This window comes from Pleurodeles waltl, chromosome 6 (genome assembly GCF_031143425.1).
Source record: "Pleurodeles waltl isolate 20211129_DDA chromosome 6, aPleWal1.hap1.20221129, whole genome shotgun sequence".
Lineage (NCBI taxonomy): Eukaryota > Metazoa > Chordata > Amphibia > Caudata > Salamandridae > Pleurodeles > Pleurodeles waltl.
The window spans coordinates 112,421,951-112,710,308 of record NC_090445.1 but is presented as its reverse complement, the minus strand read 5'-3'; the positions used below and the strand labels follow the sequence as shown (position 1 = coordinate 112,710,308).

Sequence of the window (288,358 nt, the reverse complement as noted above, 5' to 3'; positions counted from 1 at the left end):
ACCACTCTGTAATGGCCCATTACTAACCTGTTTTGTCATTTGTATCCAAGCTTGGAGTATGTGTCAAAAGTGAAGGGACTCCAAATACTCTTCAAAGCCCTCAACACTCCCCCCTCTAATAATCACACTGTGGATACATTTACAGGTTGGTAAGGTCTACCCGAGCAGAATATTATGTTTGGCATCATGTTTTTGATTACATTTTTAAAACAGTAACAGAACTTAACTGCAATGTTTAAATAAGTGTAGACATATCATTGCCAATTTAGTAGAATAATTGAGAAAAATTCGGAGGGGGGGCTCATTTTCCCCCACTAGAGGGGTGGGGGGGGGTTTCAAGGGATTAAAAAGTTTGAAGACCACTGCCTTACTCGAATGTAGAAATCCTCAAGTCCTCTTCGCCCCGTCTCCCTGTTCCTCCCATTGGGTATATCAAGACAGATGGTACAGTAGAAAGACTCTGATTGGTTCACGCTGGATTATTTGAGTGAATGCTAAGAAGAGGAAGGAGGGGCAGGGTAGGTTGAGCGGGCAGCTGTGACGTTTGTCATGGGGTGTAGCAGCTGAGGAATTGCACGCACCCGTGCATGTAGACTGCACGTGCTAACTGACCAATCTTGTGATTGGCCAAACTACACACGCTGCGTATCATCCTCTAATAAATCCTGGAGGAGAGTCCCTGGCACGTATCATGCTCTCCCAGGGACCCAGCTAATCAATCGGACTTTGCTGCCTTATGATGGGTTTGAAATGTTGTAAATTCTACAGTACAGCACGATCTAGGGACAAATATTGTGACAGTACGTCACAGATATGAGGGCATGGGGTCAAGAAGATATCGACTCAGATACAGGAAAAGGGAAATGTAGGTTCAGACACAAAGTAGGAGGGAGAGGATCGGAGAACCGACACCGGTGTTGCACTGTCTGATATTTCATAACAACTCTGAACCGTGTCCATGTGAAAACCGGGACATGACTTATTCATAGCACTGCTCATAAAGACGTACTTTCCGAGCAAGGCAGTTTTCCGGGATTATATACGACATTTCGCACTGTAGTGTTTCACCAGAATGTCCACGAGTCCGCCGTCCAAATGCTTTCTTCCGCTGTGAATGGCTCCTAAAACTCTCAGTGCACTTCGAGTAATACACAGCAGGAAAGGGAGGATATGAATCATGCCAAACACCCTCCGTTCACATTCAAACATTAACGTACATTAGAGGTTTCACATTTTCTGATACAACCATGTCGATCCAAAAATTGTCATGTCTGGTTTCGGGAAATAATTCAGTGACAGCCCTTTAGTGTAAAAGGTCATTTATTAGGACAGGATTGCAACAAGCAACACAAAACTTTAACTTTTAATCCGAAAACCGCAACCTTAATAACGCCCTCCCTTTAACATATCCTCGCTCATCCTTCCGCTCCAAACCCTCATTTTGTTTCCATTCCCCTACACACTCCCCTTTTCCTTTCATGCCCCATTTGTTTCGTGTGTACCCCCACTCACAGCCTTCACCTGTTTGTTTATTCCCTGGAAGGGTGGCCAAGCCCGCATCTGACTCACCACCCTCCCCAATCTCCTGCCCGCTCGTTCCTGCATCCTGCCCTAACTGACGATCCACCCCTCTACACCTCCTGTCACTTGACTCAAACTTCATTCCTCTCCCATCCTTTGCCGGGTGGGAGGCCAAACTAACTGCGCGATGGGCTGCGCGGAAAGAGGCCGGTCCCTCCCCCCACACCCCTTTTATTCCCACCCTCAAAGCCCACCCCCACTTACCTAGGAGCCAATCCCGTCCCGGCTCCGTCACTTCCCCTTCCCGAAAGAGCCCGCTGAAAGACTAGAGCAGGGCTCTTTCTCTCCGCGGGCCTCTCCATCAGGAAATAATTAAGTGACAGCCCTTTAGTGTAAAAGGTCATTTATTAGGACAGGATTGCAACAAGCAACACAAAACTTTAACTTTTAATCCGAAAACCGCAACTTTAATAACGCCCTCCCTTTAACATCTCCTCGCTCATCCTTTCGCTCCAAACCCTCATTTCGTATCCATTCCCCTACACACTCCCCTTTTCCTTTCATGCCCCATTTGTTTTGTGCGTACCCCCACTCACAGCCTTCACCTGCTTGTTTATTCCCTGGAAGGGTGGCCAAGCCCGCATCTGACTCACCACACTCCCCAATCTCCTGCCAACCAGCAAAACCCATTTGGCGTTTTGCTGCCCCAAACCCAGACATGGTACTGCAACCTAACCTCCTCAATCCTTGTTCCTGATCCACATGTTTTCCCCCCACAAATCCCCAACCAACAATCTCAAGTCCATCAAATAGTATGCGTTCCCTAACGTGGACAAGTGTACACCATCATCCCTAAAGAGCGCCTTGGCCTGCTCTGTAATGTCCTCATGCGTCAAGATTTTTATCCCCTGTGCCCAGCAAAAAACTCTCATTGCTCTGTTAAGTTTCCTACGAGCCCGTTCTATGGCTCCATGCTTGACTGCCCCTTTTCAAACCCTACGAGGTACAAATTCTGTCCACACTAAGCAAGTGGCATGCAATTTCTGTTTGATAGCTTCCAAGTCTCTCTGCATGTGTTGCAGTAGCGTGAGTCCTGATAGTTTAACCAGATCATTCTCACCCAAGTGAATAATTAACAAGTCTGGGCATCCCCAGTTCAGTAAGTTAGATGTGATGAAAGGAAGCAGGTTACCCCACCGCATGCCGCTCTTTCCCCACCAAAACACCTTGTGCCGTTCACTGGAAAGTCCCAGGGCTAGACCATAGATTTGTTTCTCCATGAACTTCGCTGCCCAGTGGATAAATGAATGGCCCACAAGCCATGTGACCATCTTGCCATGCGGTGGACCATACGCGTCTCCTGTAATGGAAAAATAACTGTGACATATGCGCTCATAACGTGACATTTCCCCCCACCCCGCCAACTGTTGTTGTTCCCCGCCCTTCAGGGCCTCACATAACATTCACAGCACCTAAACTTCCAGCGACCTATCGCCCTGATCTTCGCCCAATCCCATCCTAAATGCGCAATAGCTGCCGCGATTCTGAACAAATGTGTGCCAAAATCCATAGCCCGGCGGCCAGTCCGTCCCAAAGCCATCCTTAATACGCTTAAAACCTGAAAACTGGTAAACTTAGCCCCAGACCTGTCTACAAACACCCCGCTTCCCTGTTCAAAAAACTCAAGGATAGAAACTTAATCCATTCAGAGACTGGACAGGCCAAAGGATTGCCCCCTTTTTGCAACCACACCCACTTCCCTCTGCCTAGCTGGTCGGTCATAGATCGTTTAAGCCAAATGCCCAATCGTTCGCCGTGTAAGCAAACCTCCCTGTACCGTACCCCTATCGCTGCTCCAACCCCCAACAGTTCCGACACGCGAAAAGCTCCAAAAAACATCCACACCATACATAGCCGGAACAATGCCAATTCATATTCGTCTGCGCAACACACAGGCAGCACATGCAACAATTCCAGCAACACTTCATAACTGATAGGTTCTCTGGCCGCTCTACGCTCTGCTGATCTAACCCTGCCCCAACCCTATAACATCTTCCCCAACAAATCATTTCTAGCCGGGCCATGATCGAAAAACAGCTTCCCATAAAATGCACGCCCGCCCTCCAGTTTTCCACCAATAGTCGCCGCTGACAAAGCTTTCTGTATCATGAACAGCACAAAACGCAAAGCCCGACGGTCTAACTGTTCACCCTTCTGCAGCCAAAAATTCCCTGCAAACCGCTCAAATTATTGAAAATCCAACCAGGCCACTCGGTAACTTCGCCGAGTGGATTCCGCCAAAGACATCTCCACCAGCCCCTTGATCATCATGCCCCCCACTCCCAAATGTCTGCCGGGACCGCTGTCTTGTTCTGTTCTGCTCCTGGCGCCAGGTTGCAGAAACGCTGCCACTGTGAACGAGACAGGGAATCTGCAATCTCATTGAATACACCCGGTATATGAGCAGCTTTAAAGATCACATTCAGAGATAGACACTGTAACATAAATTGGCGCAACAAGCGCAAAACCCCAAGGTCCCTTGCCTTTTGTCTGTTAACCAGTTCCACAACTGCCTTGTTGTCAACTCCAAATAAAACTGTCCTGTTTGCTAGCTCCCTCCCCCATACTGCCATTGCTACCAAAAGGGGAAAAAATTCCAAAAAGGCAATACTCCTCCCTTGCTGTAACCATTGTGCCGGCCACGACTCTGCGCACCACCTGCCGTCCCAAAAGACTCCAAAACCATTTGATCCGGCCGCATCCGAAAATATCTGTACCTGCCATACTGTCTCAACCTCACAGAAGAACATGGATACCCCATTGAGATGCTTCAAGAATGTTTCCCACACCCTCACGTCTTCTCTCAGTCCCATTGAAACTTGTATTCTGTGGTGTGGCATCACTGCTCCTGACATAGCCAGCCCTAACCTTCTGCAGAAGGTCCTGCCACCTCTGACTACCCTACAAGCAAAGTTGAGATAACCCAGCAACTTCTGTGCTGTTCGCAAATCAATTTTCCATGCCTCCTTCACTGTACCCATGAATTCCAGCATCTCTTTGACTTTCTGTGTTGGTAATCTGGCTGTCAGGGTAATGGAGTCTAGCTCTATGCCCAAAAAGGTGAGTATCGCTAAAGGTCCTTCTGTCTTTTCCGGGGTCAGAGGCACCCCCATATGTCACGCCATGTCTTGAAAAGCTGTCAAAGCCTTCCTGCAAGCCCCGGAGTCGCCCTTCCCTACAAACAGGAAGTCATCCAAATAGTGGGTCACCGCATAGTGTCCACTGTTCTTGCTGAAAACCCACTGCATGAAAGTGCTAAATGTCTCCAACAGGGTGCAAGATATCGCGCAACCCATGGGAAGGACCCTGTCCACGTAAATGGCCCCTTCAAATTGCATCCCAACAAGTCAAAATCTCCCGGGTGTATAGGCAGGAGCCTAAAAGCTGATTGTATATCACACTTTGCTAATTCAGCCCCGGAGCCACATCCCCTGACCAGTTTAATAGCGTTGTCCACAGATGCATATACTACTCCGGTGTCCTCAGCCGCAATAAAATCGTTCACAGATGCGCCCTCCGGCCATGACAGGTGGTGCATCAATCTGAACTCACCCGGGGCCTTCTTCGGCACTACTCCCAACAGGGAGATCATCAGGGTTTGACTTGGCCAATCATAAAAGGGGCCCGCAATTCTGCCCAATGACACTTCTTTATCCAGTTTACTTCTCACTACCTGTGGCAATTCTTTTGCAGACCGCAAACTGTCTGCCCATCGCCTTGTACGTGGACCTTGGTAGCTGACCCTAAAACCCTCTTGAAAACCCTCTGCTAGCTTGATCGCCGTAGCCCTATCCGGATATCTGTGCAGCCATGGTATGAGGAAATCTATCCTAATTGGCGTAGGCCCCCTTTGGAGCAGGAGGGCCCTGCGCGCCTCTGCCCTTGGATGCTCTCCATTGCGCTGCTGGGCTGGAGAGCGAAAAACACTGCGTAACCGAGTGACGGCCCCCGCATTTGGAGCAATCGTGTTTGAATGTACAAGGCTGTCTGGAACAGAAACCCTTGTTGAAGTTCCAGCAAGCTCCCGTCGTGTTAGTCGGGTTCTCTGCCCCACGCCCACCCCTCCCTGGGCGGGACGTGCCTGAAACGGCTTATAGACCACAGGCAGACCACTCACCGTATGGGTAGATGCCGTGGATTGTGATGACGCCATCCGTTGCATCCATAATTCTGGGTCTACGTCCCCCCAAGGCTTGTCGGGATTGACACTCACACGGGCCCTGAACTCCATCATAACTCAACCAGGCAAAACCTCCAAAATGCATCTGTGCCTTTCGAATGACGTCCATATATTTGAAGAGTGCTATTGCCCTGTCTGGATATTTCTCGCAATATATGCTTGCGAAAAACAAGAATGCAGATGTCCAATTATCCATGGTAATTGGTACCCTTGGCCTACGGGCTAGTTCCCACTCTTCCTCCTTGGAACCCTCCTTGGCTTGTATGTCCCTATGCAATAGTTTAAAAACATCTACGTAAGGGAGCCTCTTTTTGTGGTCTCCATCTTCTTTCTCCTCTGCCCCTGTATTCCCCCCGGCTACCTTGACCCCGCTCTCACCATCGGGTGGCGCACTGCCCTGCGGCTCTTTCCCTTTCTCACTGCCCTGCGCGCCTTTGTCTGCTAGTGTGTCAAGAATCAAACAGTCACCTACCTCAATGGACTTCCGTCCCGGAGCATCACCGCCCCCCACGCCAACCCCCCAAACCGACCACCATTGCCCTTTACCTCTTCCTTGTGTTCCCACAGGCCGCGAAACCTTCCGGGCCCCTCGGCCACTTGCTTGTTCGTGCCACCCTTCATGTTGTTCTCTGCTGGTAGCCCGATCCTGAAAGATAGAAGCGGAAAGAGGGGTTGCGCCGCTCCTGCGTCCTCTTCCCCTCTCCCTCCTGCTGCTCACCTCTGCCTCCCAAATCTCCCCATCTTCCCATTCATCCAGCTCTTCCTCATAGTCAAGTTCCAACACATCCAATCTCTAATCAACGCCACCACTCATCATCGTGTCATTAGCTGAAACATCGTCGTGACCCTCATGGCGCCCACCATCTCTGTAGCAACCCCGATCCAGTGGAGTAGAGAAGGCCGCCGAAGACCCCTCTAGCGCTTCAGACCAACGTGCTGGGGCCGTGTTGCGCCCCGTTGGTGTCGCCTTCTTTCTGCCAACCTCAAGTGTTGACATTGACCTTCCGCGCCAATAGTGGGCGTGTGCGCCACTGGCTCCCATCGCGCTGCCTAACCCACCGGCCGCACCAGCCTCCTGGCCCCTACAGTTCGGTACCCAGACCCAGGTACCCCTGCTAGCTTCCTGTGGTATCTTTCCTGCACTCCCTGCGGTCTCTGACGGCCTCTTCAGTTGCCGGCCGTATGGCGCGGCCACATCCCTCTCCATACATAACTGGGCCTACCTGTCTTCTGTTTCAGCTACTATGCGGCGTTGCTCCCGGATCCTGGCTTCTAAATCCCATGCTTCGCCCATGTCCAGCCTGCCAGGCCTATGGCAAATCGGACCAGACCCTGAAAGGGGCTCGGGCGCACCTGCCCCTGGCTTTCTTAGCTTGTACCTTGGTTGCCTTGCCTTTTGCATGGCCACCCCCTTGCCTGATGCCCTTGCCCTTCTTTTTAGCTGCTACCGGGGCCCCTGCTGTATCACCCTCCCCCCCCCCCGGAGAGGGACAGGTCCATAGGTGTCATCTCTATGCTGGGGCCCGGGAGCTCCTGCGCCCCAAGCTCCTGTAATGGGGCCTCGTCCCCCGCTGGCTGCTCCTGTTGTCCCTCACTGTCCACTACCTGTTGTTCCGATGGTACCCCCTCTTCTGCTGCTTCTGTTTCACTGGTGTGTCCCTCACCTTCATCCATCTGGCTGGAGGGGGAGACTGCGCCGCGCGCCCTCCCCACCGCCACTTTTTTGGGCTTTTAGCCCTTTCCGGCGAAGTACAAGCGGCTACAACTGCTGCTACCCAGCCAGACGTGCTGCGCGTCGGCCGTACCATACCCACCCAGGCCTGGTCCTGAACCCCAGGCCTGAGGAGGTCAGCCTGGCCTGCCTCGCCTAATATGCTAAGTGCGGCCTTTACCGCCTCGGCGTCATGGCTGGCTGCCATGGTGCCAGGCGGGGGCTCGCTTGTCCTTAACTGCCTGCAAGAAGTTGTGTACGGCCGCTACTCGGCCCTGCAGCAAAAACTCACGTCTTAGACAGTTGGCGCGGTAACTCTAATGCGCCGCCGTTTATAACTTTAAATTTGACACCCCGGTCGACGAGCGTGCCCAGAGTGCTCGTCGGCCGTCCGTGCACTTCCTTTAATCAAATTGGGTATGCCGGCAAACCCCCAAAGCGGCCCGGCAATCACGCGTGCGTGCGCGCTGGCGGAACACGCGTCGGGCTAGACGCGCCTCCGCGTCTGTTCTGACTGCCTCCTTAAATGTGCGAGCAGAAAATATGCTCGCAGCCCGTAATGTTTAAAATAATTAAAGGCTCCCCCCAGGCCCTACCCAACTCTCACTTGCCTGTGCCAAATATATCCCTGGGGATATAACTGCGCGATGGGCTGCGTGTAAAGAGGCCGGTCCCTCCCCCCCCACACCCCTTTTATTCCCACCCTCAAAGCCCACCCCCACTTACCTAGGAGCCAATCCCGTCCCGGCTCCTTCACTTCCCGTTCCCGAAAGAGCCCACAGAAAGACTAGAGCGGGGCTCTTTCTCTCCGCGGGCCCCTCCATTATCCTGAAAACACTGATTGTCATTATCCGAACCGAAGTCAGGCAGGATAAGGCCATACTTGACCGGATAGTGATGGCTCCACTCAGGCTCTATGTGACAGCAGTCAATAAAACCTGGAAAAACTGATTGATTTCTGAAGGACGATTGTAAAAACCAGTATGTTGATCCATGTCAACTATGTATTTATTTCCTGTGAACATTTAACATGTTTTATTTAATTTAATCTTCCTTTCCCTAAGATTGTTTCAATTTTGAAAGTATATTGTGTATGTGTTTTTCCTACAGCATTTGGTCACCTCTAGGTGTCTGTGGGAGTTCATGTGACGGGAGGGAGCCTAGGAGCCTTAGGCTGAAGGTTGTACAGGTTTCCCACAGTGCTGGTCATTGGCACATGAAAGTATTCAGAATACCTTCTCATCCTAACCTTGGCCTCTCTGCAGAGGCAACAGAGCAATGATGCACGTGTGGCAATTCTAACTGATCCATGCAAAAGTGAGTGAAGGCGGTAGACAGCTAGCAAACGTTTGACAAAAATAATGTAAAAGAAAAGGCAGTGCTTACAGGTGAGTGGAGGGGGGAGGAGGGGGGGAGGGGTGTGTGTGTGTGTGTGTGTGTGTGTGTGTGTGTAAGGGGCGTTGCAGAAGAGGAAAGAGATGAGGTGTGAGATATGCAGATGGAGGATTTCAGAAAGATGAGGAGAAAAAGGGGGCAGGTGTCTAACTGAGTGAGAGACTGCAGAGGAAAGTAGTGTAAAGGGAGGACTAGGAATAATTGAGACCCTCCAAAGACCACTAATTCTTACACAGATACTAGCAATGTTTAGTTCATAATCTCATATTTTCAGAGTATAAACATTTTCAATTGCAATTATTTGCATTAATATCATTGCTACTTATTTATCTGATACTGCTAATAACTTTGGCAAAGCCAATCCAATGGCAAAAAGCTCACAAAAAGGTCGTGTGACACATTCTGAGAGGTACAAGATTTTAGTTTGTGTTTTAAGCCACGTTCTTCTTTACATAGGTCTTGCCTCTTGTAAAACATTCCTACTTAGACTTCTTATGCCATGTCTCTATTAGAGACCCAGACACTTAAAGCCCTGGAGATATGGGAGCTGACTGTGAGTTGAGGCCTGCAGTTGGGTGGGAGGGACCAGGAGCAGTGCTGGGTATACACCACTCTTAACACTTGCCTGAAGGACCCAACATCCGTACACAGCTTTTTGCAAAATGGCTCAAGACATCCCAGTGGCCTATATGAAGAAAGTAGGGAGGGGTGTGATGGTCAAGGAATCATTGCCAGTACCCAGAGCACACTTATGTCTACTGCCAGGCCACGTACAGATCTTCCAACATAAACTCCCCCACCCCGTATCCACCCACCACCTCCAAATAGCAGAAGAATGTCCCCAGGACGCAGTGGACACCACAGATGACTGTGTGCACTTTCATTCGATCATGCAAGTGATTTAAGAATTTGTAGAGCACATCAATACACAGAATAAGCTTAACAAATACCTAAACTGAAGAGTTATTAGTTCTGGTTTGTATGCATGGCACGCTTCTAAGAATGAGAAAGCTTGTATGTGCAAGCTTACCTCAAATTACAAGGGTACCTTGTGTAGACAATCATGTCACCAATTTGAATTCTGTTGAGGGAATCACAAATTTGGTCCTGAAGAAAGCCGACCAATCTTTTTAGGCATCGGAACAGCTGAAACATGTAGACCCGTTGATGCTAGAGATAATTGTAACCTCTAACCGCATCACCTCTTGGTTTTAACCTTACCAGGACACCCCTTTTTATAACACATATGATCTTTACCATAATATGCTGCTAGGTAATTTTAAACTGAGACCCTTTCCCTCATAGAGAGAGCTCCCTTATAGGTTCACGGTTGAGCTCACCCAGACACACTAAGGGCCAGATGTAATGGAAAATGATGCTGTACGGTGCTGCGCCAAATTTGGCAGTGTCGTGCAAAGTCATTTTCACAATGCAGCAATGCCCCGTATTTAATTGAATATGGTGCACCCATGTGTTTCCCCCTGCGCCGGCGCTAAATTTGCTGCTGTGCGCCAGCGCAACCACTCTTGTACTGTAGTGCAAGGGTGGCTGGTTGAGGGGGAGATTGTTTTTGTGCAGGAAGGTTTACAATCTTAAATGGCGATTTGCTCTTTCTATGTGTGCTGCTAAATTTAGCATACAGAGAAAGAGCAAAAAATGAGGAGAACTGAAAGCATTTCTCCTTGTTGTGCCACTCTAACGCCACAGATTTTGGCGCTGCCTCAGGTTTATGAAAACTCATAAATCTGGGGCAGCGTCAAAATGCAATGGGTTTTGCTGTGGCACGCCACAGCAACACCCATTGCACGCCCCCTCCACGCTAAGTACTGCATGTGAAGGGGCTGTATTTACAAGGTGGTGTTAAGCCACAAAAAGTGGCTCAACTCCACCTTGTAAATACAGAGCAGGGCATAGTGCCATCAGAGCATCATATAAAGTGACGCTCCGGTGGCACTGTGGGCTGTTAAATATGCCCCTAATTGCGTGGTTGAGGACTCCATGATAAAGCAAACCACTAAGAAAACTAGTGGGTGAGAGTCTTTTTTATTTAAAAATAAAAAGAATATAGGCCCATCCATATCAAGGCCAAGAGAGACGGAACTGAGATTGTATATTTTTCTTTTCGTTGTACATACTGCTTAACCTTAGGAGGTGAGCAACATACCCATGGCCTTCACACTCCCTCTGTTTTTGTTGAGCAAAGACGGTATAGGCATTGCCAGAGAAATAGAGATTAAGTGAATAGATGTGTCTTAAGCTTTTTGTAGAGGACCAAGAGTTTTCAGTGTACGGTACCAGAGGTATAGCATTCCTGAGTTTGGAGTCCGGAAAAGTGAATGAACATGGACCAGCTTTGGAGCGTAAGTTTTTTACAGCAACAAAAAGATTAATTGTGTAAGAGTGCTAGTGTGGAGGTACATAGAGTGTCAATTTGTTTTAGATGTAGACTAGACTGGTTGTGTGAAATGCATGATGGCGAAAACATAAGGCTTTGAAAGCAGTATGTTTTTCAGTAGGTAGCCAATGAAGAAGACGCAGCAAATGAGAAACATCTGAATGCTATCAAAGTGGCCGAGCCATAGCGTTCAGGACTATCTGAAGTTGTCTTAATAAAAAGGCCCTGGTACAAAGAGTTGTCATAATCAAGTTGAGGCAAGATGAAAGCCTGAACAACAGTCTTTTGTCAGTGTGGCAGAAGCAATTTAAATTTTTTAGAATTATCCTAATTCAAAAAGCAGCTAGTAGCAACTTTCTCTGTCTTGGTGTAAACCTTCAAGTGAGCAAAAAGTCAAACATGAGCATCAAACACAGACAGATTATCCACCGCCCCCAGTTCATGCCCTGGCACCCCTGTGCCACAATCCAGGCAGGTATAGTGCCCCAAACGTGTTGGTTTTTCTGCACTCATCAGTTTTACAGCCAGGCTTTGGGATAAGTGGAGGCAATTGCCATTGGCTATGGATCTATGATGGAGATGCCATTACCCCATCGTCCATTTTTGCCACAATTGATTACATATTGAGGTCGTTGCGCCTCACAGCCCCCCCCCAAATGAAAACATACTTAAACTCCTCTGACCCTCACCACTTCTTGTTTTAGTTATGTATTACACATCTCTGTGGGTTGTTACTGGATAGCGACTCCAGCTTTATGTTTATTTATATTTTGGAGAAAGGACTGAAAATTGTACTTACTTTTATGGAGGTTCAGCATCTCCATCGCTGAGCATGCAGGTTCAAGAGCAGCTTCATGGCAGAAACCTTGGTTAAAGATTTCAAGTCTCTTTCCTCAGCCATCCAGGAGAATCTGGATTGCTCGGATCTTCTTTTGCTGATGGATCAGACGTGTCTTCTGACATCATAAGGTCATCAGTGATGTCCTGTGGGGCTTCCATCCTTGGTCTCTGAAATTTATGGATGTGGTTTGGAAGACTGATTATTCTGAGAAGGCTTCTCTTCTCAAGATACCCTTTGAAGGGTAACAACTTTTCAGTGATTAGTTGGATGCTATCGTTACTAAGGGCTTCATTACGAGTCTGGCCAGATTCGTGGTGGCGGTCAGACTGCTGCACTCCAGGCGGTCCAACCACCAGGGGACCGCTGCCATTGCCAGGAGCAAGGTTCCCGAGAGGGTGGTGGCGGTTGGAGTTATGGACAGCCATGGAGGAACTGAGTTTAATACCTCCATGCTGATGACGAGTCCTGTTTCCGCCAGACTTTTCCTGGTGGGGACTCCACCGTGAAAAGGCTGGCAGAAACCCAGTGCTTGGGGCCATAAAGGGGGCCCCTGCCCTGCCCACAACAATGTCGTGGGTAGTGCAGGGACTCCCCTGCCCAGCACTCTCGGAATGCACACTGTCTGCTACGGCATATAGTGAGTATTACGAGGGTGCTGGGGCACCCTCTGTGTGATGACATTTTCTTTGGCTCCATGATGAGCCAAGGCCAATGCTACTGCACGGTTTCCACTGGGCTGACAGGCGGCAACCTCAGATTTCTGAGGTTTCTGCCGGTCAGCCCAGTGAAAACCCTATAATAGGAATGGGGGGAGACTGCCAGATCCACTATGGTCTCCTCAATGGGGCTGGTGGGCCGAACATCGGCTCACCAATCTCACAATGAGCCCCTAAGTATTTCAAGGACAGGAAGGGCACCCTTCTATTCAAGGGGTCACCTTCAAAGTCTGGTAAGTCCTGGAAGAGAGGCTTTGGCACTCTTCAAAGAAGGATTCAAGAGGTTATTGTTCGAGAAGGAAAATATTTCAGCCTAAAGAACGAGTTACTTACCTTCGGTAACGACTTTTCTGGTGGATACATTAGCTACCTGTGGATTCCTCACCTCATGAATACTCCCATGGCGCCAGCATTCGACGGAAATCTTCTTACTAGTCTCTGCACGTCGACGAGGACGTCACTCTAGCCCACGCGACGCCGTCTGACGTCATACAGGCAATAAGAGGTCCTCGACGACGTGCGGACGTTAGTACCAATCATTTTTTACGTGCATGAGAACAACCAGGCAATGCAATGAAAGAGCAAGGCAACATCCCATTATATTGTAAAAATACACAACATTGTATGAATAACTGTAAATCTTTTTATATAAATATATATATAAAACTTTCTCTTTTAAAATATATACACACACCAAGTATATACACAAAGATATATACATATATACATATATATAAATATATTATATACACATCTATTGCACCCTCAAAGACCAAGAGGAGCGCACTCAAGGATTACTTGGTAAGACCAGAAAGGCAACGGGGAGGCGGGTGGGACCGTGAGGAATCCACAGGTAGCTAATGTATCCACCAGAAAAGTCGTTACCGAAGGTAAGTAACTCGTTCTTCTGATGGATACAACTACCTGTGGATTCCTCACCTCATGAATAGAGTCCCAAAGCAGTACCACGCCCGGCGGTGGGTGCCTAAATGGTCAAACCAAGAAATCCTGCAGCACTGACCATGCAAAATGGCCGTCCCTTCTAACCTCAGAATCCAAACAGTAATGTTTTGCAAAAGTGTGAAGGGACGACCAAGTTGCGGCCTTGCAGATGTCGACCACAGGAACACCCCTGGCCAAGGCCGAAGTGTCCGACTTAGCTCTGGTGGAATGAGCTCTAATGCCCTCAGGAGGATCCTTCTTTGCCAAAGAGTAACATATTTTAATGCAAAGAACAACCCACCTGGATAGTGTTCTCTTGTGGACTGCCTTTCCTCTCCTCTTGCCCACGTATCCAATAAACAGCTGATCCTCCAGCCTGAAATCCTTTGTTCTATCAATAAAGAAGCTCAACGCTCTCTTTGGATCCAGACGGTGCAGTCTTTCTTCCTCTTTGGAAGGATGAGGCGGAGGATAGAACGTGGACAAAGTAATTGCCTGAGCCAAATGGAAGGGTGAAACAACCTTCGGGAGGAAAGCAGCCTTGGTCCTCAACACCACCTTATCCCCATAAAAAGTTGTATAAGGGGGCTTTACTGATAAGGCCTGCAACTCACTCACTCTCCTTGCTGATGTTATAGCTATCAGGAAGACTGTTTTTAAAACCAAATACCTCAAGGGGCAAGAATGCATAGGTTCAAAAGGGGACCCCATAAGGAAAGTCAGGACCAAGGACAAATCCCATTGCGGCATAACGAATGGCTTTGGAGGATATTGATTTAGAAGACCTTTCAAGAATCTGATAACAATAGGGGATTTAAATAAAGATGGTTGGTCTGGAAGACATATGAAGGCTGACAAGGCCGATAAATAACCCTTAATGGTAGCCACTGCACAACCTTTCTGCGCCAGAGATAGAGCAAAAGACAAAACGTCCGATAGATGAGCATGCAAAGGATCAATCTGCCTCTCTCCACACCACGCAACAAATTTAGACCACCTATTAGCGTAGATAGATTTAGTGGAGTGTCGCCTGGCCGCAAATATAACATCCACTACCTCAGGCGGGAGAGAGAAGGAACTCAGGTTGCCCCGTTCAATCTCCAGGCATGTAGGTGCAGACTCTGGAGGTTGGGGTGTAGAACCTGCCCCTGCGACTGCGAGAGGAGGTCTGCCCTGAAAGGGAGACGGAGCGGCGGGCACATTGAGAGTTGGAGAAGGTCGGAGTACCACACCCTCCTTGGCCAATCCGGAGCTATTAAGATTACTAGAGCCCGGTCTTGGCGAATCTTCCTCAATACTCGAGGAATCAAGGGTATGGGAGGAAACGCGTAAAGCAACTGGCCGCACCAGGTTATTTGAAACGCGTCCCCCAACGTTCCCTGCATCGGATACTGAAGGCTGCAGAACAACGGACAATGCGCGTTCTCTCGAGTGGCGAACAGATCTACCCGAGGAAACCCCCACCTCTGGAAGATTAAACGGACTTGATCTGGATGGAGACGCCACTCGTGGGCTGCCGAGAAGTGGCGACTGAGACTGTCCGCACGCACGTTCAAAACTCCGGCCAGATGGTTTGCTATCAAGCAAATCCGATGGTCCTTTGCCCAGGACCATAGTCGAAGAGCTTCTCTGCAGAGAAGGTACGACCCCACTCCTCCCTGCTTGTTTATGTACCACATCGTGGTAGTATTGTCCGTTAGGACCTGTACCGACTGACCACGAAGGGAAGGGAGGAAGGCCTTGAGAGCCAGACGTACAGCCCGTAACTCTAACAGATTGATATGAAACATCTGTTCCTCTGGAGACCAAAGACCTTTGATCTCCAGATCCCCCAGATGAGCTCCCCACCCTAGAGTGGAAGCATCCGTTATGACTGTGGCCACTGGTGGCGACTGCTGGAACGGCTTTCCTTGTGAAAGATTGTTGCTTGCAATCCACCACTTCAAATCCACAGCAGCATCTCTGGAGATCTTGACAGTACCCTCTAGATCCCCTCTGTGTTGAGACCACTGCCTTCGGAGGCACCACTGAAGAGCCCTCATGTGCCAGCGAGCATGCGTGACCAACAGAATGCAGGAGGCAAAAAGACCGAGCAGACGAAGGACCTTGAGGACTGGAACTACCGCTCCATTTCGAAACATTGGAACCAAATCCTGAATATCTTGAATCCGCTGAGGCAGAGGAAAGGCCCGACCCAATGTTGTATCCAGTACTGCCCCTATGAACAGGAGGCGCTGAGAGGGCTCTAGGTGAGATTTGGGCTCGTTCACCGAAAAACCCAGGTCGAACAACAACTGGGTTGTTGACTGCAGATGATGCGACACAAGCTCCGGGGACTTGGCTTTGATCAACCAGTCGTCCAAGTAAGGGAATACTGCTATCCCCTTCCTTCTGAGTTCTGCCGCAACCACCGACATCACCTTCGTGAAGACTCGAGGTGCTGAAGTAAGACCAAACGGAAGGACCGCAAACTGATAGTGTTGCGATCCCACCACAAACCGGAGATACTTCCTGTGTGACTTGAGTATCGGGATATGAAAGTAAGCATCCTGCAAGTCGACAGACACCATCCAGTCTTCCATGTTCAACGCCAAAAGCACCTGTGCTAGGGTCAGCATCTTGAACTTTTCCTGCTTGAGGAACCAATTCAAGATCCTCAGGTCCAGAATTGGTCTCAAACGACCATCCTTCTTGGGAATCAGGAAATACCTTGAGTAAACTCCTCGACCCCTTTCCTGCTCCGGGACCAACTCCACTGCGCCCTTTGAAAGGAGGACTTGCACCTCCTGTTCTAGCAACAGGAGGTGTTCTTCTGAACAATACGAAGGGCGGGGCGGGATGAGGGGCGGGAACTCCCGAAAGGGAAGGGTGTAGCCTTTTCCCACAACACTGAGAACCCAAGTGTCCGATGTAATAGTCTTCCATTTGGTGAGAAAATGCTGTAATCTTCCCCCTACAGGAGAGGAGTGAGTGGGAAATGGTGGAAGCCTAAGGCTGCTTCCCCTGCTGCACCCCGCCAGAGGATGAGGAAGAGGCAGAGTGCTGCTGAGAGGCTCCTCTGGTGCGGACCCTACCTCTCCCCCTGAAAGATCTATAGGGATGGGAAGAAGCAGGTTGCTGATATCTCCCCCGAAAGGAAGAGGAGGAAGAGCCACGCCCAAATCCACGAAACCTCCTGAAGAATCTGGAAGAGGCCGTGGAAGAAGGAGCTTGGAGCCCTAACGACTTAGCCGTGGCCCTGCTTTCCTTAAAACGTTCCAAGGCCGAATCAGCCTTAGCTCCAAACAGTTTGTCCCCATCAAACGGGAGATCCAACAATGTGGACTGTACATCTGCCGAAAAGCCCGAGTTACGGAGCCAGGCCTGTCTCCTTGCCACCACAGTTGTGCCCATTGCCCTGGCTACCGAGTCGGTGGTATCCAGTCCCGTCTGTATAATTTGGGTCGCAGCAGCCTGGGCATTTGAGACAAGATCCAAAAGACCCTGGGGAAGCTCTGTAAACGAAGAGGAAATGTCATCCATCAGAGCATGAATATACCTCCCCAGGATACAGGTTGCATTGGTGGCTTTTAACGCCAGACTGCAGGACGAAAAAATCTTCTTCGACTGCGCCTCTAGCTTCTTTGAATCTCTGTCCCCAGGCACCGTCGGAAAAGAACCAGGCGCTGACTTGGACGAACAGGAGGCCTGCACCACCAAGCTCTCCGGCGTAGGGTGCCTAGATAGGAAACCAGGGTCAGTTGGAGCCGTCCGATACCTCCTGGCCACGGCTCTGTGAACTGCTGGGGAAGATGCCGGCCTCTTCCACACCTCTAACACCGGATCCAGCAGAGCGTCATTAAATGGTAACAGAGGCTCCGCCGCGGCTGAGGCCGGATGTAACACCTCTGTCAAAAGGTTTTGTTTTGCCTCCACCACCGGCAAAGGCAGGTCCAAAAAACTAGCTGCCTTCCGTACCACTGCATGAAAGGAAGCAGCCTCCTCAGTATATTCCCCGGGGACGAAAGGTCCCACTCAGGGGAAGTGTCCAGCCCACTGGCCGACTCCAGTCCACGCAGCCCATCACCCGAGTCCTCTAGCTCTCCTTCCTCTAGGGCTCGTTGGTACTCCTGCTCTTCTAATACACGGAGAGCACGTCTCCTTGAATGAAGTCGTTGCTCAATACGCGGAGTCGACAATGCCTCCGCCGAAGTCGAAGATCGGCGCCGATCTTCAGAAGCCACCGACGCCGCATCCGGCGCCACAGGTAACTTCGGCGCCGACGGAAGAGCAGCTGAAGCAGATGGACCCACCGGAGTCACAGGCCGAAATCCCGACGTCGACGGGATGGAAATCCCCGGGGCCAATCCTTCTGAAGCCACCGGAGCGGCCACCGGCGCCGACACTGGCGCCGAGCCCACGTTCCCAAACGGGAGAAAGGGCATAAAGGGTGCCGGCAGAAGAGGCGCAGGATCACCCAAAGAAAAGGCCAAAGGCCCAGCCGGATCACCCCCTGGAGCCATCTGTTGGAAGATGGCATACATCGCATTCAAGAATGCGGAACTATCGGCTCCAGGGGTGGGAAAAGCCGGATACTGGGGTGCCTGTCTCGGAGGCGACCCCGACGCCGGCCTCGGCGTCTGCGCCGGAGAAAACACTTGAGGCTCCAATACCTCAATCACCGACGCCTGTCCAGGTGAAGTTGGAGACGCCGGAGAGGGCAACGGCGTCGAAGGATGCGGCGTAACCGTGGGACTGACCTCCCATGTCCTTCGGCGCCGATCCGGAGACCTGGAACGAGTCTCCTTTGAATGACGCCGAGATTCTCTACGGCGCCGGGAGTCTCGATGACGCCGATGTCTTGGGGAAGAAGACTTCTTGTGATGTTTCTCCTTTGACTTGGCCATAAACAGCTTCGCCTCACGTTCCTTGAGGGCCTTTGGATTCATGTGCTGACATGAATCACAAGTCGAGACGTCGTGGTCGGAGCTCAAACACCAAAGGCAATCGGAATGAGGATCCGTCACCGACATCTTGCCTCCACACTCACGACAAGGCTTAAATCCAGACTTTCTCTGCGACATTATTTCCACAGCAAAAGACTACGCAGCAAGATATACACTGTAACCGCAAGAGTAACAGTTGCTCCCTCGAAGATAACCGTTTCGAATGCACGGAAAAAAGGGAACTGACGTCCGCACGTCGTCGAGGACCTCTTATTGCCTGTATGACGTCAGACGGCGTCGCGTGGGCTAGAGTGACGTCCTCGTCGACGTGCAGAGACTAGTAAGAAGATTTCCGTCGAATGCTGGCGCCATGGGAGTATTCATGAGGTGAGGAATCCACAGGTAGTTGTATCCATCAGAAAATGTAAAATATCTCAAGATTTGGGGAATCAAGCGGGATCCAGCAAGAACGATTCCTAACTAAGTTTGACTTTTTACTGTGGGGAATCCAGTAAGTGGATATCAACTAGACTTTTACAATTGAGAACAGTCCATCAGGGATCATTGGGTACTACAAGAAGATTTGAAATAGAATTTGTCAAGAAGCCTCCAGACTTGGATACTATCCCTATGTCACTCCCCCAGGATCCTATAAAAAGAGTGGTCAGGAGTTATAGCTCTTTTGGAGAAAAGGGAAATTGTGGCAGGTTCTCCAGCAGAGAGGTAGAAGGGAGTCTACTCCATCTGTTTTCTGGTGCAGTAGGCCAATGAAGAGTACAGGCTGGTACTCAGCGTAAGACGAGTAAATCTCTGGGTGAAGACCATTCACTTCAAAATGCTTTCCTTGCAACAGGTTATACCCTTGGTGTCAGAGAACAACTTTCTTTCCACAATAGACCTCTAGAATGCTTATCTGCATGAACCTGTATCCAAACAGCATCAAAACGTACTGCATTTTGCAGTTGATTTCGAACATTTCCAGTCTCGGGTGTTGTGTGTATTTGTATAGGGCAGTATCACTGACAAGGATATCCTGGTGCTAAGCAGGTAGGTGTGTGTGCCTATCCCTGCCTATGGTAGGTTGCTAAATTGAAAGCCAGGTCTCCAGCTTCTTGGGGAATTCAAGAATAGATTAGGCTCTGATGTGTACTGGGAGGCTGTTCCATGCTTTAGAAGCAATGTAAGAGAGTGTCCATCCTCCTGATCTGGTTCTGTGTTTGCATAGGATGTGTGTGAGTAGGAATCAGAGGTCGCTGGATAGTTGGTTGAAGGAAATGCAACTTTTTATGTAGTTGGGGCCAAAGTTGTGTAGTGCCTTGAATGTGTTTGTATGAAGAGTTTTAAAAGAGTGTGTTTGTGTATTGGGAGTCAGTGGAGCTCCCTGAGTGTGGTGTAATGTAGGCTCTGTTTGAGCAGTTGAGAATGAGCCTGGCTGATGGTTTGTAGTCTTCTAGTGAGCTAATTAATGATCCTGGCATAGAGGGTATTCCCATAGTCCAACCTGCTGGTGACTAGGATGTAGGTGACAGTTTTTCAAGTGTTGGTTGGGAGGCATTTGAAGATCTTTCTCAGCATCTTTAGGATGTGGCAGCAGGATGTAGTGAAAGTGTTGACTCGTGCGGTTATTCCAGTTTGCCGTAGATGATTATGATGATGTTCTTAGCATGGGTTCTTGATGTTTGCCTTCAAGCGGCTTTTGGATGTTGACGTTCGGCTGGCCACCAGTTGGAGTTCCATGATGAGGTGTGTTTGTTGAAGATCACTGCTTCTGTCTTGTCAATGTTGAGCTTGAAACAGTTGCCTTTTGTAAGGAAATGCCTTCCTTGGCATGGTTACCCCCTGATTTTTTGCCTTTTGTTGATGCCAGTTATGATTGAAAGTGTGCTGGGACCCTGCTAACCAGGCCCCAGCACCAGTGTTCGTCCCCTAAACTGTACCTATGTTCCCACAATTGGCACAGCCCTGGCACACAGATAAGTCCCTTGTAAATGGTACCCCTGGTTCCAAGGGCCCTGTGGGCAGGGAAGGTCTCTAAGGGCTGCAGCATGTCTTATGCCACCCTGGTGACCCCTCACGCAGAACATGCACACTGCCTAACAGCCTGTGTGTGATGGTGTGGAGAAAATGACTATGTCGACATGGCACTCCCCTCAGGGTGCCATGCCCACCTCCCACTGCCTGTGGCATAGGTAAGTCACCCCTCTGGCAGGCCTTCCAGCCCTCAGGCCCCTACAGTGTCTAAGCAAAACCTTACACATTGTAAGTGCAGGGTAGCCATAAAGAGTATATGGTCTGGGAGTCTGTCAATTACGAACTCCACAGTTCCATAATGGCTACACTGAAATCTGGGAAGTTTGGTACCAAACTTCTCAGCACAATAAATGCACACTGATGCCAATGTGGGATTTATTGTAAAATACACCCAGAGGGCATCTTAGAGATGCCCCCTGAATACCAGTCCGACTCCTAGTGCTAGGCTGACCAGTTTCTGGCAGCCTGCCACAACCAGACGAGTTTCTGGCCACATGGGGTGAGTGCCTTTGTCAATCTGTGGCCATGAACAAAGCCTGTACTGGGTGGAGGTGCTGCTCACATCCCCCTGCAGGAACTGTAACACCTGGCGGTGAGCCTCAAAGGCTCATGCCTTTTGTTATAGCACCACAGGGCATTCCAGCTAGTGGAGATGCCCGCCCCTCCGGCCACTGCCCCCACTTTTGGCGGCAAGGCTGGAGGGGATAATGAGGAAAACAAGGAGGAGTCACCCACCAGTCAGTACAACCCCTAAGGTGCCCTGAGCTGAGGTGACCCCTGCCTTTAGAAATCCTCCATCTTGGTTTTGGAGGATTTCCCCAGTAGGAATAGGGATATGCCCCCTCCTCTCAGAGAGGAGGCACAAAGAGGGTGTAGCCACCCTCCCGGACAGTAGCCATTGGCTACTGCCTCCCTGACCTAAACACACCCATAAATTTTGTATTTAGGGCGACCCTGAACCCAGGAAATCAGATTCCTGCAACCTACAACAAGAAGAAGGACTGCTGACCTGAAAGCCCTGCAGAGACAATGGAGACGACAACTAACTTGGCCCCATCCCTACTGGGCAGTCTCCAGACTCAGAGAACCTGCACAGCGACGCAGCCGACAGGGACCGGCAACCTCTGAGGACTTAGAGGATTGCCCTAAATCCGAAGGACCAAGAAACTCCTGAGAACAGCGGCACTGTTTAAAAACTGCAACAACTTAGCAACTTTCAAAGAACTCTCTATTCCCGCCTGAAGCATGAGACTTCACACTCTGCACCCGACACCCCCGGATCGAGTTCAAGAGAACAAACACCGCAGAAAGGGCTCCCAGGCGACTACGACGACGTGGGTACCCTGAGTCGACCCCCCTGCACCCCCACAGCGACGCCTACAGAGAGGATCTAGAGGCTCCCCCTGACCGCGACTACCTGGTAACAGTAACCGACGCCTGGACCAAGCACTGCACCCGCAGCCCCCAGGATCGATAGGAACCACCTTCCAGTGCAGGAGTGACCCGCAGATGCCCTCTTCCTAGCCCAGTTTGTGGCTGGCCTGAGAAGACCCCCTGTGCCCTGCCTGCATCGCCTAAGTGACCCCCGGGTCCCTCCATTGCTTTCAATAGCAAACCTGACGCCTACTTTGTCCACTGCACCCGGCCGTCCCTGTGCGGCTGGGGGTGTGTTTTGTGGGCTTGTGTGTGTCCCCCTCCAGTGCTCTACAAAGCCCTCCTTTGACCTCTGCACCTGACCGGCCCTGTGTTGCTGGTGCAGTGGCTTTGGGGTTGCCTTGAACCCCCAACGGTGGGCCGCCTATGCTCAGGAGACTGACTGTGTAAGTGCTTTACTTACCGGAAAAACGCAACCAAACTTACCTCCCCCAGGAACTGTTGATTTTTGCGGTGTCCACTTTTAAAATAGCTTATTGCCATTTTAACCTAAACTGTGTGTACTACTGTTTTAAATCAAAGTTCTATACTTACCTGTGTGAAGTGCCTTGCATTTTATGTACTTACCTCAAATCTTGAATATTGTGGTTCTAAAATAAATTAAGAAAATATATTTTTCTATATAAAAACTATTGGCCTGGAGTTAGGTCTTTGAGTGTGTGTTCCTCATTTATTGCCTGTGTGTGTACAACAAATGCTTAACACTACCCTCTGATAAGCCTACTGCTCATCCGCACTACCACAAAATAGAGCATTAGTATTATCTAATTTATCAACCTCTCAGGGGAACCCTTCGACTCTGTGCACACTATCTCTCACTTTGAGATAGTATATACAGAGCCAACTTCCTACAGCTTTCATCCAGTTAGCGACTTTGGTTATGCAGTCAGTGACCTTGTTTCTTATGTTGATGTTCTTACCTGAGAGGGAGTGTATGATTTGTGTCGTCAGCGTAGGAGAAGATGATGTTGTTTGCATGGATGACATTGGCCATAGAGGTCAAGTATGTGTTGAAGATGGTGAGGTTGAGACACTCCACAGATGAGTTTGCAGCCTCCCAGGGAGTAAGGTGCCAGGTTTACAGCTTGCGTTCTATTAGTTAAAAAGGAGCAGATCCAGCAGTGTGTGGATTCTTGGATGCAAAGCTCATGCAGGCACCTAATTAGGATGCAATAAATTCTTTAGAGGCAACATCCAGCGATGTTAAATAACCTATGCCCATTTTTATACTTTTTTAGTGCCGCATTTGCATGATTTTTTGCCGCAAAAGCGGCGCAAACTTGCAAAATACAAGGTGTTAAAAAAGTATAAATATGGGCATAAGTTATTTAACATCGCTGGATATTGCCTCTAAAGAATTAGTTGGTTAGTGGAGTGCGCCAGCCTGAGGATGTTCCCATGATTCAGAATGTCAAACTAGCCTCTTGATGAATACTCTGAGTAGAAAAGCGTGCTGGCTGTGACCGATAGTAGCATATTTTGGGGCCCCTCGCCATCCCCACGGGCCCGACATCTTCCCAAGCCTGTGTGAAGAGGGGTTGAATCTCTGCTGGCCACTGTGTGTAGCAACATTATCTGGTTATATGAACCTAAGGCCCCAACCTTTTTGCTAATAACGATAGTTGGAGAAGCTGCATTCCCCTCAAGCTGGGTGGTAACCATAGGCACCTGCGTAATGCCGGTGGACAGAGTAGTTTCCAATGCAGGGCCCATGACGCTGTTTCAGATGGTTGCCCCAAAAGTAGACACAGCAGACACATTTAACTGGCCCGATGAACCGGGCCACTCCAGCGTCACTTTTGTTAGTGAAGCAGGGGGCTCTCTGACCGAAATGGTCAGCACTGGGGAGCCTTGTGCCCACCTTTCACTCGTATGGGTGGCTATTTTAGAGGTTTGGTGACCTCTCATCAATGTCCCAATTGCGTCTGGTACAGTGCAGACTGTAGGAGGAGCTTCCTGGGGCCCAGCGTAGGCCTCGTCTGGGGGCCCTGAAGTCATCCACCTGGATTGATTTGGGCCCATGTGGGCCTCCCACAGGCACCTTGCAGAGTCCCCACTCTTGAACCCGGATGCCATGGGCTAATTAAGGGTTGGAAGATTGGGTAGATTGGCAGGTTTTGAGCCCAGGCTGCTCTTTTATATCACCGTTTCCTTTTCCTAGATCTCTTCCTATATTGCTTCCTCTCAGGAGTGGGGTCCTCTGCAGCCAGTGCCTGCAGAGAGCAGGCAAGAGGGGCCGAGATTAGAGTCCTTCTGGGACCTTAGTTGAGTGGAGAGATTGGCAGTAGTTGGCCTCTCCCCCTTGTAGGAAAGTGCCCTCTTTCTTGGCATGGTTACCCCCCATTTTCTGCCTGTTGTGAGTGTGTTTGACTGTTTTCACTGGGATCCTGCTACCCAGGACCCCAGTGATTATGCTCTCTCCCTTTAAACTTGGTTACTTGAACCACATACAGCCCACATTTGGCATTCTGGTACCCCCCATGTAAGTTCATAGTGTATGATACCCAGGTACTCATGGCATGGGGGTGCCAGGGGATCCCTCATGGGCTGCAGCATGTATTATGCCACCCACGGGAGGCCCATGCAAAGTGTATCTGCAGGCCTGCTTGGAACGGTGTATGCACCCTTTTTACAACAGGTCACTGCACCAGGTCATTGTAAGTCACCCCTATGGTTGGCCCTCCTAGCCCAATGGGCAGGGGGAAAGTACCTGTGGGTGAGGGCACCCTTGCAGTAGAAGAGGGGCCCAATGAACTCCAGTTCCATTTTCGTGGACTTCGTGAGTGCGGGGATGCCATTTTATGTGTGTACTGGACAAAGGTCACTACCTATGTCCAGCTACATAATGGTAACTCCGAACCTGGGCATGTTTGGTATCAAACATGTTGGAATCATACCAACCAGCTCAAGCCCAGCACGGCAGAACAAAGAATTTCCTTTGGGAGAGGGGGGTAATACCCTCTCCCTCTGGAAATAGCTGTTACATGGCTTGGGAGGAGTAGCCTCACCAAGCCACTAGTATGCTTTGAATGGCACATTTGGTGCCCTCTGTGCTTAAACCAGTCTACACTGGCTCAGGAACCTGCAGTTCCTGCTCTGACGTGAAACTGGACAATGGAAAGGAGATTTACCACTCCCCTGTCCATCACCACCCCAGGGGTGGTGCCCAAAGCTAATCCAGAGGGTTCCCGGGTTCTGCCATCTTGAATCCAAGGAGTGCAGGGGCCTCTGGGAGCATCTGAGTGGCCAGGTCAGGCAGGTGACATCAGAGCCCCCTCCTGATAGGTGGTCACATGGATAGGGCTATTTAGGGTCTTCCTCTGGAGTGGGTCCTCAGATTCGGCTTGCAAGATTCCAGCAGGACTCCTCTGCAACCTCTACGTTGACTTCTAGCCACTGGAACCGCAACTGGACCCTCCAGGAACCAACAATATGCATCCATGATGAAGACTGTGCTTGCAACATTGTTTCCACAGCTCCTTCCAGCTTCTGCAACATTTCCCGGGCTGTGCATCCTCTGAGGGCGGCAAGTCTTCAGTCTGCATGAGAATGAAGAAGAATTCTCCCTTGGAATGAAGGAGTCACTCCACTGCATTGGCAGGCACCAACTGCAACAATGACCGGCTGCGTAGATCTCCTCTCATCCTGAGCTGCGTGAATCCGGCATCACAGGTGGTGGTCTGGAGTGGTCCCATTGGTCCTCTCTACCAGCTGTCCAACTTTAGTGGAGGTAAGCCCTTGCTTTCCCACTCAGGACAGGACCCCCTTGCACAGCGTCTCTTGCAGCTACCAAGGCTTGTTGTCATCTCCTCCAAGGGATCTCCAGGCTCTGTGTAGCCCCCACACTCCTTCCCGTGACGTACAGCCCTCTGCGTGCTTCTCCTGCAGCGTGGAACCCTTCTCCAGTTGTGGGGGCTCCTCTCTGACTCCTGGTTCCTCTTCCAGTGGGTCTCCTGTGGGGGCTGCCTCTTCTTCTGTGAACTCTCTCTGCCTTGCTGAGAGTCCTCCCAGTACTCCCTCCATGGGTTGAGTCCTCCTGGACCTTGCTGGTCCCTGGCAGCTCCACTTTTGCTTCATCACGACTTTTGCCTTTGCCAAGGCTTCGTGGTGGCTTTTCCAAGCCACTGACTGACTGCAATCATCCATCCGGCATGGGATGTCGCCTGCATCCTCCAGGAACTCTTCACCGACTCCAGGGCTGCATTGCTGACCATTTTTATCCTACTGTCGACCAACTCCTGCAACCACAGACGGTGGGTAGTGGCTCCTGTCTTTTTCGTCCTTTTGGGTGGTTTGGGGGAAATCCAGTAACTTACTCCTTTCTTCCTGGTCCCTTGGGAGCAATGTAGTACTTACCTTTGTAGTTTCCTACTTCCCCTAGGTCCCCTCTATGCATTCCTCTTACCTAAGTGGGGGTCCTGCATTCGCATTCAATTTATTTTGAGTTGGGTTCCCCCTAGGGTCACTATTGCCTAATGCTATTTGCACTGTTTTCTATCACTTTCTATGCCTATTTCTGATTACTAGAGTACATATCTAGTGTGTTTCTTACCTCCTATTGGAGGGTTGCCTCTCTAGTACTTTTTGGTAATTGTGGCACTAAAATTAAGTACCTTTATTTTTGTAACACTGAGGGGCATATTTATACTCTGTTTGCGCCGAATGTGCGGCAAAAATTTTGACGCACATTCAGCCAAACCTTGCCCCATATTTAAACTTTGACGGCCGAGCCCGCGGACGTCAACATTTCCTCTGTGTGAGTAATTTTTTGGATGCGGGAAACTGCCTTGCGTTAATGACATGCAAGGTAGGCGTTCCCGCCCCAAAAATTACTAAGGCCTGTGCGCCTTATTTATACTCCCATGTCATTTTGACACACAGGAGAGGGCGGGCCTTAAAAAACGGCGCACAGCCTGATGTGTGCTGTTTTTTAACACCTGGGTGAGGGCAGGCGTTAAGGGATCCGTGGGCTCACTTCCATGGTCTCTGACCATGGAAGGAGTCCAGAGGTGCCCTTCCCTGCCCCCAGGGACACCCCCTGCCACCCTCGCCACCCCTGGAGGACACCCATTGATGGGGGGGACCCATCCCAGGCAAGTACTGGTAAGTTGAGGTAAGTATTTTTTTTTTTTTTTTTAGGTGGCATAGGGGGGCCTAATTGGGCCCCCCCACATGCCACTATGCCCAATGGCCATGCCCAAGGGACAGAAGTCCCCTGGGCATGGCCATTGGGCAAGAGTCATTTGAAAGGGGGTTGTGCGTAAAAAAATGGCGCAAGTCCGGTTTAAGGCATGATTTTTGCCTCAAACCTGACTTGCACCATTTGTTCATGCACAACCCCTATTTTCCCCTACGCCGGCGCTGCTTGGTTTGAGGCAATTTTTTTTTTGTACTCTGACCAGTCCACAGCGCCGGCTAATGTCATTCCTTAAATAAGGTGCCCGCATTGCGCGTAGGAATGGTGAGAGCTTGCGGTAAAAAAAATTACGCAAACTACTGCCGGCGCTGGTTTGCGTCAAAAAGTATAAATATGGGCCTGAGTGTTTTCTTTCATGTGTGTGAGTGCCGTGTGACTACAGTGGTACTACATGAGCTTTGCATGTCTCCTAGATAAGCCTTGGCTGCTCATCCACAGCTACCCCTAGAGAGCCTGGCTTCTAGACACCTCCTCCACTACACTAATAGGGGATACATGGACCTAGTATAAGGTGTAAGTACCTTGGGTACCCACCACACACCAGGCCGGCTTCCTACACCCCTGGTCCGACAATGAGGTGGCCAGGCCATCCTGGGTTCCAGAAGCTGATGTTACTTCTATTTCCAAGGGACCCTATGTTTTTTTTTAAGTTTGACGTTGGATGCTTTTTTCAGGTCGCCAACTAGCCTTGCCTCTGGTAACATACTTAGCTTGTCTAGGATCGGGGAGCAGTTAAATCTATGAACAGGCCCATATGCATTGGCCTGGCCGTGTTTATCAGATTGTTCAGGTTTGAGATTTTTTTTGTTGATACTCGCAATATACATAGCTGAAGTGTTCAACAGGTTAATCTGTATGTTCATTTTATTAGCTTGAAAGTTCATAGCCTCCACTGAGTTCTGTAAAATCCCGAGTGCTCTAACCCATAAAGCTTCCTGAGACCCCTGGGGATCAGCAGTTCGCGTTTAAAAGGGGGCTAGAGTTCTTTGGGGGCATCAGTGTCATAAAAAGCCAGCATGTTTTCCCATTCCTTAGATATGAAAGTTCTTTACCAGGAGTTGATAAGGCCTCATCACATGTCTGTTTGCTTAACTCAGATTCCTCTAATTTTTAACACTTGCTGCTGTCAATTTCCTCAGGAGCTTGAGGTGGAGCCATTGGAGCGCTTTGTATGAGCTGTACCTTGCCCCCTGTACCGTCATGGGGCATGGGGGGACCGTCTAGACTAGGTGGGGCTCGCTTAAGCTCCTCTGCGTCTAGCTGAGACAGTAACTGGGAGATGTCTTCACCACCCAGGGATGAGGTGAGGGAAGGTGGGGCTGAGTTCCGAATGCCCCCAGTTGTAACATTGAGGACCAAAGCTTTGTGTTCCCTAGGAGTGTGGTCAAACTGCCCAGAGTCTCCTTTGTGCGTAGCGTTACAGACAGAGCTCCTGTAATTGCTCATTGATGGAGTGTTAGGCAGGGTGACCCCGATGTGCTGTACCTTGCTTTGGAGGGGCGCTCACCTGGAGCCAGTAGGGGTGTACCCAGTATGAGGAATGGCATAGCTGATCGAACTCTCTTCGCCCCCAAGGAGGGGGACTGAGTCCTTTTGTTAATAATCACAATAGGGTATAGGGAGACAGGCAGGCCCTTTATGTTGTCGTTAGAGGAAAGAAATGCAGCTTGGCATCTTTTAAATAGTTAACTTTCAAGGTCATTTTAGGTTGGGCTAGTCTTGAAGTATGACCTCCAAGTCCTTTAGCTTCTGCCCTCTGCAGGACAGCCTCCCCTGCTGGCCCCTGTGAGGTGGTGTCCGGATCCTGTGATGGTGATGTAATAGCTGTGGTTGGTGTTAGCACTGAAATCAAATATGTGGTGGTCATGGTTGCTGCTTTTATTTATTTTTCCTTTTTCCTCCTTTTTGAATTCACCACCGGCCCTCTGAGTTTTCCAGAACTCATCTCACTCCCACTGCAGTCAATCAGGGTAGTAAAATTGGCTGCGCCGCCTCCTCCTCAAGCCTCGCAGGTGGCTACAGGGAGGGGGGCACAGGCACGCAGGAGGGGTTCGCTCACCCCTCTGGTTCCCCTTCCTCTTCTTGGGCCCCTTCTTCCTTCTAAGGAGCCTTTCAATTCTTCCCTCCTAAATTCAGGCCACTTTGTTCTGGCTGTGGAGCTGGGCTATTAATTCTGCTTCTTATCACTGCTTTCCCTGATTTAGCGCTGCCCCACCTGCCTTCCTTTCCCTTTTCATGGAAAGGGGGGACAGGAGCACACAAACACCCCGTCAGCCAGTTCGTTTCACTCCACAGCGCCCACATGATCCTATGCTTGCACCGCCAAGCCCACCTTCCTATACTTTATTGGGATCCCTGGCTTGAAAGGGGGGGCGCAAGCAAACCTTACAGGGTACAAAGCATAGTTCTCCGCATACACGGTTTCCAGGCTGTTGGTTGATGGTTAAATGAGGCCTTTGAAGTGCACTTTGGCGATGTGTTGAATTGATGATGGATCAACTGTGCAGGTACAAAACAGTACAATGCAGATGATATAGAAATGTTTCGGGTGATTTAAATGTAGGGCAGTTGGACATCAAGAAAAGGCGGGACCCCCCACGTGGGGCAAGCCGCGCTGACCTAGTGCTGGCCGCTTTTGCCCTCTCCAAGGGGGAGCCTCTTCACCTTGCCTCCTTGAAACGCTTCTGCTCCTCCTCTACTCCAAGTATCAAAGGCCCAGCACCAGGATCTCCAGATACAGATACTGCGGCCACTCCAGCTGGCCGGGACTCAGGCCAGGCCACGCCAATGCCAAGAAGCTGTGGTGCGCTGAGCGGTGCTGGATGAATCTACACCATCCAAAGATGCCCACAAATGCCCACCACTACTTTGGGCGCCACTAGGGCCTTCTTGGGACTCCTGACTGTGAGAAAAGGCATCTTTTTGACAGGATTTGCTCCCACTTTTTGCTTGATGTATGATGTAGTCTAGAAATTGTAGTACCCAGGGACCCTGCTTACCAGGTTCCCTGGGCCAGAGCTCTTTCCCTGAAACAGTTGTGATTTCTTTGGCAAAATAGGACACACCTTTAGCCAACCACTACAAGTCCCTAGTTAGAGGTCCTAAAACACAAACACGACATGGCATACTGCCTGTGTTCCCTGTCCACCATACACTGCATACACTAAGGATAAGACACCCCTCTGGCATGCCTTCCAGCCCTAAGGCAGGGTGCACCATATTATATGTGAGGACATAGCTGCATCAATCAATCAATCAATCAGTTTTTGTAAAGCGAGGCTACTCACCGGTGAGGGTCCCAAGGCGCTGGGGGAGGGGAGTGGCCTCATCTGAAGAGCCATGTCTTGAGGTTCTTCCTGCAGATGGTGAGTGATGGGCTTTGTGTTGCAGGGGGAGGTTGTTCCAGCTCTTTGCTGCGATGTAGGTGAAGGATTGTCCTCCGGCGGTGGTTTTACGAACGCTAGGGATGATGGCCAGGGCCATCTGGGCGGAGCAGGGGGATCTGGCGGGGGTGTGGAAGGAACGCCGTGGTTCAGGTAGGCTGGTCATGCGTTGTGTATGGCCATGTACGTGTGGGTGAGTAGCTTGAAGGTGATTCATTTCTCGACCGGGAGCCAGTGGGGGGTCCTCAGATGTTGGGAGATGTGTTCTCTGCGTGGGAGGTCCAGGTTGAGTGTGGCGGCAGCGTTCTGGATGAGTTGTAGTTTTTTTAAAGTTTCTAGTCGAGGGGCTGGCGTAGAGGGCGTTGCCGTAGTCGAGCTTGCTTGTGACTAAGGCGTGGGTGACTGTCCTGCGACAGTCTGCTGGGATCCATGAGAAATATGTCCCAACTGTGTCTTTACCAAACCTGGGACATAGTGAGTGTACAGAGCAGGCATTTTAATACATGTGCTGGACACTGGTCAGTACGGGTTTCCCAGCTCCATGATGGCACTCTGAACCCTGGGTTGTTTGGTATCAAACAACTCAGAATGATAAATCCAAATTAGTACCAGTATTGGATTTATTCCTAAAAGTACTCAGGGGGTCACCTCAGAGGTGCCCCCTGCAAAAACTAACTATCCTGGCATGGTTGCTGACTGGTAATATCCAGCCTGCCACCTCCAGACATCCAATCAACAAACCTTGGGGGAGAGATCCTTCTCTCGGGTTTGTAGAACAAAGCCCTTTCTGGGTGGAGGTGCCATCACTCCCTCCATCAAGAATGTGCACTACCCTGGCGGCGAGCTTCAAAGGACTAACCACCAGCAGCAGATGGTAACCCCTGTGAAAATCCCCACTTTTAGCAGAAGCAATAGCGGAAAACTCAAACAAAGGGTAGGAGGAGTGGCCCCACCTGGCATGCACCACCCCCAAGGTGTTGCCTGCGAGGTGAGCAGTCCATTTCATTTTCCTCCATCTTGGATGGAAGAAAAATAGCCAAGCAGGGATAGGGAAGTGACCCTTCCCACGGGAAGTGGTCACTTTAGTGGGTGTAGCTACCCAAAGTTAGGTGACCCCTTGGTCACTACATGGTTCCTCCTAAAACGCCCACTAAATACAGTATTTAGTAGGCACCCCTAGACCAGGAAATCAGATTTGACGGACAAAAGAAGACCAGCAACAAGAAGATCCAAGGCACAAGAACTGTGGACCCGCTGCAACAAAGAAAAGGCGCCAAACCCTGCCTGCTGCATCCAGGACCCGACAATTGCCTGCTGAGGAGCTAATGGACAACTGGAAAAACTCTAAAGAACCCAAGTGAACCTCCAGGCTTCAAAAATCGCCTTAGAACTCCCTCCAGAGTGGAGGTACCACTCTACAACACCACAAAAACCAACAAGCCAGTGAGGGATACTTCACTGACCAGCTGCCAACTCTTGAACCAGAAGGTGCAGCTAGACCAAACGACACACTGCATGGACAAACCCTGCTAGTATGCCAAGTCTGGTGGCACTGTGCCTTCCAGTGGTCAGACCGTGCCAATACCCTGGGTATTGGTTAGCTAATGTCGGACACTGAGAAGACCAGCCGGTCCAGGGCTGAAAAAGGACCAGGAGGAAGCCTCAGTTGAGGGACTTCAGGAACACCCTGGACCTCCCACCAGAGTGCCCCCGTTGCCCTGCAAACAACCCTTGAACCAATTTACCTCCTGCTTCTGAGGGCATCCTTGCGCACAGCTTCTGGCTCACCGATTTGCTCAGCACTGCGGCCACCCTTTGCCCTGCACCGAAGAACCAGCTGTGCCCTAAGGGTCCCCCACACCCTGTGTACTTGACACTCCAAGAGGACCCCAAACCATTTTCAAACCTACCTGTGCAGTGCTTTTCCAAATGGCCCCCCGCAGTGGCCCTACACCAACTCCAGAGCTCTTCTCCCGCTGCTCTTGCCAGAACCGTGAGCTGTCTGAACATGTCCAGCTGGCACAGTCTGCCCACCGATGACCTTGACTGACCTGAAAAGAAGAACTTGGTAAACCAACTGTACGATTCTATATGTATTTTTAAAGGTGATCTTCCATTGATTCCTATGGTTCGTAATGACTTACAAAAAGACTCTTTTTATTAAACCTAAAAAATTCATATCTCAAAAAGTACTTAACCAATTTTAATATCTTTGGGGAAGCGGGAACCGTCAGAATACCGCTGCGCGGTCAAAAGACCGCCGCAGTTATTCTGAGTTTCCCGCTGGGCGGGCGGGAAACCCCTTCCCACGAGGATGCCGGCTCCGAATGGAGCCGGCGGAGTGGGAAGGGTGCGACGGGTGCAGTTGCACCCGTCGCGATTTTCAGTGTCTGCTATGCAGACACTGAAAATCTTAGTGGGGCCCTGATAGGGGGCCCCTGCAGTGCCCATGCCATTGGCATGGGCACTGCAGGGGCCCCCAGGGGCCCCACAACACCCGTTACCGCCATCCTGTTTCTGGCGGTGAAAACCGCCAGGAACAGGATGGCGGTAAGGGGGTCGGAATCCCCATGGCGGCGCTGCTTGCAGCGCCGCCGTGGAGGATTCCCTAGGGCAGCGGGAAACCGGCGGGACACCGCCGGTTTCCCGTTTCTGACCGCAGCTGTACCGCCGCGGTCAGAATGCCCATGGGAGCACCGCCAGCCTGTTGGCGGTGCTCCCGTCATTTTAGCCCTGGCGGTCGTCGACCGCCAGGGTTAGCATGACCCCCTTTGTCTTAAAAATTACATAAAAATCTGAAGTATTTTTATGAATTGGTCTCAAGTTATTCCTTTGAGTGTGAGTTGCAAGATTGATGCTGTGAGTACAACAAATGCTTTGCACTTCTCCAAGACTGGCCTAACTGCTCTACAAAACTACCTTAAAAATTAGAGCATTAGGTGATGTAGTTTTTACCCCTGTAAACCAATGTGTGGTTACCTGTACCCCCTGCACAATGTGTCTAGCTTTGCACTCTACATAGAGGGCCGGCCTCCTACACTTACCAGTGCCCTCTCTTCTGCACCCATTCTAGTGCCCCAGTCCACCAGCTTGCTCGTCCACTTCCATCGAAGCTATGGCGGGGTGGGGGCTGCAGCAGAGAGCATAGGGCAGCAGAGGGCACAGCGAGTCAGAGAGGTAGTTGGCAGGGCAAGATGGGGTGGCGAGGCAAGAAAGCAGAGCCCTGCCGATAATCGGACAGCCCCACACCGCTGTCCACCGGTGTTTGCTGTGGTCTTTCCCACGTCTGCGTCCAACTCTGTGTCAGGGCTCCTCCCCCAATGTTACGTGTCAGGTTCTTGGTGAGAGTAAAATGTTAGCTCCGCAAAGTGGTTCTTTGAAGCACTTCTGACTGATGGAAGCCATGAGAGCAGAAGTGGTCAGGCACGGCTTGTGAACAGCGTTTCACTCCGAAGGGGATGATGCGGTTTGAGTTGCTTTCTCAAAGCTTCAGAAACACCATTTTCTGAGGTGGTTGGTGAAGCATTGGTTGATTAATTTCTCTAAGACCTTTGCTGGGTATGGTAGGAGGGTAATGGGTCTGTAGTTGGAAAACATGTTGGGTCAGCAAATAGGGCCAGAGGTACAAAGCTCTTCCTATTTGTAAATGGCCCGATTTGTAGAATCTGGCCATTTGCGACCAGATAAAAGCATTTTTGAATGTACAAAACTCTAATTTGTGATTCGGTAATCTAATCAAGGGACCCCATCCCCTTTCCGAATGGGGATGCAAACATTTTTTAGGAGCAGGCAGTGGTCCATGGACCACTACCTACACTTAAAAAAATAAAAGAAAACTTTTCATTTTTCTTTTTGTAATGAATCCCGATTTCCTTTAAGGAAAACAGGCTACATTACAAAAAAAATGCTTTATTGAAAAGCAATGACAGACATGGTGGTCTGCTGACCCCAGCAGGCCACCATCCCTGTGATTGTAGCAATTCACAGTGGTTCGCAAAAATGCAACCTGCCTCATGAATATTGATGAGGCAGGTCCGTTTGCAACCTGCTTCGAATCGCTAACAGTGCCAGATGCGCTGTTGAAAATCGAAGTTTGCGATTTCCTAATAGCGAATCGCTAAAATTCACTATTAAGAAATCACAAACATGAGATTTCGTACATTATGGCACATAGTTTCTTGAGGAGGGGCATGATGAAGGCATGTTCCCAGGTGTCAGGAAATGTGGCTGAGTTGATGGAGAACTTGAGGATGGGTGTTAGTGCTTCGATGATTGGTGCGGGCCTTTGGTGAAGGCGTGGTGGGGTTAAGGGTCAGATGGCTCCCTTGAGTGTATTGTCTTCATAGTAACAGCAATTTTGACAGTGGGCGACAAAGTCAGGGTTCGTTGGTTGGCTGTGATGGAAAGTTGATTTGCAACGGTGATGGGGAGGGTTCACGGTTGAAGATGCTGTATATGAAGGTGATGTCTTTTAGCCTAAAATCAAGGCCCACGGTGTTTACCAAGGTCCTTGCACCTCTGGTAGGTGTTCTGGCCTGAGGGCACTGCCATTGTTCCTAATCCGGACAACTGTCTGGTAACTTCATCCCCAATCCACCCCAATCCACCCTAATCCTTCTCTGCTGGCAGACTAAAGTGTCCTCGTTGGAGCAAACAACAATGCAAATCATACATCAACAAACGAGCGCATGAGGTCCCTGCATTGTCGAGGACCTCAGATCAGGTCTGCTTGTGATCACAGGTCAGAATCTTAGATTTGAAGGCGATCTACGTTCAAGGGAAATTGAATGTCAGCGCAGACCAGGGTTTGAAGGTATTTTAGTCAAAGAGCAAATAGTGGAGGGTCTGATTCCATAATAAATAAAACTGTGCTGAGCATGGACAGTCAGTTGTCCTGGTCTGTCATCTCCTGCTAAATTTCAATATGTAATTAATCGTGGTGAAAATGAACGAGGAGGTAATGTTCCAATTACCTGCTGGTAATTACATTACTCGCAGTACGTTTTTGCCTAGATTCATTAAACCCTCCCTGATGTGATGAGGCAAACTCTGTTATTAGCCGGTTTGAGTCAACCAATGCAGGAAGTGGCGAAGGTGTGATGGGTTTTACCAAGTTTTCAGTTTTAGGGATGTGTCTGTGAGGCGCAACGGCCTCCGTAATTAATTAATTTACGTGAAAATGTACTCGGAGTAATGCAATTGATAGCAAGTAATTTGACTATTATTTTGAGTAGAAGCGGTCATGTGGTAAGTTAGCCCTTAACTAGCTGGGTTAGTCGTCATAGGTTTGTGCTTTAAACTTGAGCACTGTGTGCTATAAAACAGGCCTAGACAACGCCGTAATCTGGCTCGGGAGTGGAATAAACAGATCTCTGTGGCAGGGAGAGCAGTCACTTATTTAAGCAGAACAATTAATGATGTCTGCCGCTCCCAACTATACTTACTGCTGCAACGCAGCTCCGAAGAGGAGACCCTCCCTCTTTTCTATTATATGCTCCCTCCTAAAAAGCAACATCCCTAACGATTTGTACTAGGTCACATTCTCCACCAACCTTCATCGCCCTCCCAAGAAAGCTTTCATCTCCATTCACTCGGAGTGAATCATCCTATTAAACATCTGGCCTCTCCCTCATTCAAGAGCCAACTGCTTGACAAGTATGCTTATATCAGGCCTGCAGATCAGAGCAGGAGCAAGGCCGCATTAAAGCCATTGGGGATACACCCTTTCTGGCTTAGGATTGCTTCTCTGTATGTCTTCCCCATTCATCCTTATTTTTTTTATGTCTTTCAATTTTCAGTATACACGTAGCAAAAAGGTGATGCACGTTAAAGATGGTAGAATCAGGTAGAACAATTACATAGTGAATTCATTGTTGTGGTCTCATGGGTTAAACGCAGGAGGGTTCATTGGTACATACATGATGCAGTAAAATAGAACTGAACCTTGAAACAGTGAGAAGCAGGCCTGGAATCCTCAGGTGAAAGGAGGCTGCTAGTGTGGGTATGCAGAAGGGGCAGCAGGGGACAGATGTCAGCGGTGTGTGTATGCTGCATAGATTATGAAGGATTTGAGTGGTGTAATCAGGGGTGATCACATTGTACTTTCAAGGGTGTCTAGTGGCTTCTTTGAAACTGCAAAGGAGTAAAGTAAGTCGTCCCATAAACCCGCAAGAGGGCGTCTCCATAAACCTCTGACTTCTTCACGCCTCCGATCAGTAGGTCCTGCTGTAGTCCCGCCTGTAACAGCGGCCAGTGACACATCGCCTAGCGAATAGGAAGGCCAGGTCGAGAAATTTGTTTGCTGCTTTCGTAAGTCCAAGTATGCAAGTTTCCAGGTTGTAGAGGCCTGGACGACCAGTAAAGGTGGTAATACAGCGCAGATATTATTCGAGTAGTAAGGGGGTAACGTGAGCAGCCCCAGAGCACGTGTTTCAGGTCTGCTGTAGGGGAAGCCCAGCTGGTGCAATCTGAACCAATATTCATATATAGTTTGCGCAATCAGTCAGGAGTCAGGTAAGCGCAAAGCAAAATGTTATGTTGTTTGTACTGGAATTTGGCATTTCTTGAAATTTTGTGTGGGTGAGCCAGTATTTTCTACCACTATTTTTTGGTAAATGCACAGCCTCTATTTGCTTCCCATTGAGCTGCAGGGTTGCTAATGGGTCTGCAGTTCAAACTGGGATGGATTTAACTATCAAGATATTAGTTGCATCCCGAGCCAATGATAAATAATATTTGAACCAATGAGTGCGAGGGAGAATCTGTGGTTGTTATGGCCCAGGTGGAGCTAAGCATCAAAGTAAAGTGCTTATGAAGAAGGAATTGCCCCAGGGTAAGGCCAGATTTTTCTGAGAGGGTCTCAGATGGGAAAAAGAGTCCCATTTTGAAAAAGCAGTCCCAAGCAGGTGACCCCTGAATGTTCTCAGTTGTGACAGCAGACATGCCCTGCCGGATGGATAGGGGACTAAACAAAGGTATCACAGGAGTATAAGGGACTGTTTGTGGGGAAAAATGTAGAGCATAGTGGTAGCTTGTGTGAGCGATGCGTACAAGTCTGTTAGATGGATTAGGAACCAATAGTTCGCATATTTTATTTTTAATCCTATGTGTGTCTGCCACAGGCAAGCTAGTCATTGAAGTTGCACTGCTAGATAATAATGTTCAAAATCCGCAGACACTAGTAAGGAATTTAAATTTTGCTAAGGAGATTCAACATCTGCTGTTAGTCCATATCAGTTCCCTAATCATACTGTCTAATGTGCAGAAAAGACACTGCAAGAGATAAACTGGCAGGTTAGAGAAATAATTGGGCAGTGTGGAAAGCAGTATCATCTTTGTGAGTGCCATTCTGCCTGGCACCGAAAGGAGCTTCCTCCAAACTATGGCCGTTTGATCAGTATATATATTTACAGAAATATGTCTCTCTTCTCCTCTCTTCTAAATGATTTTAGCTGCTTTGCGCCACGCACACTCCTTAGCGCCATAGTGCTAGGGTGTGTACGTGAGTCTAGTATTGGTTTTGTACTGGAAGGATATCCTTCCAGTACAAAATACTATGCATAGACACACTTTAAAACTTTTCCTGCATTGTATGCGTGCTGCACAGTGCAGCACACATGTAAAGTCGGAAAAGAAAGGAGAAATAAAAAACATTTCTTCTTTTAACGCCTGGTTTCACATGGTGTTAACTCTTGTTAGTAGATAGGATTTTGCATCAAAGGGCATGGGTGGTTGCATGGGAAACCCGTGTACCACCCATGTTGTGTCTCCTTGGCTTTGCGTTACTTTTAGGTTACTTTCTATCACAAAACAAGTTTGGCACTGGAAAGTAAATAGGTACACAAAGATATTGCAGCGATTTGCATCATTTTTGTGATGAAAACACAGCATCGAATCTTAGTAAATATACCCCATAGTGAGACCCAGTTTATGAAATCTGGCTGGGGTTCACCATGTGTTATGGGTGAAACAGAATCTGCATTGTGCTAAAGCAGGAGTGATTCTGGCCAAAAATGGGGAGTGCCAAATCTTTTACCTTAATGTTTCATTAAAGAAACTAATTGTGTAGGTTGAATGCATGAGCTCCATTTCTTTTTTAGACCCTTCTTTAGATCGTTTTTATTAGATACAAGCAGTTTGTACATATGTGATTTCAAGTGACCAGTCTTCCTAAAGTTACCTAGCATATCAGGGATGTCAGGGGCATGGCAACGCAGGACACCTTACACCATGGTGCAAGGGTGCCTGTGATGTCAGCAGGATTGTTTTTGTGCAGGAAAAATTAATCCGGGTTCAATTGTGAAAGGGAATGAGGTTTTATTGGGGTCGTATTGCAGAATAAGACATCTCAGCCATCCTCCTCAGGACAAGCCACCGGTCAACTGATTCAAAACCTGCATTCCATTTAGGAACATCCCACATCCATTCTAAAGAAGGCGATCCCACATTCTAAATGAGCTAATGCTAGTTACCACACACCTCGCTCTCATATAATAACATGAACATAAAAAATTACTTAGTATGGAAAGTTTTCTTTTATAATACCATGACCAAAAAAAAAAAATCAACAAGTACAAGATGCTTACTTAATAGAATTCTACTAGTATACAGAAAATAATACACATTTTACTGCCAAATAAATTTACTCATTAAGAAAATAGTCGTCCAAATAAGCAGGACTCTGTACTTTTCTGCCAGACTTTCTTGACGAGAGAAATTTACTACCATCCTTGCTATTAGCATCCTTGACAACTCCTCGGTTATGAGAATTTTTTTCAGCCATCTCTCCATTCCTTCCTTTGTACAACATGTGATCGCATTGATAAACACTTTTATAACTCTCATAGGCTTCAACAATTTGCCTCCAACTTTATTCCTTCCCAGTCATTTAATCATGACCATATCACCTATTGTAACAGTTGTTGTTTTGACTTAGTGTTTCGCATCCAGGTAGGTTTTATTGTTTTTCATCTTGTCCACCTTCAATTTCCACTCTTCAGACATACCATTCCTCCTCTCATCACTGAGGAACTTATTGCCCAAGAAAGCTCCAATACAGTATCTGGATGCTGTCCCCGCAACAATACAAATGGTGATTCACCCGTAGTAGTGTGAGGCATGAATCTTTATAAATACACACCCTCTTGGATTCCCCTTCTTTCCAATTAAGTTGATTGTTTTTAGTTAAAGAGATGGTTTCTTTTAGCACACAATTAAACCTCTCTACCATCCCATTGGAATATGGGTGCTAGCACATTTCTTGTGCTTAATACTACATCCTTGAAGAAAATTCTCCATCTCTTTTGACACTAACTGCGCCCCATTATCAGTCAACATAGTTTCAGGAAGACTCTCCCTTGCAATCAGGTCTTTCAAAAATGTAATCACATAATGTGTCTCAATACCCTTAGAAAAACACACTTCAGGCCACCTGGAAAAAATAAATCATCACACCAATGACAAAGCTTGCATAACCACCCACATGTATAGGCCCTAGTATATCCAAAGTAATGTCTTTCCACAGACCATCAGGGTGCTTCCTGATAACCTTCGGTTGCACCCTGAGCTTCATGACCTTCTCACTCACAGCACACTGCATGCAATCCCTCACTAGCCGTTCTACTTCTAGCTCCATTCCTGGCCACCAGTAGGTCAAATATAACCTTTCTTTAGTTTTAGAGATTTCTAGATGACATTTGTGTGCTTTAATCAACAATTCTTCTCGTAATATGGTAGGGGGAACTAACCTGGTACCCCTCAACAACAGATCATTGTTAGAATTGAACTGATCCTTAATTAACCAGAAGTCTTTACACTCTATCTCACCTTGATCTTTATGGTTCCAATCCGTACAAATAAGATCCATGACCTTTAGCAGCACCTTTTCACTTTTTATTTGTTCCTTCCTTCTCTTCAGAAATTGTTTCATAGTCAACTTCACACACAAACTCTGTGAGATCCCCTGTATTAGGATCATTATCCTGTTCAGAACCTGCTTCAGGTACTAGTCAGGACAAGGTACACACAATAACAACTGTCCCCAGAATATACCTTACATTAAACTTATATTCCTGTAAATTTACAACCCACTTCAAAATTCTAGCTGAAATAGCATCAATTCCTTTAGAATGGAAGACCTCACACAAGGGTTTATGATCAGTCCTCACAATAAATGTGCTGCCCCTTTTTGGGCTATTTGGCGTAGTTCGCACTTAGGCCTTCATAACTTTTTGTCCACATCAGCTATCCACGCCAAATTTGCATCATTTTTTTCCATTATCCTAGGGATTCTAAAGGTACCCAGAGTTTGTGGGTTCCCCTGGGGGAGACCAAGAAATTAGCCAAAATACAGCAAACATTTAGTTTTTTTTTTAATTGGAAAAAAGGGCTGCAGAAGAAGGTTTGTGTTTTTTCCCCTGAAAATGGCACCAAAAAGGGTTTGTTGTTCTAAAATCACCATCTTCCCAGCTTTCAGGAACAGGCAGACTTGAATCAGAAAACCACATTTTTCAATACAATTTTGGCATTTTATTGGGACATACCAGATTTTTACTATTTTTTGTGCTTTCAGCCTCCTTCCAGTCAGTGACAGAAATGGTTATGAAACCAATGCTGAATCCCGGAAGGCTAAACATTTCTGAAAAGTACATAAAATTCTGAATTCAGCAAAGGGTCATTTGTGTAGATCCTACAAGGTTTTCCTACAGAAAATAACAGCTGAAATAAAATAATATTGAAATTGAGGTGAAAAAAACAGCCATTTTTCTCCATGTTTTACTCTGTAACGTTTTCCTGAGATGTCTGATTTTTTAAAGCAAAATATTGTTATGTCTACTGGACTCTTCTGGTTGCGGGGATATATAGGGCTTGTAGATTCATCAAGAACCCTAGGTACCCAGAGCCAATAAATTAGCTTCACCTTGCAATGGGTTATCATTCTATACCGGGTACACAGCAATTAATTTGCTGAAATATAAAGAGTGAAAAATAGGTATCAAGAAAACCTTTGTATTTCCAAAATGAGCACAAGATAAGGTGTTGAGAAGCAGTGGTTATTTGCACATCTCTGAATTCTGGGGTGCCCATACTCGCATGTGAATTACAGGGCATTTCTCACATAGACGTCTTTTTTACATACATTTTTACATTTGGAAGGAAAAAATGTAGAGAAAGACAAGGGGCAATAACACTTGTTCTGCCATTCTGTGTTTCCCCAAGTCTCCCGATAAAAGTGGTACCTAACTTGCGTGGGTAGGCCTACTGCTCACAGCAGGAAACGCAACATGGACACATCACATTTTTACATTGAAAACTGATGTGTTTTTTGGAAAGTGCCTAGCTGTGGATTTTGGCCTCTAGCTCAGCCAGCACCTAAGCGAAACCTACCAAACATGCATTTGTGAAAACTAGACACCTAGGGGAATCCAAGATGGGTTGACTTGTGGGCCTCTCATCAGGTTCTGTTACCCAGAATCCTTTGCAAACCTCAACATTTGGCCAAAAAAAACACTTTTTCCTCACATTTCGGTGACAGAAAGTTCTGGAATCTGAGAGGAGCCACAAATTTCCTTCCACCCAACGTTCCCCCGAGCCTCCCGATAAAAATGGTACCTCACTTGTGTGGGTAGGCCTAGTGCCCATAACAGGAAATGCCCCAAAACACAACATGGACACATCACATTTTACCAAAGAAAACTAACCTGTTTTTTGCAAAGTGCCTAGTTGTGGTCTTTGGCCTCTAACTCAGCCAGCACCTAGGGAAATCTAGCAAACCTATACATTTTTTTAAAACTAGACATCTAGGGGAATTCAGAATGGGGTGACCTGTGGGTTCCCACCAAGTTCTGTTACCCAAACTCCTTTGTAGCCCTCAATATTTGGCAACAAAAAACACTTTTTCTTCACATTTCAGTGATAGAATGTTCTGGAATCTGAGAGGAGCCACAACTTTTCTTCCACCCAGCATTTCCCCAAGTCTCCTGATGCAAAATGGTACCTCACTTGTGTGGATAGGCCTAGTGCCCATGTCAGGAATAGATCACACAGTGGTCAATGTTGGTCCTTACATGAGGGCAACTGTTGACCCTGGGGTGATCCATTCTCGACGGAGGCACTAGGTACCGGCACTGAAGTGGGGTAGAATTTTTATCAGGACAGGTGGGGAAACACTGGGTGGTTGGAATTTTGTGGATCCCAGCATATTCCTGTAGTTTGTGTGATAGAAATGCATGAAAAAATAGAGTTTTTATTCAACATTTCAGCTTTGCAGGGTATTCAGGGTAAGAAAACGTTGGGGAATCCACATAAGTCACACCTCTGTGGACTCCCCTGGATGTCTAGTGTCTGGGTTTGGTAAGTTTCCCTATATGGCCACTGAGCCCAGGACCAAAAACGCAGGTGCCCGCCTTAAAATAAACAGGTTGTTTTGTCATAGATAATTTTGATGTCTCCACAATACGATTTGTGCGGTGGAATTTGGGGCTGAACTAAATTGGGGAGCTCCCAAGAGAGCACTCTCTCTGTGCTTGTTGCCGCATGCACCTGCTCTCTGGGTTGGGCTAACCTGCTATTGTCCCGCTGCACAGACTGTGCTTGCGAAGGGAAAGAAGGACTGTCCTCATCACCTCCCTCATAATCACTGGAAGAGGAGCTATCAAATGGGACTCCTCCGACTGAAAAATCACTCCCAGAGTCTGCACCATTTTCCTATCCCTCAGATGCTGTCTCAGTCTCTGATCCTGCATCAGAACTGTCCTCTATAACCTGAGTTAGGGCTTGAGCAGCAGTCATCCAACGAGATACCAGCTCTGCTACTGGCTAACCTGTTGTTCAAAAACACTAGCCGATGTAGACAGTCACAAAATTGCTGGTGTGTGTGTGCGTGTGATACCTGCAACAGTAGAGGTCACCTTACCTTTGCTTCTTCCCTCAATCAGCATGTTCTCACCTGACAGTAAAAAAAAACAAAAAAGACACACTATTACATCACCTTGTCATATACCAATCATCACAGTCTTTAGCACCTCTAGCGCCCAGTCCAACAATTATCACTGGTTCACCCACTCCTATTACCTCCTCCTCCGATTTCCTCGCTACCACGCAGCAAAAGTACATTTCATCTCTCCATAGCCCCCCTCGCACATACATTTCATTTGTATTATAGCGCAGGTAATGGCTGGCTTTACTAATCCACTCAGTTATTCACATTTAATACAGTTTTGATCCTTTCAGTAGGCATATAAACCTTCTGCGCTACTTTGTGGCATCAAAACTTTCACTAGACAAAAGTCAGATCCTTATCTAGCAGACTTTTTTATTGCTGCCTAAAAGCTACAGTTGAAATGCATCAGTTGAAGTATGTGCATTGCTTTGAAGACGCAAGCTGCAACTGAAGAGAACCGGTGACAAAAAATAAATAAATATATATATATATATATATATATATACTAATATATATATATATATACATATATATATATATATTGACACTTAACTTCGGCGATGATCTCTCTGCTCCTGAACGCCGGTGGTGCTGCTGTTTAAACGCACGCCGCAGCGTTTGATACAACCACACTACTCCTCTTCTATTTGAAATCAGGAGGCAGCACTCCAGAGCTTGTATTCAAGTCTTTTAATCAGATGCGACAGGAACGCGTTTCGGCTATTACTGCCTTCGTCGGCCTCCCGGCCGCCATTTGAATTCATTATTTATACACTCTCAACATGCACATTTTTCTAAACAATATGGCCCGTATTTATACTTTTTTTGGCGCCGCATTTGCGCCGCTTTTTGACGCAAAATGGCGCAAACCTACAAAATACAATGGTATTTTGCAAGTTTGCGCAGTTTTTGCATCAAAAAACGACGCAAATACGGCGCAAAAAAAGTATAAATACGGGCCTATGTTCCAAAGAAAATTTTCAAAAATTTCAAATCTTCCACAGTCCATATATTACACATACATCATTCTTCAATGTACTATACACACCATTATAAATTAAACTTGCCTTAGCTTCCACACTTTCTTCTACGTGGAATCACCCAAATACAAGATATAACGACGTTGATCGTTTTAAAATATCCATGACTTCACCCACGATTTTACCCTAGATTTTAACATAACAATGGTGATCGCTGACTTAAAGTCTTTATATTGAAACTAGCTGGTGTTTCTAGACATAGATGAATGCTTACAAATAGCTGTCAGAGCTATTTTCGGCTTTTGTCTCATTGATCTTACATTGCTTGACATAGATGGGTGCTTACAAATAGCTATCAGAGCTATTTTCAGCTTTTATCTCACTAATCTCATATTTCTTATTTCTTAGAGAATGTTACATCATTATTTGCATTGTTTAACATTTATGAAGTCTTTTCTCAATGTTTACTCGCTATGCCCAGTCCAAATCTTACCTAAATACTACTGAAGTACTGGTAAAATATTTTTTAATTATATCCCACTTTCTATTACTGATGAAGTACTTTATGTGAACCTCCTCTTCCTATATTTTCATCTTTAATTATTACTCAGTCTCCCTTGATTTAGATACATAACAATATTGCTTACTTTTGGCATATTTATCCAAAGGAAAGTCACCAAATTCCAAAATTTATTTTATTTTAAACTTTAAGGTGCATGTGTAACTCTTCACTTTTGTTTAACCCGTTAGGTTCCTCGGTGTTGAAGGCCAATATATATTTGGATTCCAATAATCTTAATTTCTTCTCTCTGTCACCACCTCTACTGTCCTTTGATATCCCATCTATCACACTGTACTTCACATTAGTAATATCTCCTCCATGCATTTCCCACATGTGTCTGGCTACAGGGTGGGACTCATCTCAATTATGTACTGCTCTCAAATGTTGTAGAATTCTTTTAATGTGCCTGTACATATATATATATATATATATATATATATATATATATATATATAAAGAGATCACTTTTATATTTGGGTGTGGTTTTCCTAGGGCCCGGTCGCAGCCCCCAGGGAAACCACACATGTTGACAAAAGCAATTGCACGCTCTCTCTCTCTCTCTATATATATATATATATATATATATATATATATACATATATATATATATATATTTTTTTTTAACAGCTCTATGGTTTCCATGTGGGGGGGGGTGTTTTCCGAGGAGGCCGACTCACCCCAAGTGAAATCCCCCTGGCCCTCGATTGCAGCTGTGCTGCGATTGAGGGCCAGGAAACCGGTTCAGGAAGGTCTTGTTTGAAAGGGGAGATTCTCCCCTTTCAAACGAGGGCTTCCCGAGCGTCGGGAAGGCTGTTTGGGGCTGTTTTCCCCACTGGAGCGGCTGCTTCCTGCTCCGGTGGCACCCTGACATCACAATGGGGCAGGGCTAGGGTTTTTTTTCATAAAAAAATAAATCCTCCAGTGTGATGCATCAGAAGATTTTTTAATCCCCACCCTGGTGTCGGCTGCTGGTTGTGACTCGCACCAGGGAGGTAGTGTGGGCGTCAGCCATTGGCAGACGCCCACACTGTAAGGGTTAAGGCTGGCATCTGTTGTAATTATTGAACCCTTCTTAGGATCGAAAGTTTTAGGTTTGGGGGCCTGCGCTCATTTATTTTTTAATACAATTAATTCTCTTCACAGTCAGAACTCCACACAAAGTTAGCACCTTCCCTTAGTAAATTGTCTCATATTGGAGCTGAGATCAGCAAAATTTTTAATGAACTTATTATAATAGTCCACTATTCCTAGGAAGCACATTAGTTCTTCTTTGAATGATGGACATTCCAAATTCTGAATGGTATTGACCAGTTCTGCTTTAGGAATACCCCATCACCTGTGATTGTGTGCCCCATGTAATCAATATTCCTGGAACCAAATCAGCTTTTTTCCAACTTGATGGTAAGATTAGAATCACATACCTCACCCAGAACCTATTTGACCCTGGTATCACATTCAGAGTCATTCTTTCTATAAAGCAGTATATCATCTTGGCATAGACATACCCCATCTTTCCTACACAATATTTTTTCCATAGCTTGTTATAAAAAACTGATGCCCCACGAACCTAAACCAAAAGGTAGTCTGGCGTACCTGAATGTTCCAAACGGTGTGACAAATGCAGTGAGATCCTTGCAAGTCCCATCCAGTTGTATTTGATGATAAGCCGAGGTTAGGTCTATAGTGCTAAAGACATTTGCTCCTATCATCGTTAGCAACTCAGAAATGTTGGGTAGAGAATATTTATCAACAAGCACATATTTGTTCAATTGCCTAAGATCTACGCACAATCTAAGGTACCCATTTGTTTTTTTGGCAGCAGTCACCGGAGCAAGTTACCGGAGCAAGCAATGCAGTTCGTTCTACTTCTTCAATTATTTCTTGAGTTGTTTAGCTTTGTAAACTCTGCTTTCTTCTCTTCTCTAACCTTGAACTTTGCTACAACTTGGCAGTGAACCTGGGATCAGCTTAATTTTGTTACAATAGCCTTTCATGCAGCCCAAACCTTCCCTGAACACACAGGGAAACTCTTTCTCTAATATTCTTTGCAATCCTGAGTCCAAAAGTGTTGTCTCACTAATCTCATTCCCTATGTGATTCCCTTCCAGATTCTCTTTGTAGAATTTACTCGCTACAATCATGATTTTGGCCCCTGAGTCAAATAAAACCAGGTTTTTCTTTCTCTCTATAAACCCTAGAGGTCCATTACTACTTTTGTCTCCAACCTGTAGGACTGTTTATCCACATTCAAAAGCAGAGTTATCCATGTCCTCACTGTCACTTGCATCTACATCCTTTACCTTCTGTTTTGGGTTTTGTAATACTGCAGACGGCAGCAAAATGCCCCTTCTTTTTACAGTGGAGACCGACCGCTTTTAGAGGAGGGCATGATTTATCCTTAACCAGATGACCTGCTTTATCACATCTTTTAAAAATGGGGTCTCTAGTTGGCAGCGGTTTGCACCCTGTCCAAGTAGGGACCCTCACTCTCGTCAGGGTAAGGGAACCGCACAGCTAAGATAACCCCTGCTCACCCCCTTGGTAGCTTGGCTCAAGCAGTCAGGCTTGTCTCAGAGGCAATGTTTAAGTATATATATACACACACACACACAAAAAATATATATATATATGTATATTTATCTGAATAAATCAAGACCACAACGACAAAAATCCAACATAGACAAGCAAATATATCACTTTCAAAAAGTTGCAAAGAGTCTTAATCCAGAGGAATCAATGGTGGTCTCTTTTTAACACACAGTACCTGGGATGCGCCAAAAACAAAGACAAGGCGGGCCGCAGAGGTGAGGTATCTGAAAACAAAGTGATGCGTCGGTTCCTTACTGCGCAGGGGAGGTGATGAATCGGTTCCTTGCTGACAGTGGGGTGATGCGTCGATTCTCTCCTCGCAGGAGTGGTGATGCATCAGTTCCTTACTGGCAGGGGAGATGATGCGTCGGTTCCTGAATGGCAGGGGAGGTGATGTGCCTGTTTTCTCCCTGTAGAACAGGGGATGTATGGGTTTCCGGTGATGCAGCCTCTGTATTTTGCTACGGTGCGGGGTCGATGTGAAAATTACACCCACAGACGATGGGTGGGAAAATCTAGATACACTGTGATGATAGAGCTGCAGTGGAACAGGAGCTGTGTCGATCCTTCCACCGCAAGGAAGGTACGGCATGGATTCCTCAACTGCAAGGCAGGCACTGCGTCGATTCTTCTGCTGCAGGCCAGGCGATGTGTCGATTTTCAGCAGCAGTGGTGGGATGTGTGGATTTTCCTCCTCAGGACACCAGTTTCCACTTCCAAGGGCCCAGGTACTGGATTTGGCACCACTTGAAAAAACAGAAAGCTCACCAGAAGTCCAGGCATTGGTAGGTGACGTCGTTCATGTCCCTGAAACTTCTTAACAGGAGGCAAGCTCAGTTCAAGCCCTTGGATAACCTTAGAAAGCAGGATGTAGAAAGCAAAGTCCAGTCCTTTCACGCGCTGGACAGAAGCAGCAAGCAGGAGGTCAGCACAATAAAGCGACCAGCAGAGTGGCAGTTCCTCCTACTGCATCCAGCTCTATTTCCTGGCAGAATTCGCTCAGTCCAGAAGTGTTCTGAAGTTGTGGTCTCAGAGGCCCAATATTTATATTAAATATTTTTATATTAATTTCTGCCTTCGAAGTAGGCAAATTTCAAAGGAAAGTATTTGTAGTGCACATGACCCTGCCTATCCTGCCCTGGCCTCAGACACACTCCATGGGGTTGGAGACTGCTTTGTGTAAGGAGAGGCGCAGCCCTTTTCAGATGCAAGTGTCAGCTCTACACTCCCACACTCCCTTGGCGTAACTGTCTAGCGTGAACTCACAAATAGCCCAACTGTCATCCTGACCTAGTGATGTATTCCACAGCCAGGCAGAGGCACAGAATGGGTAAGTAAGAAAATGCCCACATTCTAATAGTGGCACTTTAAAACTTACATTTTAAAAACCAACTTCACCAAAAGATCAGAGACCCCAATCTCCATGTCTCTAGCTGCTCCCAATGAGAAATTACACTTAAAAGATATTTCAAGGCAATCCCAATGTTAACCTATGGGATAGGCCTTGCAATAGTGAAAAACAAATGTAGAAGTATTTCATTAACAGGACATCTAAAACATACCAGTACATGTCCTGCCTTTTAAATAGACTGCACCTTGCCCATGGCACTGCCTTAGACCTACCTTAGGTGTGACTTACATGTAGTAAAAGAGAAGGTTTGGGGTTGCCAGGTCAAACTGGCAGTGTAGGAAGCTGACCGAGTGTGTGGTGGACACCTATGGTGTTTACACATAATACTGGGTCTAGGCAACCCTGATTAGATAGTGTTACAGTGTCTAGACAGCCAGGGCTCTCTAGAGTGGGTGTGGTGGGCAGCCAAGACTTATCTAAGACGCATGTGAAGCACTTGCAATACCACAGTAGTCACACTGTAACTTGTCACACATGAAAGGAATCACACAGTGTTTAAAAAAAAGGCACTTTATTAAAGGCACACCAAACTAGACTACAATTGGTATACCTCCCTCCGGAGGTACAAACACACAAAATATACACTGGTAAGTACTCAGAAAAAGCATAAATTAGCAAGGGTCCTATAGGGGTGCCAAACTATATAATAAAAAAATGGAATGCAAAAGGGTGTCCCCCACCAGAGTGTATGGAGTAGTTAGACAAGGGCTAGGGAAGAGTGGAACCCCAAAAGTTAAGTATCTAGAAGATCCCCGGCTGGGTGAAGAGAGGTAAGTTATCCCATAGGCTAACATGGGGACGTCTTGGTTGGAGAAATGCAGAAACTGGACTAGGCCTGTGAAACCCAAGGGCAGATTTGGGCAAGGGGGGCCTGCAAAAGAAGGGGACAGAGTCCAGGCCACACAGGAGTGCCAAGTGGGACAGGAGTCAATGCCCACCCTTCTATAGCTGAAGATCCTGCTCGGTGGTGACGGATGAAGTCCAGCTGCGGGGTCCAGGAGCTGCAGAGGAGTCCCCGAAGTCACCTATGAGCTGTTCCTCGAGGTTGCCAGATGGCAGACAGGTCAGTGGTCAGGAGGATCACCAACAAGAACAGGCAAATGCAAAAGGAGCTGTTTGAGGTTTTGCAGAGCTGTGGAGGAGCAGCAAGGTCCTGGGGACTCGACCCTTGGAGGGGAGTCTGGGCTGACCCGCCGGATGCAGGAAAGCTAGAAGAAGAGGTCTGAGCCCCCACAAGCAGCCCACTGGCAGCAGGTACAGTAAGTCACAGTAAGGCCCAGTCAGTATACCTGAAGAGGAGTCCCATGTCGCTGGAGCTGCAGAGAGGGGGGGGGCGGGCTACTTGGAGCCTGAAGTTCCCTCGGAGCAAGAATCAACAAGCCTTGGTTGGTGCAGCAGTCGCAGTGCACAGAGGTTCTGTCCCAGTGGCAGAGACAAGGGCTCACCGTCTCCCATGTTGGACAGAAAGCAGAGAAGACCCAGGGGATCCCTCAGAACCACCTCCTGTGTTGAAGAATCTTTGCGGATCTGACAGACAGAAGATCCCACCACCTGGACGTTGTTGCCTTGGGTGCCTGTGGATGCAGGAGAGTGACTCCTTCACTCCAAGGTAGATTCCTTCTTGCTTCTTGGTGCATTCGAAGTCTTGCCAACCCTGCGCAGGCTGCAAATTGCAGGCCTGCAGACAGTTTGCATGGACTCCCCTGGGCAGGATTATACATGCTGTAGCCCATGGGAGGCCCCTGGTGTACCAATGCCTTGGCTACCCAAGTACCATCTACCAGGGATTTATAGCATGCCAATTGTGAGGTGTATGAAGTACCAAAATCAACCACATTTGGAGGAGATAGCACAATCACTGTGATCCTGATTAGCAGAATCCCAGTCTAAGCACACTGACATCAGGCAAAATTGGGGGTAACCATGCCAGAAAGAGGGGACTTTCCCATAGGCAGATCTAAACTGCCCACGCAGACATTGCAGTGGCAGATCTGACACATGTTTACAGGACTACTCACTTGGGTGGCACAATCAGTGCTGTAGGCCCACTGGTAGCATTTGATGTAAAGGGCCATGGGCACCTTCAGTACACGTTACTAGGGACCTACTAGTAAATCAAATATGCCAATCATGGATAAACCAATTACCAATCCAATTTAGACACAGAGCACTTGCACTTTAGCACTGGTCAGCAGTGGTAAATTACCCAGAGTCCTAAAGCCTGCAAAAATGAAATTCAGAACAGGATCATAACAAGAGGTCAGAAGTAAAAAAGTCAGAGGAAACCCTGCAAAAAGGGCCCTTTCCAACAATACCTAAAACACTTCCTCCCCACTTGAAATTGTTTATTCGTACTGCCAGTGTTTCCTTCTCTATATCTCCTCTACTTCCATCCTTGTTTTAACTTCTTTGCTCAACCATATGTACCTCTTTAGTGGAATCTTTACTCACCACCTCCATGCATTTCAGAGAATGCTCAATTCTTTTAGCAATGAGGAACACCTCATCAAGAGTGGGTTTATCCATGAGTCACAGTTCATCCTGCACTTTATCAATGCAACACCCCAACATTAAATGATCCCTGATGTGTTTATCTAACAAAGAACCTAACTTGCAGGATGATGCCAAGTGCCTTAGCTCAATTACATAATTCTCTATCGACTCCCCCTCTTTCTGCATTATTTTCCCAAAATAGTAACGGTGGTACTTACTTTTGGCAAATAATATAATTCTAATTTACGTATACAAGTCTCATATTCATTAAGATCAACTACCTTACTGTCCGGAACATCAGGAATAGTTGAAAACCTCTTGTCTTTCCAAACCAAAACAGTGAAGTAGGAGCGCTGTTTCCCTCTCAGCAATTACCGGCGTGCCACATACCCCTGCATAATGTACAACCACCTTTTCCAATTTAACCCAACTTATGGGCTGAGTCCCAGGACTGGATGGAAAAAAACGGAGGTGCCATGACATTTTGCATGATAGCAACAAAGGAAGATCAACATTTTTTCTCATATATTTCGTAAATATGGGAAATATGCTACTGATTATATATTAAAGGAATACATTCCTAGGGATACTTACATAATACAGTGTGAACACCTCCTTTCAGATAAAAGTCAACACAATGAAATATATAAAAATCCTCTTGTCAAAGAATATGTGAAGAGGCTATCTATCGCCGTGCTAGGCACTCGCAATGCCTTTGACCAATGCAGTTGTTGATTGGAGAGGTGTGCCTGTCGCTAAGCAAGTGCACTAAAATTACTTGATATGGTACAGCGGGCATGCCTGTCATTGTGCAAGGCACTAGTGAAGGCATGCCTATCACCGTGAAAGGTCCGCATGGTGTTCAAGAATGTAGCTAAATTTCAGTGAGACAGTGCAGATGATGTGCGCCTCGCCGTGTGCTCCAGTAATCCAACAAGTAAACAAATATTGCATGCACGATGTAGGATAATGTACGGCATTAATCCCTTCTCTGCCAGGCCTTTTCCCCCTCAGGTGCCAGGCCTTTTTTTGCATACTTGGAGCAGTTCGTGCTTAGGCCCTCATAACTTTTTGTCCACATAAGCTACCCACGCCAGATTTGCATCCTTTTTTTTTTTTAAACATCCGAGGTATTCTAGAGGTACCTAGAGTTTGTGGGTTCCCCTGAAGGAGACTTAGAAATTACCCAAAATATAGCGAAAATTTCATTTAAAAAAACAAAATGGGAAAAAGGGCTGCAGAAGAAGGCTTGTGTTTTTTTCCCTGAAGATGGCATCAACAAAGGGTTTGCAATGCTAAATTCACCATCTTCCTAGCTTTCAGGAACGAGCAGACTTGAATCAGAAAACGCAATTTTTCAACACAATTTTGGCATTTTACTGGGACATACCACATTTTTACTATGTTTTGTGCTTTCAGCCTCCTTCCAGTTAGTGACAGAAATGGGTATGAGACCAATGCTGGATCCCAGAAAGCTAAACATTTTTGACAAGTAGACAAAAGTCTGAATTCAGCAAGGGGTAATTTGTGTAGATCCTACAAGGTTTTCCTCCAGAAAATAACAGCTGAAATAAAGAAAATATTGAAATTGAGGTGAAAAAAATAGCAATTTTTTCTCCACGTTTTACTCTGTAACTTTTTCCTGCGATGTCAGATTTTTGAAAGCAATATACCATTATTTCTGCTGGACACTTCTGGGTGCGGGGATTTATGGGCTTGTAGGTTCATCAAGAACCCTAGGTACCCAGAGCCAATAAATGAGCTGCACCTTGCAATGGGTTTTCATTCTATACCGGGTATACAGCAATTAATTTGCTGAAATATAAAGAGTGAAAAATAGGTATCAAGAAAACCTTTGTATTTCCAATATGGGCACAAGATAAGGTGTTGAGAAGCAGTGGTTATTTGCACATCTATGAATTCCAGGGTGCCCATACTAGCATATGAATTACAGGGCATTTCTCAAATAGACATCTTTTTTACACACTGTCTTACATTTGGAAGGAAAACATGTAGAGAAAGACAAGGGGCAATAACACTTGTTCTGCTATTCTGTATTTCCCCAAGTCTCCCCATAAAAATGGTACCTCACTTGCGTGAGTAGGCCTAATACTCGCGACAGGAAACGCAACATGGACACATCAAATTTTTACATTGAAATCTGACGTGGTTTTTTGCAAAGTGCCTAGCTATAGATTTTGGCCTCTAGCTCCGCAGGCACCTAGGGAAACCTACCAAACCTGTGCATTTTGTAAAACTAGACACCTATGGGAATCCAGGATGGGGGTGACTTGTGGGGCTCTCACCAGTTTCTGTTACCCAGAATCCTTTGCAAACCTCAAAGTTTGGCCCAAAAACACTTTTTCCTCACATTTTGGAGACAGGAAGTTCTGGAACCTGAGAGGAGCAACAAATTTCCTTCCACCAAGCATTCGCTCCAACTCCCCCCGATAAAAATGGTACCTCACTTGTGTTGGTAGGCATAGTGCTCGCGACATGAAATGCCCCAAAACACAATATGGACACATCACATTTTCCAAAAGAAAACAGAGTTGTTTTTTGCAAAGTGCCAAGCTGTGTTTTTTTTACCTCTGGCTCAGCCGGGACTTAGGGAAACGTACCAAACCTGTGCATTTTTTCAAATATGACACCTAGGGGAATCCACGATGGGGTGACTTGTGGGGCTCACACCAGGTTCTGTTACCCAGAATCCTTTGTAAACCTCAACATGTGGCCAAAAAACACTTTTTCCTCACATTTCGGTGACCGAAAGTTCTGAAATGTGAGAGGAGCCACAACTTTCCTTCCACCAAGCATTCCTCCAAGTCTCATGATAAAAATGGTACCTCACTTGTGTGGGTAGGCCTAGTGCCCGTGAAAGGAAATGCCCTAAAACACTATCTGGACACATCAAAATGATCAAATACAAAACTATCTATTTTTGTGGGGGGGCACCTGCGTTTTTGGTCCTGGACTCAGCAGCCATCTAGGGAAACCTACCAAACCCAGACATATAGGAGAAACTAGACACCCGAGGGAATCCAGGGAGGTGTGACTTGCATGGATCCCCCAGTATTTTCTGACCCAGAATCCTCAGCAAACCTCAAATTTAGCTTCAAAATCACATTTTCCCACATTTCTGTGTGGGATCACCGCACTGGGACAAATTTTCTACCACCCAACGTTCCCCTTAGTATCCCGGTAAAAATTATACCTCATTTGTGTAGGTGGGCCAAGTGCCTGTGACAGGAAAGAGCCAAAAATATGTTGAAATTGATGGGCAACCAAAGCGGGTCCACAAGGTTAGTTTAAAAAAAAGAAATTTAGGCTGACAAGTGTGGCAGTGTTTTTATTGGTATAGATGAGACAATGCTGGGTGGTAGGAATTTTGTGGATTCCTGCAGATTCCGGAAGGTTCTATCACACAAATGTGGAAAAAATGTGTGATTTCCAGCAACGTTGGAGGTTTGCATGGCATTGTGGGTAAGAAAATGGTGTGGGATGCATGTGAAGCACACCACCCTGGACTCACCCAGATGTTTAGTTTTCAGATGTGCCTGGGTCTTGTGGATTTTTCTACATGGCAGCATCCCCAAGTCCAAAAAGTGCAGCCCTCACCATTCCAAGTGGGACGATTTTGAGAGTTAGACAAGCTCTCATGGCCCAAAGTAAAACCAAAACCCAAAATAATCAAATGTCCTCTTGCTTGCCATGGGATAAGATGTTTTAGTGTGCGGGGTGAGAGCTGAAAGACTGTTACTCCCTTCAGTTGGGGTGGGGGCATAACCATGCCCATACTGGTTGGTAGCCGCCACCACCACACTATTTTTTTTTTATTCCCTGGCATTTAGTAGGCTTTCTGCCCCCTGGGGTGTGGATCAGGGGGTTATTGTCCCATCTGCCCACTGGTGGGCAGAACAACTTTGGCACCATTTATTTGGGATGGGTGTATGGCCATACCCCCATCCTCTTATTTTGGAAAAAACAAATCTTCCCTGGTCTCTGGTGGGCTTTCACCCCCCTTGGAGGCAGATGGGCCTTCCAAAAAATAGGCAGATCTGCCCCCAAGGGGGGGCAGATATGGCCTACAGTAATGTGCCCCCATGGGGAGTGACCCTTGCTCAAGGGGCTGCCCCCCAAACAAAACACACACACCAATCCCTGGTGCCTAAGTGGTTTCTGCCCCCTCCGGGGGCAGATTGGCCTAATAGAAATAGGCTGATTTGCCCCCAAAGGGAGCAGGAATGGCCTAAAATAAATTTGCCCCTCCAGCTTTTGCATTTCTACTCCGATCCACCCTGGAAGCTGGCCTCTGATGAGGTCTGCGCGCGATTGCGGGCTGACACCACTGGGGGGGCTAGGGTGGGGGACAGGGTGGAAGGGGAAGCGATTCCCATTCCTTCCCTGCCCTGCCCTGGGGGTGCTGAGGCAAGGCTCATGGGGGGAGCGCCAGCGCTCCCCCCCTTGAGCCGGTCCAAAGACGTAACGGTTACGTCGTTGGCACCTGAGCACCACAGCCAAGGACGTAACTGTTACGTCCTTGGCTGCCAATGGGTTCACCTGTGTCACTTTCTGCAGACAGTAAAACTTGTCTGGAGAGCGTGCACCAACACAGAATGAGCCAATTGCAGCTTGTGACAACTCAGGAAGAACTCTTCAGAGCTCATGAAGATGTCATTGCACACTCGTCTCGTGGGCACAGATTTCCTCATGCATAACACCTGCGGGCAACAACTACCACAAAGAACAAGTAAGAAACACGGTACCTTGTGTTGATTAATTATTGTTATATAAATAAAAATCCAACTACCAGGTTTCACTCTGTACCCGAAGAACCCAATTAAACGTGAAAAATTAGTTGGTGCTGAGCAATGAGGCTGATATTTGAAAGCCGAGATGCTTTATTTTCTTCTAGCTCATTGCCAGTGTTAAAGTACAAAACAATAGCTGAAAGTGAATCAGGAGGCAATTGTGAAAGGGAGCAAAGGTTTATTAGGTTTGTATTGCAGAATAAGACATCTCAGCCATGGTATGAGGCTGGCCCTCTATGCAGTATGCAAAGCCATGCACACTGTGCAGGGGGTCCAGGCAACTACATGTTGGTTTACAGGGGTAAAAGACTAGGGGCCAGATGTACAAACACTTTTTCCCATAGACACAGAATGGGTAAAAACCTTTGCTACATCTGGCCCTAGATCCCCTAATGCTCTAATTTGTAAGGTAGCTTGGTTGAGCAGTTAGGTCAATCTTGGAGAAGTGCAAAGCATTTGTTGTACTCAAGTATCAATGTACTTAAGTATCAATCATGCATCCCACACACTCAATGGAATAACTGAAGACCAATTTATAAAAAGTACTTCATTCAGATTTGTATTTAATTTTTAAGACTAAGATTATCAAAATTGGCTAAGTACTTTTTGAGATATGCATTTTTGAAGGTGAAAAATTAGTCTTTTTGTGCGTAATTACGCACAATACGAATCATTGGACGATCACCTTTAAAAATACATATAAAATCGTACAATTGGTTTACCAAGTTCCTCTTTTGCAGGTTGATCGAGGTCATCGATGGGCACACTGTGCCAGCTGGAGAAGTTCGGGTGTCTCCCGGTTCCAGTGGTAGCAGTGGTGAAATATCTCTGGGGCTGGTGCAGGGCCACTGTGAGGAACCACTTAGAAAAGCACTGCACAGGTAAGTTTAGAGGTGGTTCTTTGGGGTCCCCTTGGAGTTTTGAGGTTGCAAGGGGTGGGGGACCCCTTAGGGCACAGCAAGTTCTTCGTTGCAGAGCACAGGGCAAAGCAGTGAGCCAGGAGCTGTGCACAAGGATTCCCTTTGGAGCTGGAGGCAAGTTGGCTCAAGGTTCGTTTGCAGAACAACGGGGCACTCTGGTGGGAGGTCCAGGGAGTTCCTGAAGTCCCTCGACTTGGGCTTCTTCCTGGTCCTTTTCTAGCCCCGGGCGGACTGGTTTTGTTGGTATCTGACGTTAGCTGACCAATACCAGGGGTATTGGTACGTTTGAACACTGGACAGTGCACCTCCAGCAAACTTGGCACACTTTGAGGGTTTGACCTCATGGTTGTCGGTGTGTCATTGGGTCCAGCTGCGACTTCTGGTTTGGGAGTAAGCGGCTGGTCAGTGAAGTGACCCTCACTGGCTTGCTGGTTACTTGCTGTTATAGAGTAGTACCTCCACTCTGGAGGGAGTTCTTGAACTATTTCTGAAGCCTGGAGGTCCTCAGGGGTTCTTTAGAGTTTTTCCAGCTGTACAGCAGCTCCTCTGCAGCAATTGTCGGGTCCTGGGTGCAGCAGGAAGGATTTGGTCCACAGTTCTCGTGCCTTGGATCTTCTTGGTGCAGGTCTTCTTTTGGCCGTCGAATCTCCTGTCCTGGTTTAGGGATGCCCACTAACTACTGTATTCAGTGAGCATTTTAGGGGAAACCTGGTAGTGGCCAGTGGGCCATCTACCTTACGGTGGCTACACCCACTACAGTGGTCACTTCCCTATCCCTGATTGCCTATTTTCCTTCTATCAAGGATGGAGGAAAGTGAAATGGAGTGCCCACCTCGCAGGCAACACCTTAAGGGTGGTGCATGCCAGGTGGGGCCACTCCTCCTATCCTTTTTTTTTCCCGCCGTTGCTCCCACCAAAAGTGGGGGTTTGCAACAGGGGAGGCCATCTGCTGCTAGCAGCAGGCCTGGTGGTCAAGTTTCAAGGGCAATAATCCCTTTGAAGCTCACCAGCAGGGCAGTGCACATTCCTGAAGAAGGGGGTGCTAGTACCTTCACCCAGGAAGGGCATTGTTCTGAATCCCAGGGAGCAGGAGCTCTTGCCCCAGGGGTTCAGACTTGTGTCTGGAGGTGGTAGGCTGGGTGGGACCAGCCATATACCATACCAGGGTAGTTAGCTTTTGCAGGGGGGCACCTCTAAGGTGACCCATAGGTACATTTGATAATAAATCCAAAGTGCTAGTTTCCCACAGCCATCCTCTTCAGGACAAGCCACATGTCGACTGATTGAAAACCAACATTCCATTTATTATCATCCCACATCCATTCTAAAGAATGCAATCCTGAATTCTAAATGAGCTAATGCTAGTTACTATAATTCACTTCTATTATGGCACAGTAAAGTAGGAAAAGAAAGAGACAAGCTGAAAAATAGAAGGAAAGCGAACATAGGCCCATATTTATACTTTTTTAGCGCTGCATTTGCGTCATGTTTTGACGCAAAAGCGGCGCAAACTTACAAAATACAATTGTAACAAATAGGCAAAAGAATATCCCATAAACAAAACCCACCCTCAAGATGCGACAAATCCGCACCTCTCCACTTGTCAATGTTTTGGAGCAAGGGATGATACGAGAAGGCCTTCCAACAGCAAGCATCCCACTCTCCTCCCTATAATTAAACTGGATGATTAACACTGCTTTATGCATAACCTTTTTTTTTTTTTAAAACAGAGACTAACAAGTAAGATTGGTCCGCTCTAGAACAGAACTGATTGTGAGCTTTTGAGTCCGTCTATAACAATTGTGATATTGAAGTGAGAACCGCATGGAGCATAATAGGTACTGTATGGGTGATATCAGGTCAACCCGATAAAGTGGTCAAACCAGGAGGATATAGACCTCAAATCCTGCTCTAAAAAAAAAAAAAACCTTCAGTAAATCATCGCATGGAAGAGCAAAGACATACATTACATATAGCCAGCAAAGCAAGGCAAACATAATTTTAAGTGATAAGAATGAACTGGGCAACATATTAAGAGTAACAGAAACCCACAGATACGGGCTTCTTTAAGTTATCATATCAGACTAAACAGAAGTAGAAACAAAAGCTTGTAAGTTAACTCGTTCAGAGAAGGACATCGGTTTTCCTTTATAGACAATTCGGAACTTGGATGGACCAATAAAGGCGAAAGGGTTTGACAAAGTGTCAAAAAGCCTTTCAATCTGGAGAGTGGAACGGTGCGAGGATCACGATTGCTCCAAAGACATTGTATGTGTTGCACTTTCATCATGTGTGCTAGAATAATATCCGTGTGGTGATATTGCAAAAGCCTATAGTCATTCTCCTTCGAGATTGAGACAATAGTCGAATTGGCCAATGGGGTTGCCAAAAGGGATTCTATGCACTCTTTCAATTTCAAAGTCTTTCTCGAAGGTGAGGCCAAGAGATTGGGGTGTTCAAGATTTCAGAAATTAAGCATGTGAGGTTGCATTGCGTTCCGCATTCTCACGCAAGACTAAAATTGGCAGATTACCTGTGTGATTAGGGTCTTCAAATTCAGACATTTCTCTTTGTAGCGGATTATGCTTTTGAGTTACCACACCTGTTTGCTTCTTCGGAGATGTATACGCGTCCTCTAACATGTTGATTTTGGATCCTGCTTTTGTAATTCTACTTGCCACATATTCAAAGTCGTTTTGGAGAGCCTGAATATCATGAGGCATGGCATCGGTGTGAGCTTTGGTTTCTTAAACCAAATCAAGAAGTTTTTGTATTATAATGTCCATGTTTGTCGTGGAATCCAATTTCAATTTGACCAGTAACTGTGGAAGTGGTGGTACTGCCTTTGAGGGCTTCAAGCTGGATTTGGCGTCCTTAGAGTTTCTGCTCTCTTAGAGTCTAGAGTCAGCCTTTGGGTACTGTTCTCAGCCCCAAGTGAAGTAGAATTATACATAACCTTGAATTGATGTGCCAGGTGTGATGCACCCTAGTCTAATTAGGATGTAGTTAGTGACATTTGGGTAAAAAACAGAAGCACAATCTGATCAAGTTAATGTATGCGCAAGAGTTGGGAGTAATATGGGTCTGGTTTCAAGCCCTCGAGAGTTCTTGACCATGAATTTCTTCCTGAGAGCAAAGGTAAACTATGTCAGATGCAGACACGATATTGGAGATTACACATACATTGTCGATATGGGCCACACATACACAGGCTCAGATATGGAGTCAGCAAACGTAGAACAAAATGGCAAGGAGGGTCAGTGACCTTGGGGAAACCAAGTCTGCTCTCTCTCACCTCCTTCCCAGCACACACAAAGAAGTGATACAGCATCTGTGATCCCTCCCAAGGAGGGACAAGCCACAAGTGCAAGGCACACATGAGGTGCACTCATCTACACCGCCACATGCCTGATGTCCATGTAGCAAGCAAGCAAGCTTCACTCACAGTACACTGGCAATGTCCTCTGGTGTGCAGTGCAGCAGTGTCTCACGCTTATGTGAGTGACGTAGCAAGCAGCAGCTAGGGTGAACCACCTCCAGGAACTTCATCATATGGCCACCCCCATCCCGGGATCAATGCATCTGTCACTAGAGTCAACTCCAGTTGGGGAAGGGATAGGGGTTCTGTATCTGGCCCAATTGTGATTTGTCAGTCACCACTGCAAGTCTTTTGTAGTTCCTTCACTGCTAAATTTGTGTAAAAAAAGTAAGTGCCAGGGCCCTCGTCAGGATGCCAGTGCAGCCTGCACCACCCATTGCCCCTGTCAGATCTGCTATGGACAGTACCAACACAATGATAACCATCATGGTCTTACAAGTGTGACAATTGACTATTCAAGGCCCCCAAAGCTATAAGAACGACTGGATGGCAGGTATTAGTCATGTTTAATTTATAGTGAATTTATAAGCAACTGTTGTGCTCATCATTAAATTAGACAGACAGCACCACTATATTGCAGACTGTCATAAGTGCCAGTGTTTACAATCAAGCACTGGTGCAATGCACCAGAAACCACCTGCTCACATGAAGCGCTAGGATCTTTCCAAGATCTGGACAAGGTCAGAGAGATTCCCCTATGCTTTGCCACTGGAACTTTATGTCCCACTGGAGAGTCCACATAGGCCAACAGGCATGTGTCACTAGCAGGATACAGGAGGCCACGAGGCCCACTAGCCTCAGAGTCAGTCTCACTGAAATCCAGGGTAGAGGCTGAAACATCAGTATAATGGCCTGAATATCCTGGACTCTTCACTCTGCATAGGTCTGAAACTGCACTGTATCCAGAACAGCTGCAATGAAAGGGAGCATCTGGGAGGGAGTCCGGTGTGACTTTGGCATGTTGATATTGAGACCCAGCAATTGCAGAAGGTTCACCTTAGCCTGGAGGTGGGAGACAATTGCCTGGGGGAGCCAGCCTTCAGGGGTTCCAGCCTTCCCCTATCTTGATGACTGGCTGTTGAACCCGGCAGATACACACGCCTTCAACGCCCTCCACGACCTAAGACCAGCATACATCAACCACTGACTGAACTTCCACTAACCATCCAGAAACCTTCGATCCACTGCCCTCACCCTCGCACAGACACCATGCATCCGCTGAAGACACAGCAGAGGCTGTGCCTTCTCTTACCTTGCCGCCAAGTCCTGGAATGGCCTGTCTCTCCACCTCCGGACATCACCCTTTCTGGTAGACTGCAGGAAGAGACTATGGGGGTCATTCCAACCCTGGCGGTCGGTGTTAAAGCGGCGGCCAACCCGCCAACAGGCAGGCGGATAAAAAAATGGAATTCTGACCCTGGCGGGAACCGCCAACAGAGACCTCCACTTTAACACTCCGACCGCCACGGCGGGACAAACAAACAGCGCGGCGGTCACCGCCAACAGGCAGGCGGGAGACAATGTACCGCCCACCCTATCACAACCCACCAATCCGCCACCTTTTCCGGGGCGAAAGCCCCGCCGATAAAAACACGGCGGAAACAGACAGTACGAACGGAAAACGCTCACCTCTACACACTCCACGAGGAATCTGGACAGCATGGAACCCGAATTACACATCCTACCAGCTATTGTCTACCTGCTCCTCTACCAGGAGCACGAACGCCGACGCAGGAGACAACGGTGAGTACTGCACCTACGACACAGGGGAGGGGGGAGGAGAAAAGATTACGGGCACACACATACGCGACACACCCACCCTCACCCTCACCCACAACTACATACACATCAATGCAGAGCAACAACTCAGAGTGACACCCCTCAAACCCCCCGGAAGAATGCAAAGACAAAATAAAATGATCATGAAAATTGAAGTATATTGTACGGCTAAGTAAGAAAATATAACAAACAACAATAACTATATATACATATGTAAATTGTCTTGTCCAAATTGGGTATCAGCCATTGTACGTGGGCCAATGGGCCGAAACACATGGGCAAAGCCCACATAGGAGACCCGAATCCATTGGAGAGAACACTGCAGGGGCATCAGATGTCAAAACTACAGGCACCTCAGGGGGAGGGGAAGGGGGGGCACTGCAGCCAGATGAGTCCACGACGCCAGATCCACGAGGGGCCTCCATGGCTACTGTTCCATCCTGGGGAGTGCAAAGCCACAGTCTCACAAGTCTCTACAGTGGGTGGTTTGCCCACTGTTCAATCCTGGGGAGTGCAAAGCCACAGTCTCACAAGTCTCTACAGTGGGTGGATTGCCCACTGTACCATCCTGGGGAGTGCAAAGCCACAGTCTCACAAGTCTCTACAGTGGGTGGTTTGCCCACTGTTCAATCCTGGGGAGTGCAAAGCCACAGTCTCACAAGTCTCTACAGTGGGTGGTTTGCCCACTGTTCAATCCTGGGGAGTGCAAAGCCACAGTCTCACAAGTCTCTACAGTGGGTGGTTTGCCCACTGTTCAATCCTGGGGAGTGCAAAGCCACAGTCTCACAAGTCTCTACAGTGGGTGGATTGCCCACTGTACCATCCTGGGGAGTGCAAAGCCACAGTCTATCAAGTGGATTACAGACTCCACTGGTTCTGGAGGAGGCATGATGCCCAGAGTGCTTCGTGCAGCCCTGCCCGACACAGATCCGGCCCTGCCCCTTCTGCCAATGGGCCAGCGGTGCTTGAGATGAAGGGCCCAGCGGAGCGGTGCTTGAGATGAAGGGCCCAGCGGAGCGGTGCTTGAGACGGCGATGCCCAGCGGAGCGGTGCTTGAGATGAAGGGCCCAGCGGAGCGGTGCTTGAGATGAAGGGCCCAGCGGAGCGGTGCTTGAGATGAAGGGCCCAGCGGAGCGGTGCTTGAAATGAAGGGCCCAGCGGAGCGGAGCTTGAGACGGCGGTGCCCAGCGGAGCGGAGCTTGAGACGGCGGTGCCCAGCGGAGCGGTGCTTGAGATGAAGGGCCCAGCGGAGCGGTGCTTGAGATGAAGGGCCCAGCGGAGCGGTGCTTGAGACGGCGGTGCCCAGCAGAGCGGTGCTTGAGACGCTGGTGCCCAGCGGAGCGGTGCTTGAGATGAAGGGCCCAGCGGAGCGGTGCTTGAGATGAAGGGCCCAGCGGAGCGGTGCTTGAGACGGCAGTGCCCTGTTCAGCGGTGCTTGTCTTGAAGGGCCCTGTTCAGCGGTGCTTGTCTTGAAGGGCCCTGTTCAGCGGTGCTTGTCTTAAAGGGCCCTGTTCAGCGGTTCTTGACACGGCGGTGCCCTGTTCAGCGGTGCTTGTCTTGAAGGGCCCTGTTCAGCGGTGCTTGTCTTGAAGGGCCCTGTTCAGCGGTGCTTGTCTTGAAGGGCCCTGTTCAGCGGTGCTTGTCTTGAAGGGCCCTGTTCAGCAGTGCTTGTCTTGAAGGGCCCTGTTCCGGGGTTCTTGACACGGCAGTGCCCTGTTCAGCGGTGCTTGTCTTGAAGGGCCCTGTTCAGCGGTGCTTGTCTTGAAGGGCCCTGTTCAGCGGTTCTTGACACGGCGGTGCCCTGTTCAGCGGTGCTTGTCTTGAAGGGCCCTGTTCAGCGGTGCTTGTCTTGAAGGGCCCTGTTCAGCGGTGCTTGACACGGCGGTGCCCTGTTCAGCGGTGCTTGTCTTGAAGTGCCCTGTTCAGCGGTGCTTGTCTTGAAGGGCCCTGTTCAGCGGTGCTTGTCTTGAAGGGCCCTGTTCAGCGGTTCTTGACATGTGTCTCCAGGGCACCAGATCCGGCCATGAGATGGAGTTCACTCGCCACCCGACATCTGGCTGCCGGGCCCTTCGTGCACATCTGTCTTCTCGCTTGCGGGGCCCTCCTGTGCTGGCGTCCCGGGCCCGTGGGTGTCCTCCTTCACACCTGGAATGGGGCTGGCGGGGCCCTCCTGGGCAGCTTGCCTGCTGCCGGACTTGTCGGGCGTGCTGCCCTTGCCACCGTACCCTGCTCCTCTGTGGCCCTTTCCTCCCTTTGTCGGTGTGACAGGTGGCACCCCACTTCCTGACGGTGCCAGGGTAGTGCCATTGGAGCCTGCTGTCTCTGGCCTCTCGTGCCGGGCCTTGCCTTTCTTAGATTTTTTACCAGGGGGTGGGCTGGCTGTCCCTTTACTGCTAGCTGAAGTAGCTGCCCTTGAAGGTGGTGGACTCCAAAATCCCTGGACTATTGTCCTTGTAGGTCCAGGGGATGTGGTGACTGAGGTGCTGAATCGACTCTTAAGAGATGGAGGGGGTGGGTCGGGTGATGGAAAGAGGTTAATTTTGGACAGGAATTTTTTTTTAGGAGCAGTGGGAAGGGTAGGTGCAGTGGGTATGGGAGTGGAGGAAGAGGATGTGGTTGTAGGTTAGTCAGGTCTGGTGTCTTTGGGTGCAGGTGCTTGTGCTGGAGGCTGTCGTGAGGTGGATGGGTTGGTGGCTGTCTGCGTGGTTTGGAAGAGGGGTTGACAGACACACTGGGAGAGGACACAGGGGACGTGTAAATGGCAGTGGGGGTGGTGACTGCACGTGTGCGGAGTGTCCTGGTGGGTGTGCTGGTGATGGACGTAGTGGCTGATGATGTTGTGCATGCAAGTGTGAGTGGAGACGACACAGGGAGGGAGGAGGGAGACGAGGAGGAGGGGGACACAGAGGAGGCAGTGGCTGTTGGCATGTCTGCATGTGGATGTTGCTTGGGTGAATGCTTGTGTGATGTGTGGTGCTTATGCATGGATGAGCTTGCCTTGGGTGTTGAGGTGTGTGCAGGCTGGTCTGTAGGTGTGTCTGGGATAGGCAGAGGAACAGGGGAGTGGGACTGGGTTGAGGAAGTTGGAGGAGGGAGGCAGGAGACAGGGACAATGGCTGCCGTCAGTGCTGAGGCCAGAGCGTTGAACGATCGCTGATGGGCAGCCTGACCCGAATGATACCCTCCAGGTATGCATTACTCCGGTGCACCTCCCTTTCTACACCCTGGATGGCATTCAAAAGGGTAGACTGCCCAACAATGAGCGTCCTGAGGAGGTCAATGACCTCCTCACTGAGGGCAGCAGGGGTAACTGGGGCAGGGCCTGAGGTGCCTGGGGCGAAGGAGATGCCCACCTTCCTGGGTGAGTGGACACAGGCGAAGGCTGAGGGGCTGCTGGGAGGGCGGAGCTGGTGCACTGGGTGGCGGCTGTACCTGTTGTTGCGGTGGGCATGGATGTTGCCGCCACCACAAGGGAGCTCCCTTCCGAGGACGTGTCTGTGTCGCTGGTGTCACCACGTGTCCCCGCTGTGGAGCTCCCCTCGCCCTCCGTCTCACTGGTGAACTCCGAGTCGGTTGCATGGCCCTCCAGGGCCATGTGAGATGCAGCTCCCTTGTGCTCCGATGCCACTTCTCCTCCGCCTGATGATGCTAATGCACACATGAACAGGAAGACCAACAAAAAAGGGGGGGGGGGGGGAGAAATAAAGACATGTTGAGTGCATGCATTGGCGACACCGTTGGCGGAGAGGACAGACACAGAAGCCCCCTGCACTACGCCGCGCACTTGGGGTACACTACTCAATCCGTGGGACATGGCCTACAAGCCTATGGACGACAAATCCACACATAGGTGACACAGGGCCATGATTAGCTGTACTAGGCAACCTACGGGGGGCGGGGGCACAGGGCCATGCCTAACGGAGGGGCCTAGCCTACGGAAATCGCCCTGGCCTAGGGATACCCACAGCCCTCCTCCCCCACCCCCACCCAGACACCTCCAATGTGCGCTAAATCAGCAGAATGTGCTTGTACTCACCCCCTTGTGTCTGCTGTGATGTCCTCACGCGCCCATCCAAATCGGGGTAGGCCACCGCCAGGATCCGGGACATCAGGGGGGTTAATTGACGGGAGCCACCCCTCCTACGTTGGGAGGCCATCCCCAGCAGAGCCACCGCGGTCTTCCTGCCCCCGCGGCGGATGTCCTCCCACCTCTTGCGGCAGTGGATGCCCCGTCTGTTGTGGACCCCCAGGGTCCGGACGTCCTTGGCGATGGCACGCCAAATGTCGATTTTCTGATGGGCGCTGACCTATGTCACATGTACAGGGGGAGAAATAACATTGTCATAATTTTCTGCATGCTCGATGTGAGTGGCCCCCCATCCCCACCCTTGCCATGTGTCACATGCTCTCATCCGTCGTTTGATGCATGCCTCAATCGCTCCCCTCCCCACCATCTTTCATCCACCCGACTTAACACAGGCATTGCCCACAAAGCATGGTCCCAGTGTACTTACCTGTTGGTCTGGAGGACCGTAGAGTAGCGCATACTGGAGGAGGACCCCATCCACGAGTTTTTCCAATTCTTCAGAAGTGAAGGCAGGGGCCCTTTCCCCAGTCGCAGCAGCCATTGTCTCTTCCAGTCCGAGGTCACAGCAGCACTTGCAGTATAGGTCCTCTCCTGTGGATGATCAGGTCTCGAGTGATTAAGCAGATAGAAAATGGCGGTCATGTCCGCGGTGGTGCGTACCGCGGCGGTGCGTACCGCGACCGCCGGCGCACTTCGTCATTGGCTCCTGAAACCCATAGGGTTCAATGTTAACCAATGCGGCTTTGCGCCGCGGTCTTCGACCGCCTACCGCCACGGTGTGCCACGCCAGCGCATTTACCTCACATCCCATTGTCGCACTTCACAGGTCAGGCAGCCGCCATTTCAAGGGCCCACATGGCTTAATTTCTACTGCGTCACACATGCCTAGGCCTTGCATCGACACTCATACAAGCCATTCAATGCATAGAGAATCGTGTACTGTGCAAGCTGTGGGAACGTACCTGTGGGTTGATTGACTCTGTGCTCGCTGTTGTCCTTCCTAGGCACCGTCCGCTGGGACTTGCGAGGAGATGGAGGAATGTTCCCGTGTACAGACCGCTGGTGGACCTGTCGACAATGGAAGAAAGACATGTCATACTGACATACAGGCTTGACCGAGCCACTATACAGGAACTGTGTGCCCAGCGGGGGTCTTGGCATCCTACTCTGTCTTCTTCCTAGATCTCAGGCCCCGCTTGCGGGGTGGTTCTTCTTCTGCAGGGGGTGGGGTTCTGGTGGCCGGTTGTTCTTGTGTCGGGGCCTCCTGTCCACTAGCACCGGCGGAGGTGGTAGCCTGTTCCTGGTCCATGCTAGTGACAGGGGCCCTTTGTGGTGCCACATGGTCCCGCAATGTGGTGACAATCTGGTTGAGAGCCACAACGATGGTGCCCATTGCGGAACTAATGTTTCTCAGTTCTTCCCTGAACCCCATAAACTGTTCCTCCTGCAGTACCTGGAGCTCCTGGAACCTGGCCAGGACTGTCGCCATCGTCTCCTGGGAGTGGTGGTATGCTCCCATGATGGAGGTGAGGGCCTCGTGGAGAGTGGGTTCCCTGGGCCTGTCCCCCCCCTGTCGCACAGCAGCCCTCCCAGTTCCCCTGGGCCTCTGTCCCCTGGACCGTGTGCCTACTACCACTGCCCCCAGGTCCCTGTTGTTGTTGGGGTCGTGGGTTAACCTGGGTTCCCTGTAGTGGTGGACACACCGCTGATTGACGTGTCCTGGAGACAGAGGCATGGGCCTGCTGGGTGGGTGCTGTGCTGGTGTTCCCAGAGGGGGGTAGGTCTGCTGTGGCTGTGTGAGGGGAACCGACTGTCCCGAGGTCCCCGATGGGCCGGGCTGGTCATCTGGGTCCAGGGAGACAGAGCTGCTGTCATCACTGGGGGCCTCTTCTGGGGGTGGGATGGACATTTCTGGACCCTCCTGGGCGGTGTGGTGGCGTTCGGGTCCTGCAGGGGTATAAGAGTATGGTTATTGCTTCTGTGTGTGCCATAGCGTGCAATGTGTGGGTGCCCGTGTACCCCAGTGCTGGCATTCCCTTGTGGGGGCTGTTGTGACGGCGGTTTGTGGGGGAGATGGGTATGTGCAGTGGGCATGCTTAGGTGATAGGTGTCGATGGTTTGTGGTGGCATGCAGGGTTTGGTGCTGGGATGGGTGGGTTGTGATGGTGAGGCATTAGCTAGGAGGATGTGTGATGGGGGTGGGGGAGGAGGGTGGGGGTATGAGTTGGCATGCTGGTGGGTGGGGGGGATGAAGTAGTTGAGATTAGATTTACCAGAGTCCATTCCTCCAGATACTCCTGCGAGGCCCTCAGGATGCAGGATGTTCAAGACCTGTTCCTCCCATGTTGTAAATTCTGGGGGTTGAGGTGGGGGTCCGCCGCCAGTCTTCTGCACCGCGATGTTGTGCCTGGATACCATGGAACGCACCTTCCCCCGTAGGTCGTTCCACCGCTTCCTGATGTCGTCCCGATTTCGTGGATGCTGTCCCACAGCGTTGACCCTGTACACTATTCTTTGCCATAGCTCCATCTTCCTGGCAATGGTGGTGTGCTGCACCTGTGTCCCGAAGAGCTGGGGCTCTACCCGAACTATTTCCTCCACCATGACCCTGAGTTGTGCGTCTGAAAACCTGGGGTGTCTTGGGGGTGCCATGGGGTGGTGTGGATGAGGTGTGGGGTGGTGTTTGCGGTGATGAGTGTGGGGAGTGTGGTGGTTTGTGGTGTTTTGTGCGTGGTTGTTGTGTGGGTGATGGTGTAGTGTGCCTCTGTGTGATGGTGTTCTCTATTCTGTGCTGTCTCTCTCTGGGCTTCGTCTGATTTGTGGTCGTTGGGGGTTGTGGGTGATGTGGGTGTGTGTTCTATAGTTAATTGGGTGTGTGGGAGTGTTGTGTGTATGTGTCTCAGGTGTGTGTATTTCAATTTGTCCAATGTGGCTGTGTTTTGGAGCTGTATGTGTATTTTGAGCGCGGCGGTGTGTACCGCCAATGGAATACCGCGGTTGAAAGACCGCTGCGTGGATTCGTGGGTCGTAATGGCATGGGCGTATTTCTGTTGGCGTGACGGTGGAGGTTTGGTCTTTGCCAGTTTATCGCTGGCCGTTGGTGTGGCGGACTTTTGTTGATGTCGGGTTTTTGGCGGTTTGCCTCTTGAGGGTCAGAATGACCGTGGCGGTTTACCGCGACCGCAGCGGTGTTGTGGCGGTCTTCTGATCGGCGGTAAGCGCCTTTTACCGCCGAGGTCAGAATGACCACCTATGACCTAGCTTTTTGACGGAGCCAAGCCAGGGCTTGGATACCCACACAGGTGATTAGCCTCGCTATACAAATACAGATTGATTGCTTGATGCAACCACTGTCATCACCTTGGTAAATATCCAAGGAACACTGGTAAGGCCAAACGGGAACACAGTGAACTGAAAGTGCTCTTGGCCCTCCGTGAACCGCAGGTAACGTCTGTTAGCAGGCAGAATAGTTGTGGAAATTGGTATCCTGAAAGTCTAACCACACCATCCAGAGTTCAGGACATACAGGACCTGAGCTTACATGAGCATGTTGAATTTTCTCAACCTTCAGAAAAGTGCTGAGAAGGCATAGGTCTAGAATAGGATAGAGGCCTCATCCCTTTTGGGCCCCAGAAATTACCTAGAATAACAGCCATGACCTACTTCTGATGTAGGCACACTCTCCATGGCCACAAGAGCCAACACTTTCTGACATTCCTCCTTCAGCCAGTCATAAGTGAGTGTCATGGGTGGGGGTTATTCTGGGAAGGGGATGGAGTATACCCTCTGGATTATTTGTAAAACTCATCTGTCCGATGTTATGGACTGCAAGTGGGACAGGTGATGGGGAATCCCCCCCTTCTCACCCTCCCCAGGTACTCGTACAAGTATAAGGGCAAACTAAAGGGGTTTGGAGACTGTAGCTGCTGGTGAAGTGGTGGACTGACCAGACCTCTGGCTGGTGGGAACTGGGTCCGCAGCCACGAAAAAAGGATGGGAAACATTCTGGACTTGGTGGCTGGGCGAAAAAGGACATGGTTGGTAGCATCTACCTTATGTGGCGGTCACGAGTAAACACGTAGTCTTTCGGAATAACAGTTTGGCTTTACTTCCTAAACACATGATCACCTGACCGCATAATGGGGAATAAAAGATGGAGCCAAGAACGTCTCATTAACCTTCACAGAGTCATGTGTGGTAGAGGGGCGGCACTGGTCACATGACGAGGTGAGCTGGGAAGGGGCCAGCGGCGACACACGGGGAGAAAGACAGATGCTTGGAGTACAGAGGATGTAGTGGGCTGAGCATTCAGTGCCTTTTCACACTGTTCTTTGTTCATATTTAGTATGTGACCACATGGAGATGCTCGCACTGAACTCCAGTGTTGGAGGTTAACAATGATAACACTCATATCGAGAAACTTACTGCCTGGGTCACTGCGTGGGGTGATGAGTGCTCTAAAAGGATGCCTTTGCATTAAGCTTGCACTAATTCCCGACTTGGGAAGGGACTGTGCATGGAGTTCATGGTATCACTATGGGGCGAAGGGGACATGGGGTGTAAGCATGGAAATACGGGAGAACAAGAGGCAATGTTTGGATGAAGGAGTCGTCACACATTTTTATATGTTTGTCTTTGTATTCCCTTGTACGTATTCCTGAGTGTGTGTAGTAAAAAGGGACAATTTAATTCAAACCCATCTGTTGATAAAAAATTGGTGTACAACAAGTAGGGTATTTAATGTTAATGATCGATGGTCCTGATGAAGGCAGAGTGACACATATGGGCAATGGAAACGACCAAAACATGTTGACCCTAGAACGGATATTTGGGGTGAATGGGTGATTGTATCCCTATATCACCACCATTTTTGTAGTTCTTTTAACCCTATCCGGTGAATCCTGGAAGACTAATTATGGATTCACTTGAGATAGTTTAAACTATCATGTGTGGTGTTCTGTATGTCTGATCCCTGTTTATTATTTTATGTTCCCCTTCTCTTTTGCACCATTCATTATGTTGGCTAGCGTGGGAATGTGTCAGCGTAGCCCTATGATGAAGCATGCCATGATTAGTGGGTGAGAGCAGTTTTTCTAACAAAGATGCTGTGTCTCTATCTGGTGGGGCCCACCCTTTTGGGTCTCCACTCTGATGTTTTATCCTCTGTGTGTAGCAGGTTTTAAAGAAAACAATAGGGAGAATATGTTTCCCCCATTGACCTCTATTAAAGCAGAGACAATTTCAGGCAGGAGAAAGCCAAAATAAAGCTATTTTTGCTTTTTTTTTTTTAAATCAGGAGTCTCCCGTCTGGGTTGGCTCTACTGGCATGTATGCTACTACTTGACTTGGCCCATTTTTAATGTTTCTAATTTGCTATTTGTGTTCTCCCAGCAGCCTAACATTTTTTAGACCGCTTTCTGGTGTTCCACATGATTTTTGCATCCCCAGCAGTGTGCTATGCGAAGCCAATTCGGGAGTATAGGAAATTACTACTAAGTAATTTGGTATGCAAGTATTTGAGACCATTTCAAGTGGTGTATCATTTTACACAGGATCTTTCTTTACTTCTACGTGTCACTTAATCTGTGTGTCCTGAACACTCTTCCATTGTTCCATCGTACCACTACCTTTCTATATGCCAGCATACTTTGGAGAGGTACTTAACCCAAGAGACTGTAAGCAGCATTTCAAGCACCCCCTGGCTACTCTACTGATGACTGGCAGCGACCACGAAATGTGTGTTCAGTGATGCAAACTTTGGCCACGCAAACTGATGGCAAATACTTTATACTTGTGGGTAGACTAATGTGAACTAAAATATACAGAATGCATTGGGGATAGCTGGTTCTGGTGGACTGGCAACGTGCCCCCTGCAAACTGTAATAGTTCTATACTCCTGCTTGTTGCCCTGACCTTGGTTCCACTATCCCATCCACCCAACATTTGGATCACTTTTTCTCTCCTTATCGATTGTCCTGTGTATTGTCTTAGCGACCCGGCGTCCTTCAGCCCATCGTCCATTCATTGTCCTGTCTAGCATCCTTGTGTCAATTGTCCCATCTACTGTCCTATCCAACCACTGTGGTTCTACTCATCGTGTGTCCATTGTCTTGTTTATCCAGCATCTTCTGTCCATCACCCTGTGCTTTGTCACAGCCTTCACTTAGCTGTTAAACCCACCAATATAGTGAGCGCCCTTCTTTCCATCGCCTTAAACATTCTCCTGTCCATCGTTTTGTCTGCCCAGCACCCTGTGTACATTTGTTTTCCTCTGGTGTCCTTCGTACTGTCCATCATTCATTAATTAACCACTTAGTGTACATCATTTTGTCAATGGTCTCATTCAATGGATTATGTGGACCATTGCCCAGTCATTAGATCCATGCCTTTCCAGTATGTGAACTCAAACTTTACTGGAAGAGAGAAGTGCAGGGAGGCTGGAGTGGTCTGTCACAGTTGTCCCCACCGCGAGGAGCACCCTCCAAGAAGTTCTGTTTGGTGAAGCCCCTGCATGCAAAATTACTTTTGTCCTCACTCTTGTCACTACCCAATGAATTTATCATTGTTTCTTTGGCCAAAAGGATGACATTGCAGCATTTATTACATATCCAAAGCTGTATAATTGTACAAAGTATGATCAGTAATGATATACAATGATCTGAATATATTACAGGACACAACACTGTACAAGACGAAAGTAGACAGCACGCAAGGCGGCACCACTAACAATGGTGGGTGCACTATTCCCCCCCACCCCAGTCCTCTGCTCCTGACAGGCTCCACCCCTCATCACTTTACACTGAACCCTTATAATTACCTCTCCTGGACATCATGTACCCCTAGACATCACCCTCCAGCGGTCTCTCAGGATCAATATAAAAGGCAAATGTAATCATACAATGGGGTGCCATAGTGGATCCTGTGCCTGAGTAGGGGGGTGGTGCCTCCCGAAATAGCACAGTGTCTAATACATGGCACAATGGTGAAGGCACCATGAGCTCAGTTCTAGTCCACAGTCCAATCAACTAGAGCCACCTTTGAACTGTGGACTCTTGGATGCAAGTTCTGGCTCCCTTGCTCGCTCGGACTACTGCATGATCTATGTGAAATTCTGTACCCTAGGAGACTGGTGGGGGCAAAACCATGAAACAGAAAAGTCACAATGTAAAACTGGGGATACCCATGTTAGACTAGGAATGATATGAGAGGCACAATATTATACAGGTGAGGTCATGACATGAGCAATATAACCATATAAGACTGGGTGGTCACCACGTGAGACGGGTGTCTTAGGAAACTTAATGGTCCATAAGGGGAACTGGAGAGTCAGTGTATGAGACGTAACCATGGGAACTGAAGCCATCATATGAACCTGGTGGGATGGTTGTGTGAAGCTGGAATTACCATAGGAGCTTGGAGGGTCACAATAAGGGAATATAAGGGACACTACTGTGTAATGCAGGCTCATGAGATGTGACTGAGGGCTAACAGTTTGCTACTGGGAGGTCATTCTAAAAGTCTCATTGGATGGTTACAACAGGCGACAAAAGTGTCATGAAAAGGGAACAGAAAAGTCACTGTACAAGCCTCTTTAGGGTCATATGGTATTCACGAGTCTCAGAAGTGGGGCCAATATACACGTCTGCACTTTAAGGACTTTGGGCCTGATTTATATATTGGCAGATGGTGACGGTTATCCCGTCCGCCAAAATCTAAATTCAATAGGACATAATAGAATTTCGATTTCGGCGGACGGGATGTCTGTCACCGTTGTGACGAAGTAACGCGGCCATCAATATCTAAATCAGGCCCTGTAAGTGCAGAAAGGCCTTTTGTAAGGAAGGTGAAACTAATTGAAAAAACTATTTAAAAAAATAACCTAGGTGAAGCTGGTGACCAAACACATTTTGAAGCATGAAAAATAGGCAGGTAAGCTTAACCTGGGGCCTCTTACAGAGGGGCCACTCCAATTGTATGCTGAGAAGACCAGCGACTACTTTACTCTAACCTGGCTTTTTTCAAGGTTACTAACATGGAGAATGGATTGTGGAGGAAAGGTATTTTTGGGAGGGTCTCGCCTGCTTCACGGTGTGGTGAAAGCAGAAAAGCATAATGGTGCTCATGTTTTACAGAGAAGGGGAGTGCATGGCAGCCCTCTGCATCCAGCCTTTTACATTTTTTTAATCGAGGTCTGTTCAGATTGTGCTCTGATTGGCATGGGGTGTGGTGCCTACCCAGCGACGCCTCTTGGTGGTGCTAACAATACAGGCCAGATAGTGAGACGAGAGGAGCTGCTAAATGAGGATCTGATATTAACCTAAACTCAAAGGAGTTCGACACAGACTGAAACGCTGCATTACAAGCCTTAGAACCTTTTTTTCTGGACGCAGGTCCCTCACCTACTGATTCAACATCCTTCTATCGATTGCAGCGTGTCACTCTTACAGCACTAGAAGAGCTGAACAGTATTTTGTAATCCATGTTCATTCGAAACAGGTCACAAATGCAAAGTTTGAAAAGTTTGTCACAAGAAATGAAACTTTTTTTTTTTTTTTAAATAAAAAAAAAGGTTTTGGGAGAGAATTCTCTCAACATGTGTGTTTTTGTAAGTTTTCTCCCACAAACGGTTTAGTGCAAGCTTTTGTCCATTTTATGTTTTAAAAACGTTTAGGTTATGAAGATTGATAAGTGTAATATAAAAAATTTTAAAAAAGTACCCTCCAAGTTACAAACGTGACATGTAAAGATGATGCTTTTCTGAGGCCAACCACTAAATGGCGGAAGGACGCACATCCTCTGAAATTAGAATAGTTCCATGCTTGAAAATCCCTTTGCAATGTCACACAGCGCTATATCTCATGCGGATCCTTTTCATGGCTCATCCTCAGCTCCAATCTGAAGTGCGGTGTACCTCCCCTTTCAACACTGCTGTGGTCTTCCATGGTTTATAAAGGGCGCTAGAAGGGCAGTGGCATGAAATATCACTTGAGCATGATGGCAAAAATTAGAGGAGCTTCCAGGTGAACACAAGTATCCAGACGAGGCAGATTCACAGAGTAAGTCAAATGAACTTCGCCTAAAAGGAGAAGATCAAGCATGCCCACCCCAGTAGAGAGCAAGGGATGGGGTGAAAGCAGTTTCCGTTACTGCAGGACATGTTCTTAGAGAAGCTAAAAATGTAATAAAGTAAAAGAAAAAAATCTGCTCTTATTCATCTTGTTGTAGTTTAAATTAATATGATCGATCAATAGAAAATAAGTCAGTATAATTTTTTATGTACATATATACACAACCCGCAGCGTGTGCTTGCGCTTCAGGTTAATGGAGAAGATGGCGTCCCGTTGACAGTCATGTTGCGCCCCCGGCTGGCCGACGGGGGTAACTGGTGGCAGTTCGAGGTGCCATTGTGCAAGGCGGGGGCAGGCATGTCACTAGGGGGACTGGCATGGCTGCTGGGGTTCGGAGAGCCGTGGGAAGGAGTGGCCGGGCTGGGCATGGAGGAGCAGCAGGAAGCAGAGGGCACTGTGGCCGGGCTATTTGCCTTGTCGCTGACGGAGTCGCACTCTGACGTCCCACTGGTGTTGGTGCCCTCGGAGTGGGCCGGGTGGCTAAGCTTCAGGCGCTTGTAGGCTGTTTGCACACGGTACCGCAGGGGGAGGGGGCCGTTCTGCAAAAACGAAATACAAAATGAAGGTTCAGTTTTAGGCAGAGTAATTCAAACGTAGTGTAGACTGTTACATGCACAGGAGCAGAATGTGGCACAGAAAATCTGAAACACGGTTGCACTAGTGTTTCTTAACCTATGTGACCTCTTGATACAGTGCATGGATTTCCACAGAATGGTTAGTAGAATCCTTTTAATATCTGCTTTGGTAACTGTTCGATTAGTAAGTATTAAAGCAAAATGAGTTTGATTCACGTAAACATCGCTGTAGTGTGCTGTGTGGAACGACTATGCCATTTTTATTGGGGCTCGTACATGCATCTCGCTTGCGAGACACTGTTGTGTACAGTAAAGGGCTTGGAGCCTGCCTGTCACTTCCATTTGCATGGAACTCTGCTTTACAGCCTCGTAATTTGTCACTGCAGGATGGCATAATTTCCGTTCCTGTGTGGAGCAGGAACCAAGCACTGATTGATTCATCTTAATCAGTGCCTGCCAACTGCTCCCTATGTAATTGAGGTACTATTTTGTCCTTTTTAACTTTTAGTGCCCTGCAAACAAAAGGACTGTGCCTGATAAAAACGTGCCCACCAGGACAAACTAAGTTGCAAAGTTTTATTTTTTACAGGTAACTTTCATTTTGCCAATTTCTCTTTTCTTGATTTGCAATCATGTTTTCTTTTGTTTTTGCTCATGGGTGCTGTTCTCAAACAATTACTATTACATTGTTCTAAATACTGCAAATCAACATTGTTTCTTTATTATGTGTCAGTTGTGATGCTTTAACACATAATAATGCAGTACACCCCAATCCACCCCACTCCAATCCAATCCAATCCACCCCACTCCAATTCATCCCAATCCACCCCTGCACCAATCTAACCCATCACACTCCAGTCCTCTTAAACCACCCAAATCTAATCTGCCCCATTCCAATCCAAAACAATCTGAACCATTGCAATCTGCTGTACTCCAATCCAAAATAATCTGCCCCACTGCAATCCAAAACAATCCACCCCACTCCAATTCAGAAGAATCTGCCCCAGTGCAATCCACCCCACTCCGATCTGCCCCCACTTTAATCCAAAACAATCTGCCCCACTCCAGTCCAAAACAATACGCCCCACTCCAGTCTAAAACAATACGCCCCAATTCAATCCACCCCACTCCATCCCAATTCACCCTACTCTAATTCACCCCGCTCCCAACCAATCCACCCCACCTCAAACTGGTATAACCCACTCCAATCTACCCTAATATAATCTGTCCCACTCCAATTCAACGTAATCTGTCACACTCTAGCCTGCCCCAATCCAAAATATTTTGTTCCACTCCAAAACTCTCCACTCCAATCTGCCCGACTCCATTCCATTTCAATCTGCCCCACTCCAATCTGCCCACTTGAATCCAAAAACAATCTGCCCAATTCCACCCTGCCCAACTCCAATCCAAAACAACCTTCCCCAATACAATACAATCCACCCCACTCCATCCCAATTCACCCCATCCCAATTCACCCCAATCCAATCCACCACAATTCATCCCACTACAGTGCAGTTCACCCCCACCCCAATCCACTTGTCCAATCCACCCGACTCCAGTCTGATTCACCCACTCATATCCAAACCATCCCACTCCACTCCACTCCAATTCAATTCAATCCACCTAGTCCAATCAAGTCCACTGCTACTAAATCTACCTCACTCCAGTCCACACCCACTCTAATTCAATTCACCCCACCCCAATCCAGTCCATCCAATCCACCCCCTCCAGTTCACCTCACCCCAATCCACCTTGCCCTATTTCAATCCACCCCAGTCCAGTCCACTGCACGCCAATCCAATCCATCCAGCCTACCCAACTGCAATCCAATCCACCCCAATGCCAAGCCAATCCTACATTAGTTCTGTATTACATGTAAATTCAGAAATTATGCTTTAACACAATCATGCAGTACACCCCAATCCACCCCAATCCAATGTACTCTACTCCAACCCACCCCACTGCAACACAATTCATCCCATTGCAGCCCACCCCACTCCAAATCCACCCAAGCCAATCCAACCCATTCCACTTCAATCCACCCCACTCATTCCAATCCACCACACTCTACTTCACCCACCCCACTCTATCCCAATCCACCACACTCTACTCCAATCCACCCCACTCTACTCTACTCCAATCCAATCCACCTCATCCCAGTTCAGTCCACCCCATTCCAATACATCTAGCCCACCCCCACCCCACTCTAGTCTAGTCCAGTCCAATCCAATCCAATCCATCCCACTCAATTCAATCCACCTGACCCCACACCTACTACTCAAATCCAAACCACCCACCCCACTCAAATCTGCCCCAATCCAATCCACCCCATTTCAATCCAATCAATCCATCCCACTCTACCCAAATCCAATCCACCCCAAACCACTCCACGATGTTCCAGCCCACTCCACCCTCTTCCATCCCACTTCGACACTCTCTGCCACTGAACTCTTCTCTCCTCTACAACACTGTAAACCCCATACTCCACTCTACTCACCCACTCCACGCCACTAACTTTTAGCCATGCTGGACAGCGACCACACCGGTGTGCAACATGGCAAAACAAATTGCATAAGCCAATAGTTCTTGTACATGTGAGACCTATTGACTTTGCCAATGCTTGTTGGCTGAAGTTGGTGTTTGGTTGCATGGACTATGGCAATTCTGTTTTCTACAGCATCACAAGCCAGGTGGCTATGTTGTGATGTTGTAGGTGGTATGTTTTTCCTTATGTCATTTGCATGGTTTCAAGATGTATGCAGGTGTGGTGGGAGTGCCACTGAGCTGGCAGCAAAGAAGGGATGAATTATTCTCGGCCACTGATAATTACTGGGTGCCGCATCCTAATCCATCATTCTTTTTGCCCACTGCACCACCTCAGATTTAGACCCAGCCATATGCATATACAATCCAGTCCAAACTGGGACACAAGCAGCCAAGACCGGTTTTAGCATAGCTGGTGCTTTTCAGTCAGGTGCAGATTGGTTCTAGAGACACAGTGAGCGGGGGGCGCACGTCTGGGCATCCCCACCGCACGCAGGGAGTCACAGTGGCAAATACTCGTCTGTGTGGAGTCATTGTCCCAGAAATGTGACTCCACTGTACTAGAATAGCGACTTTCTCATTACACGTACACCTCTTTTGTATAGACTCACTGTCCCATAACGCAGACACCCCTGTCCATGAATGCGGACTGGTCTCTCCCAGTGCCCCATCTCCTTCTATGTTCCAAATGCGCGTCTCAGTAACCCACTCCCGCTGCAATCTTCCTCACTCTGTTGCACGCAGTATCAAAAAACAACCCCCTTTAAATCGTGTTTTTGAGCAAGTCCGGCCCTACATCTATCTCTGCATATCTGATAATCTGCCGGCACATCCCGTTCCTCAGTTGGACCCCGCTGACGCAGTGGAAAGTTTGTAATGGAAACACTACGCTTTCCCTACCCGGGGTAGCGGCTCGCCCGGGCTGGGATACATTACAAGTCAGCATGTGGTACGGAGCCGGCACCTCGGGGGCCACTGGAGAGGGTCACGGTCTAATGTCACCGTGACCTCACGTCTCCCCGCCTGAAGCTCGGCGGACATGAGCTCCCACAGTAAAATCAAAGCCTTCAATCGCAGAATCTGGTCACGGTGAGGCCGGCAGCACCTGGTTCAAATTAGAGTGAAACTAGGAAGGAAAAGTACATGTTCGATTTAAAGTCATCGAGAGAAGGAATCGCGTCAAGATGTCGCCACACATGTTCTGATTAGATTTAAGACTATGGATGAAGCCGCTTGAGACATCTTTCTTCCCCCCTATGTGCCATTAACAGGAACTGCATTGCCTGAGCCAGGCCACATATTAAAATCAACTTTATAGATTTTTGCTGTCTTCTATACCTCCGTTTTAAAATTATAAAACCAATAAATTGAGTTACAAAAGACCAGCTTAATCCATCTAAAGGAGCCACACGAACATAGGTTTTCGGAATGTTCCTAGACTGCTCAGTTTGTGGCAGCAGGCCAAGTTCAAGGATCTCCAGTATTAGTGAGGTGAACACCAGGCAATACATGGAGGAAACAAAAGGATGTAAAGTCAAGATTTGAATACATAAAAAAAGTAAATTACGTTATGAACTGCAGAACCGGGGGGTGGGTGGGAGAGGGTTTTAAAAAGAACATTCGTTAAAAAAAAATATAAATATTCAGATGTAAAAAGGAAGTAAGGGCCATGGTCAGGATGTCGGATGGCTGTAAATGTCACTCTACTTGCAAGTGGTGGAACGCAGCCTTCAGCTAACAGAATGCAGCATAGCCCTTGTTTTTATGTCATGGTGCTCAGCAGTAACCTCCAAGGAAGCCATGCATAAATCTCTCGCTCACATTACCTCCAAAAAGCAAAATCTTGGTTCTGCAAAACTACGGGGCAATGTTTATAAGACCCTTAGCACCGCTGTAGCGTAATTGTTTATTTTATTTTTTTTACGCTACGGCAGCGCTAAAGAGGCTCTCACCCTGCTCCATATTTACAAAGTGAACAATGCTAGCACTGCGCCACTTTGTAAACTCTTGCACCACATTATACCTGCGGCAGGTATCATGTATGCAAGGGGGCGTTCCCCTCGCAGGAAGGACCAAAAAAAATGGTGCAGGGAAACTGACAAGATTTCACTGTGCCATTCTAGCGCACACGTTAAAGTGACGCTACGCTATTTCCTATGGGCCTCCCTGAGCTTTGCTGGACTAACAGGCACATTTTTGGCGCTAGTCCAGCAAAGCGCCACAATAGCATTAAAAATGGTGACGCTATTGTGCTAACATGCGACATGGTGCGTTGAATTGTAAATACAGCGCTACCGTGGTGCCGTTGGGGAGGGGTGGGGGGAGCAGGGCGACGCAAGGAAACTGGCGCATCGGAGCCGATGCTCCACTTCCTTGTAAATATGTCCCAATGTTCTTACAGAAGCACAGCAAAAAAGGGTCAGGATAAAGGCTAGAGCTGCCTCTCTTGCAAAAGTATTTCTTCCAAGGAAAGCTAGAGCCTCTCTGACTTTCTTCAGGATGTCTTATATTCGTGTTGCTATTTCTGTAGTGCAAACCTTGCTGGAGATTAAAGGAGGCTGTCCACAGCAACAAGGGGACATATGACCTTTGTCAGCAGAGGGGAGGGAACAGTTTGAGGCCATGTCACTCTTAGTAGTGGTCACAAAATGCAGGAGTTGGGAGGGTTTTGCTGGAGAATGCAGTTTTTTTGGTGATGTGAATGGAAGGTTCACACAAGGATTCATGGTGCACATGGCTCCAAGGATAGTTCACATGAACAGCTGTGATGCACTTATCCTTTACAAGCTTTATCACCAACATCCTTTGATTAAAACTGCAGTGCAGGAGTTACAGGCGCAGTTGCCTGGTCAGGACATTTAACCTTCATTCCAGGTTTCTACGGGAATCCTCATTGGTTGTGGGGCTGGAGAGCAGATCGACCAACATGCGTAATGTTACGATGCACAAGTTGAGATGCTGCACTCTTGTTCACAGGACACACATGGGTTGGTTGTTAGGGTCAACAGTGAAGCACTGGTGTTTGACAAAGTAAAATCCCACTTGTTTCTCACAGAAATGGGTATCTCCTAGTGTGTCCCGTGTCATCTGGGGGCAGGTCTAGTTACGCCTCACTCTCACACATGCTTCTTCATCCATTTGTTGCTCCACAACTTCAGATTCAGGATTCACTGCAAACAGAAGCTCTGCATTAAAAAAGACAAACTGCAAACAGCATTGCTTCACAATGCAGGTGCTCTACTTGCCCTCTACCTCAGGAATCTGAAAAGACTCAGAGCCAGATTTACAAGGCCATTGCACCACATTAGCGTCATTTTTTGACGCTGTGGCGTTAGGTAGGCATTTCTGCTGCACCATATTTACAAAGTGGCGCAATGCCAGCATTGCGCCACTTTGTAACCCCTTGCACCACATAATGCCTGCACCAGGCTTAATGCATGTAAGGGGAGGCGTTCCCCCGCAGGTAGGCCGAAAAAAATAGCAAAGTGAAAACTACAAGATTTCACTGCGTCATTTGTTCTGTCATTTTTAACGCCTGCACATTGCAGGCGTTTAAGTGACAGGCCCATAATAACCTATGGACCTCCCTAGTGCTTTGATGGACTAGAGCCATAATTAATGGCGCTAATCCAGCAAATCACTACAATAGCGTCATCAATTCTGATGCTATTGTGCTAACATGCGCCATCGTATGCTATACTCTAAATACAGTGCTACCATGGTGACGTAAGGTTCATGTAGATTTGGCCCTCAGTGTCCCAAAAGAGACGATCCAGGGAATCCACAAGCTTCTGGGCTTCAACGAGTCCTGTAAAAGAATTTAGGGATGTTTTTGCAACTGTCCCAGAAAACAACATCATGGACGTCAGCGCAGGAATTATGTTAATCTGAGAGGGGCCTTTCAGACGAGGCAGGAGAGTCTGTGAAACTAAAGCAGCTCTGTGGCCATCAAAGTAGTTCAATGCTCTCCAAACTACCATTTTTGCACCCTGTAGGGAGTTGCTATGCCCATATGTGGTCTTTCCTACTGCAGTATCATCATGGCAGGATTAATTGGACCCCGGGTGACGGTCAAGAGTAGGACAGACACAAGGTCTGAAGTGTGTCGATGTTAGTTTCTCATCCTTAGCGAGCTTCCCTTGTCTTTCACTTTATACATCTAACGAGGTTACGCTTCGATGAGAATGGGTGTGGCTCCTGCTAGCCCCTCCCTGTAGGAAGCTGGCCTGGTGTGTGGTGGACACCTATTTTGTTGTCACCTTATACCAGGTCCAGGTTTCCCCTAATAGTGAAGTGTAGGCAGTGATTAGGAAGCCAGGGCTCTCTGGAGGTAGCTGTGGACAAGCATCCAAGACTTATCTAGGAGACATGCAAATCGTATGCAATACCACTGTAGTCTCACAGCACTTACACACATGAAAGAACCACACAGTGTTACAAAAATAAAGGTACTTTATTATGGTAACACAACACTAGATTACTTACAGACAGTCCCCCCAACTGGAGGTAAGTACACACTAGTTATATACACAATACCAATCAGAAATTAGCATAGAAACAATAAGCATTGGCAATAATTAGTGAGGGCCCTAGGGGAAGGCCAAACCATATACTAAGAAAGTGGAATGTGAGCTGCAGTCCCCCACCCAAACATGTGAAGTTGTTTGAGGGGAGCTGGAAGAACTAGGGACCCCAAGAGGGGAGTACCTGAGTGACCCCCAGCGACCAGGAGAGCAGAGGTAAGTACCTGGTTTCCCCAAGGACTAACAGGAGGACTTAGAAAAGGGATTGTGCAAGACCCTGACCAGAATGGAAGGAACCAAAATTGGATCCTGGCAGAAGAGGACCTGCAAGAGAAGGGGACAGAGTCCAGTTCGCGATGGAGTGTCCGGTCGTGACAGGAACCCCTACCCACCCTTCTGTGGATGCAGAACCAGGTTGACGGGGGAAGAAGACCAGCTGTGCAGAGCAGGAGCTGAAGAGGAGTCACTGGAGCGATGCAATGCTGTCCCACGTCAGCTGTCGGGTTTCAGTGGGTCAGTGGTCAGGAGAACCACCAACAAGCTTTGGCAAAGGCAATAAGAAGCACAAGAGGAATTGCAGTGCTGAAGAGGACCAGCAGGGCCCAGGGGACTTGACCCTTGGAGGGGAGTCCGAGGTGACTCTCAGTAGTCAGAAGAGCCAACAAAAGCAGTCGCAGTCCCACAGGCAACCCAATGGCTGCAGGCACAGTAAGTCGCAGTGAGTCCCAGTCAGCACACTTGAAGAGAGCAGCAGAGAGGAGACTATGCTTGGCAGGAAGAAGTGCTGGGGGAAGGGCTACTTGGAGCCTGTAGATCCCTTGGAACAGGAGGTAACAAGTCTTGGTAGCTGCAGGAGTTGCAGTGCACAGGGGTTCTGTCCTGCAAGGAAAGACAAGGGCTCACCATCTCCCAAGTTAACCAGCTGGCAGAGAGGACTAAAGGGACCACTCCAGACGACCACCTTGGATGTAGGATCCATGCGGTTCCAGAGGAGAGCAGATCCATGTAGGCAGATGTCGTTGCTGTAGGTGCCTGCAGGTGAAGGGGAGCTACTCCTTCAATCCAAGGGAGAGTCCTTCTTGTTTCCTGGTGCAGGCTGAAGTCTCTTCGACCCCAGAGGATGCACAGCCGGGGAAATGTTGCAGGAGCCAGAGAAACAATGTTGCAAAGCGAAGTTGTTGCTGAAGTTGCAGCTTTGTCAGTTCCTGAAGAGTCCAGTTGGGGTTCCAGCGATGCAGAGGAGTCCTGGTGGAGTCTTGCACTTCAAATCTGAGGACCCACCTGCAAGGAAGTCCCTAAATAGGGAGGGGGCTGTGACATCACCTGCCTGACCTAGCCACTCAGATGCTGCTAGGGGTCTCTGCACATATTTCTTTCAAGATGGCAGAATCACGTGGCCACCTGGAGGAGCATTGGGCGCCACACCTGGGGTAGTGATTGACAGAAGAGTGGTCACTCCCCTTTCTTTTGTCCAGTTTCGCGCCAGAGCAGGGACTGGGGTCCCTGGGCTGGTGCAAACCGGTTTATGCAAGGAGGGCACCAAATGTGCCTTCCAAGCAAACCGATGGCTTGGAGAGGCTACCTTCCACCCCCCAAGCCTTGTAACACCTATTTCCAAGGGAGAGAATGTTGCCTCCCTCTACAACAGGAAATCCTTTGTTCTGCCTTCCCCTGCTTGAGCTGGTCAAGCAGCAGGAGGGTGAAACCTGACTGGAGGGTGGCAGTAGCACAGGCTGCCTGGAAAACCCTAGAAGGCTGGTAGGAGCAATACTGGGGGTCTTCTAAGGAGCCACCAGAGTGCATGGAATCATACAACCAATATTGGCAACAGTATTGGGGTATGATTCAGACATGTTTGATAACAAACATGCCTAGGTTTGGAGTTACCATTATGTAACTGAACACAGTGACCTGTGTCCAGTACATGGGTACAATTGCTTACCCACACTTATGAAGTCCAGTGCAATGGAACTTAAGTTCACAGGGGCACCTCTGCTCATGCAGGGGTGCCCTTACACACACAGATCTGCACCCTGCTCTCTGGGTTAGGAGGTCCCACCATAGGGGTGACTTACGGTGACCTGGTGCATAGACCTGTGGTGAAAAGGTGCATGCACCTTTTCATGCAGGCTGCAATCGCAGGCATGCAGACACATTTTGCATGGGCTCTTATGGGTGTCACAATACATGCTGTTGCTCCTGGGGAACCTCTGGTGCCCAAATGCCCTGGGTACCCAAGTACCATATACTAGGGACTTATAAGGGGGGCACTAGTATACCAATTGTGGGGTGTGCAAACCAAATTTAGAGGAATACAGCACAAACACTGGGGTCCTGGTTAGCAAGCTCCCAGTGAACACAGTCTAAGTAGACTGATAGCAGGCAAAGGTGGGGGGTAACCATGCCAAAAGAGGGTACTTTCCTGCACTGCCCACCACACAGGGTGAAAAATAGAAAAATAATAACTAAACTATTTCTCAAAAATGTATCACCTCCACAGAGACTTTTAATCACAAATGAGTGTGGCTCCCCCCCAGAGGACCACCCTCAGAGGGACAAAATATTCATCAACAAATAAAGTTAATGGTATAAGGGAAGTTTACTTTCTCCACACGTATTCAAATAAAAGTCACATAATAAATCATTAGGAAGAAATTGAAAATTTATTGACGTGAAACCAAGGACTTAGCCTCATGAACAAAAAGAAAAGAAAAAAAAGCGACCTTGAAAGAATCTCGAAAGTTCATGTTAAACTGAGACCATGAAGGAACCGTACGTGCTCATATTTAAGTCAAATTAAAAAAGCATAACTTAGTATACACTAGGAAATCATATGCACAAGGAAGGCCAGATTAGAGAGGACTGCATATGTGCACATTAAAGCCAAAGGAAGAAGGAATGGAACGTGTTCATACTGGAATTTAACTAAGAAGGTTCTGTGCGTGTTCCCTAGAGCCGTGGACTAGGCACAAATTTCCTATATTAATATTACAATCAAATTAAAAAAGAAGCGTCTGCCAGAATTGTACACGTTGAATATTAAAATTAGAGCAGGATGAAATTGCACTTATTTATATTCAAGTCCTCCTTCGGAGGAATTGAGTTTATTCAAATTAGATAAATACAAAACTGTAGATGTTCATTGTAGTCCTGCTAAGAAGGACTGGAGTGTCCACATAACAGTCAGACACAGAAGGAATTGAACATGGTCATATTACAGTCAGGAAAATAAGGAATTCTACTTGGTCACATTACTATCAGGTAAAGAAGGAACAGAAAATGGTCACAATACTGTCAAGTAACAAAATGGTTACTTGTCAGTAGGAGTAATTTTGCAGCTCGAAGAATTTTCTGGATTCACATGCTGTGCGTTATTTAGCCATCTATTGGTTGAGTCCGGAACGTTTGTTAGTCCTCTTTTTCTTTCTTTTGTTTTTTTGTTTTTGCTGGGTGGCCCCTGTGGTCATTTGGTGGTATGCCCATCCTCTTCTGTTGTCAGATGTGCACCCCGGAAGCCTCTCTGCGTGGACATCACCCTCAGATTCTTTTTCCCCTGGGTGACCTCTGTCTTTTTTGGCTTCTTGATGATTTTAGGCATTGCAGAGTGTAACCCTCCTCACAGCCTCTAATGTTTTAGGGAAGTGGAGGGTCACTTGTGAATTCAGAAAATTCTTCTAACTGCAAAATGAAAATGTCACTTACCCAGTGTACATCTGTTCGTGGCATCAGTCGCTGAAGATTCACATGTTGTGCATAGCCCGCCATCTGGTGTTGGGTCGGAGTGTTACAAGTTGTTTTTCTTCGAAGAAGTCTTTCGAGTCACGGGACCGAGGGACTCCTCCTCTTTGTCTCCATTGCGCATGGGCGTCGACTCCATCTTCGATTGTTTTCCCCGCAGAGGGTGAGGTAGGAGTTGTTTGTTAGTAATAGTGCCCATGCAATGGAGTGAATAAGTATGTACCTATCTAAGATTTAATATATTTACAAATGTACAAAGTTGAAGCTAACTTCCAAACGGCTACAGGCTCCCGGGGAGGTGGGTGGGCACATGTGAATCTTCAGCGACTGATGCCACGAACAGATGTACACTGGGTAAGTGACATTTTCAGTTCGATGGCATCTGTCGCTGTAGATACACATGTTGTGCATAGACTAGAAAGCAGTTATCTCCCCAAAAGCGGTGGTTCAGCCTGTAGGAGTGGAAGTAGTCTGAAATAAGGTTCTTAGTACGGCTTGACCTACTGTGGCTTGTTGTGCTGATAGCACGTCTACACAGTAGTGCTTGGTAAATGTGTGAGGCGTAGACCATGTGGCTGCCTTACATATTTTGTGCATTGGAATATTCCCTAGGAAGGCCATGGTAGCGCCTTTCTTTCTGGTTGAGTGTGCCCTTGGTGTAATGGGCAGTTGTCTTTTTGCTTTAAGGTAGCAGATTTGGATGCACTTAACTATCCATCTGGATATACCCTGTTTCGATATTGGGTTTCCTGCGTGAGGTTTTTGAAATGCAATAAACAGTTGTTTAGTTTTTCTGATGTTTTTAGTTCTGTTGATGTAGTACATTAGTGCTCTTTTGACGTCTAATGTATGTAGTGCCCTTTCAGCTATGGAATCTGGCTGTGGGAAGAACACTGGTAGCTCTACCGTTTGATTTAGGTGGAACGGTGAAATAACCTTTGGCAAAAATTTAGGATTGGTCCTTAGGACTACTTTATTTTTGTGTAGTTGGATAAAAGGTTCTTGTATTGTAAACGCCTGAATTTCACTTACTCTTCTTAGAGATGTGATGGCGATGAGAAATGCAACTTTCCATGTTAGGAATTGTATTTCGCAAGAGTGCATAGGTTCAAAGGGTGGACCCATGAGTCTTGTTAAGACGATGTTGAGGTTCCATGAAGGAACGGGTGGTGTCCTTGGTGGTATAATTCTTTTGAGGCCTTCCATAAACGCTTTAATGACAGGTATCCTAAATAGTGAAGTTGAATGGGTAATCTGCAGGTATGCAGATATTGCTGCTAGGTGTATCTTAATGGAAGAGAAGGCCAGGTTCGATTTTTGTAAGTGTAGTAAGTAACCCACTACATCTTTTGGAGATGCGTGTAATGGTTGAATTTGATTATGATGGCAGTAGCAAACAAATCTTTTCCATTTGCTTGCATAGCAGTGTCTAGTGGATGGTCTTCTGGCTTGCTTTATGACTTCCATACATTCTTGTGTGAGGTTTAAGTGTCCGAATTATAGGATTTCAGGAGCCAGATTGCTAGATTCAGCGATGCTGGGTTTGGATGCCTGATCTGTTGTTTGTGTTGCGTTAACAGATCTGGCCTGTTGGGCAACTTGACGTGGGGTACTACTGATAGGTCTAGCAGTGTTGTGTACCATGGTTGCCTTGCCCACGTTGGTGCTATCAGTATGAGTTTGAGTTTGTTTTGACTCAATTTGTTTACTAGATATGGAAGGAGAGGGAGAGGGGGAAAAGCGTACGCAAATATCCCTGACCAGTTCATCCATAGGGCATTGCCTTGAGACTGCCTGTGTGGGTATCTGGATGCGAAGTTTTGGCATTTTGCGTTCTCCTTTGTTGCAAATAAGTCTATTTGAGGTGTTCCCCAACGTTTGAAGTAAGTGTTTAGAATTTGGGGGTGAATTTCCCACTCGTGGACCTGTTGGTGATCTCGAGAGAGATTGTCTGCAAGTTGATTCTGGATCCCTGGAATAAACTGTGCTATTAGGCGAATGTGGTTGTGAATTGCCCATTGCCATATTTTTTGTGCCAGCAGGCACAGCTGTGTCGAGTGTGTGCCCCCCTGTTTGTTTAGATAATACATTGTTGTCATGTTGTCTGTTTTGACAAGAATGGATTTGTGAGTTATGATTGGTTGAAATGCTTTTAATGCTTGGAAAACTGCTAGTAGTTCGAGGTGATTTATATGCAGCTTTCTTTGATGTACGTCCCATTGTCCTTGTATGCTGTGGTGATTGAGGTGTGCTCCCCACCCTGTCATGGAAGCATCTGTTGTTATCACGTATTGTGGCACTGGGTCTTGGAAAGGCCGCCCTTTGTTTAAATTTATGTTGTTCCACCATAGAAGCGAGAGGTATGTTAGGCGGTCTATCAACACCAGATCTAGAAGCTGACCCTGTGCTTGAGACCATTGTGATGCTAGGCACTGTTGTAAGGGCCGCATGTGCAACCTTGCGTGTGGGACAATGGCTATGCATGAGGACATCATGCCTAGTAGTTGTAATATCATCTTCGCCTGTATTTTTTGTGTTGGATACATACGTTGTATAATCTTTTGGAAATTTTGAATCCTTTGTGGACTTGGAGTGGCTATTCCCTTTGTTGTATCTATTGTGGCTCCTAGGTATTGTTGTACCTTGCACGGCAGAATGTGTGATTTTGCATAGTTGATGGTGAAACCGAGTTTGTAGAGGGTTTGTATGACCTGATCTGTGTGGTGTGAGCACCTTGTCAGTGAGTCGGTCTTGATTAGCCAGTCGTCTAGATACGGGAATACGTGTATTTGCTGCCTTCTGATGTGTGCAGCGACTACTGCTAGGCACTTTGTGAAGACTCTTGGTGCAGTTGTTAAACCGAAGGGCAATACTTTGAATTGGTAATGTATTCCTTTGAATACGAACCTTAGGTATTTCCTGTGCGACTGATGTATTGGTATGTGGAAATACGCGTCTTTGAGATCTAAGGTTGTCATGTAGTCCTGTTGCTTTAGCAATGGTAACACTTCTTGTAGCGTGACCATGTGAAAGTGGTCTGATTTGATGTAGGTGTTTAGTGTTCTGAGGTCTAGGATTGGTCTCAGTGTTTTGTCCTTTTTTGGTATTATAAACACAGGAGTGTATTCACTGTACTTCCTGTGTGTCTTTGGTACTAGTTCTATTGCGTTCTTTTGCAATAATGCTTGAACTTCTATTTCCAGAAGGTCTGAATGTTGTTTTGATAAATTCTGTGCTTTTGGTGGTATGTTTGGAGGGATTTGTAGAAATTCTATGCAATAACCATGTTGGATAATTGCTAAGACCCAAGTGTCTGTAGTTATTTCCTCCCATGCTTGGTAATACTGACCTATTCTTCCCTCCACTGGTGTTGTGTGGAGGGGATGAGTGATATGTGAGTCACTGTTTGGTTGTAGGGGTTTTGGGGCTTTGAAATTTTCCCCTATTCCTAGGGAATTGTCCTCTGTATTGGCCCCAAAAGCCTCCCCTTTGGTACTGTCCCTGGTAGCTGGACGGTGTTGCCTGTGAGGTGCTGGCTTGTGTGGCCTGACCCCGAAACCCCCCTCTAAAGGTTGTTTTGCGGAAGGTGCTGTAAGTGCCTCTGCTCTGCGGGGAGTAGAGTGCGCCCATGGCTTTAGCAGTGTCAGTGTCCTTTTTGAGTTTCTCAATTGCCGTGTCCACTTCTGGTCCGAACAGGTGTTTCTCATTGAATGGCATATTGAGCACTGCCTGCTGTATCTCTGGTTTAAAACCAGACGTTCGTAGCCATGCGTGCCTTCTTATAGTCACAGATGTATTAATTGTTCTTGCAGCTGTGTCCGCTGCATCCATAGAGGAGCGTATCTGATTATTAGATATGTTCTGTCCTTCCTCAACCACTTGTTTCGCCCTTTTTTGTAGCTCTTTGGGTAGATGCTCAATGAGGTGTTGCATCTCGTCCCAATGGGCTCTGTCATAGCGCGCAAGTAGTGCTTGAGAGTTAGCGATGCGCCACTGGTTTGCAGCTTGTACTGCAACTCTCTTTCCGGCTGCATCGAACTTGCAGCTCTCTTTATCTGGGGGTGGTGCATCCCCAGATGTGTGGGAGTTGGCTCTCTTGCGAGCTGCTCCTACTACGACGGAATCTGGTGGCAGCTGTGAGGTGATGAAAACAGGGTCTGTGGGAGGTGCCTTATATTTCTTATCCACTCTTGGTGTTATTGCTCTACTCTTGACCGGCTCCTTGAAGATTTCCTTTGCGTGCCGAAGCATTCCTGGGAGCATAGGCAGGCTTTGGTAGGAGCTATGGGTGGAGGAGAGGGTGTTGAATAAGAAGTCATCCTCGACTGGTTCTGAGTGTAGGGACACGTTGTGGAACTCTGCTGCTCTAGCCACCACTTGTGAGTATGCTGTGCTATCTTCTGGTGGTGAGGGCTTTGTAGGATACGCCTCTGGACTGTTGTCCGACACTGGGGCGTCGTATAAGTCCCAAGCGTCTTGGTCCTGGTCACCTTGGCTCATGGTGGTGTGAGCCGGGGAATGTGATGGAGTTTGTGCCGGTGAAACGTTAGTTACAGGTGGAGGAGAGGGAGGCGGAGTTACCTTTTTCACCATTTTTGTTTGTGGTGCTTGGTCTGACTGAAACTCCAGTCTCCTTTTTCTCCTAATAGGGGGAAGGGTGCTTATTTTCCCTGTTCCTTCCTGTATAAAAATACATTTGAGTGTGGTCCACTTCGGTGGATTGCAACTCTTCCTCAAATCTATGCTTTCGCATCTGAGAGGACAGTGATTGCTCCTCTGAATAGGAACCGGTAGTTGGGTCGGTTGCGGGTCGTTTTGGCACGAAACCCTGTCTGTACTCTTTTTCGCTCCGAGGTGACTTTCTTCTTTTTCGGAGTCGAACCCTCTCGGCGTCGATCTTCCTCGGTGCCGCTGTCTCTGCGTCGAGCAGTTTCGGCTCCGCTATCTCGGCGTCGATGTTTTTCAGCAGCACTTTCTCGGTCCCGAGAAGGCTGCGTGCCGGTGTCTCGACCGGAGTCGGACGATCTCAGCACCATTTCGGCCTTTTTCGGTGCCGATGATCGGTCACCGAATTTATGGGTCGAGCCATGGCCTGGTGGCAGTGGCGTCCCCTGGGCCTTGTCACTTTTCTTGTGTGCTGGCTTCGACGTCTTACTCACAGTTTTTTGGTCGTCGAATTCCTCGGAGTCCGATTCATGGATCGAGAAGGTTCCTTCTTCCTCCTGTTCCTCGAACTCTCGGTGAGCTGTCAGCGTGGACGCCATCTGCAGTTTTCTGGCTCGACGGTCACGGAGTGTTTTTCGGGACCGGAACGCACGACAGGCCTCGCAAGTCTCTTCACTGTGCTCAGGCGACAGGCACAGGTTACAGACCAAATGTTGGTCTGTATACGGGTATTTGTTGTGGCATTTAGGACAGAAACGGAACGGGGTCCGTTCCATCAGCGTTGTTTCACACGCGGTCGGGCCGACCAGGCCCCGACGGGGGATCGAAAACTACCCCGAAGGGTACCGGAGCTCTTCACTCTTCGATTCGGTGTTGATTCTAACTAAGCCGATCCCGAACGCAACAATACCGACGTAATTTTCCGATATTTAGCTAACTTTCCGTTCCGAAACCCGGAGCGAAAGGAACACGTCCGAACCCGATGGCGGAAAGAAAACAATCGAAGATGGAGTCGACGCCCATGCGCAATGGAGACAAAGAGGAGGAGTCCCTCGGTCCCGTGACTCGAAAGACTTCTTCGAAGAAAAACAACTTGTAACACTCCGACCCAACACCAGATGGCGGGCTATGCACAACATGTGTATCTACAGCGACAGATGCCATCGAACCTACTATTACTGGTAAAAAATAACCATAAGTTTTGCAGCATGAATCCTTTCTGGATTCACATGCTGTGTATTGATCTTGTAGCAGTATTCTGTTTTTCTCCTGGAGGTGGTGTTAAAAAGGGGTTGAGTTTGTGAATAGGTGTTTCAGCTCTCTCTGTTCTAGTTGTGACCCTTCGTTTAACTGGATGTCCACACAACAGTACTTTGTGAAGGTGTGAACCAATGACCAGGTTTCTGCCATGCATATGTCGCTTATCTGAACTTTTGCTAAGAATGCTAAGGTGGCCCCTTTCTTCCTTGTCGAATGAGCTCTAACTCTTGCCTCCAGATGAGCATTTGCTTCTTGATAGCAGCATTGTATTGTTTGCACTACCCATTTTGCGATGTGTCCTTTGCTGATTTAAGCAAAGGATTACAGGTAACAAAGGATATTAAGAACTGGTTTCCATTTATGATCTCTTACATTCTTTCTAGGCAGTACATCACTGTTGTGCGTACGTCCAGAGTGTGTAGGGAACTTCTGGCCTGGATTTTTGGCTGTTTGAAGAAAGCTGGGGCATAAATTGTTTGATTTATGTGAAACTGGGATATGATTTAAGGGAGTAAGTGTGGACTTGTCAGCATGACAATCTTGTCCCTGTGTATTTGTAGGTAGAGTTCCTGGGTGGTTGGCGTTTGCAGTTCATTCATCCTACGTAGTTAAGTGGTTACAATTAGAAACGTGTTTTTCAAGGCCAGGAATTGCAGTTCTGCTTTGTGCAGCAGTTCAAAGGGTGCCTTCATTAGTTGTGTGAATTACAGGTTAAGGTTCCACATTGGTGTTGGTGCAGACCTGGGTAAAGCTAGTCTCTTTGCCTCTTCTAGAAACCTTTTAATTAGTGGTGCAGTAAAGAGGCTTCTACGTAGGTATCCTCTTGTGTAGGCTACTATTGCCGCTAAGTGTAACTTTAGGGAGGCATATATTAGATTGTCGTCTAGCAGGTGTGTGAGTTATCTGACTACTATGGTGTCTTCTGTTCTCCAGTTGTGTGGTTCTTTATCCCTGCACCACAGAACGTATCTCTGCCATTTTGCTGAATAGTACATTATCTATCGTACTCTCTTTTTGTCTCTTTTAGGGTGTCCATGGACCATTTAGGGAGGATCAGGTGGCCAAACTATGTCCTCAGGAGCCATGCTGCTAGACTCAAGGTGTTTACTTCCAGATGATAGACTCTTTTACCTTGCATGGCGAGAAGGTCGTCCTTTGTCTGCAACTTTATAACATTTCACTGTGTCATTTTCACCAGGTCTCAATCCATGTTTGTCTTCCCCATTGAGGGTCAATGAGGATCATAGTCATGTGCAACTGCTTGCCCTTGTTTATGACTAGGGCATTCCTCTTGGAGCGCAGGTGTGGGTGACTGGATGCAAACTCTTGGTATTTTACATTTTTTGGTGTTGTGAAGAGGTTGATCACTGGAGTGCCTCAGTGTGTGAAGAGATCCTGGAGCACCTGTCCATTTAGTTCCCATTCGTGGGACATGGAGGCTTATCTGCTTAGTCTGTCTGCCTCTTCATTTTGTACTCTTGGTAGGTGTATTTTTATTAAGGTTATTATTCTTTGAATGGCCTGTGTCCATATTTCCTGCACTAGTTTGGACAGCACATGTGATTGTGTTTCTCCTTGTGTGTTTAGCTAGAATGTTGTGGTTGTGTTATATGGTTGTACTGTCTTTTCCGTCACTTGTGCCTGAAAAGCCTTAAGGGCAAGGAAGAAAGTCTTCAGTTCCAGGACATTCATGCCCTAGATTGCTTCCTCCACTCTCCACAGTCCTCTGATTTTTAGCTCTCCCATGTGTGCTGCCCAGCCGCTGTGGGATGCGTCCTTGGCGATTGCCACAGCTGTGGTTGGTTGTGTAAAGGGGCAGCCCACTGTTATGTTGTTCATGTTCCATCACTTCATCTCTTTTCGCATTTTCTGTATTACAACCACTAGATCCTCCCAACTCCAGATTTCCTGTGACCATTGATTCTGTATCCACTCTTGGAGAGGTCTCATGTGTAGTCTCACATGTGGTATAAGGAGGATCCAAAAAGCCATAATTCCCATAATTCGCCACACAGTCCTCACTGTCAGAGTGCCCCTTGCAGAAGCGACAAGCTTGCTCTGCAACTGCTGGAACCTTCTTGAGGGTAGGCTACACTTTCACCTCCACCATGTTGATCCTTACTCCTAGAAAGGTCTTTCCCCTTTCTGGCTTTGAATATGAAACCTGGCCTGTGGAGGGTGACCACGATAGTTCTGATGTTCTTTGCACCTTGGTGGAAGAAGTGCACTTTCACCAGCCCGGTATTCAGGTATGGGTAAATGTGGTTCTCTTTCCTTTTTAGGTAGGCTGCCACTGTAGCCAGGCATTTTGTGAATACCCTTGATGCTGGCTTGATCCTGAAAGGGAGTACTTTGTGGTTCGTCATCAACCAAATTCCCTTACCAATTCAGTCATTTCTTGTGCTTGTGGTCGACGGGGATGCGTAGGTAGGCATCCTTCAAGTCTATAGTTGCCATGATGTCCTTTTCCCACAGCCGCAGAAAGCACTCCTTGTAGTGTTAAAATTAGAATTTTTCAGTTTTTGTGTATAGGTTTAACAATCAGAGGTCCAGAATTGGTCTGAGCAGTTTGTCTTTGGGATGAGGAAGTAAGTTGAGTAGTTCCCTTGGCTGAATTCTGCTGATAGCACTTTCTCTATTGCCCCCTTTTCCAGGAGGCCCTGTACCTCACCTTCTAGGCAGCATCTTATCTTTCGAGTGCACCTTCTTTCTTGTTTGGTACCTTGGGGTGTCTTTATGAGTTCCATGCAATATCTGTGTTGGACGATGTTGAGGATCCCCTTGTCTGATGTGATCTTCCTCCACTCCTGGAGCAATGTCTTTATTCTGCCCCCTACCCTTCACTGGAGCTGTGTGGCAGATTCACTTGACTGAGATGCTGGCTCCTCTGGGAAGCAGCCCTCTTGCTCTCACTCTGCTACGAAAGGGCTGTCGTTGTGCTGTCTGCGGCTGCCACTGTTGCACTGCTGGTTGTTGCCAAGTGTGATGGTATGAAGTCTGTGGTGGCGTGCCCTGGATGTTTCCCCTTCCAACTGGTTTTCTCACGGGGGCTTCCCCTTTACGTGGGAAACCTTGAAATTGTAATAGAGTCTTGGCGCTGGATGCATCGTTGTCCACTTTTATCTGCTGAAGTGTTTTATCCACTACAGTGCCGAATAGGTGTTCTCCCATGAAGGGGGTGTTAATGACTATTGCCTGCACTTTGATTTTGAACCTTGATTCCTGTAGCCAGGCATATCTTCTCAGTGTTGTGCTTGAGATCACCTATCTACTGCCTGCATCTGTGGCGTTGAGGGCAGATTTCAGGCATGTGTTGGTGATACTCTTGTGTTCTTCCACTAGGGCAGCTGTCTGCTTTTGGAACTGCTCAGGGAGGTGCTTCTTGAGTTCGCCCATTTCTTCTCAGTGCTGATGGACATACCTGTTTAGCAGGGCACTGGAGTTTGCTAAGCTCCACTGTGTGGCTGTTCCTCTCTCAATTCTTCGTCCTACCATCTCCAGCCTCTGGCTCGCTTTCTTGATGGAGGGCCCGTAAAAGTGGGGGTGCTGGCTCGCTTCCTTGCTGTGGATTTCTGAGTCTGCTATGGCATTCCCTCTAGTGGCTGCTGGCACTCTGCAAGGTTTCCTTCTCTGGTCCAAGTGGCTGGGTAGTATGGGGAGGTACTGGCTCCTGTTCTGTGAGGGTACAAGCTTTTCAAAGTTGTACTGCATATTTGTAGGAAACTGGCCTGGTGTGTGGTCGGTACCTATGGTACTTACACCTTATACCAGGTCCAGGCATCCCCTCTTAGTGTAGTGTAGGCAGTGTCTAGAAGCCAGGCTCTCTAGAGGTAGCTGAGCTGTGAATGAGCAGCCAAAGCATATCTAGGAGACATGCAAAGCTCATGCAATACCACTACAGTCACACAGTACTTACACACAAGAAAGAAAACACATCTTAGTTGTACAAAAATAAAGGTATTTTATTTTTGGAACACAGTAACAGAAAATACTGGAGAGGCAAGTAAATACACATATTATATATATATATATACACACATACACACACACATAAATACACATACACACACACACACTACATATACACACACACACATACACACACACACACACATACACACACACACACTACATATACACACACACACACACACACACACACACACACACACACACACACGCACACACACTAAAACAGTGTAAAATAGCAATATGGAATAGTGGCCCTAGGGGGAGCCCAAACCATATACTAAGAAAGTGGAATGCGAACACAGGGCCCCTACCTACGTAAGTAAATCATGTAGAGGGGAGCTGGGAGTTCTAAGAAACAACACAGGTAATTAATACAGTACGCCCCAGCGACCAAGAATGCAGGAGTAAAATACTGGATTTCCCCAAAACCACCCCAAAGGATGAAAAGAAGAAAATTAAGACACCCAGAACAGCATTCAAAGAACCAACAGTGGAAAACCGAAGATGGGGACCTGTGGAGAGAGGGGACCAAGACCAGAAGTGTCTGTGGAATCCAGGGGGAGTAGGAGATACTACCCACCCAAAGGTACCTCATGGAGTTGGTTGACGAAGAAGGAAGACCGGTCAGCACTGCAGCACCGAAGCCGGAGAAGAGTTCCTGATGCGTGCAAAAGGCGTCACATGCTGGAAGCTGGATTGCAGATGGGTGTCGATGAAGAATTTCCACCAACAGGCCTTGGCAAAGGCAAACTCACTGTTGGGGGTGGTGACGGGGACCAGCAAGGTCCAGGAGGACTATACCCAAGAGGTGGAGTCACAGGGGACCCCCCCGCGTCGCAGAAGGCCCACAGGAATTGAGACAGCACCCACAGGAGTCACACAGGACAGGGACAAAGAAGCAGCCAACGCAGCACTACAGAAGTTGCTCCTACGTCGCCAGAGGCCCACGCAGAGGCCCAGAAGTTGCAGGAGGGAGTGCTGGGGACTGGAGCTACACGTCGCCTGAAGTTCCCCTTGGAGGTGAAGCAAACACGCCTTGGCAGCGGCAAAGGACGCGGTGCATGGGGGTGCTGTCTTGCATGGAGTGGAAAGGACTTACCACCACCAAAGTGCGACAGCTGGTAGAGAGGACCAAGGGAGTCTCTCTGGACCACCATCACCAGTGACCCACACCACTCAGGAAGAGGAGAGAGCCACGCAGCCGGTCGTTGATGCAGCCAGGTACCTGTTAGTTATAGGGGAGTGATGCCTTCCCCCAAAGGTTGATTACTTCTTCTTCTTGTGCAGGCTGAAGAGTTGCCGTCTTCTGAGGATGCACAGACGGGAAAATGTTGCAAAGCTGGCATGAGTTATGGATACAATGTTGCAGAAGAATCTTCCTCGTGGATCTGCAGCTTGTTGGTTCCTGGAAGGTCCAGTTGCGGTTCCTGAGGCCAGAAGTCGAAGCAGAGGTTGCAGAGGAGTCCTGCTGGAATCTTGCAGCCGAATCTGAGGACCCACCCCAGAGAAAGACCTATATAGCCAAAAGAGGGGGCTTGATCACCTAACCCGGTAACTACCTATCAGAGGGTGCCTCTGATGTCACCTGCCTGGCCTGGCCTGGCCACTCATATGCTCCCAGAGTTCCCTGCCAACCTTGGAATCAAGAGGGCAGAACCCAGGAGCTCTGAGCACCAACCTTGGGGTGGTGATGGACAGGGGACTGGTCACTCCCCTTTCCACTGTCCAGTTTCACACCAGAGCAGGGACTGGGGGTCCCTGAACCGGTGTGCCCTGGTTTATGCACGGAGGGCACCAAATGTGCCCTTCAAAGCTAAGCCAGTGGCTTGGGGAGGCTACCTCTCCCAAGCCAGTCACGCCTATTTCCAAAGAGAGAGGGTGTTACCTCCCTCTCCCAAAGGAAATCCTTTGTTCTGCCTTCCTGGGCTTGATCAGATCACGTAGCAGGAGAGCAGAAACCTGTCATAGGGGTAGCAGCAGGTAGGCTGCCCGAGAAACCCTATAAGACTGGTAGCAGAAATGTTGGGGGTCCTCTAAAGAGCCCCCAGAATGCATGGAATTATACTTCCAATACTTGCAACAGTATTGGGGTATGATTCCGACGTGTTTGATACCAAACATGCCCAGGTTCGGAGTTACCATTATGTAGCTGGACATAGGTAGTGACCTATGTCCAGTAAATATATAAAATGGCATCCCTGAACTCACAAAGTCCAGTAAAATGGAGTTGGAGTTTGTGGGGGCACCTCTTCTAGTGCACGGGTGTCCTAACACACACAGGTACCAGCAACCTGCCCTCTGGGCTGAGAGGGCCTACCATAGGGGTGACTTACAGTGACCTGTAGTGAAACCAGGTGCATGCATCCAGTTCACGCAGACTGCAATGGCAGGCCTGCAGAACCTTTTGCATGGGCTCCCTATGGGTGGCAGAATAACTGCTGCAGCCCCTAGGGATCCCCTGGAGCCCCACTGCCCCGGGTACCTAGGTACCATATACTAGGGACTTACAGGGGAGGGGGGCAGTATGCCAATTGTGGGATGTAACAGGTAAAATTTAGAGGAGAGAGCAAAGTTACTGGGGTTCTGGTTAGCAGGAACCCAGTAAACACAGTCAAACATACTGACAACATTCAGAAAATGGGAGTAACCATGCGAAGAAAGAGGGCACTTTCCTACAATATTTGTCTGCTGCCCTTTTCCCCACTGAGTTGTATGTGGTGACTGTCTGGAGGTGATGATCTTGTAGGGTAAGAGTCAGTTCCCTCTTTTGGGGAGTCGGTTTGATATCTTGCCAGTCTTCGATGTGCTCAACATTGGGGGAAGAGTCTCTGGTCATCATCAAAGCTATTTGTCCTAAAGGAATATTGCCTATTCTTCTTCTAGCTCTGGTGTTGGCGGCGGCTCTAGTTCAACCTCCTCAGGTTCTTCCCGGCTCAGTTCCCACCAAAACCTTTGAAGGGATTCAATATTCCTAAGGGGAAACCTTAAAGTCTTTTTTCTTTTGTGGGATCCCTGCCATTTTGACCTCGAGCTCCTTTTCCTCAGCGTCGATTGTAGTCGACGTTCTTTAATTCAGAGCCTTAGATTTGAGGTCTATTGGTTTCTTTGACCTCTCTCGCTCCTCCTTTGAAAAAGAACGTTTCACCATGGGGTGACCGCCACTGGTGTCCTTGTGTCACGACTTCTGGGGCTCTGTGTGTTTTGACTTTCATTCGGTTGACGGATCTGTCTGTGCCGAGGTAGCTGTTTGGGACTTTGAATCCGCTGACCTTTGGTCGGGTCACCACTGCTTTCTCCCCGGAACCTGTGATCTTTTCGTGGGTCTCCCTCCTTGTTTTTCTTCGAGGGACCAGGTTTCATATGAACAATCTCTTCCTCAACGTTCGACCCTTTGGCTTGAGGTACTTTGGTGCCACTGTTGTCCTCTTCCTCACTGGAGAACCTGAGGTATCTTAGAGATGAGTTATTTTTCTTCTGCGCCTTCATGGTGGTGCAACGTTCCTGTATCTGCTTGACTGTAGCCCTCAGTGTTTTCAGGATAAAGTCAGAGCACGCCTCGCAGCCTACACTTGTTATGATCCCTGGGTAAGCGGAGGGTACAGACCTGATGGCTGTCCTTATGGGAAAAATTGTGGTGGCACTCGGGGCAGTAATAAAAATAATCTGAAGATTGCGACCATGCACAAAGGCTTAAGGGGCACACGTCCGACATCACAAAAGGATGGGCATAGGAACAAATGGTCATAGATGAAAGGAAAAGCAAAAAAAAAAAAAAAATAATAATAAAAAGAGGACTAACAAATTGTCCAAACCGAACCAATAGATTGCGGAATGATGCGAAGATGTGAATCCAGAAAATAATTCATGTTCCAAAAAAAGTGTACATGGCCACAAGAATTGTACAGGGTCAGATTTGCGTCAAGTAAATAAAGAAGCATGCATACATAGTCACAAGAATTGTACATGGCCATATTACTGTTAAGTAAATAAGGAAGTCTACAGGGTCACAAAAAGAGTACATGGTCATATTACGGTCAGTAAAAAAAATCGAATGGCACAGTCACTTTAGGAAAGAATTGTACATGGTCACTTTACCGTCAGGTAATATAAGGAATTGTAGGTGGTCCCATTAATGTTAGGTAAATAAGGAATTGTTCATTGCCACATTACCCCAAAAAGAAGCAAAAGTATGTGTTTATATTACAGTCCTATAAAGAAGGAATGCATGCGTTTATATCAAGCATACTAATCTTAAAATGTGTGTTTCCTTTTTCAATTCAGGCTAAGGAGGTGGTGTTCTTAGACCGCATGCTCCATTGGCACCTATCGTGTACCGCAAAGCAATCTTCAGATCAAAAGGTGTGTCTGACATAGCATGTTATATGTAAAGAAGAATTATTCATGCTTGAAATACTTGCATCAACATGGGTAGGAGAGGATGTTGACAAGGATAGGAGAGGGGTGTTCACACAGGTTGGAGATAGGCAGGGGTGTTGATGTGAAGAGCAAATGGGGGGATGTTGATGGGGTAATGGTGGGCGAGGGCATCAGGGATGGTATTGATGCAGGTAGATGATGAAGATGGTGTCAACAGAGATAGGTGATAGGGGAGAGCATGACCATGGATAGGAGGTGAGAGAAGCATTGATGCGGATACAGGCTAGAGAGGAGGCTCGACAAGGGTAGGAGCGGAGTTGACGTGGATAGGAGATCAAGATAGGCATTGACCCTGGTAGGAGATGGGGGTACCGATATGGGTAGAAGATGAGAGAGGGCATCAGGGATGGCGTAGAAGCGGGTCAGAAATAGAGTTTGCGTTAATGTGGGTAGTCGAAGGAGTGCTTAGATGTGGGTAGGCAATACAGAGCATGGACGCAGATAGGAGACGGAGAGAAGCATCAATACAGATGGGAGATGGAGAGGTGCTGACATGAGTATTGATATGGGTGACAGTGTTGGGGATGGTTTTGATATCTGTAGGATATCGGCAGGGCCACTGGAATTAAACAATTCTGCAGCCGGTGCTTTTTTCACATTGTTTTGGATTTGCCACATAATCCACCATCAGCTGCATAATCTGCAGATTTTAAATAAAAAATAGTTTTTAGCTCAAATGGATCAAAAGTTACAAAAAATGTGCTGATGTGTTTTTGCGCAGTTAAAGGCCATTCGCCAAGGTTAACTGGTCATTTTTCATCTGCTTATAGCATTTAGTAGTTTAGATGGTTCCAATGAGGTGCAATCGTTGCTCAGACATTACTTCTAATTGTAAAAATGACAAAAAGATGAAGTAATACTATCAAAAAGTGCTACATTATGCCACATAATCTGCCTATTTTGCTGCATAATTTAGTCAACCCTGCTGCGTAATTTGGTGCTCTCTGATTCATAATTATAGTGACTCTGGGTATGGGTGATGGTATTGCACTGATAGGAGAAAGCGAAGGGCACTGAAGTGGGTAGGAGATGGGGCAAAGGCATCAATGTCAGTAAGAGATGGGAGAGGGTGTTGATGCAGAGTATAGATGGAGAGATTGTCAACGCAGATAGGAGTGTGCTTGGGGAATCCGTATACATGGTATGATGATGGGGTGCATCAACGTGGGTAGGAGACAGGAAGAGTGCATCAACGCAGATGACAGAAGAGATGAGGGCATAGATGCTGGTAGGAAAGGGCACTGATGCAACCTGAAGATAGAGAGAGGGCGTGGATGGGGCTATGAGGTAGGGTGGACATCAACCTAAGTAGGAGATGGGAAGAGGGCTTTGATGTTGGGGCTCTATAGCAAGAAGACTGCATCCACTTACCCGCCTCCAGGGGTAGATGTACGCAATGTCCATGAGGGTGTAATAGTCCTTCAGTGGCTCATCTTCATACAGGACTTCCACCTACAGGAGAGAGGAAGCAGAGATGAAGAGCAAAGATTGGACATTGAGGCCTAAGATACGTCAGCAGCCTTCAGAATGCTTCAGTGCGACAGCTATGCAACAGTTTAAGGAAACTACAGCTGCCCACTATGACTAAGACATTCATAAGTATAACTTGGAAACTGCACTTGGACATGGTACCCAAGAGAACTCTCAGAATGTAGTTAAAACTTAATTGGTTAGTGTAGGAAGCTGGCCTAGTGTAGTACACCTTACACCAGGCCCAGGAATATTATTGCAGTGTAGGCAGTGTCTAGAAGCCAGGCTCTCTAAAGGTAGTTGTGGATGAGCAGCCAAGGCTTATCTAGGAGACATGCAAAGCTCATGCAATACCACTGTAGTCACACAGCACTTACACACATAAAAGAACCACGCAGTGTTACAAGAATAAAGGTACCTTATTTTAGTGACAATACCAAAAAGTACTAGAGAGGCAACACTCCAATGGGAGGTAAGTAACACACTAAGGCCCTCATTATGACCCTGGCGGTCGGCAGTAATTTGGAGAAAGGTACTGCCAACAGGCTGTCAGTACCTTTTCCCAAATTATGACATTGGCAGTTTGGCTCAAGCCAAACCGCCAATGTACCACTCCGTCCGCCAGGATGGTAACGGCCACTGGGCTGGAGACTTCGGTCTCCAGCAAGGCAGCCGCCACAATCCCACCATCAGGATTATGACCCCGCCTACTGCCATGGTTTTCGTGGCAAGCGTACCGCCACGAAAACCATGGCGGTAGGCACTATCAGGGCCAGGGAATTCCTCCCCTGGCACTGATAGGGGTCTCCACTGCCCCCCTCTACCTCGTCATCCCCCAACCTCCCTCTCCCTCTCCTGCCCCCGCCGCACATTTACACACACATACGCATACCCACATCCACCCACACATGTACACAAACATACATACCCACACACCGCAACACACACCAACATACATTGTCGCAGACACGCATTCACAACATACACATACACTCACATTCAGTCATTCGTGCACTCATTCATCGCGACTCACATCCGCATGCACGCATACAAAAACTGACACACACAACACCCGCGACCCCCCTCTCCTGTAAGAGAACCCGACTTACCGGGGGGTACTTGCAGGGGGTCCTCTGGCAGGAGATGGGACGCGGCGCTGCTGCCAGCAGCAGTGTCCACCAGCAAAACACCGCCAGGCCGTATCATTGCTCATGATACGGTTGGTAGTATTTTGCTTGCGTGGTGCTGCTGCTGACAGCAGTGCCACCTTACCGCCGTCATGACCGTCGACGGTATACCGCCAGCCTTCTGGCGGAATTCCGTCGACGGTCATGATGTGGGTGGGTGACTAGTAGCCATAGCGACGGTATGTTGTTGCTGTGGCGGTAGGCGGTCACTACCGCCAATGTTGTAATGAGGGCCTAAGTATGTACACTAGTTATCAGCAGTACGCATAGAAAGTGATAGAAAACAGTGCAAATGGAGTCAGACAATAGTGGCCCTAGGGGGAGCCCAAACCATATATTAAAATAAGCATTTGCAATGCAACGGGTCTCCTGTTTGCTCGAGTTAGAGCTATTAGCGTTGTAAATTACCAACTGGACTTTTCTTGCCACACAAACTGAAAATAAAAAGTGAAACAGTTGACAGAAGCGAGCCAATTCGAAGCTCCGCCGTGAGCGTGAAGAAGACACACACAAGGAAAAAGAACTTCACTTCCAGTCAAACGTATGGGCAAACGTGCAATTATCCATGTAACAGCTTGGTCCCCAAGGCGGTAACAAAACCACCCTTAGAAGGGACAAACGTACTGCATTTACCAATGAAAATAAATTATTTTTGAAAGGCAAGCCCACGAACGAGTGATAGTGATAGTGATGGGCGTGGTTAAAAGCCCAGATACATACCAACACATTTGAAAAGCAGCGCTTGTGCACTGCTATGCTCAACCTAAAAATGGAATGCGAACACAGGACCCCCACGTAGGTAAGTGGAACGTGAAGAGGGGAGCTGGGGGTACTAGGAAACCCCACAGGTAAGTACCACAGTGACCCCTAGCGACCAGGAAGAAAGGTGTAAGTTAGTGGATTTTCCCCAAACCACCTAAAACAGTGGTTCCCAATCTTTTGACTTCTGTGGACCCCCACATTATCATTATTGGAATCCGGGGACCCCCCCACTGTGTCATTACTAAAAGCTGTGGACCTAATCTGCTAATATTATTTAATTTTCTAAGCAGTCGCAGACCTCCTGGGGAGGCTTTGCGGACTCCGAGGGGTCCCCGGACCACAGGTTGGGAACCACTGACCTAAAAGGAAGAAAATGAAGAAAATGCAACACCTAGACAAGTTTGCAATAAACCAGCGGTGGATTCCTGAAGAAGGGGACCTGTGGAAGAAGGGGACCAAGTCCACAAGTCACAGAAGAGTCCAGGAGGAGTAGGAGCTACTACCCTCCCAGCTGTGGATGCAGAAGTTGGTCAGCAGTGAAGGGGAGAAGGTCAGCACTGCAGCCCTGGAGTCGGTGAAGAGTTCCTGAGAGATGCAGACGTCACACGCTGGAAGAAGAATTGCAGTTGGGTTCTGGTGCAAGAATCCCACCAACAAGCCTTGGCAAAGGCAAATGTTGCAGTGGCGAAAAGTGGAGCTGCAGGGGATCAGCAAGGCCCAGGAGGGGGGAGTCACAGGGGACCCTCAGAGAGCCCAGGGGAGCAGAGGCAACACACACACACAGGAGTCCCACAGGATGGGGGACACAGGAGTCGCAGAAGGGCCCACGCAGCACATCTGGAGAAGGGTCCCAGGCCGCAGGAGAACGAAGCAGAGGGCTGTGCATCGCAGAAAGCAGTGCTGGAACTACATGTAGCCTGAAGATCCCTTGAAGGAGATGCAAACAAGCCTTGGCAGCTGCAAGAGAAGGTGTGCACAGGGGTACTGTCCTGCGTGGGAAGTAAAGGGCTTACTTCCACCAAAGTCGAGTGCACCAAGAGGACTACTCCGGATCACCACCCGTGGTGCAGGATACACACAGCTCAGGATGAGAGGAGATCCACAAAGCCGGTCATTGGTGCAGTTGTTGCTTGCGGATGCAGGGGAGTGACTCCTTCACTCCAAGGAAGATTCCTCCTTCCTTCTTGTGCAGACTGAAGACTTGCCACCCTCAGAGGATGCGCAGCCGGGGAAATGTTGCAGGAAGAGTCTTCGTCGTGGATGCCGATTGTCGGTTCCCGGAGGGTCAGTCGCAGTTCCAGTGGTTAGAAGTCAAAGTAAGTTTGTAGAGGAATCCTGCTGGAATCTTGCAAGCTGAATCTGAGGACCCACCCAGGAGAGGGACCCTAAATCGCTCTGAAAGGGGGATTGGTCACCTAGCCAGGTGAGCACCTATCAGGAGGGGGCTCTGGCATCACCTGCCTGGCCACTCAGATGCTCCCAGAGATCCCGTACAACCTTGGATTCCACATGGCAGAACCCAGGGACCCTCTGGAGGAACTCTGAGTACCACCCCTGGGGTTGTGATGGACAGGGGAGTGGTCACTCCCCTTTCCATTGTCCAGTTTCGCGCCAGAGCAGGGTCTGGAGGTCCCTGAACCAGTATAGACAGGTCTATGCACAGAGGGCACCAAATTCAAAGCATACCAGTGGCTTGGGGAGGCTACTCCTGCCAAGCCATGTAACACCTATTTCCAAAGGGAGAGGGTGTTACCCCCCCTGTAAAGAAATGCCTCCTTGGCATGGTTACCCCCTAACTTTTTGCCTTTGCTGATGCTAAGTTTTGATTTGAAAGTGTGCTGAGGCCTGCTAACCAGGCCCCAGCACCAGTGTTCTTTCCCTAACCTGTACCTTTGTTTCCACAATTGGCACACCCTGGCATCCAGGTAAGTCCCTTGTAACTGGTACCCCGGGTACCAAGGGCCCTGATGCCAGGGAAGGTCTCTAAGGGCTGCAGCATGTCTTATGCCACCCTAGGGACCCCTCACTCAGCACAGACACACTGCTTGCCAGCTTGTGTGTGCTAGTGGGGATAAAAAGACTAAGTCGACATGGCACTCCCCTCAGGGTGCCATGCCAACCTCACACTGCCTACAGGTATAGATAAGTCACCCCTCTAGCAAGCCTTACAGCCCTAAGGCAGGGTGCACTATACCATAGGTGAGGGCATAAGTGCATGAGCACTATGCCCCTACAGTGTCTAAACAAAACCTTAGACATTGTAAGTGCAGGGTAGCCATAAGAGTATATGGTCTGGGAGTCTGTCATGCACGAACTCCACAGCACCATAATGGCTACACTGAAAACTGTGAAGTTTGGTATTAAACTTCTCAGCACAATAAATGCACACTGATACCAGTGTACATGTTATTGTAACATACACCCCAGAGGGCACCTTAGAGGTGCCCCCTGAAACCTTAACCAACTACCTGTGTAGGCTGACTGGTTTTAGCAGCCTGCCACACTCCAGACATGTTGCTGGCCACATGGTGAGAGTGCCTTTGTCACTCTGTGGCTAGTAACAAAGCCTGTACTGGGTGGAGGTGCTTCACACCTCCCCCTGCAGGAACTGTAACACCTGGCGGTGAGCCTCAAAGGCTCATCCCCTTTGTTACAGCACCCCAGGGCACTCCAGCTAGTGGAGTTGCCCGCTCCCCTCCGGCCACGGCCCCACTTTTAGCAGCAAGGCCGGAGGAGATAATGAGAAAAACAAGGAGGAGTCACTGGCCAGTCAGGACAGCCCCTAAGGTGTCCTGAGCTGAGGTGACTCTAACTTTTAGAAATCCTCCATCTTGCAGATGGAGGATTCCCCCAATAGGATTAGGGATGTGCCCCCCTCCCCTCAAGGAGGAGGCACAAAGAGGGTGTAAGCACCCTCAGGGCTAGTAGCCATTGGCTAAATTCAGTATTTAGGGGCTCCCCAGAACCTAGGAACTCAGATTCCTGCAACCTAAGAAGAAGAGGACTGCTGAGCTGAAAAACCCTGCAGAGAAGACGAAGACACCAACTGCTTTGGCCCCAGCTCTACCGGCCTGTCTCCCCACTTCTAAAGACACTGCTCCAGCAACGCTTTCCACAGGGACCAGCGACCTCTGAAGCCTCAGAGGACTGCCCTGCATCTAGAAGGACCAAGAACTCCCGAGGACAGCGGCTCTGTTCACCAAGGACTGCAACTTTGCAACAAAGAAGCAACTTTGAAACAACACGCGTTTCCCGCCGGAAGCGTGAGACTTGGCACTCTGCACCCGACGCCCCCGGCTCGACTTGTGGAGAACAATCACTTCAGGGAGGACTCCCCGGCGACTGCGAGACTGTGAGTAGCCAGAGTTGAACCCCCTCAGCCCCCACAGCGACGCCTGCAGAGGGAATCCCGAGGCTCCCCCTGACCGCGACTGCCTGCTTCAAAGACCCGACACCTGGTAAAGGCACTGCATCCACAGCCCCCAGGACCTGAAGGATCCGACCTCCAGTGCAGGAGCGACCCCCAGGTGACCCTCTCCCTTGCCCTGGTGGTGGCTACCCCGAGGAGCCCCCCCCTTGCCTGCATCGCTGAAGAGACCCCTTGGTCTCCCATTGCTTTCTATTGAAAACCCAACGCTTGTTTGCACACTGTGCCCGGCCGCCCCCGTGCCGCTGAGGGTGTACTTTCTGTGTGGACTTGTGTCCCCCCCGGTGCCGTACAAAACCCCCCTGGTCTGCCCTCAAAAGACGCGGGTACTTACCTGCTGGCAGACTGGAACTGGGGCACCCCCTTCTCCATTGAAGCCTATGCGTTTTGGGCACCACTTTGACCTCTGCACCTGACCGGCCCTGAGCTGCTGGTGTGGTAACTTTGGGGTTGCTCTGAACCCCCAACGGTGGGCTACCTTGGACCCAAACTTGAACCCCATAGGTGGTTTACTTACCTGCAAAAACTAACAAACACTTACCTCCCCCAGGAACTGTTGAAAATTGCACTGTCTAGTTTTAAAATAGCTATATGTCATTTATGTGAAAACTGTATATGCTATTTTGCTAATTCAAAGTTCCTAAAGTACCTACCTGAAATACCTTTCATTTGGTTCTTAAAATAAACTAAGAAAATATATTTTTCTATACAAAAACCTATTGGCCTGGAATTGTCTCTGAGTGTGTGTTCCTCATTTATTGCCTGTGTGTGTACAACAAATGCTTAACACTACTCCTTTGATAAGCCTTCTGCTCGACCACACTACCACAAAATAGAGCATTAGAATTATCTCTTTTTGCCACTATCTTACCTCTAAGGGGAACCCTTGGACTCTGTGCATACTATTCCTTACTTTGAAATAGTGCATACAGAGCCAACTTCCTACACCCCCTCTCTCAAAGGAAATAATTTGTTCTCCCTTCCTGGGCTTGAGCTTTTCAAGCAGAAGGAGGGCAGAAACCTGTCTGAGGGCTGGCAGCATCTTGGGCTGCCCAGAAAACCCCAGAAGGCAGGTAGGAACAATGCTGGGAGTTCTCTAAAGAGCGCTCAGAGTGCATGGAATCATATTTCCAATACTGGCAACATTATTGGGGTATGATTCCGACATGTTTGATACTAAACATGCCTAGGTTTGGAGTTACCATTAGGTAGCTGGACATAGGTAGTGAGCTATGTCCAGTACACGTGTAAAATGGCGTCCCCGCACTCACTAAGTCCATGAAAAGGGAACTGGAGTTTGTGGGGGCACCTCTGCTAGTGCAGGGGTGTCCTTACTCACAGGTAATTGCACCCTGCACTCTGGGCTCGGAGGGCCTGCCATAGGGGTGACTTACAGTGACCTGTAGTGAAAATGGTGCATGCACCCTTTCACGCAGGCTGCAATGGCAGGCCTGCAGAAAGGTTTATATGGGCTCCCCATAGGTGGCATAATACATGCTGCAGCCCATGGAGATCCCCTGGCACCCTAATGCCCTGGGTACCTAGGTACCATATACTAGGGACTTACATGGGGGAACCAGTGTGCCACATGTGGGGTGCAAAAACCAAGTTAGAAGGGAGAGAGCATAACCACTGGGGTTCTGGTTAGCAGGATCCCAATGAACACAGTCAAACACATTGACAACAGGCAGAAAATGGAAGTAACCATGCCAAGAAAGTGAGTACTTTCCTACAGTTAGAGAGCAGAGTCTCAGTGTCCCACATCTGATGCTGAGGGTATCAGCACACAATTTATGCCCTCTGCTGGAGGCTGAGGGTATCATCACAGGATCAATGCTCCCTATTTGAGGCAATTGTACATGTGTCTGCACAAGATAAAGACCCCTTGTTGGAGGCTGAAAGTACCAGCACAGGATCAGTGCCCTCTGCTGGAGGCGGACTGTACAGGTGTCAACACAGGAGCAATGTCCCCTGCTGGAGAATGGGGTACATATGTATGTATCAGGGGTGTGGAATTCCTATAGCCTGATGCTCAGGACATGATGATTGGGGTCAAGGACAACAAGTTGTCATGTTTATTTTGTCCTTGGGACAAGTAGGCCCAACCCCCTGCAGCACAAACCCTTTGGCTGTCCATGTATAGGGAAGAGAACGGTCTGCAATTGAGGTAATATTTGTATCTATATGTTAATGCTGTTCAAACTTGTATTTATGGTTCATTAATGGAAAGCTTTTATTATTAGGGTGAGCACTCTAAATTAATGTTGTACAGTCACACTGCACTACTGACAGTGGTTCCAGTAAAAATAAAAGTGTACAAACGTTTGAAAAGTTTAAGAATATGAGACTCCATATAATGCTCCCAGAATTCTCTGATTAGATGAAGCTTGTAAGCAAGTCTGATGCTTCCTGATTAATATAAAATGTTCAGAAAAAATGTAAGTGGGGAAAAAAAACACTTTGCTAAATTACAGTGACATTTCTGCTATTTATTTGAAGCATTGTTTAGTAAAATGTGTTGATGCATGCAATTATTTCCTAAAAAATATTCATAATAAAAATTTAAAAAATCAGTGTAACCATTTTCATCAAGATTATGGGAAACATGAAAATAAACAAGCACTGGCAAAGCAAACTGATCTGACATTGGTTGTCAGTCTTTAGGTTTTGTCAAAGCCTATCTTGTTTTGACATTGCTTGTGTGACACTTTATTGTTTACGGGAGCTGCCAGGCCCTTGCCATTGTAACAAACATTAGCAAAAACACGAAAGAAGCTTTTTGGTCTCAAAAAGAACACATTGCCACAGTAGTTCCTGGCACTGAACAAAACTACTTTGTGTGTCAGTATGCTCTTTGTGGAAGAGCAGAATGCCATCACTCACAGTAATGCCAGCCGATAGAAGGAGAAATAGAATCTTAATAAGAACAAAATGTCTTGGGTAACGTCAGACCCAATTAGGGCCCAATTCTTAAAGAAAGTCGCAAAAGTGCACCCTTGATAGAATATGATAGAGTAGCTTGCATGAATTCACAAGAATTTACAGAAATAGACCAGGAAAATGTACTCCTAGAAAATATTTGTGAACTGTATTTTAGCATTTGCAAATATGCATGTGTAGATTTGTTCACGTGAAAATCTATTTAGTGTTTACATGTTCATTTTCCCCCTCCAACCTCTTTTTTCCTAACCCTGGAAGAACTTCTACTTCTGCCCATGACTGGTTTAAATTTCCAACCATTCTCAGTATAGGGAAAGATTAGAGAAGGGCTGGTGAAAATTCTTAAAATATGCAAGTTAGTAGGTTTGCACAGACTCAAAGACATTCCAGCCCGGGAACTATTGCTTACTGCTTTCTCCAGCCCCAATATGTAGATCTGCAGAAAGGTGGCAACATAAGGAAGTTGGTATAGTTGGGCTTGAAATTGCTAGTATTCAAGCCCTACTATAGTATTAGACCTAGCATAATCAGAGGCTATTAACAGAGCTCTCTTACGTAATGAGACTGTTGCCATAATGTTTTGCCACACTACATGGCACCAAAGGGACATGTAGATTTTTTTTTTTTACAGGACAAGTAGATTTAAAAAGCTACCTGTCCCATGGACAAGTAGATGTTTTATTAAATTCCACACCCCCTGATGTATCAGGGCAGACTTCGCATTCCTGGGGCCATATTACAGATTGTGCCCCGGAGGTGCACTGGTATGTGCACCCACTTTATCGGCCCCCTGGGGCACTTTGGTTTTACAGAAGGGGCTGCAGACGCTTGTGCAGCTCCTTCTGTAATACAGATAGCATTGGTGCACATGTATTGCTAGCGCTATAAGTAGGTTTTACCTCATTTACACAGGAGCATGGCCGCATGCAAATGAGGGAATCATTAAGCCTCTGTGCCCGTGCCGCATTACAGACGCGGGGCAACATGTCTTTAGGAGATGCACTGAAAGTGTGCCACAAAAAGGTGGCGCTCTTTCAGTGCACCTCCTAAAGCCAGCACTCTGGAGGGAAGAAAGGGTGTCACATGGACACCACAGGCACCCCCTTGCAGGCGGGCGCAGTCACTCACTTCACCCCCCTGCATGGGGATCTCTCTCCCTTCTTAACAGTGTACGTTGGTTGCCGCCTGCACTATGAAACACAGAACGGCTTTGAAGCCGTCTCTCTGTATTTCACTTAAATGCCCCCCTCATTGGCAGCATAATAATCCACGTTAAAGGGTCTGAGGTCAAGTGACTACAGAGGCCTAACACCACTGCTTGAGGGTTACAAGTCAGGTAACAGGACTTCTACCTTTGCCCCAAGATCACAGGCCTGGTAGTGTCTACTGCCCCTGCTGAAAGGCCAGTAGATGCCTTGCACCCCACCTTCACAGGTATGTATCATCAGCACTTACCTTGTATTTATTGGGCACGTCCATCTTGTTACGCAGGAACTTGGCCAGGTGCATGATGGTCATGGCGGCCGGACAGCGGAGGAAGCGCACGCTGTTCTTCTGCAGAAGACACAAGGAGAGACAGCATTAGACACGAGAAGAAGGAGACACAAGGGCCTGGGGGTACGCTTCCCTCATCAGCAGGGAGACCACCCCTAGGCTTGTGTTTTTCGTTCTGGATAGGCCACCGAGACGAAAATCAGGGGATCTCCCTGTGAGAAGTCAGTCTGAAATACCAATCTCCACATTTGAAATGGGGCTTTCGAACCTTAAAATGAAATGAATGGTAATTTTTCAGATTTTTTCTGTCTTAAATTGTTTTTCGATACATAAAGGTACGGCTACTTTTAACACACATACACTTGCACGGACTCTCGTTCTCTCCCCGCGGAGCTGCAGTGGTTTAGTCTGCCACAGACTCGCACGTGTTGTCCTTAAATGAATATGAGCCTTCTATTGATCTTGCTAAGCACGGGGTTTACCCAACCCCATGCTCATGAGAAGCCCTCGCTGCTGCCCACCGCGGTTAGCGTTCCGATCTTTCCAACACATTTATACCGGTAACCACATGACATGTATCATGAAAGATGCCGAGTCACGTGTTGGAGTACCTACCACCAGTGATGACGTGCGCACAGTAGCCTGGTTATCTGATTCACCGGGGATTATTACTACGGGATGATTACTGGCTTATCTATACTGTCGGGAAAGCCCGATGTTTTTTGGTTGTACTTTTTGCTTTTTCACTTTGCAACAAAGTGCCTTTAAACCTCTCTATTTGGGAATCTCGCTCGCACTTTATCAATAAGGAATCTGCATGTCCACAATCCCTTTCCTTAAACCACTGCAACCAACAAAGGGCTTTCTTCTGTGGCCATCGCCTCAAACACAATGACGATTATAAACATTATTTGACAATGTAGCGCTTCATGTCACACTTCCGCAGTTTCTAGTCGCTGTAAACTACCTGTACTTGGGATGAACTGCTGTATGTCATGTACACTGTGCGACGATCAACAAGTACAGTGACACCGCCCGTCTGCTGCACGTCAAGCAGGTACGTAAATGGGGTCTACATAAGGGCTGGAGCAAAGGGGGGGGGCTCGCGCCCCTGCAGCGTAGGGGGTGGCACCACCATTCACGGTCCCCATTCAGCTTAAGGTCTCAGGATATCTGTGAACCTTCTGAATGGAGGGGGCATCGTTTTGCGTTTAGGCCACGGGTGGAAGGAACCAGGACGCTGAAGATGTGGGTAGGAGGGCGCCTCGAGGAGACCCGGAGGCTTCGGAAGGGGGCGGGAGGACCAGGAGAGTCAAGGAAGGTCAAGAGAGAAGTGAGGATGAAATATGTTGGAGTTTGGGGGGGGTTGACAAGAGGGATCCGAGCAGAGAAAGGAGAGACCACACAGGAGGGGAAGGGAATCCCCTGCGGGGTGGGAGGCGCACAGCTGCACTGACGGTAAATCTGCGGATTGGAAAGTGAGGAGAGCGAATCACCTGCCATGTCTTCGCCCGGAGCAGGTCCCGTCAAACCGAGGACTCCGCGCCTCGGAGGTGCCCCCCCTTCCACAGGCACGAGCAGATCGCATACACCAGCAGGCGGCACCTCACACAACGCTACAGACCACCAGGCGGCACCTCACACAACGCTACAGACCAGCAGGCGGCACCTCACACAACGCTACAGACCAGCAGGCGGCACCTCACACAACGCTACAGACCAGCAGGCGGCACCTCACACAACGCTACAGACCACCAGGCGGCACCTCACACAACGCTACAGACCAGCAGGCGGCACCTCACACAACGCTACAGACCAGCAGGCGGCACCTCACACAACGCTACAGACCAGCAGGCGGCACCTCACACAACGCTACAGACCAGCAGGCGGCACCTCACACAACGCTACAGACCAGCAGGCGGCACCTCACACAACGCTACAGACCAGCAGGCGGCACCTCACACAACGCTACAGACCAGCAGGCGGCACCTCACACAACGCTACAGACCACCAGGCGGCCCCTCACAGAACGTTACAGACCACCAGGCGGCACCTCACACAACGCTACAGACCACCAGGCGGCACCTCACACAACGCTACAGACCAGCAGGCGGCACCTCACACAACGCTACAGACCAGCAGGCGGCACCTCACACAACGCTACAGACCACCAGGCGGCACCTCACACAACGCTACAGACCACCAGGCGGCACCTGCACACTACAGACCAGCAGGCAGCACCTCCACCCCGTCTAGTGCAGACCACCAGGCAGCACCTGCGCACTACAGACCACCAGGTAGCACCTCACGAAAAGCTACAGACCACCAGGCGGCACCTCACACAACGCTACAGACCAGCAGGCGGCACCTCACACAACGCTACAGACCAGCAGGCGGCACCTCACACAACGCTACAGACCAGCAGGCGGCACCTCACACAACGCTACAGACCAGCAGGCGGCACCTCACACAACGCTACAGACCAGCAGGCGGCACCTCACACAACGCTACAGACCAGCAGGCGGCACCTCACACAACGCTACAGACCACCAGGCGGCCCCTCACAGAACGTTACAGACCACCAGGCGGCACCTCACACAACGCTACAGACCACCAGGCGGCACCTCACACAACGCTACAGACCAGCAGGCGGCACCTCACACAACGCTACAGACCAGCAGGCGGCACCTCACACAACGCTACAGACCACCAGGCGGCACCTCACACAACGCTACAGACCACCAGGCGGCACCTGCACACTACAGACCAGCAGGCAGCACCTCCACCCCGTCTAGTGCAGACCACCAGGCAGCACCTGCGCACTACAGACCACCAGGTAGCACCTCACGAAAAGCTACAGACCACCAGGCGGCACCTCACACAACGCTACAGACCAGCAGGCGGCACCTCACACAACGCTACAGACCAGCAGGCGGCACCTCACACAACGCTACAGACCAGCAGGCGGCACCTCACACAACGCTACAGACCAGCAGGCGGCACCTCACACAACGCTACAGACCAGCAGGCGGCACCTCACACAACGCTACAGACCAGCAGGCGGCACCTCACACAACGCTACAGACCAGCAGGCGGCACCTGCACACTACAGACCAGCAGGCAGCACCTCCACCCCGTCTAGTGCAGACCACCAGGCAGCACCTGCGCACTACAGACCACCAGGTAGCACCTCACGAAAAGCTACAGACCACCAGCCGGCAACTCCACTCAGTCCATTACAGACCATCAGGCAGCACACCTCACACAAAGCTACAGACAAGCATGCGGCAACTCCACTCAGTTCATTACAGACCATCAGGCAGCACCTCACCCAGAGGTTCAGATAACCAGGCAGCACCTCACCCAGAGGTTCAGATAACCAGGCAGCACCTCACCCAAAGGTTCAGATAACCAGGCAGCACCTGCACACTACAGACCACCAGGCAGCACCTCCACCCCGTCCAGTGCAGACCACCAGGCAGCACCTGCGCACTACAGACCAACAGGTAGCACCTCACACAAAGCTACAGACCAGCACGCAGCACCTCACGAAAAGCTACAGACCAAAAGGCGGCAACTCCACTCAGTCCATTACAGACCATCAGGCAGCACCTCACACAAAGCTACAGACCAGCAGGCAGCTCCTCACGAAAAGCTACAGACCACCACGCAGCACCTCCACTCCGTCCAGTGCAGACCACCAGGCAGCACCTGCACACTACAGACCAGCACGCACACCTCACAAAAAGCTACAGACCACCACGCAGCAACTCCACTCACAGACCATCAGGCAGCAGCTCACACAAAGCTACAGACCAGCAGGTGGCACCTCCACTCAGTCCAGTACAGACCACCAGGCCGGCAACTGTGCACTACAGACCAGCAGGTAGCACCTCCACTCAGTCCAGTACAGACGACCAGGTAGTACCTGTGCACTAAACGCTGGCAAGCAACACCTCCACTCGGCGTAGTACAGACCAACAGGCAGCACCTGCACAACACAGACCACCAGGCAGCACCTGCGCACTATAGACTGGCAGGCAGCACCTCACACAAAGCTACAGACCAGCAGGCCGCACCTGCACTCAATCCAGTACAGACCACCAGGCACCACACCTCACACAAAGCTACATACCAGGCGGCAGCACCTCCATTCAGTGTAGTACAGACCAGCAGGCAGCACCTGCACATTATGGGCCGGCAGGCAGCACCTCTCACAAAGCTACAGACCAGCAGGCCGCACCTGCACATTATGGGCCGGCTGACCCCACCTCAATAGAAAGTGTTTGCTGCAGAGTTCTTTGATGCCCTCTTGGCTGCTTAGGGCCAGTGATTGGCAATATGCTCCAAGTTGTCAGGACATTTGGGGGGCAAATGTGCTGCACTGCGTCAAAGGGAGGGGCTAGGACAGCACCACATCTACTAAGGAATGGTGCGGTTTCTTTCCCCAGCTGCACTGGTGAAATTTTGGCCGTCTTGTGCCACGCACACACCACCCTTGCACCGTAGTGGAAGTGTGTGCGTGTAAGTAGCATAGGTTTCGTACTAGCAGGGTACCCTTCAAGTACAAAATACTACGCCTAGACATAGTATAATGTCTTTTCAAGTTTGTATGTATGCTGTAAATTACACAACACATGCAAATTAGAAGAAGTTTGGAGAAAATACAACTTTCCCTCAATATTATGCCTGTCTTGAGAAGGCATAATTTCTTTTTACTCAGATCCCTAGTAGATAGGGATTTGTGTCAACATCCATGGGTGGTTGCATAGACACATGCATGTACCACCAATGATATGTCTCCTTGATGCAAAATAGTTCATAGCAATGTTTGCACTGGCAAAATAACCTGGTGCAAATATTAGTAAATCTGGCTTAGATTTCCAGCCTTCGTTTCTTTTGTCACAATTAATTGTTGTTAGGTGTGTCAGGCCCAATTAGGCGAATGGAATCCATGCAAGACTAGAATTACCAGAATACATCAGTTTGTCAAATAAAATGGATGGCTATTTTGACGGACGCTAGCTTCATGTGGTGTCTGGGAAAGTATTACACTCCCCTCCCTGTCCGCTGCCATTGCCTTTTTACAGCCTTTTTAGGTCTCCTCTCTTACAGCTGGTGTTTGTCTCAATAGCGAGTGAGACCATAGAGGTACCCAGACAAAACAGGGTCCCCAATGACTACGGAGAAAGGAATAGCAGCAAGAAAGAACGGTTTAATTGACAAAGAAAACATACACATCAAGATCAAGGCAAGCCCTGATTAACCAAAGAGACGTGTACACTGAAGGCAAGAGATGCCACACACTGAACAAAGAAATGAGTGCAAGCACTTGGCCGGTTACTGAACACAAAGCAAAAATGAGCAAGAGGAGGCTGTTGGGCGAGGGCGTGGGAAGAAGCCATGTACATATCACCCACTGCAGGTGCTCTATGGGGGTTCCCAACCTTTTGACTTTTGTGGATCCCCACTTTATCATTACTGGAACCCGGGGACCACCACTGAATCATTATTACACGTTTGGCGATACCCTTAACTACGAACGAACATATTTTTCTTTTTGTGTCTCTCCTTCGGCGCTTTGAATTGGCTCGCTTATGTCAACTGTTTTACTTTTTATTCCCAATTTAAGTTCGAAAAGAGTCCAGTTAGGAATTTACAACGCTAATAGCTCTAACTGGAGCAAACGCGAGACCCACTGCATTGCAAATGCTTGTTTCCTTATGGCACCTCTGTCCTACTGGCTGCAAGTAAACTTTGTAATAAAACCAGAGAGTACAGCAGTCACCTGACTCTAGGACGACCCAAGCCCAGCGCAGTTAAGATAGGCCAGAATGTCCGCATCACAGACAAGCTAGAATTTGCCTCTCACCACCACACCTTCTCCAGCCGACCATCGGGTGTGGCCTCCACTCACCTTGTCTTTCTCCAGCTCCCCGTTTGCCATGCTGCCGCGGCTTTCTTCCCTGTAGAAAAGAGGTCAGAGGTCAGGCTTGTGTTTTATTTCAATATCAACTACACAAGGCACACTGCCGAGGGCCAGTTTTACAGCCACCCATCCAACACAACTTTAAAGCCCTCCATCCTGCACACGCTGTCCCACGCACGAGACTACTGCACAACTAGACATCCAACCTCCACTCTGCACTCATGTCAGACCCCACAACCTAGCACGGTAGAGTCCGCCCACCTTCCACACTGTACTTGGTTTACACCCAGAAAGACAGCACACACACTGCATGCAGTCCATTCTCCACACTTCACACCCCTCACTCTATCCTACAAACATTTTGAATGCATGTTTCGCATCAGACCAGGGACGGACCTTTTTCTGGTGGGCTTCTTCTTTTAAGGTTAGGGGTGAGCTGATAAGCCTGAAGAACAATCCCTGATGAACAAGGTCCAGTTGTATAAAAAGCTTCATGGAGGTCGATACAGCGCTACAAACCCGCTCAGTACCATGACAGCACCCCCATCTGTCACGTGATCGGCTCACGAGGGACATGGAGCTCATTCTTCTTAACACGCCCCTCTAGGGTTGTGTGGAGTTCTCTGTCCCAGCACCTAGAGTTGGAGTTATCTGAGCCATCACCGCTGCAGACAAACTGACGTCAGAAGCGCATCGAACCATTAGTGTTTCCCAGCTGAGAGTGGTCGAGTCACGGAGGCCTTTGGGCGCTCTCCTGGGCCACAACCTTTACATTCTGGTTTTTATCCTGCCATTTTTTAGATGGAATCTTAAAGTTTGAAGCACTTCACTGGGAGTGAATGAGTTCCTAATCTCCAACACCTTCTTAGAGGGAGCCTTGGCTCCTCGGCTTGAGGAGAAGCATCTAAATGGAGTGGAGTAATTTAAGTGTAATTACACCACACCAGTGATCAACATTAATCACAGAAGAGCCTGCCTCTTCGCTACTGACTCCCATGAAAAGGCCACACAAGTGCACAACTAACAAGAAGCTACCATGCAAATCGCCCGTTGGCTATTCATCTATTTTACCACACGCAAAGCACCAGCTATGTCGAAGGGTAACCAGGCGCCTCTCATTGGCACATCTCCTCCTTAAATTCGTCCCCTCATCAACATCAGATTCATTGATAAGTACTTATATTTACATAAAGAGATAAAGTCAATGGTTCAGTTAATTCTTGCCCAATACAATGGTCTCCTGCTTCCCTTTCACTGGTGATCATTACACCAGCCTCCCTGCCTCGTGCCCTGTCGCCTTCAAATCTATTATGGTCAACAGATATAACATTTGTATTGGGATGCAGAACCCCATTTTGTATACCTATGGGAACGTTTTTAGGTCTTGCAGGTGTCTGGAAAAGCTATTGTTACCATTTAGACGAGTATTCCTCTCTCACCTCGTGCTATTGGCTGGTGTATTGTTCCACCTGCAATGTAGGGCACTGTGGGACTATTTTATATATAAAAGATACTCTCTAGTCACAGATTAAATTATGTCTTTTGTAAGTGCACTGTATACAGAAAATATATGTTTTAAAATGTTGATTGTTTACTGCAGCAGGGTTCAATGTTTTAGTGAGGAAACGCAAGCCACACCTTCTGGCTTTATCCATGGCTGTTTAATTGGTAACTAAAGCAATTTTTTTTTTAATTAAAGTGAAAACATCACCCTCAACTATAAACGACAAACTAAGGGCCTGATTTAAGAAAAGTAGTGCTGCATCCAATGCTGTGCCACTTTTCTTGCATGTTAGCGCCCCCTAACGCCACCATGTGTGCACCGTATTTAACATAGGGCGCACCATGGCGGTAGTTAAGAAACTAGTATTAACATTTTTGATGATAGTTTGATGCTTTGCAGGATTAGTGTCAAAAATGTTGATGCTAATACTGCAAAGCACATTGAGGCCCATTAAAAATAGAGGTGTGCCTCCTTTAAACACCTGATCTGAGCAGGCGTTAAAAGTGCTGAAAAAAAATGATGCGAAGAAATCTTTTACATTTCTTTGTGCCATTTCTTCACCCCCCCCCCAACAGAGGAACTCCCCCTTTCCATACATTATGCCTGGTGCAGGCATAATGTAGCGCAAAGGGTTACAAAGTGGTGCAATGCATGCATTGTGCCACTTGTAAATTTGGCGCAGCGATTTTGGCCTCGTTGGGCCACATTAGTGGGGGGAAAAATGACGCTAATGTGGCGCAAGAAGGCGCTAGGGGCTCTTAAAATCAGCCCAAAAGTTTTTAATACTGAATTATAGCATTAATTTATAATTTCGGACAAATTCCAGAAACACATCTATTCTACACCTGCAGTTTCTATCTTTTGGACAAGCTACTGAAAGTTAATAATTCTTCTGTTGATTCCAAGTACTTGTTTTTGTATATACTGTATCACATTTCACCACATCTAATTTACAAATTGAAATGCACACAAAGCCCACTGTCAAATACAATTTGCACAACTAGATGAAATCTCAAGATGGTATCGACAGTGTGGGGCATTGCGGGTTTGACGTAATTATGAGGCACTCTCATCACGCCTATGGGCGATATCCTTTTACCTGGAAAGAAAATGCTTTGGACGCCATTCCAATCCCAACCACTAGATGGTAGAATACAGGGAAACTAAAATTATGAGTTCCTTTTCCTACAGTGTCCCCCTAAACCAGAGGTCTTCAAACTGGGGGGCGGGCCCCCCTTGGGGGGCCTCAAGTGATCCCAAGGGGGGCGCCAAACTCTGGCCAAAAGAAATATTATACAGATAACATGCCTTTGTTTTAAGCAGAAGCATGTTATTGCAGTTTTAAAAAGGTAACAGTACTTAACTGCAATGTTTAAATAGGTTTAGACCTATTTAAACATTGCCATCTTTCTAAAATAATTGTGAAAAATTCTGAAGGGGGGCACAATGATTTTTATTTTTCAACTGGGGGGGGGGGCGGGCGCAGCATAAAAAAGTTTGAAGACCACTGCCCTAAACCTAAAGTACTTTTGCCACAGGTGCTGCTGAGAACATAAATTGACCAGGCGCCTCCAAAAGAGAGTGGTTACCTGGTCCCTTCGTAAAACTCTATGGATAAACTGACGATCTCATCCTCTGTGACGTGAGCCTTCTCCTGCTCGGACACCTCTCCGCGATCCTCATTGGACCCACCGGGGGCTGGAAGAAAGCAGAGGTCTATGGACAGGCTGTGCACACAAGGGACAGAGCACAGGTGGGGGGGAGGAGAGGAGTGGACAGGGCGATATGTGCAGAGAAGGAATGAAAGGCTGGAGGGAACAGGATTTATGCTGAGATTTGCTGACATTACTCGTCAAGGGGCAAATAGAAGGCCAGGGTCATTATTTAGGATGTACTCACCATCTGCAACTGGACGAGCAGCGTAGAAATCCCGCCTCCTCTTCATCTCATCTTTAAAAAAGGAAAAGAGATTCATGACAGGAGTGGAAGTGCGAGATGCTAGAGTTGGTTTTGGTTTCCTATCAGAGTTGGGGTGCACTCGAGACAAAGGTACAAGACGAATTCCAAAGACCTTGGGGGGTACCCTACAGACAAAAGCTATTAGGGGAGCATGACCCGAATTAAAGACCAAAGGGGTGGTTAGATATGGCAACGACTCCAGTTAAAGAGCAGAGGTGGTGGGATATCCAAGGGAAAGACTGAGTGTGGTGGGATGTGATGTCAAAGGCCATTTGATTCAATTTAAAGACATCAAATGGTCGCACCACAGTGAGGGTGCCAGTTAAAGACCACTGGAGGGGTCCCAGTTAAAGACCATGAACCTATAAAGATAGTTGGTGGGAGAAGACCCCAGTTAGGAACTATGGATTAATCTCAGATACATTTCATTGAGGACATTCCAGCAAATGCTTATTTGGAACATCAACATCAGAGACAATAAAGACACCCTATATTCTAAATCTGTGCTGAGGTTTCCAGACTAAAACTAGGAAGAGATGCCAGCCTGTTTGGCCAGATGTCCACAATCTTTTTAGATTGACTATAACAAATGTATTTTTTTACTGGACAAGTCAATCCTTCTGTTTATGTAAATGTAGGTTCTTAGAAGAGCGTGTAAAAGTAACTGAGCAACTTTAAAAGCCGGTAGTATACAGCACTGTACCTTTGAAGAGCCCTGGGACCAGCTTGTAGACAATGTCTTGTAGGGTTTTGTCTGACCTGAAACAAAAAAGCAACAGCAATAAGACAAAGGCCACAAAGAAATGTGTGTAGTATGTTTGCACAAAACAGAGGCAGATTTATGAAAAAAGTAGTGAAATGTAGTGCAGCAACCAAAGTTTGGGGAGAGAGCATTCCAGAACCATATCCAAGACATGGCACTGCTAGTCTCTTCCCCAGCGGCAGTGCACAAACACAGTGCTTAATTTGTGCTTGTCGTTTCCGGAGCTAAGCACAAGCACTTATTTTTGAAGGCCGGCGATTATTATTCTGCCCTAAACAAAAAGAAAAAACATCACAATGGGAGAAAGCTGCAAGAGTAAGCTGAAAGGGCAGGGAGTGTCTTTAAATGGATTGAAGAGGCCCGAGATGGCCTAAGGATTATTCTGCCTCAGTATTCCGTGTTCGCACATTTAATTGCAGCAGCCACGTGTTTAAGAGGAGGGCTTTGAGCACCGGCACGTTTGTATTTACAAATTAAACACTGCACAAACATGCTGCCCAGAGCCACACAAGCTTTTGCCCGATTATACAAAGATGTGCTGTGTGGTGTCTGGTAGTATTTTGCCCTGAAACTGCATGCTTTAAGTACAAAATACTATATACTTAGGCTAACTTTAAAACATTTAACACTTTGGATGTGTGCTGTACGGTGCAGCACACATCCAATTTCTGAGATCGGAGACACGAAAACGTTGTACTTTGTTAATGCCTACCTTAAGGCGATATTATTTCTTGGGCACAAAGCCCTGCTTACCAATTTTAGTAGATCAGGATTCACGTTAAAAGTCATGGGTGGTTGCAAGAGGACAGCCATGCATCAGCCCCGAGACACAGTCTTGATGCAAAGCAGCAGAAAATGGCACTTGCTTTACCGTTAGGGAAATGTTCTGCACCGGAACAAAGTGTTGATAAATCTGACTCGCTATATGGACCTAACAACCACCCATGACTGTAAACTGGTACAGAAGACGGACAAGTACACCATGGACAAATAACAATAAGACACTATGGGCCTCATTTTGCCTCACGGTGGTGGTTGGACTGCCGCACTCCAGGCAGTCCGACTGCCACATTACAACCATGGTGGTCAGACAGCTGCCCCCACCAGGAACATGGCTCCCGACTGGCTGACGGCAGTTGGACTCATGGTCAGCAACGGCGGTGCTGAACCACCATGCTGATCACAAGTGCCTCTTCAGCCAGCCTGGTCATGTCAGTTTAACCGCCAAGAAAAGGCTGTCCGAAAGGAAGTGCTGGGGGCCACATTACCGTGTTGTGATAACACCCCCCCCATTCCCTCTCACCCCATTGAGCAGCCTCGGAATGCGCACTGTCTGCTTTGCTCATCCGACTGGCAAACTCGTAATCAGGCCCCATGTTTCGAATCAAAATGAGATAGAATCTTAACAATGGCAACTGTGAAACCTCTTTGCTCAAGAACTTTTAAAATGTAAATGGCACTCAAGGCTGCTTTATTATAAGACTGTGCACCTCATCTATTACTTGTATGACCAGGTGTAATTTGTATGTGCTTTGTTCAATTTTTTTTTTTTTTTTTTTTTTTTACAGCAGCAGAAAATCTGAGATTCGTGAGACCAAAATAGGTTGCTAATTACAAGCTTTAAAAGAAGGGACATAAAATACAGTACCACCAGCAGAAGCAGGCTGTCTGTCTGTCTTAACTACTATACCAAGCAATACCTTGATCGCATCTCAGGTAAACGGATTGAGGGTCAGTTAGTTTTGCATGTAACGCAGACAGAGGCCAAATTTCAAAAGGCATAAAGTATTTTCTGCCTTTCAGGTGTCAGACATTACTTTACATAGATGACTGTGGACAAGAGGAGCTGCAGCATGGGGGGGGGGGTGGGTCCTGCACAACTTAGGTGTAGGAAAGTCCTCTGCTTAGCATGGCAAGGGAAGGAGGTGTGGTTGGAAAGAACATGAAGTGAAGCAGACCTATATTTAAGGGGCATCAACCTTGGGGATTTTAATGCAACTGTCCAGTTCAGCATTTGCCCCAGCAGATAGTTAGCCAGTCCACCTGTGGGTCACTAACTCCCTGGACCCACAAAGGAGCCAGCAGTGGCCCCTCTCACTCCTCTTTACCCACAGCGGTACAGATTGGGCGACTGTGACGTGTGTGTGTGTGTGTGGCGACTTGTCTCACCTGATGCTGAGTAGAGGCCGGGTCTTGTGCACCTGGGAGTCACACATAGGGCAGTACTTGTTGGCCTCTAGGTAGTGAAGGATGCAGGTTTTACAGACTGCAGGAGAAAGCAAAGATATGCATAAGCCACAAAACACAATTCCTGCATCCTTCTCTCGATCACCTAGACATCGCTCGCTCTCGCTCCTCTTCTCCCGTCTGTACATTAATATCATCCCTGAGCCATCCCCTAATCTGTCATCCAGATGTCTGACATCTACCTGTCCATTCTTAACTCATCTGCCTCTCTATCCCCCTATCTTCCTCTCTATTCCCTCCATTCATCCACTTACCTTCACGTCACCTTTCTACAAGTGCATGTTTTCTTTCATATATTAATGTATCTATCCAACCATCAATGCATCGCCCAGCTCTCCCTTCCATTGTTAATTCACCCCCCTCGTTCATGCTGTGTTCATAGCCCTGGTTGGGGAGCAGTACACAGGAGGACTAGTTCCTTGCAACAGACGTGCCCCTAACCCAGCCCCTGGGTTGCTGCACACTCTGGGCAGTACATTAGGCTTGATTTACAGGCGCACACAAGCACTCTGCGGCAAGCAGATCATTGCAGAATGCCTCCAGCTCAACATGTGTACCAAGTGCAGAGAGGTGTGGGACTAAATTCATCCCTTATTTATTAGCCTTTTATCTCTATTCTAGGATGCTTACAATTAACTTGTATCAGGTAGGAGAGTCTTAGACCTCTCCTTTTTACGCATGAACACACTGCACCACTTAGGCAGGTAGTCCGTAGCCCTGAAGAAGACCAATGTCCAGGATTGGCCAACATTTAGGGTCGAAACATGTTGGCAAAGGGAATGGTGGACTGACTCATTATGACTAGGCACTATCATTATTATAAGTAATCGTTTTTAACGTATCAAGGATACTTTTGGGTGATACCCTTAGATATTTTTAAATATTATCTGGTGCCCAGCAGTGTCCAGTCTCAAAAATATCCAAGAACTCCCAGTTTATGGTCGAGTCCACTGAAGTCAACAAAATACAAATAACCCACCTTCACTAATGGTTCCAAACAAATCGGAATCCACTGAAGTGGCATTGCCCTACTTCAGTGCGGGGGGCCACCTATGGTGAAGCATGCCACGAGAAGTTGTGGGAGAGAAAACCCCTTAAATATCTTGATTGATTTTTGACAGAAATAGGGATATAGTCCTAGACTGTATGAGCAATAGGACACAGATCCAAGCATTTATTTTTTTAATGTGATATGATCTTTTTTTGCCACATGCATGGTTCAAGTGACACCAACGTGAAGTTGTACATGAATGTTGAAATCCCTCTTCAGAGGGACATCGGGTGCTTCTTTCTGTAAAAGCCTACATCCTGCGGTTTCTCATGGGTGTGTATGTTTAGAATGCTTGGAATGTTTATGTTTATTCTCAAAGGACAGAATATTTGAACCGGTCAGCAATCTACCAACAATCCTCCAGAATTAATTAAACTTTGCCAAACCTACATACACAGAACATTGCATCAAAGCCACACAGTGGACAAAGGTGACTCCAAACATCATAGCCACCCCATGCTTAGCTATGGGCAAACGTGCACCCTGCAGAAACAGATATCAACGTTCCTTGACACAGACCATGCACCACACACTGTGTGCCGCTGAGTTCAGGTCAGCCAAGTATCCCAGCACTAGGTCAGGGGAACGAACTACCACAGACGAATCCAAGCTCAACAAATGAGTACAATTAACATTATTTAGAGAACAAGCAACGAAGCAATGTACATTTCTAGAAATGGAAAAGGGGCACTAATTTGAAAGGGGTGCAAGTTGAAATCAGTGTTAGCGTAAGGGCTAAAATTAGGAGTAGGGTTAGGGTATACTGTTAGCTCAAGTATAAACAATTGGATAAATGTTGGGATGTTGGTTATGGCCAAGGTTAGCGCCTAGTTAGGTTCAGGTTAGTGCCCAGCTAGGGCCGGTGTTTGGGGATTAGCGCTCATTTAGGGCCAGGGTTTGGGGGGTTACCGCACAGTTAGGGCAAGGGTTTGCCCCTGGTGGGGGCCAGGGTTTGCGCCCGGTCGGGGCTAGGGTTAGCTCGTGGCTGGGCCCAGGGTTAGCGTGGAGCTGGGGCCAGTTATGCGCAGGAATTAGCATAAAATGCAGGATAGGATGTTGGGTAACCGCTAGCCTAAGGATTAATGTTAGTGTACGTGCCAGTGTTAGGCCAAGCGCTATTATTAGAATAAGGGTTGGTGAAATGATTTATGATACATGATGGGTATACAAGAGGGACACCCTCAAGAGTTAGGATTATGAAGGATGCCCCATATTTGCATTATTCTGCTATTCCTGGTAGTTATAATGGAAAAGCAATATGAAAGGAGAAATTTGCCATGAACTTTTCGTTTTGTGTTCTTTTCATTAATAATAATTTTCATACAGGGTGATGGTATAGTGCGAGGACGGTTTTGGCATGAGTGCGCGTTAGGAAGTCCTAGTGACTCTCAATTGTGCGGAGAAACTCAATGAACAAGTAGAGGGAGCAAAAGAGGGAACCCTTCACACCACACATTTGTATGCGAAACCAGGGTATGACGGTCAAGAATCCCAAATCCCAGAATGCACCAGCTTGAGCTTGGAATCCATGACTGGCCCTAGCTCTCCACGGCTCGCACGTGCACACACTGCCATGACACAGAGCTGGACACCTACACGAGTGCAAACATTCCACAATCGTGGCCGCGTCGATGAAGTAGCCCCCGCACAGGGCGCACATTAGATGGGGGTTGAGAGCAGTGATTTTGATCCTCGTTGACCGATACATGGTGAGTCGCCGCCGCAGAGATCTGCAAAGGAAGCACAGACAACACACAGTTGTAAGATTCATTGCACAGTATACACCTGGGCAGGCAGCAAGTCTAGGACCCTCCACTCCCACAACCAGTGCCTGGGAGATTACAGCTTTGGTGCTCACCAGAGACTATCACCCGGTCCCTTCTGAACTTGCACCCTCCACCTCTCATAGCAACTAGCATCCAGATCTGAGATGGCCCTCCCCAGCAACAAGCCGTCTCCGGATGTGGACCCCACCCGTACCATCTCAGCCCTGCCCCTTCAGCTTCTGCTCTTGAACCCCCCCAGTCCCTCGTGCCTGCCAGAACTCAACCATATTGGCGGCTCAACACTGAAATAAGGTGCAGTGCCAAGGTGAATGCGGCCCATGTGCAACCATTCAAAAAGTTTTCAAAGTGGTTGGCACCAGAATGACGACCTCGCTCCATATCATTATGCACAATAGCTCCAGTCCCTGACCATTCACCTACAAATCATGCGTGGCGGTCTAATTACCAGAAAGGAAGCAAAACAAGATTACAACACACCCAGGATGCATTAGTTTACCACATGTAGGTCCAGCACTGGAAACAGGTTCTGTAATGACCTAGAAGGAAATGGTCCCCCTAGTTGGCAGGTGCGAGCTTGACTTCAGCATAGTCTCTTACAAGTTATTGCGGCTACTTCAGATTGCCTTTAATTGGTTAATAGCTGCTGACGTAACACTTTTAAATACTCAGGAAACTAAATAATACACCAATGTTATCCTTATTCTTTTTCACAACCAGATGATAATGAAATGTTCATGTTGCATCATGTAACCCTTAAATCATCAATGCAGGCCCAAAGGAATATTAGAGAGGGTTCAGAGGGGAGCAGGGAGTCAGAGAGGGAATGGGGAATGAAGGGAGAAGGGTGCGGGTTTATGCTAGTGACGAGGTTGTAAATAAGAGGAGGGAGTGCTAAAGTGAAGAATTTGAAAAGAAGCTGAAAATAGAAGTTGTGCGAGTGGAAATTGTGAGAGATTAGGGGGCAGATTTATGAAAAGTGGCGCTGCTTTCCCTGCACCCCTCTACCGCCACCATGTATGCGCCATATTTAAAATACGACGCACCATAGTGCAGGGTACAGGGCAATAGCGTAATTTTTCCTGGCGCTATTGTTGTACTCTGCCATACTCCTGCAGAGTACATAGGGCCCCATTCTAAAGAATGGAAGCCCCCTTTTAAGTGATGTAGAAAAATGGCACTTGGAAAACTCAGATTTCCTTATGCCATTTTTCCAGCTCCCCTAATGGGGGAACGTTCTCTTTGCATACATTATGCCTATTATGCCTCAACATAGTTGAACGTTTTAAGAATAAACAGTTAGCAGAAAGGCCCTGGTACCCTTTCACTCACTTCCATTCTCTGAAACCTTGCAGACTGTTTAAAAATAGATGAGAAGTGAGGTTTTCAGTTTCTATGAAACCATGTTCATTATTTAAAAACCATCACTGCAAAACAGAGTTCTATCCGTACTAAACACACATAAATATATTTAAGCCTACTTAAATATCACATTACAAAGAATGACAATATGATTAAATATGCATTCATATTTGACACTTCTACCTAAATAAATAGTATCTACAATTTAAGAAGGGAGACACCTAGACAAGAAAATATATGATAATTATACGGATAACTAAATTATATGGAGCCACACGAGATCCAGAATCGTATGATCTACCAAAGCTTGCTCCATGAAGGGCCAGTGTTTTTCGGAGGCTCTCAATGACTATTTCACCATAACTGGAAAGCTTTATAGTAATCCTATAACTTAGGTATGCCAAATACTTATACCATCCTGTTCATATGCATCCCTTTTCTTTAAATTGTGGTTTTCTTACCATCAAAAATAAAAGAATCACAGGCCTTTTGAACATTCAGTAAATCATTTGTAGGGACTGGCATCAGAAGCAATTGGATTGCATACAACAACCTGAGAAGTTTGTTGATCTCTTTTATGGCTACTCTGCCCAGCCAGGAAATGCATGTCAGTTGCTATTTCGTAAGATGCCTCTTGATGCCTGCAAACATTGCCTAATTTATCATCCTTGTTGAAGCGAAACATCCATCATTTCAGACTTGTTAAGATGTATTTTAATCCCAGAGTTGTTACCATATTCCGACCAGAATTTCAAGCATTTCTGGTATGATCTCTTATGAATTCCCCAGTATTATTCGAACACCATCCACATACAAGCGATTCTTATGGAATGATTCTCTTAGGAGCTGTCCCCTGCGTTTCCTTTGTTTTCCTAATTTTCTGTGCTAGTGGCTTAATTGATGAAGGAAAAGAAGGGGTGGGGGTAAGGATCATCCAGGTCTAGTCCCTCTGTAGACTTTAAAATCTTGTGTCCTTTCTCCATTTAGAAGTACCCTGGTCGTAGGAGTCATGTAGTTGGCAGAGATATATTTCTGCACCACAGGCCCAAACCAAACATATCAAGGCTGTCAACCTGACAGTCAAACAACTTCTTGGTGTCCAAGGCTGACCATAGGAATCTTTCAACTATTAATCTACAGCAAATGCAAATCCATCCTAACATTATCAGAAATCTGTATGCTGATTGTTCTGTTTTGCCTAAAAAAAGCATCAGATTCTCCTGCCTAGTCACCAAGATTTAATAAATATGTTTAGATCTAGCTTAAGTAGTGGGATTGTTCTGGAGGAAGTTCGTATTTCTTTGGATTCCTCTATTTTATGTATTAATGATATACTGGCCTCCTTCATGCAGGGACGAATCACCCTTGTCTCACTAAAAAGAGTTGTATAGTTTCCCAAATATGGGATGAGGGCTGCTGTATGACTGCGGTCAAGGAGCGAGTGGGTGCCATCTGTGGCGGTGAGTCAGACTCTGTGCTGTGGTTGCTCCTGAAACCTGACTGGGAGATGTCCAGGATGTTGTCCTCGATGTGGTTGCAGAGCTGAGTGTTGATGGCCTTTTCAATTACCATGGCTGGCAAAGGCACCAGTAAGATGGGGCGGTAATTCTGGAGGTCCAGGGGGTCGGCGTGGGTTTCTTCAGGAGCGGGCGGATCTCAGCATGCTTCCAGTCCTCTGGGAAGGTGCCTGTCTTTATGAAACAGTTGAGGGTGTGGCAGAGCTCGGGTGTGATGGACGTGTTGGCTTTTTTGAAAATGTGATGCAGAAAAAGGGTCCATAGGGGTTCCGGAGTGGATACTGCTCAATGATGGTGCGGACATCATCAGTGGTAATGGTGGTCCAGCGGCGAAGGATCTGTGACGGTTTGGTGGGTATAATGAGGATATGAATAGTGTGAAGGCATCCTCATTAGAGATCTAAACCACCTCTTCCTAAGGTGTGGACTTTCTCACCCCCACACCATGCCCAGCGGAAGGTGATAACTACATATACTATGTCGTAATCCAGCACCAACCTTAACCCTCAACCCATACTATAGTTTTATCTTCTTTGGCTATGGCACCCCAAATTCTCCTTCTATGCTCCCTCCCCATTGCCCAGCATGCACACACTACACGTAGCTGCCAAGTTTCTCAGATCAGGAGTGACCAGTTAGGCCAGGCCAAGTTTTATCTTCGAAATCTGGAACTTGTTAACCCAGTAATAAACCAGGACTACAAGTCCCAGAAGTCTAGAGGAACACGGGACTGGGCTATCTAGTTAACCATGGATCTGAGAAACTTGGCATCTGTGACCACAGCCGTGTACTTGGTCAACATTCCCATGTTGTACAAGCCCTTCCTAGGGGTCCAGCTACCATAAGATTTTAGGAAGGGTCAAAAACCCAATGCCGGAGAGGTGATGCTCCCTCTTACATGACAGAATTTGAATGTTTTGGTGACTCAAGGGGAGTTCATAACCACTGGATTAACCACGGACATGGGGTTTGCGTGATGACACCATAAAGCACTTCAACCCCTCTTCTGGGGTAGTAAGCGCTACATACAATACCGGCCTGGTCCCGTCGGGAGGAACGTAAGAAGGTCGAAGTTGAGTGATGGGCAGGCAACCCTCCCCACCCCCCCCCCCCCCCACCCGCCTAACTGGGAGCCAGTAACCGCAGGTAATGAGAGGACATTACATCACTAGTTTAGGTAAAAACCACTTCAGCGTGCACCCTTAATCCTCCCCCCGGAGTCCACGGCAGACACCCAAACACAGGCCCGCGATGCAGGTCTGAACTGCGCCGCCAACCCCTTTGAAGCAGGAGAGCGGCCATGTCTGCACCCCTCCCTCTGTTTATTTGTATTTTTAATATGAGTTCTTTTTAAGGGCCGTTTGTCGCCAGATCCTCTGGTTTCCATAGAGACCGCAGTTATGTTTGGCACTGCGCCAAAAAATCCAGCTCACAACATGCTAATGAGACCACAGAGATGGGCAGCTTCTCTCCTCGGCGCCAGGCCAATAGTTCAGAAAAGTGCACATAAAAAGGCACTTTTCAGTTTTTTGATTTTTTTAAACATGAAGATTGCGAGCTGCCTGACGCCAAACGAGATCACTTCAACAGCAACTCCCATAACAGGGGTGGACAACCGCAAAACAACAAAATAGTGCTGTCCTGTTGTGACATAACATCACAGGGCTAAAACTATGTACTGACAGGTCAGGGAGAGGGCAAAGGCCATGGCCAATGACCCCAGGCGGAAGTTCAGGCAGCCGCAGAGGCTGCTTGGAATAACCCAAGAGATCTGTAATAATGTAATACCTTTTATCGTCATTATATTATTGTTCTTCTAATGGCATTATTGTTCTCATCCTTCTTAATATTCTCAGCATAATGAATGTGTGGAAACTGAAACACTCCCCATAAGCCCCCCTCTCATGTTGCAGGGTTTCATTATTTGTATTTAATACTTTTAGGAGTCTGCCTTTCGGGTCCCTCTGATGGCAGCTCTTAAATGAAGCTTTCAGACCCACAATAACATTGGAACGATCCCAAACAGAGTTTTCCCTAACATTAGTGCGACTGACTCTGACCCAGCGCTCCCTGTCGGAGAAGAAACCCTCGCGGGAACACTCCAGTTTTACCGTAGGTCTGTCTGCTTCCACTAAAGACTGGCACGAGAGAGACCCGAAAGGCAACCTCATAAACAGGATTAATAAAAAAAACAATAACAATACTGTGGCGCGATGGGGAAGTGGAGAGCACCCCCGTCAAGACACACAGCTGAGCTTGTAGCAGCAGCAGGAAGGTCCCGCCTGCTTGTAGAACAGCAGAGCCGAGCCTGTAGCAGGAGACGTGAGGGAAGGCCTACCCAGGATGGTCTCGTCTAGTTGAGCAGCTTGGAGTATGTAGGAAGCATGGGCTCTTCAGACCCCACTGGTCTACCCCAGGGCTTAATTTGTCTGTAGCAGAAGGCATGGGAGAAGGGCTTCCCCTGCACGAGCAAGTGCCTGCAGGCCTACGCACAGAGCTGTGAGAAACAAACATGTAACGGGGGCATAATAAGAGTCTCCCCGTCCACACTGCTGCCGTGGCACAGAGCTGGCTTCCTCTGCTGAAGGGATCTAGCTCTCTACTGGTAGCTGTAGAGCTGCTAGTGTCCCGGAACCCGATGCCCAAACAGCATCTGAAGGACTTCCTCTGCTGGTGCCACTGCAGAACTAGGAATCTGGCAACAGCAGAAGGCCACCCCCTCCTCAGTTGTCACCGCAGGGCTCAATCTAACAGCAGATGAAGGGCTCCCTCTGCTGGTACCACTGCAGAACTGCGAATGTAGCAGCAGCAGAAAGCCACACCTCCTCAGGTGCCACTGCAGGGCTTAGTCTAACAGCAGGTGAAGGACATCTTCTCCTGGTGCCACTGCAGAAAGCCACACCTCCTCAGGTGCCACTGCAGGGCTTAGTCTAACAGCAGGTGAAGGACATCCTCTCCTGGTGCCACTGCAGAAAGCCACACCTCCTCAGGTGCCACTGCAGGGCTCGGTCCAACAGTAGTTGAAGGGCTCCTCAGGCTGGTGCCACTGCAGAACTGCGAATCTAGCAACGGAAGCAGGCCACCCCTCCTCAATTGTCACTGCAAGTCTAAATCTAACAGCAGATAAAGAGCTCCCTCTGCTGGTGCCACTACAGAACTGCGAATGTAGCAACCGCAGAAGACCACAGCGCCTCAGGTTCCACTGCAGGGCTCAGTCTAACAGCAGATGAAGGGCTCCCCCTGCTGGTGCCACTGCAGAACCGGGAGCCTAGCAACAGCAGAAGGCCACACCTCCTCAGTTGTCACAGCAGGGCTCAGTCTAACAACATATGAAGGGCTCCCTCTTTTGGTGCCACTGCAGAACTGTGAATGTAGCTACGGCAGAAGATACCTCCTAGAGGTGTCACTGCAGGGCTTAGTCTAACAGCAGGTGAAGGGCACCCTCTCCTGGTGCCACTGCAGAACTGCAGAAAGCCACACCTCCTCAGGTGCCACTGCAGGGCTCGGTCTACAGTAGTTGAAAGGCTCCCCCTGCTGGTGTCACTGTAGAACTGCGTGTCTAGCAACAGCAGAAGGGCTCTCCTAGTGGCCATTGCTGCAGAGCTGAGAATCGAGCAACACAAATCTTTCCCTTGTTACCTCACTTCTCCGAGTATAGCAGCGAAGAACCCCCTGCTGCCGCCATAGTCCATAAACACACAGACCAGCAGCAAGAAAAGGGCCCCTCAACTTCTTCCACTCTTATGCTCACCTGATGTCCCGGATTTGTGAGGATCAACAGTACCGGTTTTTCAACATATGTCATGGCAAGGCAGGGTCTGTGACTTCAGTGCATGTCCAGGTTTTCAAGGAGGGGCGTCCATTCGGCAGGAAGAGGGAAATATTCACGTATAGCTGCATGTTTAGCAGCCCTTATCAGAGAGCAGTGTAATTAACGCAGCTGATGCGACATGTAAAACGTGCAATTCATTTCACCTTAGGACCTAGCTAATCTGTGCTCCGCGTTACTGCATAATCGTAGTCCTACTTTCATCTTGCGGTAGGTCTAGGTTTTTGGGGCCATATGTATGAACACATTTGCCCATAGACACAGAATGGATAAAATCCTTTGATACATCTGGCCCTTGGTTATAACAACCTAGTCACTGAAGAGCCCTTGGTCTGGCGTGACAAGCCTCTGGCTGCAGCTGTCAGTCTAAAAGCAGAAGCCTCTCACTCTTGCTTGGCGCCACTTTTACAGCTGGAGTCTAGCAGCGTTAAAGGGGCTCCCCCTACTGGTGCTAAGGAAGACTGTACATCACCACCAGCTGGAGAAGGACGCCTCCTCCTGGTGCTGAGCAGACTGCACAGCTGGGAGTCCAGCAGCCTTAGAATGGACCTCCTCTCCCCCAGCTGATGCAGACTGCACGCTGGGAGTTTAGGAGCTGGATAAACGCTCCCACTGCTGGTGCTAAGGCAGACTGTACACCTGGGAGATCAGCAGCTGGAGAAGGACGACTTCTGCACAGCTGGGTGTACAGCAGCCCTAGATTGCCTCCCCCCCCCCCCAAAAAAGCTAGTGCTGATGCAGACTGCACGCTGGGAGTCTTGGAGCTGGAGAAATGCTCCCCCTGCTGGTGCTAAGGAACACTGTACACCTAGGAGACCAGCAGTTGGAGAAGGACGCCTACTACTAGGGTCGAGAGCACAGCTGGAAGTTCAGCAGCCTTAGAATGGCTCCCCTGCTGGTGCTGATGCAGACTGCACGCTGGGAGTCTTGGAGCTGGAGAAATGCTCCCCCTGCTGGTGCTAAGGCAGACTGTACACCTCGGAGATCAGCAGCTGGGGAAGGACGCCTTCTGCACAGCTGGGAGTACAGCAGCCCAAGATTTCCTACCCCCCCCCCCCCCCCCCCAAAAAAAAGCTAGTGCTGATGCAGACTGCACGCTGGGAGTCTTGGAGCTGGAGAAATGCTCCCCCTGCTGGTGCTAAGGAACACTGTACACCTAGGAGACCAGCAGTTGGAGAAGGACGCCTACTACTGGTGTCGAGAGCACAGCTGGAAGTCCAGCAGCCTTAGAATGGCCCCCCTGCTGGTGCTGATGCAGACTGCACGCTGGGAGTCTAGGAGCTGGAGAAAGGCTCCTCTTATGATGCTGCTCAGGGGTACTCTAAAGATGGGTTGGTAGACACTGATGAGGTTGTACGGTGTGTGTGTGTGGAGATGGCTGGTTGTTAGCTAGCACAACCCCCTATGCACATATATGAGTACCTAGCAAGGGCAGGCAGGGCTGCACCATCTCTGCCTTGAGAGGCGCTTCCTCAGCACGCAACGCGCACATAATGGGCCAATCCTGCCAGCCCTGCAGGTTGCCATGGAAACAGGAAACGCAATGAACCCGGACTCGGTTGGCATTTCTTGTATACACAGACACATTCCCCATGATCATTCGCCTCCCCCACATGTCTCTGTACCGGGCGGGCTCGGTGTGTGACAGATCACAGAGTGCGCCATGCCCCTGTTTGCATTCTTTGCATCTTTTACTCTCTAAGACATTTAATTATTTGGTTGACGCCCCAGATTTATTCAAAGGGAAACGGATTACATACCACAGCCCTGAGAGAAATACGAATCGGAGACTATACAGTAACCACTGTGGACGAGGGGCTAATGCGGAGTTATTAAATAGAGGAAACGGGGGCGGAGGGATGGAGTAGAATTCACAAAGGAAGCCCCCTCGAGTGAGTAGCGCCGAGACTGTAAACAGACGCAAACACAGCTTTAGTCACCTACAGTGAGGGCCACTGAAATGATGCCATTGTGTGGCCGCAGCATATGTCACACAATTATAGCTTTGCCGTGTTTGCCACACAATCCATCATTTGCCGTATAACGTGATTTTTACAGAAAAAAATTGTTCTAGCTCAAACGGTTCCACTGTCACATGTAGCTCCGCAAAGGAAGGCCCTTTGTAAAGGTTGAATGGTCGAAATTCTGTTGCTTATTTCTATAGTCATGTGTTAACCTGGTACTAATGAGGTACAACTTATGCCTAGGTAGTGTAAACAGGTATAAAAATAAAGCAATGGAAAAATAATACAATCAGAAAATGTGCCACTTTAAGCTGAATAATGTGCATTTTTTGCCGCATAATGTACTTAACCCTGCTGCATAATCAGGCCCCCCCTGCCGCATTATTCCAGTGGCCCTGCCTACAGTAAACAGACTGCAAGCACAGTTTCCGCACAGGATATTTGTAAACCTCAGCGCCTAGTTTGCAGTGGCACGATTCGAGCACATCTCTGGCCGTTGTGCACAAGTGCAAACGCTTCCTATAAAGGATATGTACATCCTTTCTGTTTATGCAAGCCCTAGCTTGAAAATCCTTCCGATAAGGTAGCCTGGTAGAGGTCCACTGGTAGCAGTTTACTACACTATAGGTACGTTTCCGGTACAGCCCAAAATCACATTTAAAATGTATACACCGTGCACAAGGTGAAACAAGGGATCACACAGAAAGAAGCAAGCACACACGATGCCTCAACTAAGAAATGCCCTTAGGCTATCGTAAAGGCCACCTGCCAACTAGGGTTAAACAAGCATTGGTAAAGCAAATAGGTATGTGCATAATATGCCAATGCCTGCCGTTCAAGCACATTAAAGCTAGACACATTCAACTAAAGGCTGTCTATATTGATTGTGCCGTTGTCTTTCATATAGCTCTGTGTTTGTTTCTATGTCTGATTAAGTTAGAGGACAAGGAAACCTTCATTATATTCCTTCTTTAGTTTCTCTGGCTCCCCCACCCCACTCTTCATTTGAAACAAAAAGGGAGTTGTATTGAAGGCCTAGGAAACAAAAAAAATAAAAATAAAAATGCTAGCTTCTGGCATTAATGAGAAGCCACCTAGAGGGAAGGACACGTGGGGAGGACAAGGGGCACATAGTGTAACGAGGGAAGAGTGGGAATGAAAGACGAGTGAGGGTGAAGGGCAGGAGAGAGGGAAAGTAAAAACAAAATGTATTGGGAATTCAAGAGCAAATTCTTGCCCCACCCGGAGTTCCACTCGTTTTTGGGATTGGTGGAACGTTGCTTGCAGCAGTGGTGATTGGGATACAAGGTATCTTGCTCACTTGGGACTGGGGTACGAAGTATCTTGCTCGCTTGTGGTGTACGGGACTGTTTCAGGGCGAGTCACAAGAACCAAACAAAGCTAGTCACCTGGGGTGTGCCTGAGCCAGGAGCCCCTTCGGAGAGCCTGGTTTTAGCGCAGTCCCTCTATGTGACGGGCGCTGCATTGGAACTAAAGCTCTTCCCCGCCCCCTGCAGGAGTGCGCACAGTTGGAGTGCACGAACAGAGACTTGTCCTCCGCCTTGGCCCCACCTCGCCCTGTCCCGATTGATTGCTGGTACATTGTCCCGTAGCTCGAGTGGCACTGGGCACGGAGTCCACGTGTGCGGGCGCAAGGCTGGTATGGATAATTCAGGCATAGGTCTAGAACGTCTCCGCTCTGGGCAGCATCCAGGCCATGCAGAGTCAGCTGAAAGGACGCGGACACAGGGCCACAGTCCGGTTTCATGTGTGCGCTGTATCCAGACTGTCAGAAGCCGCACAGCATCGAGAAACTAAATGGCACCGAGACAGCAGACATGGGTCTCAGGGATGCGCTATATTCAGATGGCCAGCAGCTGGCATGGAAGAAGCAGCCTGTGCCTCAAATCTATCTATACATTTCTACCTATCTATACATTTATAAAGCGCATAGCTATCCCGCGGGGTTTCTCAGCGCTACCTAACTGCAAGCTGGAGGTCCGAGCTGTACCCAGACAGCCACGTGGCGGCTTGGAGGATGCAGACACAAGTCTAAAGGTTTCAAGTGTGTGCTGTATCCAGATTGTCAGACGTTGCACGAAGGAGGCTGCGCCGTGTCAAGAAAATATGTTCGCGCACGGAGAAAGCAGGCATGGGTCTCAGGGATGTGCTATATTCAGATGACCAGGAGCTGGCATGGAAGCAGCAGACTGCGATTCAGATCTATGCGCTATCCAGAGAGCCCCGGGGCTGCGTGAAGGAAGCATGCATATGTATGGGGTCAGCGCTGTAGCCGGAGCAGTCGTGAGCCAGCATAGAGCCTCTTACACAGGGACCGTAATGGCGCCACATCCAGCCCGCCAGGAGCCACTGTGGAGGAAGCACACACCGGGCTCAGGCCTGACCTTTAGCTGGATGGTGTGTAGCGAGCATGCGTGATGCATTCAGGTGTCAGTGGGAGGCTAGCACTGGCAAAGCCAATAGGTGCGCATATACAAGAGCTAGTGGCTTTAGCAATGTGTTTTTGCCATGTTGTACACCAGTGTGGTTGCTGCTGTTCAGCATGGCTAAACGTTAGCAGTGTGGAGTGTCATAGAGTGGAACGGAGAAGTAGCGTGTTGGATAGAAGATTTGTTGTAGTGGACAGTCGTGGAGTAGGAGGAGTATAGTGTCGTAGAGTTGAGTACAGGGGAGGGGAGTTCAATAGCAGAGAGCATTGTAGTGTAGAGTGGAATTGGGCTGAGTGGATTGTGAAAGTGGGGTGGATAGGACTGGAGTAGAGTGGGGTGGATTGGATTGGGTGTACTGAATGGGGTAAACTGGAGTGGAGTGGTGATGGATTAAAATGGGGTGAGGTGGATTGGAGTGGGCTGGGTTAAATTGGAGCGATAGCACCGGGGTGGACTGTAATGGGGTGAGGTGGATTGGAGTGGGGTGAAATGGAGTGGGGTGGATTAGATTAGCCTGGAGTTGGGTGGATTGGATTAGAGTGGGATGGTGTGGGGTGGATTGGACAGGAGTGGGTTGGAGAGGGGCGGGCTGGATAGGACTGGAGTAGATTGGACTCGAGTGGGGTGGATTGTATGGGAGTGAGTTGGATTGGACTGGACTGGAGTGGGTTGGGCTGGAGTGGGGTGGGCTGGATTGGAGTTGAGTGTGGTGGACTAATTGAAGTGGGTTGGATTGGACTGGGGCAGAGTCGGGTGGTTTGAAGTAGATTAAAGTGGAGTTGATTGGAGTGAGTGGGGTAGTCAGGAGTGGGGTGGCCTGAATGGGGTGGGGTGGGATGGGTGGACTAGATTGGGGTGGGTGGGATGGTGCGGACTGGTGAGGACTGGAGTGGACTGTCTGGGAGTGGGCTGGATTGGAGTGGGGTGGGCTGCATTGATTGAATTGGAGTGGGGTGGACTGAACTAGGGTGGTTGGGTGGATTATAGAGGACTGGATTGGGGTGAGGTGCATTGGGGTGTGGTAGATTGGATTGGGGTGCATTGGAGTGGGTGGATTGTGGCGAATAGGATTGGAGTTTGGTGAATTGGGATGGATTTCAGAGGACTGGATTAGATTGGGGTGAGGTGGATTGGAGTGGGGTAATTGGTGTGGTGCAGACTGTTTTGGATTGAGTGGGGCAGAATGGAGTGGGGCAGATTGTCCTTGATTGGAGTGGGACTGATTGTTCTGGGTTGCAGAGGGGCAGATTATTTTGAGTTAGAGTGGGGCAGATTCATTTAGATTAGGAGTGGGGCAGATTGTTTTGGATTGAAGTTGGGCAGATTGGAGTAGGAAATGTTGGAGCAGGGCAGATTGTTTTGGATTGGAATGATGTGGATTGTGGTCAATTGGATTGGAGTTGGGTGGACTGAGTTGCAGTGGATTGGATTGGATTGGAGGGGGCTCGTTGGATTAGAATAGGTTGGGATGGATTGTACTGGGTTGAATTGGTGTGGGGTGCATTTGACTGGAGTGATTAAATTGGACTGGACTGGAGTGGGCTGATTGGATTGGAGTGGGCTAGATTGCAGTGGACTGGAGTGGATTGGGGTGAGGTGGATTGGAATGTGGAAGATTGGATTGGGGCGGATTGTTCTGGATTGGAGTGGAGCAGACTGCTTTGGATTGGAGTGGAGCAGATTGTAGTGGGGTACTTTGGGCAGATTATTTTCAACTGGACTCGAGCAGATTATTTTGGACTGGAGGGGAGCAGAATTGAGTGGGGCATACTGTTTTGGAGTGGGGCAGATTCTTTTGGATTGGAGTGGGGGAAATTGGTGTGGGGCAGATTCTTTTGGATTGGAGATAAATGGATTGGGGTGGAGTGAGTTAGATTGGATTGGGGTGAGGTGGGTTGGACAGGAGTGGGATAGACTGGATTTGGTTTGAAAGGCATTGGTGACGGTGTATTGGACTGGATTGGAGCTGGGGCAGATTGAAGTGGGGTGGACTGGGGTAGATTGTTTTGGTTTGGAGAGGGGCAGAATGAAGTGGGGCAAATTGTTTTAGACCGGGGAGGGACAGATTGGAGTGAAGCAGATTCTTTTGTATTTAAGTGGGGCAGATTGTTTTTGATTGAAGCAGGGCAGAGTGTTTTGGATTGGGGTGGGCAGATTGTTGTCAACTGGAGTGGGGTGAATTTTTTTGAATTGTAGTGGGGCAGATTGGAGTGGTGAAGAGTGTGGTGGGTTGGAGTGGGACAGGTTTGCATGGGGCAGATTGGAGCGCAGCAGGCTGCTTTGAATAGGAGTGAGGCTGATTTTTTTTTTTTTTTACTAAAGTGGGGCAGACTGTTTTGTTTAGAGTGGGGCGGATTGATTTGGATTGGAGTGGGGAGATTATTTTGGATTGGATTTGGGCAAGCTGGAGTCTGATGGGTGGAGCGGAGTGTGGTGGATTGGATTGGGGTGAGTGGTTTGGATTGGACTGGGGTGGATTGGTGGAGTGGTGTGTATTGGTGTGGGGTGAGATGAGGTGGATGGGATTTGCGTGGATTGGATTGGAGTGGGGTGGTTTGGGTTGTACTGCACAATTCTGTGTTAAAGCATAATTTTTGAAACTACACACAAGATAGAAGCTATGTTGTTGTGCAATATTTAGAACAAGATCATCGTTATCTTTTGAGAACAGCATTGGTGAGCAAATAAAAATGAAAACATAAGTGGAAAGTGAGAAGAGAAGACTTTGCAAACTAAAAGAAAAATGAGTTAACTATAGAAAATACAATTTTGTAATTTTGTTTGTCCTGCTGGGCATGTTTTTGCCAATCACACAACTTCTGTTTGCAGGGCACAAGAAGTTAATAAGAACAAAAGACTACCTCTTATCATGTAGGGAGCAGCAGATGGGCACTGATTAAGTTGAATCAATCAGTGCTTGGTCCCTGCTTCACGGACAGGAATGAAAATTATGTGCCTACAGTGACCAATTATGAGCTGTAAAGAAGAGTGCCATGCAAGCCAACAAATGGTAAACAACAGGCGGGCTCAAAGTCCTTCCTTGTTTACAAGAGTGTCTCAATAGTGCACACTAACACTGGCTCAACTCTAAAAAACAAGGTTTACCATCCACTGTTTTATCACAGATTCTGAGTCACATTTGCTTTTCTGCAGCTTCTTTTGTCTCTCACTTGCCCACATGCCTCTCCATACTCCACAGTTGGTACCCCATAGCTAAGAAAGGGAAGGTGGTGAACGCATGCCCTTTACAATTAGTGACGCACTTCCAAGCGATAGGCCCACGCTTGCCAGTTTCTATGGTTACCTTTAACTTGGTCCTGGCAAGATTCCAGCTTAGCAATGATCAGGAAATACTGTACCTGCTAGGCAGAGAGAGTCAGCATCCCGGGGGTGGACAGCAGGGGCTGCTTTGCAAAGGTAATGGTTGTAGTTCCATATCCCGGATATCATTACCAAGAGTGATAAAGTAGCCATGCTGTGGCGTGCTAGTACAGCCACGGTAAACTTGAAACAGCCCTGCCGGTACTGCCCCAGCAAACATAAAGCAGTCACTGGCACAAGCATAAATTAACCCAGTTTTACCAGGACCCCGGAACAGAAATATCAACTATGAAAACAAAGCAAGAAACTAGCAAGGCACTATGTTAATCTGGTCTTCACGAGCCACCAGGGCCTCAACAAGATGCTTCATTAAAAAAAATAAAAATAAAAAAAATCCTCGCCCCTTAAAAAACTTCCAAAGCGGAGTATTAATTTCTACTAAATTCTATTCCCTACTAACCTCTTTGAATGCGTCATTAAAAAACTGCAAACATAAGATTATGTGAGAATTCCTCGAAACACCGATTACTGACCGGAAAGTATCACTTTGGGATAAAGTGCTTCCATAAAACAGACCTCCTCTTTTACTCTCATGGACCCCTCGAATTGAAGGAAGCCATCATAGAGGTCTTGAATGTTTTCCAAGTAAAAATGATTCTACATGGAAATAAACTATTAACTACTCCAGCTAAACGTCTATACAGAAAGGCCACAATCTCCATTTTTAAGAAAGGAAGTGTAATGAGAAAGTGACAGGCACAATTTTCACCAAATTCGACAACAGATTCTTCACACTGCTTGACATAAAGGACGAAGTTCTCGGCAATTGTGACTCCGGACCTCCTTTCAGAATCCCAACTCTTCCTCTCCTTTTTATGCTCCCTACCCTCTATTCAGTGTTCGTACACGTACCTGTAGGAGGCTGGACTGGCTTGTAGTGAGTACCTAGGGGTACTTGCACCTTGCACCAGGCCCAGTTATCCCTTATTAGTGTATAGGATGTCTAGCAGCATAGGCTGATAGATAATGGTAGCTTAGCAGAGCAGCTTAGGCTGAACTAGGAGACGAGTGAAGCTCCTACAGTACCACTTAGTGTCATATGCACAATATCATAAGAAAACACAATACACAGATATACTAAAAATAAAGGTACTTTATTTTTATGACAATATGCCAAAAGTATCTCAGTGAGTACCCTCAGTATGAGGATAGCAAATATACACAAGATATATGTACACAATACCAAAATATGCAGTAATAGTATTAGAAAACAGTGCAAACAATGTATAGTTACAAAAGGATGCAATGGAGACACATAGGGATAGGGGCAACACAAACCATATACTCCAAAAGTGGAATGCGAACCACGAATGGACCCCAAACCTATGTGATCTTGTAGAGGGTCGCTGGGACTATTAGAAAATAGTAAGGGTTAGAAAAATAGCCCACCCCAAGACCCTGAAAAGTGAGTGCAAAGTGCACTAAAGTTCCCCAAAGGACATATAAGTCGTGATAGGGGAATTCTGCAGGAAAGACACAAACCAACAATGCAACAACAATGGATTTCCAGTCGAGGGTACCTGAGGAACAAGGGGACCAAGTCCAAAAGTCACAAGCAAGTCGGAGATGGGCAGATGCCCAGGAAATGCCAGCTGTGGGTGCAAAGATGCTGCTACTGGACAGTAGAAGCGTAGGTTTCTGCAAGAACGACAAGGGCTAGAGACTTCCCCTTTGGAGGACGGATCCCTCACGCCGTGGAGAGTCGTGCAGAAGTGTTTTCCCGCCGAAAGACCGCCAACAAGCCTTGCTAACTGCAAATCGTGCGGTAAGGGTTTTTGGATGCTGCTGTGGCCCAGGAGGGACCAGGATGTCGCAAATTGCGTCAGGGGACAGAGGGGACGTCGAGCAAGACAAGGAGCCCTCTCAGCAGCAGGTAGCACCCGCAGAAGTGCCAGAAACAGGCACTACGAGGATGCGTGAAACGGTGCTCACCCGAAGTCGCACAAAGGAGTCCCACGTCGCCGGAGAACAACTTAGGAGTTCGTGCAATGCAGGTTAGAGTGCCGTGGACCCAGGCTGGGCTGTGCACAAAGGATTTCCGCCGGAAGTGCACGGAGGCCGGAGTAGCTGCAAAAGTCGCGGTTTCCAACAATGCAGTCTGGCGTGGGGAGGCAAGGACTTACCTCCACCAAACTTGGACTGAAGAGTCACTGGACTGTGGGAGTCACTTGGACAGAGTTGCTGGATTCAAGGGACCTCGCTCGTCGTGCTGAGAGGAGACCCAAGGTACCGGTGATGCAGTTCTTTGGTGCCTGCGGTTGCAGGGGGACGATTCCGTCGAACCTCGGGAGATTTCTTCGGAGCTTCTAGTGCAGAGAGGAGGCAGACTACCCCCACAGCATGCACCACCAGGAAAACAGTCAAGAAGGCAGCAGGATCAGCGTTACAGAGTTGCAGTAGTCGTCTTTGCTACTATGTTGCAGTTTTGCAGGCTTCCAGCGCGGTCAGCAGTCGATTCCTTGGCAGAAGGTGAAGAGAGAGATGCAGAGGAACTCGGATGAGCTCTTGCATTCGTTATCTAAGGAATCCCAAGAGACAGAGACCCTAAATAGCCAGAAAAGAGGGTTTGGCTACCTAGGAGAGAGGATAGGCTAGCAACACCTGAAGGAGCCTATCAGAAGGAGTCTCTGACGTCACCTGATGGCACTGGCCACTCAGAGCAGTCCAGTGTGCCAGCAGCACCTCTGTTTCCAAGATGGCAGAGGTCTGGAGCACACTGGAGGAGCTCTGGGCACCTCCCAGGGGAGGTACAGGTCAGGGGAGTGGTCACTCCCCTTCCCTTTGTCCAGTTTCGCGCCAGAGCAGGACTAAGGGGTCCCAGAACCGGTGTAGACTGGCTTATGCAGAAATGGGCACCAAATGTGCCCATGAAAGCATTTCCAGAGGCTGGGGGAGGCTACTCCTCCCCTGCCTTCACACCATTTTCCAAAGGGAGAGGGTGTAACACCCTCTCTCAGAGGAAGTCCTTTGTTCTGCCATCCTGGGCCAGGCCTGGCTGGACCCCAGGAGGGCAGATGCCTGTCTGAGGGGTTGGCAGCAGCAGCATCTGCAGTGAAACCCCGGGAAAGGCAGTTTGGCAGTACCAGGGTCTGTGCTACAGACCACTGGGATCATGGGATTGTGCCAACTATGCCAGGATGGTATAGAGGGGGCAATTCCATGATCATAGACATATTACATGGCCATATTCGGAGTTACCATTGTGAAGCTACATATAGGTAGTGACCTATATGTAGTGCACGCGTGTAATGGTGTCCCCGCACTCACAAAGTCCGGGGAATTGGCCCTGAACAATGTGGGGGCACCTTGGCTAGTGCCAGGGTGCCCTCACACTAAGTAACTTAGCACCCAACCTTTACCAGGTAAAGGTTAGACATATAGGTGACTTATAAGTTACTTAAGTGCAGTGTAAAATGGCTGTGAAATAACGTGGACGTTATTTCACTCAGGCTGCAGTGGCAGGCCTGTGTAAGAATTGTCAGAGCTCCCTATGAGTGGCAAAAGAAATGCTGCAGCCCATAGGGATCTCCTGGAACCCCAATACCCTGGGTACCTCAGTACCATATACTAGGGAATTATAAGGGTGTTCCAGTAAGCCAATGTAAATTGGTAAAATTGGTCACTAGCCTGTTAGTGCCAATTTGAAAGAAATGAGAGAGCATAACCACTGAGGTTCTGGTTAGCAGAGCCTCAGTGAGACAGTTAGGCATCACACAGGGAACACATACATATAGGCCACAACCTTATGAGCACTGGGGTCCTGGCTAGCAGGGTCCCAGTGACACTTAACAAACATACTGAAAACATAGGGTTTTCACTATGAGCACTGGGACCTGGCTAGCAGGATCCCAGTGAGACAGTGAAAATACCCTGACATACACTCACAAACAGGCCAAAAGTGGGGGTAACAAGGCTAGAAAGAGGCTACTTTCTCACAGTACCTTACATACAACTGCAATAATAGCACAATCCCTATGGGCAACGAATAGTAGCAACGTAGGGTGTATCTCTGCTCCTCCATTCTCTATTCTTTGTGGTATGGTCCTATGGTGTATAGGACCATACCACAAAGGGGAGCATATTATTCAGTCTTAACCGCAACTCATGAACCCCCCTACCACTAGTCTGGCCCTTTTACTCTCTGTTCCTCTAACCCGTCCAAGATCACCATCCATTAAGCGTGTCCCAGAGCACATGCTATTCCCAAGGCACACACCTTATGATTACCATCTGGCAAACAGGTGTAACCACAACCTTCAGGAAGGATGCTCCATAAAATAAAAATGTACAAAGCCACAATGTCCTTAACTACTACAACAAATTCCATCCTCATTCTGACACTGGTCCAAACCCTGATGGGTAAAGTTGATGTGCTTGCTCGACAAGTATCTCTGATCGCAGGCTGTCTCCCCATCATCACAAAGTCCTCAACTGCCATAGGACAATCATTCATATAGCCCACCTTCAATCTTAACCCTCCATCTACTCTCCTCTGCACCACATCTCAAGTGTGCCACATGTGACAAAGATCCAAGGCCAACTAGATCTTCCTGCACTCTCGTCGAGAAAGCCATCAACAACCTGGTCTTATCATATGCGGACTCTCTTGTCTCATGATTTGTCAAACTCTCTAGGAGACTACAGTCATTAAGAGTCTAAGAAACCGTTGAACTCGCCTGACCAGAGTCAGATTTAATCCCTAAAACGAATGAAATCCTGATCACACAACCCACGTTGTCAAAAAAGAGGTATCCCCACCGATATGTTCTGCACAATTGCACAGCTGCTGTGTGGCGAAACAAATTGAACTTTTTATCAATAAAATTGACTATCCATATTCAGGCTTTGGATCTGGATTTAGTACAGAGACTGCTATGTAACAAACTGTGTACAATGTCCTCTACACCACATATTAAGGTGATTCTTGTTTTTGTATCTTTGTGCCAGAGAAGCACTGGATCTGGTCAATCATAATTCTCTTTTGAGATGCATGGAAACACGGATAGGAAAATGTGGCACAGTGCAGAGTGGGTTTGAGTGATACCTACGTCTCCCAACAAATATAACTAGAAAGATTCTTCTTGAGTCCTTTCCCCTTCATCAAAGATCGATTCTCTCACTGCTGCTGTTTAATCCGTACACAGAAAGGAACCTCTGCACACTGCTCAGCGATTTAAGTGTCTTGTTCCATTTGCAGGCTGATGACACTCAACTCTATCTGAAAATCATCTTTCCTGAAGTCCTAGTCGAACTAGCCAACACTATAAATTCCCTGCAATCCTGGATGTTGCAACACGACCTCAAACTAAATCCATGGGAAATAGAGTCCTACTCATGCCACCCCTCCCCTAAAATGTTTGAGGCCAATTGAGACCATGCAGATTTAATAAACATACTCGACTGAGAGTCTACAAGTGTGGACTGTGCTCTCTCTTAAGGCTTTATCCTTGACAAAAAACTAAATATGTTGGCTCACATTAATGCCCTGGCTAAAAGTGCATATTTCCAAATCAAACATTGACAAATAACTAAATTCTTCATTGCTCCAGATGATATGAAATCAGTGGTCCAAACCCTAATACCTTTAAGAATTTACTATGTCATAGCACTGTTCAACAGAGTCTCAAAAACCCAACTTGCTCCCTGTTAATGCTGTGGCTCACCGAATATTAGACGCCAGAAGATCAGGCCATTTTACTCAAATTTTGTACTTGCTCAGTTGGCTTCAGATGAAGTTGCAGATCCTTTTCAAACTAACTTGCACTGTGCCTAAGTCGATCCCCAAGAACACTTTGGCTAATAAGCAGGCGAGCGCATGTGATCTACTAGATCACATGCTCTCTGGAGCACAGTCTCTCTCCTCCTGGAAGCTCCAGTCCTTAAGAAAGCAAGAACTCTTAAGCAAACGTTCTCTGGCAGGGGATCCAAAGTATGGAATTGCATCCCTGTCAATATTAGGAGAATCCCTTCTTTTACCACCTTCTAAATAGAAATTAAATCTTTCCCATCCATCTCTATTTCTAAGGGTAATAATATTTGTTTGGTGGTTTCACAAACTGAATACGGATGAATGTCCTAGACTTTTCTGTTTATGTCTGTTTCATTGCACTCCATTGTTTCTCTAGGTTGCTGTCCATCTTGGCTGACCCCTAAGAATCCACTCCGATTGATTACTGGAGAGTTGGATCTTGAAACCTGGACTGAACGTCTAGCCTTAAAGGTCCTTCCAGTAGAATTGTTCTGTATGAACGTCATTGTCTTGGCATTCCAGTTCTGCTTTTCATTTTAAGTACTCTGCTGTCCTGGTGGACCTGGTAAAACCTATAAACAAATGAATAAAGAAGCCAGTGCTCTGCTATTAAAAGTAGAGCCGTTCCGGAACTGGATCATCAAAAATAGAGAAGACCCGCCGAGAAGTGTCAGTACTGTCCTAAGAGTAGTACAGTCCCGATGAGAAGCCATAAAACCTTGAGTACAGGAGCCCTTCTGAGGAGGCCAATACAGGTCCAGGAAGACTTCAGCCGGAATAAGAAGTGCCATCACTGTCCTTCTAACAGCACAGTGGTCTTGTGAAGAAGTGCAGCCACGTTCTATTACTAGCATATCAGCCATTTGTAGAAACAGAAGTAGCATCTCACAAAGAGTATAGAAACACTACAGAGAAGGCTGATGCTTCAGGTCATAGGCCCATATTGGTACTAATTGGAGAAGTATGACCACCGCCCATTTCCAACATCTAGAGAGCACTCTTTGGGACCACAAAGGGCTTCACAATGTAGCTCTTCAAAGTACTGGCTGCAGACAATCAGTAAGTGTTTCTAGGACAAGGAAATTGGATGGGGATCCAGATTCCAGTTTCAAAGGAACTTTGTTAGAAAATTGACACACAAAGGGACATTTTGTTTACTTGTGCTTGCATCATCGGGGCAAACTTGCTGCTGCTTCAGGATATGTATTCCACATGAACCCCGATGTCAGTAAAACAAGTCCTAAGATGGTCATTCTGGAAACTGATGTTGCTTCTAGAAGAAGACTGTCACCTCACACAGCTAGCAGTCTTAGGAGGAAGCACAGTACTGAAGCACTCATCCTTCGAGTAGGAAAACCATTCCAAACAGCAATCCAACCAGACACTATGGAAAAAGGGATGAATGGAGGAAAAAGTTTTATAGAGAGCTTTGATTACTAGGGGAAAAAATGACATGCTTGAATTGGATACAGAGTAAGGAGCGAGTTGACCCAAGGTTTATTTATAAAGGAGATCCCGTTATAAATCACTGCATGTTTTTTACACAACGGTGTGAGTCTGAAGTAAGTTTAGAGGCCCTTGGCTTCAAGAGTGTCATAATAACAGTACACCCCAAACCACAATACACTGGAAATAGTTAGACATGGGAATATCATGGGAACAGGTTGGTGGTCCCACCTCCTGCCCCTTGTGAGCTCCTGACAGACCGGTCTTCAGACCAAGTTTCCTATCAGGCAATACGCCCCTCTGTACCCTCACTTTGCTTCCCTCTCTTGGCATAAGAGGCACCAGCCGCATAATGAAGGGAGATGGACTAGGGTTCACGTACGTAAATGATGTTCATAGCAGCTGAATTCCATCCAGCTTCTACAGGCACCCCAAGGTCTCCAGCGGGACCCCCAAACTAGCCAACCGAACAGAGAGCCACCAAACAGAGCCCCCCACCATTTGAGCATACAGTACCCCTGGTCTCGTATAAAGATGAAAGCCGCTGCACTTTTTTCAAAATTATTTTAGGATTTGGTAACGCGCTAAATACCATGCAAATACCACCTCAGAGCACTAGGGGTAATTCGATGTGCAGCGCACACAAAATATGGGAGCGGTGATGCCAGCATCCGCAGCCCGTCAGTGAGGCGAGGTTATCAACACTGTACACGGAAATTACACATCAAGATCTGCACTCCAATGTAGTTTTGCAAATATAAATTTGATGGAAAACCCTGCAGCTGAATCTCACCTCCCAGACTAATTGCTTTATTTATATGTAACTGAAGTATACAAACAAGTAATGGATGTAGTACTTGAATTTATCTCAGCCAGTCCAGTCCACACAGGCCACCTCAGTTTGGACCCAGTCATGCGTAAATCAATCTTGACCGTGCTTCAATAGGAACAGTCCAGCCTGAGCTGCCAAACCAGGTCCTCCCTGGACTGGAACACAAGCAACCCAAAACCATTTCGCCCTGATCGGGGCTAATCAATCAGGTGCAGCTTGGTTACAGTGGCCCAGTGAGCATGGGACTCACGTCTGGGCATACCCTTCACACTTGGGGCACTGCACTGAAATATATATTTTTTTTTAAAGTGATGGATGGAATACTTGTATTAATCTCAGTCACTGGTAATTACTCAGCACAGCATTCCAGCCCATCGCTATTTTGCACCCCATTCCACCACAGTTTGGACACAGTCATATGCAAATCAGCCTTGACCCTGCTCCAATAGGAACAATCCAGCACAAACTCTGAGCCCCATGGTCACTGAGCTATAAGACTCAGGTGGCAAGTCATCTCTCTAACACACAAACGGTGATGGGAGGATTGCTTCCAGTAAGGCTAACCATTGGCAATTACTCAGGGAGCATTCAAACCCTTTGTTCTTTGCACCATGAGACCTCAGTTTGAACCCAGGCTTGTTCAAGTAAGTCTTGACCCTGCTCCAATAGAAACAGACTAGCCCAAACCACTAGACTAGGTCCTTCACAAGCCCGAATACAAGTCCAAAATCTCTAACAAGTCCACTGGATTCTGAAATATGGGTCCTTTTGCCCTCCCTAGTGACCAAAAACCTAACACCAGGTTCCATGTAACCAGCAGACCAAAATGTATTCTCTGTTCCACAGGTGCCAAATGCTTTGGGTGCTCACAGGATTGCAGACAATTGCAATACTGATGGTCAGGACTGAGATACAGAGCAGTGCAATTTGTTCAGAGTTACATTAATGAGAACTTTGTGACTCACTGTGATAGAGACTTGGACACAATGAAGTTGTGTAGTGAGCTAATGTCTGACTGGGACAGACTTGGTGACATTGGAGAGAGAGTACCCAAGGTTAACTGGTTCATTTATAAAGAGAAGTAGGACTATCTCCAAGGACATTGAAGGTAAACATGACATTTTTTTTTTTTTTTTTAAGAGTATATAGTTTCCTGTAGGCATGGGAAGTCTAAACATCACCTGCCTGGCATTTGTTGAATTGCAATGTCAAATTATGGCTTTCAGTTAATTTACAGGGTTATTTGGTGTTCATAGGGCTCATATTATTTAATGTGCTTCTTTTAAGAAATGTGCCTTGTTTTCCACCAACTGTGAGGGTCATTAGGGTGTGAAACATGATAGTTTACATTTTTTTTTTAATTTGACATGTTCCATACACATGAAGTTTTTGATGCATGTGTCTGGTGTAGTGAGTTTCTGTGCGAGTTAGAACTTTGTTTTGGAGATTTCAGTTTTTGATGTTGTTTTTGCAAGCCGATTGCTTCTTGCTATGAGACAGGTTGGGGAAGTTTAGTCATCGATATATAGGTTGTTCTGAAATTCCAATGTGAACGTTCATTTTCACCCCCATGTGTTTAAGTACTGCTTCTTACACATCATGTCAAACAAAGAAACAAAACAACAAGAGGGTGACAACCATTGCTCAACAGTCCAAGATGGTTCAACCTTCTTGGGCAAGAGGCCTTACCATCACATGTCTGCACACTCACAATGACATCAAACAAAATTTATTAACATAGGACGTATAGTCGTGGAGGCCCATCAATGCGCCAATCAGATCACAGAAGCCACTGGCTTCCTTACAAAGGGATTCCCAGTTATCCTAAAGTCTACACATTCAATGCACACGCCAAAACAAAGAGAGAAAGTTTAACCATACATTGCCTTCATTTAAAATTCCCCTGAAAAAACACCAACACAAATCCTGTTGTCATAACTACATTTATACATAATGTCCCCAAACATCTACCTCACTTTACTAAACTCACACCTAAACAAACTCACACTTGCTCCATCTTTCACAAGCAACTCACATCCCAATGATGACAACACACCACCGCACACTCACACAAAAAACAGCCAGTATGCTAACATGCTCAACACCCAGTGTCACTAGCTTGCCAAACCAACAGGACCAAGTGCCAGGCCAAAGAAAGCACTTAATCTACATCCAGTACCACGCCTTCTACAAAATGCACAAGAAAAAGTTGGGCAGTCTTCCGAAAACATTCTACAGTGGACACATACTGAAATATTATTGACACAACACAACAATTAACCTGAGAACAGTTTAGCAATACAATATCTGACACCAGACATCAGCAAGTAACAAAGTACTCACCTACAAAACACTAACTCTACGTATTAAATGCTATCATTCAAAACACAACACTAAATTACTCCATTAACGCAAACTGACTAAAACATCACAAGCCAATCACAAACTTATTCAGCTTCCTGCAACACACGCTTGACAATTATTTTTTATTGTACAGAAAGACGACTGGTACCACAGCACTCTCGGATGATATTTGTGGCTATCACCCACAGCACCATAGCATACTTCCTGTTGCAATTTTTCGTGACATTTTACTTTTTTTCTCCCACATCACACCCATAGGGTACTTCACCACTCCATTTCAATGAATGAATTATTTGTAAAGCACACAGGTACTTCATGGAGTGTCCCAGCAGTATGTCTGCAGTGGAACCCTACACGTGGCCCACCTGAACTACTCAAAGTTTCCTGATCCATATCTCCAGAAGGCCAAGGTAGATGATATTACCATATTCAGCCCTTGATGTTATCAAGGAACGAACAACTGACCTACGGGCCACACTGGATGGGATATATAGGAACCTCCTCAATGTCCAGAATGTCACAAAACACGACCCTGAAACAGACAAGATCTGGGATTGCTAGGAAAGGTTGTTGTCAAATCTGTCACCCAGATTCCTGTTGACGGGGGTAGGAGGTGGAGGGGGAGAAAGATCAGGCAGCCAGCGGGAAGTGAGGCATTGATCACTCACTTGCTCAAACAGAATCTCTGTTTTGTCGCCATTCCATTGCAGATGACCCATCTGCAACCAATGCAATGCTTCCAACAAGCAAACATTAAGGTTACTATCTCTGCTGGTTGAGACAGAATACAAAAATGATAGGGAACTGGGAGTCATCCGCATGCAAGATTGTAGTCAAATCAAAAGATTCAGCCAGATTGGGTAAGGGGGCCACGAAGATGTTAAATAGTGTAGAACAAAGCAAAAAAAAACTGTGGCCCCCTAAAATCTAACTGCTTGCTGGAACATCTGTAGGAAAAGCCAGCTTTCTTGCTCCTTTCCCTCAGAGAAGGATTTCAACCACCCTCTAGTCATGCCTCTAAAAGACCTTGGGCCAGATGCACGAAGGTTATCATTTGTGATTACCAAATAGCTCATTTTTGCGATTCACTATTTGGTAATCGCAAACACCCATGCACAAATGTGTGCATTACACATTTTGGGATTCCCAGGGGGTCGCAAATAGACCTACCTCATGATTATAAATGATGTAGGTCTCAGTTTGCAACCAATTGGGAATCGCTAAAATCACAGGGATGGTGGACTGCTGAGGTCAGCAGACTACCATGTCTGTGATTTTAAAGCATTTTTTTTTTTATGTAGCCAATTTTCGTTAAAGTAAAACAGGGTTTGTTAAAAAATAAATAAATAAAATTAAGTTTTGCTTTCATTTTTCAAGAGTAGGCAGTGGTTCATGAACAAACATTCACAAAGGAGAAGGGGACCCCTTCCCATTTGCTAATGGGTTACCACCTACTTGAAGTAGGCTGTGAAATGTGAATGTTTTGCTCGCAAAACATTCACACATACCACTGCAATTCGGTAGTAGGAAGAGATACCCTAAACATGCCCCTTTCTAATACCGAATCTCAAACCCAAGTTGTAATTAGGTAATAGTTTACCGAATCACAAATATGGCTTTGTGCATTTGAAAAAGTATTTTTGTGTTTACAAACGGGCCGATTCTGTGAATCGTCCAATTTGCAAACACAAAAACACTTTGTACATCTGCCCGTACAACACACAATCCTGGGTTAGGAAGAACATACAGGTTTAATATTGAAACTTCTAGCTAACTGTTACTTACAACCAGCAGGATCTTGAAAAAAGGCCCGATGCTGTAATACATACTTAAAGTGTGCCATACACACAAACACTGAAAGGGTAACCATAGACATCAGGGATCCAAGGTCCACGTGTGAGTAGCTTAACCAGTCCTGCATTTTTCTTTGCATTCGAGCCTTGTAAACTAAATCTTATAATTTAATAAACAGAGCCACAAGTACTAGAATAAAAAGAATACACCTGGACTAGAAGGCCTGCTCATGCTTGACTTGGGAAGTGACAGCCCAGAGTACATTAACATGCATATATGCCACATCATACGTTTATACAATTTCTAGCACCTTATGCACATCTCTATGAGTTTCTGGGCACACTTCATACTTAACAGTTGGGACTGTCCGCGCCTCTTATATAAGGAAGAGGTGGCCCTGATCTGTTTCCAACATGGGGCAGTTTCACTCCACAACCCCCATGCATGAGACTGGAGAAGAGGATTTCCCCCACAGCAGTGTCAATCACCCAACACTTAATTAGGGTCTCTAAGGTAGTGCCTGTCACCATCCAGAACTTTAAATAGGTACCTATGCTGTAGATGGTCCTGGGTACATCATACCGTTCTGAGGAGGTGATTCTACCAATGCACTTCAGAGATGCAACTGTCAGGGCTGTTCTCTCTAGTACTAAATACAGGCTGCAAGAAGTTGGCCATCCAGCAAGCAGATGTATTGGAGGAGTTTGCTGCATAGCGCTTATAGCAGTCTCTAGCATGTTTATCCTTGGTCAAAATTTCACAGGCCTCTAAGAATATTATACACGTCATTACTCCCTCCAAGTTTCCCAGAAGCACCTCACCAGCTGCAGCACTTCTAGAGATCATGCTTATACAGTTTATAGCGCCTTTTCCAGGTGTGTAAGATGATTCCCATCACACAACAATTTTAATTAGATCGCCAAGAGAGGTATCTCTCCACTCTTTGGTGCTTTATCACCACGTGCTATCCCACTTAAGGTTACCAATAACTTCATGACTAAAAGCTATACATTTCCAGTCCCAGTACATCCTTCAACAAATCATTTTTACGTATGACCAACTGATTCACCTAACGATATAAGACTAGAACTAATAACTGTCCAAATGCAAGATTGCTAAGTGAAAATCTTAAATTGAAAAAGTCAGAGAGAGAGAGAGAGAGAGAGAGAGAGAGAGAGAGAGAAAGAAAGAGAGAGACCGACCTGGAAACGTCTGAATTCCCATTTGCAGTAGTGAATAGGGCAAAGTTCTTTCATCTTTGGACATAATTAGTGAGCAACTGCACATGAGAACATGCCTTCTCATCTGAGCAATCAAACTATTTATTTTCTGAGGGAAGTTCTTTTCAATACACACACAGCTATACTGGGGGTGTCCCCAACCCATTTCAGGGATTTACTTCTGCTTGCAGTGTCTTTGATATCATGCACTCTAGGACCCTTGCGATCCTGGGTGGACTCTAGACAAGAATTATGCAATATGATGGGAGGTGTTAAGGTGTGGTTATGAAAGTTATGATGCAGTTTGTGCAGAGCACGATAGAATGTGGAACAATAAAGACGTCTGTTACAAAGCTCTGTGTGTGGCGCATTCAGTGCTCGTTCCTGGGCTGGGAAAGACGCTACAACTGGCAACGAGTTGGGGATACCAAAGAAACAAAGCTGCTTTCCTTGAGAGCTTGCAAAGGTGCAGCAAACTGCTTGTGCATGCCACATGCTCCCCAAATCGATGCAAAATGGTCTGCGATTGGCGTAAGTGGACAAAAAATCCCTACTCTGGCCCGTTCACAGCCTTTGAAGATGTTGAAGGCCCTGCAGAGGAGCACATTCAATAAGTCCGCCAATACCTGCAGGTAAGGCTGAAAGAAGAGATACTGCACTGCGCCATAACAGAGTTATCATCAATACGAAGCCCCATAACCTTAATTGTAGACAGTGGTGTGTCGATTAACATCATGCATGTAGAAAAGTTCAGCAGCCTATCTCTTGTGCCGTGCCTTTCTTCGTAATATTTACTATAAATATATAATAAGATTGTACATAAAGATATGTTTGTTAATTGAAATTGTAATTTTCAAATGCAATTTTTCCCCGTAGAACCTACTATGTTATTGCAAGGACCCTCGGTTTCTTTGACTTACTTCATCAAGCACAAATGTATACATGCATGCCGCTTCTAAACTGTTAGAGACTAAAGGGTAATTTACAGCAACCTTGTGACATATAAAAATGTCAGTATAGGTGCCAATTCATGTCCTCCAGGAAACTTCATCTAGTGCATGCCTACTCAGCTTTGCCACTGCTGCTAACATGGGACTGACATCTCTTGTTGTTACATGGCTTAGGAAGACTCAAGACGATTTAAGTGCAACTTCATATTAATGAGGACATTTTCCCTGTTGCCCAACGGCATCGAGAGTCACTTTTCACTTACAAGCATTAGTTGAGAAAGAACTAGAAACACTGTTGAAGCATGACCTCACTGGATGAAACCCACGGCTTAGGACCGGTGGAGAGTTCATAGTTGTGGTGCCAACAAAAGAGAGTGGAGGTACAGTGAGCATTTGTGTTGCGCCAGGCCAACAAAACAATCGAGAGAGAACATCCTGGTCCCTGCATAGAAGACATGATCATGCCGCTTAAAGGAGCCAAAATCTTTTATAACCTAGATCTGAACAAAGGATATAATCAACTCGAGCTGGAAGAGAACTGTAAGTACATTACTACTTTTTTTTACTCATGTTGGTTTGTTCGGATACAAGACTGACTTTTGGAGTATCTTCAGCTGCAGAGACATTTCAAGATGTTATTTGTTGAGTTATTCAACCTGTTATACATGCTTTTAATTACAGTGATGACATACTGGTATTTGGGGCAACACAAGAGGGGCATGACAAGGCTCTTACGCAAGTGTGCCAATTAATTGCTGATGCAGGTCTCTGAATGTGAGATTGAGAATAGAACTGAAATGGCCTATTTTGGACCCCAAGTTACATACTGAGATCACAACAGATACGAGCCCAGTGGGGCTGGAGGCAATCTTTGTGCACCATGATGGCCATCAGAATGCCCAGAGACACATGTGTAGCCTATGCCAGTAGATGCCTGTCTGAAACAGAACATGCCTATTCCCAGCCGGAGATGGAGAATCTGAACGTTTCACTTTCATCACAGACCACCAGGCATTGCTCACTATCTTTGGAAAACGAAAGCTAAGATGCAGCCTTGTAAGAGGTGGGGTTGCAACTGCAATAGTAGGACTACATGATTGTACAGAAGCTGGGGAAGAGACAAAAAAAACACAGATTACTTTTTACAAGTTCGACATCCATAGCAGCTGAAGACTATCTCATCTTCATTGTGAGGTCCAGCATGCCAGCAGCTCTATCCATTGAACAGATTATTGGTGCTACAAAGCAGATAAAGACATGCTCATCCTCAAAGACCTCATTACAACACAATCTTGGAAGAAAAGTATTCCACCCTTTGCAAATGATGCTGAATACCAAAAATGCAAAAATGTACAGGACAAGCTATCCGTCACCCAAGATGGTATTATACTGAGAGGCCTGAGAATTGTCATACCTGAGAGCCTGAGACAGTAAGTCATTGAGCTAGCCCATGAAGAACATCAAGGCATTGTAGCCACCAAGAGCCTTAAGAAACTGAGTGCGGTTCTCTCGCCTAGATAAACGAGTTAAGAGAGAGCTAAAAGCCTGCCACCTTTTAACTGTTTCTTCCCCAAGGTTACGCACCATCCATTGACAGTGTTGGGCCATCCTGTGCACGCCTGAGAGAGAGTGGCAGTTGATTTATTTGGGCCTCTAGAAAACGGACACCATCTCATTGCACTCATTGATGAATACTTGTGTTTTCCTTTGGTGGAAGACTTATCATTGATAACCAATGATAAAGTCATCAAGCGGCTTGATGACATCTTTGTAGCATGGGGCATCCCCGCTATTCTCAAAACTGACAAGACCGACCTTTCAATAGCAAAGAATTCAAGGAGTTTCTTGTTCGACTCAATGTCAAGCATCAAAATAGTACACCTCTCTAGCACCAAGCTAATGTTGTTGTTGAATGATTTATGGGCACCCGCAAGAGGGTAATTCAGTGAGCGTTGATGGAGAGAACCCCGCAAGAGGGTAATTCAGTGAGCGTTGATGGAGAGAACCAATCTAAATCAAGCCCTGTGCTGAGCCCTTTGTGCATATCGATCAACTCCTCACTCCACAACTGGTGAGAGCCCTGCCACCTTACTATTTGGGGTAGCCATCAGACCCAAACTACCATAATGGACATCGGACCGACCGATGAATGCTGAGAAGGTTCATGTCACAGATACTTCTCAAAAGTGCAAAATGAAAACACATGCAGATCAGCACTGACGCGCTGAGAAAATAGTCTTTGGGGTACTGGTCAAACGGAATTGGAAAACAGATACTCCATTTGCTGTTTACCCTTTGAAGGTTGGGATGTGCAAAGGACACACGGTGACAGTGCATCGTCCTAGAAAATACATCACATGGGACTCAACTCTTTAAACACCTACCTCAATGTTCATCAGCACCTGAGGTCACAAGCGAGGGGACACCACCTGAACGTACAGATCCCACATCTGAGCCTATGTCTTCGATGCATAATGACTGTGCATTCCAGTTACCTCATACCACCTGATCTGGCATACCAGTGTGAGCGCCGCCTCAGCGGCTCATTGTTAAATAAAAAGTAGAAACAACATTAGCATCATATGTCCTCAAAGGGAGAGATGTAGTGTCTGATATCATGCACGCTAGGACCCTTGCGGTCCTGGCTGGACTCTAGACAGGAATTGGGTAATCTGATGGGAGGTATTAAGGCGTGGATATGAAAATTATGATGCAATGCATGCACAAAGTAATAGTATGTGGAAGAATAAAGACGTCTGTTACAGAGCTCTGTGTGTGGAGCATTCATTTCATGCTCCCGGGCTGGGGTAGACACTACACTGCTTTTGAAAAGAGTAAATGTCCGACTGCTATAAGAGTAAGAATGAGTAGGAAGCACATTTGTGAATACCCACAAACTCGTCTTAGCAAACGCTCCTCCTATTTAATGCCCACTCCCTCCCAAAGGAGTTACTCAGTCACAGTAAGACATGATTGGGGGTAATATTGCACGTTTGTAAATGTGAAAAAGTACACCTTTTTTTAAACTTTGTACTGGTAAATCAAGCCTTTAGGATGTGTAATTGAACTTACATGCACAACGAAATTGTATCCAAAGTGTCCTGATGTCATGGTGTTCACACTGCCAGTGTTACATACTGATCTCGAGGCGCTGTACTTTCTGGGTGTAATGGAAGGCCTCCTAAGGGAGGTGGGCAATTCAACCTCTGCACAAGTTTTTGTGAAACTGCTCCCAATTGGTCCCCTTCACAACTTCAGTCATTCCTGGCTTTTTAGCCAATAGCACTTTATATGCTGGGATTTTGGAGCCCAGAGATACAATTTTAAAACTGAAACTTCAAGTTTTAGAATTGCTGCCTAAAATAGCCATGACATGGGACCACTTGCAGGTGCTTTGAAGGCAAGTGGCACAGAATGAAGGTGACATGGTTACAGACATGACCACCACCACCCACACATCATGACTGCTTGTCAAACTGCTTCCTCCAGCCACCTACTCAATAAACCCAGTCACTGACACCCATCCAAAGACCTCCCACCACTGGCTCTCCACAACCCTGAAGGGCAAAATCTTACCCCCAACTAACCAAAGAACCTGAAGACTTTACCCCACAACTGACTGACTACCCCAGCACTGTCCCCATTTGCGTTAGGCCCTCTGACAAATTCTCCATTCAAGACGACCAGCTACAGACCCCTTAAAAAATGGATTAAATTAATCCACAGACATCTGGCTGATACATGCATTGCCAAAACGTATCACGGCAGGCTCACTAGATACTGCGTTTGTATACCACTTGAACCGCTCAGACATTGCACCCACCAGTCACAGACCCCTGCTGCTCTCTCAGCCGTTGCTAGCAACATGAGATCCCACCCACAACCCAGGGGAAGGATCCTGCCCCAGCCGCCAACACCCAAGAGACAGCCCTCCTCCTGTCACAGACCCCCATATCATGCCATGTACGGTAGGCATTAGAAAGCAATCAGTTGTAGTCCTCATCACAGAATACCCCCCTCTAGCCAGAGTCTGACATTTACAGTAGATCCTGCATCCCCACAAACCACAGCAGACACTGCACCATCCACAGACCACACAAGAACTTCAAGAACTACCAGCTCTACAAACATAAACAACCCATACCCTCCTTCACAATCACAGACACGATTTAAAAGGCCGGGTTCAGTAGTTACAGACCCACAGGACTGCGTCCATTACCACTACACCATATCAGCTGAGGCTTCCTCCTTTATGCTAGATATTTCTGAGTTTCTGGCAACCAGTCTGTTCTGTCAGAAAAATGAACTACAGCCAGCCAACACCCCTAGACACCGCCCTCGCCACCCACGGACCTGGCAGACTCAGTCCTCAGTCACTGTGAACTCTAACCAGTGGTCGAAGTGGGCAGGATTTGAGGGGCACGATGTGCCCTTACTTTTCTGATTTATGAAAAAACATTCCCCTACTTTTTGTAAAAAGACAACCATCCCGGGAAGGTTAACTCCGATATTTTAAATGCGCTTCGGCTGAAGTGTCATTCCGTGAGTCTCCTGTGCAGTGAAACCAAAGCCAGGCAGACAGCTAAACAAGACTTTCTGCCTGGGCGTCTGCTTCCCTAAAAGAAATGCAAATGTGCGCAACAAGTTAATCCCCAAATGTTTAGGGTTATCTGCAAATGTATAGGATGCTTGGGAACCAAACTTTCTTTAATTGATCAATCCCTCAAAACTTTGTATGACAAAGATTTATTTTTGAGTGGTAGTGGTAAGAATTAACAACTGAGCTGTGAACGGTGTGCTTTTAACTGAAACTGTATTTACCTAGCGCTCAATACCCCTGAACATGTATTGAAGGGAGAGGTATGTTAAAAAAAAATTAAAAAACTGCATTACATGCAGTCTGGGTATTATTTTGGAAGCACCATTTTATCTTAAACCTTTTTGTGAATTTTGTAGTGTTCTATATTATACTATATAATGCAAGTTTAAAATAATGACTTACATATTCACACAGTCTTTGACCTCGTAGCACTATTCTCTACACCACCAATCAAGATTTAACTCTGTGGCTCTCTGGGTAGACATAGACCTTTGCAGTGCATTAACTAATATTGCAGTGCATTAACTAATTGAGGTATCATAATGTACCATAGTGCATTTCGCACGAAGCAACAACTTTGTTTTATTTATTTTTCATTTAAGCTGCATGTTATTTTACATGTAGGTACCTGACAGAGAAGGACCAAAAAATGTTTTTTTAAACCACACCTTTGACCCCCGTGGCAAGGAAAGTCCGGGTAGGAGTTTACAACGCTAATAGCACTAACTCGAGCAAATGAGACCCATTGTATTGCAAATGCTTGCTTTTTAATGCACTTCAACCACTGGTTCGAACAAGGAGTATATCAGAGACACACTGCTCAATGTCAGAGACAGTGCTCCAGCTTCCAGGCGCTGCTTCCTCCCAGCAACACGCCGATCTCAGCCACTTCCGGCCAGCCACCATTAACCCATCCCTCCAGCACACTGCCCATGGCCACACGGCACGACATTCAAGAGACTGTGAGCCACGTTCACCAAAAGTCGCAGACCTTCCACACACTGCCAGCCACAGACACCCGCCCCCACCCCAGCACCACCTTGCTAGCGACCGAGCCCTCAAATATTATGCCCCTCCCCCCAAATAAAATCCAGGGACGCTGTAACAGCAGAAGTCACCGAGCCACTGCTCCTGCCCCCGCCAACCAGCCAATTCTGATATTGCCCCCCACTCCCTCCAGCCCCACAGATGGGACAGGGCGCACCCTTTGTTGCTGGCAATTACACTGTTTCCTGTTCTGCCCTTCCAAGGGCACCGTTATCTATCGCCGTTCCTACTGCCCGTCAGAGCGCCTGCAGCGGGGCGTCTGTTGTTTGTCAAGGCCGCGGTGGCTGCTGGTGGCCCGGAGGCTGCTCACAACCTATTTCGGCCACGTGTTTCTGTGACAGCGCTGGAGAAAAGCAGGCTAGGTCTGTGCATGGGGAGCTGGGTCTGGACAAGGCCAGGGGGCGGGGCTGTGTTTGGGTTTTTTAAGGAGAATATCAGAAAGAGGATTCCCACAGGTCAGCATCTAGGCGCTTCAGAGAGACAGGAGCATGTGGTAGATTACTGTACGTTGTAATACGTGTGAGATGCGCCCTTAAGTGTAACAATGTTCCCATGCACCCTCGACACTGATTCACCAGTTGGATCAGTGGAAAATGATTGAGTATTGGGGTGATGGGGTTAGAGATGGCGGAAATCGGGACTTCTTATGCTACTGCACTGGGAGATGTTCCCAGTGCCACGAAACACACAGCGACTGGAAGCTGCTGCGCGACTCCAACTGCTGGAACAGATTCACAGAAACGTGCCACTCTGGTCCTCTAACGCGGCACCTCCACTAGAAGCAAAGCAAACCAGCGCCTCAAGAGTAGGAAACGCTATAAAAATGCATTTACAATACGGCAATGCTGTATTTGAAAACAAATACTCTGTGAAACCATGAATTTGCGGCCAAGGTGTGGAAGAGGAAAGGGTGTGTAGTCATGAGGGGCGGAGGTTTAAAAGCAGTCTCGGACAGTCAAATTACACAATTATTTAAAACAAACTGCTGCACATAAATTGGCGATGGACGAGATATGCTTAAATAAATCTATTCTAGTTTACTTGATTGCTCGCAAAGAGGCTGCATGTTGAAATGTTTTATAGGATTAAGACACATGCTGCAGAGCTCATTGTGTGCCCAGCAATTTCGAGGTAATTTTAAAATAACGAGAGGTCTTTGTTGGGAGAGGTCTGTATTTTGTCCAGTCACAGTATTGATTCAATGTAACAAAGGGTTTGACTTATAATATAGCATAGAGGGTTAATGTGCTTGCTGCAAACCACATCGTGAAACATGCAGATTACAGATTATATTTTCTTTAGATAGGTAAATGCTACTGGATTTTGTCACTGAGATCTTGTTACTTCCAGTTCATAGGTTGCAAGCCTTTTTAAGGCTCCCGGTTTTATGGTATTTATGTTTTGAATATTTTCCTCTGTATGTATCCATATTTTTTTTGCCATCTTGTCTGTATTTATCCATTTTTATTTTGTGTTTAGTGAATAAATGAAGTTATAAAATGGTATATTTCCACATTTATTTAACTAATAAACATGCATATGTACTATGACATCGGTCATGGTTTAGCAAATTAGGCAGAAAAAAATAACAGTACAACCACAGGTAAATATTTCACATATGTTAATGAAGGAAATCTCAGCTTTTTTTTTTTTTTTTTTAAACTCTACACACCATCTAATTACTCAGCTGTTGGCCTAGAATTGATGAAAGACAGTATGAAAAGTGACTCAAAAGAAGCACAATATTCTGTATTTTTCCATTTTTAAAAATAAATGCAGGCAGGAAAGATTGTTTTTTTCTGTATTTATCTGTAAAAATCAATAAAAACTGGAAACTGGGAGCCTTACTTTTAATTTAGCACAGTGCTCTATTTACCAGTATCAACGAGTTGCATGCAAACTGCAAATCATAGGTTTTTGTTCTTTTCTGTTTTTTTCTCAATCTGTTGTTATTCTAAGATTGGTTTCCTTAGAGAAGTACTAAAGTATTGCTAGTACAAACACAATCTCTAAATTACGTTTTATAACCTGAGTTTGTGTTTCTCCCAACCATTTATTCTTAACATAAACTGTCTTCAAGTATGGAAGAAATGTGATTACTACACCTTATAACTAATTGTTTTACGTAAAATGTCCTGTACATTGACTTACACGTGTGTGCTTCATTGTGCGCCCCTGCTGAATTATATCGTGGCTGGGGAAAATGACACCAGGAAAAACCCAGCATGTTTGGGGGAAATAGCTGCCGGAACCAGCTCCGGCGGGGTCCCTTTACTTTCCAGCACTGCAATACAGCACACCGACAGTCCAGTCTGCAATGTGTCCCTTCCTGCTTACGCACTTTTAGGAGGTGTACTCGGCTTGTTTGCAGTTAAGTCGTGCCAGAGTGTGATCTTAAAACCCTCTTTCGCTTTCCTGTTCGGTGTGGCTTGCCACCTCCGGCTCAGCTGGTGTGGCACGGGGTGATTTTGATGTTTCGTCTGGGATTACAAAGCTGTTTCCGTGAGGGTGCAGACTGCGGCACAGTTGTAAGAGCCAGAAAGGAGACCAGATGTCAACATAATGGGGGCTCTAGTGTCTATTCTACCAGAAGGCCCAAGTAAGATTGGTTTTCTGAAACACATGGCTAGATTCTCAGGTCTGAATTGACAGCATTCCAGAGTTTTGGCTCTAGAGCTGCGAAGGGCCTACTCCCGTGTGTGAGCTGCCTGACCCCTCGCTTATGCATGAAGGGTGAGTTGATAGTTGACCTGTGGTGGTGAGGGGTGGTGGTAGTGGAGAAACAGAGGGAAGAGCGTCTCTGATAATGTGTCGGGCCCTGCCACCTCAGTCCTTCCCACACGGGATTGAAGTTCGATTCTATACTTCACAGGCGGCCGCGGATGTAAGGGAGGGTGTGTGGAGGCGCCATCTTAGAGAGGGAGACTCAGCCTGGCTGTCTTATTCTGCACTTGTTGAAATCTGTTCTTTTATAGGGACGACGCTGTGTGTTCTCCCACACTAACCCAAGAGTGGTGTTTCAAAGGGTCATGTTTACTCTGTGGCTACCTTGACGGAGATACCTGATCTTCAAAAGCAGAGTAAAAAAAATGCAGTTGCGTTCTTGCTTGCCCTGGTAGGAGTAACAAAAAAAAAAAAAGAAAACCTAAAATGTGTCAACATGTGGTTTTTTTGCTAGAGATGGGAGGCTTACGACAAAGTTGAGCTGACCACATATATACCGGTCAGACCTAGATTTCAGAGCTAGGTGAAAACAATAATACATTTTCACTTTGGTTTAATATCAACAATGCTGAAAAACGTTTTTTCGATTAAAATCCTTAGCATTTTGTCAAAAATATTACCCATACCTAGTATCTAATCACACAAAAAATCACATGTAAATAAACTAACAACTTTTACCAGTTCTAAAATATTAAGAATTAAATATAAATATAGTTGCATATATATAAGTCTAGCCTAGGGACAGTTTTAGATGTCTTGGTAGGCTCATGTAATCAAAGAAAGTCAATTAAAAAATTATCTCTCTCTGCTGTCTTCATAGTTGTTCTGTTCAACTAATATTCCCATTTTAAATTCCCCCAACGCAGCACGCGGCAATTAGGAACCTACTTCAGCCATTGGCTGTCCTGCAGTGCGAGTGTTGGCATTTTCCCTGCTCACCTATCCGCCTGAGAAGGTACATTTAGGGGTGGTGAGACGGTATTTTTACCTTGAAGATGAGTTTTAATATCCATTCTAAATCATATTTTACTGATGCCTTTGTATTTCTATTTGGTCTTCAGTTAACACATTCAAAACCAATGCTACCAAAAAGACTCCTATTTTTTTGTGATGTGCACGGAAACTAAAAAAAAAAAAAAAAAAAAAAACATTCTACACTTTTTCTAAGTATGCTTGCCAGCTAGTAAGCCCTCACACAGTTCTTTTAAAATTATATGGGAAGGTTCATTTTTTTAGCATTTTTATTGCAAGCATACCGTCCCCATTAGACAGAATCATGATTTTTTTAGGGCACATGCTTTAAATACACCCAGATATATCAGCTTTGCAATGTGTTTTTTTTAATGGGAACAAGCGAGCCCCAAAGATTGATAACAAATAAATTACACAGCCGGTTGTTTATGCCTCCCATGAACTAGAAGACAGTGCATAGAAAAACAGGTAAAGAGCATTAATCGAGGGGGCATAGTGAGATTTAAAAAAAAAAAAAAAAAAAAAAAAAAAATGCAGGTACATTTTCTCCTGAACAGGTTTCTATCACTCTAGCTTCCAGTCATAACCATAACAACGTGGGCTGCCCTGGGAAATATCTTTACCAGGCAATGAACAAGCGGCGTGACTGACTTCAGTTTAGACAGCTGTAGCATATGACAGTACTAATGTCCCCTTTTCTGCTCCATAGTTTACACATGTTTTGTAATATTTTTGGCACCACGAGTCTGTGATGTAGGGGTGAGCATAGGCAATATTCGCCTGCCAGGTTCCTCCAGGTATATGTTCAAGGTAGGAAGGGGGGGCACCTCTCTGTATGAAATGTGGGCGCTGGTTCCTAGCAGAGGTGTTTTACTCGCTTCTCTGCTAGTCAGAGCTGGCCTACGCCCTACCACACCTTCCCTGATGAATCCCCACTGCATGAAGTCCGGGACCTCAAGGGGGGGCAACAAGTGCCTGCTCTCAGCCATTTCTTACTGTTGCTTTAGGAAACTCTCACCCCCTTATAGACCTGGTTATCGACAGCTCTGCTGTTAAGCAGACCTATTGCAAAAAATATACACAGAATGGGTTTTGGGTCCGCCCCTTTCAACATTGGCTTTCTTTGACCAGCCTCTTTCAGTCACTGACTCAAAACGTTGTCAATTACACCTCTACTCGGTCCAGTGGACTATTCATCTGTCATCTAAACCTTTTGGCTGTTTGGGTGCAATCTTCCCCCTCCACAATACATTACATTGAACTGCATTAGGGACTATTTTACAATTTTAGACCTCTCTGTCCGCTCCTCCTGGGTTCCTCCTATATTTCTTCCTTATGTGCTAGATCTGCATGTGTTAGCACTTTAAACCAAGACCTATTTATTGGCTTTGCTACTGCTTGTTCTAAAGCGTTGTCATGTTCTCCCGCAAGCAAAGCTGGAACAAGTGTACTCAAAGCTGCGTCTTTAAAGCTTCTCAAAACAGTAACGAAGATGTATCAGTAAGGACCGGAAATGAGGCCTTGAACGCCTATTACCTCCTCCTCCTCACATTGACCTGCCAGAAATGTCTCCCGTCCTCAGGCTTACCACGCCCAGTCTTTCCATTTACAAGCCATTGGAATCAGGTGGCTACTCCAATTGGTTCAAATGAAGTGGACCAAGACTGCAGCTTTCAGAATGCTTTATTGTCAAATGAAAACCCAGCACTGGATGATGGTGTGTCCCGAACTCGGTGCTTAATTTGAGCCGGTGGTTTCCGGTGGGGAGGTACCGGCACTTAGTTTTCTGCATTATGCATTTACTGCGAGTAAAAGAGCTTAAGGGAAAGGTGGCAGAAGTGAAAAACCAAAAAGCGTCACAAAGAGAGGAAGCAGAAAGTTCAAAATTGATCTGAAGTGGCAGGGAGTGGCTGTAAATAGATTAAAGAGACCCGAGATGGCTCGGACATTTGCACATTTAAATGCCGCAGCCGTACGTTTCAAAATAGAGCTTTGGGCGCCGGCATATTTGTAGTTACAAATTAAGCACTGCTCGAACTAGAGCCATCTGGCAATCCTGCTGCACACAAACACCAATGCAATGCAATATAATAGTGCTTGTTGGCATGACAAGGGAGATATGTATTGCCAAATGTATGGAATCCACACATTAAAATTGCGTACCTAGTTATTTCATGAATACTACAGTACGGCGCTGCATTTCCCCTTCATGCACCGACCTCAACTATTTAAAGGCACAGACATTTTTCTCCCACCTCTGTTTTTTCTGGAAATTCCCTAGAGACGAGACAAGTTTGCCGCCTCTGCTTTTGTTCAGACGTCTTCGTTCTTTTCCTCGCAAAGAGTGGGAGTGTGTTTTGTCTTTGTATGTGGAGCAGTTCACGAGAAAGGCCCTCTCGGTTTCTATATCTCCTATGTCACGCTAATGGCATAGTCTGTTCTCCCATGGACATCATTTAGGGATCGCCAGGGGTCGCAGCTGCGACCCCTACCTTGTCCCTTGCGACCCCTGGCACTACATTTGCGACCCCCTGGATCAGTGCCAGAAACATATAGACATCGGTTGGTGTGCAAATCTCCTTGTTTTTTGTCATTATTTTATTATTCTAATAGTGAATAACACTATATTATTCACTATAAGTGTAATAAATGAGTACAATTAGATAGAATATAACTCTTCCTGGTAGCTTTGGTAAGAAATCAAAATGCTTTTAAATATATGATGTGTGCATGCAGGTGAGAGGGTGTTTATATGGGAAAGAGTGTGTGTGTTGTGTGATTGTGTGTTAACGTGTAAGCATCTGTGGGTGAGTGAATGTATAGGTCAAATGGGGTGTGAGGTCACTTCCGCTACCCCTGGCCTTTTCGTGAATTGCCATTCCTGTGTTCTCCCTGGGCTTTTTGGTTTCACCTCCAGGCTGTGGTCACTCAGTCAGTCCCTCCTGGGACCTCGAGGCTGAAGGTAAGTGTGTGTGTGTGATTTTTTAAAATGAATGTTTGGTGCGTGCGTGCATGTTTGAATGTTATGAGTGTTAATGGATGTGCGTGTGTGTGAAAGAATGAGTGCGTGTGATGTTTTAAAATGAATGTTTGGTGCGTGTGTGCATGTTTGAATGTTATGAGTGTTGTTAATGGATGTGCGTGCATGTCTGTGTGAAAGAATGAGTGTGTGTGTGTGTGTGTGTGTGAGTGCTTTCCGCCGGGCCCCCTCCCTCCTAAAGCTGCCCCACTGTTTGTAAGTGCCAGAAATTCAAGGAGGTGGTGCTTCTGTGAGTGCCAATGATTAAAGGTGCTCTTGTGGGTGCCAGAAACCGAAAATGGCAGTACATCTGTGGGAGCAGGTGAGTCAAGATGGGGGTGCTATGGCTGCCAGCACAGTTACACAGTAATGCCAAAACAGTGTCTAACTGAGCAGTTGCATAAGAAGCCAGGGTAAGGATCACTAGCAACAAAGAAAACAGTGTCCCTTGAGCAACAAATTATGAAAATGAGAAACAAAAGCAGCCTTAAATATGTCTTGTCATCTCCAGCTGCAAAAGTAATAAATGAAATTCATGACCCACACCCTGTCCTGACGATGCTCCTGGGGATTTGCTAAACATGCATGAAACGTCGACTTTATCACCAAAGAAGCCACCTTTCCCCAAACGCTTGTTTATTTTCTCTTTTTGAGAAACTTTGAGAAACAGCTTTAGGGCCCCATTATTTCTCGTTTGTTATGCCTCTGTGGGTTTTGTCTTAAGGCATGAAGGAATCTCCCCAGTGCCTCTCTGCACTCTTCTGGTAGGAAGGGATCTCCCCAGTGCCTCTCTGCACTCTTCTGGTAGGAAGGAATCTCCCCAGTCTCTCTACAACCCTAAGGTCTGAAAGAATCTCCACAGTGCCCGTCTGCCCCCCCCCCCCCAAGGTCTGAACGAATCTCCCCAGTGCTGCTCAGCATCTTTGATGTATTTTCTGAGGTATATGTGTTGTATGCCAGTGCAGCTCGGCACCCTTGGTTTGTTCAGTTTCTGAGGTCCAAGGGTAACTTTCCAGTGCTACTCTGCATCCTTAGCATGGTCGATTTCTGAGATGCGAGGGAACCCCAGGTTACTGCTCTGCATTCCTGATTTGGTGAATTTCTGATGTCTGCATGAACCTACAAGTTCAACTCTGCACTTATGGTTTGTCTGAAGGCTACAGGAACCTACCCAGTACCACTCTGCACCCACGGTTTGTCTAAAGCCTGCAGGAATCTACCCAGTACCACTCTGCACCCACGGTTTGTCTAAAGCCTGCAGGAATCTACCCAGTACCACTCTGCACCCACGGTTTGTCTAAAGCCTGCAGGAATCTACCCAGTACCACTCTGCATCGATGGTTTATCTGAAGCCTGCAGGGATCCACCCAGTACCACTCTGCACCCATGGTTTGCCTAAAGCCAGCATTAATCTACCCGGTACCACTCTGCACCCATGGTTTGTCTAAAGCCAGCATTAATCTACCCGGTACCACTCTGCACCCATGGTTTGCCTAAAGCCAGCATTAATCTACCCGGTACCACTCTGCATCCATGGTTTGTCTGAAGCCAGCATTAATCTACCCAGTACCACTCTGCATCCATGGTTTGTCTGAAGCCAGCATTAATCTACCCAGTACCACTCTGCATCCATGGTTTGTCTGAAGCCTGCAGGAATCTACCCAGTACCACTCTGCATCCATGGTTTGTCTGAAGCCAGCATTAATCTACCCAGTACCACTCTGCACCCATGGTTTGTCTGAAGCCAGCATTAATCTACCCAGGACCTCTCTGCATCCATGGTTTGTCTGAAGCCAGCATTAATCTACCCAGGACCTCTCTGCATCCATGGTTTGTCTGAAGCCAGCATTAATCTACCCAGTACCACTCTGCATCCATGGTTTGTCTGAAGCCTGCAGGAATCTACCCAGTACCACTCTGCATCCATGTTTGTCTGAAGCCAGCATTAATCTACCCAGTACCACTCTGCATCCATGGTTTGTCTGAAGCCAGCATTAATCTACCCAGTACCACTCTGCATCCATGGTTTGTCTGAAGCCTGCAGGAATCTACCCAGTACCACTCTGCACCCATGGTTTGTCTGAAGCCAGCATTAATCTACCCAGTACCACTCTGCATCCATGGTTTGTCTGAAGCCAGCAGGAACATACCAAGGACCTCTCTGTGCCCATGGTTTTTCTGAAGCCTGCAGGAACATACCCAGGACCTCTCCGCGCCCATGGTTTGTCTGAAGCCTGCAGGAACATACCCAGGACCCCTCTGCGCCCATGGTTTGTCTGAAGCCTGCAGGAATCTACCCAGTACCACTCTGCACCCATGGTTTGTCTAAAGCCTGCATTAATCTACCCAGTACCACTCTGCACCCATGGTTTGTCTGAAGCCTGCAGGAATCTACCCGGTACCACTCTGCACCCATGGTTTGTCTAAAGCCTGCATGGATCTACCCAGGACCTCTCTGTGCCCATGGTTTGTCTGAAGCCTACAGGAACCTACCCAGTACCACTCTGCACCCATGGTTTGTCTGAAGCCTGCAGGAATCTACCCGGTACCACTCTGCACCCATGGTTTGTCTAAAGCCTGCATGGATCTACCCAGTACCACTCTGCATCCATGGTTTGTCTGAAGCCAGCATTAATCTACCCAGTACCACTCTGCATCCATGGTTTGTCTGAAGCCAGCAGGAACATACCCAGGACCTCTCTGTGCCCATGGTTTGTCTGAAGCCTGCAGGAACATACCCAGGACCTCTCCGCGCCCATGGTTTGTCTGAAGCCTGCAGGAACATACCCAGGACCTCTCTGCGCCCATGGTTTGTCTGAAGCCTGCAGGAATCTACCCAGTACCACTCTGCACCCATGGTTTGTCTAAAGCCTGCATTAATCTACCCAGTACCACTCTGCACCCATGGTTTGTCTGAAGCCTGCAGGAATCTACCCGGTACCACTCTGCACCCATGGTTTGTCTAAAGCCTGCATGGATCTACCCAGGACCTCTCTGCGCCCATGGTTTGTCTGAAGCCTATAGGAACCTACCCAGGACCTCTCCGCGGCCATGGTTTGTCTGAAGCCTGCAGGAATCTACCCAGTACCACTCTGCACCCATGGTTTGTCTAAAGCCTGCATTAATCTACCCAGTACCACTCTGCACCCATGGTTTGTCTGAAGCCTGCAGGAATCTACCCGGTACCACTCTGCACCCATGGTTTGTCTAAAGCCTGCAGGGATCTACCCATGACCTCTCTGTGCCCATGGTTTGTCTGAAGCCTGCAGGAACATACCCAGGACCTCTCTGCGCCCATGGTTTGTCTGAAGCCTGCAGGAATCTACCCAGTACCACTCTGCACCCATGGTTTGTCTGAAGCCTGCAGGAATCTACCCAGTACCACTCTGCACCCATGGTTTGTCTAAAGCCTGCATTAATCTACCCAGTACCACTCTGCACCCATGGTTTGTCTGAAGCCTGCAGGAATCTACCCGGTACCACTCTGCACCCATGGTTTGTCTAAAGCCTGCATGGATCTACCCAGGACCTCTCTGCGCCCATGGTTTGTCTGAAGCCTACAGGAACCTACCCAGGACCTCTCCGCGCCCACGGTTTGGCTGCTAGTCTATGGGAATCTACCCAGGACCTCTCCGCGCCCATGGTTAGGCTTCTAGTCAATGGGAATCTACCCAGTTCTACTCTACACTCATGGTTTGGTTGGACTCTATGTGAATCTACCAGGTACCTTACTGCACCCGTGGTTTGGCTGCTAGTCTATGGGAATCTCCCCAGTACTATTCTGCACTCATGGTTTGGCTGGACCCTATGTAAATGTATCCAGTATCACTCTGCACTCATGGTTTGGCTTAAGTCTACTGGAATCTAAACATTTCCACTCTGTACCCATCGTTTGGTCACATTCAGAAGTCTGAGGGAATCTACTCGTTGCCACTTCATGTTGCACTGTTGTCTGGGCAACGTCTATGTACATGTAGTATGAAGGAACACATGGTAGCTGGGGGAATTTGCCCTGTGTCAGAAGTTGAACGATGTCTAGGCCACAAAGAATCCACCCGGTGTTACTCTGCAGCCCTGTGGTGTAAACAGTGCCTGGGGTACAGGAGAACCCACGCAGTATCGCTCTGCGCTCCTGGCTTACACAGTGTCTGTGATGTGGAGGACTCTGGTCAGTGGCACTGTGTTCTCCTGGGGGGGTCGGTTCTGTGCACACGCTGTGCAGGTGCACTCTGTATGCACAACAAGGAGGTTCAGAAGAATGTAACCAGAGTCACTCTGCACCCGTGGTACGGACATGGTCTGTGTACATGTATGTTTCTATCCAGCCTCACTCTGCACCCACGGTATGGACATGTTCTGTGTACATGTATGTTTCTATCCAGCCTCACTCTGCACCCACGGTATGGACAAGGTCTGTGTACATGTATGTTTCTATCCAGCCTCACTCTGCACCCGTGGTACGGACATGGTCTGTGTACATGTATGTTTCTATCCAGCCTCACTCTGCACCCACGGTATGGACATGTTCTGTGTACATGTATGTTTCTATCCAGCCTCACTCTGCACCCACGGTATGGACAAGGTCTGTGTACATGTATGTTTCTATCCAGCCTCACTCTGCACCCACGGTATGGACATGTTCTGTGTACATGTATGTTTCTATCCAGCCTCACTCTTCACCCACGGTATGGACATGTTCTGTGTACATGTATGTTTCTATCAAGCCTCACTCTGCACCCACGGCCTGGACAAGTTCGGTGCACAAGTAGTATGTATCTACCCAGTACGACTCTGCACTCGCGGCATGGACAGGTTCTGTGTACATGTATGTATCTACCCAGTACCACTCTGCAGCCACGGTACGGACAAGTTATGTTTATGTGTATGTTTCTACCCAGTGTCACTCTACATCCACGGTATGGACAAGTTATGTACACATGTATCTACCCAGAACATCTCTGATGTTACTTCAGGTTAGGAGGCACTACAGTGTTGGTTGTATTAAATATTATACCACTACTTCAGGTTAGGAGGCACTACAGTGTTGGTTGTATTAAATATTATACCACTGCCACACCTTTTTTAATTTTTTGAGACCAGAGTGGAGACTGGTCTAGTGGGTGAAGTACGCTGGGCCAGATGTTCAGTGATCCGCAAATTTGACAAGAATTACAACGTGTAAGCTAAACTCTTTACAAACCTCTGCTAACCCTAGGCAACCAAACGACTGTGCACACACAAGAGATGTATGAAAATGGTACTTAGATTAGGAAAGTGCTGCAATGCTGTTCAGATGGTAGAAGGTGCTATACAGATGCTGACAGCATGTACACTAGCCAATTGTAATTCAGTAAATTCAAGGTTTGGGGGCAATGAACTTGCACAACAAACTGTGGGTCTTCCACGTGCACAGGGCACAGTAGACCATGTGATAAATTTAACGTTTCAAGTTTTCGAGCAAAGACATTTTACTGCATTAAAAACATGACAAATAACTGTATAGTTGCAAGAATGGCTTAGTGAGTTAGAGGCTTGCTGACATATGCACCACCACAAGTTTGAATCATGGCCAGGCCAGCCCTCCCCTCCATCCTGCTAAGGTAAGGATTTATTTATTTATGGTGGTTTGTAGCACACAATCACATTGATATCACTTCCAAGATTCTGCCTACGAGGTAGCTGCTAAGCATATGGTTCAACAGCACAATGCTTTTCAATTGGGAGAGCACTGGCTGGTAATTTGTAACACTATAAAGACGCATTGGCAATGCCAATAGGTCTGGCTCTAAGGGAATGTTTTATAGTAATGTGAAGCAATACTATTGCTGTAAGGTTAAGAGGTCAGATGACATCTGCACAGTCAAGACAGAACTACAAATCTATGTAGATTAATGACTGCCCTCTTCTCCTCTGTGCTGCTGCCAGAGGAAAAAAAATCATCTGGTTATCTAAGACACTTAAATAGCATAACAATGTCATGTGTGTGCCCGGAAAGTTCAAGCTTTGGCAGGTGGATAAATAAAATGATCACAGCTGCATGGAGCGCAAGCACTTCTTTTTGGTGGAAGCGCTTAGCATCATCCCAATCAAAACATGTTCTCTTGGCTCCCAACATGTGGGGGGAGCCAAACCCCCTTTCTAGTGAAGCTCACATAAGTATCTGGCGGCAGCTGCACTGTCAAGCCAGGCCATAAAAAGTTAGGACATATCCTACTTTCATAGTGCACACAAGCAGTGTCAGAGATTGCTCTCCCAAACCCTGCACCATGTCAGCTCTGGCCTGGAAAAGTCAGCGTGGCAAGATAGGCAGGGCCCTAATTTTGCTCAGCAACAGTCCTGCTAACCCCCACTTTCTAGTCCGCTCAATAATTCACTGGTTCTGCTGAGAGGTTCCAGGATTAGATTACTGTAACTCCTTAAACAAACATTGGCAAAGGCAAAAGATCTGGCCTTGGCCAGTCTGTGATTTGTTTTTTTGTTGGAACTCTCCTAAAAGTAATACAAAGTAAAACTGTTGACATCTAAATGTGGTGTACATATGTTTGCAAAGAAAATAAGTAAATAAAAACATCTCAAATTAATATAGTAAATAAAAAAACATGAAATGATAGCAGAAGTGAAAGCAGGAACTAGCCTACCAGTTATGGCACTGAAGCGGGCTACTTTCTAGTTGTAGATGCACATGTGAAAGAGGAAGATGCCATCATTCACAGTGAAGACAGCCAATGGCTAAAGTGATGACCCATTGGCCTAGGCTCTAGGCCGACAGGCCAAAGCAAAATTTGAATGATACATGAACAGAAGAGAATGCCACTCTGTGTATATAAATGAATGTATTTTTATTATTTATTTCTTTTTAAAACACAAAGCTATTGAAATAGCTAAAGCTGTCTCTAGACCAGACCTAAAAAAGGAGTCTGTGGATCATTTGTATAAGAAGCACTGATGAAGAGAACAGCCATTAGCTTTTGGAACAGGGATGTCCAGGCAGACTAGAACCATATTGCAGGTTTATGATACCCACAAAAAATAAACTTACACACATCTCATCTAAACGGAAGTTACTTATGTAGCCAGTGGTAATCGTGAACTTCTGTCATGACTATGGCCTCCTGCACCTATCTTTGACACCTGTTTCAGAATCCTGCTGGACACCCTAAAAGGTGTGAAGGCCGGAGACATTCAATGGCCAGACTTAAGCCCCTGAATGACTTATTCTGAAAGGCTAGCCCTGGGAGCCATCTCTTCACTTTTAGCGTTAGTACTAGGTATGTACCACTGACGTACTGCATGACAGTAAGATTTAAAGAAATAAATATATAGGCACTGTGCTAATCCTTTGCTTAAAAACTTTACTAGAAAAACAGACTTTTGAAGCAAGCAGATTTAGTGTTACTAGTGTTGTAGGGTGCTCTATATAAGACTGTTCTCCACTTTAAACTCCCCAGAGATCTGTGCTTCTTTTTTTGCATAATTAATGTGGCACTCTAAGCCTAAAAGCATATTTTTTTGAGAGATATTATTTACTGGTGGTCAACAGTAGGTAGGTATAGTCAGGACCTAGTTTCAACAGAAAAAACGGTTTTGATTTGCTAATAACTTTGGCGCTGTTTGATGAATGTTCACAAAATTTTCAGAACTAGTTTGTCACTCACTGCAGCTGTTGTTTGGAGAGGTTTGAGGTGATTTTTCAAACAAGGGCTGGCAGAGAAAAACTGGGGGGTCCCAAAATGCATTTTCCTCATGCAATTTCACACAGGGATTTTAGATACAACAGCCTGAAGCGCTGAACGGAATTACACCAAATTTGGCAGAATGCTAGATCTTGGTCCAGAAAGAGTGCTCTTTGTAACCAAGTGTAAATCTTTTCAGTAGTTTTGAAGTTATTAAAGAAAAAGATTTATGTATATGTAGAGATGCGGATCCACTGCGGTGGATACATTGATCCACATGCCAACAGCACTGCCATGATTGGCTGCCACCACTTCAACCAGGAAGCGGTGACAGCCATCTTGGGACTTGGACTTGACCAACTGATAGATATATTTGAAGGGTGGGGAGCATTTGCTCCCCCTCTGTAGGCCAATTTTGGCCTCAGGGATCCAATCCCTTGGGGCCTGGCCTTCTATGTAATGGGGAGGGGGGTTGCATGCCCCCCTCACTAGGCCACATTCAGCCCCTGGGACCCCTCCTCCAGGGCCCAGCTATACATGGAATGGGGGATGGGTTAGCTGTGTGACCCCCCAAGCTATTAATGGCCCCGGGGACCACATCCACCAGGGGGCTGGCTCAGGCTATGTCCCGGGGAGACCACCCCCAGGACATAGTGTTTTTTCCTTCCCTCGCTTGTGCGGGCAAGGAAACCTGCGTTTGCTCTCACTTGGCATGAGCAGTTTAAAAACTCCTGACAAGCAGGAGCAAACACCAAGTCCACTACCAGCCGACGAGAACATGAAAAATGCTCCCGCCTGCTGGGAAGCAGGCTTTTTATCAGGGAAGCAGGCAGGGAAACAGATGAGAAGATTGCAGCTGCCCGCAGGAGCAGGAGCAATGCTAGCTCCTGCTGGAGACAGGGCGCTGGCTGGTTCCCAAGGGCTTTGGGGCTCCCCTCACAGTACTCAAACATAGCGTGGTGGGTGCCCTGGGTGGGCACTAGGACACCCACCCTTTGTTGGCCGGGCCACAGAGCATAGGGTCCCCAAGACCGAAATCGGCACAGGGAGGGGTGCTGCGTGGCCCTCTACCCATTACATATGGTGCAGGCACCTGCGGATGGGGTCCCTGGAGCTGCAATTGGCCTGAGAAGGGGGCTGCATACCCCCATGCCCCTAAAAAAAACATGTTGCAGGGCCCCGAGGAGGTAGCCCTGATGCCCCCCTCCCTCTAAAAAATGCACCAGGCCTCAGGGACCAAGCAACCCAGAAAGGGATGCCTGTGGGTTGGCTCCCTGTGGGGGGACTGGTCACAGGTCCTGGCTGCAGGCCAGGCCTTGTGGCTAAACCCCCTGCTCCTCACAGCCAAAGGCAATCACACGTGCCAGGGGTTGCCCGCAGGGCCTGGCTGCAATCCAGATTGTGTGGCCAACCCACCAGGGCGCACGGTCAAAGGCTGTACATGGCAGAGGTTGAATTAACGTATGGCAATTAAATATTACTTTAAAAAAAATAAATAAATAATTCACTGAAAACACCAAAGGTTACAGGGAAGTTTTAGTTAGGATATAGCATTGAAATATCGTAGAAATTCACTGAAAAAACAGAAGTTATGGGGATGTTATAGTTAGGAAATAAAAAAATTTTTAAAAAATGAAATTCACACAAAAAAAAAAAAAAGGTTATATTTATCTCAGTAAACCATTACTCAGGCCTTAAGGTAACTATAACTTATGCATTCACCATGCACTGCTAATTACTCCATACATATTACATCAGTCATGACCTCTTTTATGACATCATTGATAATATCACTGCATCATTTGCAATAAAATTATCAATGAGAAAACTGTGCATGGAGGGAGAGTGAGGTATAGTTACCTTAGGACACGAGATACAGTTTTCAGAGAACTATGACTGCTGAATTTCTAAGGTTTTATGTGCGTAAAATCTGTATATAATTGTAAGGACATTTTTTTTTTTTTTTTAGAAAAGTGGATTGATATTAAAAGAAACTGGTTCATTAAGTTCAAACTGTGATAAACTAGCAACTGCTCAGATTTAAGCAGAAATAAAACTTTAAATGATGTAATGGGGTGTGGGTAAGATATTATATCAGAATAAAGTGCACCTAAAGCATGTCCAACAGTTCTTAAGCAGCCAAAGACCATCGAGTCCAGTTAATGAACAAGACCGAGGAAATTCAGTAGTAACTTGAAGTATTTAGTCCACAAATACCAGTCAGCAGACACGTGTTCGTCTAGGATGACTTTCTCAAAGCTGTAAGAAAATTAGGTGGTAACAGCCAAATACTTGTACTAGAATTATTGTAAAAGGTGATACAATGACGTTTATGAAATGGATGAAAGCCTCATGCGCAGACACAGTAGCTGAAAGGCAAAGTAAGTCATTCCAAAAGGCAATTACAGACTGCACGGATGGAGAACCATGATAAGTCCGGATATGTGGCAGAAGCTTGACGGTGAAGGCGTTCTAGAAAAGTGGATTGATACTAAAATAAAGTGGTTCATTAAGTCCATCCTGGGATAAACTAGCAACTGCCCAGATTTAAGCAAAAGGTAATATTTTAAATGATGTTATGGGGTGTGATTAAGATATTAATTACATCATAATTATTTCTTTTGAGGCAGGTGTAAATGAAAAAAGATCAAAAATATATTCGTACGTCAACCACGTAAAGATGGGAACTGCAGGCCCCCGTCTTGCAGTTCTCTTCCTTTACTTTGGTGACAGAGTGGTCGGTGCATATGAACCTAGCAGTTCTCTTTCACTTGAGCACCAGACCTGGGATCCCTCCTGCAGCCAGTGACGCCAGGCATGCTGGAGAAGGCTGGGCTCAGAGTGCATTGTCCTGGGCTCGCCTTCCTCCCAGAAGGCCTCAGTTTTCACGCTGCACGTCAGCCCTGCGTTCCTATCTGATGACGCAAGCTCGCGCGCTGACGCTCTTCAGCGAACCCGCGACCGAAGTTCTCGGTTCGCGTCATTAGAGGTCTGCGTGCGGATTTATTCAGCGCGAGCCTTGCAATTGTTATAGGAGAAACGGGGATTATAATCAGGGTGCGGGAGGCGTCGGAGGGCGCACGCTTCATTTGGGGGGAGAACGACTGGATCCTTTGGAATCTGTAGTGAGGGTGGCGGGGTGCCATAGAACAGATAATGGGGGTGCTTAGTAAAGGCTATGAAGAGATGGGGAAGGCCCGCCAAGCAGTGCAGACGGGGTTGAGGGGTAACAGATACGGGAGAAAGATGGCAGGGCTCCATGCAGGGAGTGGTGGGTGTGACAGGTGCGTCTGTAGGGCCTGTCTGCAGTGTGGGCAGCTGCAACGAGTCTTGCTTTAAAAGAAGTTTTTCATACTGCTGTGCTTCACGGAATCCAAGTCCCTGCTTCAAAGATCAGGTCTGCAAGCTGCTGTGCATGTCAAAACCCACATTCATGTCTGAAGGCCCCAGTTTGCATGCTGTGTAAAGCCTACGTTCCTGCCTAAGAGCGCCAGTCTGCAGGCTGTTTATCTTCAGCAAAACCCAGCGCCCTGCCTGAGAGTACAAGTCTGCACGCTGTGTATCTACGGTCAAACCAGGACCCTGCCTGAGACTCACAGGTTTGCAGTCTGTGTAGTGTCCATAAACCCAGAGCCCTGCATAAGAGCACAGGTTTGCCTTTTGTGTAGTGCCCATAAACCCAGAGCCCTGCATGCAAGCACAGGTTTGCACATTGAATCTTCACTAAAACCAGGGCCCAGCCTGAGAGCACGCTACCGTCAGTAAGGCCAGGGCCCTGCCTCAGCACACGTTTGCACGTTGTGTATCTTCAGTAAAGCCAGGACCGTGCCCGAAAGCAGAGGTTGGTACGCTTTGCATCTTTAGTAAACCCAAGGCCCTGCCTGAGAGCACAGGTTGGCACGCTGTGTATATTTAGTAAAACCAGAGCCCTGCCTGAGAGCAGGTTTGAACTCTGTATCATCAGTAAAACCAAGGCCCTGCCTGAGAGCACAAGTTTGCAATCTGTGTGGCGTCCATAAACCCAGGGCCCTGCATGGGAGCACAGGCTTGCACGCTATGCACCTTTAGTTAACCTCTGGCCTTGCCCGATAGCACAGGTTTGCACGCTGTGTATCTTCAGTAAAGCCAGGGCCTGGCCTGAGAGCACAAGTTTGCACGCTGTGTATCTTTAGTAAACCCAAGGCCCTGCCGGTGAGCACAGGTTTCAGTCTGTGTAGCGTCCTTAATCCCAGGGCCCTGCATGAGAGCACAGGTTTGCATGCTTTGCACCTTTAGTTAACCTATGGCTCTGTCTGAGATCCCATCTTTGCGAGCTGCTGTGGTTCATTGCTCCCACTTTTCTGTTCCAGGACCCTAGTTTGCATGTTGTTGGATTTTACCAAACCCACGTTCCTACCCAAGAACACAGTTTGCATGATGTTGAGCTTGTCAGTAGGGTGTAGAGATGCACAGAGTACTTGAACGCTCCAATCTGCACACTTTGTGATCATTGGAACTAATGTTCCTATCATAAGAGTTCAGCTAGTGCTCAGTTGCGATCCGTAGAACCCCCTTTGCCACCAGAGAACTCTGCCTGCAGCTGAGGTTCAATAAATGCATGTTAGGTCCCAGTTTGCATGCTGTAGGGATCCACTGAACAAATGGCCCTGCCGGAAGGTACCGGTTTGCACGATGCTGATTTACAGATTTCATATTTTTGCCAGAAGCCAGAGTTTGCAGCTAAGGAGATTTAAAAAGGCGAGCTTTTTAAGAGCTGACTATTCATTGAGCCCAGTTGCACATCACTTTGATGAATGCACTCAGTCAAGGCTGAACTATCCTAACATCTACCTGGCATCCACAACAGTTCCACCTTCTACAACTGATCCAAACATGGATGCCCTAATAATGGCAGCCGGTCCACAGCTATCCCCGCTTTCTTGGCCTCGAAGTTTTTGCATTACTGCCATGTGCTCTCAGATTAGCCAATTTCTACCTTCTTGAACTCCTTAGAAGGGACACGGTCAGCTTCAGCAGTCAGGCTTTTAAAGTCACCGATCCCGAGTGCGCGCTTATCAATGTTGGGCTCTGGGCTTTTCCAATCACTGCCGCCAAATTTTGGAATGCCCTGCCTCTACCCTCTGTGCTGACAAAATCTGGGTCACTTATGGTCAATACTAAAAACTTGGTGTTTTAATTGTGTTTCATATTACCCCGGAGTATGAGGGGTACCCAGAGTAATGAGGGCTACGTACGTACCTACGTTTTCGTAAACAGCTAAAAACCTGTCTGTTCTCAGGTTGGGTGAAGTTTTGAAGTTACAGCTGCGGCTTGAAACCAGGGCAGACCTCCCGGCTCTTATTCTTGTCTGATTCTCTTCTGCTTCACTAGCGCTTCGATACCTTTTGGTCCTATGCGCTTTATACATGCTATAAAATAAATAAATACTTTACCCTTGTTACGGGTCTCTGGGCGCCAAGAAGCTCTCTATAAATAAACGTATCATAAGATAACATGCCCTTGAGCTCAGTATACCGACGGCCCTGTGCGAAGGCGCGGGTCTGCATGCTGTCGAGTCACCAAACCCATGATTTTGACTGAAGACCCGTGTGTCCATGCTGTTACACGTCATGTGAGCCACTTTACTGTTTTAAGGCCCAGTTTGCATATTGTGGAGGTTAACCGATCGGACATAGTTGCCAGAATTCTTCAGGTTCCACGCTACTGGCATTCAAACAACAAGTTCTTATCTGAAGACGTCTGTCTGTCTGCCTTAGAGCCTTAGCGTGTCCGTGTTCCTGCCCGAAGGCCCAGTTGGCATGCAGTTGAAATTCACAGCATCCATGCTTGTGTCTAAAGGTGCCAGTTTTTACTGTGGAGAAGCAACTAACCCATATCCAGCCGAAGAGGCAGTGCTCATGCTGGCGTGCGTCCCGGTACCCATATCCCTGCCTAAAAAGGCCCTACTGTGAATGTTGCTGAGAATCACCAAATCCATGTCCTTGACGGAGGGTCCCGGCGCTCATGCGGTTGTGCACCACGAAGACCACATTTCTGTCTGCATCTCTGGTGTGCATGCTGTCAAGCTTGAGCTACACCTTATCCAGGTTCATGCCGGAAGGCTCTAGGGATGCATGCAGTGAAGCATTCCTGCCTCGAGTCTGCATGCTACTGACCATCACCACATCACCGTACTGGCCGATGCTCCTCCCTGAAGGCACCAGCATGTATTAGAGCCTTCCTGCCTCGAGGGTCGAGTCTGCAAGCTACTGACCATCACCATACTAGCCGATGCTGCTTCCTGAAGGCACCATCATGCATTGGAGACTCCCTTATTACAAGGCTCCAGTTCACGTGGTTTTGACCTTCACCATACTGTCCTGACTGATGTTCCTTCTTGAATGCCACAGATTGCATGATGTTGAGACATTCCCCAAACGTTGTTTCTGTCTGATGGCTCTAAGTTGAATGGTTTTGGCACTCGCCATACAGGCTGATGGTCCTTCTTTAAGACACCAGCACACGTGCGTTGGAGCCTTCCACTTCAAGGCTGCTGTTTGCTTGGTTTTTATCTTCACCATGTTGGCCGATGTTCCTTCCTGAAGGCACCAGCATGCGTTGGAGCCTTCCTTCCTCAAGGCTTTAGTTTACTTGGTTTTAACCTTCACCATACTGCACTCTCCAATGTTCCTTCCTGACGGCACCATCATGCGTTGGAGCCTTCCTTCCTCAAGGCTTTAGTTTACTTGGTTTTAACCTTCACCATACTGCACTCTCCGATGTTCCTTCCTGACGGCACCATCATGCGTTGGAGCCTTCCTTCCTCAAGGCTTTAGTTTACTTGGTTTTAACCTTCACCATCCTGTACTGGCCGATGTTCCTTCGTGAAAGCACCACTGTGCCTGGCTGGTACCTTCCTACCTCAAGGCTGCGGTTTGTTGGATTTTGACTTTCACCATACTGTACTGACTGATGCTCCTTCTTGAATGTCACAGATTGCCTGACGTTCACATTCCCCAAACATTCTTTTCTGTCTGATGGCTCCAGGTTGATCACAGTTGTGATTCACTGAGCCACGTTTGCCCATTAAGGCCTCAGTGAGCATTCTGTGGAGTTTCACAGCAGCCACATTCTTGCTTTACTGTCCCAATCTGCCTGCTGTTGACATTTACTGCACCTGAGCTGCTTCTTGAGCGCCAGTTTCCACTGTTGAGTTTCACAGAACCAATGTTTTTGTTTCAAGACAGTGTCCGCCCTGTTGCAACTCATCGAGCCCATATTCCAGGCGAAGGCTCCAGTGTGCATGCTGCTTTACTTTGCCATACCGACTTTCCTGGCCAAAGGACCCCTTCTGCGTAATAAAGCGATTCACCAACCTATACTAACGCTTCACTTTGGAGACAGTTGCAAGTCGCCACATCCACATTCCTGTTAGGTGGCCCCAGTTTGCTGCTGTGATTCACTGAATTCTTGCTCCACCCGACTGCCCCAGATTGTACATTGTTGAGACTCGGCCATTTTAACAGCACAGTGTGCATCCTGTTGCCATTCAGTGAAGACTGGCACCTCACTGATGGCTCCAGTTTACATGCTGTTTAGTGTCACAGAACCTACGGTCCTTAAGAGCCCAGCCAGCATGCTGTCGTGGTTCCAGGAACCCCTGCTCCTGACAGGTGGCCCCAGTTTAAGCACTGTCGAGACTGACCCAACTCACATTCCTGCCTCAAGATCAGACTTTGCAGGCTTGATGCCATTCACTGAAGACTTGCAGCAGTTCTCAGTTTGCATACTTTCACCAAACCCATGGTCCCCAAGTGCCAAGTTTGCACGCTTTTGCTCCCAGCCTTGCGGATGCCTAATTCAGGAGTACGTTCATTTTTTTTAGGTTATTCCCCTTTCTCTCACACACACACTTCAGCTGTAAAACATGTAGTGATACATACAAAACTGAGTTAAATAGGACCCTGTAGTTTCTAAAATAGGCCCGTCCAGGCCTTGATTTGTTGGCCAGAGGCTGTACAGTGAAGATGTGGTGGGTGATTAGAAAAGGTTCTATTTGGCTCTTGTACAAAGGCTTGTTCATCAGAAAATGCAGACTTCTTTGGTTTATTGGCCCGTCAAGGTTTACAGAGTACCCCCCCCAAAAAAAAAGACCCACTTTCCCCTTTAAACCCGCTTTGTATATAAAGCACTGAATGCACCATAGTTTTGGCTTCTTGGCACTTAAGAGAAGTAGACTGGCGGAGACTGCTAGGCTGTCTACCAGGTTTAATCTGTTGAGGGTGGAATATTTATTGCCCCCTTAAAATGCAAGTTACTGTCAATAATTCTGAGTTGAGGGTGGCTGGTGTCTTCTAAAAGCAATGTGCTCGTGGGGGTAAAAGCTTGGCCGCAGGTCCGCCTGTTCTTAACGAATTGTCTGACCTCGGTAACCACAGGCGTCATGTAGTGCCAAGAGGTGAGGGGGGCTGTTAGACCAGTGTTTAGGAAGGGCTCGTGGCTATCCGGCGCTCTTGAAAGCTGGACCTCTGACATAGGGCAGGCTCTCTGGGCCCCTCCTCCCCCTACAGATTACACCTCTCAGATGCCCCAACCTCCCCCCCCCCCACCCCACACACACAAAACCAGGCGCTCGAGCCCCTCCTTACCTGAAGCTTGCCTGCTCCTGATTTTCCACCACGTCGGTGACTCCAGCCCCAGCAGGGAGGAGGGCTCCGGTTCTCCCCGGTCCTGGGGTCTCAGCTCCCGGCTGCTCCCCCGTCGTGAGGCCGCTGTTGGTCCGTGTCCTCCCCAGCTCCACGTACCGCTTAAGACCCCTGCCCCTTCTCCCCCTTCGCGCTGCCACCTCGTTATACCTGGCGCACCCTATATCTGAGCTAGCACCCCGTAACCGCCGGCCCCGAAGAGCATCTGGCCAGTATATCAGTCCCCTTCCCCTCTGGTCACCTAGCCCCCCGCCTTTTCTCTCCCCTCCCCCAGCTTCTGAGATCCGAGACCCCCGATCTCCCCGTGTCTGGTACCCTGACTCAGCTCCCCTCGGTCGCCTTGCTCCCCCTGGCTCTGGGCCGGACTCCCCCGTTCCCCTGGGCCCAGCTCCCCCGGCTCTGCTCCTCTCCCCGCCTCCTTCTTGTTTCCCTCGCTGGCTGCACTCAGTTTTGCAGCCACAAAATGGCCTTTCTCAGCCAGACAGCCCCCGCCCCCCGAGCATGTGACCGGAGGGGCGGGTACAGGGGGCTGGGGGAAGGGAGCAGACAGTCAGAAATAGGGGAAAATCAAAAATAATGAAAAAAACAAAGGAGAGGGAAAAAAGAGGAAAGGGGTAAGCGCATAGGACGAAGCAAAGGGACAGAACAAAATAATGAGATTCAGTGGAAACAAACACACCCCAAGGAAAATGAAAGGTGCAGGAAAGAGAAAAAAGAAACACCGAACAGAGAAACAGCACGGAAAATAAAAAAACACTATAAATGGAAGACTGTTTAAAGGATGGAAGGGGGGATAAACGCCACATAAAGAACACGTGTAAGACTGCGAGAATGCGGAAATCAGAACAAAGAGTCGGGGAGAAGGGATAAAAACGGGGACGTGTTGGAGGGTCAGAGACAAGAGGAGTGTGCGAAGAGATGGGAAGAAGAAAAGGAAAACAAAGTACTGATTCTGAAGAGACTGCTTTCGGAAATGTGCAGGCAACATATAGATGAGAAAAAAACCAGAAGGGTAAAATAGGGAGGAGACGAAGAAATGAGGGGTGCAGGCAGGAGTAGAGGGAAATAAGAAGCCCTCCTCCCAATCCCGACACACACTTAAATCAAAATCCGTAAATTATGGCTACACAACAGTGAATGCACATCACTCCCCTACGCCCACGCAGGGTTTGGGAGGAGAAAGGAGCCCCGGCGAACCCCCACTCATGCACTGGGGGCAGTCACAGCTTCCACAGACACGAAATCCCGGCACCCCGACAAAAACACTCATAAATTCCTGACTCGTCCGCCCCCACCCGTAAAACCAGCAACATAATTCGTACACCCGTCTATGCTCCGTTCCAACTCCCCGTTGTCTCTTGTGCCCTCCCTAAAATACACCCGAATCCCCAAAATAAAGCCCCCCCCCCCCCCCATTGAAATAGGCTAATGCGTGATGGGGGCGAAAAGAAAGCAGACCTAGCACAGAATCCTCCCTGCCCTTGGGGGAGGTTTTTTCGTGCACCCCTAAAATTATTCCCATAAATGAATGCTTAAATGAACGCTCAAGCAGTGCTCAGAGGCCACCTGTACTTTATAAACAAAATGAATAAACAAAACGCATAACTACCTCCAAGCGCCTCCCTTAACCGCTTTTTTTTTACTGCATCTGAGAGAGGGAGAGGGGGTAGAGGGCTTTCCTGCACCCCCTCTCAAAATTCACCCATACAATAACAAGTTCACAAAATGAAGGTTGTGGGCGCCGGTCACTTCCCTGCACCCTAAAAGGGCTCCCGGTGACTCGCAAACAAAAGGACTCCAATGCATGGGGTTCCCTTTGCTTAGTGCTGGCACCCCGAAAAATGCACCAATAAACTTACTCAGAGAGAGAGTGGACTACCTGCCCCCTCTCATTAGCGCAAGCACCCCGAAAATGCACCCATAAACTCACTCAGAGAGAGTGGACCACCCGCCCCCTTTTCTTAGCGCTTGCACTCCGAAAATGCACCCATAAACTCATTCAGAGAGAGCGGACCACACGCCCCCTTTCCTTAGTGGTGACACCCCGAAAATGCACCCATAAACTTACCCAGAGAGCAGACCACCCGCCCCGCACCCCAGCAACAAGCAAGTGTCTCAATAAATTTGCACCACCCCCCTGTTTCAAAGAACTACCTACCTACCCTTCATCTGCAAATGGTGGTTCGGGGGTTGGGGGCTTTGCCAGGAATTCCCTAAAATATACCCCATAATGCTTACAACTGCTAGAACGAAAAAAACGTTACCAATAGTAATGAGGCGGGGTTATTCAGCGCCTGACACTACACACACAGCAGTCCCAGGGCTGACGGAAAGTTCCTTATACCTCATGACTGCTGTCTCTGTATATTCCGTCTCACCGAAAGAAGGTGTTATTTTGTACTTCCAGTTCCCCCGCAAATTGCTTTATTAACTGTCATTTGTTCCATGACTAGTTGACGCTCCCTCCACGCAGCAGCATAAAGCGCTTCGAGGCCGCGATAGGGAGCGCCTTTCTAACTCTCCACAAAGCAGTATAAACCGCTTCTTGGGTGAAATTGTGTGCCTTTCTATTACACGCCTCAAACCTATGTCGAGTTTTTACTATCATTTATGTGGCTAAATTCTCTTCACATAGGTGCATAAACCGCTTCATGAGTGATATGGATTGTTCTATGATTTATAAGGCTAAACTCTTCCAAAAGAAAAGTACAAACCGCTTCATGACCGCAGTATGGAGTGCCTTTATACTATCTGCCCCAACCTCTGTCGGAATTTTACTATGAATGATGCGGTAAGCACTCTCTTCAGAGCAGCATAAACCGCTGTTTGGTCGTGATATGGAGTGCATTTTTAATGTGTGCCTCCAGCATGTATCCGGATTTTACTATGATTTATGTGGGTAAACGCTCTCCTCAAAGCAGTATAACCCGCTTCATGGCCGCGATATAGAGCGCTTTTCTTTTCAATGTCTCCAGTCTGTTTCGCGATTTTCCTGTGATTTATATAGGGGAGTTTTCTCTAGAAAGCAGTATAAACCGCTTCATAGCCCCCACCTCCTGCGGGATTTCACTATGATTTAGGTGATTTAACTTTTTCAACAAAGTTGTATAGACCGCTTTATGGTCTTGATATGTTGTGTCTGTTATCTGCCCCCAGTCTCTGTTGGGATTTTACTATGATTTATATGGGCAAACTTATTCCACAAAGCAGGATAAGCCCCTCATGACCACGATATGGAGTGTATATCTAGTATCTGCCCCAAACTCTGTCGGGATTATACTATGATGTATGGCGCGGTGGTTAAACGTTCCCATCAAAGAAGTATAAACCGCTCCAGTCGTGATACAGAAGAGCCTTTTTATTATCTACCCCCAACCTCTGTCGGGATGTTACTATGATTTATGTGGGCAACCTTGCTCTACAGAGCAGTATAAACCGCTTCATTGCCGCGATATGGAGTGTCTTTTTACCATCTGCCCCTCACCCCCCCCCCCCCCCAAGTCTCTGTTGGGATTTTACTATGATTTATGTGGGCAAACTTTCTCCACAAAGCAGTACAAACCGCTTCACGCCTATGATATGGACATCCTTTCTATAATCTGCCCCCCAAACTCTGACGGGATTTTACTATGATTTATGTGAGTAAACTCTGTCAAAGGAACTGAATAAACCGCTTCATGGAGTGTCTTTCTGTTATCTGCCCCGATCCACTGTCGGGATTATACTATGATTTGTGCCGCGAGTTGGTAAACTCTCTGCACAGAGTACTATACACCGCTTCGAGCGTGATATGACGTGGTTCTCTATGGTGTATCGTCCGCATGTGATAATTTTATTTAATTTATTCCGCAGGTGGGAAGCTCTTTAAACTCTCAATAAGTAAACCGCTTTAAAACGGCCGATGTGAAGGGAGTGTCCGTTCTAGCCCACCGCCTATACAAGTCGTTGTTTTACATTGTGATGGACGTCGTTCTCTACCGGACCAACATAAATTACTTCAGCACTAAGATATAGACCGCTCTATTCACCTCTGCAATATAAAGCGATTTTCAATTCTCTACCGTGGGTATATGGAGACATTTTGCATAATTTATTGTGGTGATAGATGCCTGCAGATAGTATAAACCGCTCTTTAACAGCGCCATAACGTGGTGTATTTAATATACCAACCCCTGCATCTGCGGGTATTTCGCCTATGTGCCTTCCTCAGATTGATAACCCTCTTCAGCATGAACCGCTTATCGCAGCTATGGGAAGTATTTTTTCTATTCTCTGTCTCCTGAGCATAGTTTTAGCTTTCTATCATTAATTGCGCGGATGGATAACTCCATTCCGCTTTGCAGCATAAACCGCTTCATCACCGCGAGGAGGAGCGGTTTTATACAGTGTACAGTCTCTATCGCTGTGGCGTTGCTGTTGATCTTGTGTTCCGCAGCTGGCTCACGCTCTCTGCTCAGAGAAGCATAGACCGCTTCATCGCAGCGACATGGAGCGACGTCTTGCTTATGGCGGGAGCTGTTTAGCGTGCGGATGAAATGCTTCCCACAGAGCGATATAAACCGCTTCACCGTCGCGATATGGAGTGGTTTTCTATTTCACAGTCCTCGGTACAAAGGAGCAGCCCGATAGTTTTTGCCTTTTTCCCGCGAATGCCCCTCCTTTCCCGCAGAGTTCCTTCCCTCTTTCTTGGATTTCCTTTCTTTTCCAGTTTTTCCCCCACTCATGTCTTTCCTGTCATCCGCCCGGTTCTCTTCTTTCCCTGTAACTTTTATTAAATTATGGCAATGCTTGCCCTGTTGCCTTTCCCTCCTTTCCATCAGGTTTCCTCTCTCACTGATTTCTCTCCTCCCCCTCATAGGCTGCCCTTGCCCATTCACATTTGCCTGAAAATGTCCTTCGTCCCCAACAAATCCTCCCCACACACACATTCCCATCGGAGTTCACTCCTTCACTTCTGACAGCATTTTCCATCTTCCTCGAACTTTCCTCCACAGTTTCCACCCCTGCTGCCCCACAAAAGCCCCCCTCCCGGCACAAATTCCATTCTCCCATTACATATGTACCCCCCCTCCCCCCGCAAAGGGAGAGTCCTCCTGATTCTGACGTGTAATTTTACACAATTACGTTTTCGGTTTCACCTGCATATTTCTATTTCCTCGTTCTTCTACATCATTATCACAAGCTCCCAGCTCCCCCAACCCTTCTCCCCTTAAACGTTTTTTAGGTTTCTATATAGTGCTAGTAGTATACCTGCACATACATGTAGCCTTCTGCCCAACGGTCCGATTTTTTTTTTTTACATATAAAGAACCTGACGGACACAGGAGACGATGTAATTCGCCCAAGATCACACAGCGCTATACATCCCGACTCCACAAGGCCGTCTCTCCCCCCGTCTTTGGGTTTCTCTGTTTGAAAAACAAGCTCCTTTTGCCCGGTTCACCCGCCCCCCAGCAGATGACCTCCATTCTCACATTGGCGCCTGTTGTTCTCCCCACCAATGTTTATTTGTGTTATTCTCCCAGGCTGTACCTATTCTCTTGGTAAAGCACGAGCTCTATTTCCACAACACCCTCCTCCTATCTACGGCCCTTTCTGTTTTGTGTAACCCATTCCGTCCTTAATTCCCTCACATTTATTTTTTATTTTTTACCCAGCTAAGTCCTCGGTTTTTTTAAGCGATTTCCCTATTTTCTGGCAGTTTTGTGTTTCCACCTCACATATTCTTCTCTTTTGCACCCCGCCTCTTTCTTTCTATTTTAACGCACTTCTGCCCTCTTCCCTCTCTGATTTGTTTTCCTGGCTTACATCACTTCACGTCCCTATTGAACTAGGAACCCTTGTTAGGCTGGGGGTCTAGGATGGCACCCTTTATAGCGTCGGTGGGCCTCATCCCTTCCAGGCCTCACTGCAGCCCTCAACACGCTGTGCACATTTGGCTTCTAAGCGCATGTGATTTGCTGCTGCGGAGAGGTAATGCTCCTGCATGTTCCTCCAGTTACTAAAGCGCAGGAGATGTTCAGAGCTCAGTCAGACTTTTTCTGAACACCCTAAGCTTTTCAGACAGTTGCATTTCATGCTTTCCAATCAGATAAATCATTTTGAACCATTTATATATTTCTTGGGAAGGGCCCTTGAAGCCCCCACACTATCCTAAAGGTAGCGCCCAGCATGGATTGGAGTTAATGCTTTTCAATAGCCGCTGTTAGCTCTCAACCCTGCCTTCCCCTCCACACGTTTCCATTCTCCAGAACTCCGGGTATTTAATAACTAAGCCCTGTTTCTGTTAATAAAATGCGCTATACATCCTTCTTGAAAATGAAGCGCTGACCCGCCCCCGAAAGGAGTCGTCCCAGACCTCGCTGGAGAGAATAGAAACCGCATCAAATGCTCCCGTGGCGCTTTAATTCGCCCCTGTAATTACCGGCATAATTATAGCCGTGCTAGGCTGTGGGGCGGCCGGCGGTGCAGGTTCGGGCTGTTCCTGAGCCAAAAAACACTGGCGGCTGCTCTGAGAATCCGGATACACACAGTGGGAAGAGCGCCATGAGCAACAGGCTTTAAGGAGCTATAGCGCCTTTGCTCCGATTCTCAGCGGGATGGATAGGTCTGAGCGGTCTGGATTGTACAGCCACCCTAGACTTGAAGAGCTACGGAGCTGCGCAGCCTGTGCTCTTTGGGGAACCGGGACTTCAAGGAGCTGCAGCGAGCGCCTTGTGTTCTGTAGGCAGGCGGTATCGGCTTCAAAGTGCTGCAGGGGCCTACATTCAGAGGCCCCGGGACGCGTGAATGAGATGGAGCGGCCTACCTTCCCTGGAAGGCCTCAGCCTGAGCTCCTTGTGCTACACAGGCTTCAATAGGATGCTACGGCCTGGAGCTCTCTTGGCAGCGGGGGCTTCAAGGAGCTATTGGGCCTGTGTTCAGTCGGAATCAACGGGCGTCAAGGAGTAGCACAGACCTCAAGGAGCTGCAGCAGCCTGTGCTCACTGGGCAGCTGGGACTTCAAAGACCACAAAAGGCCTGTAACCCCTAAACTACACGTTGCAGCATTATGTTCTCTGGGCATCCTAGCTTCTATGAGCTACAGCATCTTGTGCTCTTTGCGCGGCCTTTGCTTCTTAGGCAGAGGCTTCAAAGTGCCACAGAGGTCTGTGCTCTTTTCGCAATCACCAAAGCTCTCTAGGCAGGAAGGGCCTCAAGGAGCTGCATCGGTCTGTATTGTCCAGCCTCGACGGGTAATTTCTAGACAACAATGGTCTCAATGAGTTGCAGGGACCTGTGTTCTCCGTTGAGCTTGGGCTTCAAGGAGCTGCGTTGCCTGTGCCCTCAAGGACCTACCTGTGCTCTCTAGGCACCTGTGCACGTTTGCTAGTACGGGCTCGAAGGGACTTAGCAGCTAATGCCCTCTAGACAGAAGAGACTTCAAGGAGCTGCAATGGTTTGTGCTCTCCTGGTAGCAATGGTTTCGACGAACTTCAGCGGCCTGTGCTGCCAGGGCGCGGCGGGTGGACATTTCCCGTCTCTATGAGTTGCAGGTCTGTGTTCTCTGCGTGACTTCAGCAGCGTGGTCTTCAAGGAGCTGTGCAGCCTGTGCCCTCACGTCAGACTGGTTTTGAACAAGCCGCACGGCCTGTGCATTCTAGAAAGCATCCCCTTCAAAGGGCCACAGCTGCCTGTGCCCCTTCTGCAGCAGGGGCGTTGAGGAGCTGCGCGGTTTGTGCTCTCTAGGAAGCAAGAGCTTCAAGGAGCTTCAGCGGCTTGTGCTCTCTGCTTGGCGCTGGGTTCAAGGGGCTGCAGTGGCCTGTGCTCAAGGACTTCAAGGAGCTGCATAGGCAACAGAAGCTTCAAGGATTTTCAGCGACTTAGACTCTGCCAGGCGCGAGGTTCACGGGCCTGCAGCTGCCTGTGCTCTCTGGCCCGAAAGGACTATAAGAAGCTCCATAGGAAGCAAGAGCTTCAAGGCGCTTCAGCGGCTTGTGCTCTCTCCTTGGCGCTAGCTTCACAGTCATGCAGCGTCCTGTGTTCTCTAGCCTGAAAGGATTTTCAAGGAGCTACATAGGCAGCAATAGTTGCAATGAGCTTCGGCGGCTTGTGCTCTCTGCTCAGCGCCAGGTTCAAGGCACTGCAGTGACCTGTGCTCTCGAGCCCGAAAGGACTATAAGAAGCTCCATAGGAAGCAAGAGCTTCAAGGAGCTTCAGCGGCTTGTGCTCTCTCCTTGGCGCTAACTTCACAGTCATGCAGCGTCCTGTGTTCTCTAGCCCGAAAGGACTTCGAAGAGCTGCATAGGCAGCAAGAGCTTCAAGGAGCTTTAGCGGCTTGTGCTCTCTGCTTGGCGCTAGGTTCACGGGCCTGCAGCGTCCTGTGTTCTCTAGCCCGAAAGGACTTCAAGGAGCTGCATAGGCAGCAAGAGCTTCAAGGAGCTTCAGCGGCTTGCGCTAGGTTCACGGGGCTACAGTGGCCCGTGCTCTCTAGCCCGAAAGGACTTCCGAAGAACTGCATAGGCAGCAAGAGCTTCAGCGGCTTGTGCTCTCTGCTTGGCGCTAGGTTCACGGGCCTGCAGCGCCTGTGCTCTCTGGTCCGAAAGGACTATAAGAAGCTGCATAGGCAGCAAGGACTTCAAGGAGTTTCAGCGGCTTGGGCTATCTGCTCGGCGCGAGGTTCACGGGCCTGCAGCGGCCTGTGCTCTCTAGCCCGAAAGGACGCCAAGGAGCTGCATAGGCAGCAAGAGCTTCAAGGAGCTTCAGCGGCTTGCGCTAGGTTCACGGGGCTACAGTGGCCCGTGCTCTCTAGCCCGAAAGGACTTCCGAAGAACTGCATAGGCAGCAAGAGCTTCAGCGGCTTGTGCTCTCTGCTTGGCGCTAGGTTCACGGGCCTGCAGCGCCTGTGCTCTCTGGTCCGAAAGGACTATAAGAAGCTGCATAGGCAGCAAGGACTTCAAGGAGCTTCAGCGGCTTGGGCTATCTGCTCGGCGCGAGGTTCACGGGCCTGCAGCGGCCTGTGCTCTCTAGCCCGAAAGGACGCCAAGGAGCTGCATGCAGCAGCTCCTCTTTCATAGGCAGCGAGGGCTCCTGGGAGTGACGGCAGCTTGTGCTTCCTGCTTTAAAGCGAGCTTCAAGGCGCTACAGCCACCTGTGCTGCCTGCCTAGCGCAAGCGGCCTCAGTTCAGCGGACAGTGAAGGGTTGCCTGTGCCCTCTAGGCATCACAGGCTTTAGGCGACTAGCTGCCGCGTTATGCGCCCCCAGGACCCCGACGCCTCGGGAGCTGCAGCGGCTAGCCCTTCCCGGTCAGCGGCGTCTTCTGTTTGTTCTGCCCAGGTCTTCGAGGCGCTGCACAGCCCTTTGTCTTCCGGGTTGCAGGTTGCCTTCAAACCTCAGCGATGACCCATTTCAGGTGGATCGAACCCTGTGGATGGGAGAGGGTCTCAGCAAGTGAGGAGACATCACTCGAAACTTATGGGGGCTCCTACAATACATATTCACTAAACCAAGAGAAAGTACTCTCCCACAGACCCACTACTCGGAGAAACGGGGAGCGGAGGGGCCGGGGAAGAAACAGAGGCCGGCACCGAGAGACAGAGGGAGGATCAGGGGAGAGAGACCCGAGGAAACACTCTCCCACTGAACCGCCCAGAGACTGTGAGAGTAGACAGGGGAGGGAGAGACCCGGGGAAACACTCTCCCACTGAACCGCCCAGAGACTGTGAGAGTAGACAGGGGAGGGAGAGACCCGGGGAAACACTCTCCCACTGAACCACCCAGAGACAGTGAGAGTAGACAGGGGAGGGAGAGACCCGGGGAAACACTCTCCCACTGAACCACCCAGAGACAGTGAGAGTAGACAGGGGAGGGAGAGACCCGGGGAAACACTCTCCCACTGAACCACCCAGAGACAGTGAGAGTAGACAGGGGAGGGAGAGACCCGGGGAAACACTCTCCCACTGAACCACCCAGAGACAGTGAGAGTAGACAGGGGAGGGAGAGACCCGGGGAAACACTCTCCCACTGAACCGCCCAGAGACTGTGAGAGTAGACAGGGGAGGGAGAGACCCGGGGAAACACTCTCCCACTGAACCACCCAGAGACAGTGTGAGAGTAGACAGGAGAGAGAGAGAGAAACCCGAGAAACCCTCTCCCACTCCGCACCGAGAGACAGTGTGAGAGGAGGGAGAGACCCGGGGAAACTCTCCCACTGAACCTCCCAGAGACAGTTTGAGAGTAGAGAGAGGAGTGAGAGATCCGGGGAAACAGTATCCCGCTCGGTACCAAGAGACACTGTGAGCGTAGACATGGGAGAGAGAGAAACCCGGGAAACACTCCCCCACCCCGCACCGAGAGACGGTGTGAGAGTAGACAGGGGAGAGAGAGACCCGTGGAAACAGTCTCCCGCTCGGTGCCCAGAGACAGTGTGAGCATAGACAGGGGAGAGACCCAGGGAAACACTCTCCCACCCCGCACCGAGAGACGGCGTGAGAGTAGACAGGGGAGAGAGAGACCCGTGGAAACAGTCTCCCGCTCGGTGCCCAGAGACAGTGTGAGAGTAGACAGGGGAGAGAAACCCGGGAAACACTCTCCCACCTGGTACCCAGAGACAGTGTGAGAGTAGACAGGGGAGAGAGAGAGAGACCAGGGGAAACACGCTTCCTCTCGGTACCCAGAGATGGAGGGAGAAGCGGACAGAGGAGATACATGGAGAGCGGAGGACTGACCCTCAGACTGTACTAGACAGCAAAGGAGAGACATGGAGAGCGGATGACTGACCCTCAGACTGTACTAGACAGCAGAGGAGAGAGAGCGGATGACTGACCCTGAGACTGTACTAGACAGCAGAGGAGAGGCACGGAGAGCGGAGGACTGACCCTCAGACTGTACTAGACAGCAAAGGAGAGACATGGAGAGCGGAGGACTGACCCTCAGACTGCACTAGACAGCAGAAAAGAGACATGGAGATCGGAGGACTGACCCTCAGGCTGTACTAGACAGCAGAAAAGAAGCAGGGAGACCTGACGCAACCCACTCCCAAAATAAGGCAGCACAGCTTCAAAGGACGTACACCCCCTCCCACTGCACCCCCGGGGGAGCACAGAGCCCGGGAAAGAATGAGAAGGGCCAATGTAAAATAAAAAAGAAATACAGCCCCTCACTGCACCCCGGGGGAGCTCAGTGCCCGGGACAGAATGAAGAGGGCCGATGTATAATAAATACATCTCTCCCACTCAACCAAGGGAGAACCGCGGGAGAGCGTAGAGTCCAAGAGAGAACAGGGCGACGAACAATTATTTAAATAAACACAGAAACGCATGCATTATAATTAATTAAATAAATAAATCTCTCCCACTGCACCACTGGAGAGAGTAGGATCCGGGAGAAAGAACTCGGAGGCCCATAGATAGATAGATCAACCTCTCCCACTGCATCCCCGAGAGCAGGTTCCAGGAGAGAATAGAGGGGCCCAGGGTAAAATAAATAACGAAAGGAAAGCATCTTTCGGGAGATGGCATGAAGGGTCCCAAAGCAAAATAAATACACATGTCGCCCCAATATACAATTTGAGAGAGTAGGGGCGGGGGAGACCGGGAGACCTTGAACTAACTAACTAAATAAATAAATCCACCTCTCCCTCTGTACAACGGAAAAGAGTGGGGCCGAGGAAAGAACAGAGAGGGCCAGCGAAAAAACATAAATTAATACACGGTCTCCTACTGAACATCAAGAGAGAGTAGGATCCCTGGAAGAAGATGAGAGCGCCGAGGGAAACCACTCTCCGGTGTGTCAGACGCCCTCCCCCCTCTCCCCCCCCCCCCCCCTCAGCGCCTTGAAACCCTAACGGGTACATAGAGCGCTTTATAAATGTTATGATTGATTGATTGATTGATAGACGCGAGCTGGGAGCAGGGGACTAAGAGGAGGCGCGTGTGAGACGTTGTTGAGAGGACAGTCAGGGGAGGAAGAGGAGGTGTGGGTGAGACATTGTTGAGAGGACGGTCAGCCGGGGAGGAAGAGGAGGTGCGGGTGAGACTTTGAGAGGATGGTCAGCCAGGGAGGAAGAGGAGAAAGGGGTGAGGCGTTAATGAGAGGACGAGGAGGGAGAGGAGACGGGGGTGCGACTTTAATGAGAGGATGGGGGGGAGAGGAGGCTAGGGTGAGACGTTGTTGAGAGGACAGTCAGCCGGGGAGGAAGAGGAGGCGCGGGTGAGACGTTGTTGAGAGGACGAGGAGGCAGAGGAGGCGGGGTGAGACGTTGAGAGGACGGTCAGCCTGGGAGGAAGAGGAGAAAGGGGTGAGACGTTAATGAGAGGACGAGGAGGGAGAGGAGAAGGGGGTGCGACTTTAATGAGAGGACGGGGGGAGAGGAGACTAGGGTGAGAGTTGATGAGAGGACGGGCAGCACGGGGAGGAAGAGGAGGCAGGCGCGTGAGACGTTGATGAGAGGACGGTCAGCCGGGGATGAGGAAGAGACGGGGGTGGGGGGGCGTTGTTGAGAGGTAGAGGAGGCGGGGTTGAGACGTTAATGAGAGGACGGTCAGCCGGGGAGGAAGAGGAGACAAGGGTGAGACGTTCATGAGCGGACGGTCAGCCGAGGTAGAAGGTGCGTGAGACGTTGTTGAGAGGACGGTCAGCCGGGGAGGAAGAAGAGGCGGGGTGAGACGTTGAGAGGACGGTCAGCCGGGGAGGAAGAAGAGTCGGGTGGGTGGGAAACGTTGTTGAGAGGTAGAGGAGGCGGGGGTGAGACGTTGTGGAGAGGACGGTCAGCCGGGGAGGAAGGGGAGGCGGGTGCTTGAGACGTTGTTGAGAGGACGGTCAGCCGGGGAGGAAGAGGAGGCGGGGTGAGACGTTGAGAGGACGGTTAGCCGGGGAGGAAGAAGAGACGGGGGGGAACGTTGTTGAGAGGTAGAGGAGGCGGGGGTGAGACGTTGTGGAGAGGACGATCAGCCAGGGAGGAAGAGGAGGCGGGGGTGAGATGTTGTTGAGAGGAAGAGGAGGCGGGGTTGATACGTTGTTGAGAGGACGGTCAGCCAGGGAGGAAGGGGAGGCAGGTGCCTGAGACGTTGAGAGGACGATCAGCCGGGGAGCAAGAGGAGGCGGGGGTGAGACGTTGAGAGGAAGAGGAGGCGGGGGTGAGACGTTGAGAGGAAGAGGAGGCGGGGGTGAGATGTTAATGAGAGGACGGGGGGTAGAGGAGACTGGGGTGAGACGTTGTTGAGAGGATGGTCAGCCGGGGAGAAAGGAGAGGCGGGGGTGAGACTTTGTTAGAAGGACGGTCTCTCTCTTCGGTCGGCGTTTCCTCCTGCAGGGGTCTCTGTAGGGAGCTGGGCGAGGGATACGTCGCTTCCAAGACAACGGTTTAAATTTAAATTCGCTTCGTATTGCAGTGCCATAATGTATGTTTAACACTTCTCTAGTGAAACAAGTTTTAATACAAATTCAGAAAACAGCACTGGTTCATAATTCCATGTCCTGCACAAACGGCCCTCCTCTCGCCGCAGCTTCCGGTGCAGGCTAGGGTGGTTTCCGCTCTCAGATATTTAGATCACTGTCAATGGTGTGTGTGGTTTTTTTTTTTTTTGGGGGGGGGTAAGGGGGGTAGAGGTGTAGATATCTGTGTGTGTTGGGGGGGGGGCGGGTCACCGCGTGTAGGGGTCAGATTGGTACAGATCTGTGAGTGAGGGGGAAAACTGGTGCAGATCATATATGCGAAAACTGGTACAAACCAGTGTGTGTGCGGTGGGTGGGGGTGAGGGGCTGCGACTGATGTGTGTGGAGGCAGGTTGGTGCAAGCCAGTGTGTGGGTACAGATCAGTGTGTGCGGGTAGACTGGTGCAGATCAGTGTCTGAGCGTAGGGCAGACTGGTGCAGATCAGTGTGTGTGTGAATGTTGACCGGTGCAGATCAGTGTCTGTGGGCAGACTGGTGGAGATCAGTTTAGAGGATATTGGTGCATACCATGCGTGTGTGGGGCGGGGAGAGGTAGGCTGGTACAGATCACTGTGCACAGGGGCAGGATGGCGCTGATCTGTGACTATAGAGGCAGATTGTTCAGATTAGTGTCTGTCGGGCAGACTAGTGAGTGAGGGGGCAAAAGGCTGCAGACCACTCTATGTAAATGTGGGCAGGAGACTGGTGCAAATCAGTATGCATGGTTGGGGAGGGCCAGACACATTTGTGGTGGGAGAGGTTCACTCCCTCCCGAGACCTATCCCACCTGCTTTGAATTCTCACAGATTGACAATTTCTGACATTTTCAGCAAGTAATGAATCTGTTCCGGTAGCAGACGGGAAGCTTCACACCCGGAAGAGAGGCTCTGACAACACACCAAGGCCACCCAGCTCTCACAGAGGCGCCTCTGCAACCGCCCAATCATCTCGTCCCCTCAAACCCCCCTCTACTCCCTCCATCTTTCTTTCCCTGCCCTCAGCAACGTGCCGCCCCCCATCTCGCCTCCTCCTCCCCATTACGTTCCTCCTGCCCACTTTGCTCCTCCTACCCACATTCCTGCCCCCCCCCCACCGCGTTCTCTCCAGATCTCTCTCTCCATTGGCTCCTCCTAATCTGCTCCCTCCCCACCCTCTTTGTGTGTCACGTTCTCCAAATTCTCTTCCGCGCCCCTTTCCATTCCACCTCCTCTCCAACTGCCTGTGTTCTCTCCATCGCTCCCCGTCCTTGCTCGCTGCTACTGACTCTCCTCTCACCACCCTCTGCTCGCTCCTCACGTCTCCTCTTTCACCCCCTGCCTTCCCCCTTTCTTTCTGTCTTCTTTCTACTTTCTCCCTTCTATTCGGTCGTCCTCTCCCCCTACCCCCACTCTTATTCAATCCTCCCCTTGCTCTGCCTCTCTTCATCTCTTCGCCCCTCCTCTTTCACGCCACCCTCATGACTACCATTTGCCCCTCAACCTGCCCTCCTAGGCCAGACTGCTGTTTTAGGGATGGCAGCACTTTTGTTTGTAGGTGACTGAGTGCCTCCTACAACAAGTCGGAACTGTCAGCGTGACCCTCCCGGCTCACAAGCAGCACCTTACAAAAAACACAAAATGGCAAAGGTGATTTCTGGCAGCCTTACACATGAACTCTGGACTGCAGCATCTCAGGGGAGTCGTGGTGGAACGGAAGTTAACAAGCAGGTACTCTATTACAGAGTACCTGCACTTCTATTTTTCCATTTAAAGCACTGGCAATGAGTGTCAGTCACACACAGGCAATAAAGGAGATGCAGGAGAGTTTTCAATATATTTATGAAAAAGACTGTAATCTGCGATAAAATGCATGAGTTGCAATGATTCGCAACGAACAGTAAAAGAAGCATGATTCTGAAGATGAGAGTTGTGAATACAAAAAACCCCACCATCTTGCAATAAACATGAGATATACAATCCCCAGCACAGAGAACCTAATCTCTAACCTAATGAGAGCTAGATGTGATAAATTTAATCTGCCAGTACCATGTCCATGAGAAGCTCCCTCCAGCCCTGGTTACCTTGGAATGAGGTCTCTAGGTACGCTGATTTCTGCAGCAAGGTGATGTGCGGTGTAGATAGCATCTGAAAGAAATCCCTCTGATAACCATGTCCATGTAAATTGTATTTATACAGATCATGTAGGACCCCTGATACAGGTATGTTCCCAAACAATTGTTATGGAGGCAGACCTGTGGCTGCAATTACGTAAACAATCCCCAACAAGTGTACATTATGTTCCAGTGACACGTAAATGAGAAAGGGACATGATGTGAATATCTGTATACATCACTTGATTATGATGCTGATAGTGATGCCTTCACAGAGTGGCACTAAAAATTCAAATCAAAACATTTCTTTAACTATAAACAATAGCAGCCATCTTAAAAAAATAATAACATGAAGAGACTAAAACAGAGGATGCTAAGTATGTTAAAAGTCACTAGGTGATGGGTGCACAGGCCTGCAAGCCAAAGGGCCAAGCTCACCTCTGAGTCCCAATAAAACTAAATAGGATTCACCACACCTCTCCTCATTGCCGGAACAAGGATGCTAACACGCTACTGAGAGTGCATGAGTTCAAGTTAAAATGCTCTGAGCTACAAACAGACTAAAACTACGTAAAAACAGGCTAAAAACATACATAGAGATAAAATGTCAACCATGACAAGCACAGCAGGCCAAATGTGAATCAAATTAATAAGGCAATTTGGCATTAACATTTTGAAACCTAAAGTAAGGCCAAAGGTCAAATTATTTAACAATAGTTGTGCTCTTGTAGAATGTCTCGGAAGTCATCAAATGGGAGCGCATCCAGGAATGACTCCACATCGTCAGATGTGAAATCGATCACAGGATTGTCGGATGCATCCACAGAGCAGAAGTGCACAGAAGCCTCAAGCGCAGGATCACCCGCGAAGGCAGCATCATCCATAGTGCCTGGTGGAGCCAAATAGTTAACCAGCAGTGGTCCATAAGTGGCCTCGCAAATCAACCTCAGTCTCATGGGGCACGACCGTGAAAAAAACCCTCATCGGGAACATCAGCAGTTCCTTGTCCTCAGGAGGCACTGGCTGAACAGGAAGACACCGGTGGTAGACACTTAAAGGGGCACCAGGTACAATGAAAGACAGGTTGCACAGGACTGGTCGGAATGACAATGACCAATCATGCTCCAATTCCTGCAGCAACGGAGCGCCAAAGAACTGTACCATGCGATCACAGCACAGCTGGGCTGGTGGTAGTAGCTCCATCACTCCGTTCAACTGAGAAGGCACAGCCACTGCGTATTAGGAACAGCAGCAGCAGTATCCCGGCAATCAGTGCCAAAGTCACAGAAAAGCCGCCAAACACACTTGGAAAGAGTGAACGGATAGGTGATGGAATGACTCTGAAGACAGTCTGGAAGATGGAAACTAATCCAGACCCAACAGCCTTAAAGAAATTAACAATCTCCGCAGTGCTTGAAGCATTGAATATTCTGAAGACCAGCTCTCCAAAGTGCTTGGGGAAGTTGATATTTAATAGGGATAGTATCTCAGCTGATGATCTGGCTATCTGGAGAGCATACGTCTCTCTGGCCGATGTCAACACCACTCGTTTTTAGATCAATAGCGCCTTTAGTCTGCTCAGCTTGTCATAAGTTTCTTTAGTAGTATGAATGTGAGGCCACATTTCTGCTACTCTTATCTCTTGTGTGTTAGGAATAAAACATGTCCACGTTAAGTTAAAATTTGAGAGACTGAAATTGCGTAGGCAATTTCTGGTTTCATTCTGCAGCAGCTCTGATCATTCATGACCACATAACTTCCATTCAAAAGTATATGAAATGCAGGACAAATCAAAGGGACGAGAGCACCCTTCAGAAAGCATGCCAAGTTTGCAACCTCCGCATTGCAAAAGCGTGAAGTGCCACCTGTTTTCAGATCATTAAATGACCAACAGTAATCTTACATTCGCTTCCACTCAGAAAGACCTCTTTTCCACCGTTCAGACATTTGAACTTGAAAGGCAACTCCTACTCTTCTTTAATGTAGCTATCTCCTAGCCGCTCCTATCTGCCCACAGCAAAATGTTTCAAACATTTTGTGAAGCGAAAGGTGGAAACTGGCAGATTTATAACACCATGTATGAGCTATACTGTTGATTGACTTTTCACTACAATGAAAGGCAGTTTTTCTAACTTTTCTATGTTGAGCATGGTGTAACTCGCTTCATTTTTAGCCATTATTTGTTGCTCCCTGGACAAATTAAAAGTAGCAAAGTCACTACTGTTACTGTATTTCCATGGGTCGCGGCCATTTTTCAGAGTCTGTAACGTCCAACCCAACTGCATGATGGAATGCAGCTGACTTTGCCCATGATGTAAGAGGGACATGGAGGATATCTATTGCAGAAGACACTTTTGTTAAATGTGTATATTCTGTTGGACAGAGTATTCATGCCAATATCGACAACAGCTAAAGCCTTTTCCACATTTTCCTTATCTATCTGCCTTAAACGTGCAGCTGCTTCCATTTGAGAAATTTTCCATATTTCATTGTATATGGCATACAGGTTTAGTTTAAAATGTGGTTTTCTTGGACCTAGCAAGAAATCCTGCAAGTCTATTTCCTCTGATAGGAGACTAAGATGTTCCTTAACTAATGCTAAGGTGTTTGTGTGTAACCATTGTTGGCACAGTTTACCCACACTGTATGTGGTAACTATACCTGAGTGTTGACCAAAGACATAGCAAGGGTCCGGCCGACTAATCTTGAAACCCCGTGAGGAATTCACAAACCACACCTGGCCCTCATTTGTGTCTACTGGCCACAATACCCACCCACCAGGACTTGAAAGTGTGGCATTATAGGTACCTTCCCAAACCCAAGCATTCAGTTCTCCCTCTGTGACATTTAGGCATTTTTGCCACTCAGTGTATTTGGCTGATGTGGGGATACTGGGTGCATTCATTTCCTTTATTTTTGCTAACCGTAGGCAGATGTGTGTGGAATTGTGTCATTTAAAAATAACATCTGGGCAGGAGTAAGGCATGCTCTAACCAAAGCTTCCCTACCCTGAATTAGCCAATCTTGTTTTCCCTATACACTTTTCACATCTATAGTGCTCTTCCAGTATTCATAACCTTCTACAGGAAGTCGGGAAACAAATAAATCTGAATAGATTAATTTGGTGTCAGTTAGTAACATTTTCCTCATTTTATAAGGTGGTAATTTGAAATAATATGACTCTGCATTTGTAGTGACATGCCCAGAAAAGTATGCACATTTGTCTACATATGCTATGGGGCTCCCCACAGGCGGAGTTTAACAATATTCCCACTGTATGTAATTAATACTGATCTACGTCTAGTTGCTCGGTGCAGATAGTAATGTTCCCAATGATTATAACAGAACATTTCCCCATAATTCACTGTGTTCATATATTCATCATCACTTTCAAATACAGTGTAATCCTGCAGCTCAGCAACCATAGAATCAACTGTTTTAACATCCCAGTCATCAGAAACAACACCAGGTGTAATTACATCAGTCACTGAAATTTTGAATACATATCGAAATTGGATAACCTGAGAAGGCCTATATATATCAAAAGGAACTATATGTCAAACAATCCCATCTGGAATTTGCACTGCTGAAATGCTGTCAAGGGAGAAGTCTCTTCAATCATTATGTGAGGAAAAGTATGGTGTTAAAACTTCATCCACTGGTTCGACACTGGCAAGAGCGTTCAGAAAGATAATGACCATTTATCAAAAGAAAGAAAACAGTCACAAAACTAATCCATAACAGAAAGGCAATCAATATAAGCAGTATCCACAGATAATTCCATGGATGAATCAAATAGTTATTTTTAAGCCATATGTACAGATTATGTGTCTTTGAAACCATTTCAGTTGCAGGTGCAGATGAAGTTGAAGAAAAGTCATCAATGTCGATGAAGTAACCAGAAGCAGTCCCTGCAAACACAGGAGCTGGTGCATTACTGGTGGATGGTTCCACTTCTCGTGGAGGTTCATATTAGACAATGTCGTCAGTTTGTGTTGAATTGGAGTAGAAAACAGCCATATCTTGGACAGGTCTTGCGGTGAAGTGGTAACAGAAATCAGCAGAAGCTCATTCTCTGCCCTCCCCATGCTCGAGGAGGCATTTGTAGCATTATTGTACATACTGATGTATCCAGAAGTGTTTCTTTTTTGAAGAGGTGTATCCTGTTCGGTAGTGAGAGGGGACCGGGGACTAGTCTAGGGACCTCTTGATCTAATGTGCAGGATCGGCCACGTGGTGCAATTTGATGTTGTTTGATGGAGACAAATCTGTTCCCTTTGGAACCTAGCAGTGGTGGTAGAATGACAGTTCTGGTGCCTCGAATTCCCAGGACTGGAACCAGTGGTCTGTAGGATGGTTCAAATTCCTTTTTTACAGCAATCTTCTCATGAACCAGACCCCCAACTTTAGGAATCCAGTCTGTAGAAGTTTTTGGCAAATCCTTAATTCCTAAGGTGGCAGCACTGGCGGATTAATTATCATCACAAAATTGTTGAAGTTCCTGAAAGACAGTGAGACGTTCATTTATGTAAAAAGGTGTATCTGCTGCCACAATTCCAAGGACAAGTCTTCATAAGGAGAGCATCCTCCGTCTTGACAGATTATTCATTGCTCTCTGGACCCCACTTAGGTAATGAAGCCAACAGCAGCCTGAACCTAATACTCTAGCTATTAAGGACTGCTTTAGGTCACGATTCCTCCTCTCCACAACAGAATTACCCTCAGGATGATATGGGGAAGAGTAATGGAGTTCAACACCCATCATCCTCCTGGTGTCCCTGATTGCCCTAGAGCAAAAGCAGGGCCCTGGTTCGAAGGGAATGCTGCAACCTCAAAAGTAACAATAAAGACCAGCAAGCCTTTAATAACAGTTCGAGCATCAGCCCATCGCTGTGGCCATACCCACAGGAATCTAGAACAAGAATCAACAGCAATTAAGATGTATTTGTATGTACCATCAGGTTGTAAGGGACCACAATGGTCCAGGCACACACATTGTATTGGCCTATTTGACACTAGGAGGGATGTCTGTGGTGGGAGTTTTATGTTTGAGCCCTGTATTTGCTGGCAAATGTCACAGCAAAAGGCATATTGCTTGGACTGCTTGTATAGACCCGGCCACCAGAAGTATTTCTGTAAGAGTGTTAATGTGGCTGTGACACCAGCATGAGCATATGCGACACCCTCATGCACTGCTTTGATGAGATCTAATCTCTGTTCTTGGTTGGGGATCACTCAATCTCCAACCCCAGGAATTGTCTCAAAGGCAACATTCTGTGCACTGATATGATGGGAATATTTTGTAGGGTATGCTTTTGGAAGAGGCTTTCCTTCAGGCGAAACCTTCACGGCAGCCTGAATTTCACTATCCAGTCTTGTATGGGAGCGAGTCACTGCAACAACGGAAGCCATAGCTACTGCAGATTTGGCAGCTTCTTCAGCCAAGGTGTTTCCAATAACATGTACTCCTCCATGTTGGTAGCCCTATGTATGTACTTCATGAGCATCTGGTAGCTTATCCTTAAGATCAGCCACCCTCCCGACAGAGTTCTGTGTTTTATGGTGTTCTCCTTTGAGTCTCTGAACCTGTTCAGCCGCCAATGATTAAGATAATCATTGTAGGACTGGATACAGTAGTAGTAATCATATACAATCAATGTGAGCTGTTCTGGATCCGTATGCTCCAGTGCCAAGATAAGAGCTTTAAGCTCAGCCAATTGAGCCGTGCTGTCCCCCAGGGTCTGCATGTAGGTATTCTGAGTGTGGAATACACCATCCTTCATCACTCTGCTCACAGCTGTGCAAGCAGCTGAGTATTGATGTTTTGTACTTACAGTTGATTGTGCTGAACCATCAATGTAAATGACAGTGTGGTATCTGTCAAGTGGCAAGATGCCAAGAAGTGTGGGGCACACCTGTTCGTATTGGAGAAATTCTTGTGTTTGAAGTTTTGGATCAAAGATGTAATCAACATTAGTAGCAGCCAGGAAGGTTGCCCATTGAATCCAGCATGGATGTAATGCTTTAGCATTAGGAATGCTTGCTTTGGTGATAGCCTCTAAGGCTGGCACCGCAATAACAACAATAATGTGTTTCCCTTGGGCAAGTGGCCTCTCCTTAACGAAAGCCATCTGTACAGCAGTCAGATTTTTTTCTGTGGGTGCAAAGCGTTGTTCTGCGTTGGAATATAAATGTGATTTATATGCTATTGGCACCGTGTTGCTCTCATTAAATGTGACATAGGTGAACCCGATGGCACCAGCAATTATTCTGATGACCAAATTTGTTTTGTTGTCTCGTGTGTGTAATTGTTTTGCTTCTAGCATGTCTTGCTGCAAACCTCTAAGGATGCATGTGTGTTCCACTGTCCAGTGTCTGGTTGAGAAGTCTGGGCATATTAAATCATAGAGTGGCTTGATGCGTTGTGCATAGTCTGGAATGTAAGTTGTGGCAAAGTTAAAGAAACCAAATCATAGAGTGGCTTGATGCGTTGTGCATAGTCTGGAATGTAAGTTGTGCCAAAGTTAAAGAAACCAAGTAAAGACTGCAGTTTCTTGATAGTGTTTGGTGGTTGGTGTTGAGCACATTTTTCTAAACATTGCAGGGCCAGGTGCTTGCCCTCATTTGATAGCTCATATCCCAGGAACAATACACTGAGAAAGGCTATGTTAGTTTTCTTAAAATTAATCTTGTAGCCAAGGGCTGCGAATCCTAGAATGATGCGATCGAACCTGGCAAGATGGATGTAGAGGTTGTCATTTGTGAGATAGATGTCATCCACGTAAGACAACACCTCAGGATCAATATCATGCAATATTGATGTTGCACAAGCATAAAACAACCCTGGGCTGTTCTTGTAGCCCTGGGGCAAATGGCAAAAACATTTGTGTGAGCCAAATGAGAATGTACTTAGGTCCCGACTTTCATGCGCTAAGTTTTGACAGAAAAAAAACCAATGGAAATATCCAAGGTTGTTTTGTATTTTTTACACACGAAGGGCCAGATGTAGCAAACAGTTTGCGAGTCGCAAACGGCAAAAATCGCCGTTTGCGAGTCGCAAACGTGTGTTTGCTATGCAGAAATGCCTTTTGCGAGTCGGAACCGACTCGCAAAATGCATTTCCGACTCGCAAATAGGAAGGGGTGTTCCCTTCCTATTTGCGACTCTCAGTGGTATGCAATTCCAAATGGAGTCGCAGTTACCATCCACTTGAAGTGGATGGTAACCCACTCGCAAACTGGAAGGGGTCACCATGGGACCCCTTCCCCTTTGTGAGTGGACCCAAAAATATTTTTTCAGAGCAGGCAGTGGTCCAAGGGACCACTACCTGCCCTGAAAAAATCAGAAACTAAAGGTTTCGTTTTTTTTTCTAAGTGCAGCTCGTTTTCCTTTAAGGAAAACGGGCTACACTTGGAAAAAAAAACCTGCTTTATTTAAAAGCAGTCACTGACATGGAGGTCTGCTGTTCCCAGCAGGCCTCCATCCCCGTGAGTGCCCATAGTCGCTATGGGGGTGCAAATTGCGACCCACCTCATTAATATTAATGAGGTGGGTCTTTGCGACCCCATAGCGACTCGCAGACGGTGTCTGAGACACCGTTCTGCATAACAAATTGCGAGTTGCAAATTGCGAGTCGCTCGGACTCGCAAATTGCAAGTCGCAATTTGCTGTCTTCCTACATCTGGCCCTATGTTGTTAATGAGTGGGGTACTGTGTGAGTTTTGTATTGCGTATGTGTGTGTATAATTGTTTAAATGTCTGTAATCTAAGGCTATTCTATGTGAATGGTCCGGTTGTCCAACGGGAATAACAGGTTATTCATTGAAGAGACACAGGGCTCAATCACTCCCTAGTACTCGAGCTGAGTGAGGAGCTTTCCCACTGGAGCTTTAGCCTTGTGTTTAACAGGATATTGGGTCTGAGGCTGGGGTGTAGACCTTATAGGTATTACATAGTAGGGGGGATCTCTATCCCACCCTATGTGGTTGCCGTATGGCGCAGGTGCCTGCACCAAAGCCCAGTTGACAGCGTAGGCTTCTTTTCCCACTTCCGGAACATGGTCAGAGAAAGAAGGCAAAGTCACATCTTCCCAATGTGGGAGCTTATAGACGTGATCAGGTGGCCATTATCTTTCTGCCAATAAGATATCACAATTAAGTTCTTCCCCAAAAATTACACTAATGGTGTGCTCTATGTCTCCCTCAATTTGGATATTTAAATAATATACCCTGTCGGTGGGGGAACATGTCATTCCTCAGTCTCGATTGCATGAAAGTCATTAGTTGCTGTTGCTTCCAGACGATCTTTCAGACTCTGCCAACATATCGTGACTTCTGCCATGCTGTCCAGCAGTGTCACTGCCCACGTCTTGTTCTTCAGCAATGTTCTTAAATTTGCTGACATGTTTAATTGAAATTGCTGCTACCTTTTTCTTTTTGAATTCTGGCATTTGTTGTGGGGTTTTGTCTTCTTTCTTGTCTGAAAACCGATGTAAGTCTTTCTTCTGTTTCACATAGTCAGGAAGTTGCTTTGATCGACCCACTCTCTCACTACGTCCATCCGTTGTGTCCTGAAAGGAACAAGAGGGATGTGAATCAATATATCTGTTAGGAACCTTTAAATTTTCTCTGTCTCTGAAAGTGTATCTCTTTTTGGAGTTCTCCGGATTTGGAGGGCCTGTCCTCTGACTTCTTCTGTCTTTATTTTGTTTTTGTTTATCCCAGTGTTTTTTAGAACCCTCCTGAGCTTGTTTAGTACCATCCTTAGGGGTGGTATTCTGAATTTCAGGCTTCTTTGGATTGACTCCCAAACTATCCCATCCTATACTAGTATAGGTGTTGGAAATAATTTTACAGTATTTGATGCTCTTGTTCCAACTGTTGAATCTCCTGGAGCTGCTGGTGTATAGTTAACGCTACTGCTTCCCCTTTAATGCTACTGAGTATTATTGAGGAGACAGTGTTGAAGTTGTGAATCCGTTTCATCCCCAGATCTAGGGCTGGAGCAGCACTGAGCTCATTTTTAATTTGTTTTAACACTTTCGGTAAATTGGCAAGTATTGAGGTACCATGCGTGGTAGTGGAACTTGCAGAGAAGGCTGAATGGCAAGCACATTGTGAGAATTCTATGTTTGTCTTGGGGTCCCATATGGGGAAGCACTGCTTCCAGCTGGTTAGTTTTTAGTGCTATCCAGAACAAAATGGTCTCACACTCTGTGGGTGCTTTGCCCATGATAGAATGTACTGTTTGTGGGTTAATCCCAGTAATGGCCCATTGATGACAAGCTAGTGCAGCCCATGCTGGGGCGGTGTTTAATGTCCTCATAGTGAATTGTACTAATCGTCTGTAAAGTTGTACCAGCTCATTATAGTGTGTGTACATCAGCTATTTGCATTGTATGTACACCAGGATGTGGTGTGTATGTGGCAAACATGGCCACATTGCTCTGTCATTACTTAAGGGACCTAATTTCATGGGGTGTATTACAAGTGATAGGGCGTCACTGAACCAATTGCGATGTTCCTAATAGGAAAGTGGTATCTCTAGATACCGGTACGCTTGGTACCACTGTAGTACGTTCACAATTTTACATGTGTGAAATGTATGTGTTCTGTCATCTTTTTCAGGAAAAGTGACCCAGGAATAGAATGTTTCTGTTTGGTAAACTTCATGACCTTCCATGATAAAACCTCCCCACCCTCATCTGTTAAGCCATGGGCTTCTAGATGTTGTGTTAATGCATTTCTGACATTTTCTGAAATGTCTGTGGCATTAGCCATGTTGAGTAATGGGTGCAGAGATGGAACAGCAAATTGGGAGAAGTTCTTTTAAGAGTTTAAGGTTGAACAACCTACTGCCTAGTTAGGTACTCCCTATTCAGCTAAGGAGGATTATCCCCAAGTCCACGGATGTCTCCATTTAATGATACTTAAGGTACCTGCTAGGTGTGAGACAGAGATGCTCAGGATATCCGTAAAGTAGTGCCAAAACACCATAGTTGGTGCCACCATGTCGGAGTTGGAGCTGAGACTGCTGATTTAGGGATGACAGCAATTTTGTTTGTAGGTGACTGAGTCAACACAGGCGGAACTGTTGGCCCAAGCCTCCTGGCTCACAAGCAGTACCTCACCAAAAACCCAAGCAGGAAAAGGTGATTTCTGGTAGCCTTACTAATGGACTCTACATTGCAACATCTCAGGGGAGTCGTGGTGGAATGGAAGTTATCCTTTTCTCAGGTTAGTAATGAGTCTCAGTCACACACAGGCAATGAAGAAGATGTAGGAGAGTTTTCAATATATTTATTGAAAAGACTGAAGTCTGCAATAAAATGCATGAGGTGCACAGATTAGGATAACGAACAGTAAAATACGCATGATTGTGAAGATGAGACTTGTGAATATAAAAAAAACCTCCATCTTGCAATGAACATGAGATATACAATCCCCAGCACAGAGAACCTAACCTCTATTCTAATGAGAGCTAGATGTGATACATCTAATCTGCCAGTACCATGTCCATGAGAAGCTCCCTCCAACCCTGGTTACCTTGGAATGAGGTCTCTAGGTCAGACTCTGTGGTGAAACAAAGGCTGATTTCTGAAGCAAGGTGACGTGCAGTGTAGATGGCATCTGGAAGAAATCTCTCTGATAACCTTGTCCTTGTAAGATGTATTTAAACACATCATGTAGGACCTTTGATGCAGGTATGTTCCCAAACAATTGATAAGGAGGCAGACTTGTGGCGGCAATTATGTAAACAATCCCCAACAAGTGTACATTATGTTCATGTCACACGTAAGTGAGAAAAGGACATGATGTGAATACCTGCATACATCACTTGATTATGATGCTGATAGTGACGCCTTCACAGAGTGGCACTGATAATGCAAATCAAAACATTTCTCTAACTATAACCAATAGCAGCCATCTTAAAAGAAATAATAAAATAAATGGACTGAAACAGAGCACTCTAAGTAGGTTATTAAAAGCCACTAGGTGATGGGGGCACAGGCCTGCAAGCCAAAGGGCTAAGATAACCTTCTCAGTCCCAATACAATTAAATAGGATTCACCACACTTTCTTCTTACTCCCGTTCTCTGGTACTCCGGTCTTACCTTTCACTTTTAAAGAGGCAGGACTACTAGTCCCAGAATGCAACGAAAAATAAAGTGTTGATAAATGGCGGCGCCTGACAACCAACAGCAGGGGCTATCTGTTGCTGACACAGGCCACTAACCACAATCACCCCGTCCATTGCCATCACACCTCCCCCATTATTCTCAGACCCCACTTAACATGATCATAGACCTTCCATCAACACCCAACAGTCCATCAGCAGACCACACCCATCACTGTCAACCTTTGTTACTGGAGCTAACACCCCACCCTCAACCACAAGCAGTAGGTCCCCCACAGATCATCAACACAGCCCAACAATCTTCATCATACCGCTCACACCAACACCAGAACCAGCAGTATGGGCCTGATTTGACATCATCAGCACAGCCCAACCACCTTCATCATACGCTCCCACCAGAACCAGCAGTATGGGCTGATTTGCTCATTTTCAAGCAATGCAATAAACACTTTTGCTGTGATGTGTTGAACAAGGGAGAAAACACAGCGCAGAACCATATCTACTAAGACTTGCATGCTGCTGCTGTCATCCCATGCACTGGTCGTCTAATTAGGCTGCTTTGTGGGGCGCACTCCCTTACACCGTGGTTCAGAGGTGAGTGGACGCTGCCTAGCATACCATTTCTGCTGGAAGCATACTCTTCAATTCAAATTCCAATGCCTTTACACATTTCAGAAGGATTGAATGTGTTCTGGCCACCTCAGCGCACATGCTTTTTTCATTTTTTTGAGAAATTGAAACATTTCCTCATGTTAATGCCTGCTTCAAGGAGGTGTTTCTTTTTGATGTGAGGCCTTCTGGGTGTCTTACTTGAACAGGCTTTCAGTCAAAAGCTGTGGGAGTTTGCGCTGACCTGCTTAAGTAACACCCAGGCCACGCAAAGTGACGCAGACCGAAGCAAAGCGATGCAAATAGCTTTTTGCTCTGGGAAAAAGGCAGCTTTACAGCACAATATACCTTTTGCACTGAAAAGTAAATACCCATGTGTCACTTTTCGTCACTTTGCGATGGTGTAAAGTCTTAGTAAATCTAGACCTCTCTCTTCAAAGTCTACTCACAGTAAACTGTACTCAACCACCATCCTGACCCACCTCCATCAGACCCCCATCCACATTATATTCCAACCACTGTCAGACCACAACTATCACACTCACATCCCACAAAGTGCACCCACCATCACTAGAGTTCACCTTCCATCACCGGACCCCTTCCACCTCCATGAGAGCACAGTCACCATGTGAAGCCACTCACAACCATCAGAGAAATCTGCAGTTATGAGTCTACGTGTCATCATAACTACCCCTCCACCATCTTCAGTCGGCTACCGTCATCATACCACATGTCCACCCACAGTCATACCCCCATCATTACTGTGGACCTTCAGGCCAACCCAAAACCACCATATCCAGGGAGGCCTGGTTTGCCAAGTTCTCCTCTCTCAGTCCTGGGGTGAAGGGTGGGTGCTGGTATTTACCCTTATTTTCTCATACTCTCAGGTACCTTTGCACTCTAATTTGCAAACCAAGTCACTCTCTTTGTAGACATGACTGTCCAAGGGTAGCAAAGACCAGCAGTCAAGGCTTACTCCACGAGGTGTTAGAAGGGTTGGAACCCAGACACTGTGTAACTCTTATAATCACGTAAAATAAACTCCATGTCCAATCACGACGACAGATCTGAGCAAGAACAGGTATTTTATAAATCAGTAGGAAAATAGGAACAATTAATTTAACTACAAAACAAAGAACAATAGGTTCCTGGATATTCTTGAGCCAAATACGACCAAAAACATAGCCAAGTACAAAGAAGCATACACCATGAGGCCATATGGCCAATGCTATCCTGTGGGACCATGTGAACTCTGGGTTCTACTGTAGGCTCTGGTGACATTTGTCAGCCAGAGTGCTACAATGTATCAGACTGGCTCTGTGGGGTCTGTTATTTTCCATGTTTTTGTAGCAGCCATTGTTGCAAGACAGCCGGTCACTGAATCAGAGTGTTCAGACTTCCTGCTACAACGTTTCAAGTTGGATACGAGGTGTCAGCCCTCTGCCACGGTATCTGGTCCTTGTGTAAAGCAACACACATCAGTGGGCCTGATTCCAGGTGTGTCAGATTCCAATAAAATGCTCAATAATCCCAAAACTCACCGTTCAGAATGAACAGGGACCACCCCCCAACATTCACAGGGCCACTTCACAAAGAATAGTACCGTAGTTAACAGTGAAGTAGGGGTCTGGCTGTTAGATTGAACAATAGAAACATAATAAAGGAGAAACCTGTTAAGGTTCATATTGGTCTCAAGGTCACAGGTCAACGTATGGAGACCGAGGGGGAAGAGTTGTGGTGGCACTCACACAGGAGCATACTAAAACTGGCTTCTGGCTGTCAATATTCGCAAGAACTCCAATGGGCCGAGAGGTGCCCACTTGTTCCTGCAACAGTGATTCTCCCAGCTTGGGTGGCTTGTCGGTGCTTGCGCCTCTGGCTTCTTTGGTAGTGGTGACCAGCATGCTTCTGTGACAGCCTTACTGTGCCACTGGCATGGGGCGTTCCAAGTGTTGAGAAGACAAGGCTACTGGAGAAGAACACAAGATGCACTTCGTATTATTGAGAGGACAGGAGCCTAGAGAGAGTGTTAGCACTTTCTCCGGGTGACCAGTCCTTGGAAACACTCAACAATTGTAGCCTTTAATAATTAAGATATGAGCAGACCCAGGCTCTGCGTCGAAAAATGCTATGGGGCCGAGTAATTCACTAATTCCCCTGTTCTCCACAGCCCTGGATGTTTTTCTTCCCATTGAGTTTCACATACATGCAAGGGCCCTGTGAGTAATCAAGTTTTTACTGCTATGAGATGTGAAAGCTGGACTCTGATGCCAAGGAGGCACCTAAGGAACACCCTCCATCCAGAGTGGCTCCTGCCCTCTTCAGCTAGGCTTTGAGAGACTCACAGTGGGGTTCAGGCATTCCTACCTGTGCCCCTATGGAGGGATGGCCTCCATGTAAATCTGTGGAGTCTCCCATGACTGGGGTCCGTTGCCACATGCTATCTGGGACATGCAAGAAGGTTGCCTGAACATATGTGTGCATATGTCTCCACAGCCAGTATCTCGTTCAGCCTCAGAAACTCAACACCAAGGAAGTCTTGTCCACCCGGGCAGTAGAGAGAGTGTCAAGATTCAGGAGAAAGACCACTGGAGATGCCTTATAGGAAGCTGTGGAGAAGAAGAGCTTGTAGGAAGCAGGCTTTGTTTATAATATACCAAAGTAAGGCATAGGCCCTCATTCTGACCCTGGCGGAAGGTGATAAAGCGGCGGCCAACCCGCCAACAGGCCGGCGGTCCAAAATATGCAATTCTGACCCTGGCGGGAACCGCCAACACAGCCCGCCGCATTAACACTCCGCCCGCCACGGCGGAACAAACAAACAGCGCGGCGGTCCCCGCCAACAGCCAGGCGGCAGACAATGTACCGCCCACCCTATCACGACCCACCAATCCGCCACCTTTTCCGGGGCGGGAGCACCGCCGATAAAAACACGGCGGAAAAAGACTACGAACGGGAAAACGCTCACCTCCACATACTCCACGCGAGATTCCGGCAGTATGGAACCCGAGTTGCAGGTCATCCCCGCACTCCTATACCTGCTCCTGTACCAGGAGCACACCCGGCGGCGCGGAAGACATCGGTGAGTACTGCACCTACGACACAGGGGAGGGAAAAGATTACCGGCACACACCCACCCACCCACACCCACTACAACACACACATCAATGCATTCCCACAGATCACTGTCACAACCCACAAACCCCCCCATTCCGAAATAATGCAAAGACCAAAAGAAGAGATCTCAAACGGGCAGATATATTGAAAAATGGACAGCAGTAATCCAAATAAATAAATAAACTATGTACAAAATATATACAGCTACTAAATGTAGTCCAACCACTGTCCGTGGACCACAAGGGTCCTGAGCAAAGGGGCAAGGCCCAGTCCCACGACAAGAACTCCACGGAGAGAACACTGCAGGGGCATCAGAAAGAAAAAAGGACAGGCACCTCAGGGGGAAGGGAAGGGGGGGCACCTCAGCCACTTGAGTACACGACGCCAGATCCACGAGGGGACTCCATGACCATTGGCCATCCTGGGGAGAGCAAAGCCACAGTCCAAACAGTCCATACAGTGGGTGGCCTGCCCACTGGGCCATCCTGGGGAGAGCAAAGCCACAGTCCAAACAGTCCATACAGTGGGTGGCCTGCCCACTGGGCCATCCTGGGGAGAGCAAAGCCACAGTCCAAACAGTCCATAACAGACTCCACTGCCACTGGAGGAGGCATGTTGGCCAGAGGACATCCTGCAGCCCTGCCCGAGACAGATCCTGCCCTGCCACGTCTGCCAAAGGGCCAGCGGTTCCTGCCTGGAAGGGCCCAGTTCAGCGGTTCTTGCCTTGAAGGGCCCAGTTAAGCGGTTCTTGAGACGGCGGTCCCCAGCGGAGCGGTGCTGGAGACGGCGGGGCCCAGTTCAGCGGTTCTTGCCTTGAAGGGCCCAGTTCAGCGGTTCTTGCCTTGAAGGGCCCAGTTCAGCGGTTCTTGAGACGGCGGTCCCCAGCGGAGCGGTGCTGGAGACGGCGGGGCCCAGTTCAGCGGTTCTTGCCTTGAAGGGCCCAGTTCAGCGGTTCTTGCCTTGAAGGGCCCAGTTCAGCGGTTCGTGCCTTGAAGGGCCCAGTTCAGCGGTTCTTGAGACGGCGGTCCCCAGCGGAGCGGTGCTGGAGACGGCGGGGCCCAGTTCAGCGGTTCTTGCCTTGAAGGGCCCAGTTGAGCGCTTCTTGAGACGGCGGTCCCCAGCGGAGCGTTGCTGGAGATGGCGGGCCCAGTTCAGCGGTTCTTGCCTTGAAGGGCCCAGTTCAGCGGTTCTTGCCTTGAAGGGCCCAGTTCAGCGGTTCGTGCCTTGAAGGGCCCAGTTCAGCGGTTCTTGAGACGGCGGTCCCCAGCGGAGCGGTGCTGGAGACGGCGGGGCCCAGTTCAGCGGTTCTTGCCTTGAAGGGCCCAGTTCAGCGGTTCTTGAGACGGCGGTCCCCAGCGGAGCGGTGCTGGAGACGGCGGACATTCTATGGCCAACTGCTCATTGCCTGGTGGTGCCCTCCTGGGCAGCGGGGATGGTGCTCCTTCAATGCCCACCTGGGCTGTGGGTGGTGGGGCCCTCCTGGCCAGCTGGGCTGGGTCCTCCCTGGGCAGCGGCTATGGGGGTGGTGGGCTCTCCCGGGGCAGCTGTGCCGGTTCCTCCCGGGGCAGCGGCTATGGGGGTTGCGGGCTCCTCCTGGGCAGCTGTGACGGGTCCTCCATGGGCAGCAGGCCTGCTGCCTGACTTCTCCGCCTTGCTGCCCTTGCCCTCCTTAGTCGGGAGTCTGTGGCCCTTTCCTCCCTTTGGAGCTGTGGCTGTTGACGGTGGCTGGCTAGTGTCCTGGGGGGATATCGAATCCGGGCTCCGGCGGCGGCCCTTCCGCCTTCTGCTCCTCTTCCCAGGGGGTGGGCTGGCTGTCCCCTTGCTGCTGGGCGAAGATCCAGACCTGCGGGCTGGTGGGCTCCAATACCCCTGCACCCTTGTCAAGGGGGCTGCAGGGCTGGTGGCGGCTGAGGTGCTCTTTTTACCCCGACGAGAAGGAGGGGGGGGCTCAGGGTCAGGAAAGAAGGTAGCAGTAGAGAGATAGATTTTCTTGGGACAATGGAGAGTGGTAGGTACAGTGGGTATGGGAGTGGAGGGAGAGGATGTGGTTGTAGGCGAGACAAGTTTGCTGTCTTTGGGTGCAGGTGCAGGAGCGGGAGGCTGTCGTGAGGTGGATGGCTGTTGGGTGGGTGGGTGGCTGCGTTTGTGTGGTGTGGAAGAGGGGGTGACAGACACAGTGGGAGAGGACACAGGGGACGTGTAAATGGCAGTGGGGGTGGTGACTGCACGTGTGCGGACTGGAGTGGAGGGTATGCTGGTGATGGAAACACTGGCTGATGGTGAGGTAAATGAAGGTGTGAGTGTAGACGTCACAGGGAGGGAGGAGGGAGACGAGGAGGTGGGGGTCACAGAGGTGGTAGTGACTGTTGGCATGTCTGCATCGGAATGTTGCTTGTGTGAATGTCTGCGTGATCTGTGGTGCTTATGTTTGGATGAGCGGCTCTTGGGTGTTGAGGTGTGTGCAGGCTGGTCTGATGGTGTGGGTGGGACAGGCAGAGGAACAGGAGACTGGGAGGAGGGAGTTAGTAGAGGGAGGCAGGAGACAGGGACAATGGCTGCCGTCAGTGCTGAGGCCAGAGCCTGGAACGATCGCTGATGGGCAGCCTGACCCGAATGAATGCCCTCCAGGTACGCATTGCTGCGATGAACCTCCCTCTCCACCCCCTGGATGGCATTCAAAAGGGTAGTCTGCCCAACAATGAGCATTCGGAGGAGGTCAATGACCTCCTCACTGAGGGCAGCGGGGGTAACAGGGGCAGGGCCTGAGGTGCCTGGGGCGAAGGAGATGCCCGGCTTCCTGGCAGAGCGGGCACGGGGCGAACGCTGAGGGGCTGCTGGGAGGGCGGAGATGGTGCGCTGGGTGGCGGCTGTACCTGTAATGGCGGGGGCACGGATGGTGCCACCCCCGCAAGGGAGCTCCCTTCCGAGGACGTGTCCGTGTCGCTGCAGGCTCCAGTCGTCCCCGTTGTGGAGCTCCCCTCGCCCTCCGTCTCACTGGTCCAGTCAGACTCTGTGGCATGGCCCTCCTGGGCCATGTGAGATGCAGCTCCCTCCTGCCCCGATGCCACTTCTCCTCCGCCTGATGATGCTGATGCACACAAGCACAGAAAGACAAACAAAAAGGGGGGGTGAGAGAGAAATAAAGAGATTTTGAGTACATGGATCACCGGTACAGTTAGCGGACATGACAGACACAGATGCCCCCTGCACTAAGTTGCGCACTTGGGGTCCGCTACGCATTCCGTGGAACATGCCCTACACGCCTAGAGTTGACAACTGCACCCATGGATGACACGGCCCAGGGATGGCTGTACTGACACACTACTGAGGGTGGTGGCTGGGGACACAGGGGCTTACGGGGGTGCCCAGCCTACAGATATCGCCCTGGCCTAGGGGGACCCACAGCCCTCCTCCCCCACCCAGACACCTCCACTGCGCGACAACAGAGTAGATGATGCTTGTACTCACCCCCTTGTGTCTGCTGTGCTGCCCTCACGCGCCCATCCAAATCAGGGTAGGCCACCGCCAGGATCCGGAACATCAGGGGGGTCAGTTGACGGCAGGCACCCCGCCTACGTTGGGAGGCCATCCCCAGCAGAGACTCGGCGGTCTTCTTGGTCCCGCGGCGGATGTCCTCCCACCTCTTGCGGCAGTGGGTGCCCCGTCGATGGTGGACCCCCAGGGTCCGGACTTCCTTGGCGATGGCACGCCAAATCCCGATCTTCTCATGGGCGCGGACCTATGTGACACGTACAGGGAGGGAGAAATACCACGTTCAAGTTTGTCTCCATTTTCGTTGCCAGTGGCCCAACGCCCCCCATCCCCGCCAGGCCCCCCGCCAGGCCCCCCGCCAGGCCCAACATGCCCCCCATCCCCGCCAGGCCCCCCGCCAGGCCGAACATGCCCCCCATCCCCGCCAGGCCCCCGCCAGGCCCCCCGCCAGGCCCAACATGCCCCCCATCCCCGCCAGGCCCCCCGCCAGGCCCCCCGCCAGGCCCAACATGCCCCCCATCCCCGCCAGGCCCCCCGCCAGGCCCAACATGCCCCCCATCCCCGCCAGGCCCCCCGCCAGGCCCCCCAACATGCCCCCCATCCCCGCCAGGCCCCCCGCCAGGCCCAACATGCCCCCCATCCCCGCCAGGCCCCCCGCCAGGCCCCCCGCCAGGCCCAACATGCCCCCCATCCCCGCCAGGCCCCCCGCCAGGCCCCCCGCCAGGCCCAACATGCCCCCCATCCCCGCCAGGCCCCCCGCCAGGCCCAACATGCCCCCCATCCCCGCCAGGCCCCCCGCCAGGCCCCCCGCCAGCCCCAACATGCCCCCCATCCCCGCCAGGCCCCCCGCCAGGCCCCCAAGCCAGCCAGTGGCCCCAAATCCATATTGAATTAAACTCACTTGTTGGTCTGGAGGACCGTAGAGTAGCGCATACTGGGGGAGGACCCCATCCACAAGTTTCTCCAACTCTTCTCCAGTGAAGGCAGGGGCCCTTTCCCCAGGCGCAGCAGCCATTGTCCCTTCCAGACCGAGGTCACAGCAAAACTTGCAGTATAGGTCCTCTCCTGTGAAAGTTCAAGTCGCGAGTGAATAAGTAGATAGAAAATGGCGGTCACGCCCGCGGCGGTGCGTACCGCGGCGGTGCGTACCGCCACCGCCGGCGCCCTTCGCCATTGGCTCCTGAAACCCATAGGCTTCAATGTTAACCAATGCGGCTTCGCGCCGCGGTCTTCGACCGCCGACCGCCGCGGTGTGCCACGCCAGCGCATTGACCTCACATCCCATTGTCACACTTCACAGGTCAGGCAGCCGCCATTTCGAGGGTCCACATGGCTCAATTTCAACTGCGTCACACAGGCCTAGGCCTTGCATAGCCACTCAGACACGCCATTCACTGCATAGAGAATCGTTTACTGTGCAAGCTGTGAGTACGTACCTGTGGGTTGCTTGACTCTGTGCTCCATGTTGTCCTCCCTAGGCACCGTCCGCTGGGTTTGGCGAGGAGACGGATGAATCCTCGCGTGTACCGACCGCTGGTGGACCTGTCGACAATGGAAGAACGCCACATTATCCTGACCTACCGGCTTGACTGTGCCACTATACATGAACTGTGTGCCCAGCTGGAGCCCGAGCTGATGTCCCCCATCCGCCAACCCACAGGGATTCCCCCTCTGGTGCAGGTCCTGTCAGTACTCCATTTCTTGGCAAGTGGGTCATTTCAGACAACAGTGGGAATTGCTTCTGGGATGTCTCAGCCCATGTTTTCGAAGGTGTTATCCACAGTGTTGTCTGCCCTGATGAAATACGTGAGGAGCTACATCATTTTCCCTGAGGTGGGCGAATTGGCTACAGTGAAGGGTGATTTCTACGCCCTTGGACATATTCCCAACGTCATTGGTGCCATTGATGGGACCCATGTGGCTTTGGTTCCCCCAAGAGACAGGGAGCAGGTGTACAGGAACAGAAAAAGTTACCATTCCATGAACATCCAGGTGGTGTGTTTGGCTGACCAGTACATCTCGCATGTAAATGCCAAATTCCCAGGGTCGGTACAATGAGGCCCATGGGCGTACTAGGAGGGTGATCGAACGCACCTTTGGCCTCCTAAAGGCCAGGTTTCGGTGCCTGCATATGACAGGGGGATCCCTAATGTACTCACCTAAGAAGGTGTGTCACATCATCGTGGCCTGCTGCATGCTTCACAACCTGGCTTTGCGCCGCCAGGTGCCTTTCCTGCAGAAGGATGGTCGAGACGGTGGTGTTGTGGCAGCTGTGGAACCTGTGGAGAGTGACGAGGAGGAAGACGACGGTGCTGAAACAGACAACAGGGACAGAATCATTGAACAGTACTTCCAATAGGACACAGGTAACAATTCAAACATAATTTAGTAAATGTGAACTACTCTCCTGCATCTTTGCTGCCTGTCTATTTGCCCCAGTGTATGATGACTGAGTTGTGGCTTTTCCCTCCCTATTTCAGATCTGGGGTCCCCACTACGAGTCCTGTGCTTCGTTTCCCCATGGACTACAGCTTTGTGGCAGCTGTTTGTTGACTTCACTATGTACAAGGACATATTTGCAATGTCATGTCAATTACAATATTTTGAAATCACAGCCAGACTCCAGATAGTTTTGTGCAAAATAGGTGTTTATTTCAGTGCTCACAATGGGATGGGTGGTTTCAAGTGGGTGGGGGCTATGGTGAAGGAATGTCCATGGCAGAGTCCAGAGTAACAGTCACACAGGTGCATTGTCCAGAGGCCTGTGGAGAGATGGAGCATGGGCAGTTCAAGGATGGACAGGGTGACAATGTGGGACAGTGGGCTGACATCAGGTGGTATCCTTTGCTGGCGGGGGTCTTGACATCCTACTCTGTCTTCTTGCGAGATCTCAGGGCCCTCTTGCGGGGTGGTTCTTCTCCTGCAGGAGGTGGGGGTCTGGTGGGCTGCTGTTGTGCGGGGGCCTCCTGTCCACTAGCGCCGGCGGAGGTGGTTGGCTGTTCTTGGGCCAGGCTAGTGGCAGGGGCCCTTTGTTGTTGTTGAGTGTCCGTCCTGGTGTTGATGAGGTCCTGCAGCAGCCCTACCATGGTAACCAGGGTGGAGGTGAGGGCTCTGATGTCCTCCCTGTACCCCCGATAGTGTTCCTCCTGCAGTACCTGGATCTCCTGGAACCGGGCCAGTACCGTCGCCATCGTCTCCTGGGAGCGGTTGTATGCTCCCATGATGGTGGTGAGGGCCTCGTGGAGAGTGGGTTCCCTGGGCCCGTCCCCCCCCTGTCGCACAGCTGCCCTCCGAGTTGCCCTGTTTCCCTGGGCCTCTGCCCCCTGGCCGGTGTGCCCACTACCACTGCCCCCAGGTCCCTGTTGTTGTTGGGGTGGTGGGTTATCCTGGGTGCCCTGTAGTGGTAGACACACCGCAGATTGACGCGCCCTGGAGACAGAGGCATGGGCCCGCTGGGTGGGAGCTGTGCTGGTGTTCCCAGAGGGGTTTGGGTCTGTAGTGGCCTGTGCCTGTGTGAGGGGAACCGACTGTCCAGAGGTCCCCGATGGTCCGGGCTGGTCATCAGTGTCCAGGTCGACAGAGCTGCTGTCATCGCTGACGGCCTCTTGGGTGGGGGGTGTGGAGAATTCTGGGCCCTCCGTGGCGGTGTGTTGACGGTCGGGTCCTGCAGGGGTATAGAGGTATGGTTATAGTTTCAATGTGTGGCATATGGGTGTATCTGTGGGTTCCCGTGTCCCCAAGTGCTGGCATTCGTGTGTGGGGGCTTTGGTGAGGGTGGCTTGTGGGGGGGATGTGTATATGCATTGGGCATGCTTTGGTGATGGGTGTCCATGCTTAGTGGACGCATGCAGGCCTAGGTTTTGGGATGTGTGGGTTGTGATGGTGAGACATTGGCAGGGAATAGGTGTGCTGGGGGTGGGGGTGAGGATGGTGGTGGGGGTGAGGATGGTGGTGGGGGTGAGGGTGGGGGCGAGGATGGGGGTGGGGGTGAGGGTGGGGTTCGAGGATGGGGTTGAGGGTTGGGGTATGATTTGGCATGCAGGTGGGGGGGAAGCAGTAGTGAAGCTTCAACTTACCAGTATCCATTCCTCCGCCGACTCCTGCAAGGCCGTCAGGATGCAGGATGTTCAAGACTTCCTCCTCCCATGTTGTAAATTGTGGGGGTTGAGGTGGGGGTCCTCCGCCAGTCTTCTGCACGGCGATGTTGTGCCTGGATACCATGGAACGCACCTTCCCCCGTAGGTCGTTCCATCGCTTCCTGATGTCTTCCCGATTTCTGGAGTGCTGTCCCACAGCGTTGACCCTGTCGACAATCCTCTGCCATAGCTCCGTCCTCCGGGCAATGCTGGTGTATTGGACCTGTGTGCCGAAGAGCTGGGGCTCTACCCGAACGATTTCCTCCACCATGACCCTGAGTTCTTCGTCTGAGAAGCGGGGGTGTCTTTGGGGTGCCATGGAGTGGTGTGTATGATGTGTGGGGTGGAGTATGTGTAGTTAAGTGTGTTGAGTGTGGTGGTGTGTGTTGTTTTGTGTGTGGATATTGTGTGGGTGATGGTGTAGTGTGCCTCTGTGTGATGGTATTCTGTGATCGCTGATGTGTCTCTCAGTGCTTCTTTCTGAATTTTTGGTCGTAGGGGTTTGTGGGTGATGTGGGTGTGTGTTTTATATTGTATTGTGTGTGTGGGGGTGGTGTGTGTATGTGTATCAGGTGTGTGGAATTCAAATCGGCCAATGTGGCTGAGTTTTGTTCGTTTGTGTGTATTCTGACCGCGGCGGTGTGTCCCGCCAATGGAAAACCGCGTTTGAAAGACCGCCGCGTGGATTCGTGGGTCGTAATGGCATGGGCGTATTTCTGTTGGCGTGACGGTGGAGGTTTGGTCACCTCCACTTTTCCGCCGACCGCTGGTCTGGCGGTCTGTTGTGGCTGTCGGATTTTCGGAGGTTTGGCTGCTGCGGGTCAGAATGACCGTGGCGGGTTACCGCGGCGGAATTATGGAGGATTTCTGACCGGCGGTAGGCGCCTTTTACCGCCGAGGTCAGAACGACCACCATAGTGTACAGCGAATCCAGTGGATCCCCAGAGGCTTTACTGAGACTACAGTAGATAATACTAATGCTCTCTTTTGTGGTAGTGTGGTCGAGCGGTTAGGCTTATCAGAGGGTAGTGCAATCAAGAAATTAGGCACACACTCAATGACTAACTCCAGTCCAATGTTTTATGTATCAAAAAATATACTTTGTTACTTTGGTCCTCTTTATGAGTTCCTCCAAACTCTTGCCGCCATCAGGCCGCCTGTTCGGCCTGAAACCCACCGGCCCTATTTTGAGTTCCCCGCTGGGCCGGCAGCCAGCCCAGTGGTGAACAGGGGCTTAACATTGCAGCCGGCTCCTAATGGAGTCGGCTACACTCAGGCAGTGCAGCGGGTGCAGCAGCACCCGTCGTGCATTCCACTGCCCGTAATTCGGGCAGTGGAATGCGTGACGGGCTGTGCATGGGGGCCCCTGCACTGCCCATGCGAAATGCAGTGTCAAATGCATGGGCAGTGCAGGGGCCCCCAAGGCCCCTCCGAGTCCCCCATTCTGCCAACCTTTCCATGGCAGTGTAAACCGCCATGGATAGGCTGGCGGATGGGGACGCGTAATCCCCAGGGCAGCGCTGCTTGCAGCACTGCCCTGGCAGATTACAACCGCCGGGAGCATCAGGCTGCAGGCTGGCGGCAGTTTGGTGGTGTAGGCAGTGGGACCGTGGCGGCTCCGCCATGGTCATAATGTGGCAGTCGGATGGCCACGACAGCGGCAGTCCGACCGCCACCGTTACCCTGGCAGTCTGGTGACCACCTGGATCATAATGACCCCCTTTATTTCAAGAACAAAATGGATCTTTGTTGCAAGTAAGTATAGTTTCAAGAATGTATCACTTTCAGGTATCAAATGCACTTTGTTTGTAATTCACAGTTAAAACAGTTTTCAGGTACGTAATACTTTTCAATATCAGAAGTAGACAATGCAATTTTCATTGAAGGCACTGCAGTCCTGGGGGGGGAAAATACATACACAGTTTACAGATAAGTGCTATATTTATGGTCCCAGTCTTCGGGGGTGAAGGTGTCCACAAGACAAAGTTTAGGAGGACACCAAGGGTGCACCACCAGCAACACAGGGCCAGCTGGGTGCAGAGGTCAATGTTGGTGTTGGGTGCCCAGTGGAATCCTATGGAGACTGGGGACATGGGCCCTGGGGGGCCACAGGTCAGCACCAAAGACGCTCAGCGACACAGGGGCAGCCGGGTACAGGGTGCCCAATGCTTTTCAATGAGGTACTCTGGGTTCCTGAAGAGGCTGCAAGCTTGGTCCAGGGGGTCGGCTGAAGAAGACTAATGGCTGGACAGGTTAGTTGAGGTTCCAGAGGACATCGATGGACCACCTTCTGGGTTCCCCAAGGCCTGGGGGCTGCGGGTGCATGGGTACCTTTAGGAGTCTGGTATCTTCACCAGATCTGGTCGCGGTCAGGGGGGGAAATTCTCTAGATTTAGGCTGCATGCATCATCGTGTTGGCCAGAGGGGTCAACCAAGAGTGGACATGAGGTCAGAATCGCCTGGGGACTCTCTCTGGTTAGGTGGGCCGCCTGGACTCGTACTGTGAGTGTCGGGTGCAGAGTGGGCAGGACTCGCGTAAACAGAGGGCTCTGGAGTTCCTGTTGAAGGTTTCTTTGTGGACAGGGCCACTGTCCTTGGGAGATCTGGTCCTTAGGGAAGGCAGGTAGTCCTCTGAGACTTGGTAGAGGTTGCTGGTCCTGCAGGACAAGACATCTTCTTGTTGCTAGTCTTGAAGCTGTAGACAGGTCAGTAAGGCTGGGGCCAAGTCAGTTGTCATCTGGAGTCTTCACTGCTGGTGCGGCTCTTCAGTCTTTCTTCTTCTCTAGGTCTCCAGGAATGTGAGGGGCAAGGTTCAGGGGTGTGCCTAAATACTAGATTTAGGAGTGTTACAGTGGTCAGAGGGCAGTAGCCAATGGCTACTGACCCTGAAGGTGGCTACACCCTTCCTGTGCCCAACCCCTTTGGGGAGGGGGGCACATACCTACCCTATTGGCTAGCTCCCTCCAAAACAAGGTGTAGTGTTCTGCCAGGAGGGGTTCACCTCAGCTCTGGGTACCCTAGGGGTGGTTCCAGCTGGTGTGGACACTCTTTCTGGTGTTTACTAATTTTCTGGCCAGACCTGCCACCAAAAAGTGGGGCCTGGCCCAGGGGGCGGACATCTCCACTAGCTGGAGTGCCCCGAGGCAGTAGAACAAAAGGCAGGAGCCTTTGAGGCTTACTGCCAAGTGTGGCTGTTCCTGCAGGGGGAGGTGTGAAGCACCTCCACCCAGTGCAGGCTTTGTCTCTGACTCCCTAGAGCATAAAGGCTCTCACCACATGTGGTCAGAAACTTATCTGGAGGTGGCAGGCTGGCATAGACCAGTCAGCCACACACTAGAGAGTTGTGTGAATTTCAGGGGGTATCTCTAAGATGCCCGCTGGGTGCATTTTACAATAAATGTAGCACTGGGGTCAGTGTGGGTTTATTGAACTGAGAAGTTTGATTCCAAACTTCCCAGTCTTCAGTGAAACCATCATGGAGCCATGGAGTTTGTAATGCTAACTCCCAGCCAATGTTCTCAATATGGCTACACTGCACTTACAATGTCTAAGAATGGCCTTAGACACTGTAGAGGCATATTGCTCATGCAGCTATGCCCTCATCTGTGGTGTAGTGCACCCTGCCGTAGGGATGTATGGCCTGCTATAGGGGTGACTTACCTATACCACAGGAAGTGGTTTGTGGGCATGGCACCCAGGGAGGGATGCCATGTCAACTTTACCTTTTGCTCCCCACTAACACACACAATCTGCAATGGCAGTGTGCATGTGTTTGGTGAGGGGTCCCTTAGGGTGGCACAATACATGCTGCAGCCCTTAGGGACCTTCTCCGGCCACAGGACCCTTGGTCCCTTTTACAAGGGACTTAGCCGTGTTCAAGGGGTGTGCGAATTGTGGAAGCAATGGAACAGTTTAAGGAAAGAACACAGGTGCTGGCGCCTGGATAGGAGGCTCCCAGCATAAACTCACTCAAGTTAGCATCCAATATCATGCAAAAAGTAGGGGGGGATAGTCATGCCAGAAGGGGCTCTTTCCTACCCAACCCTTTCCCAAGCAAAAGAGGATGAGACTAACCTTTCCCAAGAGAATCTTCTTTGTCTAAGTGGAAGAACCTGAAAAGTCCTTTTGTATTGGTAATGGTAGTCCCACGTCTGTGTTCCACTGTAAAGTACATTTTCTGTAGGGAGATGGACCACCTCAAAAGTTTAAGGTTCTCGCCTTTCATCTGCATAAGCCATCTTAGAGGTCTGTGGTCAGTTTGAACAATGATGTGAGTACCAAACAAGTATCATCTCAACTTCTTCAGGGACCAAACCACAGCAAAGGTCTCCCTCTCAATAGCACCCCAAAGCTGTTCCCTGGGGAGTAACTTCCTGCTAATAAAAGCAACAAGCTGGTCATGGCCATCATTGTTGGTTTGGGACAAGACTGCTTCTTTCCCATGTCCAGAGGCATCTGTCTGCACAATGAACTGCTTAGAGTAGTCTGGAGCTTTGAAAACTGGTGCTGAGCACAGTGCCTCTTTCAAGGTGTCAAAGGCCTTTTGGCAACTAACCATCCAGTTTACTTTTCTGGGCATCTTCTTGGAGGTAGGATCTGTGAGGAGGGGTTACAATGGACCCATATACCTTCACAAAGCTCCTGTAATATCCAGTTAAGTCAAAGAATGCCCTGACTTGAGTCTGGGTGGTAGGAGCTTCCCAGTCCAAAATTGTCTGGATCTTGGGCAGTAAGTGTTGCACTTGGCTTCCGCATACAAGGTGGCTCAAGTGTACAACAGTTCCCTGCCATATCTGGCATATGGATGCCTTAATAGTGAGGTCTGCAGATTCCTGGGTCTGCAAAACCTTCCCAAAGTGGACCAGGTGAGCCTGCCAGGGGGAGCTAAAGACAGCAATGTCATCTAGATATGCTGCACTAAAGGTCTCCAATCCAACAAGGACATGATTCATCAACCTTCAGAAGGTGGCAGGGGTATTATTTAAGCCAGAGGGCATAACATTGAACTGATAATGCCCATCAGGTGTAGAGAACGCTGTCTTTTCTTGTGCTCCTGGTGTCACGCAAAGTTGCCAGTACTATGCAGTCAAGTCAAAAGTACTGAGGGACTTTGCTGCACCTAATTTGTCTATCAGCTCATCAGCCCTGGGCATGGGGTGAACATCTGTCTTGGTGACAGAGTTGAGACCTCTGTAGTCCACACAAAACCTTATTTATTTATTTCCACCCTGGGGATGAGGCTTAGGGACTATGACCACTGGGCTAGCCCAGGGGTTGTCAGAGGGTTCACTAACCCCTAAATCCAGCATCTTGTTAACTTCAACTTTGATGTCTTTAGCTTGGTCAGACTGCCAATATATCTTAGATTTGACAGGCAAGCTGTCTCCAGTATCCACATCATGGGTACACCAGTGTGTCTGTCCAGATGTTAAGGAGAAGGGCTTTAGATGTTGTTGCAAGTCTTGCCTGCAGTCAGCCTACTGTTGGGCAGTGCGGGTGCCTGAGTAGACAGCTCCATCAACTGACCCATATTTAGTTCTGCTAGAGAGGAGGTCAAGGAGAGGCTCACTTTCTGCTTCCGGACACTCATCAGTAATCATCAGCACAGCCCTGTTCTAGAAATATTTGATGCTGTTCACATGGATCACCCTCTTAGGTGTCCTGCTAGTGCCCAGGTCTACCAAGCAGGTGACCTCACTTTTCTTTTCAAGGATTGGATAGGATAGGATAAGGGCCACTCCATTTGGTCCTGAGGTGCCTTTGGAGCCACAGGCTCCAGAACCCACATCTTCCGCCCTGGTTTAAACTTGACCAGTGCAGCTTTTGGTCATACCACTGCTTCTGGAGCTGATGGCTGGCCACAAGGTTTTTGGATGCTTTCTCCATGTACTCTGTAATCCTGGAAAGTACACCTAGTACATAGTCCATTACATCTTGCTTGAATTCATGAAGAGGCCTCTTGCAACCCCTCTTCACAAGAGCAAGTGGTCCCTTAACAGGATGGCCAAACAGAAGTTCAAAGGGGGAAAAATATACCCCCTTCTGAGGCACCTCTCTGTCAGCAAAAAGCAGGTATGACAAAAGGACATCCCATCTTCTTTTTTGCTTTTCAGTGAGTCCTATGATCATGCATTTCAATGTCTTGTTGAACCTTTCAAGAAGTCCATTGATTTGTGGATGGTACGATGTTGTGAACTTGTAGGTCACCCAACAGTCATTCCACGTATGTTTCAGGTAAGCTGACATGAAGTTGGCACCTCTGTCAGAAACTACCTCCTTCGGAAACCATGCCCTGGTAAAGATACCAATGAGGGCTTTGGCTAGTGAAGGGACTGTAGTAGATGTAAGGGAAATTGCTTCAGGATACCTGGTAGCATGATCCACTACTATCAGTATATATTAGTTTCCTGAGGCTGTGGATGGTTCAATTGGACCCACTATGTCCACCCCAAACCTTTCAAAGGGAACCCCAACCACTGGTATTGGAATTAGAGGGGCTTTTGGGTGGCCACCAGCCTTATCACTGTACTGGCAGGTGACACAGGAGCTGCAAAACTCCTTTACCTTCTGAGCCATGTTGGGCCAATAGAAATGGCTGACTAGCCTATCCCAAGTTTTTGTTTGCCCCAGATGCACAGTTAGTGGGATATCATGGGCTAGTGTGAGGCTGAATTTCCTGAACTATTGAGGCACTACCACTCACCTGGTGGCACCAGGTATTGGGTCTCTGGCCTCATTGTACAAGAGTCCCTCATCCCAATAGACCCAGTGGGAGCCACTGAAATCTCTCTTTTCCTGTGCAGAAGCTTGATGTCATAGGTCTTCAAGAGTAACAACTGTTCCCCAGAGGGTCCCCATGGGCCCAAGAGCCTGGTAAAGTTCAAGTTCATTGGGCTTAGTTCCCTCTTGGGTAGATAAGTCCTCTTCCTGGGAAGAGGGGTCCTGAGATTTTTGCTGTTTAGAAGCTGGTCTCTCAGTTTTCTAACCCTTCCTCTTGGGATGTTGGGCCATTATTCCAGGCTCCCACACTTCTTTTTCACTCTGTGCTCAGCTTTGTGCTCTGGTTTTCACACACACCAGCTCAGGGATTCCCACCATGGCTGCATGGGTTTTTAGTTCTACCTCAGCGCATGCTGAGGACTCCAGATCATTCCCTAGCAGACATTCAACTGGGATTGCAGAAGAGCCTACTAACTGTTTCAGGCCAGTAACCCCTTCCCATTTTAAGATCACCTTAGCCATGCGATGGACCTTAGTTACATTATCAGCATTAGTAACTGAATATGTTTGTCCAGCCAAGTACTGTCCTGGGGAAAACAATTTTTCTGTCACCATGGTGACACTGGCACCTGTATTCCGCAGGGCTTCTACTCTAGTCCCATAATCAAGGGATGCTGTCTGAATTTGTTCATATTAGGGGGCCAGACAGCAAGACTAGCAACATCTACCCCACCCTCAGAGATTAACATAGCTTCAGTTTGAACACTACTTTGCTCTGGGCACACTGTAGATCCCACCTGGAGACTGGTTATGCCAGTGCTAGCTGGTATAGTACAAGTGGGATTTTTTTGGGACAGGGCAAGTCTCCATTTTGATGTCCATTCTGTTAACAGTTGAAATACTAGGCCTTTTTGGGATCAAAGGGCCAGATTTACAAGGCCCTTGCACCTCCTTGAGCCATACTAGCGTCATTTTTTTTACCCTAATGTGGTGTTAAGAAGGCCATTTCCCAGCACCATTTTTACAAAGTGGTGCAATGCTTGCATTGCACCACTTTGTAACCCCTTGCACCACATTATGACTGTGCTAGGCATAATGTATGCAAGGGGGGAGTTCCCACACAGAGAGGCCGCAAAAAATGGTGCATGAAATCTACAAGATTTCGCTTTGACATTTTTCCCCTCATTTTTAACGCCTGCTCGGGGCTGGCATTAAAGTGACACGCCCATAGTAACCAATAGGTCTCCCTAGTGCTTTGCTGCACTAGGGCCATAATTTATGGTGCTAATCCAGCAAAGCACTACAATAGCATCATGAATTATGACGCTATTGTGGAAACGACTGCCATGGTGAGCCATATGGTAAATACAGTGCAGCCATGGTGGTGTTAGATGGGGCAGGGGTGACGCAAGAACATTGGTGCCTCAGGACTGATGTGCCAGTTATTTGTAAGTCTGGCCCAAAGTGTTTACCTTTGTACCCACAAAAGGATTCTGAAGAGGCTTGGGGGCCACCCTCCTGAGCAGGTTTTTGGGGGCCTGTAGAAGACTCTTTACTTTTATCCTTAGGTGTCTCTCCAACCTTCCCCTGGGAGGCTTAGTAATCCCTTTCTTTTAGTCACTCCCAGTGGAAGTCTTGGTCACCCTAGTCTTGACCCAATGGTCTGCCTTCTTTCCCAATTTTTGGGGAGAAAGTGGACCTAGGTCTCCTAGATACTGATGCAACGTTTCGTTAAAGCAGTTACTTAAGATCTGTTCTTTCATAAACAGTTTATAAAGCCCATCATAGACATGCACTTCACTTCCAGTTATCCAACCATCTAGAGTTTTCACTGAGTAGTCTATGAAGTCAACCCAGGACTGGCTCATGGTCTTGTGAGCCCCCCAAACCTAATTCTATACTCCTCAGTGGTGAGTCCAAAGTCCTAGGTCATAGGACTCAGCATCTGCTCCAGTGAGTGTGAGGAGACTATCCCTACACTTACCAGTGAACAGTACCCAAAGAAGAGCTCCTCAGTGAGACATTTTCACTTTTCTCAATCCACAGGCTGTGAACCACTTGGTAATATCATCACCATCCTCACACTTGGGGACAATCCTTTTGGGGATTTTAGGATCACAGCTGTGTTCCTGGGCTGGAGAGAGCCTACTGCGCATGCATGTTTGGCCAGCCCAAGATGGCCGGCCAAACATAGATGCACACTGAGGTGAGTGCTCTGTGCACGCCCCACAGTGCTCGTCACTCTCAATGCTCCTCCCCTTTTCAAGAAAACTATAATAAACACAATTTGTCTTGTAAAGGTTTTGCAGTTGCTGCTGCTGGTGGCGGAGGAGGGTGGCGGGGAGGCTGTTGTGGGGGAGGAATTGACAGACTCCTTTAAAACACTTGAGTCTTCACCAAAACCAAGAAAAACAACGGGCCTGATTTAGAGTTTGGTGGTAGGGTTACTATGTCACAACGGGATAGAATGGGATTTAGATTTCTATGGACAGGATATCCATCACAGAGTAACCCCTCCACCCAGTTCTACATCAGGGCCAAAGTTGTGAAAAAACAGAGAAATCAAGGATAGCCACAGAAAAGCCTTGTCAAACAGGCTGGAGGCTTTGTAAGACCCCTGCTGTGTCTCGCCACCCCGCTTCTCACAGGTGTGCTGGGAGATAGGGATGTGCTACATTGAAAAGTCTATCAACCAGGTAGACATGTTGCTGTTTCTGCTAGCAATGGCCATGACATTAGTAATTCTGTTACAGATTTTCTAGATGATTTGCCTATGTAAGAAAAGGCTGAGCTTTAGCCCATATTGTTTCACAGTTCCAAACCTCTGTCCAGCATGTTAAAAAGAGTAAGATAGACTGACCCTACCCATACCAAAGAGTCAGGAGCCTGCGGAAAATCATCACCAACTAATGCGGCACTCTAAATAAATTATTAATGATACTAACCCCTGTTAAGAATGCTGAATTACTCAGAGGTAAACTTCAACAAAATAAGAACATTTCCTCCTGGGATGTGAAGGGCGAGCTTTTATTAAAAGCAACTGCTGCGCACACTCTACAAATGTGAAGAACGTGGTCAGAGGCTCCACCCAAACTCATGCTTTGCTAACAAGAAAGTACATGTCGCTTGGGATGCTTTTGTGTATATCTGAGCGAGCGTCATCTATGCTGTCTGTACTAGGGCAGTGAAAACATATTCTATATGTGAAGTGTGAAAAGCAGTGTGACTGGCCCACTTTTTTTTCTTTCACCCCAGCGAACGTTGTTTCCCAAGTCCCCCCAAAAATGCCTGTCAATACGGTAACTGCGAACACCACTCATGAGCTCGTAGCTCCCCACAAATCGTACCTCAAAAAGATAAGAAAATTGACTTGGTTGTCTGTTTAGCATGTAATTTATTTTTTTTCTAATCAAAGAGTGTAATCTCTTTGTTTTCCTCGAAATATAAATAATAATGCATGTTCGACCTCACTATATTTTATTATTAATGGACACAATAACATATTTTCAATTGTACATAATTGCCCTCATTACGACCCTGGCGGTTTCAAGACCACCAGGGCCGCAGTGGCCTCTGCCAAATCGCCACATCCCCACTGGTACTGCCAGGGTGGTTGGACAGCCGGGCCGGAGATCAGCATCTCCGACCTGGTGGTCCACTGTCTCCTTTCCTCTACAGTTTCCGCGGCGGTAGCACCGCCATGAAAACCCTGGTGGAAAGGCTACCGGTGATGGGAAATTTCTTACTTGTCGCCGGCAGATGACTCCCCCAACCACCCCCTTCAATTTCAATACACCGACCCCCCTTCCATAACAGCACTCCCCTCCCCCACCCACCTTCCATAACAGCCCCCTCCCCCCTTTCATAACAGCACCACCCTCCCTGCATACACGCACACACACACAACCACACGCACCCCACATACACTCATTCACCAACACTTACGTACACGCATTCAGTCACACGCATACATACACGCATTCACTCACACGCAAACATACACGCATTCACACAAACATTCCAACACGCACTCACTTCAACAATCATGCACACATTCAAACACCCATACACACATGCATAAACACACGCATACACACTTAGAATAACACACGCAGACAACACCCACTCACACACGCACACACAACACATCCCACACCCTCCCCTGTCGGACGATCGACTTAGGTTGTCCGGTGAGGAGGTCGTCCACCAGAGAACAGGAACAGGCACTTCCACCTCCAGCAGCGCCCCACCATCAGGGCACCGCCAGGCCATACTACAGGTCGTACTACGGCGGGCAGAGTCCTTTTGGCGGGGCGCAGCTGGTGGTGGAACCACCTCTGTGCATCTGACTGCCAGCAAAACTACTGGAGGATTTCCACCCAAATTGTGCTGGTAATCCTTCAGTACTCGTAATATTGTGGTTGGAAGACCGCCAGCACTGGCAAGTGGCAAGGAAAAGACCGCTGAAGTAGGAGATGCTGATCTCCAGCACACTCATAATGTGGCGGGCGTTGATACCGCCACCACAGCCCTGGCGGTCTTCAGATCGCCAAGGTCGTAATGAGGGCCATTATTACTTAAAAATATAACTATTTAGTATTGATTTGTATTTCTCTGCATGATTTCATGACTAGTGTAAAGGATGTAATACAGGAGTCCCCGACATCTTCTATAAAAGCTACTTCTGATCAATAAAAGTCACCCTGAGCTCCTAACAAATGTTATTGGTGTTGCATTATCGACTACACAGATACAATCATATTAGAAGTAATAAAAAAAAGAAGCCTTATCAGTATGAAATGCCTCTATATGAGTAGTGAAGTGAGAATGATAGCAGCTATTGTCCTCTGGTATAATGGAAATAGCATGAGCAATACATCTTTCCAACTGAGCATGAATTACCATCTATTTAAACGAAATATATTTTAGAATGCATCGATCTTATCTCCAAACATCACTTCATCAGTTTCAGGAGCCTATATAATTATGCAATCAGATGTACGTTTTTTATTCTTGATAAATACACTTAATTTCTGCAAACAAAAGTATGTAATTTTCTGGAAAACCGTAATTTATGTCTCTACCAGTTTGAATTTTTTACTAAATACATGTTTGATCTCCCACACATCTGACTATCATTTGCATCAAGTACTACCATGTGTATATTCTCCCTTACATGGCCAGGTGTTACCATCACATGCCACGGATGGCCATCATAATGTCAAGGATGCCCTCAATATTCCAAGGATGACAATCATTATGTCAGAGGTTTACAAAATGCCAAGAATGCCCACAATATGGAAGGATGGTCACAATTATGTCAGCAACTACATTGTACGAGGGCGAGGAACCATAATGTCAAAGATACCCACAAGAACGGCTGTCATTATCTGTGGTGGCTTCCATTTCGCCCCATTTTGCACAATTAGGCCTATGACGTACACAATACTTCTAGGATGACTACCATTATGCCAGGGTTGATCACTATTTTGTCAGGGCAACAGTTATGCCAGTAATAAACACTGTAATGTCAAGGAACCTACAGTATGCCAAAGATGCACATGAATATGCCAAGAGTGGCCTCGCTGTGTCATAAGGATACCATTATGGCAATGGAGGCCACTTTTAGGTCAAGGACACTCAAAATATGTTTAGCAGGATTGCCATTATATCAAGCCACCATTATGACAGTAATGATCACTATTGTGAAAGCATTGATCACCATGTGTCCGGGGCACCAGATGTCACTGGTGGACTCCAATGCCAGGTACTGACAACAGGGAGGAAACTCTGTCGACAATGAGGGCTAGAAACTAACCACATGAACACATGCAAGCTCATAAATAAACACTGACACGTATCATATACCATACCCATTTCCCAGTGCCAGAGTAACCCCACTCCTGCTTCTTTTCTCCTTGGATTTGATACTGCTTTTAAGCTATGCCCATACATGTCCAATGACCTCTCCATTACCTACACTGAAACTACTCAAACCACCTCTGCTATTGTTTCTAGTGGCATAGTGGGGAAGCTGTTGTGGCCAGTGCCCCATCTGTGAATGGGCTGCCTTGTGCCCCACCACCAGAAAAAGCAGATACTGCCCTCCCAACATGGGAAGAGCAATTTTGATCCTGTTTATATTTCACGTTTTACATACACTTGCATTCCGTAAGATTATTTGCTATTTCCAGAATGGTGTGCTCCTGTAGTTTTTTTCATTCAACATAATACTCATGTATACTTGATAGTGTGAAAGGAGTCCCTTCTATGTGGATATGGTTTCTTAGTGTTCTGCTCTTCTTCTGTGTTCTTCTCCTTCTGTAGTCCATTTCCTTCGTTCTTCTGCTCTTCCTCTGGTATCCATTTTCTTTGTGTTCTGCTCCTCTTCCTCACCCCATTTTCTTCGTGTTCTTCTCCTTCTGTACTTCATCTCCTTGTGTTCTTCTCTTCTTCTGTGTTCTTCTCCTCCTGTAGTCCATTTCCTTCCTTTTCTTCTCCTTCTGTAGTCCATTTCCCTCGTGTTCTTCTCTTCTTCTGTGTTCTTCCCCTTCTGTACTCCATTTCCTTTGTGTTCTTCTTCTCTTCTTCTGTGTTCTTCTCCTTCTGTACTCCATTTCCTTCGTGTTCTTCTCTTCTTCTGTGTTCTTCTATTCTTCTGTGTTCTTCCCTTCTTCTGTGTTCTTCTCTTCTTCTGTGTTCTTCCCTTCTTCTGTGTTCTTCTCTTCTTCTGTGTTCTTCCCTTCTTCTGTGTTCTTCCCTTCTTCTGTAGTCCATTTTCCTCTTCCTTCTCTGTTCTCTCCCTCGTCCATTCTTCTTCGCGCTTCCTCTGCTCTCCTTCTGGCCTCGCTCCTCGTTTTTTCGCCTCCTTCTCCTGTGGATTTTCCTCTTCGGCCCCATCTTCTCTCACTTTCCATTCCTTCTCTTCTTTCCCTTTCCCTTCTATCTGACCCCCCCACCCCCACCCTCTGCTTTCCCGCCACCACCACCCGTGCGGCCCCGCCCCCCCTGCTCCCCTTCATCGCCCCCCTCCCGCCCCCAGCTGACCCTTCCTCCCCCCTCCTCCCTCTTATGCCAGCCGCTGCGCGGCAGAGACAGCGACCCTTGACCCTAGGGTAGGTCGCTTCCCCCGCCGCTGCAGCTCCACCTGCCCAGGCTCCTGCCACCTCCCAGCAAAACCGTAAGTACTCCCTGCGCTCCCCCCGTCCAGCCCCTCGTTACTCACCTCTGTCTTCTGAACTCTCTCTCTTCCAACTTTTTTCTTCGTACCTCTGCTGTCCTCTCTCTGTCCATTTTTCTTCGCTTTCTGCCTTTCCTCTGGTATCCATTTTCTTCGTGTTCTGCTCTTCTTCTGTGTTCTTCTCCTTCTGTAGTCCATTTCCTTCTGCCCTTCCTGTGGTATCCATTTTCTTCGTGTTCTGCTCCTCTTCCTCACCCCATTTTCTTCGTGTTCTTCTCCTTCTGTACTCCATCTCCTTTGTGTTCTTCTCTTCTTCTGTGTTCTTCTCCTCCTGTAGTCCATTTCCTTCGTTTTCTTCTCCTTCTGTAGTCCTTTTCCCTCGTGTTCTTCTCTTCTTCTGTGTTCTTCCCCCTCTGTACTCCATTTCCTTTGTGTTCTTCTTCTCTTCTTCTGTGTTCTTCTCCTTCTGTACTCCATTTCCTTCGTGTTCTTCTCTTCTTCTGTGTTCTTCTCTTCTTCTGTGTTCTTCTCTTCTTCTGTGTTATTCCCTTCTTCTGTGTTCTTCTCTTCTTCTGTGTTCTTCTCCTCCTGTAGTCCATTTCCTTCGTTTTCTTCTCCTTCTGTAGTCCATTTCCCTCGTGTTCTTCTCTTCTTCTGTGTTCTTCCCCTTCTGTACTCCATTTCCTTTGTGTTCTTCTTCTCTTCTTCTGTGTTCTTCTCCTTCTGTACTCCATTTCCTTCGTGTTCTTCTCTTCTTCTGTGTTCTTCTCTTCTTCTGTGTTCTTCCCTTCTTCTGTGTTCTTCTCTTCTTCTGTGTTCTTCCCTTCTTCTGTGTTCTTCTCTTCTTCTGTGTTCTTCTCTTCTTCTGTAGTGTGGTCAGTTTTAGGTATCCTTTGCGCGTTAGCTTCAGGCGTTAGGCCTTTGTGCACTTTGCCCTGGATGTCTTTTATTCCTTTGCTCGCAGCATAGAGCCTCTGTGCACTTTGCTCTACATGCTTGTTATTCAGCTTCGTACTGTTATTTTTTCAAATAACCAGTTTTACGGTCTTGTTTTATTTTATATATCACACTGTTTAGCCTACTTCAGCACTGAAGTTTCCAATAACACATTCTTGTTCACTCTGTGCTTCAGTCAAGGATACAGGGGGTGATTCTAACCCTGACGGGCGGCGGAGGCCGCCCGCCAGAGTTCCCCCCTCCAGAACACCTCTCCGCGGTCATAAGACCGCTGCGGTGATTCTGGCTTTTGCACTGGGCTGGCGGGCGGCCGCCAAAAGGCCGCCCGCCAGCCCAGTGCAAAAGAGCCTTCCCACGAGGACGCCGGCTCAGAATTGAGCCGGCGGAGTGGGAAGGTGCGACGGGTGCAGTGGCACCCGTCGCGTATTTCAGTGTCTGCAATGCAGACACTGAAATACAATGTGGGGCCCTCTTACGGGGGCCCCTGCAGTGCCCATGCCATTGGCATGGGCACTGCAGGGGCCCCCAGGGGCCCCACGACAACCCATACCGCCATCCTGTTCCTGTACCGCCAGGAACAGGATGGCGGTATGGGCTGTCAGAATCCCCCATGGCGGCGCAGCAAGCTGCGCCGCCATGGGGGATTCCCAGGGCAGCGGAAAACCGGCGGGAGACTGCCGGTTTTCCACTTCTGACCGCGGCAAAACCGCTGCGGTCAGAATGCCCTGCGGGGCACCACCAGCCTGTTGGCGGTGCTCCCGCCGACCCTGGCCCCGGCGGTAAGGAACCGCCGGGGTCAGAATCAGGCCCACAGTCTGGTACATTGCCGATAGACGTGGTAGGAGTTTAGTCTTTGGGATTCTTGCGTAGGGACATTTTGTGATCACACTGACATGTTAGTTATAAAAACACTTCCTTGTCCTAATACAGGCAAGAGGGAGATTCCGACCAGGGAGCCACAACTAGACGCTGACTACCTCGTTGCAGATGCTGAACCAGATCACAGGCCTTTGCTCAGGTATGAGGGTTGATGGCTTCCCAGGGAATCTGGAAGGCAAGTTAGAAGCTTAACATGCTGTGCTCGAAATAGAACTAGCTGAGAGAGAGTAGAAATTATTAACACCATGATAGCGTTATTCTTATGTTTCACTCTCCTCGTGACTATTTCAATCCTACTGTGTGGTATGGTTCTGGTTATTGCGGCTCACGCCTTAATATCTAAAATGCAGTCGTTTTATTAAAACAATCTATAAAACTCAAACTGCCTTTGTCATTTGTATATGAGATCATACTGTAAATGAGAGAGCTGGTTTGGATCTGAGTGACCACGAATTCCCTGAGAAGTTCCAAAGATGTCATGCGCTTGGCTGCCTAATCATTCCTTCCCCATGGGAGATATGAGGCACTGCTAGTTAGCCGGAGCAAAACCGGATTTAGGGTGACAGAGGTCCTTCCAAGTGGGTCAGACTCAGTCCCCCACACCGTGACCGATCCTGTTACCTAGAAATCCAGTAGTCTCATTTAGGATAATGAGAGCCCACGCGACATGGCGCCCCCAACGATTGGTCTGGCTCTAATTTTCGGGTCCGGCTGACTCTCTCGGTCTCTTATATATATTGACTCATCGGTTCCGTTAATGGAGACGTCCGTGGCGCTGAGGATTTCCGCCACCACGAGATAGGTACATCCTATTACTTAGTGGTCGGTTGTTCAAGCTTGAACTTTGAAAGGAAAACCCCGATATTGGTGTGCCTTCTCTGCCCTAGTGCTATTTTTATAATGGCGAATCCTCAAGTAGTGAATATAGCGCTTAATATGCGCCAACCGCTCACAGGACATCTAATAGCACATGGTCTGACAAACCAGGGGGCTCCGGTCACGTTTGTGGTGGACGCCCATGCAGCTTATAGAACAGAGCTTTTTTATTCTTGGGTCGTATTTCCAGCAGTTGATGGGGGTACAAATACTTTTCATGAATACACTATTGCGAATGTCCCTGGACAATACAGGGCATATGCATACTTAGAGATACCTTTATCTTATCAAGAACACAATAATTGGCTTGATGGCGCCCTCCCACACACAGTTGCACAAGTTAGGTTAGGTCCACTGAGTAATGATGGTCCTACCTTGGCTTTATAGGCTACATACACCCCATATCCTGCGGTTGCTAACTTGACGGTGGCTGAAGTTCCTCGTTTATATATAGACTTAGCTACTACATACAGAAGACTAGTTCAGTTTGTAATGCAGACTTTAAATACTAACGCAGCGCGTGCTGCTCCGGCGCACCCACATGCAGTGGTTCCGGGTATCAATCCGGCCACTGTACACTCAGTTATGGGTAAAGTACCGGCTAAACGAGAGGAAACTCCATTTTGGCTGACGCAAAAAATTAATACGCTGGAAGCAGTGTTTCCCCATACGGGACTTCAGGATAAACATAGAATATTGACGATGTGTTTACCGTATGGAATGGTTCCTACTGTGGACCATTGTAATACCTGGGGCACGGTGTTTGCCGCGCTCTACACTACAGCACACGGTACACCAACATTGGATAATCTACCGGAAGTGCTAAAACAAATTCAAGATGAATATGGGGCTGCCCCAGCCTTAGATTTAGGGATGCAGCTGATGGGCAATTTTGCCGCAGTTTCTTCTATTATTTTGAGTAATCTCAAAGGAGAGGCAGTAGCGCTAGCGGTGCGTATGCGTCTTCGAGACGTCCCGCAAATTAATGAAGAGCGGGAGCTGCAGAGAATAATAGCAGAAACATATTCGAGTATCGGTCGTGATAGCCTAGGGGCTAGACCTAAAAAACCACAGTTACAGGGTAAGAATAGTTAAGATACTACTAAACAACAGCAACCTGAGGGTACTAAAAAGCGCTGGGAGAAAAAACAACAGACACCTAAAAAAGATAGGGGACAATCTCCGCAACCGGAGACCCAGCAGAATAGGTATAATCTCAGCAATAGGGATAATTTGAAGACGCCTGATAGATATCAATATACTAATACACGCCAATCTCGTTCCTTTCAGGACTCATCGGAAAAGAGAAATGAGAGAAGTGGGCGGTCAGAGCGGAGAACAGAGTACGTGAAACCGAGACAGGAATCACAACGCTCAACGGAGGTTTCTGTCAAGAAAGAAGAGAAACCGATCCAACAAAAGAAGCAATTTAAAAAGAAGAAGGTGGCGGCAGTCTCAGTTAGACATGCCACTCAAGAAGAGAGTTCTCTTGAAGAACAAGACATGGGCGTTAGCACTGTTAGACAGCGCGGCAGAGGTCACAATAGTTCGCCGGACTCATCTGGAGGTGAAAGCAAATGATGACTTCATACATGTCGAAACAGCAGATATGCGTGTCTCTGATCCCGATAGAGTTTATACAGTAACTTTACAATTAGAAGGGGACATTGAGCGCACTATAAACGCCATCTTTTGGGACCGTGTGGTCAAATTGTATGACATTCTGCTGGCCGAACAGGATTGGCCCCCTGACTTTGTTCGTGACTGTCCAGTTGGGGAGGAGGTTATTACACCTTCATTCTCACCACTTGTTCCGGGAGAACTAGCAGAGTCCTATAGTAAAACATGGGCTCTGGCACAGGCACCCGCCTTATATAGAAATAATGTGGGGTGGGATAGGGATTCAGCTTATCATGTAATTCTGATAAAGGGCGAACCTCAGCCGCAACCGCAATATCCTATAAAATTTGAAGCGAGGGCATCGGTAAGGAAAATACTTACACAATTGGAGTACCAGGGAGTAATTGAACCCTGTGTCTCGACGATGAATAATCTCTTATTTCCAGTAGCTAAACCGGACCATTCTTATAGGATAGTGGTGGATTACAGACATTTAAATGGACATACACGCACATATGCAATACAAAATTCACACAGCGCAGCGCTCATGATTAATATTGTGCGTAAGAAATGCAAAACAACATTAGATATCTCGAATGGATTCTTCTGCCAAAATATAGCGCCCGAAAGTAGGGACTATATGAGCTTTAGTGCGTTTGGCTCTCAAAAAAAGTTTTGTCGTCTGCCTCAGGGGTATAAGAATAGCCCAGGACTATTTTCGGCTTGTGTAACTGAAATTCTGCACGAGTTGGACCCTGAAGCTTTATCATATGTTGATGATATATATCTGACGGACGATGAGTTACTGCAACATTTAAGGCGGGTAGTGCGCATTGTTGTGGGATTTGCTGAAATTGGCTACAAATTTAATTTAAAAAAATCAAAGATTGCCTTCCTCAGCGTCATTTTCCTGGGAATACGAGTTGTCGAATGAGGGCAAGAGCTTAGCGCCACACTTTTTGGAAAAATGTGCACAGTTGTAACCTCCTAATACGATTCGGAAACTCCAGTCATTATTGGGGTTTCTTAATTTTGGCAGAAATTACATTCCTGATTACGCTACACGTATAAAACCATTATACGAGTTGATTCACCCGAATTTTTCGAGTAGGTTTTGGACGAATGAGCACACACATATTCTTCGCGATTTGCAAACTGATCTCTTAGCAGTAAAGCATTTACACACACAGGACAATAAAACGCATCTAGTCATCAGGGTAATACCTGGGGCCGTTGGGTTTACATATGTCACCTTTAATGAGGGTGAGACAGTCCCGATAGCATACAAGTCCCACTTGTATTCGGCTGCAGAACAACGTTTTGCACAAATTGAGAAAATACTCACTGCTGTACAGATGGCTGTGATTAAAGAAATACCTCTTGCCCAGGGCCAACGCATCATTGTCGTTTCCCCGATTCCAGCCTTAGAGGCTGTTACGAAAGCGAGTGTTCCTAATTCGAAAGCTTTACACCCGCAATAGATACAATGGGCAATGTCTTTGACAGCCACTGATGTAGATTATGTATTTGACTCTAAACTGCAGACTCAATAATTTCTTCAATATGAAATGGAGTACCCAGTTCCCGCTGGCACATTGCCTATTGACCAATATCAGGTGGTCATGTATACCGATGGCTCTGCGCAACCAGCAGTTGGGACTAAACAACAGTATTCTGCTGCATGTGCGGTGGTGAGCGGCTATATGGAGGGGGAAGTGTTCTGCCCCAACATACTTATACACAGACCTTGGGAGATTTTACGGCACAGTTGGCTGAGCTAAAATCTCTATTGTTAGCATTGGAACATGCGGATCCGGCAATATTTACGTTGCTGGTTTGTGATTCCTATTACTGTGTTCAGTCTTTCAATGAATATTTACACTACTGGAAGTTGAATGGGTTCAGAGATTCCAAAGGTAACACCATTAAACACAAATTGCTGTGGGGGAAGGTTGCGGATCTGAAGGAAACGCTTCCTAAAGTCCATGTTGTGCATACACTTGGACACCAGCGCGTTGGAATACACGTTGCTGGGAATACTTTGGCTGATGAAGCCGCGAAATCGGCAGTGGCAGTTGCCACTGTGGCCGCAGTAACTCGTTCGAGTTCCAAACCAGACACAGAGATTTTGGCTGCCATAAAGGCTACGGCTGATGGCACGCCATTTCCTAAAGGATTCCCTTCTAAATATAGTTACTGCATGGGTGGTATGCTAAACGCTGTAGTTAAAATCCCAGGCGTTGGTGTACGTGAAATGCCCAATAAAATTGAGCGACCTCGATTAATTACTGCAGCACATGAGGGGGCGGCATCTGCACATGCCGGCGTGGCTACCACCATTTCACTGTTACAGGCTCGTTATTGGTGGCCTGGTCTCTATAAGGAGACGAAGCAGTATGTCCTTTGTTGTGATGTCTGCCAACAAATTAAAGGGGGTCATTCTGACCCTGGCGGCCGGTGGCCGCCAGGGCCACCGACCACGGGAGCACCGCCAACAGGCTGGCGGTGCTCCCACGAGCATTCTGACCGCGGCGGTTCAGCCGCGGTCAGAAGCGGCAAGTCGGCGGGCTCCCGCCGACTTACCGCTGCTCGGGGGAATCCTTCATGGCGGCGGAGCGCGCTCCGCCGCCATGAGGATTCTGACCCCCCCTACCGCCATCCTGTTCATGGCGGGAAAGCCGCCATGAACAGGATGGCGGTAGGGGGGGTCGCGGGGCCCCTGGGTCCCCTGCCGTGCCCATGCCAATGGCATGGGCACGGCAGGGGCCCCCGTAAGAGGGCCCCGCAAAGTATTTCAGTGTCTGCCTTGCAGACACTGAAATACGTGACGGGTGCCACTGCACCCGTCGCACCTTCCCACTCCGCCGGCTCGATTACGAGCCGGCATCCTCGTGGGAAGGGAGTTTTTCCCTGGGCTGGCGGGCGGTCTTTTGGAGACCGCCCGCCAGCCCAGGGAAAAACTCATAATACCCTCCGCGGTCTTCTGACCGCGGAGCGGTATAATGGGGGCGGAATTCTGGCGGGCGGCCTCCGCCGCCCGCCAGAATCAGAATCACCCCCAAAGTTTCCACGGCTAGACGCCCGCAGCAGACGCCCCTTCTGATATCAAATAAACCTTTACAGTGTGTGTACTTGGATCATTGTGGTCGGCTGACACCAGATTGTGCATACAAATATATATTGGTTGCTGTAGATTCATGCTCCAGATTTGTGTGGGTCTGGCCACAGCGCTCGGCTGACGCTCGAACTGTTATTAAAGATTTGCGCATCTTTGTCGATATATATATGCAGTTGCGGCTTTTTATTCGGACCAGGGCCCTGCTTTTGCCTCTAAGGCATTCAGGGACACCATGGCTTCGTTGGGGGTCCAGCTCCAGTTCTCGTCTCCATTTCATCCCAAGGGAAATTCTGTCGCGGAGCGTTTAAATCGCGATTTAAAGCAATCCTTAACGGCCAGAGTTATAGGTACGGGTCGTAGTTGGCTAGCCCATCTGTATGGAGTACAGAGAGCACTTAATAACTTGCCTAGAAGGTCCCTGGGGGGTCGTATTTCATATGAGTGCCTGTTTGGAACACAAATGTATGTTCCTGATCTAGATGGTCCTGGTGTGGAGACGGCAGATACGCCCTTTGACATAAATGATTGTGTCACTGTTTTGCAGGATGTACAACAATTCTGTGAAGATAACTCTTCTACCAGTGCTGCCTCCACAGGAATTAAGGATGAACCAGTAACGCCTACTGGTTGGATTCCCAGGATTGGGGATCTTGTGCGTGAAAAGGTCGCAGTGAAAAAAGAATTTGGTCCTTCCTCTCGGGTGCCTGTCCCTGTGCTAGGGATCCACGGCACAAGAACTGTAATTATGCCCCCGTTGCAAGGGGCCAAAGGAAATCACTTTGTTTCCATTGATAATGTCAAGTTACAACATGTGGCCGATTCTGCACAGCAGACCAAGAGGGACGCCCAGTAGTTCAGGAATCCCTCTCACTACTGTGGAAGAAGTTCCGCTGCAGGTGATTTGCACCGACGCTATTTCCTCTCCGAGCTTGGGGAGGGTGGAAGCTGATCTTGCGATTATTCACTGGCGGCAAATAATTTGGAATCTTTTGATCAAGTTGCTGTAAGTTCTACTGATATTGCTGAACATGTGGTTTATAGCATACCAAGGCGAGAGCCACCATCTGCCTCTTTGTTTACGGTTGCACCTTTTGCGAGAACTGCCTCCGGCTGCTTCAACACCGCTGATGATATCGTGTCGGACTCCTCGTCCTCTTCAACATCAGCCCTGGGTCCACGTAAGCTGCTGTTTTGGCTCAAACATACATATTTTGTTGTTCCTTGGAACTATCTGTGGCTTTTTATGACTGTTATGACTATTTTTCTATGGCTGGGGTTTGTAGTTACCTTTTTTCTGGTAATACATGGTCATTTTCTTCCTGAACGATCTGACATTGAGCACGTGGAGACAGTGTTGAAACCACATTTTTCGTCACATATGGTTCGAATAGACTTGTCCTTTGTGAACATTTCTGCTGTACCAATTCCGGATGGGATTGTGTGGGATAGAGTGATGTTTGATATATATGGTCCCACCGAGATTATTCAGATACAGTATGTTCTCAAATTGTCAATGAATGATATAGTTATACCAGGCATTGTTTCTGATGATTGGGACGTAAAAACAGTGGATTCAATGTTGACAGAATTACAATATTATACTGGCTATGAAAATGAAGATGCTTACCAATTTAGAGATAATTATGGTGACATGTTTTGCTATAATTATTATGGACACCACTTTATTCATAAAGCTAGTAGCCCTAAATCAATATTTGAATATATGCAATGGGAACATTGCCCGACTCCTCCACAGGGGAGTTCTAAAACTTATTCTGATAAATTTGCATATTTTTCTGGGCATAATCAACAGGGTGCTAAGTCTTACTATTATAAGGTTACTCCGCATACTAATAAGCAAATGTTATTGACTGATACTAAATTACTGTATTCAAATTTGTTTGTATCCAAACTTTCAGTTGAGGGGTATGAATACTGGTCCAAAACTGCTGATATGAAAAGTGTCTGGGGAACAAAGAATTGGCAAATGCGGGGTAGGGACACATTGTTTAGGGCATGTATTATTCCTGTCCAAATGATTTTCCTAAATGACACTGTGCAACAGACTAGCTGTTTGGGCTTAGCAATGATTAGAGATTTGAATTTGCCTAGCATACCTGTCCCTTCCAAATTGAAAAATTGGCAGCAATATATCAATGCCACTAAACGTGAGCTTACGGACTGGGTCCAGAATGGTACGCTTAAAACTTCATTGATACGTCCGGGCGGGTGGTTATTGTGGCCCATAGACATTAATGGGTGTCATCAGCATTTTGTCACCTCTTCGGGGGGGTTCAGGACTAGTAGGGCAGACCCTCGCTACATATCACCAGAACATGCTGATATCATTACTACATACAGCGTGGGGAAACTTTGTCAACAATGGTTGAAGTCATCCACACTGGATGCAGTTAAGACACATCTCACGTTACTGTCTAATGATACTGACTTGCAAGATTTTTTGTCAGGACCAAGAGTACCACGGAAGAAACGTTTTTTGTATGAAGTATATAATGAGATATGGAAACTTTCACAACAGGAGGCAGCGGCCCGGTTGAGGCAAATTGATCAGGAAAATTTGATACAAGCTTTGTCTGTTGTGGATAATGGGATGCATACCCTATCAGACCGTTTATACACAATTGACAACGTTGTTTCCTCTGCTATAGACATTATTAGATCAGATATGTCTTATTTATATCATGGGCAGAGTCAAACACGGTCCATCATGCAGTTGGGTTGGACTCTACAGACATTGAAGGCAGGTCGCGTTCCGTGGCAGCACATTCGTGCCAGGGAGATATTCATTTCCTTTAATTTGACACGTCAACAACAGCTAATGGCTAAGAAGGAAGCGACGTATGTTATGGTAAATATTGAAAAGTTGGAGAAGTTGCCTTTTACTGTAGCTGAGATTCCATCAGCTGAGTGGTTGATTCACGGGGTTATTAATTTGCCTATCTCCACTCTGCAATTTACTTCTTGTTTAAAGCACATTCCGGTGGGTAGATATGAACAGTTGGGAGACAGTTACATACATGAGGTGTGGGAGCTTCCCTTTCTATACAGATGTCTTAATGGTATGAGGGAGGTTTTTCTTAGCGGCAGCAAATGTGAAACTTCTGTCAGCCATTCGATGGTTTGGAAACAGCTGTCTTTGCACTGGGCGTGTAATGCCTTGATTGCTAACTTAGCTTGTTATCTAAAGGGAGTTCCAGTCCCGGTAATTAAAAACACTTTCCAGGTGCCTTCAAACGGCAGCTACGTCCTTCTTAACAGTGAAGCCTGTTGTGGCATGCGTGCCGGAATAGTTTATGTAGTCATTGTCACCAAGGCCGTTACGTGCTGCGGGAATGTGTTGTTTCCCCCCACTCAAATTAGGGAGGTAGCGGACATCTGGCCTCATATTGCTACTTCCAAGGTGAATTTCGACAAGTTGAGTCGACTGAAGGCTCTATTGTTTCAAAAGCATGTGACCCTTACATCTGCAAGCGAGACCTACACACTTCAGGTGGCGAGGTCATCAGCAGAAATACAGTCCCTATTAAATATTAACTTTCCGAGCCACTTTGGTGAACTCGTGGGACGTATATTTAATGCGTCCAGCACTGCTGGAATTGCAATTTTTTTTAAAGCCGTTGGTATTGGTTTTGCTCATACCTTCTCTTCTATATTCGGTTTGATACCTTCAGCTATTCATTCTATTTTCGGAAGCATTTTTGGGGGATTCCCGATTACTTTGGCTTTGTTGGCTGGTGTTTTGCTGCTGCTGTTGTTCTTCCGCAATGGCTGTCCCACCGCAACGAGATCCAATATTGGCGCTCCCGTCAGCGCAGCTCTGTCGTGAACGCATGATGCAGCATTTTGGAGCAACACTCCTGGGACATTTGGAGTGTGACTGGTCTCTGTCATTCCGAACAGTTTTGGATTGTGTGCAACCCGTGTTTCTGTGCCTTTGGTGCTCGTCTGAACATGCACTGACTCTCTGTCTCTCGCTACAGCGCCCCCGTGGTTGATGCTGATCTGTTGATGTTCCCGATTAGGGCTCATTCCCAGACTTGTGCACTGCGGTTGCGTTTGCTTCGTGAGGCAGTTTATGAGATTCCCTTCCTGGAGGAAGATGGTATTGTCTCATTCATAGGCCCTGCACGGGGTGCCGCCTTGGATGGTTCCGGGGCTTTGGAACACACCTGCTCCATGATAGTATTTGGCGTGGATTTTCCAGTGTTGACATCTGTCGAAGTGGAGGATCTCCTGCTTTCCATGGCTTCCATTTGAAATTGTATTTTTTTTATTTTTTTTACTGCAGTAAAAAACAAAATTGACATTATGACGATTTGGCCTTCCGTCACATGCTTGCAAATTTAAGATTTGTTTTTATGCTTTGGTGTCCTCTGGACTTGTCGATATCTATTTTGCATGTTTTTATATCTAGGGCATATTTTTATTTTCGGTTTGATTAGAACCACTTGCTACCGACAAGGGGAGGGTGTAGTGTGGTCAGTTTTATGAATCCTTTGCGCGTTAGCTTCAGGCGTTAGGCCTTTGTGCACTTTGCCCTGGATGTCTTTTATTCCTTTGCTCGTAGCATAGAGCCTCTGTGCACTTTGCTCTACATGCTTGTTATTCAGCTTCGTACTGTTATTTTTTCAAATAACCAGTTCTACGGTCTTGTTTTATTTTTTATATCACACTGTTTAGCCTACTTCAGCACTGAAGTTTCCAATAACACATTCTTGTTCACTCTGTGCTTCAGTCAAGGATAAAGTCTGGTACATTGCCGATAGACATGGTAGGAGTTTAGTCTTTGGGATTCTTGCGTAGGGACATTTTGTGATCACACTGACATGTTAGTTATAAAAACACTTCCTTGTCCTAATACAGGCAAGAGGGAGATTCCGACCAGGGAACCACAACTAGACGCTGACTACCTCGTTGCAGATGCTGAACCAGATCACAGGCCTTTGCTCAGGTATGAGGGTTGATGGCTTCCCAGGGAATCTGGAAGGCAAGTTAGAAGCTTAACATGCTGTGCTCGAAATAGAACTAGCTGAGAGAGAGTAGAAATTATTAACACCATGATAGCGTTATTCTTATGTTTCACTCTCCTCGTGACTATTTCAATCCTTCTGTGTCGTATGGTTCTGGTTATTGCGGCTCACGCCTTAATATCTAAAATGCAGTTGTTTTATTAAAACAATCTATAAAACTCAAACTGCCTTTGTCATTTGTATATGAGATCATAATGTAAATGAGAGAGCTGGTTTGGATCTGAGTGACCACGACTTCCCTGAGAAGTTCCAAAGATGTCATGCGCTTGGCTGCCCAATCATCCCTTCCCCTTGGGAGAGATGAGGCACTGCTAGTTAGCCGAAGCAAAACCGGATTTAGGGTGACAGAGGTCCTTCCAAGTGGGTCAGACTCAGTCCCCCACACTGTGACCGATCCTGTTACCTAGAAATCCAGTAGTCCCATTTAGGATAATGAGAGTCCACGCAACACTTCTGTGTTCTTCCCTTCTTCTGTAGTCCATTTTCCTCTTCCTTCTCTGTTCTCTCCCTCGTCCATTCTTCTTCGCGCTTCCTCTGCTCTCCTCCTGGCCTCGCTCCTCGTTTTTTCGCCTCCTTCTCCTGTGGATTTTCCTCTTCGGCCCCTTCTTCTCTCACTTTCCCTTCCTTCTCTTCTTTCCCTTCTATCTGACACCCCCGCCCTCTGCTTTCCCGCCGCCACCACCCGTAAACGGGAGGTCTTAAGAGCCTTGTTGCGAGATTTGAGTATGTTATTTTCCGAATAGCCTCTAGCTCTAAATCTATGTTCCATATCTTCAATAGTATCATGAAAATCACAATCTCTACTACAGATCCTTCTTGCTCTGATCATTTCACCCAACGGTATAGCCTCTATTCGGTGTTGAGGGTGTGAGCTTGTCGCATGCAATATAGTGTTACAGGCGGTAATTTTCCGAAATAATCTACTTTCTATCCTATTGTTCTCCACAAATAACTCTACATCTAAGAATTCTATTTTGGACTCACTGTATTTATATGTGAATTTAATATTCACATCATTTCCATTAAGGTAATTACAGAAGCTCTCCAACGCTACTATATCCCCTGTCCATAGCATAAGACAATCATCAATATATCGCCCCCAATAGAGGATATATGAGTGCCATGTTGCCGCTCTAGAGCCCCACACCCAATTTTCTTCGAACCATCCCATGAACAAATTAGCATACGACGATGAGAATTTCGAGCCCATTGCTACACCCTGCTTTTGTCTAAACCAATTCTGTTTAACCAGAAAGTAGTTATTATTGAGTATGAGATCAATCATATCCAGCAGCATATGCGTGTGTTCTAGTAGACTCACCGATCTCCTGTTTAGAATGTGTTCAATTGCTTTCAATACCCATTTGTGTTGTATGCTAGTATAAAGTGCTGTCACGTCAAAAGTTACCAAAAACATACCTGGTTCCCATTGGATATCTGACAATAGACTCAGTACATGTTTGGTATCATTGATGTGTGAAGGTAGATTATTTACAAACGGTTGTAAAAAAATATCAACATATTCTGACAATCTCTCGGTGGGCCCCCCTATGCCTGAAACTATCGGTCTCCCAGGTGGAAATTTAGATTGTTTGTGTATTTTTGGTAATGTATACAGACACGGATATTTAGGGCGAAATACTCGTAAATACAAAAATTCTTCCTCATTCAGTAAATTCTTATCCCTCCAATTCATTAACATTCTATTTATTTTTCCTGTCAGGGCTGACATTGGATTGTACGAGAGCTTTTCATAACATGCAGTATCATTTAATTGCGTGCTCATTTCCTGCTCATAATCTGTCCGATTCATTACCACTATATTCCCTCCCTTATCTGCTTTTTTAATAGTCAAGTCCACATCAGATTTCAAAGCCTTCAATGCAATGTGTTCCTCTCTTCTCAAATTCGATTTTCTCCATTGTCTCTTCTTCATCTCTTCTTTATCCAGATCATTCCATACTAGTCCAAAAAACGTTTCTATATTACTATCCAAAGTTGATTTGGGTACCCAGGTAGATCTTCGTTTCAAACCACTGGCAATATGTTTATCTGGAGAAATACTTAAGTCTTGTAGTATTGAAGATGTAGTTATTGGATCTCCCTCATAGTCCGTAATTGTCATTAGCGTTACAGTGTCATACACATCCTGAATAGACAGTTTACTATGCGCCCCCGTGCTTGTTGGAGCCATTTCTGTATCTGTTACACGTGAATCAAAATACCTTTTGAGTTTCAATTTTCTTATAAACTTAAATAAATCAATTTTAGATTGACATACGTTCCCCTTGAGCGATGGACAGGAACTCAGTCCTTTATTCAAAAGTGATATCATCTCCAAAGATAATTGTTTATCAGAAAGATTAACAACATTACTCTCCAATTCAACATTTATGTCTATAGCTTTTTGTCCTGTGACCTTGTTTTCAAATTTTTTACAAGTTGATTATTGTAATATAATTTTCTGAAAATACAACAAATTTATTATAATGAAAAGAGTGACAAAAAAAGAATTATAAATATATTGAGACAGGGCATATAGAGGTTAGAACTGGCTCCTAATAAGGATATAACTATTGAACTTGTGTGGCTGCTCTTCCCATAAGACGTATGTGCAGCTAATACAGTCCGTTTTGGATGTTTAATATCTCTCGAATCTAACTAGGAAGGGAAATCCTTAAAAAAGAAGTGCATCATCTATGTTGATACAATAGACGGCCAGGATCTCGGAAGTCCGTCTTCTATTTTTCCTAAGGCGTTTAAATAGGACGCACACTAGCGATTCGGTTTAGATAATCGGAAGCGTACTCGCTGACATTTGAACACTACAACAGGTAAACAGTGATATTTAGCGTCCTAACAGCTCAGATAGATTTCATTTTTCGGGACAAACAATTAATTGGTGCTATTTTTTTAAAATAGAGACAACAGATTTAAAATACGTGGAGACAGGATTTATAATCAAGGGAATAAGTGAATTGGTAAGCACATTAAGGGATTATAACGTACATTATAATACGCTAATAAAACTCATAAAATTAATGAAATACTGATGCATATTTTATATCGTACCTATATACCATTAGATTTTATGCTTCAGGAATCAAGAGTTGCAATGAAGCATAGCTAGTAAGGTAAAAATTAAAATGAATTGGGGGGATACACCTCCATTCTTTGGGGCTATAAGGTAGCACAAGGGGGCCCTTCTTAGTGAATAATGAGCATGGCACACATTATATGTTAACTATTTTAAACTATACATGATCTTAATTTAATTCATATTGGGGTCGCACTTACCTGTTCTTCATGCACTACTATACAATTTATACCCTGAGAGGGTAAAATAATTATAAAGAGTTTCCTTTACTTAGACGCACAATAAGAAACATCACTTATAATTAGGTTGATGTCGGATACTTGCATGGTTCTCACCAGATCAAATGGTTGGTTCTCAACCTTAAATTTAAAATCAAGGTTTATACGAACATGAAAAGCTGAAATTGATTTATGTTATATGACAATATTGTTTTAGGAAGTTTTGATGAAACTTTATTTGACAAGAAAGTCCTGAGGAAATCCCAGGGGTACTCCCCCGGATGAAACACGTGTTGACGACGGACAAGCAAGTTGGGAACTATGCTTAAATAGTTGTGTCTATTGGATTAACTATGGGATTGTGAATATGAACAATGAAGAGATACTGAAATATATATTTTTTTCTCTTTTGTGTTAATGGCAACATATAGGCCTTGGAATTGATTGAGACTTATGATTGTAAACAGTTTATACAATTTTGTGAACTTCAGAGTGAGAAATAGGTTCAATAAATTTGCTTAAGGATAATTGTTTGGTGTTTTTACCAGATAGAAATAGTGTTTAGATTACTTCGGCTGAATTATAACTTTGACCTACTTAGAGTTAAATACTACATGTGTGCCATTACTCTTTATTTTCAGAGGAGAGAAGTGTGCAGAGGAGAATGGGAGTGATTGAGATACTCTTAAAACCTAGCCCCTTCCACATACCTCAGTGATGTTTAATTCATGGTCTGCTTAAAATGTTTACAGTGTGTTTATGCATGTATATATATATATATATATATATATATATATACTTGTGCCCTAACATAGCTATAACTTGTGACCTCGCCATGCACACATTAATATTTTGATTAAAAATGTCACATTGATATTTTTAATGATGTTATAAAAGATGTCATGAGTGCTCTAATATCTGGGGTAATTAGCAGTGCAGGGTGAGCGCGCGAGTTATAGTTACTTGAGATAGCTATAACTATAACTGCTGAATTTCTATGGTTTTCCCTGTAGCCTTTGGTTTTTTAAGTGAATTTCTATGTTTAAAATAAATTCTATTTCCTAACTATATCATCCTTGTAAAAGTTGCTTTTTTCTGTGAATTTCTATGGTTTTTTAACATAAAGTAATTTTAATTACTCTAAATTAATCCGACCACCGCCACACACGGTCTTTGGCAGTGCGCAGTGGGGATTGTCCACAGCCAACCTGCGGCCAACCCACTATAGGCACCCAACCCTGCGCCATGCACGGCCTATTGCCGTGTGCGGCGGGGATTGTCTGCAGCGCCTGGCCTGCGGCCATTCACATCAGACCACCCCCTATAACCACCCAACCCTGTGCCACGCACGGCCTGTGGCCAGGCCCTGCGGCCTACCTCCTATACTGACTCAAGCACACACCACTCTGAAGTACTTCTTCGTTTGGTGGAGATGTGATTATATACCTGTGCATCAATAACTAGTCATTGATCGGGGGGCCTTTTAGTTAGCTGTCCATCATCCTGGGACAATGGCAGGAAGATGTTGTATACCACTAATGTACATGGGGTGGGGCAGGGAAAGAGATGAAAACTCCACTTCTAGCAAGCGGGAGCATTTTGACAGCTCACACTTGTTGGAAGGGGAGTGTTTGCTTTTGCTTGGAAGGAGCTGTCACAGCTTCTGCCCAGCAAAAGCAAACAGCTATCTCCCATGGGTGGGCACCTCGGAAGATAGCAGGAGCTGGTGCTGTGATTTGGTGGTCCCCAGGGCCATATATGGCTCTGGAAGCAGGGCCGCACCCCCCCTTCTTTGTTCTGCACGGGCAGGTCCCGGTGATGTGGTGGTTCCTGGGGCCGTATATGGCTCAGGAGGGGAGCCACGTGCCCCCCCTTCTTTAAAAATGTGAAATGTCCCAGGGAGGTGGTGGTCCTTAAGGTGTCAGAGGTGCATGCAGCCCCCCACAACAATTTTGTGTTTGCCCAAGTGAGGTGTTAGTCCCAGGGGCCCTGGAGGGTCTGTGTGGCCATTCCTAATTATTTTTGGAGCATAGCCCCAGGGAGGTGGTGGTCCCAGGGTCCTGCAGGTCTGTGTGGCATCCTGTGGCTCCCTGCATAATGTAAAGTTTAGCCCTGGGGAGGAGGTGGTTCACGGAGCTTTAGTAAGCCTTTGGAGGGGTTCCTGTGTGCCCCCTCCATTTTTATATACCCAGCATGTCCCCATGACGTGGCCACACCCGGGGGCTAATATAACAACAAGCATGGAATACCGTGCCTGATTTTTTGAACATTTTTTGGCAGATCCACTTATTTTGCCAAAAAGTTTTTAAAAAATGCTTTTTTGCCCTGGTGGGGTCCGGGGGGACCCCAGCACCAAGGCTTGGGGGTTAGGGTATTCCTATCTTGTCCCCTTTTCTTTTTTTAACGTTTTCTTTTGCGACTCGGTCCCAAAATGGCTGCTATCACTTCCTGGTTGAAGTACTGGCAGCCAATCAGATCTCAGCAAGAGATCTCTGGGATCCGCTGAGCCTCCATGCCCCTAGATATCTATATTTATTTTTCATTTAATATCTCTAAAACTACTGAATGGATTTACACCAAATGACCAAAGGCTAGCTTTCTGCCAAATTAGGGCCCATATTTATACTTTTTGGTGCAAACCTGCGCAAATGCAGGTTTGCGCCAAAAAGTATAGCACTGGCTGGCGCCATTCCTAGATGCCGGGCGGGCGCCATATTTATGGAATGGCGCTAAGGCCCTGTTAGAGTCCTTGGAAAGGACGCTAACAGGACCAGGGAGGCGTAGGGGGAACCGGGGCTTGTGCACTAAATTATGGCGCTACACTGTTTAGAGGCAAAAAAATTGCCTTGAGGCAGTGTAGCGCCATTTTCTGGTGCACATGCCCCATGGACATGGCTCCTGTCTTAGTAAAGACAGGAGCCATGCCCACCACTCCAACCAGGCCCAGGGGACAAATGTCCCCTGGGAGTGGCCATTAGGGCCAGCGCCGTGCAGGGGGCCCCAAGTCAGGGCCCCCAAGCGGCATTGGATGAAAAAAATATATATACTCATCCAGAGTTACCTTCGGATGGGTCCCCCATCTGTAGGTGAGCTCCTGGTGTGGGTAGGGGTGGGTGGGGGTGTCCCTGGGGACAGAGAAGGGCACCTGTGGGCAATTTCCATGGTCTCTGACCATGGAAATCTGCCTACAGGTCCCCTTACGCCTGCCCATACCCAGGGGTTAAATAATGGTGCTAAGCAGGCTTAGCACCATTATTTAATGGCCTCCTCCTCCCGTGTGTGATTTCTGCACAGGAGGATAAATAAGGCGCTATGGCCTTTGAGTCATTTTTTGCCCAGGAACGTCTACCTTGCATCTCATTCACGCAAGGTAGTTTTCCGCTGGCAAAAAATGACGTTCACTCCAATATTTTGGCACTAGACATATAGCGTTTGCACCAGATTTGCGTAAAAAAAACATAACGCAAATCTGGCGCAAACAGAATATAAATATGCCCCTTGGTGTAATTCCATCCACCTGTTCGGGCTGTAGTTGTGTTCAAAATCCCTATTTGAAAATGCAGCGAGAAAACGCATTTTGGGACCCGTCGTATTAGTTTTGAAAATGTTGTGAAGTTTTGTCAAAAGGCGTCAAACTTATTGGCAAAACAAAAAACACTTTTCCTAAGGAAACTAGGTCCTAACATTAACTACCTACTGGAGACCGCCAGTAGGTTTTATATATACATATATATCTATAAATAACAGACACAGAAAGGACGCTGCTGCTCCTTTGCTAGCTACAGTAGCCCAAGCGTGGGTCCAGAAACCCGCATAACATCAGCACAATGCTTCAGTAAAAAGCATGTGAAAGCAACCCTTACTGCCGAGCGTATCTATTTTATTGGATACTGTGTGCTTTTATATATATATATATATCGGAGGACCGATTGTTTGTATATATATATATATATATACATATATAAAAAAAATCTACTGGTGTATATATTATAAAGCGCCAGTTGCCACTGTATAATTATTAATGTTTTTTTGTTTGTTAAAAACGTTTGTACGCTTGATAAATGTTAACGAAACTTTCCAAAACAAAGGTTGATCCACCTCAGCTCCTTCCTGAAAAGTTTTGTGGCATTCTGTCTAGCTGGGGTAGGAAATACTGGGGTCCCATAACTCGTCTTCCCCATTAAATTTTCAATAGGAACTTTACACACATTTACAGCCAAAATGGCTGAACAGAATTACACCAAATTTGGCAGAAAGCTAGATCGTTACCCAGAAAGCATGCTTTTTGTGAATGCATTCAGTATTTCGTGAGAAGTTAAGATACACAATTTATAGATATGTCAGTCTGTGGTAGCACAACAGGACTAGCAGATCTAAAGGTAGGATCTGATTGGCTGCCTCACATGAACAAAGATGTAAATGGCCCAATTTTATGACTGGGACACTCAGCCCCCTTGTCCTGAATAAAACAAAATAACATATAGGATAGCTTGACCCATTAGGCTTTGTGGAGATGTCCCAGAGAAACCCTCTCTGGGGCCATATCAAGGTTTTTAAAAAACTTTTAATGGTACCACAGTAGTGAAAAAAATGGGGAGGGGCATTCATGAGTCTCCTGCTCGAGGCAGTCAGTTATTGACTCAGGGACCCCAGAGGGCATATATATGAACAAGACTCCTTGTGGAGTCGAAACGCGTTGGTGGTTGTTATCTTGGAATAAATATGCACAAATGAACCTCATGGAGTGCAGTGAATACTTTTGGTCAATCTTATTTTCGAGACTGGTCCTCTCCGTTACTGGCACCGGCAGCAGAGTGCACCACCCAGCAACTTTTAGACCATCTTTGTTACAAGGATATATATATATATATATATATATATATATATATTTGTTTTTTTCACTGAAAAAAACAAAGGTTAAAGGAAAATTATTATTATTATAGTTAGGTGAAAATGTCAGTTAAACATACCATTTTAAATGAAAAAAAACACTAAACTTCACCAATTCTAATTATGTCATGTAACTGTAAATTGAGTTCTAAAGTAACTATAACTCATTCTCCACCATGCACAGTGTTGTAATCAATGATGTAATTTCAGATGTTACAGTCATGTTATAAATGAGGTTATAGAAGACGTCATGAGTGATGTAATATGGGAGGTAATTAGCAGTACGAGGCAGGGGCAGTGGTGGCTCCTCCACAATGGCGGAGGAGCGTCACCCCGCCAGCAGCAGAAGCTGCAAAGATTTCACAATGAAGGGATAATTAACTATGTTTATTATCCCTTTGCTGTGAAAGGGGCGGGGCCATGGGGTGATGAGCAACAAGGGGAATGCACTGTGCACTCCCCTCAGAGCGCATGTGTGTTTGGCCATCCGTCTCGGGCTGTCCAAACACACAAGCGCAGTGTGCTCTCTCCAGCGCGGCACTGTGTTGCTGGGTCGGAGTGAGCCTGCACGGGCTCCCAGTCTGCCTGGGAGCACCCAGCCAGGCAGCCTGTGCCTGCACTGCAAGACTGAGGAGCGGCGGCACAGGAGAAGTGGAACGGAGGTAAGTTCATTTATTTAAAAAAAAAGTTTATTAAAATTCTCCCACACCCCGCGCAAGCCGCCATGCCCCCTGTAACTCTGGCCAGCCTCGACTGGGCAGGGGCACGACTTACTTTCGGGCTTGAGTTAGAATTACTTGAGATCAGTTTAGTAGAAAAGTGCCCCTTTTGGCATGAGTAACCCCACTTTTTGCCAGATATTGATGTTGACATGACTGAGAGAGTGCTGGGATCCAGCACCAGTGTTCTTTTCCAAAACCATACCATTGTTTCCACAATTGGCACACCCCTGGCACACAGCTAAGTCCCTTGTAAAAGGTACATGGGGTACAAAGGGCTCTGTGACCAGGGAGGGTCCCTAAGGACTGCAGCATGTGTTGTGCCACCCTAAGGGACCCCTCAACAAACACATGCACACTGCCTTTGCAGTTTGTGAGGAGAAAAAGGCAAAGTCGACATGGCATCCCTCTCAGGGTGTCATGCCCACAGACCGCTGCCTGTGGCACAGATAAGTCACCCCTTCTGGCAGGCCTTACAAGCCCTAAGTTAGGGTGCACTATACCACAGGTGAGGGCATAGCTACATGAGCAACATGCCCCTACAGTGTCTAAGTCCATTCCTAGACATTGGAAGTGTAGTGGAACCATATTGAGTACATGGGCTGGGCGTTTGTCATTACGAACTTCACAGCTCAATGATGGCTTCACTGAAGACTGGGAAGTTTGGTATCAAGCTTCTCAGCACAATAAACCCACACTGATATCAGTGTTTGATATATTGCAAAATGCACACAGGGGGCATCATAGAGATGCCCCCTGTATCTTACCTGACACTTTAGTGCAGGGCTGACTAGTCTGTGCCAGCCTGCCACTAACAGACACGTTTCTGACCCTTGGTGCTTTCTGGGGTCAGAAACAAAGCCTGCTCTTGGTGGAGGTGTTTCACACCTCCCCACTACAGGGGGCTCAGGCCTCCTGTTACAGTGCCCCAGGGCACTCCAGCTAGTGAAGATGCCCGCCCCTGAACCCAGACCCACTTTTGGTGGTTGGTCCAGTGTGAAAATTAGGTAAAACAGGGAGGAGTTACCACTGCAGCAGAGCTAGGACCACCCCTAAGGTGTCCAGAGATGAAGTAACCCTCTTCCTGCAGAATCCTCCATCTTGTTTGGGAGGGTAGGGACCAATAGGGTTAGGACTGTGCTTCCCTCCCCAAAGGAAGTGGACACCGGAAGGGTGTAGTCATCCTCAGGGACAGTAGCCAGTATTTAGGTGCTCCCCTGAACCTCACTCAACAGATTCCTAGTAACCTCAAGAAGATGATGAAAGAAGAAAGAAGAGGCTCTGCTATCCCAACCCCAGCAGTGAAGACTCCAGACTGACTTGGCCCCAGCCCTACTGACCTGTCTGCTGCTTCAAAGACCCCTGCTCCAAGAAGACAACACATCTTGCAGGGCCAGCGACCTCTACAAACCCCCAGAGGACTGCCTGCCTAGCAGAGGACCAAGAACTCCTGGGGACACTGGCCCTGTTCAAAAGAAATCAGCAAAAAGACTCCAGAACCTCCCCAGATCCGCGAGTCCTGTCCACTCTGCACCCGATGCCCATGGCCCGAGCCCAGGTGGCCCACAGGTCCAGAGAAGGTTCCTAGGCGATTCCAACCCCAAGTCCATCCTGGGTTGACCCCTCCTGGTCACCACGATGACGCCTGCAGCCTGCATACGGAGGCTTTCCCTGACCATGACCGAATCCAATGAAGATTTCCAACCCCTAAAGGTACCCCAGCAACGTCCAACGGGTGCCTCTCCTTCCTGTCCAGCCTTTGGTTTTCCAGGATTGCCCCCCTGGAACCAGCGTGCAGCATCTTTGTGGCCCCTGGGGTTCCCTCATTGAAAAGCATTGGGCGCCCGATGCTGTGTTCGCACCCTGCACCCGGCTGCCCCTGTGCCACTGAGGGTGTGTTTTTGGTGCTGACCTGTGGCTGCCCCAGTGCTGACTTAAACCCCCCAGGCCTGTGTCCTGAAACCACGGGTACTTACCTGAAATCACTTTTCTCCTAAGTCCCTCCCAGTCCTCATAGGATTCCACTGCAAACCCAACACCAACTTTGACCTCTGCACCCGGCTGTCCCTGTGTTGCTGGTACTGTGCTTTTGAAGTCAACTTGAACTTTGACCTGTGGACATCCTAACACCCGAAGACTGGAATCGTAAGTTGTGTACTTACCTGCTTTCTGTGTTAACACTTTTCCTCCTCTAGGACTCTATTGACTACTATGAAAAATTTCATTATGTAAACTTATGAAATTGAAAAGTGTTATTTACTTGTAAACCGCTTCATCTGCAAAAATCCAAATAAAATAAATTTCATACACATGCTTGATAAATAAAAGATTCTTTGGTTCCAGTAATAAAGTAACCAAATATATTTTTGCTATATAAAAACAATTGGGCTTGAGTTAGTCATTGAGTGTGTGCCTCATTTACTGACTGTGTGTACAACAGAAGCTTTGCATTACCCTCTGATAAGCCTAACTGCTCCACCACACTACCACAAAAAAGAGCATTTGCAGTATCCACTTTAGCCTCTGTTAAGCCTCTGGGGAACCCCTGGACTCTGTAAACACCATACCTCACTTTGGTGTACTATATACAGAGCCAGCTTCCTACAAGTATGACTGGTGAATTTCTCTGGTTTCAAAACGGTATGTTGTACCTGACATTTTCACCTAACTATAACGTTCTTTTAACCTTTGGTTTTTATCATCACTTTTATAAGGTTTTTGTAATGCAAGGTAAGATATTGTAACCATACAAACCTATAACGTCACTTCAACCTTTGGTTTTCAGTGAATCTTTAGTTTTTTTTAAATGTAAATTCATATTTTATTATCATACGTAACACCAACCCCAAGGGTTGACAGCCATGCCTGGACTGTTTCCAGGCCCTTCACCCCACCCTTCGCAGGCAGCCAACCCCATGCCATGCGCAGCCTTTGGCTGTGCTCAGAGTGGGGTTGGCCACAGAGCCTGGCCTGGGATCAGGCCCTGCATCCAACCCCTGCAGGAAGCCAACCCCACATTGCGCACAGCCTTTGGCCATGTGTAACGTGGGGCTGGACAATGGCTAGGTTTTGTGCGAAACTCCCACTAGTGAAAGTGTGCACAACCATGGGGTTGTGCGAAGGGCCTGGTGCCCAAACTACCTCAGGTGAGTATGTCTGATTATAAGGGGTGTCATTTTAAGTAAGTTAAAGCTACTGACTTTGTCAACAGGCCACAAAACTAAAACATAAAAACTGGGCCTATTGGCTTTAGGAAGGAGTCGACATATCAACCCATATAAAGAACACATTTTTATCAGAAAATCACCAATAATTATAATCAAATCACACAGGGCAATGTTTAATAAAAGTGTATGTCTTTAAAATATTAATAAAGTTTCATTTAAGAAAACAATCACACATCTTTGAGTCTTTTTTCAATAGTTTTCAGGCTGCAAAATGCAGCCATAGAACCAACCATAAACAAGCTCTACACTGGTGCTGAAGAGGGTAGAGCTCCACCTAAAAATACTTAAAAAAAATATGTCAAACTCTCCTTGGTCATGGATCTAATGACCCAGGAGACTTTTTAATGTTGTCAGGGCTGCTGCACTCACTACAGCCCCCCACAACATTAAAAAAGGCTTGGTGGTTCCCTCCCTACTCTAAGGATACCACCAAGCTAAAAAAATATAAAAAACATCCTCTGCAGGGTATTATGTTGCGTTCCTTCAAGAAGCAGTGGATAATAAATGAGCAGCTCCTGCCATTAATTAATAATTCATTTTTAATTTCATTTATATATTTTTGTTGGTGTTCTGGTATATGTATGTATAGGTATATATATATGTGTGTGTGTGTGTGTGTGTGTGTATACGTGTGTGTATCTGTGTATATAGATGTATACTGTTTAAATAAATATATGTATATATTTTAGCTTTAAGTATTGGGTACTATGTGTGGTCCCCCTGAGCCAGATATTGACCCTTGGAACCCTATCCCCTGGATCTGAGGCACATGTGGTTGCTCTCACCTACTAGCAGAAAGGTTCCTACCAGACAGGAGAAGTAATCTTTGTCCCTGCCCGCAAGAGTGCAGGCATGGAAAAGTGAATGTGCTCCCGCTGCATGAGCATAAATTAAGGCTGCTCCTCTGTGGCAGGAGAAAATTCAGTGTTGCCTGCGCCTGCCGGCACCCAGGATGAGTGCTGATTGGGGAGCTAGCAGGGCCACAGTTGCATTGGGGCTCCCCCTGTGCCCCCCCCAAAAGCTTTGGGTGCCCCAAGTGGGAGCAAATAAGAAATAAATTAAAAAACCATGGCCCACTTCCGTCTGCAGCCACAATGGGTGCTGGCTCGCAAACCAATGGGGCCCCAGGGGCCTTGGACTTCCCCTGTGGCAACCAACATCACATATATTTGTTGTTGCCCTGGATGTGACCGGGGGACCCATAAAATGTATCATTTCATATTCACTACTTCTGCTGGCGAGCGCCCCAGAATGCTGTGCAAGGTCTTTTTATGTTTACTTTTTTGGTTTCTCGTGGTACCTCAAAAAGGAACAGGGCACCATTAACCAATTCTCCTAAAATGTTGTGAGAGCTGCACAGAGCATCACCCCAGGAACATCCTTTGTCATTGAATACATAACCCCAGGAAAGCTTAACGTCTTTTTTAAAGCACTCCAAGCTGGAGCTGTATGCTCTTCAGCCAGAGTGCTGAGACCCTTTTTGGCTGGTCCCGATGGCTTCATTTTGAGGCCTGAAGAGTGTTCAAGAAAGATTCAAACACATGTTTATTTTGAATAAAATCCTACATTTAAAATATATATTGACTCTTAGTAAACATTGTGCCATGCATTACTAATTACCTCACATATTACATCAGTCATTACACGTTCTATATCATCAGTGATTACACCACTGCAACATCTGGAATTACACGATTGAGACCACACTATGCAAGGTGGGGGCTCGAGTTATAGTTACCTGAGATAACTATAACTAGTACATTTCAGTGGCTTTCTTAGTTTCCATTTTCACCAAACTATTTAACATTTGTTTTTTTTCGGCGTGTATATACATATGTATGGTGTGAGGGGGCGGGTGTGTGTGTGTGTGTGTCAGTTTGGTGGCCCCTTATATGCCTGTCCCTAAAAATCACATCAAGAGATGACACTGCTTCTTTCCTGGTATCGTGCTCGGCACACACACAATGTGGCCAATGTTACTGTGACCTACAACACAGCCAGTCACCATGTCGTGGTGCCCCACAGTGATCAGATGTGTTGTTGCCCCCATGCTGTTAGTCCTATTGTGTGAGCATGGGAGAGTCCATTGGTGTGATTTGCTGCCTCTCTAAGAGGAGTGCTGCTTCCTCCATGTTGGCAAGGTAGTTGAGCACTGCTCAGCTCCAGAACCTCTGAATAATGTACTGGACCAAGGCCCATGTTGTCTAGCTCACAATCTAATTATTGTCAATCCCTGATGCAACACATGCAATAGGAAAATTGCTACAAAAGTTTATAAAACCTATAAAATCACCTCTGTGTTTTTGTTGTTCTCTAAAACAGTTTTCATCAAAGCTACTTCTGGAGAGAATGTGTCAAAAATAAAGCCTCAGCAAAACATTTACATTTTATAACATCTACTTGACATCAATGTTAGTCTATATTTAAATTAAGATGAATAAATGATAATACTGAAACAATAAAGATATTCCTTCTTTATATTTCCAGATTAAACAACAATTCTGAACTGAGAAAATATTTCTTCTCCATATACCCTGTTTAAATAATAATAGATATCAGATACAATATTTCCCCTTTATATCTTCCTAATTAAATAATAATACTGAACCAATACATATTTCTGTGTTACATTATATGTTACAGCAATGCTGACATTTAAACAATCATTAAAACATTATAAATACTGATAATAAACATTTATGGACCAATTGCAATACAGACAGACAGACCCCTGACCAAATAAAAAGAGGTGTGGATATTTATCACAAATACATGGTGACGAACAGTATGCAACCTATGCTACTTATTTTATTCATGCTATTTCAAATACATACGAAAAGGTGATGAAAACAAACATGGGTTTGAAAGAAATATCTTGTCCCAAATATGTTTACAAAATTTCGTCCTCTTGGGTGTAGCATTTCTATTATTAACTCCAGTAGAGTGATTAATTTGCAAACAATATTTAGGATGAAATATTGTGCCTGAGGATATTTTGGCTGTCATAATCTGGTACCAAACTCCTTCACATTCTTCATCTGTACAGGTAATCTGCACTATTCATTAGCAAGCTTCATTTATCTCTAACACTTTCTTCTGCCTCAGCATGATGCCCACCTGCACCTTACCTTATATTTTGGCTTTAGGTGATTTAGTGGTCAACCTGTTTTGGACTTTAAAGCGCTACAGCATTATATATCTATTTGTACTGATAGTATTGTGTGCCCCTTGTGCAGCCTGGGAAAAGTCTTCTTTTTTCTGATCCATTTAATTCTTGGTATAGATTATCTTTGTTTCTAAGGTCTCAGTTTACAATGTACATGTGTTTACTATGCTCCCTTGTATTCTCTCTTGCACCACATCACAGCAGGGCAATATAACTCAGTTGCTAGGTTGCCTACTAACTGCTTTATCTGCTGGTTGTCAAGTTACTGATGCTGTTCTCTGAAAACAATATGTAATCTCCCATCTACAACAAACACATTTTGGTCTGGGTGAATTACTTCAGTCTAGAAACTCCACTCGTGCCCTAGTTAGCATCAAAGCCCAGGTTCTCGAAGACACTTCCAGTACAAAATCTATCCTTTTACACTTGTTCTGCTTTGCATGTGGGCTGTACAATACAGCACACACGCAAAGTAGGAAAAACGAGGAGAAACAAAATAATTTCCCCTTGTTGTGCTTGCCTCAAGAAGGTGTAGGATTTTGTGCAAAGCCCTGGGTACAATTGTTTGTAGATAGGGATTTGCATCAAAACCCGTGGGAAGTTGCATGGGACCATCCATGTACCACAAATGCTGCATGCCTAAAAATGTGCATATGTTTAAAACCACTCCTGTACACTCTACAAATTGTGGTTGTTTTACCTTCCTCCTAAGTCCTAGAAAGAGGTTTACAATTACTCCTGCTCTTGGCAGTAGTAAAAGGTTAGAAAAACACATGCGCATACCAACAAACTCTCAAGTCTGGGCGTGTTCCCAAACGTTTCCAGGCTTTTCGGCCCTGTAAAATAGGATTTACTTGTGTAATATAATATTACACCTTCATACAGTAAGCATATGCAATCACAAATGTGTCTCCCACATTCTTAAACACAGCCACAAGTTCACCTTAGGCTATTTGGAGTACCCCTCTGAACCTCTGGTATAACAACAAGATCATTTCCACACTTTACAAGTCATGCAAAATAAAATGGGTAGTTGCTTATTTGACAACCCAGAATCTGCCCTGAGGCCTCGTTAGAAGTATGAAAGCCCTACACAAACAACTCAATACAGTTCAATTGTGGAGTAATATTACCCAAGTATGTAGGCTTACAAGTGCCAGTTTGCCTTTTGTGAAATTCCTGCACCTGTAACTTAGGCTATTGGCCCATGTAGGCTGGATGTATGCACAAACAAATGGAATTGAGAGTTCTTGGGCCTGATTCACCAAGGTAAACTTAGACCAAAAGTCTAAGTTTAGACCAAAAGTGTAATTTTAGACCTAAAGTCTAACTTTACTCATAGTAAAGTTAGACTTTTGTTTTAAGTTTAGACTTTTGGTCTAAGTTTAGATCAAAAGTCTAAACTTAGACCAGAAGTCTAACTTTACTCATAGAAATGTTAGACTTTGGCCTACGTTTACAAAAATAAAGGTAATGATGATAGTATGAAAGAACATTGGCAAGGAAAACATAAAGACGGACATATGCAGGCTCAAAGGGCCTAAGATGGCGAGAGGCCCTGAACCCTTCAGTTTTTGGTTCCCAATGTGATTTGCAGACCAATATATAGAAGAGGAAGCATAGAAAATGCATTGGTTAACTCAGTTTGTGTTTGCCAAACAGATAGGGGGTCATTCCGACCCTGGCGTTCATGGACCGCCAGGGCCGGGGACGGAGGAAGCACCGCCAACAGGCTGGCGGTGCTTCTGGGGCAATTCTGACCGCGGCGGTAAAGCCGCGGTCAGAAAAGGGAAACCGGCGGTTTCCCGCCGGTTTTCCCCTGCCCCAGGGAATCCTCCACGCCGGCGCTGCAAGCAGCGCCGCCATGGGGATTCCGACCCCCTTCCTGCCAGCCTGTTCCTGGCGGTTTACACCGCCAGGAAGAGGCTGGCGGGAACGGGTGTCGTGGGGCCCCTGGGGGCCCCTGCAGTGCCCATGCCACTGGCATGGGCACTGCAGGGGCCCCCTATCAGCGCCCCATTAAGATTTTCAGTGTCTGCAAAGCAGACACTGAAAATCGCGATGGGTCCCACTGCACCCGTCGCACACCAGCAACTCCGCCGGCTCCATTCGGAGCCAGCTTCATCGTTGCTGGGGCTTTCCATCTAGGCGGGCGGGCGGCCTTTTGGCGGTCGCCCGCCCGCCCAGCGGGAAAGTCTGAATGACTGCTGTGGTCATTTGACCGCGGTACGGTCTTTTGGCGGTCTCCGCCCGGCAGACGCCGCCCGCCGCCCGCCGGGGTCGGAATGACCCCCATAATGTCTATCAGGGCCTTTACTATCACCTGTCACAAGAATGTTCAATATTTTGTTGGTTCTCTTTAGATCTCTGTGAAAACATGGTTGCTACTCTGGGAGTATATCATGATGAATATAAAATGTTGTACTTTTAATGATACCTTTCTGTCACTGAAGGGTGTTTCATTCTCAGGAGCTTGGAGACTTAGGGCCAGATGTAGCAAACACTTTGCGACTCGCAAACGGCGAAAATCGCCATTTGCGAGTCGCAAATGCGTGTTTGCCATGTAGAAATGCATTTTGGGAGTCGGAACCGACTCGCAAAATGCATTTCCGAGTCGCAAATAGGAAGGGGTGTTCCCTTCCTATTTGCGAGTCGCAGTGAGTCGCAGTTACCATCCACTTGAAGTGGATGGTAACCCACTCGCAAACGGGAAGGGGTCCCCATGGGACCCCTTCCCCTTTGTGACTGGACCCAAAATTATTTTTTCAGAGCAGGCAGTGGTCCAAGGGACCACTACCTGCTCTGAAAAAATCCGAAACTAAAGGTTTCGTTTTTTTTTCTAAGTGCAGTTCGTTTTCCTTTAAGGAAAACGGGCTACACTTGGAAAAAATAAACCTGCTTTATTTAAAAGCAGTCACGGACATGGAGGTCTGCTGTTCCCAGCAGGCCTCCATCCCCGTGAGTGCCCAGAGTCGCTATGGGGGCGCAAATTGCGACCCACCTCATTAATATTAATGAGGTGGGTCTTTGCGACCCCATAGCGACTCGCAGAAGGTGTCTGAGACACCTTTCTGCATAGCAAATTGCGACTTGCAATTTGCGAGTCGCACGGACTCGCAAATTGCAAGTCGCAATTTGCTACTTTCCTACATCTGGCCCCAAGTCCCTCATTATGAACACAGCGGTAAACACCGTCAACCACCGTGACGACGGCGAACAGAAGAGACCAACATTGGCGGTGAACAGAAACCTGCCATATAGTGATGTATAAACCAGAAACCGACAAAAATCTCCTCGCCACCAGTCACCCCCAGGACCTTGTCGGCTGAAATGCTGGACCTCCCACCCCGCCACCTCCGAGCACACAAACTCCCTGCCCTCCAAATAATGAAGCACAAATCACTGTGGCGGTCAGTGGAAGACGAACGACCATTAGCGGTACAGACCGCCACGCGCGGCAAGCGGACCCAACAGTAACGAATGCATACATTGGCAAGTTTGAAACCCACACACCGAAAAACACCCACAGACACACCCCAGAATCCTTTGCAACTAAATTAGGCCAACTAATACAGAGAACCCCAGAAGCAGACACCGAACGCCACAATACACGATAAATACACCCAACCACACAAGAGCACCCTCACCTAGATCTACACAAGATACCTTCCACAACACACGCCATGGCACCCCCCCAAACACCCACGCTTCACAGAAAGGGAGCTAAGGATGAGATATTGAAGGTCGAGCCACAATTATTCAGGGCACAAGTCCAGCACACACCCATCACCAGGAAGATGGAGCTATGGCAGACAATAGCCAACAAGGTCAATGCAGTGGGACACCATCCACGCACCAGGGACGACATCCGGAAGAGATGGAATGACCTGCGTGGGAAGGTCAGGTCCATGGCATCCAGGCACCACATTGCAGTCCAGAAGATGAGGGGAGGACCTCCTCCACCCGACTATACTGACTGGGAGGAAAAGGTACTGGCCATCCTGCACCCTGAGGGACTCACTGGACTCACTGGAGAAATGGACTCGGGTAAGTCATCTACATTTATCCCCTTTTCCATCACACCAGTAATGCATGAACCACCCCACCCCTCCAACACCCACCAGGACCACTACCCCACCCAGGCCACAATCACTACATCCAGTCCCCCTGCATGCCCACAAACCCACTAACGGGCCCACTTCCCTCCCCCTGTGCACAGCCACCCACCCGTACAAGGAATCACAATGGCCTACATCACCCACAAAGCACCTCCACATCCAAAGCAAAATGCAGTGCTAACCTCACAAAAGCACCCTGCATGGCCACCAAAGTGTGAAAACCTGCACACAATTGCCCAGTCCTGTGTACCCCATCTGATATGCAATTGTAAAAGACATGTCCATTCACCCCAACAGGCACCACCACCCATGCCACCCTGACGGACAGGACAAGGAGTGGCAGTGCCCCACAGGGAGACAGCGGTACCTCCCAGGGCACTGGGGATGGAACCCTGGACATTGACAATCACCCTGACCCCTCACACAGTCTTGGACTGTCATCATCAAGCAGCCCCACCCAAGACACCACTGACACCCCTATTACCCAGCCAACAACATCAGCCCAGGGCAACTGTCCCCACACCTGTGTATCCAGGCCACAGACTGGTGGAACACATGGACAGAGGCCACAGTCACCCCCTACCAATAGGCAGGAAGACGATGGCCCCAGTACAAGTGGTGCTGCCAGACCTGTGCAGGGGACACAGGCACAGGGGGCTAGGCCCAGTGGGAGGGCATCAGTGGCCCAGGGGGGAGGCCACAGGATTGATGCAGCAGCCCAGGACGTGATCTCTGAGGTTCTGGGAGCATATCACAGTACCCAGGACAGATTGGCCCAGATAGTATCCCCCCTGTAGCAGAGTCAAAGGATGCAGCAAGCACACCACCAAGAGGCCATGGAGCAGTGGAAACAATGTGGCACAATGCCACAATGGCCAGCATAGCAGGTGCGCTGCTGCACCTTCTCCCATCACAGCCTGAAGCCCACACAGATCAGGAAGGCCCTACTACAGGCCAGGCTACAGACCGGACAACAACAGCATCAGCAGCAACTGCACATGTTCCACCCTCTAAGGACACACATGGGACATCCATCTCAACCCATACAGGCCAACACCAGGCACCCAAACGGCCCCTCAGGCCCAGATATGGCACTGGAACACCTGCCAAGACCAAGGCCCCCTCAAAGAAGTGACTCTGGCAAGAACTGTCCTCCAAGTGTCCCACTGAATCAACAACCAAACCTTGTGAAAGCAACAACAAACTCTGGTAAACATAGATGGACCTACCACTACTGCCAACAAATGCTGCGAACATGTTGCCATATTGTACAACCACCAGTAGCCCACTCCCATCACTGTAATCTGCACGATTTAATCCCTACACCAAATAAAACACCAGTTCACCTATTACAATGTCCCCTGTCATTATGTTCAAACAAAGTGAAGTATGGATGCAACTGTATCCTAACTCATTTATTATTATCTGAGTAGCAGGGAATGCACCACACGCATAACATGTTGTTGTGCCTACAGATGTGTTGAACTATTATAATATAATGTTACCTGTCCTATGCAGACCTGGTCACAGTGGCAATGACTATTGACCCAACACCCCCCCTAGATGAAAAGGCTCACTGACAGTATGCTGCACAGCCAGAAATCTCATCCAATAGTCCCACATAGTTAATGGAAGTGGAGTTGTATCAGTTAGGTCCTGGAATTTACATCTTCCCCTTCCTCATCATCATCACCCTCATCCCCTCTCTGGGGAAGCTGGTTGGGATATACAGCACCCTCCTCCTCCAAGAGGGGGATAGAATTCCTACAGCCATGTTGTGCAGCATGCAGCAGGCCACCACTATTCTACACACCTTTTCAGGCCCATAGGCCAGGGAACCGCCAGAGATATGTAGGCAACGAAATCTCGCCTTCAGGAGACCTATTGTGCGCTCTATCACCCTCCTAGTACATCCATGGGCCTCATTGTAATTCCTCTTTGGATCTGTTCCAGGATTCCTCACTGGTGTCAGGAGCCAATGCAAGTTGGGGTATCCAGAATCACCTAGAAAATGGTGAGGAACAGGACTGTCAATGACAACCCTCAGAGGCAGACAGCCTGGCTGTCTGCTATGTGACAATAAGTGTCAGAAACACCTACCTATGATCCATCCTCTGTCCTCTTGTAGTTGTTCCATCTTGTGAGGCACACTACTGTTCCTAAGCACAAAGGAATCATGGACTGATCCAGGGAACATGGCATTCACATGTGAGATGTACTGGTCTGCAGTACACACCAATTGAATGTTCATGGAGTGAAAGTGATTCCTGTTTCTGTACACCTGTTCACTGACTCTTGGGGGGATGATAGCTATGTGGGTACCATTGATGGCACCTATCAAATGGGGTATGTTGGCAAAGGCATAGACGTCCGACTTGATGGCAGGGAGGTCAGCAGTTTGGGGGAACCTCACATAGGACTGCAGGTGTCGTACAAATGCATTCAGGAATCTGGACAGTATAATGCTAAACATTGGCTGTGAAAAACCTGCATCCATGCCCACTGTCACTAGAAATGAGCCTGTGGCCAGGAAATGGAGTGCAGAGAGCACCTGCACTTCAGTAGGGATGGCATGCTGATTACGATTAGCCAGTCTCAGTGCTGGATCCAGTAATGCACAAAATTAATAAATACTAGCACAAGTGAGTCTGTAATTGATAACGATGTGACTCTCCACCATGGTCTGCAAATCAACAAGTGGGCTGTACATCGATGGGGCCCTCCCTCGCCACAAGGGTCTGTACCTAGGAGGAGTTGAAAACACGTCTGAGGAACACACATACATCTACACACATTGTTTCTCATTCAGCACTGCTGGCATGATTGTCGACGACACCAATGCTTAGTGAGTGTGACATAACAGCAACATGACCACAATGATATATCAGGACTGTTCAGGTGAGGTAATGTAATTGTTTAATGCCTATGGGTGATTAGGGCACATTAGGGCCTGCATTGTGCTGATGAGAGTTTTACAACTGCGTAGTTAAAGTCAAAATGTCTGCCCCCTGTAATCCAGAAGTGTTGTGGTGGAAGTGACCTCATACCGCTAGCGGTTGGCGTAATAGCGTAAGGCAGTGTTTACCGCCATGCGCAAATTCGTTGGTTAACATGGTTGTCAATGGGCATTCTTAGCGTATTATGATCGCCGCCGGCGTTGACGTACGCAAACTCCTCACCCCAGCTTCACTTGACTCCCTGATCTCATCCATGCAGGTACTCCACTGAGTGCACTGCTGTGTCCTGCCTCTGGTCATGAAACTGGCACGTGTTGCAGGGGAAAGAGCCCCGGCCTTCACCAACGAGGAACTGGAGAAGCTCGTGGACGGGGTCCTGCTCCTGTATGCCAAGCTCTACAGACGGCCAGAGGTACAGGTGAGTAGGAGGATTGGGGGGCATGGATGTGTGTAATGGTGGTTGATGGCTGCATACATGTGTGTACGTGTAACACTGTATAGTCTAGGGTTCCCGACATGGTGCGTGTGTGTGTGCTGTTAGCCTGTTTAAAATGTCCAAACCATAGTGGACGTATAGCCATCTGTATATTATTGGCCATTGTCTGACCTCAGTGTTACTTTTTCTCTGTGTCCCTTATAGGTATGCGCCCACCAGAAGAGGGGACTTTGGCATGCCATCTCCAAATAGGTGCGGACCCGGGGGGTCTACAACCGGCGGAGCACCCACTGCAGGAAGAGGTGGGAGGACCTGTGGCGCTGGGCGAGGAAGATCTGTGAGGCACAGCTGGGGAAGTCCTCCCAACAAGGAAGGGGTGCCTGTCGGGCACTGACCCCCCTTATGCAACGCATCCTGGCGGTGGCGTACCCGAACCTGGATGGACGTGCACAGCAGTCACAAGAGGGTGAGTACATATACCATATTTTGGCTTCTTGATGGATGTCTGTGTGTGCGTTCGTATTTTTGCTGTCTAGTGGCAGCGACACTGACTGATGTCCATCTACATAATGGCCCCCGTGGGGAGTAGGGTTGTAAGGGTCAAGTCTGCAGTACGTCAGGTCCTTAAGTTCTGTGGGGAATGGCTGTAGAGCAGGTACTGGCCACTAGTCAGGGGCATAGCCATGTGTATAGCGGTAGGTGCTGCCTGGTGGAATATTTTCTGGGTGGGTGTATGTGTGAACCACTTATGTACCTCCATTCAGCTATTTATAAGTGTCTCTCCTGTTTTGTCTCCCCATCCCTATTCTCTTGTGTTGTCTGTGTACATCAGCATCATCTGTCGAGGGAGCTGAGGCACCGGCGAGTGGGGAGGCAGTGGCCCATGGATCCTTGGAGGCAGAGTCGTCCAACGCCAAGGGGAATAGTGGGTTGGAGGGCGAGGGGAGTACCATGGAGGAGGCAACTACCACTGGAGGTAGTGACTCCGATACCTCCTTCGATCGGAGCTCCCTGGCGGTGGCGGACCCTAGTGGGCCCACCCCTACGGTGTCATCTTCTGCCACCCCTCATACCATCTCCGCCCTCCCAGTTGCTCCCCACCGAGTTGCCCGTGCCCACTCACCCAGAAGGGTGGGCATCTCCTTTGCCCCAGGCACCTCCTCTCCTGCCCCAGTCAGCCCTGCTGCCATCACAGAGGAGGCTATTGATCTCCTGAGAACCATCTCTGTAGGGCAGACAACCATCTTCAATGCATCCAGGGGCTGGCATCAGAGGTGCAGCAGACCAATGCCTATCTGGATGGCATTCACGGTGCCGTGTCTGACCTGCAGAGATCTTTTCAGGCTCTGACCTCCTCTTTGACGGCAGCCATTGTCCCTGGTCATTCCGTCCCCCCTCCAACCACCTCTACCCCTTCCAGCACTCCACTCCCTTCACCCGTCCAAAGCACAAATTCTGGTACGCAGGCACACACCTCAACACACAAGAAGGACACTTCAAAACACAAGCACCACACCTCCCACCACAAGCATACACACAACCAACATACACATGCACACACACCAACATCCACTTCCCCCAGTGTGTTCACCTCTTCCACCTCCCTGTCTGTCCCCTGTACATGCACACCCACAGGCACTGCACCCTCATTCAATGTTGCTGACCCTTTTCCTGCAGTCACCACAATAGCACACATCCATTCATGCACCCCAGACACCACACCTGCACTCACCACAACGACTTTAGTTGACACATGCAGCACACTCACCAGACTTGCAGACACCCAGACAACATCCATTTACACTGGCAGCCTGTCTTGTCCCACTGTTTCCACCTCCCTCCTACCAAGACACTCAAACGCACCAAGACACCCACCTATCACACATCCACCACACCTCAGCATACTGTCCAGTCACCTGCACCTACGTCACGCACACCTACACCTGTCACGACCACTCCCTCTACCACCACTCCCACGCCTTCCTCCAGGTCCGCCCCAATTGCACCTAAGAAAATTTTCCTATCCCGTGTTGACCTATTTGAACCCACTGGCCTACCCCGTCTCGTCCCTAAACGTGCTCACCTCCTTGGCCAGTCCACACCTCCCACATCACAGCCCACCCCTGTCCACCCTTCCCATTGCCATGCTACCTCTCCTGTGAGGAGGAGACCCCGTGCTGGCCCAGGAACATCTGCCGCACCCCAGGCCAAGTCCCGTCCACCGGCTACTGTAACAAAACCTAAGCCCCCTCCACCTTCCAAACGGAAATCTAAGCCCCCCCCTCACAGTCGTAAGCCCCCGACCCCACCACCCCCTGCCCCTGTTCCCTGAGGTGCCTGGATGCCCCATTGTTGCGCCTATGAGGGGGAGTACCGTTGCACTTGTGGGAGTCAAGTTGGGGCCATTGTGGCCCATCGGACGTATTCACCTATGGACTGGCCATTGGCTTTATATGCACTTCTGTTGCTCAGTGAGCAGAATAAAGGTTGATGTGTGGCCTATGTTGTTTAAGGCACACTCTGGATCCGTGGTCTCTCGTTTCATTATTTGGGGGTGTTGGGCACATATATGTACTTTGGGCAGGTTGGATTTGCCTTGTGTCGGGTAAGTACCTCGTGCTGTGGGGTGTATGGCTTGTGTTGCTGTGAAGGGTTGTGGGAGCGTTGCAGGGTGGGTGGAGTGGGTGGGTATGTAACTGTGCCCTTTCTTCCCTTTTTTAGTAGGTTGCGGTACTTACCGTTGTCGTCTTTGTTGGCGGTCTCGGTCATGGAGGTATATGGCAAGGAGCAGGACTGGCATGATCTGCATCTCTCTCTCCATGTCTGCTTCGGCGTGTTGTGTGAGCCTCCGGTGAGTGTTACCTTATATTTGGTTCGTTTCCGCCTGGCTTTGCGTGGCGGTGGTTCCCACCCCGGAACTGACAGCGGTCTAGTGCTTCATTATTTGATTGGCGGGTAGGGCCTTTCCGTCGGCCTCTGGGCGGGCTCTGCCGTTGTTGTCGGCACTCTTCTGCTGGCGGTGAGTGGTTTTGTGAGTGGTTTTCAGGATGCCTGTGTTTCAGTTGGTTCATTATTTGGCGGTTTGGACTGCACGTCTGTTGGCGGTTATTACTGCCACCGCCGGTGGTGCGATGTTTACCGCCATGTTCATAATGAGGGCCTAAAAAATGAAGGCCGTCATTAAGAGTTTGACGGGTGGCAGAGGCCGTCCACCAAACTCTTCCTGCCTTCAGACCGCCTATGCGGCCTGAACCCCGCCAGCCCTAATAGGACTTCACCGTAGGGCCAGGGGCGAAAACAGTGTTTCTGGCCGCCAGCCCTGTGGTGAACAGGGCCTTAACATTGATGCCAGCTCCTAATGGAGCTGGCGTCAATGTGGCGGTGCGGCGGGTGCAGCATCACCCTTTGCGCATTCCACTGCCTGTAATTTGGACCGTGGAATGCATCACGGGGCTATGCATGGGGGGCCCTGCACTGCCCCTACCTAGTGCATGGGCAGTCCAGGGTCTCCCTGATGCCCCTATTCCACCAGGCTTTCCATGGCGGTGTAAACTGCCATGGGAAGGCTGGCGGATGGGGACTCCTAATCCACAGGGTGGCGCTGCAAGCAGCGCTGCCCTGGAAGATGAAAACCACCGGAATCGCCAGGCTGCTGGCTTGCGGCAGTCTGGCGGTGATGGTGGTTTGAGGTTGGCTGCTCTGCCACGATCCTAATGTGGCAGTCCCACGCCAGCCTGTTGGCAGTGGGACCGCCACCGCGAGTCTGGCAGTCATGCGACTGCCAGACTTGTAATGAGGGCCTAAATGTCTGATTTAGAGGAGAGTGGTAAAGGTATATCCACTAAAATGTTGATCTCTCATTTCTCGTCTTTTGTATTCTGCCATCCTATTTAGAGGGTATCAGAAGGTGTAAGGAAATGGCTCCCTGTTCCAGTTACCCCCCACTTTTTGCCTGATACTGATGCTGACTTGACTGAGAAGTGTGCTGGGACCCTGCTAACCAGGCCCCAGCACCAGTGTTCTTTCACCTAAAATGTACCATTGTCTCCACAATTGGCACAACCCTGGCAACTCCTCACTCAGCACAGACACACTGCTTGCCAGCTTGTGTGTGCTGGTGGGGAGAAAATGACTAAGTCGACATGCACTCCCCTCAGGGTGCCATGCCAACCTCACACTGCCTGTGGCATAGGTAAGTCACCCCTCTAGCAGGCCTTACAGCCCTAAGGCAGGGTGCACTATACCACAGGTGAGGGCATAGGTGCATGAGCACTATGCCCCTACAGTGTCTAAGCAAAACCTTAGACATTGTAAGTGCAGGGTAGCCATAAGAGTATATGGTCTGGGAGTCTGTCAAAAACAAACTCCACAGCTCCATAATGGCTACACTGAATACTGGGAAGTTTGGTATCAAACTTCTCAGAATAATAAACCCACACTGATGCCAGTGTTGGATTTATTAAAAAATGCACACAGAAGGCATCTTAGAGATGCCCCCGGTATTTTACCCAATTGTTCAGTGCAGGACTGACTGGTCTGTGCCAGCCTGCTGCTGAGAGACGAGTTTCTGACCCCATGTGGTGAGGGCCTTTGTGATCTCCGAGGACAGAAACAAAAGCCTGCTCTGGGTGGAGGTGCTTCACACCTCCCCCCTGCAGGAACTGTAACACCTAGCAGTGAGCTTCAAAGGCTCAGGCTCCGTGTTACAATGCCCCAGGGCACTCCAGCTAGTGGAGATGCCCACCCCTTGGACACAGCCCCCACTTTTGGCGGCAAGTCCAGGAGAGATAATGAGAAAAACAAGGAGGAGTCACTGGCCAGTCAGGGCAGCCCCTAAGGTGTCCTGAGCTGAGGTGACTCTGACTTTTAGAAATCCTCCATCTTGCAGATGGAGGATTCCCCCAATAGGATTAGGGATGTGCCCCCCTCCCCTCAGGGAGGAGGCACAAAGAGGGTGTAGCCACCCTCAAGGACAGTAGCCATTGGCTACTGCCCTCCCAGACCTAAACACACCCCTACATTCAGTATTTAGGGGCTCCCCAGAACCTAGGAAACTAGATTCCTGCAACCTAAGAAGAAGAGGACTGCTAAGCTGAAAAACCCTGCAGAGAAGACGGAGACACCAACTGCTTTGGCCCCAGCTCTACCGGCCTGTCTCCCCCTTCTAAAGACACTGCTCCAGCGACGCTTTCCCCAGGGACCAGCGACCTCTGAATCCTCAGAGGACTGCCCTGCTCTAGAAGGACCAAGAACTCCAGAGGACAGCGGCTCTGTTCACCCAAGACTGCAACTTTTTAACGAAGGAGCAACTTTAATACAACTTGCGTTTCCCGCCGGAAGCGTGAGACTTGCTACTCTGCACCCCACGCCCCCGGCTCGACTTGTGGAGAACAATCACTTCAGGGAGGACTCCCCGGCGACTGTGAGACTGTGAGTAGCCAGAGTTGCCCCCCCTGAGCCCCCACAGCGACGCCTGCAGATGGAATCCCGAGGCTCCCCCTGACCGCGACTGCCTGTTCCTGAGATCCCGACGCCTGGTAAAGACTCTGCACCCGCAGCCCCCAGGACCTGAAGGATCCGAACTCCAGTGCAGGAGTGACCCCCAGGAGGCCCTCTCCCTTGCCCAGGTGGTGGCTACCCCGAGGAGCCCCCCCCCCTTGCCTGCCTGCATCGCTGAAGAGACCCCTTGGTCTCCCATTGCTTTCTATTACAAACCTGACGCTTGTTTGCACACTGCACCCAGCCGCCCCGTGCCGCTGAGGGTGTACTTTCTGTGTGGACTTGTGTCCCCCCTGGTGCCCTACAAAACCCCCCTGGTCTGCCCTCCGAAGACGCGGGTACTTACCTGCTGGCAGACTGGAACCGGGGCACCCCCTTCTCCATTGAAGCCTATGCGTTTTGGGCACCACTTTGACCTCTGCACCTGACCGGCCCTGAGCTGCTGGTGTGGTAACTTTGGGGTTGCTCTGAACCCCCAACGGTGGGCTACCTTGGACCCAAACTTGAACCCCGTAGGTGGTTTACTCACCTGCAAAAATTAACAAACTCTTACTCCCCCTAGGAACTGTTGAAAATTGCACTGTCTAGTTTTAAAATAGCTATATGTGATTTATGTGAAAACTGTATATGCTATTTTGCTAATTCAAAGTACCTACCTGCAATACCTTTCATTTGAAGTATTGCATGTAAATCTTGAACCTGTGGTTCTTAAAATAAACTAAGAAAATATATTTTTCTATACAAAAACCTATTGGCCTGGAATTGTCTTTGAGTGTGTGTTCCTCATTTATTGCTTGTGTGTGTACAACAAATGCTTAACACTACTCCTTTGATAAGCCTACTGCTCGACCACACTACCACAAAATAGAGCATTAGTATTATCTCTTTTTGCCACTATCTTACCTCTAAGGGGAACCCTTGGACTCTGTGCATACTATTCCTTACTTTGAAATAGTGCATACAGAGCCAACTTCCTACAGAAGGTTATATTTCTGGTGACAAAACCTTCACCAACAGGACATCAGGAACACCCATTTGATGTCACCAAGAGCAATAGTGGAAGATGGGCCATCTGATCCCATCTATGGCAGTGGCCTGTTTTTGAGGAATGGTGATGGGAACTATTGCCGTCTAGCACAAAAAAGTAAGAAAATGGCATTAATGCATTGGGAGAAAACTCCCAGAGCGGGTGTCCTGGATATGTACCCCTGCTTCATGAGGGCAGTTCTTCAATGCCATCATGGCACAATGGATATGTCGCCATAGATATCTTTCTCCCAGAGTGGCTCATGTCATCTAGGTAACAGGCTAAATTTGGCATGCTAACCACTACCAGTGGGGCAGAGAATATGCGTCAAGAAAATTGTTGACCATTAAACACTAGGACCCATATTTATGGTTGCATCACTTTTTTTACACAGCCTGATGCAGATTCTTTGTAGGAATTTACATAGTTACGCATATAGGGGTCATTACAACATTGGCAGTAAAAGGCGCTTACCGCCGTGCAGAAGACCGCCAATACACCGCCGCGGCCGCGGAATCCCACCGCAGCTATTATGACCCACATCTCAGAATCCGCCGAAATTCAGACACCCACACAACACCGGCACACCAAAGGTCAGTGATAAACTGGCGAAAACAAAACCTCCACCTCCACGCCAACAGAAACACGCCCATGCTATTACGACCCATGAATCCACGCGATCGGTCTTTCAACCGCGGTATTCCATTGGCGGTACACACCGCTGCGCTCAAAATACACACACATCTCCAAAACACCGCCACCTGACACACATACAAACACCACTCCCACACACCCAACACAATATAAAACACACACCCACATCACCCACAAACCCCTACGACCACAAATTAGAGACGAAGGCCAGAGAGACTGCACAGCCAAGACAACACCACCATACAGAGGCACACAACACCATCACCCAACCCACATCCACGCACAAAACACCACACACCACTACACATCACCACACACATCAACACTCACACCGCCCCACACATCACACACACCACCCCATGTCACGCCAAAGACACCCCGCTTCTCCGAGGAGGAGCTCAGGGTCATGGTGGAGGAAATCATACGGGTAGAGCCACAGCTATTTGACTCACAGGTACAGCACACATCAATAGCCAGGAAGATGGAGCTATGGCGAAGAATCGTGGACAGGGTCAACGCAGTGGGACAGCACCCAAGAAATAGGCAGGACATCAGGAAGAGGTGGAACGACCTACGGGGAAGGTGCGTTCAACGGTCTCCAGGCACAACGTCGCGGTTCAGCGGACTGGCGGCAGACCCCCACTTCCTCCCCCACAACTAACAACATGGGAGGAGCAAGTCTTGACCATCATGCATCCTGAGGGCCTCGCAGGAGTCGGTTGAAGATGGGACACTGGTAAGTCAAATCTTAACTATCATATCCCACACCCTACCTGCATGCTATCACACCCCCCCCACCCTCACCCCCTCCCCTATCATCCCAAATCCTCAATAATGTACCAATAACACAAACCACACATCCCAACACCAAGCCCTGCATGACAGAACTAAGCATGGACACCCAGCACTAAAGCATGCCCACTGCACACACCTATACAACCCCCTAAACCACTGTCACCCAAGCTCCCACACAGGAATGCTTGCACTGGGGTACCCGCTCACCCACCCATTGCACACCATTACACACACACATGCAATAATCATGCTCTTATGCCCCTGCAGGAACCTGAAGGACCATCACCACACCAGAGGGTCCAGACAACACCACTCCACCCCCAGAAGAGGCCCACAGTGACAATAGCAGCTCTGCCCTACTGGATCCTGATGACCAGCCCGGACCATCGTGGGCCTCGGGACAGTCGGTTCCCCTTGCACAGGCACAGCCCAACACCGACCTTCCACCCTCTGGTAACACCAGCACAGCACCCACCCAGCGGGCCCAAACCTCCCTACCTAGGACAGGTCAATCAGCGGTGTGTCCACCACTACAGGGAACCCAGGATAACCCACCACCCCAACAACAACAGGGACCTGGGGGCAGTGGTAGTGGGCAGACAGTCCAGGGGACGGAGGCACAGGAACACAGGGGAACTGGGAGGGCTGCTGTGCGACAGGGGGTGGACAGGCCAAGGGAACCCACTCTCCACGAGGCCCTATCCTCCATCATGGGAGCATACCACCACTCCCAGGAGACGATGGAGACGGTCCTGGACAAGTTGCAGGAGACCCTGCGCCTGCAGGAGAAACAGTATTTGGGGTTCAGGGAGGAGCTCAGGACCATCAGCTCCGCCCTTGGGCACCATCGTAGGGGTGCTGAAGGACATACAGCAGACCATGAGGGACACCGTGGCACTCCAAGGGGCCCCTGACACTAGCCAGGACGATGAACTGCCCACCAACTCTGCCGGCGCTAGTGGACAGGACGCCCCGCCACAGGACCACCACACCAGCACCCCACCCCCTGCAGACGGACAACCACCCCGCAAGCGGTCCCTGAGATCCAGGCACAGGACAGAGCAAGATGGCAAGACCCCTGCCAGGAAATGAGACCACCCTGTTTGTCCTCCCACTGTCCCACCTTGTTACCCTGTCCATACTTAAACTGCCCCAGCTCCACTTCCTATGCCCAGATGGGCAGTGCACCTGTGAGACTAATAGACTGGACTCTGCCATGGACATTCCTCCACCATCACCCATCACCATTTTACCACCCCCTCCAATAATTAGCACTTCAATAAACACCCTTGAAACACAAAACAATCTGGAGTCAGTCTGTGATTTAGTAAATATGTATTATCAATGACAGTGTGATAATGCGTTTCCTATTGTAAAGCTAACATACCTATGTCACACATCACAAGTACTTGAAGGATGCAAGCAGATGACACGTTTGTAACCACAACTGTGAAACAGTAATCGAAAGGTACAACTCAGTTACCAAATAGTGGTTGAAACCGACAGACAGGATAGAGGTAGACCTGTGAAAGTTAATGTAATGTCAAACATGAAAATGTTCTCACCTGAGTGTCACTGGAAATATTGCTGTATGACTGACTCCCTGTTGTTGTTGTCTTCTTCCTCAGCTTCCTCCTCATCACTGTCCACAGGCTCCACAGCTGCTCCAACACCGTCATCTGGATCATCCTCCTGCAGAAAAGGCACCTGGTGTCGCAAAGCCAGATTATGAAGCATGGAGCAGGCGATGATGATCTCGCACACCTTCTTCGGTGAGTAGAATAGGGATCCACCTGTCATATGGAGGCACCTGAACCTGGCCTTCAGGAGGCCGAAGGTGCGTTCGATCACCCTCCTAGTCCGCCCATGGGCCTCATTGTACTGTTCCTCTGCCCTGGTCCTGGGATTCCTCACTGGGGTCAATAGCCAGGACAGGTTGGGGTAACCAGAGTCTTCTAATAGCCATACACGGTGCCTCTGGAGTTGACCCATTATATCAGGGATGCTGCTATTCCGCAGGATGTAGGCGTCATGCACTGAGCCAGGGAACATAGCATTTACCTGCGAGATGTACTGGTCTGCCAAACATACCATCTGGACATTCATTGAATGATAACTCTTCCTGTTCCTGTACACCTGTTCACTCCTGTGGGGGGGGACCAGAGCTACATGGGTCCCATCAATAGCACCTATGACGTTGGGGATATGTCCAAGGGCATAGAAGTCACCTTTCACTGTAGGCAAATCTGCCACCTCAGGGAAAATGATGTATCTCCTTACGTGTTTCAGCAGGGCAGACAGCACTCTGGAAAACACGTTGGAAAACATAGGCTGGGACATCCCTGATGCCATGGCCACTGTTGTCTGAAAAGACCCACTTGCAAGGAAATGGAGCACTGACAGCACCTGCACGTCAGGGGGGATTCCAGTCAGATGGCGGATTGGTGACATCAGGTCTGGCTCCAACTGGGTACATAGTTCCTGGATTGTGGCACGGTCAAACCGGTAGGTGACGATGACATGTCGCTCTTCCATTGTCAACAGGTCCACCAGCGGTTGGTACACCGGAGGATTCTGCCATCTTCTCAACTGTCCCAGCTGACGGTGCCTACGAAGGACAACAGCGACAAATCAGTCATTATTCCTCCAGGTATGTACCCACAGTTACACACAAGACTACACCACTCACAAAACCCTTCTTGTATGTGTGTTGAGTGTAGGCCTAGCTATGTGTGACGCAGAGGTAAATTAAGCCATGTGGGCCCCTGAAATGGCGGCTGCCTGACCTCTAAACTGGGACAATGGGATTGTGGGGTAACTGCGCTGGCGTTGCACACCGACGCGGTAGGCGATCGTAGACCGCGGCGCAATGCTGCATTGGTTAACATTGGACCCTATCGGTCCCAGGAGCCAATGAACAGGTGCGCCGGCGGTGATGATGCGCACCGCCGCGGACGTCACCGCCGCAGACGTCACCACCATTTTCTATCTGTTCAATCACTAGATACCTGACCTTCGACAGGAGAGGACCTACACTGCAAGTGCTGCTGTGACCTCGGTCTGGAAGCGACGATGGCTGCTGCGTCTGGGGAAAGGGCCCCTGCCTTCACTGCACAGGAGTTGGAGAAACTGGTAGACGGGGTCCTCCCCCAGTACACGCTACTCTATGGTCCTCCAGACCAACAGGTTAGTACAGAGGGAGCATGTGTATGGGCTAGGCCTGGGTGGAGAGGGCTGGTTGGAAGAGGGAAGGGGGCAGAGTTCATAGAACATTAATGCATGGGAATGAATGGGCCACATGGCCAGAGTAGGGAGGGGGCCACTCACAACGAAGGTGCAGTTGGTAATGACTGTTCCTCTTTCCTTGTGCATGTCATGTAGGTCAGCGCCCACCAGAAGAGGGACATTTGGCGTGCCATCACCAAGGAGGTCCGGACCCTGGGGGCCCACCAGAGACGGGGCACCCACTGCCGTAAGAGATGGGAGGACAATCGCCGCTGCAGCAAGAAGACGGCGGAGGCTCAGCTGGGGATGGCCTCCCAACGTGGGAGGGGTGCCTGTCGCACCATGAAACCCCTGATGTTCCGGATCCTGGCGGTGGCCTACCCGGAGTTGGATGGGCGCTTGAGGGCATCACAGCAGACACAAGGGGGTGAGTACACTCTCATTCTGCGGAGTTTGCGTGCAGTGGAGGTGTCTGGGTGAGGGAGGTGGGCTGTGGGTGTCCCTGGGCCAGGGCGAGTTCGGTAGGCAAGGCCCCTCCGTAATGTAGGCCATGTGGCACTCTACCCCACCTCAGCAGAGTGCCAAGTCGAGGTATAGTTGTCCCTGTGGCATCCATGTACGCAGATGTCCACCATTGCCATGTAGGCCATATCCCAGAAATTGCATGTGCAGAGGGCAGGAGCACAGCGTAATGCAGGGGGCTTCTGTGTCTGTCTTGTCCGCCAACAGTAGCGGTATGCCATGCACTAAAACTCTCTTTCTTCTGTCTCCCCCCCTTTTTCTGCTCTCCCTGTCCTTTTGTACATCAGCATCATCAGGCGGAGGTACAGTGGCACCGGCGCACGAGGGAGCTGCATCCCACATGGCCATGGAGGGCCACACCACGGACTCAGAATGCACCAATGGGACGGAGGGCGAGGGGAGCTTCACGTCGGCCACCGGATCACCAAGCAGCGACACGGACTCGTTCGCCGTTGGGGGCTCCCTTGTGGTGGCGGCACCATCTGTGCGCCCCACTTGTACAGGTACAGCTGCCACCTCCCCTACCAGCACCGCCCTCCCAGCAGCCCCTCAGCGTTCGCCCCGTGCCCGCTCACCCAGGAGGGTGGGCATCACCTTCGCCCCAGTCACCTCAGGCCTTGCCACAGTCACCCCTGCTGCCCTCAGTGAGGAGGCCATTGACCTCCTCAGGTCACTCACTGTTGGGCAGTCTACCATTGTGAATGCCATCCAGGGTGTAGAACGAGATTTGCAACACAGTAATGCATTCCTGGAGGGCATTCATTCTGGTCAGGCTGTCCTTCAGCGAACCCTGCAATCTCTGGCCTCAGCACTGATGGCAGCCATTGTCCCTGTGTCTAGCCTCCCCCCTCCAACCTCCTCCAACCAGACCCAATCTCCTGTACCCCAGCCCATCCCTAGCACACCTACAGACCAGCATGCACACAAGTCAGCACACACGGTAGCTCAAGCAAACATAGGCACCACACAACCCACAGGCACTCACGCAAGCCTCACCCACGTACAGACACAGCAACATCCACTGCCTCCACTGTGTCCCCCTCCTCCTCTTCTCCCTCCTCCCTCCCAGTCTCGTCTACACACACACCTGCATGCACCACATCTACAGGCACCATGAATCGCACAAGGAGACCCAGAACCACAAGCTGCTCACCTGCACTCACCACCTCCACTCCCATTTACACGTCCCCTGTGTCCTCTCCCAGTGTGTCTGTGACACCCCCTCCCAAAGTACACAAATGCCGGCAATCACTCACCCAACATCCATCCACCTCACGACAGCCTCCGGTACCTGCACCTGCACCCAAAACACCTAAAGTGACACCTCCGACAACCACCTCCTCTTCCTCCACTACCAGGCCCCCTCCAACTACCCATCCCAGTGTTCGTCAGAAACTGTCCCTCTGTAAAGTTGACCTTTTTGCCCCCACGCCCCCCTCCAATTCATCAGTCCCGTCGTAGCGCCTCAGCCAAAAAGCCTCCAATACCAGTGGTGCCTGTTCAAGGTTTGTGGAGTGCACCGGCCACCAGGGCAGGCAGTGTGACCCGGAGCCAAGGCACTGGCAGCACACCCCCTGTAAAGGCTCTAAAATTGGAAAGTGGACGACGGACCGTGTGAAGACTCCTGGTGGGAAACCAACTCACATGGGTTCCAAGGGGATTGGAGAGTCAGCTGTGACTCCACCAAAGGTGGGGAAGGGCCAGAGGAAGTCTGCCCAGCATGTTGTGAGTGTCATGGCGGAGAAGTGCGCCATCACTTCCGGCGGTCGAGGCTGGTCCGGAGACCACCGCCAGAGTCATTGCCCAGGAGGGCCCAAGTATCGTCACTGGTCCGGAGACCACCTCCAGAGTCACAGCCCAGGAGGGCCCAAGTATCATCACTGGTCCAGAGACCACCGCCGGAGTCACAGCCCAGGAGGGCCCAAGTATCGTCACTGGTCCAGAGACCACCACCAGAGTCATTGCCCAGGAGGGCCCAAGTATCGTCACTGGTCAGGAGACCACCGCCGGAGTCATTGCCCAGGAGGGCCCAAGTATCGTCACTGGTCAGGAGACCACCGCCAGAGTCATTGCCCAGGAGGGCCCAAGTATCGTCACTGGTCCAGAGACCACCGCCAGAGTCACAGCCCAGGAGGGCCCAAGTATCGTCACTGGTCCAGAGACCACCGCCGGAGTCACAGCCCAGGAGGACCCAAGTATCGTCACTGGTCCAGAGACCACCGCCAGAGTCATTGCCCAGGAGGGCCCAAGTATCGTCACTGGTCAGGAGACCACCGCGGGAGTCATTGCCCAGGAGGGCCCAAGTATCGTCACTGGTCAGGAGACCACCGCCACCGCCGGAGTCAGTGCCCAGGAGGGCACAAGTATTGTCACTGGTCAGGAGACCACCACCACCGCCGGACTCAGTGCCCAGGAGGGCGCCGGCTGCCACAGCCCAGGTGGGCTATGATGGAACGTCATGCCACACACCAATGCCCAGTGTAGGGAACGTCATGCCACACACCAATGCCCAGTGTACGGAACTTCATGCCACACACCAAAGTCCATACCAGAACCGCCATGTCAAAGCACCGCTGAACAGGGCAAAGACCGCCATGGTGAAGACCGCTGAACAGGGCATAGACCGCCATGGTGAAGACCGCTGAACAGAGCAAAGACCGCCATGGCAAAGCACCGCTGAACAGTCCAGAACCGCCATGTCAAAGCACCGCTGAACAGGGCAAAGACCGCCATGGTGAAGAACGCTGAACAGTCCAGAACCGCCATGTCAAAGCACCGCTGAACAGGGCAAAGACCGCCATGGCAAAGCACCGCTGAACAGTCCAGAACCGCCATGTCAAAGCACCGCTGAACAGGGCAAAGACCGCCATGGTGAAGACCGCTGAACAGGGCAAGCACCGGGTAGGAATGAATAGACCGCCACATCAGGCATCCTTATCCCCTGTGCAGCTGGGACAGTGACAGGACAGGAACTTTCAGGGGGAGACTCATCCAGTCTGGGCACCAGTCCCCCTCCAGAACCAGTGGAGACCTGCATCCACTCTGTCTGTCCTGCACAGGATGAAGCACTCTGGGCACCAGTCCCCCCCAGTACCAGTGGAGACCTGCATCTACTTGAGAGACTGTGGCTTTGCACTCCCCAGGATGGCACGGTGGGCACCCCACCCACTGTAGAGACTTGAAAGACTGTGGCTTTGCACTCCCCAGGATGGAACAGTGGGCAACCCACCCACTGTAGAGACTTGAGAGACTGTGGCTTTGCACTCCCCAGGATGACACGGTGGGCACCCCACCCACTGTAGAGACTTGAAAGACTGTGGCTTTGCACTCCCCAGGATGGCATAGTGGGCAAGCCACCCACTTGTGAGACTTGAGAGACTGTGGCTTTGCACTCCCCAGGATACATCAATGGGCATGGAGCCCCGCCGTGGATCTGGCTTTGCAGTCATCCGGCTGAGGTGCCGCCCCTTCCCTTCCCCCTGAGGTGCCTGTAGTATTTCTATCTGATGCCCCCGCAGTGTTCTCTCCGATTGTGGTCAGGTATCCTTGGTGGGCCTCGCCCATGCATTTTTGGACTGTTGGTGCACGGATATTGTTATGTACATATCTGCACTACTTCTCGTAATGTATATAATTATGACTGATTTTCATATATATCTGTATATTTTTGTATGACAAGTATATTTCCACATTACAATGTTTGACCGAATTTCGCTTTGTCTTTTCATTCTTACGGGGGGATTGTGGGTTGTTACTGTGATTTTTGTGAATGCATTGGTGTGTATGTTGTATT

General features: G+C 48.1%; 1 protein-coding gene across 1 annotated transcript; it reads right to left on the bottom strand.

The window, feature by feature from the left end:
• Nucleotides 1-73,263: 73,263 nt before the first annotated feature.
• PCGF2 (polycomb group ring finger 2) lies at nt 73,264-186,084 on the bottom strand. Its single transcript, XM_069237481.1, has 10 exons — nt 185,565-186,084; nt 127,857-127,990; nt 125,132-125,228; nt 122,903-122,958; nt 122,140-122,190; nt 121,830-121,938; nt 118,725-118,773; nt 112,769-112,867; nt 102,899-102,979; nt 73,264-76,349 (listed from the first exon to the last, which is right to left on the bottom strand). Exons 2-10 carry the CDS (start codon nt 127,966-127,968, stop codon nt 75,996-75,998), a joined length of 1,008 nt encoding a protein of 335 aa, XP_069093582.1. The 5' UTR covers nt 127,969-127,990; nt 185,565-186,084; the 3' UTR covers nt 73,264-75,995.
• Nucleotides 186,085-288,358: the final 102,274 nt, after the last annotated feature.

Coding starts and splice junctions, on each gene's coding strand:
- PCGF2 (XM_069237481.1), bottom strand. CDS start 127,968: ATGTATCGGTCAACGAGGATCAAAATCACTGCTCTCAACCCCCATCTA. Junction 122,959..125,131: donor CGGCCTCTACTCAGCATCAG/GTGAGACAAGTC, acceptor TTTTTGTTTCAG/GTCAGACAAAACCCTACAAG. Junction 122,191..122,902: donor GGTCCCAGGGCTCTTCAAAG/GTACAGTGCTGT, acceptor CCTTTTTTAAAG/ATGAGATGAAGAGGAGGCGG.